This window comes from Cygnus olor, chromosome 10 (genome assembly GCF_009769625.2).
Source record: "Cygnus olor isolate bCygOlo1 chromosome 10, bCygOlo1.pri.v2, whole genome shotgun sequence".
In the NCBI taxonomy this organism is placed as follows: domain Eukaryota; kingdom Metazoa; phylum Chordata; class Aves; order Anseriformes; family Anatidae; genus Cygnus; species Cygnus olor.
In genome coordinates, this window is record NC_049178.1 from 5,121,912 (window position 1) to 5,410,269 (window position 288,358).

Sequence of the window (288,358 nt, forward strand, 5' to 3'; positions counted from 1 at the left end):
GTGGAAAGTTATTTCAAACAGGAGAGCTTAGAACCGTGTTTTGGAAATGCTGAGACAGCTATGTTTCCAAACTTCTCCCAAAACCTCAAAGTGTACGAAAAGAACTGGTCAGGATCACCCCCTTCCTGGGAGGAAGGGGAGAAAGAAAACAGTTTCAGTGAAGCTGAAAGCATCCCTTTCAGCATGACACCTTCTCACTGTAGGATTTCCAGTCAGAAATCCCCGGCCAGCTCACCCCGGAGGGCATCTTCACCGGTGGGGACACAAGCCGGCGAGGTCACCGCGGTGGGGACACGCTGGATCGACGCTGCCTTGTCCCACAGCTTGCAGAGCAGATGCTCTCCTGTGTCCCACCAAGGACAGCCATAGACAGCCGTTAGCGTTAACAGCTAGAAGAAAAGACATTGGGCTTTCCCAGGTAGCTGTCCGAAATGAGTGAGTGGTGTTGACAAATGGTCAGAGGACTGAACCAAAAGAACATTCTCTAGAGAGTTTTTCAAGACAAACTGGTTTCCCTGGCTGCAGGATTAAAGTATTCATCTTTGTCTTAGAGGAGTCAATCCCATATCCTGTCCTGTACAGTTCCTGCACTAAAACACAGCTTCTGTAAGTACCTGCTAACATCTGTTGGTTACACGTAACTGTTGGTACACAAAACTGGCAACAGAAACAGCAATGTAGCGCATTGTAGTGTTGTCCATTTGACAAGTCAGGAAGACCTGGCCCTCTTTTCCTCCCAAGCAGGCCCTGGAGGTGTTTGTTTGTTTGTTTTTTGTTATCATTTACCATTTATGTGGATTATGAACCCACACCATTTTTTTTTCCTGTCTTCTTAATTTCTACATTGCTCTTTGTGAAGTTAAGTATTATGTGTGAAATAACGTTTAACACATGCTCATCACATAGCAATACAAACAAACACTTATGTTTACTACTAGAAAGTGCAGGTAGAGAGGATACATCACACAAAACGGCTAATTGCCATTTTGAAACCCAACCAGTTATGAATAGGTTGCCAGATTGCTCAGAATCGTGAATGATTTTCTTGTGAATTTTAATGTAGAAAATATGTTAGCAGAGTTTAACACTGTTGCTCATTAATTACAGGGAATACTTATGCTAGGGCTATACATTTCTTTTTACATGAAAGTTCCAATTTTGCAGAATAACTCAGCATTAGGGAAATAAATTCTGTGGCAAATTCCATTAACAGCCAACACTGTGCAGAGCAACCTAGCACAGTTGTTTCCAAATTGTTGTTCGTGAGCTGGTCACTGCATGCGATCTGCATTTCAGTGCAGTTTTATTAGGACAGGAGATCTCAAGATCACCTTGATGCAGTTTGCTCAGGTTATGATCCCTGAGACTTTTGGAAAGTTAAAAGTACCCTACTAAAAAAAATGTGCTTGGGAACAGGTACCGTGGTATCACAGAGCCAAAATGCTAGCCCGTACTTCCTTCCCTTCTGACCCATCCTTCCAATCTACAGCTTTCCTGACTACATCCCTTGAAAGGAAGAAGTCTGTAATTTGTTTTGGAGGCAGTCATTATCTCTAACTATTTAAGATTTAGTTGCTAGGAAAGCTGTGACAGAGTCCGGTGGAAAGTTCTGCTTAATACTGGATGTCATGCTACAGTTCATCGACTTGAAAAAGATCTGCTACTGCTCCATCATCATAACCCAGAGATTTGGGGGGGCTGCAGTTATACTGACTCACAAGACACACAGACTTGTCCAAGCTAACATTGAAGTATCAAGTCTAGTCTAACCAGCCAGCATACACCATGGATTTCAGTTCAGACTGCACAAGCTTGTGGTGCTCTTGACACTTGGTAGCTATACTGCTCTTGGTACCTACACATAAAGATGTCTGTCTCTCCACTGAACTTACTATCTGATTTGTAATGCTGTTGTATCCTACAGAATGCCTTATAAACTTCTAAGAGAATGGAGCTTCTGTTTAAAGATCTTGTGGGGGAGGAAAACTGTGAGGTTTTCCCTGAGTTTCCTACAGATTATTTATAAATGTGCTAGGCTTCACCTGCTTTGTTGGCAAGCTGGTGATTCAGAAGCACATACCTAGAGGAATCCATTAAATGTCTGGTTCCTGGATGCACAGAACCTGTCCCCATGGGAGCGTGACTGACCACTGACACTCCTGAAGTACACATTGGGTGGGCATGGGCTCGGCTGCATGGGAAGACATGTGCTAACACAGGCATTTCTGGGAGGAAGAAGGGAGTAAATCTGGAGTGTCTCAGTGCCTAATCAATTCAGAAAACGGGCCGGAGATTTACATGCAGGACAGGCATTCCAGTGGGACTGAACTACCACTTCCTGGAATTTGGCATAACCTGGCTGATCTGGAGGGTCTAAGTGTGCATTTGGCAAGAAATGTTATGAGACAGTGTCTTAGCAATCTAATAAAGCCAGTATTGGGGGGGGGGGGGGGGGGGGGTGGCTGTTGAAAGCTGAAACCTTGAACATATGATAGTTCAATTGAGGAAACTGAAAATTAGTTTAAACTGGAAGCTGCTATCTGCAGTCCTGAAGGAAGAAAACAGTTACATTGATAAGTATAAAGCAAGTCAGTACTTGTTTTGGCAGGTTTAAGAGCTATTGCTGTCACTGTGCTCGCACCAATTTTAATACCGCTAAACCTTACAAGCTACAGTGTTATATTTTTAATGCTGTTCTAGATAACACAAAGAACAGATGGTTGCTCTGATCACTCTATATGTCAACTGATTAAACAATTCCAGAGTGTAATCTTTCAAAAATGTAACATTTACACTGAGCTTTTTTTTTTTCCCCCCAAAAAATATAACCCTGTGGTCAGCATTTTCTTTTTCTTTCCTTCTTTCCTTCTTTCCTTCTTTCTTTCTGCTCTTGTTATTTTTTATATTAGAGCTTTTGACGGCTAGATGCCAGGTAACAACTAACTTACAGCAAATAGAGAGAAGGCTTCTGGTTATTACCTTTTTGGTTATAAGTCACCAGTTCTCAAAAGCTAGAAAAGGTTATGGCTAGCCAGGGCTAGAATAAAAAATGTAATTACACAGGTGTTGCAGTGTTACCTTACTTACTGAACAGAAAGATGGGTGAAATGTTGGTACTGGATCAGCTGAATTCTGGTTCTGACTAGAATTTTTAATGCAAGATCCCATAGCTTCCTATCTGTACTAGCTAACCTAAGTCTAACTCACATTTTCCTCACCCAGTTCTTATCCGAGTAGTAATTTTCAAGTACTCGCCAGTGTTCCCGTTGACTTTTTCAGAGAATCTTCTTGCCGTTTCTCATTGCATGGAACAACGTGTTCTGATGAGTAGGTGCTGCGCTCACTCTTGAAAGTGGCCAAATTGCAGAGGTTAAAGCAGGGCCACCCTCATTTGAACTCAATTGCTTGAGTGTAATTTTGCACAGCACTCAGGCAATGTTTTATCGAGAGGTCTTGGAGTCTTTGGGATAAAACATGCTATTATGATCATAATTTGCTATTAACTATCTGTTGATTAAAACAAGCAGGAATGCGTGTGACTACTGAAACTACCCCTATCCACCTTTTCATGGGGTCAAAGTGCAGAGAAAACTTTATATCATTTCAACAAACTTGGTTTTGATTTGGAAATACTTAGATGTTACAATTTAACTTGTGCTCCTTATGCCTTATTCAAGAACGAAGTGGAGAAGCTGTGAAAACAGAAAGGTCTTGCTGCCATTGCTCAGTAAGTTGCTGTCCAAGCTGCAATGCATTTCTGGCCTGCCAAATCAATAGTCTGGTCTGAAAAATCCTCTTGTGCAAACCACAATACAGAAACTGATCGGCATCACCACAACTGTTAAGGTGACAGTAAGGCATAGAGCAACCTGCTGTAATGAAGGAAAGGACCTAGCTGCTTTTTAAATCTGGTTGGTCAAACTTCCCTAGGTAGTACTATGGAGATTGCTGCCTTGGAGTATCTCTATCACCAGCAACCTCAGCGCTGTGAGTGTTGGCTTTGAAGGACCAGACAGTTTCTGCAGGCTTAGACGGTTTAGGGCCTCATCCAAAGTACCCTGAACTCAGTGGGAAAAACTTTCTCATTGACTTTGATGATGGTCTTTGGAGCAGGTCCCTGATAATAATTACGTTGGAGCCTAGCCACAGTGATTACTATTAGAGCTAGGATTTGGCCTTGACAGATGATGATAAATAATCTAATGATTATTATAGCACTTATTTTTGCATTTCTATAGCATTAAAAGGCATTCATAATGTTTCATTATATTTTTACATCACAAAGAAAGAAAGTTGGCTTGAATTGTGTTTTAAAAAATAGCTTACATCTGTCTTGGCTCTCAAGACCAGTTGTTGGACTTTGATAACATCTGGAAGAGAAAGAAAACTATTGCATACAAGGACAGATACTAAGTATAGCAGGGACAAAAAGATTTGAGTCTCTCATCACAGCATTCAAATAAAGGAGAAAAGAGACTATAGAAGCCTTGTATGGCTGAGGAAGTACCAAAAGCCAGTTTCATCAGGGACAATAGACGTGAAGATGGTGGCAGTGCCAACATTTCCTGTCATCCAAAAAGTTTTCAAAATCTCTTTCTTCAACACACAGTGCTTCAAACCATCAGGGATCCTACCGTTAAGACTGATCTTTAGAGTTCATTGATAACAGCTAAAGAGATATTATTTTAAAATTGCAATTAACATCATTTTCATACTGCAAACCATGTCAAATTCACCTGAGAGGAGCCATGATTTTTTTCCCCCCATTCCAGAGCAATGTCCTGGGTGCTTTTCTGGAAAGAACAGTACCTTGCTGTCTAAGAAAACCTCTCGTCACACAGAAACACATTATCTCAGACAGCCTAGCACACGGTGATATTTCATATGGTTCCTGTGCTACTTTGTTGCAACAGCACAAATCCCAGGATGAGATGGTATTTCACAGACTGTATGGGTGGAGTACAGTGTGAACTCACTCCCCTACTCTATGGGAAGAAAAAAGCAGTTCCCCAGGGCTTTTTCACATCTAAACTGCTACTTACGTTATCAGTGAAGAGCACAAAGGAACAAGTGAGACCTTACACCTTACTTCTCAGTAGAGGCATGCAAAACACATTGCTTGAAATATGTGGATTTCTGATTACTGGCCACTTGTGCAAGGACTTTGGCATGTGTGTACCATTCTAGTCTATTGCAAATGTTGCTTCTCCTTTATAAAATATCTTTCAGAATTGACTGTTTCAGATTTTGAGAATTTGAGAAATCCCGAGGACTTTGTACTCAATTCATTGATCGCTACACTCTTGAGGGTTTCTGGATCTTTTTTGTGGGAAATGTGCTTAGAAATGCACTAGGTCAATTGAATGAGTTCTTTTATACTGCTTAATTGAATCTCATTAGCATGTTTCTCCTGTTTGTGCAACTGACATCTTGCTGTGTTGAAGCAGTGTGAGCTGTTGAGCAGAATCTTAAGCTTTGTGTGTATACTGCTTGGTTTGAAAGAGGTTTGCTTTCTTATTAATACAGAGGGGAATCAAGCTCTGTAAAGATGACTGTATAAGCACAAGATCCATCCTTCACACACTCTTGAACAGGCTTAGAAAGGTCCAATAGCAAAGTAGCACCATTATAGTTTTCCTCTGTCAATAAGTATGTTCTTCCCTATGAGAAGAATTTCTTACACTTCATATACTTCTACGTACCTAAGCCCTCATTTCTTCATAGTGTTCATTAAAGACAAAGGTAGTGTTTGTCCAACACATCAGGATTACCTGACTAGTCTGCCTACAGATTTTATACCTCAAGAAGTTAGACATCAATACAGAAAAAGAAAGTCACCTGAAGAATCTGGATTCCCAACAGCCACTTGTTTCAGTGGTGCTGTGCTTTGCAGTTTGAAAGCATGTCCCTTTAAATTACCTAGAAGATTTTGCTTTCACTTCTAAATCGATTTGGCTCTTTCCTCAGTCTTTATACCTAATGCAATGAACATCGAAAGGCAACTAGTTCCCTTGGAGCAACACCAGCCTATGGCTACTACAGTGCTGGAACTGTGCCATGGGAGGTGCTGTGGTTCAGATAAAGCAAAACTGGAGTCTGGCTGTTGTGGTGCAAGCATTCTTGTTGTTCCTTTCACAGGAGTAAGAAAGAACATTAAGCCCCAGTGTTCTGGCCATATTCCAGCCTGCGTAATTACATTCTGCCTGCCCTATATTTCCCCTGCAGCTGTAATTGTTCTTCATTTCCTACCCAAATTGTTGTGTGGTATTGCTCTATGCTGTTGAAAATTGCCTCATTTCACTCTCCAGGGTGGGCAGCCTTAGTGTAGAGGTTAAGGTAATCCAACTCTACAGTGTCTGAGTTGTAGAACCATGCTGGGCTCTTGCAAGATGAAGAATGGTAGAGGCATACGTATAGATGTAAGTAAATACCCAGGGCTTGGGTGCTTTTCTCTGAGGAAAGCCTTGTGAGTAAGGCATGAGAGGAAAGATTGGTAAGCTCCATTGATCCCAGTTTGTAGGGTGGAAATGCCACAGCAAAAGTCACAATTCTGAATAAGTGAGGACCACATTCCACTGGCACTTACAAAGTTTCTGCTTGATTTGTAGAAAATACTAGCTATAGGCTCGGGTTTTTTTTCCTCCCTTATGTGATCTCTGTGTAAGGAAGTCCCATAAAGTAGGGCTATAGAAAGCACAACAAAGATAAGAACAGATACTTGCCACTTCATGTAGCTTAAGAGAACAGCTGTCCAGTTAACATGACTTTGAATTTGAGATTTGATTTATGTGAGAGAGATCCACAAGGGAGGAAGAGACTTCAGCAGCTGGAAAAGTATTTTGATTACATTCTGATTAATTTCCTGGGGAGAGGGTAATATACTATCATTTTGGAAAAATGTACTCAAGAATTTTTTGTCCTCTTCTGAAGTTTTCAAAGCTGTATCTTTGAAAATACATAAAATTCCTCCATAATGAATTTTCAGTTGCAATTTATTTTGCCACCTAACTCTAACCCCAAATTTGATATTTGTAGCCCACTAAAAAAACATTTTATAAATAGCCTGTGATGATGTTCTTTTCAATTGGCCATGAGTGCCTGATAAATAGGAGACCCCTTGCAAAAGCATTTCTAAAGTCAATTTTAGCTGGCAGAACTGTAGGGAGAAGGAAGAAATCAATTAAGCAGATAAAAAAAAATGTTTTTCTCTAGGAAAACAAGTAGACATTAATTATTCCTGTTTTGACTTGGGTTCTACAGATGATGATGATTGCATGCTCCTATTAGCACAGTATTTCACTTATATCTATATAAATTTATCCAAAAGACATTTCACATGTCAAAAAAAGAGAAGCCAAACTAAACACCGTATGTGTGCACACTCAGACACATACACTTTCCCAGTAAATGTTAGTGTTGAAAGCACATTGGAAGACGGCACTGCTTTTCTTATGTGTGCTGAGAAAATCAATTTTTAAAAGTCTGTTTATAATTTCCTCATGGCCACACACTCCTATCTTGTAGCAGTGGCTGGCAAAGCAGCAGCAAATTTGAAAAGGACATCTCTCTTCCCCCTGCTGCTTTGTCAGCCCAACTTGGGAACAAGCTAGTGGTATAAAAAGAATGTCCAGTACAGACATGTGAGTAATTTTTCTAAAGTGGCACCAGTATCTTATTTGAGGGTAAGAGTATTTTGACCAGGTTTTGTAAAAAGAAATGTGTGGGTCCGAGCCTGCGTAGACTTTTGGAATATGGCCCATCTGTTTGACAGCTGTGTGACTGGCTTGCACGTGCACAGTAATTCTGCCTGGTGCTTCTGGAAAGCGCTGGTTCTTGTGCATGGGTATGTGGCAGCAGTGCAGGGCAATTCTGACACACATCACTAATGCTAGGAAACAGCCTATGCCCGCATGGATTTCTACGTATCCTTCTAATGCGTGAGGAGTTCAGGATGAAGACAGCTTGTATCTCCTTTCTCCAATAACCCTTGAAATCCCATTCAAAAAGTGTCCTCAAATCCCAGGCAAGGCAGCTTGTTTGAGCAGAACCCATAAACATACCCAGAGAGCTGCAGGTATTTGTCAGTCTGTTTTGGTACAATGCTCTTTGCTAAACTTGGTAGACTTTTCCAGTCTGTTAGGAAAATGATGCAGTAGATCTTAATGTGCTTTCTCTCACTCTTTCTTCAATGAGTAAAGTACCTTTCAGCACTCACCAGTCTTTGTCTCCTGTAGACAGCCTAGAGGAGAGGTGTAGTCTCACAATCCTGGAAAGGCCTCTGCCCTGCTTTCTCACAACCAGACAGCAGCTTCTCTTAGTCCTTCATGGAGACATGCACACAAACTCTTTAATTTTCTTGCCCTTTGCAGGGTAGTCAGTACCATACAGCAGATGCACAGCTGTAGCATCCTCTTAATCCACCAGGCTTCTATGAATGAATAAAGCTGTAAAGTCAACCTTGTTTAAGCAGTCTTAAAATGCTTCCAAGTTCACCCATAAACATTTTAAATATGTCCTCTGACCTCCCTTGTGTGCCCATGATACGACCACATTATCCTCACCCACAACAGCCAAGCCACTTGTGTTACAGAGTTCCAACACTGTGCTACTCATACTACAGATTCCCAGAAATTGTGGTGTGCATTTTTATCAAAGTGATGCTGGTTGACATTCCTCTCTCTCGTTATTAACAATCATATGTTCACTTGCCACTCTCTAAACTATGATTCTACAATACCAATGAAAATGCCTGAATATTTATTAATTGCCACCCTGCAGGTTGGCCAGCTTTCTTGATCTTGTGAGCTACAACAGCACAGTTTTTACATGGCCATCAACCACATATAACATCCTAGGTATCTCAAGGGCCGTGTGGAAGGAGATTTCAAGAGAAAGTCACAGGTGAAATGTGACATTGCTTTCCAGCAGTCTCAGCTATCCATTGCTGCAAATAAGAAAAGAATTTCTTTCTAGGAAATGCTGAGCAGCTGTGCTCTGAAAAGCAGTTTAGTCTTTTAAGCTGGAAACCCAGGATCACTATGTTCTTTTGAAAAACTTTCCTGTGTTGTTTTTAGAAAGAGCAACAAAGAGTTGCAGTCAGTGTGACAAATGACTGTAGAGTACCCATTTACCTCTCTATGCAGGACATATTTGATGACTTCCACAAATTCAGATTCAATGTAGCTGTTAGAAATTATTTGAAGAATTCAGAGTGCAACTTATTAAAAGTCATTTATAGTGGAAAATAGAAGTGTTGTCACCATACTAAAGAGACTGCCAATGTGAAGATCGTTTCTGTTTTGCTCCGATAAGAACTGTTAAAATAAAGGTAAGAGATAAATTGAAACCTAAGTTGATAACATAAATTAGCTATTCATGCAAAGAAAAAGTCTGAGTGATATTCTTTGTCTAATGCTGCCACTCTGAAGTCAGTGCCGAAAGTCTTATGAACACTACAGTAGAAATTTAGTTAATACTTGTGCTCTGTGAAATATCATTGTCCAAAGCATAAAAGAAAAGTACAATACTTCTTTAGCCTGTTGATCCCAGCAGAAACTAAAAGTAATGTTCCCAGGTTAGCCACTGGAAAAGGGGAGACTGACTCATTTGTTTGATTTTAGAGGAGGCTGAATAGGATTCATCATTATTATGTTATGGGACTAGACATCTTGACAGCTGGCATTTGACATCATCCACCAGAAACACACTGAACAGTCTTTTTAGAAAGTGTTAATAAACTTCTCCAGACAATAACCGAGAGGAGCAGGTGCTTAACATTACTTAATCTTATCAGAGAGCATTTGCACTTGCCAAGTCTTGCTTTTATGACTGATGAAGAGAAAAGCAAACAGGAGAATGGAGGAAAGTCACTAGAAAATTAAGATCACATCAAACCAAAAAGATTTTAAAAGAGCTAAATTGCTTCTGAACTCCAGCCATCACCGGATGTAGTGTTCTGAACTGTTGCTAGCAGCTGTCTTAATTTTACTGCCAGGCTTAGAAGAAGTCATCACATAAGACAGCACACGAGCTTTTCTTTTTTTGTTCAGAAGGGCACACTTTTCTATGTGAGCATTATTGTGCGGCAAATAATGTCTGTCAAGACATAGGTGATGGCAGTTTCTTAAAAAAAATGTAGCAAGATTCATAATCTCATTTGTAAGAGGTGTCAATGAAGGAGCTTTTATTCAATTCTTAGTGCTTCTTACATTTTTAACTTGAGCTCTGGACCTGGAGGTGAGAGATGTAAGTACCCTGGAAACATTTGCGAATATCAGCAATTAGTGACACGCAGTTAATATTTCTACTCGTGATTTGAGCTTTCTCTTGTGTACTAGACTATTTGAAGTGTCAAATGGAATTCATGATAGGAAAATCAAAGGAGAATTTTCATATCTATTTTATTGCTAGAAAATATCCTCAGTTCACCTCAGATTAAGGAATCCTTTGGGCATTAATGAAACCTTAACTATTTGATGAAAGAAACCAGAGGCTTTTAGATAGGGTTGCTGAATGCCTCTCCCTAGGGAAAACTGTCCTGCAGCTAGGTCCATCCAACACCACCATCTGTGGTAAGGAATGGCAGTCTCCACTGAGTGAATTAGTGAAATCACATTTTAGATAAGGTTTCCACAAATATCCTGCTGTTCCTATTGCTGTTAAGCAGCAGTTGCAATTTTAATACTCTGCTTTAGCTTCCTTTATTTTACCATCATATGAATTAACTGTCTTTAGATAAGAAATTTGGAACTGGACCTACTTAATTCTATTTCCCCTTCTCTGACCTCAGTATCTGCATGCATGAATGCACTCATACAGGAATTGTGATGGGAAAATAAATGTAGTAAGGAGGTAGTTTCAAAGAAACATCATTGAGGTTGATAGTGTTTTTGCTGGATGTCAGAAGCTTGTGAATTCCTCTCGAGGTGCTGACAGGTAAGAAATGTTTTAAGCAAAGTACATGGCTGGAACAGTAGACTGCAAGAACAGTACCAGAGGGGGGAAAAATGTAGCCTCATTGTGACCCATCTGAGGGTTGTAAGCAAAAGCACAGGAACCTTAAAATACTTAGAATTACCATAGTAAGAAAGTATCATGTGGAGGAGGACGTCTAGAATCACAAGACATAATAATAAAGAGCTATTATATAGTACTGACAGTCACTGTCATTTGAAACAATAGCAATTATAAGCTTATAACTAAAGATGTTTTACCAATGCAAAGGTCACGTCCGTATTTGTTGTACATTCTGTATAACACCTCTAAAGATGCCTTGGAAGCTTTCCTGAGAATTGCACTTGGACAATATTCCTGAGGCAAAAGAGAAATGCCCAAGAGCATGCAAGTACTTACCCCTTCAGGAGGATGGTGTCCTGATTACATGGAGTATTAGAAATGATGATCCTTATTCAGATGCTTCAGCATTGCATGGCTTCGCTTGAGGGATCATTCCCTAGTTAGCATCTCCTGGAAGAAATGTAGAGCTATGCAATTAGATAACGCAAACAAGTTAGAGAATTACAGTTTCTAAGTGTAGTGTCTCTTGCAGAACTGATGAAGGCATTCTGATTCAGGTTTGGCGAGATATGCGAGACAGTTTTCCATTAAAATAAGTTCCAAATGCTGAAATCAAAATTGGAATTTTTCAAAGCTGTCTAGGAAGAGCAGTTGGCCACCTACTATTCACATTAATGGATTTTTTTTTTTTAAAGCAGATTATGTAATTTTCTACCTTGAAAGTTTTGACTGGAGTACATCACAAGGATAAGAAAGCTAGTGGTGCTTCATCCGTCCCTTTGAATGTAGAATCGAATGCCTAATAGTGATCTGTCATTTGAAATCCATTACAAAATCCCATTTTATATCTAAATACCAAGTTAGCGCTCAATTATATGGTCTGAAACTCTTTGAGAAAGGAGAGAGCCCTTGCTTTATTTCAAGCAAGGCAAGTCTGGGGACATTTTGTCTGAAAAAGGAAACATTCCCTAAGCTCAGTGTTTTTGAGCTGCCAGTCTAAATGACTTTGTTTCTCTCCATTACCAAGAGATCCATACAAGTAAAATGCAAATTGTGTACACACCAGCAAGGTATCAAGACTACCTGGAGTCCTTAACACCCAGTGCATAGGGCCAGTCTCAGCAGCCCTTTGGGCCCCAAAATGCTCATCATGGGCACTGAGGGTGCTGAACTTGAATCTGTATGGGGCTTAGGCTCTAAGATAACCTATAAGATAGGTGATGAGTAACAACGGGTAGTAAAATGCAGAATTAGTGGAAATCTTACCTGTTCCAATGGGATGCTCATACCAATCAAAGCTGCTTTAATGTTATTCTTGTGAATTGCTTCTTTGGGAGTTGTTGCTGCCCTACCCTCCCAAATTAGCTCTCCAGGAAAACATACTGCCATGTTATTAGAAGTTTAGTAAATCTAGCAGCATGTGTAGCAGACTCAAGTTGGAGAATACTATCAAGGCAGAAACAATAGAGGTGTGCTTGGGGTATCTAGGAAGCTGTCAGCATGGGTGCCAGAAACCATGCCTTATCTTTCCTGCCACTGCCATCCATGCTTGCTAGATTAGGCTAAATGAGGTAAATGCCAACAGGAGCTCATGCCTTTGTTTGCTGTGCAAGCATACGATCGATACATTAAAGATGCAGGGCCTCACCATACCCAACAGAGGAGAGGGAAAGATGCTTGAGAAAATGAGAAACATGATAAAATTATTAGTCATATCCATCCCTGAAATACCAAATGTTAAACCAGGCATAAGCCATATCAGACGAAGCTGCCTATTACATTAGAGATACCAGACATCACCACTGAAATAAAGACACCTGATTTTAATTACACTATTCAAGTGAAGAGGCTCAATTTATTCACAGGAGGACCTTGAGACACTGATGAGACAGCTCATGAACTGCTCATTTGTTTGTTCTTCCTTGCTCCTACCCTGGGCAGTCCTGCAGGCTGACATGAAAAGTAGAAAGGGGTAATGTGGGTATTTAGCTTGCTTGATTTTTTGTTGTTGTTTTGTTTGTTTTTGTTTTGTTTTGTGATTTTTTAAGTTTTTTTTTTTTATTTTTAATACCTCTGCAATTTTGGGCTGGCTGAGAGTTCTTCAGCTAGCTAAAGAGACAGTGAAAGCTAGGATGGCGAGTGGCATCTTAAAAGATGTGTTGTGATAGGTTTTCCCCCACTTTTTCATCACAAACTGTCTTCCAGATCTTTTAAAGGGCTCCTAGAATCAGTAATGTAAGCTCTGGGGGTTATAACCATGCTTAAAACAAGTTAGAAAACAAAATTCTGCTGTATTCGTTGTTGAACATTCATCTAAATGTCCCCTTGTATGTAGGGGACTAAGAAGAAGATTTTTTTTTTTCCTGCTTTAAATGGAAAGTAAAGTAGAATATTTATAGAAGAATAAAAACCTTAAAATCTAATCATAATGTCATTAATGTAAATTTTGATAACTGAAGAAATGTGTTTTAAAACACACCATGTATCACGTAGAAGTTTGCTTTCATGATAATCTCTACAGAATAAAAAGTTAGACCGTACTTTTTAGTGACTGTACTCAAAGAAGTGCAAATGTTATTTCTCCAATGACAAATATTTTATATTGGTTAATTACATTTAAAAAATAGCTTGTGTGACAGTGCTTTTACAGCAAGTGATGATCTTCAAAGATATGCCCTTGCTGGAGGGAAGGTGAAAGTGTGGTTTAACTAAATTTGTAATCTCATTTTAAGAGATTTGCATTCAAATTTACATAAGTTAGTTTTTAAAGTCTGCTTCCTTGATCAAATTGTTTACATTATAAGTACAGCGTATAATAATGGTACAGTTGGAAAGCCCATGTACCGGTCAGCAATGGGGCATATTAGATAAGATCAGGATGCGCTAGGTAGGCAGTTCTGATATTGTAGCATGCTGAATTATCAGCTAAAACTCATGAAATTTCACACTTTGTGTAAAGTCTAATTTGCTTTTACACTTGAGACAGGAAAAAATATATGTAAAAAAAAAAAAGAATTATTCTGGGAGTTATTGAAAAACACCTGAAAGAAAGGTGGTCATTGGTCTCAGACAGCACAGTTTCATGAGAGGAAGGTACTGTTTAACTAACTAAATTTCCTTTTACGTCGCCAATCTAGTTGACCAAGGGAAGCCAGTTGTAGTCTTCTGCATTTCAGCAAGCTTTCAATACTGTTTCTCACAGTATCATTCCGGATGAAATGTCCAGCATACAGCTAGACAAATACACAATATGATGGGTGAACAATTGGCTGATGGGTCAGGTTCAAAGGGTTATAGTAAATGGGTTACATCAGGCTGGCGGACAGTCATTGGTGGGGTTCCCCAGGGCTCCATTTGAGGGTCAGTTCTCTTCAATGTTTTCATAAATTACTTGAATGAAGGACTTGAAGGTATACTAAGTAAATTTGCATACAACACTCAATTGGGAGGAGCCGTTGACTCCATCGGGGGCAGAGAGGCCTTGCAGAGAGATCTGGACAAATCAGAGGGCTGGGCAATCACCAGGCACATGAAGTTCTTCAAGAGCAAGTGTTGGATTCTGTACCTGGGAAGGGGCAACCAAAGCAATGCATACAAATGGTGGGATGAGAGGCTAGAGAGCAGCCCTGAAGAAAGGGATCCAAAACTTTTGGTCAATGGCAAGCTGAATATGAGTCAGCAGCAAAAAAGGCCAACTGTACCCTGGGGTGCATCAGGCACAGCCCTGCTAGCCAGTCAAGGGAGGGGATAGTCCTGCTCTGCTCTGGTGTGGCCTCACCTCAAGCACTATTTGCAGTTTTGGGTGCCACAGTGTGAGAAGGACAGGAATTTCTTTAATCAGACAAGATTTTTTAAATTTTTTTCCCCTGATATGCCAATATCAAAGCAGCCAAGCACAACTCTAGAAGGTACAATTTTACTATGAAATGCTTTGGGGTGCAGATGTGGTTTTAATATCTACTATTTGATGAAAAACACCTAGTCTTAATTTTCTGCTGACTAACATGAGAGAAAACTCTGTTCTAAATAGTAGATTGATTGAAAGTGTTTTTCAACAGAACCAATAAGCTCTCTCCTGAGCTTATTTTCTTTTCCAGGTCTAGCCTCATGCTGTCAGTATTGTCCTATTGTTCATCAGGAAGATGCAAACTTATGTTTTTATATGAAAAAAAAATCTTACAATTTCCATATACTATCTATATTGACAAATGATGAACAACTTCCTGCCAACATAAGGTTATTTTTATTTGATACTGTTTGGAATGAGCAGAAGGAGGTGACTGAACTAGAGTAACTGATCTGTTGATTTGGCCTCTGATGATGACTGGTATACCTAAGGTACCATAACTGGGGCTGGTCAGCAGGGGGAAATAGACCAAGGCCTATGATTACAAACTTCAGTGAGAGCACAGGTTTGGCTGCGAGGGCCATCCTATCAGCAGCAGAAGCTTCTTTGCATTTAATATTTCCACACAATCTCTGGCTTTCTGTTTGGGAGAGTAACAGGGCTGCTATCAGCTCTGGCTCTCCTTCCGTCTCAAGTTGAGAACATAATAGCAAGACGACATTTATATCATCTCTCTCCCTGTTTATCCATACCAGCTGGTCAGGGGAGAAGAGGAAGGGATATGAGGAGTTACTCTGTGTAACAGGTATCTACACTTAACTGGGAGTCTCATCGGCCTCTTCTGGGGCAGTCTGCCTCTCACAACAGGCCCTAGCTACTAGGATGAGTCAGTGTAACAGCTCTATGGAGTTCGGCCACAGGGACATGCGTTTCCATTAAAGTTTCACAGAATATTTAGCTTTGATCCAGTACTGCAACCTTTCATTCAGGAGACTCAACTTCACCAAAGAGGTTTGTCTCTTTGGCTCAGATGGAAAGCAGCAGTGTGGAAGGGTTCGATGTCTGAAGATGAGAGGTGACTGCTGCTAGCGTGGGAGTGAAAAAACAAAGCCAGGAAGAACAAGCAGATATTAACAGACATTCCCTGCTAAATCTATGTAGAAGCCCAGAAAAAATGAACGTAGACCTTTCTAAAGTTTAGAGAGCTCCATCAGAAACTGGGAAATGCCATTAGATATATATATTTATAAATACATATATAAATGTTTAGTCACAAAATCTTAAATAGTACAAGAACTGCCCAAAAGCATGCCGTTCACCTTTGGGAGCATGCGAATGACAGAAGAGGAAAGGAAATGCCTATTTACATGTGCATTGCAGTTCATAGCAACATACCTCAGTAAAAAGGCCTTGTGCTAAAAGTACTCATTCACTCATGCTGGATATTGCTCGAGAGAGAGGAAAAGACTTCCCTGTGATATTCTGCAGCACTAACGTTCTCTGATCACAGCTGGTGATTTGATTGTTCTCAAAGATACAAAGCTCTTTAATTCAGCTATAGGTGGTTCTGTTGTTGACAAATTAAAAATTGCCACTTGACTCTTACAATATCATGTCTTAGCTATGTCCCAAGGCTGTGACTGCCATAGGATCTCAGACTATGCTATGCCTTTGCTGTATCTGTTTTTATTCTCCTTAGATCCATTTCCAGCTTGTTTAAGCCTCTTCCAAATGAAAGCTATCATCACATTTTACCAATGTTTATGTATTATTTCGGAACACTGATAATTTTTGCTAAATTGAATTGTTATACAGAATATGAAAGATTGTGCTTGCTGAAAAAGATAGTTTGACAAAATCAATCCACTTTTCTTGAATGATGTTTTGATGAAAGAAGTACTAACACTGTGGAAATGTCATTTTCATACAGAAATATCCTTTTATTACTGTTTGTTGTAGCAGAAGAGGCCTAACACATGAATAAGGCAAGGCATGCTGGGAGACAATATCTTTTATTAGACCAGATGATGCATCTGGAAAGGAGTCAAAGAACGTTGCTGTTTCAGACCTGAAGCAGAAGCTGCATGCCCCCAAACCTGACTTGTTTACCAATAATAGCAGCTGGTATAATAAAATTTACTGCTTTTTCTTCCAAACCTTGCCTAGATTTTTATTTTGCAATTTGCAATGACTTGCTGCTTTGAGTTCTATTTTTTCTAGGGAAGTTAGAAGATAATAGGCATTTTTAAAAAGTCAAATTCAAAATGTGATTTTCAAAATTTGAGGATTTTTTTCTATTTAGAAATATAGCCAAAACTCTGAAATCTCATTATCCTTCAGAACATGAGTTGTAATTCCTTCTCCTTTCACATCATTACCTGATGTCTTAGTGAGAGAATTTCTAAGACCATCTTTGATGCATATTTACTGGAACTAGGTCCAGTAAAGGATGCTAAGAGTCTAGTCTGTAGATAACAGTATTAGCTATGTTAAAAGAGCTTTGTCCAACAGCAGAATGACCCTCTCGCACCTAGAAGGAATGTTCTTACTTGGGGCTATCAGAGTGGCCCTGGATGAATGGTAGGAAAAGCAAAGTGGACAGTTAGGCCATACAGTCTGTTAATCCCAAGGTACCAGGTAAGACCTTTGAATGTAGTGACCCAAGTTGGTCCCTAAAGTTATTCCCCTAACAGCTGTGTTACACAAAGTCATCTTGACCCTTTGAAGCAGAACATGAAGATGGAAGAAAGTTGGAGGAGCTTTAAGGAGAAAGAAAATGTAGTAGGCCTGTTTAGTTCAGCAACACTTTCTTAAACTTAGCACTTAATGAGAGAGTTCACTGATATTCCGTTGTGTAACAGAGTTGTAATGCAGTACTGGGATGTTGTCTTTGAAATAATGAAATGCTGCATGGTAATGAAAGGATACTTTTGCCATAGTAGGGGACTGTTTATGTAATGTGGGGATGAGAGAGACCCTATTTGCTTAATGGTAGGGTGCTGCTTGTGTAGTGATATGACTGTTTTGATAGTGGAGGAGACTGCAAAGTGCTGGTAAGATTTAAGAAACCCCAGCTGCTAAGTGACTTTGTTTTTGTTCTCATTCTTTTTACTGAGACATGGAGTGAGAAGGTCTAACCTTTTGTTCCAGTTGCATTTTTTACATTTTATGTTGTTTTGTATTATGTTTAACAAGCTGCTGGCATCTGGAGTCACAGCAGTCCTTGGCCCTGAAGCACTGTTTCCATTACCGCTTAGAGCTCCTCTTTGCCTTTTTATTTGCACAATAATACAACACCCTAATTCTGTATCCCTCCGTGCAATAGCTTAGTCTCATGAAACCAATATCAGTATGTCCTACGCAGTCTTCTGGTCCTTTAATTTATTTTGCCATAAGCATAATCGATTGACAAGACATTTATGATAATGCCTTACTATTATCAGCAGGTTTCTCCCTCTTCAAGGACTTAATTCAGAAGTTACTTTGATATATATAGAATCATAGAATGGTTTGAGTTGGAAGGAACCTTTAAAGATCCTCTAGTTCCAAACTCCCAGCCATAGGCAGGGATACCTTCCACTTGATCAGGCTGCCAGATGGATAGATGAAACCCTCATAATAGATTTATATTTTGCCTATTTTGGTATGTTATCCTGGTCAGATCCCATTCCTTAGGCTCAATCCAGCTAAATTTTATAACCCTGTATTGTACAGACTGGGAAAAGGAGGCAACGAGGAATTGAAAAGACATGGCAAAGTCTACAGAAGAGTCCCTGTCTTAATTCTTATTCAGATTATGACCATTTCTCTTTCCCAGGTACATGAGGACATGTTTGAGTTCTGTCTGGATAGAAATGGCAGAATCTCCACATTCTTACATGAGTTCTCCAGCAAATGCAACATCAACCTTTTCTTGCTAATTATGTTTTTTTTAAAAAAACTTTCACTTATCCTTTTAAAATAACCTCTTCACCTTAGATCTATGTCTTAGGATTTTTAAGTAACACAAAAGTTCAGTTTAAGGAGCCAACAAACTATGAATGTGCACAGGCTGAAGAAATTAAGTAATTGCAAACGTAAAGACCAGGATCCTGGAAAAGAACATGAGGAGGAGGAGTTGGAATTTAAGCATCTGTATGGGGGAGAAGCTGTGTTCCGGGCACAGGTGGGAAGGCAGGAGAATCATAGAATCATCCAGGTTGGAAAAGACCTTCAAGATCACTAAGTTCAACCATCAAACTGATCTATAGAGTCCCATTGCTAAACCATGACCCTTAGTGACACACCCACACGTCTCCAACACCTCAAGGAATGGGGACTGCACTGCTTCCCTAGGCAGCCTGTTCCAATGCTTCACCATGTTCTCTGTGAAGAAATTCTTCCGATCTAAACCTCTCCTGGTGCAACTTGAGATTGTTTCTTTGTGTTTTATCCCTAGTCACCTGAGAAAAGACACTGACTACTTCCTTGCTGCAATCTCCGTTCAGGTAGTTGTAGAGAGTGATTACAGTCTCCCTTTAGCTTCCTTTTCTCCAGACTAAGGAACCCCAATTCCCTCAGTCCGTCCTCATAAGCCTTGTTTTCTACTCCCTTCACCAGCTTCATTGCTCTTCTCTGCATGCATTCAAGTAACTCAATGCCCTTGTAGTAAGGGGCCCCAAACTGAACACTGTATTCAAGGTGTGGTATCACCAGTGCCACATACGAGCAGGACAATCTCCCCCCTGTCCTGCTTGCCACCCATTTGCTGACACAGGCCAGGATGCCAAACCGTCTGTCACTAATCATACAGCCCTGCTAGACAGCATATTATACATAGGGTCAGCTCTACATGAAACTATGGTGTCTGCCAAATTGTGAGGGAAATTACAACAGCCAGGGGCTGCCAGGGTGTGGGTATATTGCAGGGATCCCTGTGTCCATGCACCAGAGAGTTCCTAACCCAGAGGGCAAGATCCCTTGGTTGTGTGTGTGCTCAGTTCTAAGCCTTAGGTACATGCATACCTGCAGATCTGAGATCCGTAGGTCCTGAAGGGACTGCTTTCCATGCGTGGGTCAGAACTTTTCCTCTATTTCCTCCTGAACCCTCAGAGCACCAAAGTAGATGATTCAAAGAGGAAAAAGGGTAAAACAATTCTGTTAGTTGCAATAATGTGTAATTCAGACTACTTGGGTTGTTTTCCTCTTCCCTGAAATGCTGTATACCCAGAAGGACTTGGTCATTAGCATGAAGTGACTGAATTACTCCTACGTTAGTTCTTTTGGAAGCAGTAAGTTTCTGCGCCCTTCACATTGGCATAAACTGATGCATGACATCTTTATCCCTTGGAGACAGAGCTAGAGTCAGATTTTAATAACAAAGCCATCATTTTGATTTCCCTCCATTCTACCAGCAAGAGCAAGTTTTAGATTTTGTTTGTTGGATTGGTAAATACATGCAGGTTTTACAGCTCAAGGTAAATTGTATCTGTTCTAAACACAGGTCAGAGATGCTGAAGTTAGACAATATAATTCTCCCAGATTGGAAACGGAAACATAGGCAGGCAAAGTAAGCTAGAGCAAATGAGAGCAAAGATCAAATAGACCTCAAAGTAATCCACTCAGCATTGCTAGCTAGTAACACTGAAGGTACAGGTCTCTTCAAAGGATAATCCACTGACTGTGTTTCCCTAAAACAACAACAACAGAAAACAACTCTCGCTGTTTCTTTCATTTTCTGCTTCCCCAGCTGCTTTTTGGAATAGTTCTGAATTCATTTTAGGCATTTGCAATACATTTCCCCAGGTGCACCTGCAGTTCCAGAATCTCTCACAGCTTTCTAGAGGCAACATTGTCTTACAGTGAATTCATCCTCTCCTATACTACTATCATGTATTACTCCTGAGAGCTTTGATATTTACTTTCTGTGAACAAGCACACATCACTGGAAAAAAGAATTATGCCAAAGCATTTTCACACACTGTATCAGGAAGAACAAGTGATACCATGCAGCTGCAACAGTAATGCTGGTAGTTTGACCATGGCATATCTGAGAAGAGATTTTTTTTTTAACCTAGCAGACCACGAAATAATAAGAATCAGCTCATGAAATCCAAAATTGGATGGGAGATTATCACAATATTCCCTCTGGTCCAATAAATGTAATAGAATTTACAGCGTAATAGAATCAATGACAAGTACATAACTCAATGCAGCAGAATTCTCACATCTGATTTGTGGAAAGATGTAAAAAAGTGTACCGACACCTAAGTCTGAGAAATGGTGCTCTTCAGTGTCTATTTCACTGGAAAACAGGGAGTCTAAAATGATGCTTATTTTGTTTAATTAGATTTTTGAAAGCAGCATTAATTTTTGAGGTTTACACATTTCATTTTTGTTAGTAGAGGAATGTCTATATAAATAAAAACTGAATTATTTTTCATGCTATTTCTTTTATATTGTTATTGGGCTTTTGCCATTTTTTTTCTGTGGGGAAAAGTCACCGTCTTTCACCTCCAGAATGAAATTAATGTGAGCAAAGAGCAGCTTATTGTCTTTTGATGCATAAATCACTGCCCTTTTTTTCAGATCTGCTAGGGTTTTATGTACAGAATTTTATTCTTAGAATGGTAGTGACAGAAATTAAACCATAAATTCAGCTGAAAAAACTCTTTGCCATTAGAGACTGTAATCTGAGTCCATTTTTGTGTCTATTGGTTCCACCATACAAATTTGTTAGACATGTACTTATTCTCACACCTGATCAGTTGTGTATGCAGAAACAAAAAACAACCCAACAAAAGAAAACAAAGAAAACCAAGGCTGGAACAGCAGTCGTGACTTTACAAACAAAAAACAACAACTGCAATTTTTCCCTAATTGTGTCATTATCATTTGTAAGTACTATGAAATTGCACCTTACAGCAATGATGTTTGGTTTCAGGTAGTTTTTTTTTTTTTTTTTTTTTTTTTTTGTGCTGGTGAATTACAAGCATTTTTGCTGCAATAATGACAGATGGCAAACAAATGAGGGATAAACTAACCTGCTAAATAATATGACATGAAATTTAGCATTTAAATTCCCATCTGGAAAGCTTCTACACTCAAATAGTCTTCTGGGGTTTGGGTGTGGATTTACTTGAAGTACTGCACATTTCTGGGTCTGTAATGTAATTTTAAGTCCCTGGCAATAGGCTGAGGCACACACATGACTGCTCAACTGATATCAAAACCTCAGGGACCACAGAAGGTAGCAATTACATACCCTCACAGGGTGCTCATTGCCTGGGGGTTTTAGACAGTATTTTTTTTATTGCAGAAAGCTGCACAGCACACTGCTTAATAGCCATTTCCTGAAAGCTATCAGCACTGATACTGTTATCATATTCTGATTTCAACTCTCCTTGAAATTTCATGACTTACTATTCCCTTTTCCTTTACTGGAAGCAATTTAGATACGTTTGAAAGTAACACAAATCCTGGTTACTCTTCCCATAAAACCATTATGTTCTGTGCTAATCTAATCAACATGTATATCGACATAAGCACTTTACTCCTAATGGCTCCATGGAAATCATAAATAGTCAACACATCACCTGCCGAGTTATTCTGGGATATACCAACAGTAACGTACAAAAACAATAGATCCGACTTTTTTGAAGGAAATGCAAGTTATTTGTAAATATAGTGATACAATGTATTATCTCAATCTCCAATTATCATTGCTAATATCCACGGCTCTGTATCTGTAGTTTTCAAACTTAAACTCTATTTTATACATCAAGATTATATTTCATGATATGAAAGTCATGTGCACGACTTTCCTTTTGGTAACGGAATATGTTCAGACTTATTCCTCCTAAGTTTTTCATAACTATTTGGAAAAAAACAACAACCAATACACTATTTAACACACACAAACACGCATGAACACCCATACACATAGAACATGAACATCTCAGTAATGCTTGGCTTAACCACATTCTCTCTCTTCTCCCCCCTCTTTTCTTTTTTTTTTAATTGAAACAAAAAAGAACAATCAGTGCACACAATGGACCAAAATCCATTTACCCTTACCCTCTAGCAAAAACTCCATAACCACTAGTACTCAACTTAGAAAAAATGTTTTAATACCTGATATGTTTTAATTAGGTTGGTCTTGGCATTGTATTTACATTTTGAATTTAATGTCAGACATTTGTACAGTGTTTGAGGGGTTGCTTTTTATATTGTCATGTTTTGTACAAAAAATTCAAAATCATTTTGCTATCATGTCTCTTTGAGGAACATTATATCTACATTAACTTATAAACCCACTAAGTTTTTCAAGGTCAAATTTTTCTTTAGTTTCTGAAATTATATTTTTAATTGGATTAATATCAAAGATTTTACCATGAATATCACATTATCAGTCAGTATTACATAGATATACAAATGAAAATCACATTTTTGATATGGCAGTACCTTCACGTAGGTATTTTAATATGTATTTTCATCATACTTGGAAATTCTTGAAGGTGCGTGACTGTCAGTCTCTCCTTAGCGTTTCTGCAACATTACTGATGAGAATATTTCCCCTGTAGTCAATGATCTGTGAAGGAAAGATCTGAGAGCCTGAGACCAGACTTCTAGTCTCATACACAATTGTCAGTGAAGAGAGACAATCATTTACACGATCACTTGCTAGATCACCAGGATTAATGAAGGATGTCAGGCTCCCAGCTCCTGGTTCTGATGCCTATTTTTTACTAGTTAAAGGCTGTCTCAAATTATTCTGTTTATATTTTTTTCTTATTTTACCTTTCATTCTCCCCCAGCTCCCCAGCTCCCCTTCCTCAGATGCAATTTCCCACAGAGCAGCTGGAGAAGGACACAGCTGTATTGTCTTTATGACGACAGAGAATTCCCTAGGGCCAAATCTTTCCCACATTGACTACTGAGACAAAGATTTGTCTTCAGGTTTCTTATTATATGTCTAATTTGTAGATACCCAAACAAATAGAATATGTGCGTTCTCTCTGCAGAAGGATGTTTTGGTAAAATAAATAAAATCAGGATGATGGAGATGGTATACTTGGGGACTAACTGAAGATCACATTATAGAGCCCAAATCCCTGAGGACTATAACTAAAGTATATACCCACAAAGTATTAATTCTTGTAAGTGGTAAATTGTAAATGATTATCATTTTCTAGGGTCAGCTCCACCAACACTAAAAGATTATTATGGTGCAAAACCATGGGCTAAATGGCCTGCTCCACTTATCTATGAGACAAACATCTTCCATAAATTTTTCCAGAGCTCCTATGAAGAATGACTCCAAGTCAGTTCATTGCTAGGTTCAACACCGTACCTGAAACCACTCTAACACACTGCATGGTGCCTGCTGAGTTTTGAGAGCCCTTGTTTATTCTCATAAGGAACAATTGTGGTTTTTATATCAATTTCCAGAACTTAGCCCTGTTTTGATACTCATGAATTAACTAATGTGATTTAGATTCTCTTCTAGTTAAATCCATTGACATCAAGGAAATTATGTCAAGTTACAGCAGATGAGAGTTTTGCCCTGTTTAATCAGAAACGTTGATAAATTGCTCTTTACAGGTCAACATCTCTGTATGCAGGGAGACAGTAAAAAGCCTATGTACAACTTAGAATCTGGATGCCCAGGCACTGAATTTTCTTCTACCTAGATCTGAATGGCTTGTGTATCTCTCTCTCTTTGAAGAGAAGGACTTTTTTTCCTCCTAAAAATAAAGTGATCCAAATGGTGTAAGCAGAACACTGACTTGTTAAATAACTCAGTGACAAGTCCCCTCATCTACCTGTTTTGTTTCCCTTCTGTTATTATAAGAGGAGATGAAGTGAAACTCAATTACTTAATCCACAGAGAATTTCTAGAGACTCTCCTTTTGACTAGACAGCTACTTAACACACATTCTGTACTGAAATCTAAAGAACATTGACTAACCATTTCTGTACTACACAGAGTAGATGCAATACTAGCTGTTTATGTATCGCCATGTTCAGCTCTTTCAGTGGGTTTTGGGAGTTCTAAAAGTTAAATAAATCACATTTTCATTTAAAAATCACAAATTCATCCAACAAGCCCACCATAGGAACAAAACTTACAAATTTAAAATCAGAGACGTGATAAATGCAACTGAAGCTTTCTGTACCATGTAAGTGATAAGACTGCAAGCCAATGTGACCTCCAAAATATATAAATGAAAATGGGAAGTTAACACTTTTACAGAATAATAGTGTTTACATCCATTGATTCGAAACATGGTACAATGCTTTTTTACCCCAAAAACAGCTCTGCCTGAAATGGGGTGGGAGACAAAGCGACCAGGATAGGTTTGGCAGTTAGCTTGGTAGGACCAAGATGCTGCTACTTAGCCTGGATGCATGAGCTGCCCAGCCAGACGAGGGAAACAATGCTTCCTGTGGGACATGGTGGCTCCAGGTTGTGTATTCACAGCCTGGCTATAAACACTCTCTAAGAACAGAGGAGAATGTCAGTGTCCTCCTCTTTTTAGAGCCATCTTTTTAATTATTATTACTAACTTGCACTAGCAAGGCATTTCAAAGCCTAATGACGTACTGTAACAAACGTGCTTTTCACTAGCTTTAAAGTTTACCTCCTGCTATTCTCCTTGGTTGCTCCCTGTTTACATTAAGGAAATGCATATTTGTTCTCTCAGTTTATTTCCATACTGTTAATGATTTTATTGGTTAATCATACTTCCTTTCCTCTGTCCCTTGCCCTCCCCTTCACCCCCAAGAATTTCCAAGCCCTTGTCTGTATGGCTTGCTCTTGCGCGGAAGCCAAACCACATTTTTCACCATCCTTGTCCCTCTTCTTTTTGGTGGTTATGGTTGGCTCTCTTAAATGGCATGAGTTTAACCATGACTTCCATGAACAAAGTAGCTTCACTTGAAGCCAATCCTTAGCTCAATCTAGAGATACACGTGGCAAGAACTAGATGAAACCACAGTACTTGAACATGCCTTGTGCAGGGCAAGAGTGTTAGAATTTGCTAACAGTGTCCCATGTGTTTCCATCAGAAGCCAAACAAAACTGATCTTCAGTTTTGAGTAAATAAAGCTTCACTGCCTGAAGAAGCAGTCTCATATGATGCATCATTGGTACGTTTGTGCTGCTGCTAACAAAGAGCTCAGGGCAACTCCACTGTGCACTTCCACAGGCTGTTCCACAGTCATCATTGGACCAACGTGGCTCTTTCTACAGTTTCAGTCTTGACTGCAAACATGACAACATATGTTATAGCAAAAAGAACGGACATCCTATATTAAAGACCTTTCATGTCCCTTTTTTTTTTTTCAACATTTTGAATCAACCACTTTACAATAAGTCATATTGGTGTCTCAGCTCATTATCTGCTTATGGACTGAAATTAATTCAGCCTGGAAATTAAAAGTCTCAAGACAATAAGATTTATGATTTAACTACCTTGCAAGCAAGATAGGTTTTTATGCCTGGGTCAGTGTATCTTGCAGCCCCCATGCTGTCCAAAGCCAAAGCCTCTCCTCTATCCCAACAGCTGCTAGTTGCTCAACTCCTGCTAATCCAGTCTTCAGCAAATCTCTTCTGGGCAGAAGCTCTTATGTCTCTCCCTTGCTCTCACTGACCAGAAATCTGGTTACACCCTAACATTCTTCCTTCCAGAAAACCTGCTAACTTGCAGCCCAAATTCTTGTGCACGTACATGTGTTTACCCTTTCATCTTTTCTTGCTGACACAGCAGCCAGTAGACACAAGTTAGTTCCATTAATCTATATATCCCTTTGTTACAGAAGAATTATTAGAAATGGATATTAACATGCAGAGTAAGATCACAACCTAGACACTGATATTTGGAAAGTGTTGGGCTAAGATGTCAAGGCTGGATGCCTTGAGCAATACTACTACTAATTGCTGCTTTCCTGCTTTTGCTTTCAGTACTGCAGCACAATAAGGCTTCTCTTCCTCTCTTTTCCACATGGGGTGGAAATGATAGGCCATGCAGTCTTCCCTAAAGCTCCAGTACTGTGAGGTTTCAGTCCTGTTGAAATAGCATTTAATACATTAAAGAAAGATGCAGCCATTTCTTTAAAGAACAATGGTGTCTGAGGCACATAAAGGATGTACAATGTTGAAGAGTAAGTGATCATAGTTATTTTAGAAGTTGTTTGCAGATTTACTGCATAGCTAGCGTGCTTTTAGCCCATGGAACATCAGTACTAACTGATGAAACCCAGGCTGCTTTGTGTCAATGACTACAAGAAGCATGCTGTGTCTGAAGTGTGTATGGCACCCAAATTAGATGGTATGGTACAAAATAAAAGTACTTTTTTCCATCCCTTCACATGTTTCTCATTGAAGCCTTGAGACTCATTGTTCCATTCTCCTTTGTTTTAGTTTTCTCATATACACAACTAAGACCAACAGCAGCACACTGAAAATCTTCCCTGCACACATTTTTAAAAGCGCTGCATTATGTAATAGTTTACAAGGAGCTAATTGCTAATGATATGGCTCAGGAATGTAAAAGCTGGTAAAACAGCTGTGTCTGCTCCTCAAGCACTTCTGACTACCTGCCCAATAGAAAGCCTCGAAAGCCACATAAATGCTCATACTGGTGTGGGGGTAAATGCGTGTCACTGCTTGGCATGAGCTGCAAAAACAGCTAAGCCACGGATAAAAGGCAAAGGGTCTTCTATGAAGATTAGAGCACAGCAGAGAGCTATCTTAAAGCTGCTCCACCGTGGCAAATGGCTTATTGCTGCCCTGCTCCATGATTGCACTACTGCTCGCTGCTCGTAGGAGCCACACAGCTTTGAGCTCTGTCACTCTCCAGAGACGCGTCCCCCTTGATCCCTAAAATTTTATTTGAGCTGTTTCAGTCCCTTTTTGTGCAGGGGCATTCTCCCCACCTAGCTCAACCAGGGGTCACAATTAACAAACCACCTTACATACTGAACCAGCCCGAGACAGGGAAATAAGCCAGGATAGCCATGCTTCATACTAAGTCGCTTTTAGTTGGGATCTGAGTTAAGGACTTCAGGAAGAAAGACTTCTGTAATTTGTTCCCCCCAAATAAAATGAGTTCTTCATCAGGGTTAAACATTTTTCTCTTTTTTTTTTTCCCCTCCCTGCCCCCAAATTGGCTCATCCATCACTAGAATCAATATGAATGCAAAGATTTTGGTGGATTTGTTGTCATGGAAACCACTTCTGCTCTCTGATATCCCTTACAGGCTTTCCAGACCTTTTCTTGTCTTTTAAATTACTATTCTGTCCTACATTCTGAACACACTGTATTTTAATTCCACATTGTGAACTTGATTTGAAAGCAAATTGCGCACAGTCACAGTAAAACCAACAGCCAAAAGATAAAACAGTCCCTGCCGAAGACAGAAGTAGCTGTCGGAGTGTTTACCAACTGCAGTCCCAAAATGGCTGCTTAGGAAAGCAAGGCTAAAAGCCCTCTCCCTCAGAGGGCTCAGTAAGCAAGCTACGACTTCTGTGAGATAGGCTTTATGTTTCTCTTTTCTCTCTTTATGTCTCTCTTTTCTCTCTGGAGCTGCTTTGTTACCCAGAGAAAGGCTTATTTTGTGATTAAGGCAGTAAGGCATGAAATTAGGATCCAGACCAGTTAGAGTTACTCACATAAATAAAGTCTGCAGGATTTCATCTTTGGAGTCCCTTATCCTGTTTCCAGGTTTCACGAGCTGCTAGTCAAGTCACTTAGTTTTGGCTAGCTTGGCTGTATAGAAAGTGGAAATAATAATCCTTATAGCATCCCATCAGATATGCTGAGGGACTGAGGTGCTGCAGAAGGCACTAAGATCAGATACAACTCCTTAATATTAATATTAACCTGTCATTACTTGCAGTGCATTTATAACCAGCTGTTCATATTCAAGTTCCAAGCTAACCATACATTTCATTAAGAGATGATACAAAACTCTTCCATTTCTGTGCCAGTTTAGAAGCTACGTGTTAGGAAATACCTTTCCTAGAATGCCCATGAAGTTCAGGGACGTGGTTCCTATTTAGTGCAAATTCAATCTGTGCTTTTACCTTCTTGTATGCTTACAAAAACATCTAAATGAGGAGCCATGCAAAAGCAAGAAAGAAACAGAACACAAACAGTCCAGGTTACAGTAGTGGGGAGAGTTGTTTGCAGAGAGACTGTGACAGGACTTGGGGAAGGAGTTTGATGCTCTATTTTTCCCTTGTTTTGGGGGCTTTTTGTCCCTCTCCCCTACCATGCTAGAGAGTTGCTTTCACTTAGTGGAAATTGCTGTTTGTTGCTATTCATTTTCATCAGTGTTTTTAATAAACAGAAGTTAGTGTCTTCCAAAATGGTGCTATATAAACCACTACGAATATGGAGGGATCTTGCCTGCTTATAGACTCTGTAATCACAAATCACTTCAGAGCCACATACCTACACTGTTCAGCAAAGGAAGTTTGTTTGGGGTCAAACTAGTTTTATTTGACCTGGGCAGGTCATTTTCTTTCCCTTTTAAGCACCCTTTACAAATAGAATCCAATTAAAGCTTCTAATTGAAGCCTTTGAAAAGAAAAGGCCAAAAGTTAACATTATGAGTTTTCTGCAATTTACTTCCTCCAACCCTAGGGCTGGATAAAATATTGGAGGTCTCTTCCAACCTAGATGATTCTGTGATCTACCAAGTTTTATGTAAAATCTGCAAGTAGCTTTAGAATGAGCAAAATGCCAACAAGCAGATCAGCTATTTAACATGTGTTCCCTCTCAACAGTTCTTTTACTCTGCCAGATGTGGTAAGGCCACAGCTAGAGCAGAACTGCTCCTGGGGATGACAAGGAACTCAGGCAGAGGCAAGTATACCTATCTGTTCCAGACAACACCAACTGCTGAGAAGCTGGATCTGTAATTGCTAGTCTTGTGGGAGAGCTCAGCAGTTCCCCACACTGTTATGCTAGCAGCTACCTTGAGTACTGACCTGAACTTGGCCCCTTTTGCAACAGCCACATTATGATACTGTGCCAAACTTACTTTATACTTTAGCCTGTAGAGAAAGTTCTCTTCCTTATTTAAAAAATTCATAATTACAGATTAAATGTTGCTGGCTGAAAGCTGATGTGTTCTGCAAAGAGTTGAGACTGAAGGACCTTGGTTTGAGTTCTTGTTCATAGAACCCTGAAGTAGTCACAATTCCCCTGCAGATAAAAAAAAAAAAAAATACACACTAGGGCCTGCGAAGGTTTACTAACAATGTGACTTTGGAGGATGCTCTGACACTAGATCATGACCTTTTAAACAGTTGAAATCAGAAGTCTAACTAGCCTCTTAATCCTCTGAATTAATACTTTGAGAGAAAGAAACAAGCTGCAATTAGCAACTCGGCAAGCTGCATATATTGCTATTTATAAAAAAACATGGGTTTCATTTCTATTTATAAGAAACATGGGTTTAAGTCATCTAAAGTCAAAAATTCATTTTTTTTTTTTTTTTTTAATTAATGAGATATTAGTTTAAAATGTCTTTTCTGCTGGAAGCATTACATTTTTCATGGCCTTCTGTTCGGCACTTGTTGACCCGTGGTCAATGCTTCCAAACTTTGTTTTTGGACTAGTTTATTTGGTACCAGAAAAAAAGTGGGTGTGGTTCTCCACTCTATAATGAATATAAAGATGAAAAATAGTCACTCTGCTTGCACTTCTCAGAAACAGAGCAGTTTTGTTTGCCTATTGATTGATCTGTGACAGCATGGAACATTCTGAAGTACTGGTACGAAAAATTAAGAAGTGAAAATCCTAGGAAGGGGAAAAAAAAAAAAAAAAAAGGATGGCAGCAAATGCAAAAGGATAATTCTCCAAATAGAAGACAGTGTCTGTTCCAGTTATTTTTGTAAAGGGTTGATTGCAATTTGCATCCTACTCAACCAGCATCTGCCATCAGCAGTGCTCAGTAGTCCTTTTATTTACTTTGTATTTTGCCTGTGAATATTTCTTGATGACATTTCCTTCCCAAATCCTTCCACAGTGATCGTTCACCCTTCTCCTTAATCCTGAACACACCTTGCTAAAACCTACAGGTGATTTGCAGGTTTCATTCCAACCGTCACACAGTTACAAGCTCAGGTCACTTTACCAGAGTTGTCATATTGACCCCTCAGAGTGTGTTTGTAAAGAATACTACTGGCAGATTGTATTCTCCAGGGAATACGTTTGAGATATGGGGTTCTGTGATGCAGGACGGCATCCTGCATTGTCCTCTGTACTAAAAGAAAAACAGCAGATGGGAAGTAAGAGAGAAAAAACCCTTTGAATCGCATAATTTCCTTCTCCTCATTACATACCAAGTTTACAGAGACATGTCTGGAGTTATCAGAGAACAAAGCACTTTTGTAAGACAATCTGACAAAAATACCCTTAAATCCTATATGACAAAGGGGATATTAAATGGAAACTGCAGTAAGTCACCTATAAAAACAAACAAAAATACAGATTCTGACTGAAAACAGTGTTTGCATTTTCCATTCACTGTTGACAAGCAATAGCATTCCCACAGTGACTGAAATTACCAGGAAACTTTCTCCATGCTGGGCAAACAGGGACAGAAAAGCATCATTCTGCCAATAGCTCTGCTGCTGTTCCTGTGCAGTGTTTTTTTAAACCCTTCTTGCTTCCATAGAGTAATTAGATACAGATGTTGTTTGTGTTTATCCTTTTGCCTTTTAGTCTTGCTCAAAGTATTTTGATAACTGACAAAGGGAAGTTCATATTTTATCAGCCATTCACCATCAATTTCAAAGTGAGCCTGCAATTTATTTTCCCACAACCCCCAACATGAGGTGTGATGTCCAGAGCTTCCTTGTCCACTCCTACTTTCTCAAAGGCCAAAGAAATCTAGCTGGAGAACAACATCTGAGAAACTCCACAGGTTTAGCTGGAGAATCATTTCCCTAGAAATTTATACTGCCTTTAAATTGCTGTCAAGAATGGAAAAACACAGGAAAATGGTAGGTGCTAGATCAATCCTTGATAGGTAAAATAGAAAGGTACCCTTGAGCCACTTCTAACACTGGCTGCAAATTAGAGAGCTGGGGTTGAATTTAGGCAAATAGTGCTCACAAGTGGCCATCCAAAGAGCCTAGCTGTGGAAAGACTGCTGTGCTCCATTAGAAGGCAGTGAAGAAGTGTACTGATAGCTGAAACACAGTCCAGAACTAATTGCAATCATTTACAGTCAGGTAATAGCTTAGCTGTTTATAGTTATTTTAAAAGGTAGCTGAAAATGTGAAAAATCCTGATATCTTGCCCATTTAAAAGAATTCTGCTGGTGGGCAAACATGGCTTTTTTCAAAAGAAAGGATATAGGAGATAAAAGCAAGGGGGGTGGGGAGGGAATGAGAAGGGGAGAATATTCAGTTATTCTTCCTAATACTGCCATTATGACAGTAGGGATTTTGCTAATGTAAGCAACATATTGTGTCAAAAGAAGATAGGAGAAATCTGTGTGCAAGCCTGCAGTTCAGCTGACTACAAGCATATGTAGTTGTAAATTCAATTTAACTATAGCTAGAAAGCCACTAAGCTTAAGGAATGCTAAGTGTTTATGGCCAGAAAGATTCAAAAGGACAAATTGCACCTTGATGGGAGAAGACATCACGGTGTAAATTTTCCATTAGCTTTAATGGTACTCACATGACTAATTCTGCACACACCGAGACTGTACAGTTGAAGAAACAGTACCTGTGATTGGGTTTTCCCAGTAGCAATACAAAATGTTGAAGTAAAATAAAAAGAAAAAAAAAGGCAAAAAAATATATATATTTTTAAGCTTCCCACATGACACAGAAACAATATTTATCCAAAGAGTCAGAAGACAAAGGTAACGGACTCTGGGTTTAAATAAAGAGAATTAACTATCCTGAACAGTCATGTCTATGGAAAGTCAAGTATGGAAAAATAAATATAGTTTGCATTCTGAGAGAGGTGTTCTAAAAGAATTTATTTTAAACTGCATTTCATCTCAATTATGTACTAGAAGTATATACCTCTTGTCAACTCTTGTGTCAACTCAGCTGCAAACAGGAGTGGTAGAGAAATAGTTGCAGAAAAACTGGCATTCTGCTCTGAGCAATGGCTTACACCTCTGCTAGAACAGACACAGACAGCAACTGGAATAATCACTATTGAACACAGCCAACCAACTCTTCTTTATTGTTTGGGCCACAATAAGGGAAGCACAGAAATGCCATGAATAAGTCTTCCAGGTTTCTAGATCAAACTCTAATTGAGATACACCTGCTCTAAGAGTAGAGACATGCTTGGCCTTTTTTTTTTTCTTTTTTTTTTTTCCTCTTTTTTTTTTTTATTGATCTCCTGTGAATTACATGCCCATCTCAAGTCAAACTGATGTTACTATTCATAGCATATCAGATATTGCTCTGCTTTGCAGAAATGAAAGCCTGAACTTTTGTTTCAAGGCATTCCTGAGCAGCCTCTCAAAGCTAGCCTATGTACCCCTCCACGCTCCACTAGATGGTTCAGGCACATGTATTTAAGGAGTGAATAAGGGGTGAATGTGCCAGTTGGTGTTCCCTTTAGTGTCAGTCATTATTATATGTGACTTTAACTAGTGCTAGCAGCTTAATATGGTTTAGGTTAATGAGCCATTCAGTGAGATCCAGTGTTCCAGTTTGTTGGGCTGATGAATTAATCTCCACTACTTACAGCTCCTTGTTTGCACTGGAAGGCTGCCTGCTCCCAGGACAGGATCAAGTGAGCTGTTCTGTAATGCATGTTGTGGCTTCAGACTGCATCCCTGGAATAGTGTGTACACTCAATACACAGGTACTACTGAAACACACCAGCTCATATCTATTAACCACAATAAAATTATTCTTGCTCAAACTATATTTCTTTCAAGAAAACTTCTGAAACAGCACAATTTCAAATTCAGTACAGTATTCTTTACAGTGGGTCTCTTCCTTGTCCTCTGCTTCTCTCTCCTTTATTAATTCCATCCCTCTCGTTTTCTTTTCTACTGGAAAAAAACACAAACAAACCAGAACACAACATCACCAGGAAAAACAATAAAACCCTCAAATACTTCAAACAGAACCGTTTTTGGTCTCTTTTTGTATAAGTTCAGAGAAATTGAATACTGAAAAACTGTTACGGATGTCACAACACAAAAACACCATGGAGGTTCAAAGGAGCCATGTATGCTAAAGGGAAGGAAAGTAGAAAACTATCATAGGTGATCAACCTTTTGGGTTGTTCGCAATAAGCTGAAAGATGTGAGAAGTTCTCAAGCTGTACAGAGGAATCTGAGGCGTTAGTAATAGACTTCCAATCAAAATCCTTCCCAGCAGGCTTCCTCTTCTTCAACCTTTCACTTTTTTTCTACTTGCCAAGAACATCCTTCATGATAGCTGATGACAGTTGTCCAGGAAGCAAAACAGACCTAGGTGGAACCATTCAGCATATAGGCACTAAATAGACCCGTTCTGAATGCTTTAGTTAACAGTTTTGATATACTAAGGATGCCAGCAAGCATCCTGCAAATCCCTGTACTGAAAAAAGGCTAAAGAGCTGCCTCAAGCAGAGCTGTTGCTTTCCTTCAAGCACAGGGAACTCATGCTCAAGAAGCACAGAGGTACAGTAAGCTTTAACTGGATGCATACATCCACCACAGTCTGTTTTCACTGAGAAGCCTTTTATTTATTTTTTATTTATTTTTAAACCTCCTAGTAAGTCCATGTGTTTATACGTAATCAAACCTATTCAGCTACCGAGATTCCCTTTTTAGACCTAGCCTACAACAGAGACCATATTCACCAGAAGCTTATTCTCCAGAGGTTGGGAGGCAACCTGAGTACATTATAGGCGTTTGCAAAGGCAACATTACCCAGAAGAATTGCTAGAGTTTCTGGTTTATTCTATTGTGGAACACAGAAAAATCTCTAAAAGATAGAACAAAAAAGAAGCAGTTTTTGTTGTTTTCAATTATATATATACTAAACTGAAACTATCTAGCCTTCACGTAGTTTTACTAGGGAGAAAAAAAAAAAGTTTTATTAAAGCTTCTATTAGAAAGCTTTCTGTATAGCTCTTACCTGTCTCCTTCTGTTGTTACAGAGAGAAAACAGGTGACATCCAAAACAACAGGGCACAGCAAGGTTCAGCTGGTCAGAGAGCCAGAAGCCCAGCCCCACAGTACCCAGGGGAAGGCAGCCAGGCTCAGCCAGGACAACAGATCACCAGGTAAGTTTGTGGTGACAAGACAGGTCAGAGATCAAGCTAGAAAGTGAGCCTACAAGTAAAGATCAACATGTCCAAGCCCTGGTATGAGCATAGCTAGGACTGAATCAGAGACTAGCACTCTAACAAACTACAGCTATTACTGCTAAGTTGAGCTTAAATAGAGCTCCTGGGCCCATGGGCAAAGGATACAGGTGGAGGTTCTAAGCAAGGCTGGCTAGGGCCATTAAGGCTTAAAGGGCCTCAGCATAGGGAAGAGAGTCTCTCTTCTTTCTCTGTATGGCTTAGCAAGAACTTATTGTAAATACGTTACTTAAATGAAAATCAAAACGTTACTTTAAATGAAAGCATGATATAATTCCAAAATGAAACTTTCTAATTTGGGAACATTGTGCTTGGGAACAGTAAAAAATGATATTTTCTGTGTAAGATGAAGGAGGATACAGGAAAAAGTGCAACAAAAATTCAGAACATCAGCTAAAGGAAAAAGGATATTTGAAAAAATTGTGTCTGAAACTGGTGTTCAAATCGTAGTGTCCCTTAAGGACTGTAAACTGTGAAAGGATGGGAGCTTTTTTTTCAATTTATTTTGTGATATATTGTTCAAGTTGCCACAAGATGAACTTTAATTGAACTGCTAGTGAGTCTGGAGTATTTTAAGAGATATTGTAATATAGGCTGAACTTTGGATGGGGTCAGAGATAATAGAATGAATGCTGCCTGGGGCAAGGCTATTTCTTATGGCATGAAACAATCATTCTTATGGTTCCTCTTTTTGAGTACAATTTTCTGTTCTTCCATAAAAAGGTTCTCATGAGCACAGTCAGGCTCCGAGTAAAGTCATGAAATAGAGTCACAGAGGGCAGGATTTTGGATTAAGTTAGTGACCTTTGTTCTGTGGGAGCAGGCTGTACATTTCCTGGAAGCTGTCATGGCAATTGCATAGGCAGGTTTCATCAGCCAAAATACTAAAGGCAGCAGGTTATTACTCAGGTGTCTGTAGATCAATTGTGCTTTAGTGCTGTCTGGTAGTTGTTTGTTTCTATCTTCATATCATCTGGGGATCATAGAAATCACATAAGAAAGAATAGACTTTGGGAAGAACAATGTATCAGTCATGGCAGCTCAGTTTTGACTTCATCCACACCAAAGGTATTTCTCATTCATATATGCAGCAAATGGAATATAAGATGCTACTTTATCTTTCATGACTATTGAGACAAATGATGGGATGTTTAACTGTTGGTATCTCCACATGAACGAGTTACCCGGGATCCCTTTACAGTCAGTGGAAGCTTAGTCTAAGTAGTCAATAGAGTCCAGGAGGCAATTCATAACACATTGATTCATGTCTAAAATAGGTTCTGGGAAAACCTGTCCTGAAAAAGACCATCTATTCCTTGCAAAGATAACTTGGTTCACTATCTCATATAGAAACATCCATATTGTAAAATTAAGCGAGACGCATATTACTTAAATAGTCTGACTGAGAGAATCTATTAATGAATTTATTTCAGTAAAATACGGCCATAACCAACTGCAAAAGGTGCAGCACCTAAACTCTCAAGACTTTTCTATATAGTGCTAAGATATAAAAGATTTTCGTTTGCTTAAGTAAACTATTTTTAAAAAAAAAAAAGCTCTAGGACTATTACACTATCTACACATCTATTTAATAAACATTTTAAAATACTGATACTGTGGGAGACAATGCATGTCTCCACTTACAGTGTGGAGACAATTTTCTCCCCAGAATTCAGAAGGCATTCTGACTTTGGATAGTAAGTAGGGAAAACTGTTTAAAAATATTCTTCAGGACTAGAATGGCCTACTTGGACATTTCATGTTTTCCAGCTGAATAACAGCCTTGTGAAGTATAAAGTACATGTTTGTAGTGAATGAGAAAAAAAAATGTATATAATATATATATCCAAGTTATAGCTTTCTTTGGAAAATGCATTTTGAATGAGATTAACACATGGAAACAGCTGGAAGCATAAAAACATTCTGAACTGCAGCCTTCACGTTCTATCACTGTTTATCAGACTTTATTCCCAAATATGTCCTTCCTATCTTCAGATCGGTGTAAGAATTCGGTAAGCAGAATAACTGTAACTAGAACTGACCATCACAACATAATTTCATTGCAGTGAACATATTTGATTCTAGGAAAACTGTATTTTTGCTGATCTTTACCAGGAAAGGACAGTTTGCTGTGCTCCGCAATTCAAAGAGATGCTTGAAATTAATGTACAGCAGCAAGATGTCATTAGAGTGATCAGGTTTACACAGCAATAGCAGTGTAATGCCCACCCCTATGTGGCATTAACTGTGAACAAAATAAATGAAGACGGTTACACGTAAAACTAAAGAACAGGACGTTAAATCAAGGGAAATACATGTTGTTCATCAAACCTTCTCTACACATGGCAATACTTTTCCTTTGACATTGCTAAGTCTCAGTACCCTGAAAAGTCAATATACAAAAATGATCCCCTCTGGAAGACTCTCCAGCTGCCCAAAGAAATCTTTACTCATTCTTAAATGAATACTCCACATACCACTTGAAGGATACCATTGCATGCCAAAATAATGAATCTAGAACATATACATGGAAAAATGTTCTAACTTGGATGAGTGCTGTCAAACTGGAGTACGCAGATAAATCAGCTGCCAAATACAGCAAAGAGTTCTGGCTGGAGTCCAATATTAAGCAGAAGTGGCATCTGAGAGCTATTCAGCTTGTTCTTTTCACACCAGAATAGCAAAGATTCCTGCCTGCTCTGTTGCTGATATTTGCAAGCTCCACAAAATGTTTGTGAAATTAAAAATAAATAAATAAATAAATACATGCATGCACACACCACCTCTGTTTTATGCAGGTGCACAGATGCTGTTTCATACATACACACACAGGGTCCAGCCAGGAGCTGCTCGTTCTGCTACTATTGCTGTAGCTAAAAGGTCTGAATTAGCATTGAACTGGAATAGGGCATAACTGCTTCTGGCAGCAAGAATGAGACAAATCTTGAAAGCTCAAGGCACAGCCACCACTCTTGTTTGATACAATGTATGTCAGTGCAAAAATCACTGCAATTTACTGGAGAAATAGATTCCTCCCGCCTATTATTTTCTCAGGATTACTTGTGTTTGACATACCAGTTTGCAGCATGTAATGATAGGAAGATATGATCCTTGCTTTTTTCTCCCTTCTCTTCATTTGCTAAGCTAAAGGTGTAACAGAGGCAGGACTCGGGACATCATCCTAAGATTGCTCTCTGCATAAAGACTAGACCTTTGGCATGCCCTGCTGAAATGGATGTCCAGGTGAGGCGCTCTCTGTTACTATGAGTTGCTTCTGGTCTCTGACCCACTTTGGACTGCATGTGCACCCTTTTGTTTCCTTGAAGAACCACTGTCATATATGGTACTGCACACTGCTGGGACCTGTGCATACTCTTGTGAGATTTCAAGTAGAGAAAAAAATGGTTATCCCATTTCCTTTAGTTCAAATATTTGAGTAAGTCAACATGATTTTGAAGTGGACATAAACCAAAAATCCTCACCCTATCTAGGACCCACTACTTTAGAGGGTTCTGTGTGAATAGATCCCTGTATCTTTACATAGGGATGGATGCAACCTGACTGTGAGTGTAAGGGTGTAGTGTCCTTGGCTATTTAACTCAATCTGAGGAGGGATATCAGTCCATTTCTGCCCTTTACCTTCTATCTTCTACTTTCCTTTGCAGTGCTGAAACCACTTTAAATCCCACTGCAGCACCACAGCTTTTCTAACATGTCAAAGAGAAATGAAAACAATGCAATCTCCTCTTAGAGAAAGGAATGGGCTGCAGCAGAAACTTAAGCATCTTAAGTGTACCTTGTATAAGGCACAGCTTACCTGAGCAACCTAACAGCCACAATACAGGGGGTAGCGCAAAGCTACTCACATGAAGAATAACATAGAAATGACTTACTCTATTCGCATCTCAAATTAAATCAGAGTTTATTTTAGTTATTTAGAATATAATTTGAATGTGGTTCCGTTAAGTTTTCTTTAAAGGACTGAGAGCTTTTAATATTTTCCCCATGGCTGAGAGACAAACTACTTATAAAACAAGATTTTCCAGTCAGAAAACGTGTGTATATAAATGCAGATACACACAAGCCTGCACACATTTGTATGTATTTATACATACATACGCATACACATTCATGGAAACATTTGTTAGAAGCATCAAAAATGGATTTGATTATGGAAAATTCTCAACATCTGCTGAAATTATTGAATGTCTGTAACTTCCGTTGCCTTCAAGAGGGAAATAAAGATATTCAGCAGCTGCATATAGGATGCAGCCCACTGCCACTACTGCATAAAGCTCTAAGAAATGTGCCGATATACAGATCTCACAGCTCCTGCTTAAAGTGGTGAGAAAATCAATTCTAGACCAAAATGGCTAGAGGCAAAAGGATAAGATGAAATGTGACTGACAGAGGGACAGCATCCAGTAATGCTCAGTCAAGTGAAAAGGCAAAAGAACACAGGAATAGTAAAACCTATCCGTTTTTGTTTTAATTGGGAGGGGACATAGCAGGCAGTTTTGGTGCTCTAGGCAATCCCTGCTACACAAAGCCTATAAATGTTAACTCTCTTCTATACTGAAGTGAAACATGCAAAACATAGATAGGGCTCTTTATAACTAACACTGTGCTGTAGACAAATTGAACTGTGATTTCCAGTGACATTAGGGTGAAATGAGGTTGCCAAATCACGTCAGAATGAAGCAGTAATGATATATTCTTGTTTTCTGGTGCTGAAATCATTTTAGTCAGTGTCCAGTGCCTCTGCTTCTCATTGCATTTTGCCCCGTTTCCCTGTTGTTTGTAGTCTTAAGTATTGCAAATATAAACTACATCTAAAAGTGTGAAAGGCAAGGCTTTTTCCCTCTATCTACTTCATGCTCTGTGAAGGATTGAAAGTCACAGAAAGGAGCAGGAACCTAGGATACTGGCATTATAATCTCAGCTGTACAGCTTGCTTTCCTTTTCCCCTGCTTCAGTTTACCCATCCATGAAACACATTGTCCGTGGCATCCCCTAAGGGCCTATAAGAGACTGGAGGATTTAATGCAGACTAATGTGTTTGGCTGAAATAACTCCATAATTATAAACTATTGTTATTGCAAGAATCAAAGTTGAAGCATTTGAAAACCATGTGAGACAGAATTGGAGATTTTTTATTTTTATTTTTGTAGCTTTTTTCATTCTTCAGTACTTTCAGCAGTTAGAAGTGACCAAGGAAAAGGGACGACTGACAAGGACTTAATCACTATATGAAAATGTCAAGATGAAGAAGGAAACATTTGACCCACCCTCCATGGTAGGAAATCTTGTCTTCTTGGGGTGCAGTATGACAGAAGTCCCACACACCCTTATGTCTGACAGTTTACAGTCAAAATATGTTGGTGCTTCAGCTTTTCCTGTTCTTTTGACTTTTTAATTGCATTTGCTTTTGGTGATTTCAGAGGTAATGTGAGGAAGGAAACCTTAGACTCCTGCCTGACAGCAATGAGGTTAGCTCCTTAGTAAAACCTGCTCTTTTAAGGGATTGCCTGCTCTTTATGATTCCTGAGCCTTTGGGGCAGCTTCCCTCCCATGCAGATGAGTACTGCCAGGAAGGCCAGATATCAGAGGAAAGAATTAGGCAAGCTTAAGCATTAAAGATGCAAGATGGAGAGAGCTGGAAGCAAGGCCAGAACAGCTCAGAAGGCAGGCAGCAGCAGTGAAAGCTTTGAAAGTAAGTCATGTTAAATTTACAGTAGGGACAGTGGCCCTTTACATAGGAGTTAGTAAAGGAAATATTTCCTAGGGGTTGATTCTACAGAAACCTTCCTGTGTGTAGGTTATTTAAGTGTTCTGAGAATTACCTGATTAGGGCTTCACAACCACACATCTTTTAAAACTTAACACCTAATAGGCAGTGAGTGACTTAAGAATAGGAAACTCCAAAACAAAATAGAAAGAATTAAAGTTTTTCACCAGAGATCCAATTTCCATGTAACCTTTTGCTTATAGCCGACAACACCAGTTGTTATCAGAGAATCGCAGAATCATTAAGGTTGGAAAAGCCCTCCAAGATCATCTGGTCCAACCATCAGCCTACTACCAATGTCACCCAATAAACCATGTCCCTAAGCACCAGGTCCCACCTTTCGTTGAACAACCCCAGGGACAGTGACTCTACCACTTCCCTGGGCAACCCATTCCAATGCCTGACTACTCTTTCTAAGAAATGTCTCCTAAATTCTAACCTAAACTTTTCCTGCTAAAACTTGAGGTCATTCCCTCTAGTCCTATCACTAGTTACCTGTGGGAAGAGGCCGACCCCCAGCTCCCCACCACTTCCTTTCAGGTAGTTGCAGAGAGCAATGAGGTCTCCCCTGAGCCTCCTCTTCTCCAGACTAAACAACCCCAGTTCCCTCAGCCGCTCCTCACAGGACTTGTGTCCCAGGCCCTTCACCAGCTCTGCAGCCCTTCTCTGGACATGCTCCAGGACCTCAATGTCCTTCTTGTAGTGAGGGGCCCAAAGCTGAACACAGCACTCGAGGTGTGGCCTCACCAGAGCAGAGCACAGGGGGACGATCACCTCCCTGATGTGCTGGCTGCACTATTCCTGACACAAACCAGGATGCTGTTGGCCTTCTAGGCCACCTGGGCACACTGCTGGCTCATGTTCAGGTGAGCATCAACCAACACCCCCAGATCCTTTTCCTCTGCACAGATTTCCAGCCACTCTGCATGGGGTTGTTGTGGCCAAAGTGCAGGACCCAGCACTTAGCTGTGTTGAACCTCATCCCATTGGCCTCTGCCCATCGACCCATCCTGTCCAGGTCCCTCTGCAGGGCCTTCCTACCCTCTGGCAGATCAACGCTTCCCCCCAACTTGGTGTTGTCTGCAAACTTACTGAGGGTGCACTCAATTCCCTCATCCAAGTCATCAATAGAGATATTAAAGAGGATAGGCCCCAACACCAACCCCTGGGGAACAGCACTGGTGACCGGTCGCCAGCAGGATTTCACTCTGTTCACCATCACTCTCTGGGCCCATCCGTGCAGCCAGTTTTTAACCCAGCAAAGAGCGTACCTGTCCAAGCCATGGCCTGCCAGCTTCTCCAGGAGAATGCTGGGGGAGACCGTGTCAAAGGCCTTGTTGAAGTGTAGGCAGACTATGTCAACAGCCTTTCCCTCATCCACCAGGCAGGTCATCTGGTCACAGAAGGAGATGAGGTTGGTCAGGCAGGTCTTGCCTTTCATGAATCCATTCTGACTGGGCCTGATCCCCCAGTGGTCCCACATATGGGGAGTGTGATTGCATTCAGATGACCTGTTCCATCACTTTTCCTGGCACCGAGGCCAGGCTGACAGGCCTGTAGTTCCCTGGGTCCTCCTTATGACCCTTCTTATAGATGGGTGTCACATTAGCAAGTCTCCAGTCATCCAGGATCTCTCCAGATGAGCATGACCGCTGATAGATGTTGGAAAGTGGCCCAGCAATCACATCCACCAACTCCCTCAGCACCCTCAGGTGGATCCCATCTGGCCCCATAGACTTCCGACAGTCCGGGTGGAGCAGCAGGTCTCTAATTGTTTCCACCCAATCTGTGGGGGGGTTCTTCTGCTCCCTGTCCCAGACTTCCAGCTCAGGAGGCTGAGTACCCAGAGAATAAGTGGTCTGGCTAGTAAAGACAGATGCAAAGAAGGTGTTAAGAACCTCAGCCTTTTCCATATCCTCAGTAGTCGTGGTCCCCCCTGCATCCAGTAAAGAATGGAGATTCTCTTTGGCCCTCCTCTTGCTGTTAATATATTTATAAAAACATTTTTTTAATCCTTAACTGTAGTGGCCAGGTTGAGCTCGTACTGGGCTTTGGCCTTCCTGATTTTTTCTCTGCATATGCTGGCAGCTTCCTTGTACTCTGCCCAAGTTGCCTGCCCCTTCTTCCACTGGTCATAAACTCGTCTTCTCCCAGATACTCAACAAAAGTTCCCTGTTCAGCCAGCTGGTCTTCCCCACTGGTTCATCTTACGGCACATGGGGGCAGCCTGCTCCTGCTCCTATAAGACTTCTTTCTTGAGGAGCATCCAGCCTTCCTGGACCCCTCTGCCCTTTAGGATTAGGATTTAGAGTTTAGTGATATGGTTTAGTGGAGGACTTGTTAGTGTTAGGTCAGAGGTTGGACTAGGTGATCTTGGAGGTCTCTTCCAACCTAGATGATTCTGTGATTCTGTGACTGACTCCCAAGGGACCCTCCCTACCAGTGTCCTGAAGAATTCAAAGACTGCCCTCCAGAAGTCCAGGCCATCTACCAGGATGGCCTTGAACAGTTTTACAATTTGCTTTGCTTCTGCGGTTACTCTGCTAAGAACAGTTTGGTCTACTGTAATGAGGGGGAAGAGCTAGAGGAAGCTAAGTAAGCACCCAAAGGTCCTCATCCAGAAGAAAAATACTTCCTCAAACCCCAGTTAAACCTATGGTCCCTGCTGGGCACTGGAATCTGTGGTGTTCCCGGATAGTGGCTATTGCCAGCTCAGAGCTCACCCAGCTACGGCGCCTCTGCTCATGGGCAGTGCAGGAGCAGCAAAGGCAGGTGTGTGTGAGAGAAGGGGAAAAAGGGGCAGTACCTCGGCTTCAGGCAGGCTGCTGGCTGACAAGCTAGAGGCATTTACTCCTCAGTATGTGTTGTGCCTCCCGAAGAAAGAGTTTCCTTTAGGAAAGCTGGAAAAATAATCATAGAAGTTTCTGTGCTGCCTTGAGCTCTGGGAAGCAGTTACTCCTTCTGTCTCCAGATTAGACAGAAGTAAGCCCCTTCATCCCATCCTGCTTGGGCATATCATACAAGGACATGTTCTGTCTTAAATAAATAAATAAATAAAAGCTATCACATAGTAATGGAAATACAGAAATACAGTAATTTATGGAAAACACCAAAGCCAGCATAGTGTGCACAGCTTGATAGATGATTTTTTTTCTGTCTGTAGCAAGACAGAATTGTAGAGCACGCTTGTCCATAGAGGCCTCCAGTAGTCCTCGATTTTGTTGCCACAGGCTAGTACTGCAGTGTTCCCTGACTGACACTTTTCCCCAGACTTGTTTGCGTAGCAGTAGTAGAAGCCTGCGAGAAGCTCGCAGGGCCAGAGTGAGCATTTGCAGTTTATTAATGGCCTGAAACGTTAGGGCATTTAGAGGAAATCCAGTAAACATTTTTAAAATCAATAGCTAAGGGTAAGTGAAGTTCAAATGGGGAAGGAAATGAATTAATATTGGTGTCGTAAGGCCCTTAAAAACATATAGTGGCATTATTTCCAGTAGAGTAATTATTGGCATCAGACTCTGAGACAGCCTTAGACCACCCCTGAGTCTTGAATCATGCCCACCAAATTTTCTCCTGCCACCTCAGCTGGATGTGGTAGATGCTACTGCTTGCTCTGAACAGTTCTTATCTAAGATGTCTGCATGAGTGGCGCTATGCAAATATTAGTTATTGTTCTCCAAACGTTTGTACTTACAGCAGTAAGGAGAAAGCCCCTGTTGGGGTGCAGCCTAATGAGATGTTAATAGAGCAGTGGGTGAATGTAAGTATAAGTGCAGCGGGGTTGTACTGAGGAGCTCAATTGACAAAAGAACTGTAAAAATGTGGAGCTCTCTGCACTGAACCAAAATCTGAAATAAATTTTTTTTTTCAGTGAGGGAGGGCTCATTAAATAGCCATGTTTTCAAATATGTGCCTGCTGTGGAGAGTAGGGTCCTGCTCTCTGTTCTGCAGTTACAGGATTTCATAGTCACAGAGAAAAAGGATGAGGTGAACAAATCCATGGTGTGACTATGAAGGACAGACTGGGGAAGGAGAATAAATTAGAATATTATGTGACTTTTTAAAGCAGCAGCCTGTCACTTCATTTAATGCAGAATGAACTGAAATGCGCAGCAATGTGAAAGAGTAGAAGAGTTACCCTAGTAAAATGAAATAACATTAAAAAAAAAAAAGACATGACTCGACTGACAAGCTTGCTTCTATACAACTGCTGTGCTGTTTGGACATCAAACTTTACAAGCTCCATCAAAACATGAGCAAATTGGGTAACTGTGTATACACACCGTCATTTTGACCCAGCTCCCCTACCACTTTCATACCCCTACCCAGTCATGCTAGAGGTTGCAACAGGGAGCACAGACTAGGTGCATAAGGGAGAGTGTAGCTTTATCTTTGAGAGCTGTTAGGCTCATATGGGGGACTTATAATAAAAAGGGAATTGCTCTAACCATTTCTTCAGGGTGACAGTATCAGCTTTTATCATGTGGTACAACTATCTCGGAGGCAGCTTACAATATGGGCCAAATGACACCTGTATTCTTCGACACTTTTACTGTAAAGGGGTATCAAATGCTACAGCATTAAAGTCACAATGTCTGCTTCGCCATCTGATTCCATGGGCCACCAAATAAATTTCCAGAGTGGACTCACCTGATGGGAGTGCAATGGAGATGTTAGCATTTAATTGTGCTTCCTGCAGAGCAAAGCTTAGTGAGTTCCCAGTGAAGGTGACAGACAGCAAGAGGCAGGGAAGGGCAGAGGTCACCCTTCCTGGGTAGCTGACTTCTTTTTCTCCTGAGGAAACATCTGCGGTGGTGGGTCTACATGGGGCATGCACAGCTGTAGTCTCAGCAAGGACAAATGTCTGGAAGAGAAAACAAACAGAATAAAACTGGATAAAAATGCAACTGACACCACATGAAGCTTATCAACCTCTGCAGCTGTTGTGGCTTGGAAGGCAACCAAATAAAAAGCTTTTAGGATATTTTACTTTTGGCTTGTTCCTCCTCTAACACAAACCTGCTTCTGAAAGGAGGTCCCTACTTTTTGCCAATCACAAGGAAAAAAATAGGTCCATGAGTGTATGTGCAAAGAAGGTATCCAATTTACATGCAAAATTGATGTAATTGCAAATGCAGATTGAATTCTTGCTGCTGAAGGTGGCTGAATTTAATCATATATATACACGTATAAATATGTGTCATTTTGGCAAAATCTATGCAGTGCCAGTGCCTAGTCTGACCTTTTGAATATATCAAGAGCCCTCTTGTCCTAACTATCCCTTTCCCATGTCAATGGCAACCCACGGCAGACCTACATATATACCAATACCCATACTAAGTATCCCTATGTGTTTTGCTACCCAGAATTGGACCAAAGATCCCTTTAATCCTGTGTCTGTTTAGGACAGACACCTAAAATCAGTTTGGTGGATACTGAACTGAAGGGTGCCTGAAACCAGTTCATTCCACAGCCACTCAGCAACTTTTCTCTATGAATTTGTCAAGTCCGTTTGTGAACCCAAAAGGAGACATGCCCAACTGCTCAGAGCTCCACAGCAGCAAAAACCACTGCAGAGCTCTGTGTTGTAGGGAAAAGGTCTTTGGATTTTCTAAGGAGGGCACCCATCTTATGTCCCAATTGACATTTCCCAGTCTTCTGTGATACTCGGCAACATCATGCAATCTGTAAAGCCATTTTAGCAATTCCAGCCTAATCTAATTTACCAGTGACTCTTCTATGAACACTTAGTTTGAGATTACTCCTTAGACAAGGAATTTCCCTACAAACCTTGCAAGGGAAGACTTGAGTCTGAGAACCTCTGAAAGCACCTCTGTAGTGAACAACAGTGAACAAGGGCCTTTAGCTTTTCTGTAGTATTCCGTTCCTTTACGTTTAACCATTAGCCATAGTAGGAATTACTTGCTAGCCACAACCAAATAAATACAAAAAGACTCATGCTCCATCAGACAGGTAAAACAATTCCCATACTCTCCATCAGTCAGTTGAATGAGTTTGGGAATAAGCTGCTTACTCCCAAGGATCCACATAGACCTCTTTTTCAACTTCCATACTAGGCAATACTTATTCTGTTTCTGAAACAGCTCCTGAAACACACTGTGCAAAGTGTAAGTATAGGAAACCATAAAACTTCACAGTGACCTTCAGGTTCTGCATGATAAATCTCCTGAGAGAGTAGGGTTCCTGTCAAGAGATACAACCACAAAATAGCAATGCACAGTAAGGATGCCTTCAGACAGGGTCACAACAGAGTGTAAATTTATGTTTTTAACTGTTCTGTTTTTCTTCTTTTCTCTCTAAAGTGGATGTACAGAAAAATTTTTAGGCAATGCAAGAAAGCCCAGGGTTTTTCCTCCACCACAGTACAGCACATTATCTTCACCACCAAGGTCCTTTGCAATGCTATTTTTCCTCCCCTCACTCCTCCAAGGCCTTTTGACATACAGCCCAAAGTGAGGATTGCCCATGGTGGCAAAGTGACAGCCTGGTGTGTGCTGGACTCTGCAAGAGACCAATGTGTACACTCCTGTGATTTGCGAAGCATCCCTGACTCAGTCCCTGCTGCCTGTCCGTTCCAGGTGTGGCATAACTCTCCATCTGGCACTGCTCCACCTGGAGCAACCGGGCAAGGATGGGCCTTGAACACACATTGGCAAAGAGGGAAAGAAAATGTAGCCAGTGCATTCTTCACTAAGGAATGCACCAATTCCCGAGCAGCACTGTAGCACTCATCTGAACTTTCCTAGATATTTTCTTAGTCTTCCTTTCCTAGTCTTCCAAAGGAGATGCTTCTCCTTTCTGTGTCCTCCCTCCCCAACTTTTAGGAAAAAAAATGATGCAATTAAGAGCTACTATTTGTGAAATGATAGTTGTAAAACCACAAATCCCTTATGAAACATAAGGAAAAACACCCATTAGTTTATGGGCTTGGGTCTGGAGTTATTTTGTTCCTGAAGGCTGAGGATGGAGTTGAATTCAAAACAGAATCGGTACAAAATAGCTGATTTTGCCTCGTGTTTGCACCTATCTAATTTGAAGAGTTACTCAGAAACTAGAAATCATGCACCAAGGACATATTAGAAAGTCGTCTCATCTCATCATGAGTCATGCTCATCCCAGTATTCTAGCTGGAATTATTGCTACTCTGCAAAAATATTTACAGAACCTCTTTACTCCGGTAAAATATATATATATATATATATATTTTATCTTCATGTGCTGGGCTCACACACTGCTCAGTAGATTTTACTGAACAGATGAGACCAGCTCATGTAGGCTGTAACACTTCAGCTCATCATCAGAGGCAGTATAAATGAATGTATTATGAATGAAGGTGCATGAACACTTCTGAAAAATAGGAACAGGTCCCTGCAGAAGCATCTTCATGTAACTTAAAATAGGAGAACACAATCAGTTAGCCTCATGTTTTATGAACAATAGTTCTTAAATTGTAGAGCTGTTTGTTCTAGCTCTAGGCTTTGCTAATGAGCCCATCTGTGATGTGTGACACATGCAGTTTTGCACTAGTGTTTCCACATTACTGTGGAGTTTTATAAGTATGTAGTAGAAAGCCGTAGAGAGGCCATGCAAAAACTTTCTTCTGTTTGCAGACCTGTCGCTGTGGAACACAATTCTGAGTGTGGCTCAGTGTAAGACTAGACAGATTAGACACATGGGTGAACTACTAAATTTTCAGAGTTGAGGCTGTGGGTTTTGACTGAGACAGTTGCACAGTGGGAGGTTAACAGGAGTAAGACTGCAAGAGTAAGTAAGTGACCCTGCAGTCAACTCTGGCCAGAAATGCCCTGTAAACCCACTGGGGTTCTGGAAGATGCAGCCAGCAGGCTGCACGGGCTGGTTAGCAGGATAATACCGAGCAGTATCCATTAGTACTTGACAATTCACAGCCTCCATGGAGGAGAGATGGGACTTCAGGCTCTTGGATTACCAGCTGAGCACTCTACTCACTTTTTAACATACAAAAATGAGGAAAAAAGTCTATTTACTACAAAGACAAGAAAGAGAGTCTATTTGCTACCAATCATGTTTATTGACTGACAACTATATAAAATGAAAATCAAAATTTAATTCAGTAGAGGAGCACAAGAGCACACTTTTAATGCAAGAATAATACTAGTATAAATCAAACTTAAATTTGAACCATGCTATTACTTGAAAATAACTGTCCAACATCTATTTGATCTACAGTCAAGAAGCAGAAAAAAAAAACATGCCTCTGAGAAATAAGGTCATTTCTAATTATTTTCTTGTAAAAGTATATTTCATTGCTGTGCAAGCAGCTTGTTTGATAAAGCAAAGACATGCAACTACTCAGAGCTCATTTATTTTGGACTCCAGTAATATTTTGCTAAAATTATGGTAGCTTTCATTTTTCAGACTACCTGCATAGTCTCTTGAGTTAAACACTTATTAGTATGAAAAACTGTCCAGAAAACATTAACAATGCTTCTGAATACAAATTATTACATGAATATGTAAATCATGCCTGAATGTGACATTTGGGTTGTCTGTGAAACACTGATAGACTAAAAACATTAAACTCAATCAAAGATGAGGACAATTTAATTTAGTACTTTCCTAGTGTTTAAGATGAAGCTCTGGATGTTAATGGCTGCGTAATGTGCTTCAATTCATAGTTAAAACAAAATACCCATAACTCACCATAAGCTTGAATATGGGCAAAGTGTTGAAAAGAAAAAAGTATTCGAGATCAAGGCAAAGAGCAGATCTGCATGAGCTTGGCATGTTCATCTCCAAAAGTAACCAAATAAGTTAGCTTTGCCTTTTGTGTCTTGGGCTGCTCTGCTACGGTTGTTGGTGCTGAAATCTGCCCAGCAGCTGCTGAGGCCTCCAGAACATGCAGCGATTCTGCATGAGACTGCCCAAGTCAAAGCCCTTCTCTCCCAAACTTCTGCTCCTTACCTAGGCAGAAACTCCTCTCCTGGTGTACCTACCCTGCCTTTTGTGAGGAGTCCAACGCGCCACTTCTGCGCGGAGCCACAGGATGCCAGAAGTAACTTACACCTAAAAGTGGTGCAATTGCATTAGCACAGTACAGGGCTGGAGCTAATAAGCCTGACGCTTGGCAAGTCTAATGAGCTTGGCTTGACGCCATGCTAACAGCAGCAACTCAGACTCCAGTTACATCAGAGTGTTTGCGTCTGCCTCCAAGCCTGCCTTGCCTGTGTTGGCAAGCTCTGCCTTAGGTGGTTCAGGAAAGACAGGCTCTTGTAGCTGCTTTGGGCTCCAAAATATATTCAATGCCAGAGCTTGTAGGAGTTTGTAATCAGCACTGTATCCACTGTTGCTGTCTTCCCACCTACTTCTGGCAATTATAATAAAGCAATTTGCAAAGTACAGGGTAGCAGTAAGGTGGTCATCACACACAGTACTATAATGCCGCAATCAGAAAGAGGAAAACTATCACCTCTGGCAGGGGGCAACCAGCCCTCCAGATTAGGACTATCAGTCTGCTCTGTTGGTTTGGAGATGAGGAAAAGGTTTTTTTTTTCCTGAAGCTGGACATCAGCTGCTTCAGGGAGCTGAACGAATGTGTTCTCCCAGGATGAACTCTTAGGAACGCAGATGTAGTCGGTGGTTAGACCGATGGATTATGGCCTGACTGTGAGGCAAACTGACTTCAGAAAAAGAGCCACACGTTTGAACTGCATTTTTATTTGTTTTTCAAAAATGAATGGACCAGAACTAAGTGTAGCGTCCAGATCTCCCTCAAGCTCAGCATCTCAGCATCTCTCTTATATGCGCTTTATTGTCCAATATAGTCCTGGAGGAACCAATTTTCAGGGCTTTCACATGCACAGAATCACTTTGAAAGTATCAAAAATGACATTTTCCTAGTCAAGTCTCATTAAACTCTAAGACAGACTCTTAACTTGGTTTTGGCAGATTATTTCTGTGCCCAAAGGCATTTGTATCTCAATTTGCCACTAGCAATGTAATTCTCTAATTCTCCTCATTTTGGGAATCACTACCGAGACACAGCAAGTTACAGATACATTTGCAGGAATTGACAGGAAGGAAGGAAGGCCAGATGAGCAAAGAAATGTCCATCCAAGCTGAAACCTACTCTGTGTAGAACATTCGCTCAGGAGGTATCTATTTAAACTGGATTATACTCCTTCCTAAAACAAATTAAAGCAAATTCAGAAAACTCTTACCCTCAAGTGTGTCCACAGATGGCCCTAGCCTTGTGTCATCAAGATGGAGCTAAAATACAGCAGCAGATACACTGAACAACATTAAGAAACCGGGTTTGTTTTTCCTCATCTGTGGCTACCGTGAAGTTAAAAACCATGATCACCACACTTATCTTCACATTCTGTCACTAGGTGACTGCATCTGTAAGTGAGAACTGATGACTAAATGATTTTATTTTTTTTTTATTTCTTGGCATTTTCTGCAGCTATTTGTCTCTGAAAAAACACTGGCATCACATTATCATAACTTGTACCAGTGCATGCAGAAGGCATAGCACAACAACGAAACAGGCCCAATAAGGTACATACAGCTGCTGTTGGGTTAGTACATTGCGCTGATACACAAGTTACAAACAAACAGTCTTTCCAAAGACCTGAAACATGATGCTGGCTGCTAATGGGAAAGTGTGGTGGACAGTTTTCCTCATCATTAGTTTTCCACATTGGTGTTTGGCAGATAGAAAATGAAAATTCAATATACCAATCAAATCTTTCTTCTGAACATGTCAATTTATGCTAGAATAACACTTTCTGGGAATGAAATCAGAGCCCACTACCTTTTTACACTCAATATTTTGAGCTTGAATTTCAGACCAAGTCAGCACTTTTACCCCTCATGCCATGAGGGTGCTTTGGTGTTAAACTAGAAGCACATGCATGTTCAGATTTCTGTCACCTCTTCGGTTTGGTTGTTATTACAAATTCTTTTATGTTTCTATTATGTTATCTGTTTTACCAAGGACAAATTTCAGATACTCTAAGCAAAAGATATGAAAGGTAACAGTGCTGGTTCCCTTCTCTAAAACACACCACTCATACTTCAGAGAGAACTAGAACTTCAGCAGCAAACAGCCAGAACTTGAAAGTTAGATTAACAGAAAGGTATTCTTATTCAAACATAATCAAATAACTCTCCATGCGATCAGAACATATAAATTGCACACCATATTTATTTAGATAGAAGTGAATCCCAATATTTAGGTGGTGAAATAAAGTCAGTGTAATATTTGGGCCAAAGGATTTCTAAAAACAAATGTGCTCAACCTTCTGACACCTTCCACAAGGGACTGCTATCTCACCTCTTGCTCTAGTACCTAATGGAACTTGAGAGGTAATGAAGCCCACTGCAGTCTGGTAATTTCCTGGATGTAACGGCTCAAAGCTAGGACAGATAAGTATAAGCCAATGTGTAATACAGCAAGATGTCTGAGAAGAAGTTACTATGTATACGTGATGTGAGAGAACAGGAATATATTTCCTCTTTAGCCTCAGTACCTGAATACTTTCTTCAAAAAACTCCATGATGTCCTTTAACACTGTCACGTCCCATTATGCATCTCATTAATTCTTTGAGATAATGGTGGCATTTTTCTTTTTTCTTATATTTTCCTTTGTTTTGTTTAAAAGCTCAGCACAGACAGGACATCGGAAATTAATACAGAAGAAAACACTTTTCTCAGCAGGCCTCAATTGTATGACAGTTTTAGAAAAAAAATATAATACAAGGGCCTTAAAAACAAAATGAAAATGGATATTTTTCTAGTCGCTAAGTTAGAGTTTTCCTTTTGCATTCATTTAAATGTAAGTAGGAAAAGACTTCATATGCATTGTTCAGTCTAGATGACTGGAAAACTTATGCAGAAAAAAAGCTTATTGCTTTAAAATTGCATTGCAGGTATAGCTGATTAATATATTTTATTCAGTATACTTTCTGTTGATTTAGTCAAGCTGTTCGGCATCCTGCTTTTGATCCTATAAGTGTTGCAGAATAGCTCAAACTGTCATCCAAATGAAAAACACATCGATTATGTTTGTGAGCAAACCTTTCCCTCAAGCAGCAGTGTAGAGACAAACCAAAAGCAGAAAAAAAATTTAGAAGGAGAGTTGCTGAAGCACAACGATAGCCAAAAGAAAGCTCCCTATCTGTGCTGAACCTCATGCATTCTAGAAAGAGTCAACTCAAGAGATTTTGTTCTCTTATCTACAACAGACTGTCAACAAGCAAAATACATGCTAAATCTGCTATCTGGCAGAAAAAGAGTAACCCTGATTTTTTGGAAAAGACTGAGACACCAAGTGTAAAAATCTCTTAAGATTTTGAAACAGCCAAGATGTTCATGTAGCCATACAATTTTCTTTTGATCTAGCACCAAAGACAAAATATATTTCAGTAGTGAAATCCAGAGAAGTAGCTTCACCCATTGCTAGATCATTCACAGTTTGAATAATATCATACTGATGGCCAAGGGATTTGAGCACTAGCGGAGTGTATCAAGAAGGTAGTGTAGGAATGAACCTGGGGACATTTTGGTGCTCAAACTCACACCAGATTTGACAGAAGCACTTTGCCCTGCATATCTCTTAAGACTTGCAGATTTTGTCTGCTTTTTCCTCAACAAAATAATCTTTTGAATGGTGGTTCAGCTGGACAAGGCTCTGCTCTCATAATGGCAGTGTAAGCCTAATGCTTTTCATCGAAGCATAGAGCTGTAGAATCATTTAGGTTGGAAAAGAACTCCCAGATCATCAAGCCCAACCATTAAACAGTTTCCATTCACTTTGTAACAGTTCCTTTGCTTTACACTAGCACAGCATTAAAGCAAGGCTACAGCATGAGGTATCGAATGTGGTACTATTCTACAATAGAGCATTACAGGTATTTGTGTAGTTCAAAACCTATTCAAGATGTTGGTATGACATTCTGCAGTAAACTGGTAGGTAATTTAAAGAATGAAGTCTGGCAGCTGAAATCATGCACCAGGACTAAAAATTCTCTAAAAAAGTGACAGAATTTAATCAAAAGCTATGTGAGAAGTTTGTCTGAACTGGGGTACATGCTTCTCATTTTTCCATGCCTAAGGCAGTGCACTAAGGTAAAAAGGAAAAGCCTGTTACTTACAGAGTATCTACTGGTGTGTTTTTATAAGAGACTATTCTACTCCAACACGTTTGAGAAATTTCTCAAACGTAGTTCCTCTATAACTATAGAAACTATTGAAACATGGGAGAGAGTGATAGCTCTGAGGGTTTTTTGTGTGTGTGTTTTCTTGTTAATCACACTGCCATTTGTTGAAGGATGAATTCCAAATAATAAGGAATGATTTCAGATCAATACAGGTGATGGAGTTAAAAAAAGAACGGAATGCAGAAACCACTTTGCAAGCACAATCTGAGCAAACAGTCCCAAACTCCTGTAACTGTAGTTTTTGTAGTTTTATTCCCTTGTACACTTTCCACTCTGTTGGAAATATGTAGTTTGGTTATACTTGAGGGAAGATAGGGGAAGGACAGGATATATACAATTTTTCATTTTAAAACCTTCAAAAAATTACAAATGGGTTATCTGCATCAGCTGGATAATGCTTAGAAAAAAACGACTTTTTCAAATCTTAAGTTTAAAAGAAATAGTTAAATAAAATAGCTCATAAAGGTGACCAAAGATGGTAGCTTAATAATTTCCTAGGGATATTTCTACAATGTAATATTGAGACATTTTACAGAAACAAACTCTCGAGGAGAGTTTATTTTCATTTGCAATCACGCTGAGTTGCTATCTCAGGAGAGACAATGCCTTGTATGTTTAGGTTAGGTCTTCTAATAAAAGTGAAAATTAGAACCAAAAGCCCACCACAGCAGAAAGGTTTTAATATCATTATTAGATACAAATCCAAGTGAATTAATTTCTTTTTATAGGGTTGTTTCAGAATTATTTAAAAAGAGGATGGCCTTACAAAAATTTTTGGTTAAGCGAAAGCATGACAAAGAAGAATGGAAAGATGGAAAGCAGATTTTGCTGAGTTCTGCGAAAAGAAGGGGGAGGAGGTACATACCTTCAACAAAGCTATAAAAACAAAGAGGAATTGCTATTATGCTGCAGTCTAGGTTGAAGTTACAAGGCATAAAGCCACAAAAGAGTATGGGTCACATACAGACATGAGAAATAGTGTTTTAAGTGATTACCCTAGACAGCTGCTGAACAACTACAACCCTTTAAAGTCTCTGGAAGATTGGAATACACTACTCACTGTCATGATAAGAAATAGCAAAATGCTAAGTTATCTCCAGAAGATAACATATCAAAAACAGCAAATGAAAATAAAATAGGCTATGCTGGGTCTGAATACAATACTGCAAAGCCCGGTGTCCGCAACTTTTCTGATTATACCATGGAAAATTTGCCCTGAAAATGCCTCTGGCTGCAGAAAATTCATCAGAGTTTCTCCTTCAAAAACAGAGGTTCAGTCCCTACATACATACAAATGGAAGAAGAGAGAGAGAATAACTTACATTAATGTTTATAGACTTAGAAAAATAAGCAAAAAAAAATTAAGAGGCACTCAGTGAATGGGCTTAGAATCATAGAGTCATCTATGTTGGAAAAGACCTTCAAGATCACCAAGTTCCATCACTAAACCACGTTCCTTACTGACATGCTTACACATCTCTTAAACATCACAGAGGATGGGGACTACAGCACTTCCCCCATAGGCAGCCTGTTCCAATACCTAACCACCCCTTCCACGAAGAAACTCTTCCTAAAATTCAATCTAAACCTCCCCTGGTGCAACTTGAGACTGTTTCCTCATGTTCTATTACTTGTCACCTCAAAAGAGAGAGCTAACCCCTCCTCACTGCAGCCTCCTTTCAGGTAGTCAGGTAGTTGTAGAGAGTGATGAGGTCTCCCCACAGCTTCCTCTTCTGCTGGCCAAGCAACCCCAGTTCCACCTCAGCCGCTCCTCATAACAATTGTTTTTCTAAGCCCTTCACCAGCTCCGCTGCTCTTTTCCACACACACTCAAGCAACTCAGTATCTTTCTTGTAGTGAGGGGCACAAACCTGTTGAGTACAGAGGGACAATCACTTCCCTAGCCCTGCTGGCCACACTATTGCTGATGCAGGCCAGGACGCCATTGGCTTTCTTGGCCACCTGGGCAGACTGATGGCTCACGTGTAGCTGACTGTCAACCAGCACTCCCAGGTCCTGTTCTGCTGGGCAGATTTCCAGCCACCCTTCCCCAAGCCCATACCACTTTATGGGGTTGTTATGACTCAAGTGCAGCACCCAGCACTTACCCTTGCTGAATGCCTTACAATTGGACGTGGCCCATCGATCCAGCCTTTCCAGACTCTTCTGCAAAGTGTCCTACCCTCAACCAGATCAACAGTCCTGCCTAGCTTGGTATTGTCTGCTCACGTACTGAGGGTGCACTCAACCCCCTCATCTAGATCATTGATAAAAATGTTAAGCCAAATGGGCCCCAGTAGTGACCCCTGAGGAACGACACCGGTAACCAGCCCCAACTGGACTGAACTCTGTTCATTATGTTGCCTTGAGCCAGGCCACCCAGCCAGTTCTTCACTCAGTCAACTGCACACCTGTCTAAGCCATGAACAGCCATTTTCTCCAAGAGAATTCCATGGGAGATGATGTCAAATGCTTTACTGAAATCCAGGCAAACAACATCCTCAGCCTCTCTCACTAAGAAGGTCACCTTGTCATAAAAGGAGATAAGGTTAATCAGGAAAGACTGTCCTTTAATAAATCCATACTGACTGCATCTGATCACTGGATTGTCCTGTACGTGCCATGCGATGACATTCAGAATGATCTGCTCCATAACCTACCCTGGTACCAAGGTCAAACTGACAGTCCTCTAATTCCCTGGATCCTCGTTCCTGCCCTTCTTGTAGATTGGAGTCATGTTCACCAACCTCCAATCAACTGGGACCTCCCCGGTTAGCCAGGACCACTGCTAAATTATTGAAAGTTGTTTAGTGAGCACTTCCACCAGCTCCTTCAGTGCCTTTGGATGAATCCCATCTGGCCACATAGACTTCTGAATGCTCAGATGATGTAGTAGGTCACTTCTAGTTTCCCATTGCATTGTAGGAACTTCATATTTCTCCCTATCAGTCTTCCAACTCAGGGGGCTGGGTACCCTGAGAACAGCTGACCTTCCTAATAAAGATTGAGGCAGAGGCATTAAGCCTTATCCTCATCTTTCGTCACTGTTTCCTCCCACATCCAGTGAAGGATGGAGAATCTCCTTAACCTTCCTTCTGATTTTACTGGTGCTTCTCTTGCATTCATGGAAACAAATCAAGAACTGTTTTTCTTTCAGTTACCCATTAGCTGCTCCATACTGCTCTGGAGTGGCTCCTCCACTCTGAAATACATTCCTTTTCTAACAAGCCTGAGAGTATATCCACAGCTCTCTGCCAATCCATTAATGTCAGCTTCAGATGTTGAATTGCCAGTGGTACTGTATCCAGTCTTACTAGCATCATGTAGATAATTAACATCCAGGCTTGGAAAGGACCTAGATTTTTTCCCAACACAGGCTCTTTTGAGCACAATTTAAGAGAACATGCATTTAAACCTGCTGTATATTAACTCCTAAGCATCCCACAATCAATTTCATGAATTCAGTGCATCTTCTAGGGGATGACATATCCCATACAAAGTAATATCCTTCAATTGCCAAGGATAAAAAGATTTTGAAATGATGATTAATTAGCACATTGAATGTACGTCTGGGAAGTAAGATCAAGTAAGCTACAGAACTTGCATAAAGAATTTTCTCAGTGCAAGTTTCCTCTAAGCTTTACAAAAATCTCCCACCAATGAATTCCACGGGAATTTAATCAGGGCCTTCCATTCTACTGATCAATAACTCCTGATAATGGTATATCCCTTTTAAGCTTGTTGATATAAACAAAGAACAGACCACATTAGCAGTCTGCTAGCATTTTCACTGTCAGAGAAGCATCTCTTTTGATGGTACCTATCCTAGAATAACTCAAACTCAAAAGATTATTTGACTTCTACTGAAATGTCAATGTACAAATGGTTAGGAAATCAATTAAATTTGTTTACTCGCATCTAGTAACTGGTCACAAGTTCAGGAAGCTCATTCAGAGAGCTCTTTCAGACAAAAGTTTATGTCAGGATGGAGAAAAGTTCCTCTTTTAGACTCAACAGAAGAGAAGGACATACACAAGCAGACTGAGAAGCACAACACAATCCTCTGTCCTTCAGACAGGCTCAGTCAAAGAAAACTTAGGCTCTAGAAACAGTGGTTAAAAGTTAAGAGCATCACTTAGCAGCCCTTTTGTTGTGCAGGAGGGTCTTTCATTTCATTTCAGTCACAATAGTCTCTTTCTTGTGCATATAGAATATAATTTTTTTTTTTTTGCATGTTTGGATTTATTTGCTCCACATACTGTAATTCTTAATTTCAAGTCAGCTTGCTGAAAATGATGCAAAAGATACATGTATAAGTCAGGTGTTTGAGGGTTGAAGGTAAATTTTTCTTTTGACCCCTGGTCCTTCCCATAATTTCCATCCTAAAATCCTAGTTTTAGGTCTGTGGAATCAGAAAAGAGTTTTGTAAACTTAAAATAAGGATAAAACTTGATTCAGAAAATCTTTACGCTTTGTATTTAATATTTTAGCTGGCTTAGACTGTCTGTACAATGGAGGGAGAATGCAGATTTTTAAAATTAATTTTTGTATTTTCCTATTTGTGAGTTATATTGCATGATATTTTTAGCTATAGCAGTATTCAAAACAAGAAATACTCCTACTTTCAGAGTTTACTTAATTTTCCTCTGACACGTGGAGGAATTACATACCAGACATGACTGAGGGCACAACTTCCCTGTATCGATTCAATTCCAGAGATTACATTGTTGATGACTAGGTGACACCACGGAGGACAAGAGCAACACGTAGACCCATAAAAGTCTGCCCCTTTGCTCCAATGCATAAACTATGTTATAAAGCACAGCCACTTGTAATCAACTGAAACGATATTAAGTAGAGTTTATGTGGTTGCTTTCATCTGTGATATTTTGGAAAGCCTTACGGAATATTACCTTCTCAAATAAAATGTGCATCACAGATATTGATGTTTAATATGTATGTAGTACACACGGTATATTCTTTTTACTAGTCTGGAAATCTGAGTTAGAAAATATTCAAATAAGCACTGTAAGTAGATGAAAAGTCAAATCAGTGGAATTCACATAGCAGATATTCAAAAACTTTTGAATTCACTAGCACAGTACTTACTTACCCACAGCACTTACTCATCTCAATTTAATCTCTGTGTAGGAATAACAGCAAAGAAGAGAATAATTCTAGCTTTGAATATGGACATATAAAGTTGTTACGTTACTAGAGAATGGTATGTTAATACATAAGGCATTTGGGGATTGTTTATATGGTGAAATGAACATAAGGTCCATTGTCCTTTCTTTCGGCCTTTCGCATATTCATTTGAATTATTTCTGATATTTTGCTGCATGCTTCAAAATCCTTTGAAAGGAAGAACATTGTTAGTATATGCCAGATAATAATAGAATCACAAGCAACAGTCAGTGAAGGGGATGTGGGTGGGCAGGAATAAAAAAAAAATCCATTGTCTAGTTATTAAATCTATTCGCTAGACTTGGGAAGATGTCAGAATACTTAACCTTCATCCTAACGGCAGTGCTATAATAAGGAAGCTGCTATATGTATTGGAGAGAGAAGACGATAAAACGAGAATCACAGATGTTAGTGGTAGAGAGGCCCATTTATGCCACCCAAATCCTTCTTCCTACTGCTCCCCAGCAGGGCTTTACAACTGCCTAGACAGGAGCAGTTGCATAATGGACAGAAAGAATTCACATACAGACCTAAAAAGGACATATTGCAGTGAACTTAGATGGAGCTCAACCTGTTTCAAAGAGAAAGTCAGGAGGGAGCCGAGCATTGCATTAGGTTTCACATAAGTAGAAATAGTTCCTCAGACAGCAATGAAGTTTCTTCTGCCCTGCCATTGAGGTGAGCTTCTCCCAGCAAAGAGATAAACAAAGATAAGATTAAGCACTAGAAATCGATTTATCAGCGATCTCGATCTATCAGTGATCTGATTAATTCCCAAGCCTTACTAGACTTCATGGTATATCATGAATTTTGCATTTATGGTATAATTCCTAAAGCTCCGCTACTGAAGCTAAGTGATTACACGGGAATTTCAGCTTTCATTAAAGACTTGAAATGAATTTCTAACCACAGTAATTGCAATTAAAGAAGTTTGAAAGCATGGTCTTTAAAAGTCGCAGCCCTAACAAGTCAATATTTTGAAAATTATTAGAATCTAACTTCCAAGATGTGCATGTTGGAGACTGCCTAGTTCAGGATCTCGAAATTCAAGTACTGATGTTCTTTCGTGTTATAACCCAGAGACCTATTTTTGCTTTATGGTTAAATTTCAATTTAAATTACAGAATAACAATTACTTAATTTATTCTCATTTTGAAAACAGATTTGTGCTTATAAGCCTATTCGTGGTATTTCAAAAAGAAGTTAAAGCTAAGTAAAAATCAAAGAAAATTTTTAAAGTTATAGATTATTGTGATCAATGCAGTGTTTCGGAGTAGCTGAACAGAATGAATTAGAATATTTTTTCACTTATACAATGTGCCAGCTACAGAAAAAAAAAGTATCCTAATGCAAACACATGACCATTGGAGGACATAAGACTGAATTTTGGCTCCCACGTCTGCCAGATTACTAGTGTAACAATGGACAAGCTGCTTCTCTTTCCTCAGTTTGAAAATGGAGATCACCATCTCTTGCTTACTGTTTATCTTCAATGATGAAAGTTGTACACTTTTCAAGGAAAAGTACTTTCTTCTGTTTACGTATGACAGCTAACAGCATTTAGTCCTTTGAGCTGCCATACAAAAAATAGAGACGTGCTTACAGAGATTTGTACACTTATGTTTTTCAATACAGAGACAGAATTAGAATTCAGATTCACACATAATTTTGGTAAAAAGAAAAAGAACCCAGGGAGAGAGTTGATAGTGCCTCAAGAGGACATTCCTTGAATATTAACCATGATTTTGAATAATGTTCTTACAGTCTTCCAGAACTTTGTTTGCTCTTCCTTAGAGCAAATATTTACAGAAATAATGGTAAAATCTGTTGGGAACAGAACAAAATATTCTCAGCACGATATTGCAAGAGCAGTAGGCAGTAAGAACTTCCTCAAAGCATCTTTGTATGTACCTCCAGCTAAAGACAGATTGTTTACACTGGAAACAGCCTCATTTAGGGTTTCAAATAAAATTCATCATCACAAGGCAATGCACAAACTTGAGCCTCCAATAAGCAAACACATGCCTATCTGTGTATGTGTTTACAAGAGAATCCTGTGCTGCATCATTCAGAAGGTCAGCAGTCAGTTCATAACCCATGGATGAAGTATTTTTATGGCAAACTGGGCTCCAAGCTAAAGACATCTAGCAACGTATGTTAAAAAAAAATAAAAAATAGAATTTCCACTTCCTTGACACCAACAGAACCAGGCTCCATACAACTAGGGCTGCCAGGGATGATAGCAAAGGACAGAAAGAGAAATAGCAAGAGTTCTCAGCAGTGGTCTGATGACCCTGGGAAAACTTTCAGTGCAGCTTTGCTGGTGAAGTATTTTATTCTGAGACTACAGTGTTTGGGATTCTTGCTGAGGTCCCAGTGTCTGTTCCAGTGTTTGGGAGAAATCACCATTACCATTTCTGAACTGCAACTAGGTCACATTTCACATGACCTCTGCGGTTCTTGTGAGGCACAGGAAAGCTGACTGGTAGCACATGGGGACAGCTCTTAAAGTATACCAAAGTTAACACATGGTCCAAGATCTAAGCTCAAAATAGGACTCTTACAGTTTTGGGGACACTTTTTCTTTAATACAATCAACTTCAATATGTAGATACTATCAACCCTTTGATACTATCAACATCATATTACTTTAAAAGCCATAATGCAAATACATACAGCTTTCCAAGTTTTGTAACTTTTTTTCAGTCTACCTGTTTTCATCCCACCTCACCTGTTAGTTATTCCAGTTAAAGAAACTGTTCCTTTGTCTCCTTTCATGTGTGCCCTAAATTAGTTAGATCCTCATGGTGTTTGAAGTAATTAGGCTGAAAGTATTGCATTATTTCCTGGGAGTCTCTAAGGGTGAGAGTTGTTGAAACTATCTAGCACAGTGCATTTGGCAGAACACGTGGTCCAGATCTTCATGGACGGTATTTTAGTGCAGAGGCTTCAGACAGCAAGCACAATTGTACAGTTATTAAATATAAGCCCTTTGATACAACAACCAGAGGATGAGTGAATTCCTATGCATCTCCCCAAAAGTGGCAAAGAAGGTAGGGCCCATTGTGCACTGATTATGATAATTTATCAGAAAGATTTTTTTTAAGACAATGATTACCATCAGGTTGACAGTTTCTAACTTCATTAGAAGTCACAGCTGCTGCTATCATTATTCTGATTAGTTACCTTGAATTGCTTTGCAAAAGACAATTATCATTACTGCTTCTCTATCACAAGGAGGAAGTGGCTCCTCATTGCAGAGCTGAATTAGAAAACAAAGTAGAGCATGAAATAAGGGGAAGAGCCCGAGTGTGTCAGACACTAGAGAGGGACAGATCACACCTTCCTGAACTCAAGTATTTTAAATAGAGGCTATCACCCTGAAAGGAAGGAAACAGTAGAACAGATGATGCAAGTAACCACTAATAGATGCTAATGCTAGTCAAGTCAAATGATGTTGTAGCTGGTAAAAATGGCTTATTTCTGATAAGTTACCCTGGTTTTGACTTTCCACCCGAACTGGTAGGTGCCTGTAGAGCTGCAGTACCACAGGCTGGCGATACGTGGGATCCCTGCATATTCTGCTCAGATAGGAGTTTGGTTATTGACAGCCCTTAGTTGATGCTTTTTCAGTTGGGCCTTCATGAAGGAAACAGGAGGTTCATGACAAGAAGGCATGCAATAGGCAGTCATCCTGGATCATGATTTTACTGAACACTTAAAACTATCTTCTTTTCCAGACACCAGCAGTGGATTAATCAAGGTTGGAGGAGAGTAGATTTTAGGAACTGGGGAGGTAGACACATAGGAGCTATGACACCGGAAAACATCCAGGGCATTTTAAAAGAAAGAACTGGCTGGTATTTTAGAGAAGGTATGGAAGGTGGAGAAAACTCAGACAAGCCATGAATATATGAAGAGAGGCAAAGAGGCAATAATGACAACAATAACCTTCCTTTTCCACGAGGTTTAGTAGACTGACAGAATTGAGAAGTGTAAGTGGGGACAGGAATGACAGGAGAAGTTTAGGAAGTTTCTTCTCTAGGCTAGAAACTTATGACATATTCAGTAGTGATGCATTTGTTTTAACAATTACTTATGCTATGGTTAATATAAAGTAAGTATGCAAAATAAGTTTTTCACGTGGATCGTGCTACCACACTGGTCATTACAGTTGAATTAGACATTAGACACACCCATCAAAAAAAATCCACAGCACATCATGAAACGCTGTGAACTGCCAACATTACAGGCTATCCCTTCACATCCAAGAGAAATCAGAGGGAGAAGTAGAGCTCTATTCTCTATTTTGGTCAGTGTACTTTGTCTGATCTTCCATCCTTAGAACGAGAGAGATGAGAACATAAACAATTAATGACTTGTCTTTTCCTTTTGTAAGCTCCTGGTCCAGAAGCATTCAGCAAACACTGCAAAAACCTGTTGGTGAAAAAACATCCAAGTAACTGCCAGGATGGTGTTAGCAACCAATGATATATATTCAAAAGCCAAGTCCCTTCAACTTCTCTTTTCTTTTATTTTTCTTACCATTTCTGCAACTTGAAATTTCTTTTTGAAATGGCTCAATTGCCACACAATTACCATTCTGATCTTAGACATGATTTTGTCGTGATGTTCCAAGGCACAAAACACACTGCATGAAACAGTCCTTGTCCTCAGTGGCTCACAATTAAAATCAAATGAAGAGCAACCACGAAAAGTAACACAGAAGACCAATACCAGAGCATGAATTAGAATACAACTGACCTAGGTAACCTTTTGACCGATGCTATTTTCTCTCTGCCTTTACCTGTTTCTCTACCCAGACTCAGGCCTCTTCAGACCCCACTTTCCTCTAACTGTAGACTCTCAACACCTCCTGGTGCTGCCTCCTCCTCTCCTTCAGGCCCCTCTGTTGGCCCTTCAGAGTTCCTGTCCTGACACAAAGCTCATGCTAATAGAGAGAACTCAGTAGCTTTTGCTTCCCCTCCGTTACTTCCCTCTGCTATTTTAATAGCATATGTGCCTTATTAATGAAGAATACATCAACTGTGACCACTGACTATTCTTTATCTCAGTTTTCTGTGGATATTATAAATTTTTTAAAAATGACATTATAACAAATGGTATTCAGGTTGCAAAGTCAAGCACGAAACAAAGAGGAAGTACTGGAATTAAACTTGTCTGCAAAACCTTAATTTGGTCCTTTTATGCATAAGTATTAGGATATAGACTTTAATCACATGAACAGACTATTTTTTCCACATCTAAATGCATAGATGTGCAAATTCTCAAGCAGTTGACTTGATTACAAGTATGCATAATATAAAAGTTCAATAGCCTATTGATATTTAGTCAGATTGCAGAAATTCCACATATTCATTGCAGCAGCTGACTATATTAGGATCGTATGCCAAAAGCTGAACAAATGAACTCAGATTACTGCAAATGACATGGAACAAATAGCCAGAAAAAAAAAAAAATAGTAGGGTCACAAAAAAAACAGGATGGTGAATATCAGACAACTGCATTTGGTTCAGCTGAAACAGAGCAAGAATTCTACCACAAATAATGTTTAATCTTTCCTATAGTTCCAGTAAAACAGTCTAATCAGCACAGTGGCCACTTTATATTGGATAAATCCAAAGACTAAACCACAAAAATGGGGTCAAAGTATATGTTTGAAATACACACAAAAAACTAGAGGTGACATCTTGGCCTGTAGGTGGTCTTCTGGCTGAAGAAAAAAATAGAAAAAGGTTAATTTCAAGGTTAGAACTAACCTTGTTCTATTTTTTTTTTCCAGAGCCTAAAGCAGAGCTTATGGCCAACATGTCACTTCTAATATTCTTTGCTATTTCAACTCTGAGCTTTATATTAACCTTTTCTCTTAAATTTTGCAGTCAGAATGCTAATGTGCTGCGGATTTTGTTGCAGTGTGAAGAAGCTTGGCCTGATCCTCTTTTAATCTCTGGTCAACCAAGCATAGAGGCTGTCAAATGTTGATGGCAATGTTACCAATCTTTTGCACTCCACAGAAAATAAAAAAGATAAGAAGAAATCAGGGCAGAGCTGCCGCAAGCCATCCCTCGACACTAACAAAAACGGAAAGAATTTACTATTCATTTATATGTATGTTTTATTTCTCCCTACCAGGAAATATTTCTTTGGGGGAAACTCTGACGTGATTAGTCACACTGTTGCGTATGCTTTGTTGTGGAGGACATAGGGGTCTCAGCTACTTGCAGAGAAGGGAAAGGGGCTCTGTTCTGTAGTTTTACAGTTGAAATATTTTGCAGTAAGTTCTACCTGGATGTTAGTGTAGGACATGGGTGAAGGTGCTGAACAAAGTTTACATGGTTTAAGTAGCAAAAAATTAAAAATACTCTCGAGGAGTGAGAAGAGCATTGATAGTTAAAACCATCCATGTGGTGCATTAATACAGCTTAAAAATGAACTCTAGCCCATTAAACTCATCTGCCCCTGGTCACACATTGAGACAAATTCTTTTTCTTTGATTTTCACTCTGGTTATATCATAAAACTTTCACTGAAAATGAGATGCAGTGTCAGTTATTCTGCTGCTGCCCCAGAATAGTTTCAAACACCAGGGAAAGAAGAACGCATGTATTCTATCTGTGTGGTTTTTATATAAGTTCAGGTGCTGTATGTGTGATCTCCTCAACAAAAATCTTCTCATAACCAATCTTCATGTAACCTGGGGATGACAGTACTTCTCTGAATATGCCATTATCCCATATTTGGCTGTGCTGGAGATAAGGGATGTCTCTGGGCAGCCCAGAAGAGTTGATTTCAGCAGCTCCAGCTGTCTCACGTTATCCTAATGCTGGAGATCCCTGAGTACACAGCCATTCTTGGTCCCATCAGCCTCATTAAGCAGGGATGCTCAAAGAACTGCTTCCAACTTAGAAGTTACAAGTTGCTCTGACCAACAGGCTTACTTGTATGAAAATCTAGCAGGGGTTTTAAGAATAGATCTGTTGTGTCTTGCTTAAGGTTTCTTCCACACTGGTATCTTCATGAGGAGAAGTCTGTTTTCATTTTACACACAAATTCCCCATGTTCCACCTCATTTGTAGAACATAGTGTCACAAAACTTTCTCTTTGACAAGACTGTTGCTATCACTTACAATGCCATCTTACAGCACATCATGCTGGCCTGCAGGATAGCTGGAGCCTATACCATTCACAGGTCATGATAGTAAGCTGTGCTGTATATAAAAATACAACATACAGTGCAGCATGCATACCTGAACCAGACTGTTTGTTACTTAAGTCTCTTCCTGCCTTTTTTTTTTTTAACAATATGGCATGCAATATGCAGTATTCATTTCAAATTACTGAAATGAGTCTTTTGCTAATTTCTCCTGTTACATGAGAAAGTAAAGGAGAATTTCATGTTGCAAATACTTCTCATGGCTCACAGACTAGAGTGTACAAATATAGTCCACAGAAAAAGTCCTACAGGGCAAAGCTGTCAAAAGCAGTGTCGTTCCCCTGTTAATAGCGGAGACATGTATGGGGAATGCCAAGAGCATAGCTGGGTCTTCATGTGTTACTGGTGGGATTTTATCTGGTGCAATTAAAGGCAGGAAGAGAAGTGCTGAAAGTCAGGAACAGAACATTAAATCTTGCTACCTAACAATGTTCCTATCTGGTAAAGAAATATTTCATGGCTGTCCTTACAAAGCCTTACAGCTATGCTCTATTTTGAAATGTGATGTGTTGGGAAGAGTAGCATAAATCTGCTAACACTAATCTACTGACAAAATGATTTTTATATTGATCTTTAAAGGTGGCAAAGGAAGGGCAGTCCTGGGGAAAAATCACAGAAATTTAGGTGTGTAAGAGAACAATCAGGTACACAACATTTGTACAGAGCTACTTCTAAACCATTAGCTAATACTTTTTTTTTTTTTTTTTTATGGTTTGAACTAAAATTTATGACCCTTGGAAAGACTATGTATATATTTTTTAAAGGAAATGCAATGAAGGCTTTCCTAAGATCACAGAGGATGGGGTGACTGCAGGATTTTGTGCTAAGCTTAAAACTTCATGTCAAACGTTTACAACCAAAGATCTTCAGCACTCAACAGACAGATCGGCTTCAGTCAGGAGCAAAACTATTCATATATAAGGATCATTGCCACCATGCCATTTGCGCAATCTTGTTAAAGTCCCCCCAGGAGCAAGGGGGTTACAGACCCATATCACAAACTCTTGTCAGTACAGTTCTAAAGACTTACCAGCCCTAATTCCAAAGCACTATCCATAATGCAAAAATATAGATACTCCTTAAATTACGCTTTTCTTAAAAAGTAAAAACTTAGGTCAGAAATAGCTTCCATTTGGTTCTTAGGTTGGTGATGTTTGTTGTCCTGTTCTATTTGAAAGGGAGTATGTGATATTACAACTGCCTCCTGCAGACATTTTTGATTCACAAATCTCCAGACAGGGAACAAGTTCATTGTTCCAGCAACAGAAGAAGCCAGTGTGGAAGGCACTGTATCGTCCAGAGGAAGGCAGTGCACAAGCAGCTTTGGACTGCTCACCGAAGCAATGATTTTCAACATGTACAAAACCCCATCTGTTTTCTGATAAAAGGATGTCTGTCTGTTTGGCAAATAATGTTAAATCTAAAGACTTAGAGCTAAAAGGGTGAATAAGAGAATAATAAAGCCAGTGTTTCTTAAGTAGTCCCATATACTGTTACTTGTCACCTAAGACTGGAACCTTCTGACTTGTCTATAGATCCAAGATTTCATCAAGCATATCCAAAGGCTGACGTATTACCTTTTCTATACTTTGCTGCAGAAAACCTATTTTATTAAAGTTTCAAGACAACATATCACACATTTTTTTTAACCAGCTGAGAATTACTTTTTTTTTTTTTTTTTTTTAACAGGAATAGCAGTTGCAATAAATTACACCCCCAGCTCTAAAACTCAGTTAAGAGCACACCATAAATGAGATGTGACAAGAGAAAATATACTGTATTAAAAATATAAAGGAAAAGAACTATTAATTGACTTAGCTTCAACTTCACCCTTCCAGTTTCATTAAATGTTGAAAGCAGCATGTCACTCTTGTGTAAATGGAAAGTAGGCTGCAGTCATTACATTGCCTACGGTATAGACTTCATGGGACTGGAACAGGCTGCTACATTCCAAAGCTAAATCACAGTTTTGCTGTCACCTAGCAATGACTGTTTGTAATAACCTCCTCCAAGAAGAATGCATCTATCTACAAGCATACAGTATCTACTGTTTCTGTTTGTGCATCAGTCTATATTGGGAAGGATGGATGCTGTGGCTAATAGCTTTTCTCCATGGAAATACCTTTTGAAGCATTTATTTTTGAAAACAATGTGGTCATATTTTCAATACCATTCAGACAAGGTCACGTCAAGGGCTACACACCAGTCAGCTCCTCTGTAAAATGATGCTTAGCTGAACACTCACAAAGTTTCCAAGCCTTGTATTTAGCTGCAGTATATATCAGATCAGTCTCCTAACCACTCTCCCACAAAAAACAACAAACATGCTCAATATTATTTTTTCTAAAGAAAGCAGCAACTCTGATTTCTACCCCGATCCTATCACAGTGCAAACGCCTTAAAGCTAAAGTGATGGGTTGCCTAGTGACAGCACTAAGCCTGCTCTCATCATCCTGCTCCTGATTTTTGTGGTGATATTTTGGCTCCTAAGGATGCTTTGTAGTAAGAAAACAGTGGTAATATGGTTTCTTTCCTTATCTCAGAACTTAATTAAGGTTTTTACTGGTGCGAATGTTACTTTTTTTCCAAAATGTCTAACTATTTTGTCAGCTCTCTTAGGACATTTGGAACAAAACATAGCAATGGGCTTGTCAAAAGAACCACGAGTTTTAAACAAACGGCACCTGGAGATATTATTGATCTTAAATCTACACAAATGACACTGCTTGCAAAGAAACTATTGCTGGGTGTGGATTCTGAGTTCACACAACAAGAATAATAACATGCAATCACTGATGGTGACTTTTGGAAAGTCTGTATGAACAACTGTCAAAAAAGTATTCCTGTTCATCATTTACTAGTAAAATAGAAAAGTGTTAAAGAAGGAATTATCACAACTTACAGTGTCCAGAATCAAACAAACAAGAAGATCAACTAATAGAACAAAAAATTGATTAGAGGAGGAAGGACTACACACTGGTGAGCACTTCAGGTTAAGCCATTTGCTTCCAAGGAGAGTTAAACTCAATTATAATTTTTTAAAAATGTATTTATTGATACTGCTACAGTAACAACAGCCTTACAATGATAAGGCCCAGAAACTGCACATTGACATAGACAAGGATTTATCTAAAATCTAGTCTGAAAGCAAAGACAACTGATTTTTGTCTTTAAGAAAGTGGAATAGTATTCTTGGGTTAAGAAACTGCAAATTCATGTCCCATCCTGTCCCAGCCAGAATGCAGTGCCATCTAAAACTTACCAGGATCCTACTGAAAAAACATCACTGAAATGAGAAGTGGACTTAATTCCTCTTTCTGGTGGATTGAATAGAAAATTTAAACCAATAAATATTTTCCTGCTATTAATATTGAAATGCAAAACATGGACAAAAATCTTGGTGCTCTCATCTCCCATGACCAGCACAATGAGAATCAATGGGACTGAGGCAGAGACAGATAAATTACAGATCTGCAAACAAGCAGCAAGTAGACTTTAGCAGTGTCTTTGTGCTTTAGCAAAATTTTAGGACATCCATACTTTCACATCCTTTAGTGACCGTTCATGTAAAATGCAGCCTCATTTCAGAAGGCAGGAAGATTTTTTTTCCCCCAGAAAGTTAGAAGCTGCCAATGTGCATCTTTTTCATCAACTGGGAATTTTAAGCCCCTGTAACTAACAGCAGGTGTTTGAATACGTGCATAGACAGGGCCTGAGAGCTAGACAGGGTGTCTGAGAAGAGATACACTTACATGCCTCTCTCCTGTGCAATGGGCCAAAAGTAAAGTTTGGTCCACATTACTTTGTGCTACCCTGTCCAGTCCTGGGTGGCTGCCGTGCTCCTGACCCAAGATTAAGGGCAGGGATAAAAAGCTGACAGCATGCCCCTTTACAAGCTGCTGTCAGATAGTATCATTTAAAAGGCATTCCAAACCAAAAAGCCCCAAAGATCCAGCCCAGTCTGACTTTGCAGTGGAAGTAATAAAAGTACTCTTTGATGGGAAGTGGAATGGGACTACCCACTAGTCCGACGTGGGAACCAACTAGTTTCTATGGAAATGACTGGTCATCCATGCCCCTAAACCTGAGCTACAGACACTGAAGTCACAGACTCCACAGCTCTCAATACACTTCTCAGGCTTCCTCTCCTGAATTCTTGAGAAATGTGGCATGTTTTCCTTTGGTATCCACATGTGGCTGGTAGGCACACTGCTATGGATCATCACATCTAGCTTTAAGGCAGGCAAGCATCACCCAGGTTGCAACCTGCAGTCCAAAGGAATTAATTGGCACTGTTCCCTCTATTTTCATAACACAAGCAGCTCTCTCTAACAAGTCAGTTCTAAACAGAACAAGCTGTTTTGACAATTATCATTTTGAACAAATATTTCCAGCCACGCGCAAAACACCGTGGCAAAAAAAGGCGAAAACTTTCAATAAACAGAAAATAGATGATTGTTCCGAAATGACAGCTTTCATGCTGTTTATCCCAAAGGATCCTTACAGCTTATGTAGTATGAAATAAATTTGCCACTGGTTAAAAATGTAAATTCTTTAAATACACAAAACCCTAATGAAAAGGCTTCTAACATTTCCCTTTCCCTGATTCCCACTCTTCTCTTTTTATCTTCCTAGAAGACGACGTTGATTATAATTATAGTGGAGACTAAAACGTATGCTTGGTTTTGTGTTAAAAAAAATATTCAGAAAGTAAAATGGGCTCTTAGTGTATGCGTGTGTGGTTGGGCATGTATGTGTACTTCTACATACACGTATGTGATATTTGCTTGCTGGCTTTTAAAGAATTTCCTTTTAATACACCAAGTACATTTGATATTCAAATGCACATAATTTGTAGAAAGCACACAAAAAAGAGGCTGACTATGGAAATGAGAGAGAAATGCTGCTTTGAGATTCCATCACTTCTTTAATGCTTTCAAGATGCGCAGTAATGCAAAACACAGGGCCTGACTCTACCCTCCTGATAAAGCGATGAGGACCGCAGGATCAGTGCCACAGCCTGTCACTTTCTGCTCCTGGTTAGCAGGAGCTTGTGATTGTCACTGCAGGGTCAGCTGCTGTCAGGTCAGAGTACGCTACAACTAATGCTCAGCCTGCACTGCCCTTGAGGCACAGTATGCAAGCTCTGCTCTGAAGGAATGCATTGTACCGCAAAGATGGGACTTGCAATGGCAGCGAGTGTTTGCTAGCTAAGCAGGCTGATTTCAGACACTTTTTTTTTTTAAAGTAGAATTTCCAATTTTGTGTATTGCTCATGGAAGTAAGGAACTAATAGTGCTGATGTAGACAGCAGTTTACCTGGGTGGGAGCTAGGTGAAAGGTGGCTGTTTGGACCCCTTAAAAATCCAGACACAAACAACTCCCCACTTTAATTCACAGAGCATCTCCTCCTGCACAAAGTGAACACACAGCTCACAGGTACCAGCTTACATACTGGCTGCCTGACTCCCTTGATACAAAGACAAGTGTGCAACACAAGCAGCAAGCCCAACAGGGCTTTCTCAGGAGCAGTAGCATGTGCAAGGTACTGGACTTACCACACACACCCCACTAAGTCATTATTCATAGATAAGTCCAGCAGAGCCAAAATGCAGCCACCTACACTGCATTTAGGAAGAATTCCAGCACAATCAGCCTCATTTACATATCAGATAAGTCTGTGATCCTGCCTGCTGTGGTAAAGCCTATGTTCTAGTTATACGATGGACTTGATAGGTATCATATCATACCTGCATCTACTCCAACACAAATATCTTTACATGTTCAGCTACAAGATTTCCACTGTATAGGCCTTTGGATTGGAAAGGAAAGCTGATGATCTGGGCCCTGGTCCCAACACTCCCATTCACTTGCTATACTGCTGTACAAATACTGTTTCACATCTCATGCTTTCTTGAGTAAACAAAAACATCCTTCTTGCATTCCTAGCTTTCCTTCTCACGATTGCTCAGGTCACATTCTCTTGGAATGAATCTCAAAGTAACTAAAATGCCTAGTAGTCTTTTGATTTCCCGTTTCAGTTCACAGTGACTGAAATAATGGTGACTTCTGTGCTTCTGTCTAGTGAAATACTGTTTGGCAGAGTAGTGCTTTGGGTATGCTTCCTGACATAGGTGCCACACTGTGGTCTGAAGACTTTGGGGCATTGGACTCTGAGATTAAGCACTCCAAGCAGTGTGTGAACTGTGTGCAAACTACTGAAGTAGTTTCTGGAAAAAAAAAAAAAAAAACAACTCTCCAATGGCATTTCTGTAAGAAAATAGATTAAATTCTGTAAGTACAGATTTTTTTTAATAGCTTGGCTCTTCCCTGCTTGGCTACATATTTTCAGGAACCTTATAGTAATTTGAGGTCTTTAGTCCTTTATTCCTGTATCAAATCTGTTTGAACTTTACTGAGTACAAAGACTACTGTAGGCATGAAGAGAACAAGTACCAAATGCTAAGAAAATTTGTGTCTTGAGGAACCTGAAACGAAAGTAATTTTTCCAGCATTTTTAGATAAACCCCTGGCTGGGGAGCTTTGTAGGATACAATTTTTCAGGCTTGACTCCTGCCTCAGCTGGGAGCCATTGGTGCATTGTTTCTCATGCTTTCTCCTCTTCCCAGGTCTTATTGTTTCTGTGACAGAATAAAAGAACCAGAAATCTATTTTTATAGTAGGTCGTTCTAGTTAATATCTCCTTAGATGACAGACAATGTGGGTGAACCTTCTCTTTTCATTCTAAACCAGGCTGTATTATGCAAATAGTTTGTAATTCAGTTGGGCAGAGACCAACAACCTTCTACTCAGCATTCATCAGCATGCTACTGCCAAATGCACACAAGATACTTAAGAGGTTTTAAAGTTGCCTGACTTATCTCTCCGTTTTCTAGTGTGGATTCAAAGAAAAGATAGAGGGAACTTTGCAGCCTGGTGTTGCTTGGAAGTCTCTGTACAATAGATTTGTCCAAGTTATTTTTGTTAAAAATGTCTATAAATAGCTTGCATAACAACTTGTGTGTTATGGAATCATTGGGAATATTGCCTCATTAGAAAAAATAAGAAAGCTCTGAAAAAGGAGCTCAGGATTTTACACAGTAACAAAGAACAGTAATTGAAGGGCTATGGACCTGTTCATGTGCTTAAAATTAGGAATATACTCAAGTGTTTTGCTCAGCTGGAAACACTCTGAAATAATGTCAGTCCTCACTTCCCCAGTAAAAGAACAGCCACAAAATATTTCATCTCAGTGTGTGTTAGACCAGAACTTTGTTGCTGTCAAATAATTTATGCACTTTCTCACAACAGGCTTGTTTATTCAGCTGTGTTTGGTTTTCCTTCCTTTCCATACACAAGATCTGGAAACAATTTCTCAGTGGTTGTACAGACATAAAAAGACAAGGCAGTTGTATACTACAGACTGAACTACAACAGCCTTGAAGCAAGAAATGAATCAAATTATGGCTTACAGGTTTCGTCCACTTCCATGCCTAACATTTAGTGATACATACAGGACGGTGTATAGCTCTGTAGGGATGGCTGCTCCTGCTTAGCCATCAGATAAAAGACAACTAAACCCCACTATGAACAGGTTTCTGAAGGGCCAGGAGATAACAGGGGGGAGTATCCCTCTTGTAAAAGTTACATACAGATTCTTTGCAACTGATGCAAGCCTGAGTGAATGGCAGCTGCATTGGAACTTGTTTTCATGTTCAGGTCAAACTTTCAGGAATGCTGGAGTGCTCTATGTTTCATCTGGAACACAATGCCTGGGGACAACACACCAGAGCTGTGCACAACCAGAGCATACCCTGCAGAAGAATCATTGCCCTCCCGTGCCAGGAAATGGGACAGAGTGGTTGCTTAGTTTCAACCTCAACAATGCAATATTTTATAATACCTTAAGCAACACATACAAATGTCATTTATGTATATACAAAATGTTACTTTCAAAACAGCAGGTTTTTTTCCTCAAAAACAATTTTTTGTTAAACCCTGTATAAGTGCTGCCCAAGGATGCCGTAGAAGTCAGCAGTTTCCTTCAGCCAGACAATCAAGCTGCTTCCAGCCACTTGAGAAGTGAACATCTGTTACTTAGCAACTGGGGAGGCAATTTGGGAGCATGTACCACACTTGCCACTCTTCTAGCAAGACTGTCACAGACCCAGCTACTCCATGCAAGTAATTCTTTCCACAAAGGCAGAAAGCTAATGTGAGAAGATTATACATTTCCAGAAATAAACTTTACTTCAGCTGTTCTTCAAACTGTAGTTAGAAAATGTTTAGCATATAATTTCCTCCACAAACATTGGACACTTAATTCAACAACCAGTCAGTCAAGCTCTGTTTCTAGGTCAGAGACACAGCTTGTGCAAAACATTTAAGCACAAGTAAATTTATTTCTTGGTTAAGAGTAAACCTGCTTGCTCTTACAGCAAGCCCACTGAAGTTTTTGTTCTGTTGGAGAAGCTGCTAACAGTCTCAGAAGCTTTAAGTAACTCAAACGCAGATTATGCAAGATCTTCATGTTAGAGACTGATCAGTTTAGTTTAAGGGTTGGCTAACTACATCATTCCCACCAGATAAAGCAGGTTGTGATTATCTTGTGTTAATTGCTATGTTTACATTTGGTGCTCAGTTGATAGTTTCCATAAGCCTTGCTGTTACGTATTTCAAATTGTATCTCACTCCTCAACTCATCATTCCTAGCAGTGACTTGAGTAGCAACTGAAGATCCTATCAACAAAATCATGACCTTGACTAACTGATTTGGTTGTCTTGCAAAAAGAGCATGTCATATTTACTTTGCTTTCTGCAATTTTGACTATTTTTCCATGGAAAGAGACACTAAGTCATTCAGATGGTCTTCTGATTATCACATCAGCTGTAACTTTTTTCTTATGCTCTCTTTTATTCTGGTTTTCATGACAATCGTTGTGCCAAAAGCAAAATATTAGCATTTTTAGAAGACATTTTTGAAGCTTTCCTAGAATTCAGGTAAAGAGAATATTTATATACAGAGAGAAGAGATTTAAAGTAGTTGAACGCATTACAAAGTTATATTTTAAAATAACTTCATCTGGTAACAAAATGTTTTGTCATCAGTAAATACCTAGGAGCTCCAGAATTCCTCGTACTAACAGCTGCCTCCTGCATGCATGTTCAGATTTACTTTTGACTTGATATGCAGGACAATTCACAAATTTTATTTTCCAAGTAGGACAGCCAGGTTTAAATACTCACTCTCTTCTTTTCCCCCTGTATCGTCTACTTGTATAGAAAGGTATATCTGCTCACTTTCTGTGGAGAGATGTATAATGAAATAAGCAATGAAAGTAGGAAAAAAAGCACAAAGCATCTGTTCAACTATTTAATGAGCAGACATTTAGTAATACATCTTAATTCCACACAAGACTAATATGAGCAGACAAGTATACTAAATATTTATGTACAGCCTTGAGATGTGTGCATTATAACAGTATATCAAATCAGGATGACAACCAATTACATAGAAGAAACAGTGGCTACATAGGTTATTGTCTCGTAAAAAGAAGAACTGGGGAAACGTGGAGCCAAACCCAGTGGCTAATATGTTCTCACTATTCTATTTTTGTTGCTATGAAACTATTCTAAAACTCAAGTTAGGTAATCCTTGGGCTCTTTAGTTTGAAATGAGCAAGTAATAATCAATGCAAAATGATTTGCTGTTTAAATGATGTGTGTAGGTGACCATATTTACCACTGGCACTTGAAGACTAACACTGCTACACACCTTCCAATCAGTCTTCCAGTACTTGTGGTCACTCTGTCTGGTATAAATACCTGTCTTCAGATGTGTTTCCTGTCATAGGCTCTGAGCTCCAGCCGGGAAGTATGTTCCTAGTTTGTACTTAATCTAAATAGATGTCGGGCCCAGAAGCTTAAAGTATTTCTGAAGCTTAAAGTATTTCTGAAGCTTCCTCGGAAGTCTGTCATAGGAGACTGTCACTCAGAACAATCTGTTTGCAATTCTACTTTCACTTGTGAATTCAATATTTGTACTTGATAGATCGGGGCAGGGGAGATGGATAAAAGAGGTGTCTGTGGTCTACCCTAAGTTTGGACGTACAAATTCATCTACCCCACTGCAGGGGAGTGCTTTTATGCTCCACATTTGCAGTCCAGGCTCAGTTATCCAACTGCATACTCCAGATGATTGCATGTCCTTCCAGCTCTCCCTTAACAAAGACTTCCGCAGTTGAGAAAGGAGCATGATTTAACTGATATCTTACAGACCAAGATGGATTACGAGTACTATAGGCTATGCATAAAGTAGTAAAAAATATTGATAAAGAGGTAAATATTCTTTTAAAAAGGCTTGCTTTGTTACTTCAGTCTTTGGAAAGGAATCGCTGGAATTTTAGAAAAGCAACCTTCCCAACTACACAGCTAGTGGTAACAACTAAGGTGAAATGAGAGGAAATAAAGGATTAGAAAATTATTTCCTTAGTTTTCTCTGCTGTCACCTTGAATCTTCTTGCATAAATCCTTAAAGCTTGTCTAGCATGTAAATGATTTGGGTAGATGATAGCTCACAATCAGCAATGCTTTGAGTCTTCTAAACACATTATTAACAGTTAATGATTTCTAATTATGTTTTCTGTAGCAATTAAGTTATTGACTCCTTCTCAAGTATTAAATCAGGACTTTTGCTTCTCCATACAACTGACACACATTGGCATATTGGTAGGTAGCAGCAGCAGCATTTATACATAGAGAATAGCACCTGTAACTGCTTTGATGTACTGATCATAGAATGGCTTGGGTTGGAAAGCACCTCAAAGATCACCTAGTTCCAACCCTCTGCCATAGGCAGGGATGCCACCCACTAGCTCAGGTTGCCCAGGGCCTCATGTAACCTGGTCTTGAACACCTCCAGGGATGGGGCATCCACAGCTCCTCTGGGCAAGCCGTTCCAGTGCCTCACCACCCTCTGAGTGAAGAATTTCCTCCTAACCTCTAATCTAAATCTCCCCTCTTTTAGTTTAAAACAATTCCCCCTCATCCTGTCAATGTCTGTTTGAGAAAACTGTTGCTCTCCATCTTTTTTATACATCCTCTTCGAGTACTGAAAGGCTGCAATGAGGTCCCCCCGGAGCCTTCTCTTCTCCAGGCTGAACAGCCCCAGCTCTCTCAGCCTTTCTACCTAGGAGAGGTGCTCCAGCCCCTCGATCATCTTTGTGACCCTCCTCTGGACCTGCTCTAACAGCCCCACATCCTTCTTGCGCTGGGGGCCCCAGACCTGGATGAAGTACTCCAAGTGGGGCCTCACAAAGGTAGAGCAGAGGGGGACAATCACCTCCCTCCACCTGCTGCCCACTCCTCTTTTAATGCAGCCCAGGGTACAGTTGGCCTGCTGGGTTGCAAGCACACACTGCTGTGTCATGTCAAGCTTTTTGTCCACCAGAACCCCCAAGTCCTTCTCTGCAGGGCTGCTGTCATTGAGTTCTTCTCCTAGTCTGTCCTCATGTCCAGGATTGCCCTGGCCCAGGTGCAGCACCTTGCACTCGGCCTTGTTGAACCTCATTAGGTTCATGTGGGCCCACTTCTGATGAAATGAAAATATTTATTGCTCGAAAGTAATCAGCATTAGATTTCTGTAAGGCCTGCCACAAATCAAGTAATTTAATCTAAAGTCCACTGCAATTTGAAATCTGATTGATTTGGGAAAAAAAAATTCAATACTTCAAACAGCAAAGAAATCTTATTTGAAAAGGACTTTAAAGAGCTATAAATGCTCTCTTCTATAATTAAATTGTGATATGTTGCCACAACCACACTACTTTACATTCTAAAATTATAACAGACTAATTAACTGTTGGAATAGCTCAGCAAGGGAAGTAATAAACATTATCATTTGGGACCTTTAAATCAGCATCACCATCTTTCAAAGTCATACATTGCAAGTTAATAGACTTACTTCAGCAACCACTGTGTGAAGTATCTAGTTTGTGGTAGGTAAAGACCAAACAATGACTGTAACAGTCTTTTTATGGGAAGCAGTTGGAAGACGTTCTATAAGAAGGAAAGAAACCCCTCATGTGTTTCCATTGAAGACCGCATAGGTAATGTCTTGCATGGCAAAGCAGTCCTGACACTACCCCAGGCTGTTTTCTGCTGTAAGTTAAGCACCTGTGTGAATGAGGTCTTAGGGAACTGATGGCACTGTAGACCAACATCCTGTCAGAGACTAAATGAAACTCTAAATTACTTGGGTCATTATACAAGTGAGCTTTCATTAAACAAGTATCCTTTCACCTAAGCAAAATTTCTGTCTTGTATGTCATCTTACATAGGAGACTGACCAAGTATCTTTTTATATCACTTCATTTTCAGCAGTTGCCTCTTGTGTCAAGATAGAGGCATCAGAACAGGTCAATGTGATGAGCTTAGATGCTCAATTCTCATCTCAGGAAGACCGAGTACCCTGAAGGAACCACTGCCTTCAGCAACAGAATTAAGGCTCACACATTGATATAAATCCTGGGTTTCAGACATTAAAACAGAAGCAAGCTAAGGATCTAGATTTGACCACTATGCACGGTAAATAAAGTTTCTTCTAGGTTTTTACTAAAATAGTTTTAGAAAAACTGACAATCTGCTCCCTTATATTGAGAGGAGCTTTAATATGAAGTGCTAAAATGCAATACAAGCAGTACAACACAAATTGCTTTACCAAAAACAATATTTGTGCTCTGGAAAGAGCACAGTGTGTTATTGTGGACTGCCAGCCTCTCAGCGATAAGAGCAGCATGAGCTCTTTATCCAAACCACAAATAACTAGAAACATAACAATAATAAAAAGGCTAAATGCTTATCTCTGAACTGATATTACCCATTCAGACCTACATTTGCATGGATTTTAGTTTAGACTTCATGCTGCATAACCTCATATTTAGTGTGCTGTAGCTCAGCACATTTCCCATTGCATCATATCAGAGTGACATCTCCAGATAATAAGAAACCAGCTGAAACCTTCCCCCTATGTTAAAGCTTCTAGTAATATTCAGAAAGATTGTAGAAAGGCCGTGTATTATTCTAGATTCCTGGTCTAAGTAGTGGAATTCTGCAAACCTAGCTCTCCATGGAAAGTTTTTGTATTTTGTCTTAGTCTATGGCTGTGACTGGACTCCACACCGCAGTCCACGTGAACCTCCACTAAAGTGCACACAAGCAACTACTAACCTTTTAATTACACCACGCTGAGGCCAGAGCTTATAGCTTCACCTCTGTTCAGGAGAGCCCTCACTTGCAAACATTTCACAGTGCACTACAGGCACAAAATTAAGCTTAGTCTAGAAGCATGATCTCACCACTTGGCTTTAGGAATACTGCTAGATTAAGCAGGATGATTTTTATGAAATCTCTTAAGATTTTAATGAAGTCACAGGAATATATTCCAGAAACTTCTCACAGGAGGCATTTGATTTTTAAGGAAATTCATTCATTAGGATTTATGAGAGTTATGAAAAAAAATATATATATACACACATGAGGATAGGCATTGCTAACATAGTGTGAAAATACTTTGCTTAAAGCAGAAAGTAGCCTCTGTTTAATAGGAACAACCTTGGTTTCTACCAGGCTGCATTTGGAATTGCAGCTCAGGATGTTTATACATACTAAGAACCAGTTTAGATGGAGATGAGGTGGCCCAGGATTATCACAGGCCCAAGACTCAGGTGTGACTGTAAAGATGAAAAAATAAGAGCAGCTAAATAAAAACAAAATCTTTTCTAGTACCAGCCACACCCCAGAATTCACAACTGAGCTACCTTTCTTAAAAGAAGATCAGTGATGATCCCTGCCCAGTTCCATCAGACCGTTTGAATAGGGCCATCTGGAGTGAACATGACCTGGAGACATCAAGAATAAAATCTTGTGAACTAGCAAATACTGGTCTAAGCAGTAAGTCAAGCTGGACATCAGCATAAACCTGCTTTACTGTTCTGTAAAACCAACATTTGAATTTATACTAGAGATGGGGCGGTTTTCTAACCTAATGGAAGCAGCAAATTGTGTCACATGCAGAGACTAGACCTGAGGAAAGGACAGTATGTTTCTCTTGGATCATTAAGACTTCGGCTGGAGTTACATCCCACAAAGAAGAACCTAGACCCTTAAAGATTTTGTAGGGCAAGAATGAATGACAGTGTAAGTGGTTGTCCCTTTCTCCAAAGGAACTCTTAGTGAGGACTTTCATTGCTTATTCAGTCAAGTAACTTGGTAATGGCATTCGTGACCATTAGTTTGAGCCACCTGTGGTTTGGAGCGCTTGAAGTTAAATTCAAGAAACAATCAGCTAATATAATCAAGCTTCTAATCAGAAAAGTAACCAATGTACATTGAAATAGATCACAACTACCTGTCAGAAATTAGTTTTTATTTACTTCTGTTTTAAATTATGGTGGAGTGAAGAAAATGGAGTGTAAAACGTTTTTAAAATCTTATAGAGGAAGCCACCAAAGCGAGGCAGGATATTCCTAATACATTTATGACTAAATGAGACCAACATTTACTGAACAAAACAGGACACCTCTATGGTGTTGAGATGATTAAAGATCCACTGAAAAAAAAACAAAAAAAAACAACCATGCATTAAGTCTGTATCTTGCATTTTGTATTAATGAAGTTTTAGAAACTGGGAAATTTTAGGAGTATTTTTCTCCCCATTTAAATGAATGAACAAGAGCCATGGGAGGATGGGGGGAGGGGTGTCTTTCTTGACACTTTTTAAAAGGGTTGAGCTATTTGTGTGTCATCAGGGAAGCATTCATTGATTTCACAGAGATGAGCTGTGTAATGGGATTCGGAGCTTTGCAATTGTAGCCACTAGGTTAACTGCGGGTCATTAAAGGCCAAAAGAATCATCCACTGGAACATCTTCAGCAGTATGTGAAGCTAGCTTACACCAGCAGTGCAAATATCACCATGACCTTTTTTTTTTTTTAATCACCTCTTCCAAAAGAGCCCCAAACTGCAGTTTCTAGGATGGTTCCTCTGAGCTTTCTACCAGTATCAAAATTCACAGGGAACAACCACCCAAATAAAGCTGTACCAGTTTGCTACATGCCAAAACCATCTATGGTAGGGCTGAAATTAAAGAATTTGTATGACTCAGTCAACTAATTATGTAGTTAAATTTTGCACAGTGCCTTGACATTCTGTTCTATTGTATGACACATGAAAATTATCCAGCTTGCTATAGTTTATATTTCATTAGTACTTGCTGGATTTTCTAGCTATCTCTATTTGCTATTGAACATGTTTTAGGATAAATTACTAAGTCTATTTACATTTTAAGCAATGGCTGCAGCCCATTCAAGACCTTTTTCATACCAGGAATAAAAGGATGGTGGAAGATGCTACGTCACCCCTGCTAGGGTAAACGAAACAGGAAGAACTAGTCTAATCCATATAAATGTGAGCATAGTCAGTGCTTTATGCAGGTTAGTGAGAATGTAGAGGTTGGTAGAATTGTAACAAAAGAGGTCAAAAGAGATGAAGAGGTCACTCTGCCCCAAGGAGCAGCTGTTCCTGAATCATTTCAAGCAAATTCATCTAAGTAATTCTTGAATTCTTTCAGCAATGGATATTCTCTACTGGTATATTTTAGTGCTTCCCTATCCTCTACAGCATCTTGGAAGGATACTTATCTACCCACGGTATGAGGAACCAATCTCAGTTTATAGCTTTTGCTGATTTGTGACTCAGGTTCTCCATGCAGTACTTTAACCCCATTACTTCTTGTTCTGTCAAGAGATGAGTCCCTTCTCTACCAAGACATTTTAATTATGAAGCTCATTACTGCAGCTTTCTTGCTCCCAGAGCTAAATTATCCTTTGGCAGATTACTGCCCTACAACTTCTTGCTGCTCTTTGAAAACCAGAAAGTTAAGGAGAAAGTTAAATTCTGCAGACACTTAATTGTACTTGAACACTCAGCTTCCATACTCTGCTGAAGTCCTGAAACATATATAGACATGAAGCAGAAAATCAGCCTGAGTTACTGCTTGCCTTGCTTCTTCACCCAAAATAATCCATGCAATAAAGATAAGTTCTAGAAAAAAATCCCAAAGAGTTCTAGATGATGGATACAACATTGATTTGTCATCCCCATTGGTTTAGTGAAAGAAAATGAACCTAAATGTCTTTTGGTGGATATAACACTAGAGTTGTCAATAGCTTCTTTCTGGGACAGCTAACAGTGCAACTTCTATATTATTTTGCCCTCCTTTTGCTGAGAAATCTCGAGTTTTACAGGCTGTACACGGTATTTTATATTGCCTGTGTAAAGATTTGTACTTCCAAAATACTTTTAACTTTGTGAGAGCGACACCCAGTGGTACAATGCTTTCCTGCTTGTAGCAACATATGGCAGATAAATCTGCTTGCGTGCTTCCCAATTTAGTCATATTCCTTTCCATGATCCTGTAAGCAACATAAATATTAAAAAGAAATGCATTAACTGAAGTCTTCAGACTGGAATCCCTGGAGTGGAATATTTATTTTTAACTTAGCTGGATAAATGACCTGTCAGCATTGAGAAAAGCAAAACACTTCACTGTGATGGAATTTGTGGATGCCTAAAAATTCTGAAGAATACAGATCTAGCACCCAGTTATGAAAAGTCACAGCTTGTTGGTTTCCAATAGTGTTTTAGGGCAGGCATCTCACACAATTCTTGAGAGTAAGTGTTCATGAAATAGCTAGATGCTCTGCTGGGAGTTGCACGGGCTCAAAACAGAAATCTTCAGTGGGGCACCTTATTTCAGGCCCCTTATTAAGTACTATTTACTTTGACATATGCCCTCTTCCTGCCTTTGTAAGGCTCAGTCTTGAGTGAATACCTGCCTCCCATTTTCTGACAAATTAGATCACAGGAGAAAATGTCTTTTTTTTTTGTTTTTGAATGAGGACTGATGGAGGTGGGAGTATGGACTGCAGCCAAAAACATATACAAACTCATTCATGTTACCATTGTATTACCCAGAACAAGTTTTTCCAATAATCGTAAATTAAGTCGAGACATCAAATAACACAAAGTCCCTACTGCTTTCCAGTAGTATGATACATCATCATCCCCTGGCACAATGCAGTTGACAGCTAAAACCCAAAAGGCTAGCACCTTGCACAAGTCATGCCACCCACTCAACAGCCCAAAGCCAAAAGAGTTACTCCTTGCTGGGTCCAGTTTCTTTAAGAAATATATTATCAGGTTACTCCAATATGCAGATTTACTGCTTTACTTTCCCCCATTACCATGTTTACCCAAGTTGTTGTGACACACATTAAACAAAAAAAGATAGATCCCTGTCGAAATCTTTTCCTCAAGTCCTGCAACACGGAACCTAACAGGGCCAGTTGGGGACAGGCTTGAAGGAGGGCTCAGCATCAATGAAAAGATGCTGGTGACTGCATGCCATGCTATGACTGATCTGCAGAAGGCAGGGAGCACCATGTTTTGAGCAGGAGAGAAAGCCCACCTAAATTTCTTCTTTACTGATCAAAGAGCTGCAGGGAGACAAGAACAATTCAAAGGGCTCTTTGTCCTTCTCCACACAGGTTGCACTATTTACATCACATTTGATGCTTTCAGAGTTTTAAAAACTTCATATATGAAAAATGAGGCATTGGACTAACATGGAAATATTTTGCCATTCCAATAAGTTATAACCTGTACAACTGCCTGCCACTTACATTTGCTTTATACTGAAGCTTTATTCATCATTTTATTTGTGTAAGTAGAATAAATGAATAGACGCGTCCAATCTCTCAGCCAATTGCAACATTAGATCATAGTTTAAACATTCTTCTCTACAGAAGGATGGCAGAAATGTGTTGTCTAGCCCTTATTTTTTAATAAACATTTTACATTTTTATGGAGAATATAATTCCATCTGAGTCCAGACTCTGGAAACTGGGGGTCCACATAACAGCTTAAGACAACACAAAGGCAGGGTCTGGCTCAGCAGGCCAGACTGGCAGAAGTGATTCATTATTTCATGTTTCATTTTTTTCTGATCTTGGTAACTTATCCCACTGAGAACATATTAAATTACAGGGAAAACTATATCATTCCTAAAGTTATGGGAAGACATTTTCCTCCGGCTTGGCCTCCAATTGTTTGGATAATACTCTTGCAAGACAACTAGAGAAACCAAAATGAGTCCTGAACTTAGAGTAAGAGTCCAGTTTTAAGGTCACGGTAGAAAGTGAGATGAAACAAATCCAATTGCACCTTGGCAGCAGCTGGAAACTCAGTCTACCATACCGGAGGACTGACATCTGCTGATCTGTGTGGTGCCACTAAGGTCACTGAGGATCTAATTCTTAATCTAATTTCTTTTGTAAGGAGGAGAAAAACGTTCATATGTGGTGAGCCCAAGGCAGAACAGGCCTGTGTCGGGCAGGAGGGGAGAAACTGCATGTGTTGAGCAGCAACCTAAGAAAGCACTGGAGTAAAGAGACAGAGCTTGTATCACAGGCATGGTCTTAACAGTTTTGAAAAGCAACAGCAAAACAGGCCAAGATATTTCTCCCTCCCCCCTTGCCCACACCTGAGGAAGGTGTTTAGTTGTTCCTGTATTTTGTATTACATACACTAAACCTAGATATATTAGGGCCTTCTCTCACATGACTACATGAAAATAAATCGCTCTTGCGTTCTCCACATATGCTTGTATGCACACAACCAATCCAATTATTTACAAGTGACAACAAAGCTTATTTTCTGCTTCCATCAGTCTATATTAATGCTGTGCTGTATAAGCAGAAGTGAACAATGTCTGGTAAAACAGGTACAGGATAGCGTCACACAGATCATGCTTTATGCACTCTTTTGCCTCCTGCTTTTCTTCCCTAAGTCAGTTTAATAGTGCTAGAGATCTGAATTTACAACATAAACATAGTTCAACATACGTGAAAAACATTTGCTTTAAAAGACAAAATTGCTGGAGCAATTTTAAACATTTTCAAAAGCTAAAGTTGCTCAGACAGACAAACCTTGTTTTGACATGCGCCCCAAAAATAACCATGGCAGACTCCAAATTTATATCTACATAAAGAAGGTTAATGAACCAGGCAAATTGTGCTGCACAGGAAGCAAATGCCAAATATTGCTCTTAGCTCTTTCTTGTGAGTCAGTGGCTGCTGCAGGAGCAGGGGTACTAAAATAAATAGGGCCACATACTCAGTGCAGTTGGAACACTCCAAAATGCCATGAAGCTGTCAGTCTGCATGTCAGAATCAATGTGCAAGACTGTCAGTAGAAAGGCAGGATGAATTTCGAGCTTTAAATAGTCACCATCTTTTACAGTTGTTTATTAGCAGTAATGGACGGAAGGCAGGCCTCCTTATCACTGGAAATGATGCTCTTTATTCAGAACTACATTGTAATTGCCTTTTCATGTGAAAGTTGCAAGTAATACATATTTGTTTATGTCTGAAAAAAAATCCTAGTCAGAGGAGACAAAACAGTACAGGTTATTTGAATATGCTCAGGCCTCCCACCCAAGATTAAATTTAGAAGCAATAACTTTTTTGGGGGAGGTGGGGGGTGGGTGGGGGAGGGGTGGAACAACACTAAAGAACAGTTTTAACTGGTATTGGATATTGACAGAAATTGAAGATATGCGATGCAGCTACCTCCACCAATCCATAACAGTTTTCTACGAGTCTTCCTATGGTTCTTCTTCCACAGCTCTAACTTAAATTATTCAATTTAAGAATAAAACAACTTTAAGCTGACAGAGGGTAGGTTTAGGTTGCATATAAGGAAAAAATTCTATACTCAGGAAATGGTGAGGCCCTGGCCCAGGCTGCCCCAAGGAGCTGTGGCTGCCCCATCCCTGACAGTGCCCAAGGCCAGGCTGGATAGGGCTGGGTGGGCTTTAGGTCCCTTCCAACCCAAAGCGTTCTATGATTTGGTGATCCTAACTTGAAGGAAATTCAAGTTAAATGAGTGGCCACATCAAAAAAAATATTTCTAGCTGAATTTTAACAGTGCTGGATGCAGGACAAAATAGTTCCCTTCTACCTCAGTTGATACAGTCTAAAACCCTTTTCACCTACTAAGCAGAAAGCTGTGGTGCTGCAATATCTGTGAACATTTCTGTAGGTGCCAACATCCATGAACATCTACACAAATAGAGGCAATCCTGATCCCAGAAATTGCTTTGGGGTAAAATTACATACAAAGGGTAAATTTCCATACGTGCAGGAGGCAATGAATTCCATCTATTTTGCGTTCAATATAAAGATGAGAATTTGAGGCCTACAAATATCTATGATAACTCTACACATACTGATTTTGACTATTTAACAACAAAGGTTTTGGGGAAGTGGAGAAAAAAATCTTATTTAAAGTACCATAAAGCTCATCACTCTCACAGCGTAACTGCAATCTACTTCCACAGACTACTGCCAAGTGTGCGTTACCACAAATACTTACAAACACCTTCTTACTGTGGTTTCAGAAGATAAATTTATTCTGAGAATTACTCAAGAACTCAGGTGGGAGTTGGCTGCATTGTGAGCTAGACCATCTTGGACGGATAGGGCAGAATCTCTGCAAAAGTGATCACGCTGACAATGTTTCCTCATTGCTGCCTTTCCCTGCCTATTTTCTGGTAAATTAATCCCGTGTTTAAAATATGTCTGTTCAATGGAGAGTATGACACACCTTTGTTTTCTTTGTCTCCACTATTTAGTCTTGAGATTACAATTTAATTATGCTCCAAAGAAAATGGCATGAAGTAATTTTTCTGGAGAGGACTACAACTATTTGTTAAGACAGAAATTTGGACATGGGACCTCTTTCAATCACTGAGAAAAATTCAATACTGTGCACATCCACCTTCTCTTTTCCACAGAATATGTTATCAGTTGTTATTTTGCCTTATAATGCACAATTGTCCATTATTAAAAAAAAAGGGGGGGGGGGGAAGGAGCCATCACTGTCACATTGAAATAACCAATACAACAGCGGCAGCTTCAGCCTGAAACTTCGGGGGAGTTTTTAAAAAAATAGTCACGTCTTCTCCATAAAGAATATAGATACAATTTCCACATGCCATTTGGGTTGTAAGGACAGCTCTCTTTACCCCATGTCCCCGGTTTAGTTTCCAAGCTATGGGGACACAGATTTTGCTGGCATATGCTGCCACCTGATGGTACGGAAACCATCTGTCTAGATAGAAAGGCAGAAGTGCACCAAAACAGGGTGAAACTGCAGGCAGGCCTTGCAAACCAATCCTCTGAAGTGCTGCAGTTTTGCTCTGGGACAGTAGATGACATGTCAAGTACATATAAAGAACTAGAAAAAGTCAGCGATAGATTTCACCTCTACTTGCCTTCTGCAAACCATGGGTAGAGAAATATTTTTTTATGTTCATGTACCTCATCTCATATATCGCCTGATGACACTGTATATACACCCACATTTATATATGTGCATATATCATACATTCATCTCATAGGTTCATCGGGTTCAGACTAATTCTAACCAAAAGGTGTCCCCACAGCACCACAGAAATACCATTAGGAGGTATCCTTGTTGAGCACCTAACAGCTAAGAAGGCTGCTTATTATCCATATCTCAACTTCCTATCCCCTCACTGAGGAAATAAACAGAGATCTAAGTAATTAGGACTTCTTAATTAGCAGCAGCAACACAATACATGGAGCAGGTTTACCATTTGAATTGTACGCAGCTGGTATATGCTATACAGGATCCTGTGGGGGGGCAGGTTTGGTGGAAGTAGAAATAACTGAGATAAAATCCACATATTCTGTTAGTCAAAATTCTGCAACAGCTTTGCCAGTTCAGATGATTAGCACACAAAGACCTCCAATATAATCCAGAAATACTAAAAGAAAACCTACAGCCTAAACCAAGAAGTTACAAAGCCAGAAAAGTAATTGAGATGAAACCTTGTCACCCAACCCATGCTTCACAACCCCTACCTGTTGTGTCCTCGAGGAAGATAGAAAAAAACCCCAATCTGTACACTCATGAAATCAGCTCCACAAGGAAGAAAAAAAAAAATATATATATATATATACATATATGTAATGACCAGCATCTACCCTTCGCTATATTTCAGTAACATTTCTATCTTCTTCTTCCCAAAAGAAAATATCTTCCTACCTCCTCTTATATCACCTTCCTCTCCATCCCCATCATGACTATCATGTGCTGTCAATTACCTTCAATTAATTCAAGCTGCTGGTAGCCTCCAACACCATCGCTTTCTCCTCCTTCTACTTTAGAAGCAGAGACTATGGATTGAATGAATTGATTGAATGAATTGAATGAATGATTGAACTATAAATCCTGAACTGGATTGAAGAAGAAGCACAAATGTGTAGAAGGGGAAGGAGAACAGTGATAGCCACACAACCTTTAGGCACAAAAACTTGGAGAGGTGGAGAAGTCTGTGCTAAAAGAACCCACAAAGCTTTCCATTAAGTCTGAGGCAAAAGCTTGTCAAACAAGCAGGGACTTTTAAATATATAATGGGCTGGTTTTCTGGAAAGAATAAAATAAACAAATAAAAGCTGAATTAAATAAAATTTGTAAAACATTGTGCTTTTCTCACCACAGACAACTGGAAGGGTTTGTTTGGGTCCTAAGCCTTTTGCTTGTCTTGATACCCTGTTCTTCTCTTGATTTCTACTTCCTGACCTGATGGTACATTATGTGACTTGCAATTTTTGCCAGTGTTTCAACAGACAACAAAATCAATTTCGTTGGAAAAATGGAAGAAAACCAAACCAAACCAAACCCTACAACTTGATAAAGCCCAAAATAATCCCTGGGTATACTGGCTATATTTCTGTTGAAGTTCATACATTTGTTCTTCTGAGGTAATTTGAGGGGTGAGCTGAGAGCGGGGCTTGCTTAGAAAGACCGACAGTGTTTTGGCAGGTCTAAAACAGAGCTCGACACAGTGTGGTGCTCTGCAGCAGCCTCTGATCCACTCATCATCCCGCTGAGCTTGTTCCTGCTGACAAGCCCCACTGTGTTGATTCAAAGACGGAAGGAATAAACCCATAAACAACCCTGATGTCTCCTGCCACATACAAAAAAAAAAAAAAATGACATAATGCCTTTTCCAAATTCATGAGGCTTGTGAAAGCACAAGTGGTACAATGTCTTGGCTGTGTCCCTTTTAAATGGTTTGTGTTGTCTTAATCATCTCTACCCCTCGCTTGTGCGTGTGGATGTCAGGGCTTCCTGACGGCAGCGCTGATCCGAGCACCACAAAGTTCCGTGTCACTGGTTGCAGCCAAACTTAGGATTGGCCCTGGAGGTGTCTGCCTGTGTAGCTGCAATTTCCTCTTTTGAGCATGGCATGGCTGAATTGCAGACAGTTTGGGGCCCTTTGGGAAGAAGAGAGGAATGAGTCATCTATGTATAGTATGATAACTACATGGGCATTTTCATTTAAATAAAAAGAAATCAGCCAGAGCTCTCAGAGTTTCTTGTAAGGTGTTGTACAATAAGGCTTAGGGAAGGCTGCTGTGCCTCCTAGTGCCGTAGTTAAGTACTGGGAACAGACAGGAGCTGGCTGACTGGGGGTCCTGGTGGATGACAGGTTGACCATGAGCCAGCAGTGTGCCCTCATGGCCAAGAAGGCCAACGGGATCCTGGCATGCATTAAAAGGAGCGTGGCCAGCAGGTCAAGGGGGGTGATCCTCCCCATCTAGTCTGCCCTGGTCAGGCCTCACCTGGAGTAATGTGTCCAGTTCTGGGCTCCCCAGTACAAAAAAGACGGGGATCTCCTGGAAAGAGTCCAGCGGAGGGCCACAAAGATGATACGGGGCCTGGAGCATCTTCCCTATGAGGAAAGGCTGAGAGACCTGGGTCTGTTCAGCCTGGAGAAAAGAAGACAGAGGGGATCTTATCAATGTTTATAAATACCTGAAGTGTGGGAGACAGAGGGATTTGGCCAACCTCTTTTCAGTGGTTTGTGGGGACAGGACAAGGGGCAATGGCCAAAAAATGGAGCACAGGAAGTTCCGCACCAACATGCGAAAGAACTTCTTCACGGTGAGGGTGACGGAGCACTGGAACAGGCTGCCCAGGGAGGCTGTGGAGTCTCCTTCTCTGGAGATATTCAAGGCCCGTCTGGACACGTACCTGGGCAGCCAGCTGTAAGGAATCTGCTTTGGCAGGGGGGTTGGACCCGATGATCTCTCGAGGTCCCTTCCAACCCCTACAATTCTGTGATTCTATGATTCTGTGACTGACTACATTCATTGCAAGCTGATAGAAATAGAAAACACAGCCCAATATATTGTCACCAATCATTTATAGCAAGGAACTCTTGGCTGTCTTTATGCTTCTTTTATTGTTTAACTGGAATGCCACAGTAGCAAGGGTCCTCTCATTTTAAAAACCGTGGGCCCCATCATGTTGCAGCATCCTCTCCATCAGCTGACGGGAACATCTCGTGAGATACAGGGGCCTGCTTCTAGCATGCATTACGATAGCCCTAGAAACAATTAGTGGTAACACATTTCTCAGAACATTCACAAATTTTTGTTCTTTCCACTTTCAACAATGTGCAACACTTGGGCTTCTGCGTTGCGAGTACCAGCAACAGAGCTCAAGGCGATGCTTTTTTAGGGTGGCTAGACACAGGTGATGATCAAGGCCAATGAGGGTCACGGAGGCACAAAATGAGCTTGAAAGCCCAAGAAGAGCATTGTCCAATCACTGTGAGCATGGCCAGCCAACAAAAACATAGATATGACTGGAATTCAGGATGATTTGAGGGAGTGCAGGATATGGCTGGCGTTGGTTGCAGTTCTCTGTGAGCAAAAGTTAAAAGAGGGACCCGAACCTTTTAAAATTAAAATATGTAAAAGGGGTGTGCAACTATTCCCTCAAATTCTCACCTTTGATCAGCACTCAAATCTTGGTTCTTTTGGCTGTAATGCATATTAATGAAGAGCTTATATTTTAAGGGTAGCTTTAGAAAGAAGTGCAGGAAACTGCCCTACACCAGCTCCTACCTGTTGGTGGTCACACAGGCCTGGGGAGACTGAGCAGTTCAGCATTAGGGTGAAGTCTGTGCACCATGAATTCAAGTCTTCTCTAGAACATTTTAAAGAGAATCCCTGACAATTTTCTCCCTTATTATGTCTTTCTGAGTGCAAACTGTCACATCTCCTTCCAGCCAAATGTATAAGTATGTAATCCACCAGGACATTTTTGATCTGTTCAGAAGCTGTCATTTTTAGAAGTCTTCACTGGTCTTGCTGCCTCACTGTGGATGACCATGTTTGCATGTGTCTGAATGGGGAAATCATTGACAGCTAAGGCCAAATTTCCCAGTATGCTCAGATTTACTCAATATTTAGTGGCCGGTAAGGGCCAAGAACCTAATATTCTTGTCATGCAGACTGACTGGATCCTTGGTCTGCCAGGGGCTGCTGCTGCAGCTGCAAGGACATCACCCCTGGGAAAGGGCTACACGCTGCTCCTGTGGTGTATTCGCTGTTGGGTAGAGTAGTTGGTACAGTCAGAGAGGAGTTGTATCGCTTTGTCAAAATCCATAGAACTTTTTGCTTATTATAACCATGCTTCATTAGTCAAAACGATACACAGCCTTTAAGAAAAGAGCTTCATTTCCTGTGTGGCAGGCTACTGCATAATAGGGTGCCTCAGGGTAGAATATCAACCTTTTTCATCAGTAAGTCATGTACTAAATCAAGCATGTTTCCCTGTACATGGGCCAGAGACATAACAAAGAATATAAAATCATAAAATCATAGCACAAAAGATGATCAAACGGACAGAGCATTGGCCTGTGACTGAGATCAACATTACAAGGTCAAATTAATCCAGCATAACATGTACAGCAGCCGGAAGATGTAATTTATCTTGCTGCAGTACCTTACTTCAGCACTGGTATTAGTACAACCAGGTAATAAACTGAAGTGATGGAGAACTAACCACATGTGTTTGCTGGGTGAGGTGTCAGCGAGATTGGCCCCTGAGCTGTCTCTTTCCATGGCTCTCCTGACACTGCTGGTGACACAAACAGGGCACAGCAAAACACAGGCAAAAGTGGGCAGGGGGCAGGGGAAAGTAGTGGCCAGTCTGCACTTTCCATGGCAGCATGAATTTAAGATAAAAGACAGTGACATGGAGTTGTGAGATTGGGATACTTCATTTTAGTTTGTTTCAGACACAGATTGAGTGGATGACATCAAGTTACTTAATTTCCTCATTTCTAGATTCCCAATTTAAAATCAAGGGACATATATATGCTCGAACAGGGTAGTTGTGCTTATTTAATTTGTTAGGTGAGGGTCATATAGAACACATTGATATAAACTAAAATACACAAAATAAGTTTTGCCCATTTTCTTTAATTTTTAAAAACAAGTAAGCAGATGAAATCTTGTGCCCTTGAAAACCAGAGTCTTTCTTTGTGCAAAATGTTACATAAACCTTAGAGGTTGTTGGTTTTTATTGTATTATTTTAAATAATACTGCAGATACTTCAGAAAAGGGCAATACTGTTTCTACCACATAAAAAAATGATCACGATATAGTTGTTTTCTGCATTTTCCTCCTCCATATTGTTTAAAAAAAAAAAAAAAAAGAAAAGAAAGAAAGAAAAAAAATCACAAATACTATTAGGAATTTCACCCTCCCAGAGCCCTCCCCATGAAAAAGAAATATATATTAAAAAATCAGTAAAGTGTTAAACAAGTCAGATATTAAATGCACACATTTACAAGCACAGCACATTAGCAATACTGTATAATGCTTTAGACCATGCCAAACCATATGTATGTGTATAAAGCTACAGGTAAAACGGTTCATAGCAGCAGAATAGGAAGCGTATTTCACACAAGTACATAGTTCCTGTGGAGATATTTGGATGTAGACAACAGTTCAAAGTACTTTGACAAGCTATAATACACAAGTCAGTTTTTTTCTGCTACAGCAACAAATATTATGATTTAAAGGGCAATCCTGACTTGTCTGGGATTTTCATTTGGTGTCTAACGGGTGGCCAGTCAAGGAGTGTGGGTTCCACCTATTGGCACATTTTGCTGTAAACATTCATGAGGTGTCCTGATTCCAAAAGTTAACTTCACTGAAATCAAGACTAAAACATAACCTAATAAGGCATCTACATATGCACATCCTTCACTGATAAAAAAATAGGTTGATATTTCCTTGCAGAGCAAACATAATCCATTGCAAGATTCATCTGTAGTTTTGGGGCCTCAGGTTCTGGTGGGTGGGGAGAAAGACCAAAAAGGGACATAGGGTTGGAAATATTTATCACTTACTAGGACTTCCAAAGCTTTTTATTTCCAGGTTTTGGAATGGGCATGTTTTCAATGTCAATATGTACCCTGCAGTTGCTTCATTGTATTTTCTGTAGTTACATAACAGCCTGGAGTTTCAGTTCTGGGAGCATTTCTTTTCCTGATATGGCAATGGGGCTGTGATTTTCATTAGTCAACTCCAGTTCTGGATGTCCACCTGAAGACTCCCTCTGTGGGGGCCCAACATTCACAAGATGGTGGCTTTGCACCTTTATAAAGGCATTCCTTCAAAATGTCCTCTCCTAAGCACCTAGCGATAGAGACATGCAAAATCAAGCAGGACTTGGAATATTTGAAATGGAATTGTGACAGAAGTTGACACCAAAATACAAATAAAGTGAAGTAAAATTAAATAGATCAATTAATGATGTGATTTGAGACAAGGTGATTCTATGAAAGATGCTTTTTTATGAGGTATGATAACATAAGATCACAATGAAATGCTGACCACATGTACAGCTCGATGTAATATTAAGAGGTACTTAGTGACTTCTAGTGAACTGTTTTCCCCCTTGGAAGGCCAGCAGCCACTCCTTTTTCTAATAACTCCATTTGCCTGTATTTGGTGATTTGGTGATTTTGAATTACAGAGAGGACAGCAGATTTTATGACATCTCTTCTGAGCTCTCTTAGGCTGTTTGGCTCTCCCCATCAAAAACTGCACACTATAGCACAGTATTCCTCCACAGGTTTATCACACAACCATTAAACGAAAAACAGGACAGGAAAAGAATTAATCTTCCAGAACAAACAATAGTTTGGGATATTGGCAGAAGAAAAAAGACCAAGAGACAGTCTAGAGATTTTGATATTTGGAACTAGCATTTGCATACCTCATGGTAACAATTTCCATCAGTTGGATGCACATCACAAAATCTCTTCTCATTCAGAGGGAGTCGGTTCATACCCAATGGAATAGAAAGGCCTGATATCAAAAACCTATCCTGATCCTTTTGTGAAACAGAGAAGTCACAACATCCTTGTCTTAATTCCTTCATCTGCACAATACATAAATTACCTCTTGGAACTCTGCTAGAGATTAAGGACCAATTACCCTAGTGTTCCACCAAAAAATTCCTATTCGGACTTCAGTGCAAACCTCAATACCATTCAGCGTAGAATCAGTGCCAAACCTAAGAGTATTTAGAAAGTACTTTGAAGATGAGAAAAGCCATATAATGCTACACAATGACATCACAGGATCCTTAATTTCTTTTAAGAGGAATGAATAGATGTACAGACAGACAGATTGGCAAACAGTTAAAGAGACAGAGACCAAATGTATGCAGAGCTCTAAACTTGTTCTTTTTTTCCTCACAATATCCCCACATACGTAGAGTGACCTTGATCTCCTCCTGTTGTACAAGCATAGACAAACACATTTCACTCCAGGGGATGGGAAGTGTCTACCAAAATGAAGCACTGGCTACCCAGACACTAATGAAGATGAAAAAAAGCTGTAGAGGTCTCCTGAAGCAGTACATGTCATCTTAGAGACCACTACCTTACAAGAAAAGCAAAATTTATAACTCTTAAAAATATATATTCTTAATTCAATCTCCAGAAAAACAGTGAGTCAGAAGTGGGGCCATTCCACCACTTTTTCAGGCCCATTGCAAGCAGACGGAGGGTGAAGGAAGGGCAATAAGAGTGGTGCTTCCTGTTGGCTTCATAAAACATGCCCTGAAAGAAGAGCTCTGTTAGGTGCAAAATGCAGTCGTGCATCTGATCTGGCCCAGAGGAAAGGGCAAATCACACACAGACTGGTGCAAAAGCCACTGTCCCCAGCTGGAAAGGCTCCCGCTGATTTTGGTGGACTTTGGATACGGCCCACATTTAGACACTAATAATGCAACAGCAGTTACACATCCTCTGCCCACCCTCTCACAGTTTCTCCCAATATAAACAAAATGACATTCTGGTCCCCTTTATATACATACATTAAAAGCTGAAATGGTCTGAAATGCTTAGAGATTAGAAGGCATATATCTATACAACATCACATCTGCTGGAAATCTAGGTAGAAAAGCTTTACACACATTTTACAGGTCCCTCTAACTTCTAAAAAAAACATTTACTGAAATTACCATATTAAAAGAAGTCATCACTAACATACCATATAATACTATTTCTTTTTCTTTTACATAATCATTACTTATATAGTAATTTTTTAAAAATCACAAGTATACAATTTTCACTTTAAAATTAACTGGTTAATAAAATTTTGTGCAAAACAAGCCAGCCTCTATAATTAAGTGAATTTATTTATTTTTTATACAAAAAAAATAGTTCTTTCAGAAATGTGTCTCCTTTTCTGTAATGGCTGAAATGGTGCCATCTCCTTTCAGTTTGGAGTCGCAGTCATTTATTGCAGCAATGTAGGATCTTCCTCCAAGTTTCCCTCTCATTTTCAGATCTGAGCTAGGTGTAATCAACTTCCTGAATTTCTGGAAAATTCAAGAAAGTGGAAATCATTATCTTTTTCTTGCTTGCAGACATACATTTCCTAAATAGATTGACTATAAAACTCCTTTCTCCTGCATGTCGGTTTCTTCTCATTTCCCTGTTAGATCCATCCATAAAACTGTATGCCATACAGTTCATTTCACATCACACCAGACTAAAGAACAGAGAATGAAGGTGAAAACAAAGTCAAAGTGAATTTTCATGCTGATTTAGAGTAACAGTTCTTCCTATGAATAAACTCAGCAAAATGCTCCAGGTAAGACCTGCTATATGAGTACATTTTGTTTCTCACGGTAGTCAAAGCGTATACACTGAAAAAAAATAAATATGATAATGCCAAGGCGGTATTGTGTTAAGCTACAATAAAGAAAAAAAAATATACATGTGTTCAGCTGAGAACTTCCTTTTTTCTAGAAATAACATCAGTAGCAATGTTGCTGTTTACAACTCGGGGAGCAGAGATGTTGCAGGAAGCTTGCTTCCTGAGAAGCTCCCATCTGTAATTAAAACAACAACAACACAACAACAGCTGCAACAAATACCTTGTAACATTCATGTATGGAAAAGAGCATGAAACGTCTGCAGTTCTGAAATGTCTTCAGATGACAAGGCAATGCAAAACAAAATTCTATAAACAAAGCCTATCTACTTGCAGAGATGGAGTGAGGCTGATACGTTAAGGAAGCATTTAATGTTAAGATTTGTACAAGCTTCCTTTAAGAACACGCTAAGAAAACTTTACTATGTGCAATGCATTTAATGTTTATATACTCACAGTAAAGATTTCCTAGGCCATATTTAATCAGCTCAATGGAGTCATTTGAATATGGACTGCGATCAGCCAGCACAATAAATTACATCTTTTAGCTTCTCCACTCAAGAAAACAATAACTATTACATGGAGATATAGTCAGATGTATTCAGATGTCATACCGTTTGGTTCTGAATGAAGAATAACCTTGCAAGTGTGGGTATATGTTGTGAGAAAGATCGTTCAAAGGTGCCAGACAAACCCCAGACACGTAAAAAGAAATTCTTACCATCTTGTTCTTCATTTTGGGAGTATCCTATAGAATATCGAAAAAACTTAGGAAGCATGTAAGAGACTTCCATACTGAGACAGAAGGAGGTAGTGGTGGGATACCTACTTTCGTTGCCTGGTATTCCAAGAAACTCTATGTAAGAGAACCAGGCTTTTCTGGAATATGAGAAATCCCAAACAGCCAAAAAAAAAGATTTATATTCTTGTTTCTTTGATTATAGCCATCTTAGCTGTCTTTTGAGAAAGTATCTTATATTTAATAATCTTAATCTCAGCCTAGACCTGAGATAACCTGATACCAAATTTTAGTAAATTGTACTGAATATTTCTTTTTGCCTCTATTTCTCATGTAGAGAACTGTAATCAGGAAAACTGTCCAGAAAACATATGTGAGTGTTTGCTACCCAGTTCCTGGTGAAAAATCTTGTTGGCATGAACATCAGTTACCAAAACCATGGAAAGAAGACTGACTCAACTGAAAGGCTGGTACAAACCTTCTTGAGGGATTTAGCTAATGTCAAAGACTTTTTAAGCTACAAATGGAGCAGGAAAAGGAACAAAGCACCTTAGAGTATTGGTTAGCTACCACAGGCTCACGCCAATGAAGGCAGAAAAATATTTAGAAAATTCAGAAGAAAATAGAGAGAATACAGATGCCTCTGTCCACAAGTGATGACACCAAGCTACCACTGGAACAGTTATGTGGATCCTACGTTAGATAAAGGCATTGACTTTGCGATTAAACTGTGCTTAGTCTCATGCAAATGAGACTTCCCTTCCAACTTCTTTTTTCAGTATTGCTAATCTGATAATCTCTCTCACCTCTATGAAAGTGCCTTCTGCCTTCCACAGCTTAATGCAGACCCACAAAGGGATGCAGATCATGGAAGAGAGAGCCATCATCCACCCTATGCCATAGCCCCAGTCAGGGTATGTATATACATTGTTATATTTCAAAGGCTTGTATTTCACCAGGAAGAAAATGAAGATTCCCTGAAATAAGCAGAGAAACATATTAGTAGTACTTTAAACAACACTGCCAATTTAACAAGAAAATGACTGTTTGGCAAGGTCAGTCTATCTAAAGCTGGGAAGCAGACGTAAGCTTTACAGTCAGAGAAAAAATACACAGTAATGTATTCTTTTATGTACAGCTGAGCTAATGTGTCTCAGCTCCTCCTGCTGAAATGAACAACCTTTCAAGTTTAAATCCTATTTACCTCTCAATGACAATAAAACCTGCACTTTGATGGCAAACAGTACATGGTCAGGAAAGATTAAGTTTTGCTACCAGGAACCAGCTGTGATTAGCTGCGTCCTCTCCAACCTGTCATGATGAAAAAGGAAAGCCAAAATCGTCAAAGTTGCTTTAATCCACTGTCTGTATTTGCAGTTCTGCACACCAAATCTTTCATCCTCTCAAAAGCTCTAATATATCTGTTTAAATTCAACAAGTATATAATTAAGAAGTTTGGACCATTTAAGTTTATGTAATACAGAAAAGTTATCACGTACTTTTCTCCAAAGTCTTGACAAGAATGCACAGGAGCAAATGATTTAACTTATTATCAGAGTTGGAGAAAATTAGTCAGGAATTTCCCCAGCTTTGCAAACAGAGTTAAGTGACGGAGCTCAAGTGAACCTGGATCTCCAGCTGTCACAATGCACCTTGCTATCACTGGGACAACTGAAAGGTTTTAGTAGCTAATACTCAAGCATTTGTGGATCAAATTTATGGGCAATTTGATTATACTCCTTTTGCAATTTTGTCTCTGCTGTGTAGCCACAGCAGAGTGCCACAATGGGTACCAGTACTCCTAGCTTCTTCCTTCACCTTCTTCACGCATATGAGATATTCCTTTGCCTCTTCTACTACCTAAGCTTGAAGGAAAAATATCATGTCTTTGAAAAATGTCTAGTCATCCACAGAGGGAAGGAAATGGGAGGCTGGAGTGGCAAGGAAAATGCGTAAGTTTGGAGGATCTTGAGTTATGCCTGGTAGACACAAGGTATATTACCAAAGTAGTGAAGAAAAACCTCTCGTGTTGGCAAGTGTTCACTTAGGCCTCTGAGTTTTTTGTTTGTTTGTTTTGTTTTTGTGTTGTTTTTTTTTTTCCCCTATTATTATATACGCAGATATTTATCACAATTCACAGAACACATACATTTAATGTTTTTATACAGATCCTACAGAGTATTTTTGAATTAAAACATATGTTGTAAATCAATAGGCATTTTACTCTACTGTTGTAAACAATTAGCAGCAACAAATTTCTAAAATTATGCACAGAAAACCTTCATCATATCTAAAACAAGTTATTGAGATATTCTGTACTTACTGCACAAATACCTGGAGTTAAGACCATCCAGCACCATTTAATCAATGTTAGTGGTTTGTACCCAATCATATCCTCAATGTTGTCATAAAAGCGATTGCTGCCTGCCCCAAAAAGCAAATCAAAAGAAGATATAGAATGTACATGCAAGAGATTATATAAGTCAGCATTTAAAACAGAAAAGACAAAAACGTGGGTTCTGGCAGAGCTTCAGAGATCAAAGCAGCTATCTCTTTCTCTCACACACACATCTCTCTGTCTTTTGCTCCATACTTCTGGCAGAGGTTGCTGCCTATATGAGTCTGAGTAGGAGTGGGCAAGGTGTCAGTCAGAAACGGCTTCTGGTCAGTAAGTTTGAGCAGGCCCAGTTGAAGATTATATATGCTACAAGCTCACATGTGAATCCTTAAATAGCCAGGGTCATGTGTGATCTGAAGTTCATACATTGCTTTACATAGTAAAATTGTCAGTCTTTTGTATGCAAATAAAGGTTTGATGATGCACCTTGAACATACCCAGAACTTTGGAGGCTTTCCCTTGACTTTGCTGACAGAAGCAGCAGATCTAGGAACGTTACTATGCTCCTTTTGTGTTAATGAGAAATGAACTCCAAATCCCCTGGATTTATCTGTGCATGTCAGAAATAGAAGGGAACATATCCTGCAGAGACACTTTGTGAGAGAAGAAAGACTTATTGCCACCCCCTAATTTCTAAGGCAGCTGAGGATTTCTGTGGTGGAGGAATGTGAAGGTCAGTTCTGGCAAGGAGCAAGAAAAATGTCCATTGCGCTCTCCTTATTAGACTGGAAGAAAAGCATATTCCTGGCTTTTAGCAGAATGCAGGAGTGTGGAGGGCCCTACTCCATAAGAGTACAAGGCCTTCACGTTGCTTTTGTGCAAACAGAAAGCTTTCATAAAAACTCAAAACAACAGCAATTTTTAGCAACTCACCATAAACCCAGCCTATGCAGACACATTCAAATATGGCAACAAAAAGAAGGCACATGCCACTAGCTGCATAAGAGTCAAATAACTGAAAGACGTACATCCCACCCTGAAAGACAGAAACAGAAAAAGGACAAAAAAATAAAATTGAAATGTCATGTTGGCAATGGTACAAATATTTCACAGCAAATGTGTCTTTAATTATACAGTCAATCTGTCGTTTCTCTGGCAATCTTCCTACTACAGTCGGTTCCTTCCTGAACACAGAATATTCATTTTTCAGTGGATGAATGTGAAGGATCTTTCCTTCCATAGCACTTAAGATGATTCCCTAGGCCAGTTAAATATTTGCTTTAAGGTAGTAATTACTGGAGCACAGAGACATACATTTCACTTGTTCCAAAACACTCTCTCACCTCCTTACTTTTTTTTTTTTTAAACTTAATTTGTTATCATATTAAACTGTAGACAACAGCATGTGATTTTGATCTCCAGAAGAGTGCACATAAAGATGCAGGGCTTTTGTTTATGTTTTAATATCTGTGTTACTACTGTGTAAATGCATTAGTAGGTGCAAAATGCATTAGTAAGTGCAAATGTAGGGAAAGAAGGCAAAATCTGTATCTACTAGAATCAATCTCCATTGGCACAGGGACTACAAAATGAGTAAGCTCACATATAATGTTTGAATATAACTCACAGACTTTCATCTGCATTGCTTAAGTGAGTCAATATTATTTGATAAAACATGAAATAATAACCATCCTGACTCCAGGCAAGCTTTTTTTTTTTAATGTTTTCCTAACAACCTAAATATTGTTCACCAAATGACTTTAAGTAGCAACATGTGCAGTTCCAAAAAGGAGATCAACCAAAACCAATCAGCATCCAAAGTAAGCACGGAATCCATACACAATGCATAATATGCTATCAATGGTCCTGTAGTTTTCTGCCTTCAGTGGTGCCACAGTACAAACCAATAAGAAAAAAGGTATATATGCTTATTCAAGACATCCTCCACTTCCTTACTGTTTGACTATGACTCAATTATTTCAGTTGTCACATCTATCAAAGACATAATTCTTTTCTTCTTCCTTTTTTTTTCAAGATTAATCTCTTATCACATATGCCTTTGATATTGAAATAATAATGAGGAGTTTCACAGATCATTTCAATAGAAAGGAAACCCAAGACTTCCCTATTTGCAGGAAGCTATATGAAGGAAACAGAGACTTGAGATCATCTCTTCAGTTGAAATGTAATGCTATTTGAGTAGTACACACAATCCATTACATCTCAGACAATTTTCTGAAAACGGAAGAGAACTCTAAAAAAAATAGAGAAAACTAAATCAAAAAAACAATATCTAGGATTTCCCTTTTTTTTGTTGTTTTTGTTTGTTTGTTTTTTTCTCAGCATTAGCTAAGTGAAGGTACATTAAGGTGGACTCTCTAAATTTGAAATCCTATCTAAATCTTCTTGCACATACGAATGTTCTAAAGTAATTGTATATAAAGTTGCATTGATGTCCAAGCAAGCATCTAGCAAAACCTCTGCTGCATAGATAGGAAATGACCATATGTCTGAATGAAAAAGTTTTTCTTTAAGGAAAAACATCTTTTATGAATAATCCAAAGCCTGAAAAAAAAATCCAGGATTGTTTATTTAGAAACAAAAGAGTGGACAAGGGATACATATTTACTCTTGGAAACCTCCCTCATACATAATGCCTTGATGCCTTGTTGAAGTAGCACAGAATGGAGTGTTCTCCACTAGTGTGTCATTTCAGAACGAGATCATAGATATCTAGATTGCCTCACTGATGATGTACATAAGTCACTTCTCTCAATAACAATTTATGTCTCTCTAGCACTACAGAGAAAAAAAGTATTTCTTTGTCCTTTAAGGTACCCCTTGAATTTGGTCACCATTCAAACAAAAATTGTAGTAAAAGCATTGTGGAATATCAGTCTTCTGCGGTGGTTTTACTCGGGTGGGCAGCCAAGCTCCACCACAACCTCTCTCTCACTCCCCCTCCTCAAAAGGCAAAGGGGAGAAAATACAACACAAAGGGCTCAAGGCTTGAGATAAGGATGATTTAATTAAAGGGAAAAGGAAGAGGGAAAAAAAAAAAAAAGGAAAGGCCATGCGGAAGCACAGAGAGAGAGAAGCAGTTACTCTCTACTTCCCATCAACAAGCGATGTTCGGCCACGTCCTGGGGGCGTAGCGGTTGTTTGGGAGGACAGATGCTTCCACAACGAGAGCCCCCCCCTCTCTTTCCCCTTTCCTACCTTTTATTGCTTTTATTTCATTCCATATGGCATGGAATAGCCCTTTGGTCAGTTTAGGTCAGCTGCCCTGGTGACATCCCCTCCCCATCACTTGCCCACCCCCAGCCTGCTGGCTCTCGGGGGCTAGAGGGAGTCCTGATGCGGTGCTAGCACTGCTCAGCAGCAGACACAACACTGGAGTGATACCAATGCTGTTCTAGCTACACGTGCAGAGCACAGCACTGTATGGGCTGCTGCAGGGAAAGTTAACTCCATCCCAGCCAGACCCAGCACACCTTCCCAGGCCAGAATGAAAATATTGAAGTCAAAATTTTTTTTTATTAAAAGTGTTTTTTTTTTTCCTTGCTCCTAATGTAGATGCTTTTTTGATTATTAGCTGCATTGCTTTTAGTTTGTAGTGCTGCCTCTGCCAGCTGGCTACTTTCCAAGATCTAGCAAGTGATAATCTTTACTGCAAAAAGCTCACTGTGAGGTTCAGCAAATATCTGAGCAGATTGGAAGCTTAGAGATTAACCAAGCCAATACACTGTAAGAAAAACAGTTCTGCAAAATTCCTGGAAGAATAGTCCTGCCATTTTGGATACCTTGCTTTCTCTTCACGCTCATATTCCTGAACCTGTACATCTTGATAATGCATCTCTCACTGCTCTGCTTAACACGTGGACTGTGGGAGGAATTATTCCAAAATTTTCTTATTTTACATAGCAAAGATGATTTATCTTACTGAGAGTAAGAATGATTACAAGCAAATTGGTCTCTGTTCTGCTCCAATGCCCAGATTACAGGGACACACATCTGGAAGAAATTCTTAATCAACTTTTGTCAAGTCCTTTGTTCTCACCAGGAACTGTCACGTAATACCTTTCACAAACTGACTAGCAATGTGAATTCTAGTACAAAGCCAGTTATAACTGTTGTTCTTGGAAAAATTTCCAGAGCCTCACTGTTCTGACGGATAGAAATCCTTTCCTAATTTTCAGCCTGTAATTATTCATGGCCAGCTCATACACCCTGGGCTGGGGATGAGAGAGAAGGAGCCATTCCATTTGCAGAAATAATTCATGTTTATACTTGCTGCTACCTTTATGATGTGCTTACAGAAAACATACGTGCACCCTTCATTTTCAGCATTTCTCTAGTCACTGGTACAATCAGCTCTGCACTCCTAGGATTATCCTCCCTGCTCTTGTTTTGCATGTTGTTCCAGTCTGAACCAGAATCATACAGAATATTTCAATGGGACTATTACCTTGTTCACTCATGAGTGTATTCCCGTCTCTCATCTGCAAATACCTCTCTGGAAACGTCTAAGAAACATAGTTTGTACCAAGGACAACAGGTTAACATGTCTACAATTGTCTAATGTCTTTTTCAGATGAAATTTGTTCTTTTTTGGTACCAAAGCAAGGTCTAAGGACTGTCTAGAGAGCAAATGTAAGTGACCCCAGATGAGTTGATGAAACCCTGGGAAGCTGCTTCACTGGGAAACCCTGGTGAGATTGCTGTACAACAGAGACACATTGTGGCCCTTCACAGTTAAGACAGCAAGGCTTCCTCAGACACACATTCCTCTGGCATTTAATTCCACAGTTCATCAGACATGCAGCTCTTTTCTTTGCCTCTCTCCCTGGTGCAGGGAGGTTCTAATGGCACTGCAAGCAGAGGAGAGTGTGGACTCTGCCTGTCTGATGCTTGTTTTGAGAGGATGAAGTGAAGGAGAGGAAGACTGTTTATACAAGTCACTCTGTAAAGCAAGCACTGAGCAGCAGGACTAAACTCCTACCAAGTAGTAAAGGATCCCACAGTCCGTCCCCTACCTGGGCTCCAAACACAGAAATTGCAAACACGTATCATGTATTAATGGGATGGACTAACACCTTCAGACATTTTGGCTTACAATACCCCAAAGCAAACATCCTTGTTTGTTTGAAAATTTTTTTTTTTCCTGTTGCCATCATACCAAAGCAATTTATGCTCAGAAATGGACTGTACTGATTTACCTGGAGATATTAAAATCAAAGATATTTTAGCTTTCTTTTTTCACTTCATCATGTTCATTGATTTATTCATCTAAGATGTTTTCGGACTCGTCTGCCCAGAATAAGTCAGCTGAAACCATGACCAGGATATCTGTTTGGCTGGTGTAAAGCAGATGGAATTTCCTTTGCTATGTAACTTCGAATAAGACACTTCCTAAGCTCAGCAGAAAAATCGAGGATACATTTCAAATATTACAAAGCAGTTGAGAACAGTTTCTCAAGTATTTTGTAGTCATATTCCTGACAGCGCAATTTGTCTATGGTAAATATTCATGTGTTTTATCTGTCATGCTTATAAGCAGACACCCATTTGCTTTTGTCTGCAGGAATTCAACAAAGCACATCTTACCTCAGTTAACATTATCAGACCAATGAAATACGACACAATGGAAAGTCCAAGAATCAACAGTTCTCTTCTGTAACCCCTTCGGAAAATCTTTGGGTACATATCTACAACAGCTGTCACGAGGCTTTCAACACACACGAACTAGAACAAATGATAAGAAAGTACAAATAAAATATTCTCATCTGCTCTTGGGATTTGGATTTGCTACAAAACACTTCAAATATCCTTTTATGTTCTCATCAGAGAGAAAGACTGAATGATCCCTGAGGACACTGTAAGCTCAAACTGAGAGGAACATAATTTCAGAATTAAAAAGCCCACAGCTATGGATTTCCAGTCCACCACGAAATACAAATAGTTGAAGCCACTTATATTATCTCAGAATTGTTTTGCCCTGTAGCAGATGGATTACATAAAACTCATATCTTTCAAATATTGCTTGAATGGGACTTATATGATGTATGACGTTTGCGTGACTGCAGCAGAATTTCATTCAAAGCATCCTGCACTTTCTTTTCTCAGAGGAAGGATGTGCAGTTCTATGCACTTTCAAGCAATGCTAAATGAGCTGTGGCAGGGTTTTTGTTGTTGTTGGTTGGTTGGTTGGAGAAGCTCTTTCCATTTTACAGAAGAAAGAAGTTCCATAAAGTTATTAGGTGCCTGAGCCAAATATATCTAATGAAGGAGGGGATGAACAGTCTTGCTAACTTTAAAAATCACCAGAAAGCTGGAGACCTGAGCACCTGGCTCAGGGCTCTAGTGCAAAGTTTCTAAAATAGCCATCAAAATTAATGCCCCCAAGTAGACAATACAAAGACTGTGTAATTGAAACTTTCAAGAGTAGGATTCAGAAATTGCTCATTTTCAGACTTTTGATAAAATTTGTTACATTGGAAAAAAAGAAAAGTTATTAAAACCTGTATTTTAATGATTGGAAATGTCATGCAAAATAAGCACTGGAGATATTTATTTTACAGGATATAGTCATACTTTTTGTGAAACAAATCGTGCAGAGAGCTGAGCTGCCTGCTAAAAATGTCAACTACTTCATATTTTTCATCAAATAATATTCACAAATTTTATGGTCACATAGGAAGGATTTCTATGCTGTCACTTTACTGCCACATTTCTTGCTGTGGCATCTTGAAGTATGAACACACCGTACGAAATTATGTTAGCACTGTCTGATACTTGGTTTCAAAATTCATTGCAAAGTGCTTTAAAAACTGGAAAGGATTACACACTGACATTCTACTGAGTTGTGAACTTCAGTCACCCATATTAAAGTTCAAACTGATTTCCATGTTAACAATGAAAACTGTAGTCAGGCTGAATCAATGATCTCAATACGATAAAGGAATCTCTACTATCATATGAATAGATTTAAATAAGGAACTTGAATCAATGGTTTTAAGCAACAAATTAAGTTAGGGTTCATTCTTTCATCAGGTTAAATGCTATTTAAGAATGATGATACACACATGCTAGGGAATCTAACCAAATATTTGAATGGTGTTTGTTTCATACCTGACTATCTAATCCAAGGAATATGAGCATCATGAAGAACAGAGTTGCCCACAGGGGAGAAAGAGGCATCATGGTAACAGCTTTAGGGTAAGCAATGAATGCAAGTCCTGGTCCTGAAAAGGAAGAAAACAAAGTAAACAATTTATACTTGTGTACTGGGTCTGGCTGGGATGGTGTCTTCCCAGCAGTCTATATAGTTCTGTGTTTCAGACTGTGGCTAGAACAACTTTGGTAACACCAATGTTTTGGCTACTGCTGAGCAGTGCATGCACAGCATCAAGGCTTTCTTGTTTTCCCACTCTGCCTGCCCCTAGCAAGTATGCTTGTGGTGGGCAAGAGGCTGGGAGGAGACACAGCTGAACAGCCAACTCAAATTGCCTAAAGAGACATTCCATATCATGTAATGTCATGGTCAGCAAGAAAACCTGATGTAGAAGAAGAAGAAAGTGGGAGCTGTCTTCCAAGGTGGCCATTGCTCAGAGACTGGCTGGGCATCAGTCTGCTCATGGGAGGGGGTAATTGTTTTTGCATCAGTTGTTTTTTACTCTTCTTTCCTTCAGTTATTAAGCTGTCTTTATCTTGACCTACAAACAAATTTTCTCACCTTTTCTCTTCCTGTTTTCCCCCACATCGCACTTGGGTGGGCAAATGAGTGACTGTCAGTGTGGGTGCTTAGCTGCTGGCCACGTTCAACTCGGGACAAATATTTATCTAAATATCTGGTGAAAAGGCTACTCAGAAATAAGGATTTGCTTGGCACATCAGCTCTGCCTACATCCTGTCCAAATGATGAAATGTCCGAATTACATCCAAATGAAGGTCAAGACTTCTGCTAAGACATCACTGTGCCTTATGTTCTGTTTCTTTGTGTGGGCATACAAGACTCCTATGCGTGAATAAATAACAGTGTGTTGTCTAACTCACTAACACGTTCTGAAATCTGTTTTTTTTCTACCTAAGGCAGCACTGCGTCCGACATTTTGTGCAAGAATGCAGTCAATGGAAGCTGCATCTTGGAAGCCATACATGATACAAGCCGATTGCCTACTGGATTGTTCTGAGTCTTCTCTCCATTTCTGAGTGCTGCTGTGGGTACATAACATTCATTCATAAGCTGTATATTTACATAAATCTTTAAAATTGAACATTTTTGCAGCATCATTTGTAACTTCTCAAATATACTAAACCGCCATCTCTCCTAGCTCATACTTTTCCCATTCTTATTTACCTTTGCCCACTTTTCAGATGCTGCAAACTCTTATGCTACAGAACGTTTTCTTGAAGTTAGCCAGCTTTTAAAACAGGGATATAAAGGTAGATTCAGAAGTCTGATAAAGGTGCTCCTGCTTCAATAACTTCATTGAAGACCTGTCAATATATTACTGTTTTTTCATTTAAGTCGGTGTTTACAAGTTCCCATAATTTCCAGGGTTGATGTAGTCTTTTAACCTTTTTCTACACAGTTTCAGTAATAGTATAAAGCAAGTGCTTTAGGGAAAGAGAAATATTTTCCATGACAGTATCATGAAAGCGTTAGTTGCTTTGTAGTTTTCCTGCTAACCTTGACTAAATTCCTGAGAACCATTTCTCCTTCTCAACAGTCAACCATTATGTTGCTTTTCTTTCTGGGCAGCCCTACTTTTCTTTTTGTTCTCTTGGGTTTTAAGTGATGCTTAAAGATGTTACGTCCACAAAGATAATAAAGAGCAATTAACTTTCATTAGGTGCCTAACTACAAGTGATGGCAAGTAAAGTTGGATGGTTAATTTCATGTAGAGCTGGAAGAAAAACCTACTGACATTAGGAGATGGCATTAGCAGTCTTAATGTTAAAATGTGTAGCTGGATGGTATGTGTTAAGCAGGACTTGAGAGGACTTCCAAAGATTTCTCATAAAGATCTTGTTTCTCATTACTTTAAAAGCTTTGTCTTATTTGTTTCTCAGAAGTAATATACATTTTCATGGATTCAGGTCTGTCTCATTTAAAGGAAACTAAATGCTTCTTTCATGAGGATATAACACTCAAGGGACATAAATGAGTAATATATCTGTTAAATAAACTGCTGGATGCTCAGATGGACTAAGTTTGTGTTACAATAGTTCATTAACCTAATGAGTGGTGCTCTGCACAACAATATTAACGTTACTCACACATAAATGTATCACTAAAAATAGTTAAGAACTCTTCACATAGAATTATTCTAATGAGTTAAGTAACAGATATTTAAGAGGAATTTTGTCAAAATTTCTGCAAAACAGTTAACTTACCCATGAGATATTGCACAGACTAACTATTCTGACAGCAGCCTCTGGACATTTTTTGTTCACTCAGAAAACCGCTTTTGGAACTTACCTGATTCTGCCACTTCTGCAATGGGCACACCTTGTTCATAAGCCATAAATCCAAGAACTGAAAAGATAGCAAAACCAGCAACAAAGCTTGTGCCACTGTTCAAGCAGCAGAGCATGATGCAGTCTCTGAAAATATAAATAAGAAATACTGCAGTTGATCTCCAGAGCTTGGGTTTCTTTCATATACTGAGCCATACAATTAATAGAACCCCAAGCTGCAGGAATGGACATTAAGCTCTGAATAAGCTGCCAAATGATAGTATGCCTGAAAGAAATCAGTCAGGCATAAGCATATGCAGGAAGATACCTTTATAATACTTTTGCTTGTATTTTAACTGACTGAATTGCAAACCTGTTGCTACTCACTCACTGCTTTTCAACAGAATCTTTTAAAAAACACAGTCAAATAAAATGTAAAAATGGGATTAATAACAATTTTTCTGCAGTAGTTGTAATAATATACTCCAGAGGATATAAATAAATTTATAAACTACATAAAATTATTAGTAATTTGTTCCCTGGAAAAAAATCCTATCATTAGATCTTAGCTAATTCTACTCCAATTACAGTACAATGGCAATATACATCTATACAAAAATACAATTCTGGTTTGCTTTAAAAACTCTTTTTTAGAAGTCATAGTAATGAAAAACAGCATACAAACTCTAAGAACTTTGTACGTTCCTACAAAGCGTCTAGGAAGTAAGCAAAGAAAGAACGGGCAGAGACACTGTCTCCCAGACATGCATCCTACACATGACAATTACAATCCTACAATGGTAATTACGAGGCCAAAGTGAAGAAATATTTCTTTACCTAGACTGGAAATTTCAAAATAGTAAGTCACTTTAAAAAAAAGGGAAAGTACTCTTTGAGAAAGGTGTGATTATTCCCCAGAGCTCAGTGAAATATCATTGTTTATCCTGCTTTCAAACAGCACTTCAGGCTTGTCAGATGAGGAGACAGGGATGATTTATTATGACAGTTTAAGACAGTTTGTTTGCTACAAGAGATAGCTGTGTACTTGGGAAAGTAATCATCTAACCTAGATGTCTGAAAATGAATTTGGATCCTAAAACACTGAAACACAAGCCAAGCCTCTAGTTCTGTAAAGCCTACTCCTTAGCCTGGTTTATTCCCTTACTACTACAGCTCTGAAGAAAGTTTTCATGCAAGCTATCTATGAGAAGAAATGACCCTGAAAAATCTAACAGGTTCTGAATCCATGTCTTAAATAATGATTCTCATCTTTCTCATAGAGTTGTAGTGACTTCTTGAGAATCAAAGACATAATTCATATTTTTCAAGTCCTGTCGTATACTCTGGCCAAACCTATTTGGCAATCTTTCTGCATTATTGCTTGTTTAGTTTGGTATTTTTATACTGTAACTTTATCTCATCTGTTCCTTAAGTCAGAAGTTGGGCAACCAGTTCCAGCATCTCATTCCTTCACTAATGGCCCCAGATTGCCTCCCACATCTGTTCAAAGCTCCTCCTTTACTGACTTGGACTCACCTTAGCATCAGGCACATACACTCTAAATGGCAGGAAGCAGGTATACATTTCAGTACTGCAAAGTGAGTGCTGAACTAGGGCTCTTGGGCAGTGGGAGGCTTTGGCTCTCTCTCTTCACACCTTACCTACAATTAATTTTGATGATTATTGAAAGAATGTTTTTATGCTTTCATACCCATTTCATAGAAAACCTTTTCTATATGGCATATCATCTACTAATTGCCCAAACTGGTACAGAAATGAGAAAGAGTTTGTAGATTAAGATGTGGATGCAGAGAAGTCCAGTGATCTTCACACTCCTTTCATGCATGGGCCCTCTCCCTCACTGTTCGGTTATTAAAAGAGTTAAACAGGTCTTTTAAAATACCTTCCTAAAATTCAGAAAACAGTCAGAGTTCTAACTTTTCAAAGTTGCTTTTCATATGAAATTTGTTCCTGTAGTTGTGGACAGCCAGGCTAGTCATACATTTTAAATGTTTTAAAGCAAAACAACAATCTAAAAGAAAAAATGGGGAGCACTGTGTCCTTTGCACTTTGCAGAGAAATAAAACAAGGAAAAGACTCACCTTGCTAACCATTCTTCCCCGTGTATTTCAGCACTGAATAAATAAACCTAGAGAGACTATCACCCCAATCTATCTCACCTAAGAAATTGGTCAGTTCAATGCTGAGAAATTAAGACTAAATGTAATGAAATGTTCTCGATAAAAGACATCAAAAAGATATGTTCTTTTCATCCATTAAAAAAAAAAAAGATACTATTTTAATGGGATGGATCTAGCTGCTCAGCATTTGTGTGATGCTTCTATTTGGAACAGCCAGTTTTCTCCAAATAAGATTTTAGATAACTCCCAGGCTTTAAATGCAGTCCAACCACCACAATATTTTTCTGGTGAGTGGTGGGGTACAGGACATCTGAGAGCTGCTGGTTCCTGCTTATGAGAAAAAAGGCTGAGTTGGAGACATGTTGCTCCCTGTATATCTTTAGAGCACCTGGTGGCTGCTGCTGCTTCCTCGTGGGGGAAGCAAGGCCCTGGTGGTTTAAGCTGGACAATCCTGGGTAACTAGATCATCTCTGAGAGTAACAAGAGGACCACAGCCATTTCTGCACTCACAGGGAAGATACATGACCCACAGTGCCATGAGGTTGGTTTGGAACAAAATAGTTACAGGTAGGCACACGTTTCTCAAGGGAAATAGGCAAAAGTAAACCTTATGGGATTTTTATCATCTCCAGTTACTGAGGTATCTGTTAACAAAACACAGCCACAGCTCCACCATTTTGTCCCCCAGTCGGACAGTCACAGACCAAAGACTTCGTTCTCTGGGAATGTAATAGTGTTTCCCATCCTAATAAAAATATAGTCTCCAGTTTGAATTTCCATCCTAATATGGGTTATCTTCACAGGAACCGTACTATCCCCTCCCTTCCTTCCTGCTTCTTCCTCAAATAGAATGAAGCGTGTGCAGTAACCTGCAGTTCAGTCTTTTTTCAGTCTTGTTTCTTCTTTTTTTTTTTTTTTTTTTTCCCTGCTATGGGAAGGAAAACAGAGAGAGTTTGGATTCATTGATTGAGAGACCAATGAATTTTTGAAAGCAAGTGCTCAGGAAACATTGGAAGGAAAACATGAAGTATATCTGCTTTTCCATCAATTTTTTATAAGTGTCCTTGGTAGGAAGACATCAGAGCCTGACTGAAGCCCAAGTGCATTTCAAATGAAGGGAAATCTTCAAATTTTTATGAAAACTTCACATTCTTCCAAATGAATGTCTTGACAATCACCTGAATAATTCAAGGCATAATTCAATTTATCCTCTCCCTGCCTGACAGCCTGGATAATGCTGGAAATTCATTCTGCCTTCCTTAAGGAGCTTCTCTGAAAGAGCGAGCCTACAGAGCCCTTTGCATCCTTCCAGTCACTTCCTTGCCTTTATGGATTCCCTGACGGCCAATTCCCATTCCTCTTTTCTTCTTAGACTGGAGGCTTGATCAAGGCCGTATATATATATATATATATATTTTTTTTTTTCCAGATTTTGTCCATTTGTTGACAGCATGTGAAATTATTCATTTGTCTTCTGCAACGCAGCAGAAGCGAGGCAGATGCCCCCTGAATTGTACAAGAGCTCATATGTAAAAACTGTCTTCCTGAGGTGCAAGGAGTGGTGCTGTGAAATCAGTGTTTCCTCTGATGGGGAACTAACCACTGTCCAGCAGGGAGCTGAATTAGTACTGCAAATACAGAGAACATGAAGCAGGAGCAAGAATATTTTCGTCTTCTGTCTATTGAGGGAGTCGGAAGTTACAGAATTCTTCCCTTAACGTCTAAATGGATTAGGATTTCTTAGCTTGCTAAAAATTAGAGGAAACATAAGTACACCTCTTTTTATATATATATATGGAAAACATTGCCAGTGGACTTTACTGACTGTTTTCGTCTTTTCTTAAAAGAGGCACTGTTGATATAAACTGTTGTAAATCCAGGGAGGATTTGGCCTCATGTAATTTTATCACTGTCTTAAAGCATTACAAAGAAAGATTAGTAGAAACAATAAAACTTAATTTCCTATTTAAAGACGTGCAGTGACTTGTTTGCAATGAACTTATAATATTATTGACCTAGATCAGGTTGCTAATGGGAACCCCCCCCTTTTCCCACTAAAATACATCACGTCATTATTTTCTTCTGAAACTTTACCCTTTTTTTTTTTTTTTTTTTAAGTGGTAGTTAGAATATAAGTTTAATTCCACTTTCCACTGTAGAGGAAAGGCTGCATAGCTGTTTTGTACGTCTTGCTCTGTTAACACCCCTGTTTAACTCAGCTGCTTTCTGCAGTTAGCTTCTGTCCCACTTGTTTCCTCAGTTTTATGAAGAATCTTACTTTGTGACACCATAAAATCTGTTCTACCCAGGAATTTTTGTGAAAACACTTTGATAAAGGAACTGCGAAGCCTGGATTCAGAAAAAAATATTTGGTTGCAGCATCTTGTTCAGGAGCTTTAAAAGTGAGCTGCCAATCCATTTTACAGAGATGCCAAGCTATACTGTCAGGGTCAGAGGAAAAGAAGAAAAATTGTCTAAGTTCTCCCCAGTCACACATCAAAACTCCTGCTTTTTGTAGTAAGTTACAAAACCATTGCAAAAAGACTACTGCAGTCCTTGAGGAAGTTTTTTAGACAGGATGCAACTGGAGAGAAATAAAAATAAAATTAAATAACAAAGAAAAGGCGTAGCCTTAAGTAGATCAGCATCGCTTACACTAGTTAGGGAAAACTCTCATTGCCCACTGTTCCGTAGGGGCATTCACTCTACCCTCTGTTGGAGCTTTATCATTATTCTGAAAATAATGTCAATCAATATTGTTGGAATACTGTATGGGATTTCCACTACTTAATGCAGCAAGACATTTGGAATTTTGGCACTCATAACCATGTAAAAGAATAACTTGTGCTGCTGCTGAGTTACTTTGCATGATTAGATAGCAGAGTACCCTTAATTGCTCCTGGATAGTTTTGCAGGCATTCAGCTGGTCGATATATTTGTGCCTGTGGTTTCCAGTCTCCTAGCTCCCTCTTTCTCTGCAGGATTCTACTGTTTGGTGTTTCTCTGTCAGAAGAGCAAATTGTTGCTAAGATAGTGAAGACATTTTCTAAAACTGGCTCCTAAACTCTCCAGGTAAAATTATAACTTAGAATTTAAATCCCTGCACTTGTTGCCCTACCCCCCAGCCCCCCTCATTTATTTATTTTGCTTTGGCTTTTGGGCTAAATTATTATTTCCTTTATAGAAAAATGAAAATTTAGTTCTCTGTCTATCGTAACTGTCATGTACTGTCTTGTATTAGAGGCTGTTAACAGTAAGAAAGCTAATTCAATAACTACAAATGCCAGAAGAAAAAAGTGTTCATTTTTCTGCCCGTGCCAGTAAAATCGAATGGGGACTTTGTGTGAGAGTCATATCTTTTTGACTGATTCAGAAAAGATTAAAACCTGCTGAAGTCATTAGCAATTTCCTTACTGATTTCTATAAAGACTAGAAATGACATGCTATCATTTTCTACTGTGCCCTAGCTAGGAGCCAGTAAACTATGGAAAAAGTGACATTCAAAACACAGTCCAAGCTCAGGTGAGTTTTGATAACAATTTTTCATAGGACTTTTTTTTTTTTTAAAAGCCGATATACATTATACAATCAAATACAGCATACATACAATGTATGGAATTCAGTATATTATACATGCTATTGTCTATGTGTGTGTACTGAGTGACTTATGGCTGCACAAGGGTCAGATGTGATCAAAGGGGTAAAACCACCAAAATTTAGAAAAGAGTTCTGAAAAAAATATAAAGAAAGCATTACAGGTCTCTGTTCTATGAAAACATGTGCCTGTGCTTATGATTCCTCATGCAAGTGGCTGAAAGAAAAGGGAAATACTTCAGAGTGAAGCTATGTGGACATCTCCATCACTGAAACTAAGTGTAAAAGTAATGTGTAGAAGATATTACCTGTAGCAGTTGTTATTATAGTTGTTGTAACTTCCCAGAGCTGTCAAGCACCCCAAGCAGATTGCATAAGAGAAAAATATCTGTGTACCAGCATCAACCCACACCTGAGGAAAAGAAATGGAGTGGTTAAAAGAGCTCAATAAGGAATCATAGTTACTTGTATAATGACCACAAATTTGCAGAGGCCACTATACAGGGCAACAGCACCTTGCAACCCTTTTGTAAGTCACAACCTGAAAAACAATATATGCTGTGAGTTAAATTCCCCTCTCCTTCCTAAAGGTATAAACAAGAAACATCTCAGATTGTCTTTACGTGGTCAACCTAACCTAAGGCAGAAAGAGACAGACTTTCTAGAGAAGAACCTCACCAAGTAAAAATCTCCAATGGTTCTGTTAACACTATAAGGTGTTAGTAATTGCCAGCTAAATGGAGTCAGCTGCATTTATCTCGTTCTCACTCGATCGTTTTTTATTCAGATATAAAAATTTACCATGAAAGAACACTTTACCATGAAAGAACACTTTAAAGACAAAATATGCCATTTATAGATAATATACAAATTAAGACGAGCTGGGGGAAGATAAGACAACTTATCCAGGGAAAGGTGTTTTTTTTTGTTGTTGTTTGTTTGGGTGTTGTTTTTTTTTCAATAATTAATGGCCACAGTTAAGCAGCAGGACATAGTTGTTCCAGTCATTGTACAGTACATAAAAGTTCTGTAGAGCTCATCAAGTAAATAAATTTATAATAATCAGTGTGGCAACATTTATATCCCAAACTGATGAAAATACTAAATCATAAATCAGAAAAAAAGAAGGAAAAAAAGCACAAACTGACACAGTACAATTATTATCCTCACAGCAACTGCAAAAAATTAATATAACGTAATTTTTTTAGTTTCAAAAACAACCCAGTGAAACAGTTTATTTCATCAAGCGTTCCACTAAAATCTGTGTGTGTTACTACTGGAGGTGAATATCTTTTAACTCTTGATTTCGTCATGAGAGTGATGTGAAGAAGCCACATCTACACAGCCGCACTATTTCCAATCCAATAAATTCCACCTCCTGGTTTCCTGGGATAATTGAGCTCTGTAAGTTGTTTTTTAAAGCAGAGCAACCAAAGTGCTTTTCAGAGAAGTAACAAAACATTGGCTGGCTGATAACCAGAGGCAATAGCTATGTAGCCAATTGCTACTCTGAGTCTGAGACAACAAGAAAATAAAATTCCACTCAGGTAATGATTTCATGACTGTACTAATAGTAATGCAATACTCGTAAACGTATGAAGGGGATGTGTTTGTTTTACACGTGATCAAGTGAGTCCTTGGTTTCTGGAGCGATTGAGGGTGTTTCTGTTTAGGAATAACATTAACATCAGATTTGATTTGCATCAGTGGCTTAAATGGTTTCATTGCTGTCATACTGAATAAGATACAGCTGATTACATCTCAAAGTTTCACCACTTGGTAAGGGAAAAACTGCACAGAGAAAGCCTTTTGACAGACAGGCTTTTTAACAAGATTGGAAGCTCCCAAAAAGCTGTAAGTAGCATAGGTCAACTGAAAATGCACGGTCGTCTTAAGCACAAACAAAAGCTAGAAAACTGGATCAGCAGACGTAGAATCTGCTGTTTCCTTCCGTTTCAGTTTTTACATGCCGTATTGTTGTAGTGCACTGTATGGCACTTAGATGAGCATTAGCCTTTCCTGTTGGCACAAGCCAGCTCCACAAAGTCTGATTATTCCTGGGACAGTAAGTACTAGTGGAAATGGGGGCAAAGAGGAATTGTATTCTGAAGTGAGAAACTCCAGAGCTGCTTGAGAAGAGGAGCAGAGAGCACATCCTTCTGGAGGTCCTGCACACCTAGTTAGAAAAAAAAGATGAAAATCTGGCCTTAAGTGGTATCATTTCCTTCAAAGAAAACAATCTCCACTAAGGACAATGACATCTGACTGAGAATCAACATAAAAACAGCAGCAAATACTGTAAACAAAAACATGTTCTGTAAGCAAGGGTTTGGATATTTATAAAGGTTGAATCAGATTGGAAAGCCCTTTGGTTTTGTTGCACTGTATGACAACAACCTAGAAATTTCACCAGAACTTATGGCTAATGCTTAAAATGCAAGGAGGAAGCAATTTTATTTACTGTATGGAACAATAGAATTGGTGTAGCTTTGTTTGGCTTATAGTCTTACAGTACCAGTGACAGAATTTGTGATGACCATTAATATTTCAATTTAGGGTTTCTGAAATGGCAAAAATATCTACAATTGATCAAAGAAGAAGCAAATCAGGAAATTAATTTAGAAATCACAGGTAGGTTTTTGACAGAAAAGTATGAGATGGACCAACTCTTCTATTTTGTCACAAGCCTGAACATGTCAAAATTTGAAAGGCAAGCAGCTGATATTACAGATCACTTCTTTACTTTTTTGCCCTAACAGCTCATGACCACTTGAAAAATTTTGCATTAGACTTCATCTCTCATTAGGAGTTGGAGATTTTGTTGACATACACAAATTGTTTGTTAGTAGTCTTAGTCACACCCAGTCTTAGTCATTCTTAAACTGTCCTTTGGGGAAATTTATTCTCATGAAAACTTTTACTGGGTAGAGATGGCCCCTTGTAGATACAGCTCACAAATCCAGTCAACATCCATCTGGCTTATGGCAACAAAAGCATTATAAAATATTTCTGAGAGTGACCAATCGTCGTACTGCATTAGCTGGGTAATTTTGCAATATCTGGCTTAGACTAAAAGTTGCAACATTTTCCAAGTACATGGAATGAATGGAGCAGGATTCTGCAGAACAATGAAATTCTGAAGGACAGAGACAAAGAAAACACTGCCAGCAAACTGCAAAGCAAGGATTCTGGAGCCAGCAGCTGGTGAAAGGCTGGGACAAAAGGAGTATGTTTTTTCTGAAATGTGACTGGGCTTGATGTGTTTCTGGCATGAGTAAATTCCAGAGGAAAGAACCTGTACCAGGGAACATCCTGTTCATGCTTTATAAACTCTGTACCTTGAAAATCCTTTGGTTAGTGGTATTTAAGTCAATTCAATACTATGCATTCATAAATTTGGGGGCTGAAAATGTTTTATAGTCTTCCACTACCTCCTACTTTAAAGATGGATTTTTTTTCCTTACTTTCCTTTACCTCATATTTTAAAAATTTCCATTCCAAAACAAGATTAAAATTAAAGCACAAAACCTTCGTTTATTATAAGTTAATATTAAAAAAAATCTAAATGTCAAAGGGCAGAACCTTTATACCTGCTGTGCTCACAGTCTGCCTCCACGTTACAGCTGGTCCCCGAACATGCTAAGCCCAGCACCGCTTTAACATTAGTATGGGCAAACCAGAAGAACACAAACACCAGTTCAGAATACAGCAGCACGGCTATTGCTCTGACTCCTGTGCAGAAATAATTCTCGCTGCCTGCTGGCTGGGAAGAAGAGGCTGTTCAATGAGCCCATGTGATGAAGCTTTATCCCAAAGGGAGAAGGTGACATAAAGAAGCCTCAACTCCATGGCACTACCTGCTTTTCCTAGGCATGATGGTGAGAAGAGGCAAGTCTCTTCGCTTTCCATTTTCTAACCAGGAAGGGGAACAGCAGAGCTGCCTGTGCCCTGCTCCCCATTTTGAGGCTTTATCAGACTTTATTCCACAGCTTTCCTGATTCACAGCACAAGCAGTGGTCTCAGCTGTGTCCTGCTGATTACTAACTTACATAGGGACAAACACAATTCCACTAAATAGAATAAATTTTTTAAACTAAAAATGGAAAATGCTATTTTGCAAAGTCCAGCTCTCAAAAGCCAGCAATACCCAGAAATTAATATGCCTATGTAACCTTAATTTGGCCTTCTTGTGTGTAGGTCTAGGGCTCAATCTTCACATACACGACTGCAATACTACTCTATATTCTGCCCAAGAAGATGAATCAAGCTAGTCAAATAGAGGATCCTTTTGTCTAGACAATCCCTTGCCTCTTTTATTGTCATAATCGTAGCACATGTAATGAATGAAGAAGGATAAAGAAGGAAAAGGACGTGCTGTGGTGAAGACAACAGAATACTGCTCTGGAGAATTAGATTCTTGTGTTGCTGCTATAAAGTTTCCAGGTGATACTATGTCCATAAATCACTTAAATAAATCCTTTCACAAATGTTCTGACATGTTGCCTATGCTGGGAAAGGGAAACTTCAGAGATCAGGATTCATGGGGATTCCTGCAGCACCCACAAGCCTGCTCTCAGCAGGGAGCCCTTGCAGCCTAGTCCATACCATGTCCATGTATCAAATCACTGGGAGAATACCATTCACTTCTTAAGACCATACTTCATTCCTGAAGCGCCTTCTTGCTCTCAAAGCGAAGCAAACAGTACCGCAAAGCTGTTATGGAATCCTCCTGTGACTGCACGAAACAAGTTCCCAGGATAAACTGACTTTAATTAGCACTTCCACAGTATCGTGACAAACAGCTGAATGTAACTGAAATGGTGGAAAATTGTTTCACATCTGGGGAATACAGAAAAATCAAGTAATTATTTTCAGTCTGGTCCTCCTAAAAGATAGCCAGTTAAAAAAAAAAAAATCATGTGTTCACCTGAAAAGCTTCATTTTACACCTCAGCTAGGTAGATACCCATGAAATCTCACTATTCTGTCTTGTTGTGCGTGGCTCTTAATTTGCATATTAGTCTACAGCAAAAATGTAAGACACCTAAAAGACACGCTGAGGATATTTTGAGAAGTGGGAGGGGTTTGTTAAAAATGTGATACTTGGAAATTATGTTCATGGCAGGTTAAGCACACGAATCCACAGCCCAGCATCTCACCCCTCAGTGGCTGTGTCCTGGAGGAAGGCAGGACCCGGTCAGCCTTGTCTCTGTTTGCCTCTGTCTGCAGGCTGGGCTGACAAGCTCTTGGGATAAACACTAATTTATGGTTTAATTTTTCATTCTGTGGCTCAAATAATAGTAAAAATGGGAAAAGCAACCAAAAGAATACAATTGTTTAGAAACGGCCCAGCACAGCATTACATCACCTGAAACATTCCCATTCTTATTCCCTGTTCAGATGTATGTCTCTCTGCTCAGCCTGTTGTAGTCAGTTGTGTATGTCTGTACACACAAGCACCCTGTATATGGTAACAGCACCCTTTTAGTTGTTCATTCTCATATCTGCTGTGATTTTTTTCTCTACTTCTTTAAGTTAGCTGATAAGAATAGCCACTGTGTAACGCTAGTGCTATTGTCAGTTTTCATTAAGTATGAAAGACCCTACATGGGCTTAAAGATACGATGAAATTCACACCCACAAAAAATCAGAGAAGCTCAAAAGATCAGGCAGTATCTAGATGATGTAGTATACAAGTAATTACTCACAAAGCACTGCAGCAGGAATGAATGAAGCCATTAGACCATAAGACTCCCAGCTCTATATCAAACAGGAAAATATTGCCAATGTCATTACAAGTGACTCTGACTGAAGAGCTGCATCTGTCCTGCCACAGGAGAAGATGTCACGATGATTTCCTCCCAGCGTTACTATTCTGCACTCACAGAATCAACAAAGATACTCAGGGAGTAGCTATGGGTTCTTGGTACTACTCTGGGCTTATACATAGGCTTTAGGTGCCTGTGTATTACAGTTTCAGAGATTTATACCTAAGGAAAGACACATGTCATGCTTCCTCTTTTTGCAACATTTTAAGCCAAGTTTCACAGATGTCCTAATGGTACCATATCACTACGATACTTCCAGTTTCAGAAGACAGCTTGGATAGATTTAAAAGTAATGGGGGGTCTAAAAGAACTGCAACATCCATGTGATCTATTTCTCCATACATAAAAGGAACAATGACCAAGCATTATAAGGATCCTTCCATTAAGCAAAATGTGTACATTGTTTATCTGTCTTTCCGTGATCTTTCCCATAGTCAACAGTTAACAGCTCTGATAGAAATTGTAAACATGTAAGGGCTGCTATTATTTGTCCACCCACTTCAGTTTGCTTCATTATTTCTATCAAAATCAAGGGAATTAATTTCACATTGGAATTTGAGTACTGGTTGAAACACGTATCCCAGTAGTGTAGTTTCATAAACATGTATTTAAAAAAATAATAAAAAATTCTTATCAGTGAGATTGATTACTCACTGCTGCAAAACTCAAAGAATGCTTAGCTGCATTCTTTGAGTTACTTTGGTTACTGACGATTCCATAAGCAAGCTCTCCATCTGAGAATATGGGAGATCCTACAGGCCAGTTAAATGCTGCACTCACTCTCTTAAAACATGATGTTCCAAACGTTGATAGTCATTTATTTCCCATTTTGTTATCAGAGAATGAGCAATCACTTCATAGTTCTCTTTAAATTTCAATTATTCATCACTTTTGATGAATCTCAGCAGTATTTGTATTTTAAAGAGCTTTGGTTTCAAATAAGGATTTTACAAAAAAAGAAAAAAAAAAAGCCTATGCTGTCAGGATATAATAAATAAAAGTTTAAGGTAAAAGCATCAAACAGTCGTAGACTTTTGTAACAGTGAGAATGCCTGAATAAAACAACTTGTTGCAATGCAAACTGAAAAAGAAGCATTGCCAGAGTTTATGTCCCACACACCTTGAAAGGTTTAATGTTCATATGTCAGTGTCTCACACAATGTGTGGAGAGTATGTGGAAAAAGTCAAAAATGACATCACCTACAGAACATCTCTACCTGTACCAAGCCTCAAGGCTTAGCATCTTCAGGTTGGCTTTTACTGTATGTGTTCCATGAGCCTGAGGTGAGTGGTTTACATCTGAACAGCCCAAGAGTCAGTGAAGCCAGCGTGGTGTTTGGTGTGCTATAGATGTAGAGATGACAGGCCTTAGTCTCGAAGTAGCACCTACATTTAAAGAGTACACCTCTCAGAGCTGAAGGCATTAATTACATGTCTAACACAAAAACATTTACAAGACTAATTTTTCCAGACTTGTATCCCATGTCCCTTAAAAATTGACACTATTATCACTTAGGTGGATTTTTAAGACACGAGGAATCTAACAAGTATGCTACTACACCAGTGTGCCTGCTCAGTATATGCTAGCGTGCAACTATAAGAATCATTCCCAGAGTGTTTCCAAAACAACTATTTATTACATTCCTCTGCTATATGCTACATGTATATATATATATATATAAATATGTATATATCTTCTCAGAAAAATAATAAAAGAGGCAGTAGTGGAGGACTGAGCATTTCACCTTTGATCTTATTCCAATTAAAACAATTTTTTGCGTCTTTCTCATTAGGAAGAACATTCAACTACATCATAAACTGTTATGCTGGGCATGGTGTAGCATAGTTGGCAATAGCAGCAGAGAGCAACAGGATGATAAGCAGACTGCTCTATGAAGACTGGATATGTATACACTGGAGGGAAAGTAACAGGTATATGGGTGGTTTTTCTTTTTTATTTTTTTCTTCTTTTTTTTTTTTCCATAGACAATTCCTATGTTCCTCATATGCTAACCAATATGAAGAACGTCATACATTCACGACACCTCACAAAAAATAAGGCCAATCCATTTTGCATGTTTTCATTTTCAATGCAGAACATTTTGTCAAATGGATGGAGAATAAATGAGGCCAAAGCACCTGTATCCGCCCTGATGGCCAGACTGAGCAAGAACATACAGTGGGCTTAAAATTCCCTTGCAGAGTGCAAATAACTTCATTGCCATCAGCTGAAATCTCTGTTTAAAGGCATAAGAAAGAATTTACCAATTCGAATTTATTCTCCAAGTCACTCTTTCATAATCAGCTGAGATTTTTTTCTTCAATAGCAGCTAACACACAAAAATCATTTGAAAGTCTGTGCTATGCAAATGTGCAAAATGAATACATATTTCAGTTCAAAGTACTGTTCTACTCGAAAAAACAACCCAAACACTTAAGAGACATTGAAAGTGAATAAATTCATCCTTTGTATGTATTCTGCTCTTTCCTCACTAGCAGTATGCTGATAATGTACCTTATTCCTGTGAAGCCTACAGAGAAAATCAAAGAACAAACTTTATCATTTTTACTTTACTGCAAAATCAACACAGTGAATTGTAACTGCATAATTTCTCCTGCCTGAATATAAAATAGCAAAAAAGGCTAATTTTCTGATCTTACTCTGATCTTAGTATGTGCTTAGTTAAAAAAAAAAAAAGTTTTTTTTTTTTTTTCCAACAGTTAATTAAAAAAGACGCACTCAAATAGAAATTAAGCAAAAAGATATTTCATAAAATTAAACTTCTTAAACCCAAGGGTCACAAAGTAAAGTAAAAAACCTGCGGGATCCAAGCATGCTGGCACCAGCTATTATCCAAGTAAGCTAGCTCTTTAGCCCCTGCCCGCTATCCCCAAATGCCTTCTTGAGGGAGAAAAAAAAAAAAGAAAAAGGAAAAAAAAATTATCCTGTTACTCTTTCAACTAAATGGGAAATGTCATTAAATGGGAAACTAAACCAAAACAAAATATGAACAATGTATTGTGGAGAAGCAGGAAAAAAATGTTGAGTTTTGGATACTGGACTTAGTTTGTTTCTGAAGTTTACTACTCAGAGCTTTTTAAACAAGGCAGTTTCTGAAAGCACTGCCTTCATTAGTGCAGGAAAACACGACTTAAACGGCCAGGCAGAAAATGGCTGAATTAAGCTCTTTTTTCCCTCTCTTTAATGGTAGTGATTCTCAAAAGATTAAAAGTAGGTTAGGCGAATAATAAAACAGCTATGTTTCTAGTGTCTACCTGACAACAGCTTTTGTAGAAGTGAATAATTACATGAAAATCACTTCCTTTCTACCTCTTTTTGGGATTTCTGTGGGTTGCTAGGCAGTCTCTCTCCTACCTTCTGCTAATGTTACTTACAGAGGGGATGAATACAGCATATTCATTATGAGAATGGTGAGCTGAGGGGGAGAAGGACCTAAATACTTGAAGTTTTGTTTATTCACTGCTGTCTTTGGAGACCAACACTATAGCTCAGATTACTTTACACATTTAAATGCTAATTTACCCAGGCATGACTTAGCCAAGTACCACCCTGATAAAATGGAACAGGACCTTCCTCAATACAGGAGCCACACTAGTAGTATGTTTCTGTGTTGCCAGCCAATGTTGAAAGTCAGGTGCTGGATGGAGCAAGGCACAGTGAGACTCCTTCTGAGACTTGCAGGAAGAACACTTTCACTCTCTGGCTGCTTTTCCTGACTGAAAAAATGTTTGTTATGAGACTGGTTTACTTTCCTGAACTCCTTAACCCCAAATTTAGGAGATGTCTTAACTGTTTTGGCACGATTCCAAAACTAGCAACCAACTGTACTGTTGTACTCCCCTGCTTCTATAATCGTGAGTGCACCGATATAGATTAGGGTGTATGTCCCTTAAAAAAGAAATTAACATTAGCCCAAATCCCTCTCCTCTGCAAAGTGCTACCTGAGATAATGAGGGGCTTGAATGCGCCTTTGAGATAGCAGCTGTGTGTGCCTGGTTTAGGGAAAGGCAGCGAACCAAGTCCAGATGCTGGCATCAGATGCAGGCTTTGTGGGTTTTTAAAAAGTGTCTGATTTCCAAACTCTGATTTCAGCCTTCTAAGCCTACAATTCACTCTGATTATGGACTTTCTTTTGACATCCTCACAATTACCTTGTGCACCATGATGCAACAAGAGATGAGGAAGAGGACAGAGGCTTTGTATTCTCTTCCCAGACTCAACACATTCTGAGGGTTAGATTCAAATACGCAAACCAGCACCTCAGTTAAGAGAAATCCCAACCTGGAAAGAACTGAACTGCTAAGAAGACTGCAAATGTTTTATATCATTTTGTTACTTGTTTCTTACCAAATGTTTCCTTAATTTGGTTAATCAGAGAGAACCATTAGCTGCACACCCCATGTGCCCCACGCGTCCACGCAACTTTGCTCCCAAATTTAACATCATTACAGAAACACCACAAAGTAACAATATCCAGCTGCAAATCTCTTATTTCTTTCAATTGCAGTTGAGTGTACTGATTTCTTAAGAGCATTCTCCTCCCGCTCCTTCACTTTTTTCTTTTAAATAAAGACACGAAATGCTGATAACATTTTTAAAATGAGGGTGCTGATTAGCATTCCTCTTTACTGACTGCAACACCATCACCAAATGATCTCAGAATGAAATATTTGACTGTTGCCACATACAATCCAGTGCCTATGGACAGTCCGAAGTATTTCAATATATTTATGCTCAATTGAATTGAGTGATTGATGGCAGAGATCATCCTAATCTCTGGAGTACTTTGAATTCCAACCAAAATATTTTTAAGGCCTTTTTTCTTTAAATATTAAATTTTCATAACTTTTGCCAGAAAGCAGAGTTCTGGGGTTTGTTTATTATTTAGGTTGTGGGGGGAGAATGAAGCAGAGGAGTTAGCAAATGTAGTAGGATTGCCTATGTTTAGCAAATTGATTGTTGCAAGATACCTAATTTCTATTAGAGAGTTGCTTGACTGTAATATCACAAAGCAGACCATTCTCTGATAGTATTTTTTGGTTTATTCCTGATACTCTCTTAAGATTCTTATCCAGCATCCTTGAAGCTGGAGGAACACTGGAAATATTAAAAACAGTATTCAACACTGATTGCAAATTCTTTTATTTTTAAGTTTTATTTATTTTAACAGTAAATATACTGTTCATGAATCATTATTCAAATAATTAATCTAACTTGGAAAATTAGAGAAAACTATTTTAAACGGTTACTTAACCTAGCCCTTATAAAAAAGATAATTCCCAAAATTTTTTAAAGCAGTTTTCTTAAGAATACTTATTTTAGAAACTGCAATTTTAACACTGTAAAGAGCAGAGTTTGAATCAAAAGTAAATACATTATAGAAATAAAAGGATGATTTAAATTCTTCCTCTTATTGAAAAACAGCCTAAACCTCACACTAAACTAAGTATTCCACAAAAAAATTCCCGTCCATTTTTTCAATATACACACTGTCCATTGTCCAATGATGGTACATAATGGTCTGAAGTAAAATCTGACCAGGGAGGAAAATGTTTTATATTGTATAAATAATAATACTTAAACAATTATTGCAGTTCAGTGCTGAGCCAAAGATTTCAGAGGTATTAATCAATTAATACCATGTATTATTCATGCCCTGTTACAACTAGAACACACATGAAATATAACTAAAAATATTTGAAATAATCACATTTAATTGCATAGGAACTATTCTTAAAATAGAGGATAAATATCTTGAAAAAAGCATTTCCTTACCTTTAAATGCTACAACAACTGACAAAAAGACCTTTTGCTTTTTGTAGACCTGCAACTCAAAGACAGACTGTAGAATTGCACCTTAAAGATTATTTTCAAATAAAAGTATTTTTATTTAGACAGAATTGGAACTCTCATGGTATGAGAACAAGGCTGTAGCACACTTGGGACCTATTCTGTTTTCAGTACTTACACACTAGACTGTTCCACAGCAAGGTTATGCAACATGGCTGCATAATACAGTGAAGTGTGTAACCGTGTGTTAGTTTGTTAAGCAGCCTCAGAATAGACTAAAATTTTTAAATTGGTATGGTCATATGCAGGCTACAACTGTTCTGTCCACCCAAGGGGGATGCTGTACTACAAGGTAGAATCCAGCTGTGTTGTGGAGGCTGTGCAGGCATACCTGAATCGGAGCAAAAAACAAATGCTGCCATTAGGAGTAAGTAAAAAGCTGTCTAATACGATGCCAGAAAAATAACTGCCAGAGTGCACTCAGTTTACCTCAGAAAAAAGAGAGCTCCTGCCTGTAGACAAACTATTTGCACCATCAACGAGAAATTGTCACATCAAAAGCAGAGTTTTTCCAGGAAAGCTATCGCCATATTGGAAGCTTTTGTAGGATTCTTGTGTCATTTGAGTCCTGCTCTTTCCAGATGGCGGCTATAGTAGAGCCATGATGCCAAAGTCTGTCTGCCACCTAGGTTAGACACTATGAGGGTGGTTTAAACTAAGAATGAACCCTCCTGAGCTTTCCTATAGCCAATGGAGAGATTGGATCCTCTTCAAACGTTATGCAACCCCTAAGTGGGTAGCATACAGCACCCTCTAGAGAAACACGCTTCACTCTGCTGTTTACACGGGGAGGTGGAAGCACTTCATTAAGGTTCATCAGTAGGATACCTAACATCAAAGAGCATGAACTCCGCTTTTCAGCAGTCCCTGGTGATTTTCAGTGGGACCTGCGGGAACTGAAGATGCCTAGCCACCTGAAGTCTTGGATGTTCTTACTCTAGTTGCATATTTCACTTCTAACATCATTTAATATCTGTAAAGTGATCTTTTCTATGGCTTTGGGTTTTATTCATACAATCTCTTTTTTTTTCAGTGACTGCAGTCAGCAAGTAATTGTAAGAAAATGGTCCGTCTCTACAGATTTTTCATGGAAAGCAGAGCGCAGCAGTCATAAGAGCATAGCTTTCTAAACCACAGCATTGCCTTTCTCCAGCCACTGCCAAAAACAAAAACCCAAAGGCAAATTAAGCAAAAAAATCTGTAGTATTGACTTGCCCAGAGGTAAAGAACATATTTCCCCTTCTTAACTACACTGGCATAGTGCCATAGATGGGCACTTCACCATTGCATTCTGGCCCAGCTGCTGGAATTGTGCCACTGGCAGCTGCATTTCAAAAATCAAGAAACTAATCAAGTTTCTATAGCATTACCAGTGCAAAATTCATCTGTCTCTATTTCCACAGCCTGTTCGTTCTATTCCCTATGTTCCTTCTATATTTGGTGCTGGAAACATCAGAAGCTGCTAGTAAATCTTAGAAACTAAAAATAAAAAAAAATAATAATAAAAAAATGAACCCCAATCCAGAGAGGTTATTGCTCCAATTTATTTATTTTTTTTTTTGGAAGTGGTCAGCAACCATATGAACTAAGATGGTGTAAGCCTATTTTGATTTTCAAAAGGATTTTGGAAAAGTCTGTCACCAAAAGCTGTTTAGAAAACTAAGCATCTTTGGTTTAAGAAAGGAAAAAAAATAATAATAACTGATGGTAAAGACAGGAAACACCTGGTAAAGTAGTTTGTTGGGTTTTTTTCTTCAGTAAGAGGAGGCTACCAGTGGAATACTACAATGACCTGTGCCCCTGCTGATCAATTTCTTCACAACTGTGATATTAGGTTAGTCAGATCAGGCTGGCAAAGATGGCAGTTAAAAAAAGATGTGACACTAAGTTACCCTGACAAACAAGAATGATAGCTAATTGCAACGATGTATTTTATGAAAATTAAATGATGGGCAACATTTAATTACATTCAAAGTAATATACATGAGAAAAAGCAATTCTGATTTGACATATGGGCTCTTAACTGATAATTTTGATTTGGAAGCAATATGTTAAGAGTGTAATAATAATAAAAGAGTTATGTTAGACAGTTCCATCGTAGCAGTGGTCAATAAAGCAAATTAAGTGATGGGCACTATTAAGGAAGTAATACAAGGAACACTAAGGTCAAGAATAGAATTATACGACTGAATAAATCCATCATTTGCCCACCTCTTGAATACTCCATCCAGTTCTCACTATAGTCTACTCACAAAGTTCCAAAATAATTGGAAAGGGTTAAGAAGAAGATGAAACACACAATGAAAAATAGCTTTTTATTTTGTGGTATGTATAACCCACACATTCAGACAGGCTAGTTGACAACAGTCTGGAAGGTCCCAGGGCACAAGTTCACCACAATTCAGCTATGTGACCTTAAGTCCAACAGTACCCTGGCTAAGCATTGGGAAGAGCCTTACCAACAGGTGAAGGGAGATGGGTGATCCTTTCTCTCTGCCAAGTACCGTTGGGACATAGAGATTGCTGTGTCCAGTGCTGGACTCCCAGTAAAGAGACACATAGACTTACTGTGTGAGTCCAGTGAAGGGCCACAAAGATGATTAAGGGTCTATGGCTTAAAACATACAAGCAGAGGCCAAGACAGCTGGGACTGTACAGCCTGGAGATGAGAAGACCTGGGTGATTGTATCAATGTGTATAAACACCTGATGGGGAGGAAGTAAAGAAGAGGAAACCAGGCTCTTCCCAGTGGTGCCCAAGAAAAGGTCAAAGAGGCACTGAACAAAAACTGAAACACAGGGCATTCCTTACGAAAAAACATTTTACTGCAAGGGTGGTCAAACACTGTAAGAAGTCAGCCTGAGAGACTGTGGACTCTCCATCCTTGGAGATGTTCAAAACCCAACCAGACATGGCTCTGAACAACCTGTTGAAGTTGTTTTGGGCAGGGAGGCTGGACAAGAAGATCTCTTGAAGTACCTTCCAGCCTCAACTATTCTGAGATTCCAATTGAGTTGGGTAAGACATTTTCCGGAACAGAAGTGACTGAGTTGGGATGTCAGAGCAGTTTAACAAGTCATGAATGACGAGGAAAGAATAAGTAGGGATCTTATGTTCACTGTTACTATCAATGCAAGAAATTTTGAATCATCAGAGGAAATCTGTAGGAATAGGAAGGATGGAAGGAAGAAGGAGAGGAGGTAGCTCTTACTGATAGAGTGAGCAGACCTGTGGAACTGGTTGCCAAGAGAGGCTGTGAATGCTAAGTTTTCATGGGCTGTAGGGAAGATCGGAAAACTACATGGAAGGGAAATCCACTGAGAATTTCTGAGCATAAAAAGCCACATGGAGCTCAGAAAATCACCTGAGTTGATAATACTTGCATGTCCAAAGAATTCAAGGGACAAATATTGCGTATTCCACTTGGAATCTTCTTATGTCTACTGCTGGGGACCGCATACTGGGCTACAGGTTCTTTGCATATTATCTTATATACTTTCAAGTAAATAATATATTGCCTTTCTTCCCTGCTGTCCAGCAGGCTTAGAAGAAGCTCTCATTAGAGATCTGCAAGGCTGCTTTGTATGCTTCCTTAAACACCCCCTGTACTGCAGAAGAAATTATCTGCTTTCCATTTTACCGACTAACATTATCTAGTTGTTTCCTCACATGAAGAGAACCTTTCTCTGGTTCTCTTCATCTCTCACCTGATATTGCAGGTACCCAAACAAGGACTGTTATGTTTCTATATCTGCACAACTTCCGGCACAATTTTTCCCACCAATCCATGAAAGGGATTGTGAAAATTATGAACAATTTCTATGAAAGTATTAAAGATACAAATTAATCATGAATCTGTAGCAGTCAGCCACTGGTGTGTGATTTTCTGTTCACATAAACATGTTCTGACTAGCTGGCATAAACTTCCTGCATAGGGGCACAGGAAACTGCACCTGCAGGATGGACACCCCAGCACAGGGAACTTGCCAACATTGCTGGACAGAATTTATCCAGCAGAAACATGCTCAAACTGCAGGTTATATGTGGGCTCTTGTGTTCAGCAGTTCACAATTGACCTACCCATAATGAATTGAATGAATTTATAATTTTGGCCTAAACATCCTCTGGTACTGAGTTCCACTACTTAATTATCCATTCTGTGTTTTTCTAAACGCACTGCAACTCCATTTTGACAGCCTTTCACCAAGTCCAAGGCAGGGTTCCAGCAGTATGACCTCCTGAGTTACTGGCAGACTGCCCCACAAAACAGGGAATGGTGCCTTGGCTGCAGAACTAGGAAGGCTATACTCTAATTTCAGGTCTAATAATGTGTAAAGCTTCCCCCTGCCCAAAAAGAAAAAAGGGGGGAAGACTGTTTCCTATATACTGCCCTGTAGAGTTACCACTGCTTTTTAATGAGCAGACCAGTGTTCTAAGGAGCATAATGAATGAGATAATTATCTGAAAAGCCACTGTAACTATTTAATTGTCTACAATACCCACCAAAACTGCGGTCCAGCTTGCAGCTAATATCTGAATACCTCTACTATAGTCAATTTGTTTGGAAAACTATTTATTGACTAAAGACCAAATGGAAAGGTGAATGGAAATGCTTTTAAAAACTGAAAACAAACAGGAATGTCTCTAGAATGTCAACTAAAAAACATATTTAATAAACCAATTAAAGTTGCCAAGTGACAAATATCATTGTTACACAAATAAATGCTTAACTGGAAACAGCATTGATTTCACACTGCCCATATAATAATCTAAACATTGCCCTTCACTAGCATAATGAAACCTGAATGTTGAGGCAGAAAAAATAAGAAAGAAACAATTTAAAATTAATTACCTTTTTAAAATAGCAGAATTTTTTGGAGTTTCTCAAAACACTGAGAACTGAAATCTTGTGCAACGCACTCCTTAAATATTGGCACTGATAATATAGGTCAACAACTCACAATAAAGTGTATAATTCTATTACAACTTAATCATGTTTTAGTCACTCAGCCTTCAACAAAGCTATAGATGTGGAAAATCTCATTCTAGCTTGATAAAAAATTGCCCCTGAAAACTAAGAAAAGCCATACAGTTAATCTGAAACATTTTAAATCCTGTTTTCATTTGAGAACTGTCATTTTCTGTTTAATACAACTTAAGACAATAAACGCAAAGGATTCAAATGACTATCAAGACAGCCCAACAAAAATATTCTTCGTCTCACTTCAGCTACCTATGTACTTATTATAAATATGGACATAAATACACGTTTGGATATAAATATGTAAAATATATATTCAATCAGTGCAAGCGTAGCCCAGTGTCCTCTTCTAATTGCTGCCAAACCCAGATACTCAGGGAAGGATACAGCAAACATATACCAATCTTAGTCCAGTGAGTTAAGCTGTATCAAAAAGTTTTATAACTTTGTGTGTGGAAATGACTTGAGTATAACACCATGGAAATGCTCTCCTAAGGTGACTTTCTTTTTCCAGGGTCAGTGCAGGAAGCCCGGGAGTCCTACCACCTCTCTCACCCCTGCCACGTACCTTCTGGCCAGTGCTGCTGCCAGTGCTTGCTCAGCCTTTTGGCTGCACGTCACCAGTAACCCACAGGCTTTAAACCGCATTGCTCTGATGTTTGGTGCCCTGTTTGCTGTCATTTGTACAATCACATTCAAACAATTGGATAAAAATATTTGTAATGTAAATGTAGAAGACAAGCAACAGGAGTCAGCCAAGAATCCACAGAACTGTTTGCATGACAGCCCAACAAAGCACATAGAAATGAAAAGCCAGTAAATGTCTTCAAGCAACAATTAAGGCTAAATGGATTCATGACCACTGTCTACAGGAAACTGAGTTAAAACGAAAGGTTACATATTACTCATCTCTCTCAGTCAAAACAGAAAAGCTATTCTAGGAAGCAAGAGTAAGAATCCAAAGTTACTTCACAGCTAAACCTTCAGAATATCAACTCTGTAGAAGCACTGCCCAGCTTTAAATGGTTTCAGCTTTACTCAGTTACTTCCTCAGTGAGCGTATGCACCCAAAACCACATATATTTATTCACCGAGGTCTTGAAGAGTCCATATTCATAGAAACGTTTTTCGCCCTTAACCTCTTGAATTGATGACAAAATTATGATGAAATACTTATGAACAATATTTTTGATCAATACTGAGCAAGCAATGGTCATTAACTCTGTCATTTTATAGAAGGATAGAATAACTAATTAAGGCTTTAAATTCATCTGTCCCCATACTCTTTAACTTGTACACACATCGTAAGTCTCCAATGCTAAATGTAATGGCCAGCTGAAGATGGGAAGTCACATATTGTCTGCAACAGACATCAAGCACTGCTATCAAGGGTATATGACCATGACTCCCAGGAAGGAGTTTGGTCTGGTGCAGAGGGGTAGGTAGATGAGCCACTGACTTGTTCTGTGGACTGGGACAAATCTGAGTCTGTGGATGAAGAGTAGAGCCGTAGCTCTGCAGCTGGCAGGGGACCACTGCAATGATGCAAACATGATAATTTGGTATGTACCATCTCAGAGTCTGAGAGTTTATTACTTATGAATGGTAACTGGAATCTGCTTGGAACTGGACAAGAAATCCTGGCATCCGCCCATGGTTATGTGCCAAGTATCTCTGAGACTCCTCTAGCAAGCTTAGAGGACCAACATAGCCAACCAATCTCAGATCTCAATAATTTATTTATTTATTTTTAAAAGGCCATTTTGGGTTTTCTGGAATTATTCTGCATTACAGGAAGTCACTGAGACTCCACCTGACAGTCTGACAGTTTGAAGAGTATTAGATCACTAGAAGCTATAAATCCTACTCATAACACTGAGCTACGTAAGGGGCTCAACAGTTTTAAAAATCAGTTCCCTAGATAATTTTCGTAAATAAATGTAAGAGCGGAGGAAGAAAATAAAGTAATAGATCACATTAGTTTTAGACCTTCAGGCAGACACTTGTTATCACTTCCCTGTGACAGAGTTGCCCTGGAGAAGTTAATTTGGAAAACAAACATTGTACTGCTGATATCCGAGGGTTACTTTAAATGCTTTTCTGAAATGCTCAAAGAACTGTTCTGTTATTTTGCCTCACATCCAGCCAGGAGCATGGAGTGATGCATAAGTCATTCCAAACCAAAAACATCTTCAATGTTGTGCTTGTCCCTCAGAATCACCTGTACGTTTCTCTTCCTTCTGAAGGGTAATTTGCTTTTGTTTGATACCTCCAGTCTACAGTGCTCAATACATTATGATGGAAAGAAGACAAAAAGGACCATGTTTTTGTTTATTTCTTCCTCTTTCCCACTTGTTGCTAGTCTTTTTCTCTTTGACCCTATATTTTGGCAATCCACACCACTTCTACTTGCACCTGTATGACTCTGAAGCTAAAGCCAAAATCTAAGATACTTTATATAATAATAAATAAATAAAAAAGAAAGAAAATCCCTCAGTCTAAAATAGAGAAATATTAATATTTTACTATTTGGAGTTGTGCTTGGCAGAGTCATTTCTTTAACAAGTTACTTATTTAGTGACTATGCCTTTTGCCTTAATCTTTTTGTGACAAAAACTACTGAAAATCTGCCATGGAGTTATATAAGTACAAAAGTACAGGTATTAGTGACATACCAGTACTGAAAATCATTGCCTAGTCAGGCTGAAAACACCAAGGAGAGTAGATTAGTCCCTATATTATTTCATCTCTGCCTCATTCACTCAAGCTGAGACACCTGTCTCTGGACTGGACACAAGACTGTGGTCATTCCAAGAGCACTACAGAAACAGCACAAAAAGGAACCTTCTCATAAGCAGGAGAAGGAAAAGTCTGATTCAGGCAGTTGGTGACTGAGTTACGTTTCCAAGACACCTTCCTCTCTCCACCATTTGAAAAGCAGGAACCTTACTTACACATTAGTTTTATACCTGCGGTTAAATATGGTGTCTCTGGACCACCTTAACTAGTTTGTTGTGGCTGCCATGATACGGAACAAATCATTTTAGTTTTCAATCCCTAATCATGCTTCACATTTCTCGCATTCCTCGATAGGACAGTAACTCCCTGTAGGCTAGTGTCCCAGCTATACCTTTTTCAGGCAAAGACAGTGAGTTAACTGCTGCAATCATTTACCACCGATGTTCTGCTCACCTTCACGGATGGATAAACAACTGCATCTAGACCTCCAGGCTGGGAAAGTGCCTGCTCTCACTACACCTTTTCATGAACATCCCTCAGAGTCACCATGTTGTTTTATTATTTTACACAGAGGGATTTAGAGTATTTTAAAAGCATGAGTTGTGTTTAGAGTGACAGGAACTGTATACCCAAGTGCAATATTTTAGTAAACAAGCCACTCAACATTCACCAAAATTTTGTTATGAGCCTAGTCTTTTTTTCTTTTCTTTTCTTTCTTTTTTTTTTTTTTTTTTTTTTTTAAGAGAGAACTGGGCAATGAAAAACCTTTCATTTACAACACAGAATTGGCAGAAATTTTTAGTAAAACAAAGTTCAATTAAAAAACAAAAAACAAAGCACTAGAATAAAAAAAATGCAGTTGAGGATTTGTATTCAGGATCCGCACTTCTTAAAGCTCACATTCAGGGAGCTACTGAAGGTGTTGTCTTTGTTTGATCAAATATTAAATTCTGCAGAAGAATGAAGATTTAATTTGTATTATTTGTAAATTATGTCAAATATTAAAAGAATCTGGTCAAAGTCTGAAGTTTATTTTGAGAATTCAAATATTATTTCCCTATTTTAAATAAAGCAGATGATTTTTAATTCCTAAACAAGATTTCATTTCAAAATGTAATGATAGCAAAAAGACTTAATGAAAATACTTCTTTAAAATAAAAACTCTTCTTAAAGTTCTGGTCTGTGTGAAATATTTTGTGATTTACTCTGCCAAGTTACCAATATGTGAACACAGACTGAAGTACAAAATCACCAGGAACCAGATTCTGCCTCCAATTCCAGATAAATTCAGCTGTGCTTTCTTGATTCAAATGTTCTCTGAAAGGTTCATATGGGTTGAAAATAAACAAACAAACGAAAGATCAGTGAACTTTTATCCCAAACTGCATCAACATCTGATGATTTCCTGCCAAGTTTGTAACAAATTTACGCAATGCATTTATTGCCTCTGTGATAAGCAAATTCTTTCTTTCCTGTCCTTATTTACAGTCCTAAACTGTAGTAGTAGTGTTTGGTTGTCAATTGAGTAATAAAACACATCATTGCCTCTGTTCTTCTGAAGGAATACAATATATTTGCAGCCAGCATTTTGGTGCAAATGGCCACAGAATTCACAGTTTATCTGAGCCTCCGTGTTTAAAGTACATGTCTACAAACACCCATATGGGAAAATATGGTAACATACGGCAATCTACACAGTTAACGAAGATCTGTTTAAAAATATTAGTGAGCTTTGCAGGACTTCCTATATTACAAAATGTTCTGTCATTTAACACAGGAATAAATGTATGTCTTAAGAGACTTACTTCATAGAAAAGAATTTGAACAGTGTCACCAAGTTATGAAATGCGTCACAACAGTCTGAAGTCAAGAAGACATGCTGACCATCCCATCCTGTCATTTATCTTCACGGGAAACTTAGATGATATATTTTATTTTATATTTTATTATATAAAATACAGCATTTTATTTATATACGTATATAAACACTTTAAAATGCATAGGGAAGAAGCAATTATGCAATACTAAGTAAAGTAGTTGACAACCAACATTGCTTCAATGGCCTACACGAAAACAATACTAATAAAAAGAGGAATTGCTTTATCTGTAAGGAAAGAATAATCAGAAATTTTGCATAGATATTTGGAGTAGAGAGCATCAGAAAGCCACAGCTGCAAACATACACATCTCCTCATTTTTCCAATTTGCTCTCCTGGATCTGGACCCTTGCTGTGAGCTGCTTGGCAGCTGGTGACGATCACAATGGGAGAGGCAGCTCATTTTCCCACATACACTCAGGCAATGTGCCAGCAGCTGGCATCAGCTGTCTCCCACCTTCCCTCTCCTTGCCTGTTCTCTGCCACTTCTTTTCATCTTTCCTGCACTGCCCTTGCAAATAAACCGCACATGTACGCACAAGCGTCATACAAAATACATGCTCATGGAAAAGCATGGTAGGAAGAGGGAAGAGCAGCAGCAAAGCACATCTAGTTGTAGGATGCACATGTAGCCATGGCCATGCAGAGCCCCATGGCTCAGTGCGGTCCCCAACCATCTTATGTACTGACCTGGGGAAAGGTATCTTTTCTGTTCCTTCCTTTCTGCCTTCCGCCTCACTTTGTATTTCTATTAATTCAGAGAATACCCGCAGACATGAACCGCAGTACCAATCTCAGCTGGGACACTGCTGAGGAAAAATGCATGTGAAACCCAGCTCCTTGTAGTGTAAAATCCTTAGTTACAGACCTTTCCAGGCTCACGGTCAACCCCTAGAGCGTGGTAACTCTGCAATGACAGTTTGTGGGTGTGCGCAATACATGTTAGCCATTACCATTTCTCAGGTCTGCAGGACCTTGCCCAGCCTTCCCTTTGTTGGATTGTTCTGAGAATTCAACTTTTTTTCCTGTTCTAGGATGGAGATAAAAAGAATCTCAGGAATGTATAGGGGGTGAGAAAGTACACATTGTACTGCTCTTGAAAGAATAATGTTTAAGGGCACTTTTTTTTTTTTTTTTTTAAATCAGTAAATGACATTTTTTCTGCAAGCTGAAAGTCATTCCACTGGTATAGTGGTATTTCTCTTTTTCCTCTCATTCTTCTGGAATGTCTTCAAGGATTAACCAAAAATCCTGTCGCAATTTTTTAAATAGTTAAATATTTCTAGTGCCTCTCTTTATATGGCATCATATACCCACTGGTAGCTGTCCCACAGATGGTGCAAAAATCTTCATTTGCTTCCCTTACTGATTATCCTCACCATGCACAAGGTCCCTTGTTACAATTCCCTTATTACCATCCATACCTCATTCTGTATTTTTGTACCAATTTTTAATTTCTCCTGTAACAAATTAAATTTTATCAACAGCTTTTCTCTTGCTGGGGGACTTGAACTCCAGAGCAGCTGACGGGCTGCACTCATTGATAGCATTAGCAGTTCTTTAAGTGTTCCTGAGAATGTACATTAACTTAAGCACAAAATGGCTCTTTGGGTTTATCTAGGTTTTTTTTGGGGTGCCATCATTGTAAACTGAAAATTTCTGTTATGGTAACACACTGAGCGAGCTAACGCTTGGATCCTGTCTCCCTCCAGTGGCATATCCCACTAGCCATGAGGTCTAATATAAAAGTGCAGTTTGAGCTTCCCTGAAAGTCGGATGATGTCTCTCCATTGCCAAGGTTGCTAAGGGGCTGCAGGGATAGCTGGGAGAGATTCCAGGTGGCCTAGAGGCCCTAAGGAAATTACAAAATGACCCCATTCTTTCAACAAGTCTCTTCAAAATGCCAAAACCTGCTGTTGCCTGTTCAGCTTGCTGTTGTTTGTGTAGCAACAGCAAGAAACACAAGGAAGAACTGGGGGGGGAGGGGGGCAGAGACAAACTGGTTGCTCAGAGCTTGAAATAACTCTCCAAAGCCATAGCTGGACTTCTGAAACCCCATTTGCTACACACAAAATTATAGTCACAATATTATGCTGTTGAAATAACAGAGCTGTATATTGAGGCACGAAGCTACATCCCAGTCACTCATTTACACCAACAGTTAGCAATGATTTATCCAAGTTAGAGTTTGCCTTTCCCACCACATACTTGGATATATCTACAATCTTTGCACAATGTAGTGACTTGTGTGTGAATACCAAGCTGTTCCATATGCACTGCAGAGGGCAATTATTTTGTCAAAGGAGAAGACCCTGAGTGTATTCTCCCCATGCATTTTGAAATGTATGTGCCCAATCGCTGCAGTGCAGCTTGACCGCAAGACAGCAGTAAGTACACGTCTTTCGTCAGGGGAAATGAAATGTGCTCCCAGGCTTGCCTTCAGCCCTTCTTTGGAGCAACTGGGAATAGACTCCCAGAAGTGATTTATGGCTTAGCTAAACATCTCTGTTCTTTCAGCAAGAATGCTGCATTTTAGCGATTTGTTAGTCCTGCTATTCTTTAAAACCACATAAATAATTTGTAGGCAAAAGCCAAAGAACATAGTAAAATGAAATAGTTTCTCATTACACAGATTATAAACTGCATTGTAGGACAAAATGTTTCTAAACATCATACCAGCTTATGTCCTCTGCTTATGTTACAATTTAAAATCTCAGTTATTTGTAATGATATTTATAATGTAGTGCAAACAGCAGACTTTCGTTGAGAAGAATCAATTATTCTTAAAGTTTCAATTTAAAAAGTTGGGGCAGGTGTTTATTACTTAACGGGAACATGAGAGCCTCACAACTGCAGCAATATATTTTTTTTTCCTTTTGTAAAAAGAATGGTTTGAAATTTAGATTTCATATCAAATAAACAAAGGTTGTTTGTTCAAAAACACACATCAGGGTTGGAGTTGTATACATAGTAAATTAATCTAAGGATTTTCATACCTACAAGCCTTGCACAAACTTCCGGAATTTCATTCCTCTTTTTTACATTTACTACAGCTCACAGCTGTGTGCATCATAACTGCCTGGTTCAGAAAGTGAATACCTAATGAAGCAAACCAGACAGAGGATGGGAAGGAAGTGGCAGGAAAATAAAGTAAATCCCATAGTTGTTAAGAGAACAGCATGGGTGTGATAGGAACTAGACATCCTCCTCTTCTCATTACTACAATTTTTTCCCAACTATCTCCCTGAGAAAAAAAAAGTGGCTGCACAAGCCCTTCTAACAATGAAAAATGCAGCAAATGGCTGAAGGTATTACTAGACTCAGTGGTATTAAAAGGCTGGGAACATTTAAGACAGGTGACCTGCCTCTGAACCTTTTTTTTCTACATATCATTTTTAAAAACTAGGCTGACCACACTCTACTGAACGCATTGTGTCAAGCATATTTCTCACTAGACTACAAGTTTCTCACTTGTCACACTTCAAATGGATAAAAGCATCAAGAACTTATCCATCAGTTAGACATAATTTCAGTGCCAACAAATAGAAATTTTTTGCTTTAGTTCTAAAGATTAATATGCTTAGACAGCTACAATGCAGTTCTGAAATCCACTGCTCAGGAATTCATACAGGTTCCTTGGTTTTCAGAGCATGAAACTACACGAAAATGAAATCACTATTTATTCTACAGTTTTGTTTAAAAACAAACATACAAAAAAAAAAAGCAGCCTTAGACCTCTGTTTAGATGAAACAGTTGCCCCCACTTTTAAAGCTGAGTACTTTTAATTCTGCCTTTGAAAACATAGGCTTCATTTGGCCTCAAGATGGCGATGCGATTGTGAGAGTTGCAAGGCTGCACGAACTAACGGGGAATTAATCGGGGTTATTTTTATTTCTGCTAAAGAGAGAGCTTGATAAAGAATCAGAATGGCATTACTGCTGCAGCTCTTACTGCTGAAAATTCTGAATTTTTAAACAATGGAAATCAAAAGTTAAGGAAAGGCAAGTTCTTAAATATTTTTCCAGGTTGAATAGAACAGAAGTTAATGAAATATTACCTATACACCTAGATAGTATTCTCAGAACTCTCTCACACACTTGCATATTATATGTAGTCTAATTGTATAGGAGTTGTGAACATTTTTGGTGATTTGCATATTTTTTAAAAAAACTAATTGCAATTACATGCTCAAAAATTAATAGCTAGGAAAAGAAACATGCAAACTGCAATTTGGGGAGCAAAAATAATATTTTATTTTGTATTTATTCTAAGTGCGTTTCTACTGAAAAAATGCATTTTCTCTACAACATATATCCAATTTACTAAAACGTTCTTTTTCTCTATAAACACAGAGCATGAAAACAGCCAAAGTTCCACACAGGAAAATACAGGTTAAAAAAGAAGTTTTTGAGACAGAGGGCAGCGTAAGAGTCATCTTTGTGCTATGAGCCTTATCGCCTTATCTAGCTTAAAGGTGATTTTTTTATTTTTTATTTTTTTCTGGTTCATTGCTATATTCATTGCTATAATAGAATCATAGAACAGCTTGGGTTGGAAGGAACCTTAAAGCCCACCCAGTCCCGACCCCCTGCCAAGGACAGGGCCCCCTCCCACCAGCCCAGGCTGCCCCCAGCCCCATCCAGCCTGGCCTTGGGCACTGCCAGGGATGGGGCAGCCACAGCTCCTCAGGGCAGCCTGGGCCAGGGCGTCACCGCCCTCTGAGGGAAGAATTTCTTATATCTGATCTAAATCCAGCCTCTGTTAGTTTCAAACTGTTACCCCTTGTCCTGTCCGTACAGCCCCTGCCAGAGTCCCTCCCCAACTTTCCTGCAGCCCTCTTTAGGTACCAGAAGGCCGCTATAAGGCCTTGCCAGAGTCTTCTCCATGCTGAACAACCCCAACTCCCTCAGCCTGGCTTCACAAGAGAGGTGCTCCAGCCTTGTGGTTTCCTCTGGACTTGCTTGTACAGGTCCAAGAGGTCCTATGCATTCATGTTGTGGTACACTAGAACATTTTAGACCATTTTGCATGCTTATGAACATATAACATATACATATAACAGCTGTAGCTATTTGCTCTAATAGCAGCTAGAGATATTTCCCTAAAAAAAAAATACCAGTGTGACTACTGTATTTATTCTAGAATGAGAAAGTGGACATACAAGGTCCATAGAACTCAACAAGATGCACCCAAAAGTGCATTGCAAGGATGCTTTCTCTTATCTTTGAAAGGTCATAACAATTGGAGGAAGTTCACGATGCCTGGAGAAATACAAGCTTTATACTCATTTTCAAGAGGGCAGGAAAGAAGATCCAGTGAGGTACAATCCAGTCAACCAAACCTCAGTGCCAGGGAAAGTTATGGAAAAAGTCCTCTTGGAAGTCTTTTTCAAATTGATTGGAAAACTGGCTGGACTGCCGGCTCAAAGAATCATGATGCAAAGTGCAACTGGTTGACTGTTATTAGTGATGCCTCTGAGTGATCAGTACAGGAACTAACACTATTTAACATATTGCCTTGTTAACAGTTTGGCTGACAGGATAGTGCGCTCTCTCAGCACACTGGTGGATGATGATAAATTGGGGAGAGTGATCTACGGCCTGGCAGGGAAGGCTGGGATTCAGAGGGATATCAAAAATCTGAAAAAATAGGTGAGAGCAACCTCATGAAATACAAAAAAGCAAATGCAAAGTCCTTCACCTGGGACAAAATCACCCTATGCAGCCACATAGACTGGGTACAAACCGGTTCAAAAACTGGACCTGGGGCTCCTGAAGAAGAACAAGTCAGATATGAGTCAGCAGAGTGCCTTCAACCAACAAATTCAATTGCATCCTGTCCTGTATTAGCAAGAGTCTATACAACAGGCTGAGGGAAGTGATTCATCCCCTCTATTTGGCACTTGTGAGAATGTGAAGTACTGTAACAACTTCCACGTAGAAGAACAAGTTCAGTGGATGGCCAGTTAAGGGAACTGGAGAACATTACAGATGACAAAGACTGGATTTGCCCAAACTCAGAAAGATAAAGCTAAGAAATCTGGTTGCCCTGTTCCCTTGCTGCATGGAAGAAAAAACAGACAAGAGTCAAACTCCTGAGAAACAGAGTAAGAGCACAGACGCAGGAGAACAGGCACTAGGCATTATGTTGAAACATGCGAAATTATGTTTAAAAGAAAATTCTGATTAAAAGAAAAAAAGTCACCGAGAAGGTGGTCAAACACTGGAACAAGTTGTGGGATTTCTGTTCACTGAGTTCAAAACTTACCCAGACCGTACCCTGAGTAACCTTATCAGGTTGGCCCTGCTTTGGGCACAGCACTGGCTGAGGCAACCTCGGGAGGTCTCATCCAAGCCCTGTTATTCTATCATTCCACGCTTGGTAACAATTTGTTTCTTGGGGTTTATGAGGTGGGGAGTAACGTGGTACTGTTCATTAGTGTATATGACCATTATGGGGGAAAAAAAAGTTATTGTTAGACTACTTAGATCTATTTAAAGATAAAATCATGCTGAATGTTAGACTTTTAAAAAATAAAAAGTCAGTGTTTTTATTGTAGGCAAACTTGTCAAACTATTTCTTTTATTCTAACGTAAGTCACTGTCCTCTTCCTTTCTTTCTAATCCTAATTCCCCATCCAATATCATTTTTTTCCCCATAACTTAGTCTCCTGTCATGACAAAATTAAGTGTAACTGGAACAAGGACACAACCAAAGTACTAGAGGTCCTCTCTGAAAGACAACTTTTTTTTAAATCACCTGTTGTTTTTATCTTTTGTCTCTGTCTTTCAGAGAAGACACAGACATCAGAGAGTAGAGGGGCACGCAAGAGTACAGTCACAGCTACCTAACAACTGAACTCACGCAGCCGAACTACTAGAGGTGCATTGTGGAAATATTTCTGCCATCAGAAATTTTAATGCAACATTCACACTTTCCTACTGCAAATAAAAGATCAGAGAAATTTAAAATCGATCCTAACCATGATGGCTCAGATTTTCCTGTGCCTTTTATGTAATTTGCTCTGTCATTCATTTATCATGCTTAACATTCATGTGAGCTTATATCAGAGATAAAGTACAACTGGCATTCCTTCCACATGGAAATGCATTCTAGTGTGCAATCCAGTCCCAAAACCCAGGGCAATTAAATTTGTTCAAGATTTTGGTAAGCACTGACTGTTCAGAGAAGACCGCAACCCTAAATATGTTGGCATGCTCATACCTACAAAAGATATAAATAATATTTCAATTAAAATAATATTTTCTGTTGTTGTTTAAATATAAAGCAGTAACTCAGCCAGTTATTAGCATACAAGCACAAAATAAACAAGGCTTTATTTTTATTTCCTTCCTCATTTTAAGAATCCACTGCTGCAGCTGGGATTAAATTTACCATATAGTTATACCCTAATCCATCAAACTTATGTCTGCTACTCCCTAACAAAGAGTTTTAAATCTCTTCAGTGCATAAATGTTAGGAAAATCCCATTATTGAGAATCAAACCTTTTCTCCAAAAAAAAAAGTAATCACTTAGCAGTGAGTACCACACACACAAGCACTATTACATATTAAGTGACTTGAATCTGTTGAGAGACAACCAGAACGATATCCTGAGTCAGACTTGCACACAAAAAGCATAACAATCCTGTTAACTTTTCAAAATACTTCTTTTGTGTGAGTTGTAGCTCAGGAAAGACCCCATATTTAAGCTATGAACAGCAGCTATATCTTCTAGATCGGGGGGTAGAGGGACATATTTCAAGCCAATTTGAACGTGGGGCTACAGAGACCTCACAGCTGGTGAAACAAAGCATTACTGAAGCTAAAATACAGTACTCCACGATTATAATGAAAAGTGTTTGGCGTGAGCCCTACAGACAAAAGATGGCATTTTCAAACCAAGATAAAACACATGTATTATTGCTTTGATATTGTGGAGTAAATCAAACAAACAAGAGTGAAGATGAAAACTGGAAGCACAAATATCAAGGTTATTTCAGATGTCCCCTACTTGCTCCTTGACAAAAACCTCCAGAACAAATTCAGAAGAGGCTTGTGGGATGGTTTTGTTTTTGATACAAAAAATCATGTTTTTGAACATTAGTAAGTTCTACTTTTCCATAGAACAGAAATGTGTGTGTATAGTTACATTATCACTATTTTACTATTAAAAGTTGCAATAAAGCTGAAGCAATTCCATTTTGACTTTTTTTTTTTTTTAAATAAATTGATTTGTGCCATTTTTTTTCTCAGTTTTACTTTAAAGATTGAGAAGCGAAACTTTCCTTATTTGTTGAAAAGTGACTATAGGCCCTACACATAGGTCAGAAATCTTTCTTGAAATATTCTGCCAGAATTGATTAGTCTCAACAAAACATTTCAACTTCAGTGAAACAGGTTTTTTTCTTTTCAACATAAAAATAATGCTCTAAAAACATTTCACCACCCATATTACAAATAGGCAATCTCTATTATCTCTATTATTGTTCACAACCCCTATTGTGGCCCATTCTATTTCAGCTTCTTTTCCACAAAAATGAGCCGAATCTTTAAAATACTGAATGTTGTAAGTATGGAAATGCATTGGGCAAAGACACATTGAAATGGAGAAAAAAATGTTGGCTTGTTAAAACAAAACATTAAGCCTTCCCAAAAGATGTTCTCGTATCAGCTGAGCTGTATGTGTGGGACCAACAGATATACTCACACGTGTCTTAACAGCTTTGTACTTCACAGCCTCCTTTGGAGTAATACTAGGTGCTTTGGAAATTGTCATGGCAACAATGTATTTCTTTACAAATGGAAATAGTATAGTAAATAGGCATATAAAAACCCCTTATAACCTGACAATAATGTAGCTTAAGCTTGCATGACCTCCTTCATTGAAGGACAGAAGCAAGGGTGACAGTAGCATGTGAAAAATCCATATACAGAGCAAAATCCTGTTTAAAGGCCTCACACACAACAGTAGACAAATGAAGGAAGCGACATTTGAGCAGCAGGACCACCTCCTGCTCTCGTTAAGTTGACGGACTTCACAGGTGGACGAACCATCATGGTGCAGTACAAGAAGAGAGTACTCAGCACTTCGGTACCTTGAGTTGTCAGAACGACACTGCAGAGTGAAGCCCTAGTTAAAACTGAACATGAAGTATGCCATCCATGCTCTCAGGTACATGTATGACAGTCACATTTCTTGCTTCTGCTGAGTTAAAACATATTGGGTTCATCTGAAATTGGCCTGCCTTGCTGAGTTTACTAGAGCCTGAGTCTATTTTATGTTGCAAAAAATAAATGGGAGCTTGTCAGAGAATCCTACTGTTTTTTTTTCTGTTACTGTGCTAATTTCACACGTGCACTGTAGACACCTCTAAGCAAGATTAAGGCTAGCTGTTACAAAGCCATGACATATAACTGTCGATCTAACTCCATTTCCACAGCTCTTTTTACCTCTCATCTATGCTGGCATACAATGGTGGAAACACCATGGAGCCCAAAAGTAGCAACACGATTACATTTGCATCTGAAATTTTCTGTATTTTAAACGCATCTTTTCTTTCTAGCCCTTTTTTTTCCCTTTTGTAGAAATATTAGTTGTTAAAGGTGACCTTTACATGAGACAATTGTTTTAGAAGCTTCAGGGAAATAACCTGAAAGGTTTCCTGTATCGTCATCTGCAAAAAAGCACTTCTGCTAGCACATTTTCAGTAACCAGAAGTGAGTACTTAAAAAAAAATAATTTTGACAAATATTCCCACACTTTCTCTTTTATCTCCATCTCAGGATCCATTTAATATTACAACAGGCTTAGGAGTAACACTGTCTAATATCTTTTAGATTGTCAAACCAGATAAGCAAAGTGCTATTTGCAACTTCACAAGCTCTTACAGAGAGCTCTTACAGAGTGTGTGTCATTTTCCCTCTTTGATATCAATGAATGATATATAATAACTATTTTATTGTACTAATCTGTCACTGAAAAAAATCAACCCAGTATTTCCATGTTCAACTCTACTCTGGAAGTAACTAAAAAAATGGAGACTTCCGCTTCAAAGGCCATAATCATCTGAATGACTAATTTCTATACTACTCTTCATTAAGATTTCAAATTGGAACGGGGACAGAAAGGTACAATTCTAAAATGAGTAAGGCTTAGTTAAAATTGTTGTCTTTGAAACCAGTAGCAATGCTCTTGCCCCAAAGTGGCAGAAGAAGCACTGCAACAGAACACTTCTGAAAATTCTGATTTATCAGCCAAGGTACTTCTCTACTGAAAGAATATGTTCCAACAGCTGTAACTACTGATGGTTTTAAAGCCCTATCCACAATTCCAGATCTCTAACAATGAACAACTATCCAGCAATCGTCTACATTCAGAATTTAAAATCAAGAAACTCTTGCAGTTTTTCACAGTCAGGGAGGAAAATAAACACATGAACCATGATCCTACCTGTGGGTCAGAGAGTCGAGAAAGGTCAGGGTACAAGTAGAATTTTATCCCCTCAGAAGCACCCGGCAGTGTTACTCCTCGAATCAGAAGAATCATCAGCATGATATAGGGAAACGTAGCTGTTACATATACAACCTAGCAAGAAGTAGTAATCATTAGAAAAATATTTTCTTACAAGTGCAACAAAGAGCATCCTCTATTTTGCTATAACATTAGAAGCAAACAAAAAACAAACAACAACAAAAAAACACAACAACACAATTAAATCCTTTTCTGGAGGGAAAGGGGCTTTTGACACCCTTGTTTTCACACAGGTGAATTTTGTCCTCCAGCCATATTACCTTCTTGTAAGGAAAGGTCAACACTTTTTTAGAGAGAGACTGTGAAGTTCTCTAAGTATATTATTTACTCTTGGTTTGTGACAGGTGACTAGCCACTATACTATAGTGTACATATGCACTATACCATGTACTATTCCGAACACTGATACAAGGAAACTGAATGTAATAGCAGATAACTCATTGCATAATCTTATATGTTTTGCATAGCAGCATCTGCAGTGAACTCTCAGTCACCTAGTAATTACTAAGCTGGCATCTCATAAAACTATTTTGCCTGCATGTCCATGCTTGAGTAAAAAGTATTTAATTAAGCCTAAAGGTTAAATACTACGTATATCCCCTGGCAATTTGCTATATTACCTTTATCATACAAAGCACCTTAAGGCAGGATTTCTTAAGTGCTCAAACCCAGCAATTTCTATTTTCACAAAGACAGATTTTTTCAGAAATCAGTATACTTTGCACATGGAGAGCAACTGAACGTTTCTGGAAAGCTGCAAGAAGTTCTATTTTCTAAAGAAAAAATTTAGCAGAATTTCTCCTATTGTACAGTCACATACCTGACAGCCATATATAGCTATTCAAAATTGGAAATGGTTTAGCTAATAGGTTCCACGTCACTACAAATATTTCCTTTTAATAGTACTGTACCTTAAACTTAATTTTCCATTAACCTCTGTAACTATTTCTACCTGTGCAAACTAGATAGAGAATATCCTAAAATGAGTGATGCTCTTATATATCTCTGCCTTGCACAAGTCAAAATTATGTAGGAATGTGGGGGAAAACATGGTAAAAAATATAACTTGCATAGCTCTCAAAAACAGGCATTTTAAATTTAGAAGTTCATTAACTGGTTCATGCCTATGTAAATGAAAAATATACATCAGAGAATGCACCCGTAATAGGAAAAACACATTTTCAGTGACAAATTAACTGAATTTTGATTTTCATACAGTGCTGTGCACATAATCCCAAATATGAAATGAAAAAGGGGAAGTTAAAATCACACAGCAGAGCTTTGAATGTGTCTAGCTGCCCAAGTTATACTTCGGCACCTTATTCTTCCTGACCTGAATAGGAAGTAAGTACCTACATATCTTTCAGGTATCTCAAGCCTTTTGAAAATACAAATCATTATTTTCCCAGGAAATTGAGCCAACCTTTGTAATCCTATAGGTTGCAAGATCCTGAATTGATTAATTCATAGGTCAATACAGTGCAAAATAGACTGTTTTATCCCAGTATTTCCATCTATTAACATTGACTGTTAGTGGAAAAGCAAACCTAGCTGTGTACAAATAGAACTTGTCTCAAAGAGAGGTTGTATCTCCACAGTGAGGTTCCAAATAAAAACAAATAATGAGTTACTAAGAAGTAAAAAAGAAATATGGAATGGACATGGATCTGATCTGAGTCTTGTATTGGGTGGAGAGGACAGAGTAGCTAGAAACAAATTTTCATGTTTTTATATTTAATTCTTTGACAGCTATTTTTCTCCCTCTTTCAAATCAATCGTTGTTTGTAATGGGAATAGTCAGTAGAGATATCCATTTGATGACACACAAGGTATTGCACCTGAATGTCTATTAGTTTAAAAAAATAACATTTCATTGCCTCATGCTTCATTAACTATACTAGTTTGCAGCCTACTATCTCTTGTACATCCTGCCACTGCCTTGAAACATTTTACATTAGTAAACAGATTGCAGTTTTGTAAAAACAGATTTCTTCCCAGGCGCCTTTGGATGCATTTCCTCACTCTCATCAATGAAGAAGAGCTAAAACTGCTTATCTCTATGAAATGTCAGGTAAAGCTATCCTTGAACAGCCCGCAATCCCACAGCAACCATCCAGGCTTGCAGAGCTACCCTTCAGTTTCCTGCTTGCTTTTCAGAATGCCTTCCACAGTCCATCCACACCTATTAACATTATTAACATTATTGCAAGTACTAGAAACACAACCTCTAACACCTTTTATCATAAGAATGGGTGTGCCTCAGCTTCAGAAGAATGAGGACCCTCCTTCCTTTCTGGTTACCATGCAGGAAGAGGATAGAGAGCAAAACTGTCTCAGTATTTCTGGCAGAAAAAAATGCTAATACAGATATTCAAAACAATGAAAGAGATCCCCAAAAAAGCATGTGTAGGAAAGACACACCCTTCCTGAGCCAACAGCCATTGTTGGTCAATTGTTGGTGTTAATGCTCATAGAGCTCACAAGGGTGCTAGTTTCTCTGGGACTGCAACAGGCATATATATTGTGCTCAGAAAGGGGAGAGAAGGCCATCGCTTGTAGGCAGTGTTTGAGTCTCCCTGTATGTTGAGCCATTTAATTCCATTGTGTCCAGTGTATTAGTTGTCACTGCACTAATTTTATCATGCTTCTCAAGAGCTCGTGAGGTGAGGGAGGATGAGGCATTTTAGAAATCAAATGCCATTATCATCATCATCATCACATCTGTAGGCATTAAAAGTTTCCGAAATTATTTTCTTTTCTTTCAGCACATCAAACCTCTCTGAATATAAAATGTGAACACAACTGTTTCTAATTACACTGCATCCTGTTTTAATTGACTTTAATTGCTTGGTATGTTAATTTGCATTCCAATGCTCAAAAGGCTTTTTTTAAACTCAACAGAGCAATGCCAGCGTTAAAGCAGTTGGAAACAAAATAAAAATTTCTGGGATGGTGGTTTTTCTACCAAGTTCTCCTGTTAGAATATAATGGAAGGGCAAATTTACAAACATACTTAGATATATAGCTATGTAGAGAGGCACCTACTGGGACATCTAACAGCTCATAAGCAGACTTAGCTGCTTAGCTGAAAGTGCATTTGGACCAAGGAACCTGAAAGTAAATGTTCAAAAGCATTGTGGTACTCTTGACTGCCATGAACTTTCAGTACCAAAGTACTGGCACTTCAAGTAGCAAAACCTGAAGAGACTGAGACGCAATTTAAGTTCAGTTATAAAGATAGGTAGGTATCTATGCAATGGTTTCATGCATAAGGCACCATGAGGGTATTGAGAAATGAACAAGCTACCAGTTTGCATCTTTTCATACGTAAACATCTTTAGAAGCATAAATCAAATGCGTGGATACAAATTTGGCTACTGGGACTGTTGAACTTCTTGTCCTCAATGAAAAGGTGCTTTTCTGAATGTTCTGGCAAGAGCATGCTCCAGATGTTCAAGCAAAGGTGACTTAGCTTGTGAGAAAACATAAGAAATCCATGATAAATCTGTTGAGAATAAGGAAGATGCCCTGCATACAATTTACTGAGCCACACAACTCTAAAAGCCTAAAAACAGGTTTCTCAGGCTACAGCTACTACAGAACATGTCTGCCGGGTATTCACACACTACATCACAGCAGCTTCTTAGCAGAAGAAGTCAAAAATACGAAGCAGTGGACTTTAATCCTTTGTTTGGCTCGTAGTAAAACCATAACTGAACTAGAATTCAATGGACAAAATATAACTTTTGGAGGTTAAGGAAGTTTCATCACTGCCCTGACAAAGTAAGAAAATAACAGCACATCTATGAGATACCGATGAAACTCAACATTCAAATGGTTGCAAGTCCTACACAGCCTAGGCCACAGCAATATGCTAGCTGGAAAAATAAACAAAGCAATATCCGGTATTAATGTCAACGTTAAACAGGGATACATGGAGCTCACTCATTTCTGGTTTGGAAATGAGAGCTTTTATCCGATTTTCACACAAACACGGGAATCTATTTGTTTTCATAGAATCATAGAAAAGCTTGGGTTGGAAGGGACCCCAAAGCCCATCCAGTCCCGACCCCCCTGTCATGGGCAGGGCCCCCTCCCACCAGCCCAGGCTGCCCCCAGCCCCATCCATCCTGGCCTTGGGCACTTCCAGGGATGGGGCAGCCACAGCTCCTCAGGGCAGCCTGGGCCAGTGCCTCACCGCCCTTCTAGTGAAGAATTTCTCCCTTACATCTAATGTAAATCTACCCTTTTTTCGGTTAAAACTGTTACCCCTTGTCCTATCACTGCATTCCCTAATAAAGAGTCTCTCAGTGACAGGATGTTAAATAAATGCCCTGGTATTGATCAGACCTCATCATAACAAATCTCAGATCTTAAAAAGATGAAAATTAAAGAATTGTTTTTTCTGCAAGCTGCAATGCTTTTTTTTTTTTATTATAATGAAACAATTTCATTTTATAAATGGAATAGAAGTGTTTAATTTTACTTGATGCTTCAGAAACTTACTGTCTTGCTAATCCTCTTCCTTTGAATTCCCCTATTTTTCCATTAGGGGATAAACACAGGTAGTAGCAATGTAAGAATTGCTGGGAATTTGCCTAAACTCAGTATATATTGAAAATAAGACCTGACACCATGCTCTGCCCATCCTTTACTTTTGTCTGGAGTTTTTGACCTATTGGATAGTCATTTAGCTCATTTATTTAGTGGACACTGAGAACTAGACTGACAACACCAACTTTCTTTGTCAAAAGAAGACTGCTGACCAATCTTCAGATATCAGTGACATACAAGGCTTGTCTAAAAAGGAAAAATAAAAGACAAAATTATACCCACACTACAGAGTACACCCATATGAAGAGAAACAATTTGTGAACCAAAATTTCACTGCCTGAGTAACGACAGAGAGAAGAATAATTTTTATCCCGCTTCACAATGCTGATACAGAAGGACATATCAGTAAAAATATATAAAAATAATTATCTTACCACTGTCTGGCAACTCTAGCACCTTTGTGAAAAGGCCCAAGTCTTACCTACGTGGGCATGAATTTAATCAACATTAAAAATGCCTATATGCCACAGTTAACCCAGCCATCCTGCTCCATTAGCAATTTTTCAGTTTTGCAAATATTAACTTCTTAGATATTAAAAGCACATGATAACACTATGAGATTTTCTTTTTACAACCACCATAGTATACTCTGAATTTTCCCATACAGCATTGTTTGAAAAAGAGCCTTTTGCTGATATGACACTATAGCATCTATGGATACACAAATCACAACTGAAAAGAGGTATTTTCAACATTAATTGGATTTACAAGAAAAGTGGTGTAAAAGAATGACAGCTGATTCACAAGTTTTTGTAACAATATGTCAAAAGGGAGAAAATATATTTTATAGATCTGCCTACGTTTTTAAGCTAAAATTTCATATGCAGAAAAGAAACTAAACCAAAAACCCGATAAAATGTCATATGGGTGGATTTGTAAGGTGTATGATTGGGGATGGGGGAGGAGATAGAAGCAGCAAAATGGCTGATTTGTCTTTTCTCTATGTGTTTTGTAGATTTATTCAGCATCATCTGCTGTGTCATTTGCTGATCCACAGAGGGAAATTTGCTCTAGAATAATCTTGTGAACCATCCTTGTTTGCTTTGCAAGATGTTTGCTTACAAAATGCAGAATTTCTTCTAAGCTACCAATGAATCATATGTGAGTGGAGACAGTTTCACTCGGAGTAGAAAAAAGTTCAAAAACCAACACATAAGAAAATGTAGCTGGATTTGAGAACTGAGAAAAGTTTCAAAGAGGAAAAACTCACTAGGTACCCATGGTGCACTAGAAAACAGGGTGCCAGAAGGGATGCTTCATAAAGGTACAGAAGAACCTCAATAAATGCACTATGATTACAGGAAGCATAAGATTCATCATGACACAGTAACACCAGCAAGGGATATATACTTCTAATGCCACATCACACTAAGTTTAATGGCTGGGACATTGAAAAATCCCTATCTAGCAAAGCTGTGCAAGCCCTTGTTTTTAGACAGGTGGTGGTGAAGGCAATGAATAAATAACTGTGTTAGAGTCAAGCTGAAACAGTTTTCTTTACAATTAAATGAAAACTCCGAAGTTCATATTGAGACGATAAAAAAAAAAATCTATACCATTCCACTTTGCATTTTGTTGTAATATCCTTTTTACTGAATAGGTGGAAGATCCCTCTTGATTGAAAAAAAGCTCTTAACAAGCCAAAGTTATTATTCCTAAGCATCATTTGAAAGTTAAAAAAAAAAAAGGTGAAAATGTTTTTTTTTTTTTCCTATTTCTTTTCAGCATCAATTACTCATTAAATTGGGTCTGACTTTATGAACCTTCCAGCACTTCCCAAATTCCATTTCAACAATATATTCTGTGCCCAAAAAAAACCTAAATAACTCTACTCAGAAATTCCAAAAGGGGGATAGGGTGCTGAAAGTTTTGACTAAGTGCGACCCTCTTGCTCTGAGCCTCTACCAGGCCAATCCAGGATTGCAGCGAACACTGGAAAGCCATGAAGAAGTACCAAAGACAGAAAATAGCAATGGACTGCAGCAGCTCACATTCCCACTGAAGTGAACAATTCACTTAGATGATGAGCTGTTTCTCTCCATAAATATTCCTTAAGCAACATCAAGTTTTCTAAATATGTTACTTCAAATTATTTCCCAATTAATTGCCACAGCTGTTTGTTTTTCTTTTTCTCTTTTTCTTCTTCTCCAGATTGCCAGGATCTATGAAATCAAGATATGTCTTATTTGTTCTGAAATTGCTCTTTAAGCTTGTCAGTCACTTTGAGGGGGCCTACAGACCTTATATTTATTATTATTTTTAATACTGTCTAGTGCAAATATTTTTTATTTTTTACTTTAACAGATATTGCTACCCCAAAGCATTCATTTGTTAGACTGCCAAGAGAAACCAAATATAAATGGTCACAGATATGGTCTCAGAGACATCAGTGCAAGTATCCTGTCTTTTATCTTATTTTATTTAAGGAATATTTTATCTCAGCCATAAATGGGAGATCATAAAACTTGAATGGCAAATGAAGTACCAGTCTACTGTGACTGTGAACATGTAGAAGAATAATATTCGTATATTACTTTTGCTAACAATCTAGTGCACAAAGAGGAAGACCTGCCTGATAGTGGTGTGCAGGGAGAGCAAGACTGATATTGAGAAAGCAAACTTTAAGCATCTTCACTAAGCTCATTACTGCAAGCAAAAGTGTTTATGTACAGCTCCCATCAAGTAGGGAATTTGCAGAGCCACAAATATCTCAAAATCAAAGACTGCTATTTAATCAAGTAAAAGTCAACTTTAGAAATCAATCAGGAAGAATTTTAAATATAAATTAGGACTAATTAATTAACTGAGGGTTGTTTTTATTTTTCATTTTGTAAAGGTCTTTAAAAAGTTCAAGCTTTTATAAATCAAAGCTGTTCCTTTTCAGAACCTTCCAGGATTTTCAGACTTCTGAATGTCATCCAGTCTGCCCTTATACACCAGCCCTATTAATTATTAGATATTAGTTACAAATACAGAAACCTGAATTTTGCTTAAACATCTTTTAATATGAGCTCGGTTTCTGACAATTCCTGATATAAGACAATTCCATTTCTGTGAAAAGAATTTACAAGGGGTCAGAATTATCCCTTACTTGCACCTGAATTACCAGTTTTGTTACCAAGTTTAGACAGTGCATTATTAGTCCCTCATTTCTGTCTATGTGGATTTGATTTCTCAGCTATTTTAGACATGCCTGTCCAGTTCTCACTGAAGTCTCTAGTCAGTAGCTTCTGACATGTTCTGAAAATGTTTAACCTGTGAAGCAGATAAAGTTGCAAAGGTCAGAACAGGACAGGAGATGATTTTCTTGTCCCACAAAAATTTGTAACAGCCTGCACTGGGGAAAAAAATAAATAAAATACACACACACAACCACTAAGGAAAAAAAAGACTGCATACAATCTGGAAAGTGGATATAATGCCATCCAGTGCTACCAAAAGGATTAATAGGTGAGGCTTCCCCTCTAGAACTTGTCCTGCTTCAGCTTGACATAAAAGGTAGAAGATGCCAGCTAGTAAAGACAAATATTTTAATCTGAACATACTACCTGCACAAAGGCCTCAACTTGGAAGTAGTTAAGAAGAGAATCAGGCACTGTACCCATCATCTGAGAAGTCATCAAATAAATGTATGCCTACCTTAAAAATTTGTAAATAATTGCAAATATTAAAACTATGAAACTATACTATTGGAATTAGGAAATTCTCTGAAATGTTGCACCAAAGCTAGTCACACAGGAGCCTTTTTTTATCATGTAGTCAATCCTTCAAACACTCAAGTAGTTTTGCTAGTGGCCATCTCTAAATGATTTATCAGTCAATTCTGCACAGTGCTTTCTGAAAGTACCACTGCATTATGCATTTACTGTGCAGTAAATACTGGCAAAAGTGAGAAGAAAAAAAAGCAGGCAAAAATACATAGCATTCACCTCTCTTCTTTCTTTTCATAATTTTTGTAATCACAAAATATTTGTGTATTGGGAGGTTCAGTATGCTTACAGGATAATACAGTGCTCATTGTTTCTTATTGAAAATGGTGTGTTTGTCTAGCCACAGGATGACAGACAATTTCTTATCATCCACTGAGGAATATTGGTCCTTATCACCATGGTGACTGCTGAGAAATGTATTCACCCTAAAATATTTGCAATGCTATGTGTGTATTAAGTATAATAATTGTAACAGCTATATAATAAATAGCTTTACCACTTAAGCAAGTATTCTTATCCTCCAGAACTCCAATTCTCCACATTTCCACTCCCTATGACTACTACTTTTATTACAATGTGGTTAGTCACATCTATATTGTGCCTCGAGGCTTACTACACCGTTACTTCCCTACTACTGCAGACTCTAAATCTAGCCCTTAAATCACCTCGAGGCCCACTTGTGGAGCACTGATCTGACACAGTATGATGCAATTTAATTCTGCTGAGCTTCACAGTCTAAGAGCTGATCCGACACACAGGAAAATGAGAGGAATCACACAGTAAAGACATCGGCCTAGACTTAAGATTGTTTCTGCTACCAATTTATTTTTCTATCTTAGACAAATGGTTTGATCTCTCTGTTCTCCCTTTATGCCTTCAGTTCAGCAGAGACCTCTGACTGACCGTTAGGTAAAGTAAATGCAAGCTCTCCAGGGAACAGAGGCATTTCACTGTGCTCATCTGAAACGTGGCACAATGTGGTTCCAACCTCAGCAAGGCACTCCAGGAACAAGCGACATACAGACTAAACTGCAAAAAAAAATATACTGAACTGCTATCAGTTATCACAGATAGCACCAAAGATTTTCTAACAGCAGGAAATAACTCAAAAAAAAATTTACTACAGTTAATTCTTTATGTCACACTGCTATAGCAGTGCCTTATGCTTTCTACATATGACACAATCAAGCAGGATGATATTTTGTTGTTGTTGTTTTTTTAAAGATAAAATGAATAGCAGGTTCATTTCAGCCAACTCATTTCTCTGGGATGTGTTTCAGTAGCCACCAGCAGCTGCCTGAAGCTGCCTTTGTTGCTCGTGTAGCAATTTATTTCATTAAGCTTTCCCATTGTTAAGAAGGAGTTTGGATTCAATCCATGTTAGTTGACACCGAGGTGGTATACAGAATTAAAGTTGTAAATCTCTCAAGAGCTGCCTTGTAAACAAGACTTCTACTACAAATACATCTTTACGTTGTAGATAAAGCTAAAAATCTGACCTGTACTGACTGCAGAAACTAGAGACTGCCTTCCTGCTGACAGGAATTTGATATAAGACTAACCTTCACATGTAGTGCCATGGAGATGGATACCTACAAACTACTTTGTAATTTGCTAGGAATGGGAATGGGACAATCTTGAAGCTATACAGACCACCGCTAGCTGAGGACAAAATATCTGTGTGAGAATAGGGCATTATATCAATTCTACTTCAGCTGAAGAAATACGAAACTGAAGCATCACTAAGATGGACAGTGCTATAAGTGTACACCAGCTCTCATGCTTCCATATTTTGTTGCAAGACCAAGAAGTTATTCTTGTATGTTCTTGTGAAGAAAAGGTGCAAGTAATATTTCAAATATGTAAATCAAGATCCAACAAAAGGGATTCCAGCATGCACATAAGGACACTAGGGCAGAGTTGACCGTACGACTACCTTTGTAAAACAGTTTCATAAAATGAACAGTTCAAAAGCACAGATATAAGCAGTGTCATGCATCTGAAAGAATGAAGTTTTAGCCCTTACAGTCATATCAACAATGACCGGAGTACACAGAACAACCTATAGTTTAGCTCCTGTTTGACTTATGTATGTATTGCTTGCTGATTTCTTTTGGTAAGGGATAAGAGAACTGTTATTTGGGGCAGGTTTCCTCTGTAAATAGAGAAATACAAAGAAGTCATGTATGGAACAGTCAAACAGTGGAGAAATGACCAAACTACAGCATTTCTAAAGTCTTTTTTTTAATTTATTTTTTTTATTGAGTCAATGTATCTATTTTTGATAATGGGCTAAAAGTGCCCGGTAACCTCATGGAAAGAGCAGACCCATGTGTTACCTTTAGCCAATCAATTTCTCCTATAGAGATGCCTCAGCATTAATCTGTGCCTTTTGGCTTCACCTTAACTTTTTCAGCAAATTTCACTGCATCACCACTGAAAATATCAAGGCTGCCCTCTCCCTCTCCCCACCACTTTTTTCCATATGTTAGCTTCACAAATCGAGTGATTTCTCTACCCCAAAGTTCTCACATGTGCATGTGCCCTGAGTTGTCCTTCAGTGCCCTGAAACACACTTTTGACTTGCTTGGGCTGTGGACCAGGGCTCAGATCCAGACTAAGTAAAAATTCCTATAAAAATGGACCTCCACTGTTAAGGTGCAACTGGGTAAGGTATGAAATGACACAGATGCAATTCTTATTTAGGTTTACTATTTGATACTTTACTATTTGATACTTTTCCCAGTTGCCAGACAGAAGTTTGCGAAAACCATTCTCAGAGAAGCACAAAAATCTTCTTTACTAACAAAACTGAGGTGTCCTTAAGTGCTCAGTGCACAGGAGAGTGAAAAAAAAAATGTCAGTAGCTGTTCTAAAATCTCACACAGAGGAGGTGGATAGCAGGAACTCTGCATGCATCTCATGAATGTTCTACTTTCCCTCTTTGAATACAGAGATCAGTCTTGGACAGAGTGTTAAAGCCTCACCGTGAAGGGCTATTCTTTGCTATTACTTTAGGCTAAAACAAAAGACACTTCAGGAGATACAATCATTGCTGCCTAGTTCCTTTTCCTGAGCTCCTACAATGGGCCCCAGTTCTTTTTTTTCTTTTCCTTCCATACATCTTTCTCCTTCTGTCCTTTTACTCTTTCTTTCTGCCTCATTGAATCTATTAAGGTCTTTATATAGCCTGCTATTGAGAAATAAATTTTCTTTGGGACTACTGACTGAGTCTTAACTGCTGGCAAGCAAGGCTTAACTCCTGATGGGAGGGCAGGAAAAAATGATGGGTAAAAGGTATGAAAAATCCATGTCTGAATTTTGGGTCTTACAGCACACCAGATTCCTTACAGTGTCTTGCTGATAATCAGCTCACAGGAAAGGAACATCCTAATTCTAGGATGTTACACAGAACAATTCATAGCAGCTTCACAGAAAAGCTTGGGTTGGAAGAGACCTTAAAACCCATCCAGTCCCAACCCCCTGACATGGGCTGGGACACCTCCCACCATACCAGGTTGCCCAAAGCACCATCCAGGCTGGCCACGGCCTTAGGCACTTCCAGGGATGCGGCATCCACAGTTTCTATAGGCGGCCTGTTTCAGTGCCTTACCACCCTCTGGGTAAAGAATTTCTTCCTAATGTCTAACCTAAATCTACTCTCAGTTTAAACCCATTGCCCCTTGTCCTATCGCTTGCACTGCCTTATAAAGAGTCCCTCTCCAGCTTTCTTGTAAGCCCCCCTTTGGTTCCATTTCTCTCTCTTTTTCATGCAGTAGTCTTGACAGAGTTGTGTCTCTCTGCCCATATCTCCTACAGGAAAATGTACACTTCTCAATTATTTTCCTTGATTAAATTCCATACACCAATTCTTTTTGCATAACCATAAATTAGAAGGCACTCTGTCATCAACAGAGTTGCATTGCTATGAAACAGATGTAAGATTGGGTCCTCTCTTAACAGAGGATCACCCAGAGACAAAAATAAGAGCACTATTCCAGCTTGCCAATTCTGTGATAAACTATTTCAGACAACAAAGCTAGACACAAACTCGGTGCACTGAAGTTTACTACAGATCCAGAATAGACCTGCGTGCAAGCCAAAAAAACTATCCCTCTGGGATGATAAACTAGCTTGCACAATGTGAGATAAGCAAAGGAGCCAAGAAGAAGCCTGAAGCCTGTCTGAGCACAGAGGAAGATCAATACAAGAATCCAAATCCAAGGCCCTTTCTAGCATAAAGGGGGAAAAGAAAAAAGAAAAAAAAAGTCTTCACTGCAAATGCAGGAGGAGGAGGAGGGAGCAAGACTATAAAAAGGAAGTAAGTCAGAAATGTGTGGCATTGAGCAGTGAGAGATGACACTATGCTCAGCCAGACAGCCTGACAGCTTACGGTTTCTGCTTTAAACTGCTCACACAATTTTTTTTCCCCCTCAACGAGAAAAAAAAGTAACCAATGTTTAAGTACAGTTGCAGCTTTTTTTTTTTTTTTCCTAGCAATGCATAATAAGAAGCTTGATTTTTTAGGATAAACTCTCAAAAGCCCAGGTGTCTACTTTGTATGGAACTATTCAGGCATATCAGAACTGCAGCCTGTGACAGGTGGTCTTCAAAAGCACTACAAGAGTGAAAAGGCAGCTCCCTCCATCTTTAGTTAAACCTTACTGAAATGTAGATGTTAGTTATATTTTAGCACAATTCATTGGCCATCTTATGTACTCATTATAAATGATCTTACAGTTTCCAATGATTCCTTCCTGTCCATCACTTTTCACAGATTAACAGTAATATCAAAACTATATACAAAAGCATTTTCCTGTTTTTGTTAATAGGTCTATGTCAAGACAGTCCAGGCAATCTGACCACACATTACTGTTTTTTCCTGTCTCTGGTCTTTTAACACATAAAATAGACTTTCATATAATTTCTTGACAATTTACCCTTAAATGGTCCTTCACTGTGTCCAACTCAGCAAATCAGACTAATCAGTTGAAATAATTAAGGAGTAAGGAACAGCAAAGCATTGGGAAGGACAAGTGCCATGCAGTTACAAAATGAATTTCACAAAGTCCAGCTTAAGACCCTCATACCCTTTATATGTAAAGCTTAGGTAAAACACTCAAGCCAGGAAATATCTGAGGGTCTATATGGAATCCAACCAAGTCTGCCTAACATATTGTTTAGAATAAGACAGACTTCTACCAGAACTATTAAACAGAAAAAAAAAAAAAGAAAAAAGAAAATAAACACAACTGTGGAGAACTTTACAGGTTAATAGATAATGCACTTACACAGGAAACAGAAAGAAAACAATAGCCTAAGAGTAAAATAAATTATGCCGTTGCTTACATGCATTCAACCCAATATACTGCTTACCTGTGGTAGGTAAAACAGTATTGCTGTTCCCTTAGAAAAAGAATGTTTTTGGCTTTGCTAAGTGTTTATAAGTTTTCCAAGGATATCATGGTAGATGATGATATATTTGAATGAATAATGGAAATCACAATTAAGAAAATTCAGAATGCCTCATACTTTTATGTTAATATGTGATAACTCCATCATCAAAAAAGCTTCTAAAGGAATGTCTAATCATTTGCAATGATGAATCGCAGATGATTTTATTAACCAAACAGTATCCTTTTCAGAGATGTAATGGATAATATGAGGCTAGACAATGATAAATTAAGACAAAAGAAATAAATATTTCATGAGGAGATGCTGTGTAATCATTATTCTATTATTTCAGGTTTTGACTTGCAGTACTATTTAATCAAGCATCTTAGACAACCCATGTTTATGTAGAGAGGGTATCTATATCAGTGCTTATTCTTACATAGCACTTAGATGTGTGAGCACAGCCATACCCTTCAGCCATGCTTTCTGTGCTATAGTTAATGGAGTACCTGAAGAGTGAAAGTTATAAACAGAACCATAAAAATATCTTCTAACATGTTTTCAAGTCAAAGCTTGATGAGATGGTGTACAAGACATTAAAAGTTGATTATGATAGAAACAAACAAACAACAACAAAAAACAACAAGCAAATTTGTTTTAGAGCACCAACCACAACTTTTTCCAGGACACTCAGCCTTGTAGCTCCATGTCTACTCCTCTGGATTGTTTTGAAGACACTTGATACCTATGAAAGGCTTGATCCTTTCTGCAAGTCCTTATGCTAACTCAGGACAACATCCCTGGCCTTAACTTTCTGCATCAGCTTCTATTTTAATTAGTCTCCCCTTATGTTGTAATTTTAAAGTATAACAAGTGGAAAAACAGCATAAAGTCTACACACTCTAAAATCAGGATGACATTGAACTTCAGGGAACTCAACACAAAGGATAGGAAGGGATCAAAAAATCCAGAAGCTAGAATCAGAGAAAATAATATTCAGTGATTATTAAATCCTGTCTCTGTGATACATGAATTAGTTCTGAAAAAAAATGAAGAACAGTCTCTTATGAGATTTATCTTTCTTCCAGATGATCCTGAAGGTCTATGAGAAAGTTTTCTTAACACTTACAGGCTAAGGATTAAAGTGAAGTACAAAATTATACAGAATAATTTTCTTTTGGGGTTTGACTACAGCAGAAGAACAGAAGTAGGTTCTTTATAATAATCATAATAATGAGGATTCATTCAGGAAGACTAAAATACACGAGTCTTGATCTCAGTGGTCATACAAGCAGTATGACTAATACTAAATAACTCCAAAATCTTGAAGGTATGCAACAATATTCTCATTTTAACTCCTCCTATCAGAAAATGCTGACTGCATGTTGACTCGGATAAAACGATGAAACCTGCCCTACAGTAGACTATTTTATTTTTTTTAGTTAAATTATGTTTCCCAGACCAAAAGCAATTTTCCTTCAGCTATTCACTTTTTTTTTTAGTTGGTATTGCCCAGACAAATTATATCAGCCGTATGCTATCGGAAGCAATCACACTTATTGGTGTGATTTATGGAGGATTTCAGTACACAAACTGGAGTGAATTGTAAATCTGAATATAGTTTACTATTTTGTAAGTAACATAGGCTTTTCAGTTGTTTGCTTTCTGTAATCAAACCATACTTTAATAATGCATTCTATTGCTGTTTTTGTTGTGTAGGCCCTATATAAAAATAACCAGTAGCAAGTCAAAAGCAAAGAAAAAAATGGCGGGGAACAAATTCTTATGGCAATCATACTTGTAACATTACATATATTTTGCAAAACAAAACTGTCTTTTTGGCAATGTTTATCTGCGATATTACCCTTTGGCAGACCCATCGAAGTATTCAGAAGATTTTACATTGTTCATTCATTAAACACAACTTTCTGCAGTAAGACTGAAAGGGTCTTGACATGATTTTCCCAGAAAAGCCTTTCCCAGCCAGCCTTTGAATCAAAATCTACTACTCATTAGTTTAGTTGTTTCCTTTTTACACCGAGTTTTGCTTTTCTCTTTGTGGTTTGCTTTCAAACATCAGATAACATACTTAAAAATGCAAAGTGGCAGGTGTAGTAAAATGTTCTAATACTTGAAAATGACAGTAAGACTGAAGGTTGCATTTTAACCCTTCTGATTCAACCTTTCATCATCAGTGGGCACAAGTAGTGCTCTTTTATATAGCACAGAACAGAAGCATTTCATGCAATGATATTATAAAGACATAAGCAAGGTTGATCAGTTGTTCCAAGGCTGGGTGACATACTATATACTGATTAGCTGCCACTCCCATTCATGAATAGGCTAGTAATGCTGACTAGGAAAGAAAGACTCAAGAAGAAAACAAGATAGGTTTTTGGATTAGTATAGAAATCTTTTCAAGTTATTCTCTATGCAAGAAAAACTGCTGGCACTCAAGTCCATTAGTAACACAAATGATAAAAAATGTATTTTAATCAGGAGTGGATGATAGAAATATAACAAGCTAAGCAAAGAAATATATAATTCAGTAACAAAGATTGGAATGAACACTGCGTGTAGGAAAGTAGTAATTAATACATGATTCATGTCATAAGGACAATTAAATATTGAAACAGGTTGCCCCAAAATGTGAAATATCTGGTCTTGGAGATGTTTAAGATGCAGCTAGACAAAACACTAAGCAAACTGGTCTGAATTCAGTTTTGACCCTGCTTTGACCAAGAGGTTGGACAAAAGGCTTCCCAAGGTCCTTTCCAATCTGTACAATGTTGTGACACTATAAATCTGTGTACCTGAAGGGGTTCCAAAACAGTATCAGCTCCAAACAGGGATAGGTTGATGCATTCAAAAAGTAAGAAAAATTCTTGAACAGAAAAGGAATGGACAAATAAGAGAGTACCTTTATATGACTTAGTCTACCAGCCTCCTGACTTCAAAAGAAATTGTGCAGAGCTTGCTACAAATTAGAAGTCACTATGAGCTCAAAGGAATGACCACAATCTGATAAAACTGTTGTACTCCCATTTAAAAAAAAAAAAAAAAGAAAAAAGATTAGGATTACTTCCCTCAGCAAGGATTATATGAAGAATAAATTAGGAATTTCTGATGTCCCTTTCTCAAAGTTTAAAGCACAATGACATTTAGTTAAATTAACAAATGGATAGTCAAGATCCAAAAAAGAACTGGGTTCCTCTTCATTGCTACATGAAGATTTCATGAATGTTTTATGAAGATCAAAAATTAGGAAGACTTAGTTATTATATAGGTATATACATTACGCAAAACGGATGAGTTTCAAGAACTGTAAAGGTAAAAGGCTGAAACACCTCATCAACAGTGTTACAAGCACTTCATTTGGAGTTAAGCTTTACGTTAGATTTAATACTTTTAGTGTCTTAAAACATTAAATATTCATAATCTGAGGAGATGAATTCTGTGTTAGTGCTAGTTGGAGAATGATGGTTTTATTCAATGACAGCTTTTAATGCTTGGATTTTTTTTCCCCACCATGCATTTGGATGCAGAGTAAAAAGAGGAAGGAGTAAACCAACCTCTTGAATATTTCACAGAACACAGTTGGATGAAGACAGTACATCTCTATCTTTCTCTCTCCTCCTCCATTTTCTGTTTCTTTTTCCCCTATCCTCTTTCTCTCTAGCTATTCTGTTTCTCTGAAAACATTTCCAAAAGTAATAAAACTTTAAGTCAAAATAGAAATTTTCTTAGTTTTATTTCATTGAAATTATTCAATCCAACTCAAGTCTATAGGAAATTTAGCAGCCTAGCCTAAAAAAACTGTTAATATTATAACAAAAATCTAGAAGAAAATCTTAAATGTTTCCTAGAAATAAGCACATAATAAATTCAAACTAGTGTGAAAGACTATGTTTAAATGAGCTTAGATGTGAATTTTTAAGACACCATTTTATCAGAAATAGAAACTGTAGCCCAGAAGACTGCTTTGCCATCTCTCTTTCTGAACATTTTAATCTTTTATAGCATCCACATTTGACTGCTATCTCTGTGCTTAGATGGTCTCAAGAGGCAATGAGATGGCACAGTTTCCAGTGACCTTGGCTGTAATAAGAGGCAAGAACATTAAAATTCTGAAACAAATCTGAAAAGGGAATCTAAGTATGGAAAAAAAAAAGTATCACTGCAATCAGTTGCAATATCACACATTCATCTGGTAAAAGGTTCTCCTTACTAATTACAGGAGCAGAAATGGAAAAAGAAAGGATCAACATGGGCTATGCAAGAACCTTACTACATGTTCCTCAGGAAGCAACAGATCCTCTGCATAGGCAAACTGCTGAAGAGCACAATGTGGTCTTCCTCGGTGTGAGGAACACAGGAATCTACCAGTTAGTTGACTGACTTATGATTTTGGAGACAGAAGTGCTGCTCGTGGTAAACCAATCTAAGTAGTGTAAATATGTGATAAGCCTACTTCTTACAGGACCCCTTGAGACCAATGCAGCTGAGTACTGAGCACTGATTTCATTTTCTTTGCATTTCTTTTGGAAGACTGCTAGTTATTTCTGTGTATCTGAAAAGCTTATCATCCCATTCAAAGTGGGCAAGACACTTCTCTATCTCAGGATGCTTTGCCTAAACTCATCAGAAAGGCAGTTAACAAAATGAAACTGAAATATAATAAAATAAATGTGTTCCACTTACTAGTAAGCTGTGAATTTAGTTAAGCTATCAGGAATAAAAGGTCAGATTCACTTTAATTACTTTCAAATGAGAGACCTTTTTCTGAGGAAGTGGTATAAGCTGAAGGAATCTCATATAACATGTATATGGAGAATTATAAAAATCTGAATGTAAATCACAGAAATGCAGAAACATAAAATATGTCCCCACTGAGATCAAAGGAGACTCTTCCTATTAGCAAATTATTTCTGCCAATGCTATTTTTCTTAAGTATTCTATGCAGTTTTGCACAAACTTGCATTCATGCACATGTGCATTCACAATACATGTTTTTCCTCCACCCTTGGGACAAGATTATTCTATGGTAGAATAGATCTCCATCTTCAGATATTCTTTCTGACAGAAAAAAAAGTTTTGCTCAGCTTCATTTCTTTGCCATCAGTTGTAGCTCTACACCACTTTTGTATCTCCCTTGAGTGCATACTTCAAAGACATATGGACATTTATCTTGTCATTCCCTTATCTCACCTTTGCTTCTCTATATTTTTGTCTTCATTTTTTCCCCTCTTTCCTCTAAACTGTTTGTTCTTGTTTGTATCTCTAGACAGCCTCTCTCAGCATCTTTCAAGCAGTGACTTGATAAAAGTAGGGCTGCATAAATCCATGTGTACAAATACTTAGATGAAAAATGCACTACCAGATTGACTGACAGAGTTGGTAAATACAGACAGAAGTCCCATGACTTCCTTAGGCTGTGAAGTAGCATCGCTCTGTTAGGTATCCAGTATTCATTCACTCAACAACTTACAAGAATAGTGGATTTTTATTTATTATTTTTTCCTAATATGGCTATCTTCATGTCTGTTTTGTTGTTGTTGTTGTTTTCCATTATTTCTGCTTTTGGTGATCCATTTGAACTTGTTTACATCTGCATTATTGTAGCTTCCTTATGTTTCTGAATGCTCTCAGTTTATCTGTGTAATTTGCTTGCGTCACTGAGAGTTTCAACTCCTTTGAGTTTAGGGACAAATTCAAAATTTTATACTTTGTGCACAGAAATCAACACAACACATTCTTGATTCCATAGTTCAAGGAATGGCCTCTAGAGGAGTCTGCTAAGTTAATAACAATACAACTACTAAAACAACATCATCAACAACAACAACAAAAAACAGCCTCGTGTAACAGAATTAGTGAAAATGAAAATCATTAAAACCAAGGGGGAACAAAACAATAAAAAGTAGGACTGATTCTTAGTTACTTAGTATTGCACTCTATGTACTCCCAAGTACAGATACTTACAGCAATGCAAGATGCATTTAAAATACTACAATTATGATTTAAAAACATGTAAATGACAACACACAGGTTTAGAGCAGTAGAGTCATAATTCAGCTGATGTACAGAATTTTAACCCTACCTTTCCAGTTGACTTTGTTCCTTTCCAAATGCAAAAATAGCAGATAGTCCAAGCAGCGAGGAGGCACAGGGCAAGTTCCCAGCGAAGATTCCCAATATGTTCAATCCCATCAGATATAGCTAGCACCCTGCGTCTACCAAAGGGGGAAGAAAAAAAAAAAAAAAAGGATAATACTGGAGCAAAATAGTACTACATACAAAACACTGAGCTAAAACCAAGTCTTCTTCAATGAAGGAGACTCTTGGTTACTGACTAGTGAGTATGCATCAGGCTAAGAGAAAAGACACAGAAGAGAAAGTATTGGAATATTTTCAGTGGGTTTTACATCAGGTTAAAAATAAACAAATGATTGATTTTCCCAGGTCAGTGACAAAAATCAATAAGATTTGAAAATAGATTCAGCATGGAAAGCTTTTGTACAAAGTGAAAGTCAGAGACAAAAATAAAAAAAATAAAACTAAGTGCTCTGAATCAACAGATATACATAAGCCCAAAACAAAACACTTCAAGGGTAAATGTTTTTTCAGTTTTACTGTTTTTCCAGTAATAAATATTTGAGTTTTAACCTTTACTTTTACCTTGTAACATTTATTTTCATGAATTAGACTAACACCATAATCCACAACCAGTTCTCAAAGTAATCCATTCCAGCAGCTGGTCACTTGAACCATTATGCTGTTCTTCTCTAGTGGCTTAACAACATCTTAATAAATAAATGTTATTAACATCTATCTATCTCATGGCTAGAATGTTTCACACACTAAAAAGCAACTATGTATTACAAACACAATTCTCAGTGAAGACTTAAGAAGAGAATGTTTTAAAGCAACCGTTTTCTGGAAGCTGTCTACAGAAAGTAAACGCTCAGTCTTTTCTGAATGTTCTGTGAGAAGTCTCAAATAGCAGAGACACCTACCCTACCCATCCAAAACCTTGGCTGGATTCTTTTGAAAAGAGTGGCATAGAAAGTAAATGGCAAATTAATGGCCTCTAAACAATTAGACCTGCTGCTCCCATTTAAGAAAGACACATGGTGCCAATCAACCTGAACTGTTAGCACAGTAATGAGTATTTAAATATAAAAAAGTACTTTAAATCACTTTGTCCTTTCTCTGTTCATGCAGAACAAAGGTTTAATGTTTCCCTTAGAAAGAAAGCAGCAACAAGTCCAGAACATACAATTAAACTATAAGATATAATGCAGCCAAAGAATACATCCAATGAAGAGAAAGTCTTGCTCAGAGGGTAGCAGTGATTTCCTCAGCAGGCACAACACAGCTCTCCTTAGTGCCAGGGCCTTAGCTCTCCTGCTGAAACTGGCAGAAACAGCAGCAGCGGCAGATTTTGAAAGCAGGAGGCATTCAGAACTTGAAATTCATCTCACAAAACCACAGTTCAGCCTGACTGTGGACACCCTTGTACCTGCCCTTATCCTTTTATTATTCAACATAAATTAATCAAAAAGGGGGAGCATTTTAAAAAATGCATGATTCCCCCCTGAATTCAAGAAGTGAGGCTGATATATTCAGTGGTCAGAGATGACAGAATTGATCACAGCTTCTTGTTCCTCAGCAGCCCAGCTTCTATCTAAAAACTGCCACAACCTTGAATAAATCACCCAGACAGGAGAAAAAGAAATAGCACAGTTGTCTTCCTCATCTCTAAACATTACAAGACCCTTGCACTACCTTATTCTCCTCAGATCTTAATGTAGATAAAGAACTGTAAAATGACATTAAAAGTGATACTCTGCAGTTTAGAATTACAGACATTAAAAAATACGTAAATAAATAAGAAGTTCTATAGTGTGATGCCCAGGAACAACCACTTCTGTGAAGGCCTGCACCAGCATTTCATCACTTGTGACAGTACGTGATAAAGCAGAGCAGAAAGAAGGGGTAATTTATGTGCACAGTATAAATTAACCAGATTGTGATGGGAATAGGTTGCCAGTACCTCATGGTCATTATAAGTGAAATCAGTTTTATTAGAGGGCCTCAGCATCACCTTAAGAAATCCCTGATATAAACTATGTGGTCCTGTTAAAGGAGATAGTGGGATCCCCAGACAACCTGCAAACTCCTAGGGATTTTATATTCTGAATTATCAAGTGATATTAAAACTCAAAATGAAAAATAGTAATTTTTATGAGCCAAAAGTGCCCCGCTTGGGTAACTACACCAGCTTGACAGTTACAGGGAAGCCATGGGAGATAACTAAGCTGAATTACGTAACTAAATTATTGAGAATCAGAAACCTAAATTAAGGGATGATTTCCAGACATTTCTTTATGATAAAACTTTTTAGTTGTCAAATGTGGCATATCCCCCCAGAGATATTAGGATCTCATTGGCCAGAGGTGCATGCCAGACATACTGTAAAAAAGCATATATACTATATATATATGTTATGCATAACATATATACAATATATTATAAAACTTACTATTAAACAAAACACATCCAGTAAATGCCTCTGTAATTTTGCTTTTCAAATTCTGCTTGCTTTCCAGTAGGAAACATGCACGTCTGTCCTTAACAACACTTCAAAAAGTGCTGTTCAGTTCAAAAACCTGAACTCTTCAGATAGAGTCTGAAGACTTATTTTCACTAGAAGAAAAAAAAAAAAGCCCAAGAACCTAGAGAACCACTGTAGCTGCAAGGTACAAACAATGATGTAGCTGGGGGTAACCATTTGAATTACTACAGAATTTAAGATCACTGCTTATTATGCACCATTTTAACCATAGTAACTTTGAGTATACTGTGTGAGTTTGCTGCCAACAACTTAAGACTGTGTGAAATTTTGCTGTAAAAATTATTTGGCTTGCACAGAGATCTGAAGATGCAAATCATCAAGTATTGTTATATGTCAAAAATATGTTAAAACAGAAAATGATTAGAGTTTGAAAAGACTTCTTGTGGGTCTTGAGTTTGTTTTTGTTTTTCCGTTTCTTATACACAGCAGTTCATCAACTGCCAGTAGCCCGGGAAAGAAGCCAGGAGACTGGTGGCATTTCAACATCTTGAACACAGTGCTGAGGAAATAAACTTCATCTGCATTAGGGTTAACTTGGAACTTGAAGGTGAAATCAAACCAGAGTAAGGTTTTTAAATCAGTGGTAGCAAAACAAAATCTACATAGGATATAGTACCTGTAATGGAAAATTAAGGTCTCTTTTTTTTTTTTTTAATTTAATCCACAGTGTGTTCGTAATGTGTATCACACTCAAAGACACATTACATGTTTGAAGGCTTCGCTATGTCTTTCTACACATACATAACTTGAGTAACTGTTATTGAAGGAATAGTTTTACTTTTCTTTTTCTTTGTGTTATGTGTGGAAAGGAATGACAGAAGTTGATAGACTTGAATAAATAAAAGATAAATGTAAGTGGAATAGTAGGACTTAACTGAAGTTCAGAATTCTTTGTATTTCCTGTTACGTGCCAGAAAAGCTGATGGTTGGTCACAACAGCATTTAAAACTGACAAACTAATCTTGGCTACATGGCTAATTATGACTACAGAGTGGTTTCATTGTGGTTACAGCTTATAGTACCAAATACTATAATCAAAATGCATACAGTTCATGTTGAATCAAAATAGAATTGTAGATAAAACAAGAACGGAGTGGGGAAGAAAGAACAAAGCCATAGAAAAATTTCAGCATACGTTCAGTAGACATAAAATAACGTCCTCAGTAAGTAACAAGACAGCATTCTATGACCTTTTGCTACCTAAATTCCAGGAACGTACCGTTGCTAATGGTAACCTCTCTTCTTTCAATTGACATCATTGTACATATATGTCCTAGCAAAATTTGGAAAAATAAAGATCAGTAAGTATTATGTATTTATTGAAAGTGCTTTTGCTTGTGAATTTACTCAAACAATTTTTGATTTAGCAGCTCAGCAATCCTAAAGAAAGAAGGAAACTTCTCTTGCTAGAATTGCTGCAGACAGGCATATTATGAGATAACTGTTACTTCTGACTACTCATAGTAGAAAAATAACCTTTGCATCCACAATTGAAAAGTAAGAGTTTGAAAGCTTTAGCTTCTACAAGTGCACTCTTTTGGGACACAGCAACAACAGCACTACACTTCCCATGGGCTGGGAGAGCACTTTTCCTGGGAAAGGGCATCTTCATTAAAGTGTTCCAATGTGCAGGGCTGCAGCAAACTCTTGAAAATAAAAAGGATTAACTGCTACCATGCATAGTTGAAAGGAATGTACCAAGGTAATCATTGCATTATTTTATGATTTGGAAAGTTGAAGAAAAGACTCAATCTATTTGAGGAAAGTTCCTCCATGTTCCCTCCCTGATTTGGAGCATTGTCCAAGACATTCTTCTTTTACAAAATAAATAAATAAGTCAGAGAAAGCAGCCTCCCAAGGTCACTTCTCTTTCTGTATCTGTTCAGCCAGGAACAGGCAATGCTATCTACATACTCTGCACCAGACTCTGTCCTCAGCACATTTTGTGTGAAATGGAAGAAAAAAGAAGCCACTAAGCAGCAGTGGTGCTGCTGTGGAGTAGCCTTTCTGGCTACTGGTATGCTCCATGTTTTGGTATGCTCCTTTCGCACCTGCAGATTTTTCAGACCTGGTTTATATTTACCTCGTAAACCTTTTTACTGAGCTCTTTGTGCAAAATAAAACCTAGCAGTTTTGAGCAGCAGTAGCACACAGCTTTTTCACCAGTTCGGAAGTATCATTATCTGTCAGACATACTCTATTCCTAAAGTAAGTTTTCCATCCAAAGATGTTTTCATTGCACTGTCTACAGTTAATATTCTTTAACTTCTGTGAAAATGTATTCTTTTGAGTATTTCATACCTAAATGCACTTGAGTATTGTGTGCAAGTATACAGTTGCTGACACGCAGACTTGAGCAGATACTAACTTGATTCTGAAACCGGTGGCATTCAAATTCCATGTACCAGGATCCTTTGTGGATACCTGAACCGTAAGGCCAGATAGCTACCAGCATCCAAGGCTCTGGCAAACATCTGCTTGAAGACAATCACACAGTGGACTGTTGCACTGTCAGATGCTTATTCAGGTAGTTAACCAGCACAAAGTCAGCCTCCTTTGGAAGAGCCATAGTGACTGCAGTACTTCCAGACACACTGGAAGGCTGAGATGTTTTCCCTGGACACACAGATAAGTAAAGCAGCATTCTTTTTGTCACAGAGATCAGAGGAAGCTGCTTATCTAACAAAGAGTATTTGTGACACATTATTTATTGATGAGTGTGGCCAACGCTCATCAATAATTAGGAATAACTATATTACATAACTATAGGAATAACTTTGAAACAACTATTTTGAGTTGTTTCCCCACCAGCAATGTCACTTCACTTTTCCCATTATCTTATGTAGAGAATCTTAAAAACTGAATGCTGCAGCTCACTTGACCCTGTGACCTTCCTAGGCAGCAGCATTGTGTGTTCTTGCTCAAATCAGTGCTTCATCAGCCTCTTTCTTCAGCTCTTACAATTGGAATGAGCTTTAAGGGATCTCTGAGTGACTGAAATTGCTCTTTTGGTTCTATTAAAACACTAAACTCTACTGTACAGCACAGAAGTTTTTCTGTCCAGCAATATCTTTTGGAGATTTGCAGCATTTTGTTATGTTGTCTAATCTGTGCTAATTGCTGTCTAATTTGGAAGAAAGGCTGATCCATCAATCTGGATTGCATCACTCAAAGGTGGAAAAAGGAACAGTCTAGGAAGAACAAAAACTTTTGAAAGACGCTGGTACGTGAGTAAGCAAGAATGAACGAAAAAATGCTTATTTCTAATAACAACATAAATGTACAGCCAGCGGTATTTCAGAGAAGACTCCATGCTTGGTTGAGTAGTTCCTGTTTACCAACTGGACACACTAAAACCCTCGAGGTAAGGGATAATGGCTAATAGAATGCAAGTTAACCAAAATTACACGCTTCCCACCTTTCTATGAATATAGAATGGTTTTCTCTCATAATGAGAGCAAAACAGAATTAAGCAGGAAATATGAGATACTAAAGATATAAGACAGTATACTCCACTGCTTTAGATACTACCATGATAGACTTTTTACAAAATATACTAAATGTTAAAAGATATAAAACCCCATGAAACCAAAAGGCTAGCAGTTTAGCTGGTAAAATTCATGCAACTTTACTTAAAAATATGTATTACAAAAGACCACAGAGAAACTCACACAGAAAACACATGGAAATATCACACACATTTAAGAACTTGCCTAGCTTACTGTACACACTCTGCCCTATATATTCGCACAGCTTTTAGAAGATAATAAAAACCCACTATAAAATTCTGTTAAACTAAGAAATCTCTTATGAAAAAACATTTAACTTTATGTTTGGCTTTCTGAAAGCAGCAGACAGGTAATTCCCAGTGGTCACATCAGTGAGAATTCCACAGCTAGAGCATTATGCACAGCTCTAAAATATTTACCTCTTACAGCGTATTCTCTGTGACCTACACGTATCAGAATGAATTATTCCTAGTTGAGCCATATTTGCTGCTGCTCAGCCTAGTTCTTTCCTCTTGAAGTCCTGAGAGGGTTGTATGTTGTACATTCGTTATCCACTTTTCGCATTTCTTATCTGTTAAAAAGATTAAACTCTACTCAGCAGACTTCTCTAAAATTTCTAGTTTCTGCTTGCAAATAACAACAAGTATTTCTTATGTTAACCAATGTCACATTAAAGTCAGTACTTATCTGAATACAATGTGACACCACTTAACAACTACTGTGCGTATCAATAAAAAAATCTGCATTTTTTGTATATGTGTGTGTACTTATAGCTAGAGAAAGATTGCAATATACAAACCCTGCACACCCCACTTATCCTCTAGCTATTCCTGACCTATTTTCCTTCAACCTGTTTCACTGAAGTCACGGCAACTTCTTCTTAGCCAAGTCTGAGAGTTTAATCCTATCAAATGGCTTCTTTTGTATCATTCCACTCACCTCTGCTCTATAGTTTCTTGGTACTCTCTCAACATATCCAATAACTCTTTCAGTCTTTGTGCAGTTTTTCCCCTACTCGACCTACTCCTCTCTGAAGAAGTCATGCAGTGATAAAAAAAATCGCCTTTTTATTCACCTTCAGAGTGATGTAAATTAGTTCAGCATTCAGGCTGCAGCAGCTGTGAAATGAAAGTACCTAGAAGAAATGTAAGTCAGCCTGGTTGTTCTCAAAAAATTCTGTTGAACCTCTTAGGCAGTCTGTAGACTTGTACTCAGCTGTTCACTTTTAAGTGTTCATATAATGAGAGCTACAGACCACAGAAAAAAATTTAGAAACATTCCATGATTTTGTAAAATAGTCCTTCATAAGTTCTTGGCTACAAACTCATGCAACAGATGAGTGATGGTAAACTCTCACCTCTTCCCCCTGGAATATGCAAGTATGAAACTCTTCCCTGAAAGGCCAAAAGAAATCATTGTCTTGACATATTTCTCATATGCACTGGCCTTGCACTAATTCCTAGTAGAAAAAAACAAAAAAAAACAACACAAGGGACACAACACAGCAAAAGTGTAGCTTGTAAGTCAAAAGAGAAAAATAATATTGTGAATGTTCAGGAGCTATTTGGGGAGATCCTGAGTCCACATTTACAACTACTGACTCTTCATAAAGTAGCACCATCCTCTTGCAACTTACAATTCTTAACTAAATTGAAATGAAAAATTAAGCCAGTAGAATTTATTTATTAACTAAAACCAATAGTTTATGATTTCAATTCTGCTGACTATCTGTGGAAGGTACTTCAGGAGAGTATCAGTTATCTCCCTTTCTGAACAGCAGGACAACTGTGCCTACATAATTGTTTAAAGGCCTGCACTGACCGATATTCTGCAATCTATAGGCAGTCCCAAGCAATGTCTAATGAGTCTTCCTCAGGAAATCCTCCTGACATAGAAACTCAATTTCCTTACTGCCACATTAGAATATAATGGGAAAGAGTGAAAAGCCTACCAACTTCTTTTCCTGCTTATTAGCTAAATTTTTTTTTCCTCCCACATCAAGAACATCCATCCTTTAAGAACTTAAATTGACTAAAAAAACTAAGCAAGTATGACTTGTACATGAGAAAGGCAGGACTGGATGTAATCCTGGGGAAGGATACTAAACTGGATAGTTGTGGTACAGGTGCCAGGAAGGCACTAGCTATAGACAAAGGAAAAACAAATCAGCTGAGGAGTTAAGGTAAGAACTGAAATAGCTCACCAATGTCCCAGAAGCATGCTAACATTTAGGTTCCATCTGAAATGATTTGTCCATGTCCACACTTAAGATTAGAAAACTGAGAGAGAAAGGATTTCCCTCTACTCAGCACTGGTGAGGCCACACCTGACCTATGGCATCCAGTTCTGGGCTCTTCAGTATAAGACATACATGAAGCTACTAGAGAGAGTCCAACAAACAGCATCATAGATAATTAAGTGACTGGAGCACCTCTACTATTGGGAAAGGCTGTAGAGAGCTGAGACCGTTCAGCCTGGAGAAGAGGAGGCTCAGAGGGATCTTATCAATGTATATAGATACCTGAAGGAAGTGTGCAAAGAGGTCAAAACCAGACTCTTCAGTAGTGTTTCAGTCCATTGCCTCTTGTCACAGGAGGTTCCATCTGAACATCAAAAAACTCTTTTTGACTGTGAGGGTGACCAAGCATTAGAACAGGCTGCCCAGGGAGGTTGTGGAGTTTCCCTCCTTAGAAACATTCAAAAAAATACCTGGACATGGTCCTGAGCAGCCAGCTCTAGGTGGCCCTGCTTGATCAGTGGTTGGACAAGATGACTTCCAGATGTCTCTTCCAACCTCAATTATTGCTATTTGCATACACAGGGAGAACAGGCTAGGACAGAGAACTAAAATCATTGAGTACATCTATCTTCCTGGAAACCCTGGAAGGCTTCAGAGTCCTATATTCATATTCATAGCCCTGTTCTACCCTAAAGCATATAAGGCCTTCTACCAAGAAAACTCCCTACCAAGCTTCCGGCTATTCAACAGTATATGACTTCAGAACAGCTTCCACACTTTCCTGTTAACACTGTGCATAAATAATTAAATACTTATTAGTATAAGGACTGGAACTGGATGGTCTAACTATTAACCTATAAAGTAACAGAACAGCCTCTGTAAATCCTTACTGTCTTCAAGTACCCTTTTCAATCTAAACCATCTAAATAAGAACTGAAGCAGCAGAAAAATGATCCTCTAAACTTCTGGCTCAGGCGCTCACCTCAGAAGTTGTTAGGATCCCCATCTACACCCCACGACTGTTTATATTTTACAACAATTAGAGCAGGTTCAATGTGAAATCCCCATCCCATACAGACCATGTTCAAGGAAGTGAAACACACGTATTTAATTTCTTGAAACAAAATACAGCAAAGAGCATTCTAAATATTGAGTCAGAGTGAAGGAGACAAAGGACTTGCTGCTTTTTGAATAATTCCCTTAAAATTTCATGTAAGAGCAAAAAAATGTTTTGTTTAAAGCCAAAGAGCAATTACTTGTGTCAAAAGTTGTAGTAAGTGTATTCGTTTAAGTAATTTTTTAAAGTCTTTATCTTTGGAGAGTGCAGAAACATACATTTCTTTGTTTCTTAACTGAAATAAATCAGCACAACTTAACACTAAAGAATATGAAAAAAAAAAAAAATAATCGGGCCCCTCACACTTAGCACTTTTACTCTCTGTAGCTCAGATCCCCTTCTGTAAAATGAGAAGAATTTGACCTTACATGGATTTTGTGAAGGTAAATGAACAGGAAAGTAATCAAGATCTATGATTGCAAAGTCACTGATACCATAAGCACTCTAGGAAGCCTTGATTAAATTAATATCTTTGTACGGAAAGGAGAAATATAATAATAATGAGAATACAAAACATTGGAAAAGGAACATAGAGAAGAACAACAAAATATTCAATGCCAGCATGGTGTTTGCTCCCTATCCATCCTCTAGCTGGAACAAAGCAGTTCTACTGAAAAAAAAAAAAAGTGCAGTTCTTCAACTACAGATGATCATATTCACTAAAGACATCAACTTAAACTTGCACAACCTCACTTTGAGCATTTCCTAATACTCAAGTGCATGACTTTGTAACTTTTGATGCCATTTTTTCTGCACAGTAGAAAAGTTATGTAAAATATTCAAGATAAAAATCAAAACTGGGGAGAAATTTCATCTGCCTGATTCAGGCTAACATTTACCCTCGGCTTAGCATTTTGAGACATATCCCATTTCCTTCTTTGAACTGAAACCAGGCAAAAATCTGTGGTTCTGAGGTAAAACCAGATGAAGAGCTCATGTGAATCCAAACAAAACACTGTTTTCACACGGCCTCTTGTGAACTGAACTGAAACAAGCAAGTCTGGCACAGCTCAATGTTCTTCTACAAGACATGCACAAAAGGCCTAGTTCTGAGAGGTGCTGAAGGTCTCTGGGTACTGAGCACTGCAGAATCAGGCCCAACTTGCTAATGACTTTTCATAAGACAGTGGGGATTAACCACAATGTGACTCTTGCAGTCATTTGCAGTCTGAATGAAACAGGAAAAACTCTTTGACTTTGCAAGGAAAGGGTTTGTGCCTTTTCCTTTTTGCTGAGAACAGCCCCTTTTCTTTTCCCTAAACAAAAAAAAAAATGTTTGTTTTTTTTTTCTCACTAGGCTTTACTTGGAAATGCTAAGGATATGTCACTCCCTTCAGAGGATGACAGGCCAACAACTAGACCTCCTTTAGCAGAGGACTAAGTTGTTATACAGCCAATAACAAACTATTGAGGTGGAATCAACCACAAAACCATGGGTCCTCTGTCTGTCCAGCTCCCTTCCCAGGCACAAGAAACCTCAAATTCCCGTCCATGGTGACAGACCAGAGTAACAGCCAAAAGAGCACACAGATATGGTTGCTGTCCCCTATACCTGCTAGTTTCCTCACCTAGCAAAGCACACATCACAATGTAAATTTTCTCTTCTCTGTTTTCCCAGCTACAAAGATAACCTCATCCACAGCTACAGCTTTCTTTCATGGGACTGCTTTAACATATCAAAAAAGATCAACACCTCTATTATTACTGTAACTATTTTAAAGTTTGAACAATAAAAGTTGAATGTGACATACCTTGAAATTAACTTAAAAAAAAAAAAGCTTTATCAGGCTAACCCTTTAGGATAAGAACAACAAAACGAGCAGTAATTAACTGGACAGTCTCTGAATGCTGGGTACCACTATGAAATGAAAAGTGAAGTTTTCAGACTCTTGCCTGTTTGTCTCTGTAACACAGCATCATAGAACTTGAAGTACAAAAAGTGAATTTTGATCAATTCAGCTGCTTACCTTTGAAAAACGTATATGCAGATGGAATGTGAAACTTATCAATACTATGACTTTTTAAGGAAGTTTAGAAATCTTCTTTAAGCTCCTGATTTTTCCCAGAGTTGTCAAGATTGACATCTGTGGTCAGTGACAAGTCAGATAACTCAAATGAAATCTTAAACAATCATTAACAGGAAAAGACATTTTTACCTAAGCAGGAAAACAAGTAAAATGGGTCCAACCCGCTAGACTTTGCCTGCTGTTACTTCAGCAGGCTCAGGCCATTTTGGGTGTGTAGCTACATATAAGTAGTTATCAATTACAAACTCACAATAATATTTTAATTTTCGCAATCTTTGCATTCATAATTAGAGGCTTTTGAATGTACCAAGGGGAAAATAGCACCTAGGACCTACTTATCTCTAGAGTCTGTTTTTGTTTTAATAAACAAACAATCCATCCAAGACAATAAACAGGCTTTCATCTTCTGTGTGACCCAGTCATCAAAGCTGGTAGAAAATGTCAAATTCTAAGAGGAAGTGAGCCTATACCTAGTAGGGTAGCAAGGAAACAATGTAGTCCGTACAGACCTGAGGAAGGCCAATTATTAGTCAGCATGCTACAAAAGCTTCATAGTACTGCAGAGTATTTTCTTAGTCTTCACTGCACTTGGGCAAATTACTGTTTGACTCCAGCAATAGTTTTAGGAATAGCCAAAGTCACAGAAGCAATAAAAGCTAGAAATGTCAGCAGAGAGGCTGAAGCATTTATCTGCAATCCTCAAACCACCTAAGGATTTGGATTTGCTTCTAGTCACAGATAAAAAGACCTGAGCCTTCTAGTCTAAATGAAAGATATATAATAATACTAGTTAAAGGAAGGAAAAAAAAAAAAAAGACGACTCCTTTTCTAAGTCAGAAGTAAAGACATTCATTTTGGGACTTGTGTATTCATTTACGCACACACAAATCCAGCTTGTGCCACTGCTACTAACCTCTGATGGCATTTACAGAACGCCAGTCTGGTCTGCTTTGTAATACATAGCAACCTGTATATCCCTCACCATTATTAACTCAGATTCAGAGCACTTGCATTTCTGTAAATAGTGAATTCTCTCCAATTGTAAAGGGTTTTTATTGTTGTTTAGGTTTGGGGTTTTTTGCTTTGTGTTTGTTTTTAAATTAAAAAATATGAAGATATTATGAATACCCTAGAAGACTGTGGTAAGGTGGTATGAGCAAAGGAAAAAATTTAAGATCAGCCTGATAGTTAACAAATGAACTACTCAGCTCAAAATTGGATCACATACAGTAAGCAAATTGGATCACTACTCACATCACCACTCTAGTTCATAGATAATCTCAAACGTAGATGCTAATAGACCAAAAAACTTTTTACTCCAGCTGGCTCTTTCCACAAAGAATTAGATTTACAGTGGCCATCACTTCGAAGAGTTTCAGTTGCAGACTTGACCATACAGAGAGCAAAATATAAAGAAGGTTTTGAATGGTGGTGTTGTTCAGAAGAAAATTAGTACCTCCACCTTCTCTTCACAGGCATCAATTTAATTAATCGTAAGGAACCTGGTCATTATGCAAATTAATTCAGTCCTCTGATTGGTTATTCCAGCAGTGAAAATTCTCACACACTATCTACACAAGTTCTGAAAATAGTAGCTCACATCTGCTCTGTCCAGTCTAGCCCATCAACTTTCCTTTCACTATTTCTTTCAGAGTCTTTCAATAAAGTTATGATTCCTAACACTACCATTTATAAAGTGGTAAAGCAACACCATGTGAACAAGACTTCTGGCTAACTGAAATAACATTTTTGGTAACATTTATCAAAAGATGACTTGCTGTAAAAATTAAGTAGTCTGGTAATACATTTACTATGTATTAACTTCTCTCGGATCTGCACTGTACATTTGTACAGAGCTCTACCATGCATGTCTGATATGTATAAAATATATAACTATAATCTTCTGTTCATTCTGAGTAGTCATTTTAATGCAAAACTAGTCCCAGTATTTGACAAAGTTTGTTCTTCCACCTCTAAACTAGTTGGTTGTATCTATTCTAAATTTTGAAGCCATGCAAAATTGTACAAAAATGTTAGCAAGGCAAAAATCATTCTCAGCAAGACAAGATGTTCATTTTTCAAGGCTGAAAATTCATGCATCAGTTTTGCTTGGACACAGAAAGTGGAGAAGTTTAATATCTTAAAATGGTTTGGCCAGTAAACTGCTAGTATTATAAAAACCTTGTCCACAGATCAAAAAATAAATAAAAATCAAATAACAAAAGGTGGTGGGTTTTTGTTGGTTTTTTTTTTTTTTTGATGACTTTAAAGATTTTGGAGTGTGTATTTATATGTAGACGTAAGACCAGAAAAGAAATTACAAAAACCAACCCTAAATCTGATTACCTTTTCTAGTTTTCTAGTTTCTAGTCTCATAATTCATTCCTAATTCAGCTTAAATAAGCTTACATCCACAATTTGAAGGATTCAAAACTCACTATAATTAGAACCCAGTTTTAGCTATAGGATCTTGTTTAGCTTCATTTTTAGAGAATTATGAGAGAGGACATGCTTAGAATTTGTACGTATGTGGTTCAAAATGACATTGACATGGTAAATTACACAATCCCCCCCAAAAAAAGAACTAAAAAAAAGCCACCACACACACAAAACAAAACAACAAAATAAACCTTCAACAAACTAGAAATATAAAACTTCACTTCTACTCTCCATATAAATCAACTGAGTATTGCCTGCTTCCCTAGACAGCTGGAGTTACCATCAGTTACTGAATTTTGAATATTGTTGAATAAGCAAATAAACACAGTGAGTAAATAAGGCTAGTACTGGAGAAAATACTTTGTTCATTTACTCTAACTATATATTAAAAAAATCTTAGTTTTAGTTATCCCAAGGAGACATAATATGTTTGTGTTAAAATGATGAATCTGTAACAATAGAAGAGGCAACCTAAAATTCTTCTTTGTTCTGAAACATTATCTGGGAAGTGGGTAGAGTAGGTATATTTTGATTTAACAAACTAGGTGTTCAGATTATTGGAATTTTATCAGAGAAAAAAATACAATTAACTAGAGTTATTTGTTATTATTAATGTATAATCAAATCTGTATAAGGCATTATAACTGCCTTATGTGTGTGTTAATATATATATAATAGCATTATTTACTGAACCAATAACTACCACCCACAAAGACTAAGAAAACTGAGGTAGCAAGGCTAAGACATTCAGAAGCAAAGACAATAGCATATGCTAACATTCAAGAAAATGACATCAGTGTAGAGTTCTCCTTTGTAGGATAGTCTTAATTTATAGCCCTTTCAAAGTGTAGCTATTGCAGTTCCGGAGAAAAAATGAACAAAAAAACACTAAGCATATAGCCTCAGAATAAGTTTCTACCTTGTTAATAAAATTGGTAAATTACAGTGGGCCTCAAGAATATTTAGTAACCTAGAATTTTGTAACGCGTTCTTTTGAATTGTGAGGTGACTTCATATTAAAAGTAGCATTTCATTTCTGTGACTCTTAACACACACTGAGCCTTGCAAGGAACAAGTATGCAACTATACATGCACTAATTAAATATTTATAGTAAGAAAAAATGTGTCATCACAATAGCAGTCCATATTTTGTCAAGAGATAATTATCTTCTATTACTCTAACTAGAAACCAGAATCAAAGAGACAAGAGAGTTAAGGTCTCCTGTTATTATTACAGCTAAATAACTAACACTTACACAGTCCATTCAAAAATAAGATAGAGAAGACATAATATTCGTTAGCTCAAACAAGGATGAAGATGCAACCGTTAAAAGAGAGGAAACATCCTGAAGAAAAAAAAAAAATAAAATCATCCTTTCTTTCACCTCTGCCTCATTAGTATGTGTTTGAGTCTCTTTCCTCCAGCAGCAGGAGCCAAGCTCCCAAGCAAGTGGCACACTTTGTTCTGTTTTCTTTCAGAATATGGAATTCTTTTCCTTGTATCTTCTAAAAAGAGTTAAACCTCTCATCCTGACTCTCTTTGACTGTATGAGAAAATTTCCAGCTGAACTCATATCACTAAGTGCTATAAGCTTATAAGGTATCTTAAGGTACCCATAAGCAACCAAAATATTGGAAGATAATGGTCAGATCAAGCATGAAGTTTATGTGCACTTACTCCCAAAATTCCATCACTGGAGAAGTGGCATTTTGTAAAGAGACTTGACTGCAGTTGCTCATATTAAGTTTTTGAAATTCCACACAGTTTTCTGTAAGAGAACAACAAAAAAGTGTTTGCTATATTGACATGTAAATGTACATGTACATTTTTTCTTGTGCATCTTGTAAAGTCACCATTCTATAACACATTTGCGCCATGTGGTTAAAAGGATTTCTAGGTGCTCTAAAATGCGTCAGCTACTACTTCTGCAACAGCATATTTTGATCACAAGATCATAGGCCTGTGCTAGAAAAATATCCATGCAATATGTTACATTCTTCTGTAATACTCTCCAAACGCATGGTTGCAATGGCAAAGACCAATAAAACAAAACACCTGAGGCAAGAGAAAGAAGCCTTGAGAAACTGAAGTAACTGATTGAGAAGCACAACACACTACTACTCCAACCAGTGGTTCAATGGCCAATGACAATGATTGGCTTATGAAACTGCCAGCAACAAGCTTCCACTTTGCCTCAACATGACAAGTGCAAAGTCACTCTTTGACTTATAATCTCTAATACAGAAAAAGAAGATCAAAACAGCTCAGCATTATTGAAATGACACTTGTTATTTGATCAATGTTGGCTAAGCTCCTTTGCAGGGATGCCAAAAATTATACTGAAGCCTTCCACATCTATTGGGTGATGAGCTAGTTCCTTAACATAACATAAAATGCAACAGATTTCAGACACTTTTAGGTTTGCTCAAAGACCATGACAACATCCAATTAATAAAAGCTATGAATGTATAATTAATATGTGATTTGAAATCAGACTAATATAAAGATAAAAGTAAAAACTTCAGGAGCCTATAAATAACGGCATTAGTATGTATTCCCACCTGTAAACATTTGTTGTGCACTATAAAAAGTAGAGCATTATCAGCAAAAGTATCCATGAAAGGACAGATGCAGACCCTATACTGAAAAGCCTTATGAATATGTGTATTATCATCTTTGATGCAAGAGGTTACTTTGCATGCCATAAGGATTATTTGACTAAGTTATCAGAAGTAGCTTTAAGTACATTATTCCTTAACATTTGGTATTAAAAAGAGCAAATCCACAGCTCTTTAATACTTTATTCTCCATTTAAACTCCTGATTTCACACAGTGAAAGAGCAAGATTGTAACCTGTCATCAGCTCTTCAGTTGAATTCACTCACTGTATTCAGGGAGAATAGATATGATTGCAAATGAGAATCCTGGGATCTAGCCAGAATATTTTACAAAATTAACAAAAAACAAAGCCTTCTTTTCCTATCTGACATTATATTCCACAGGAACAAATGCTTATATAATAACATATTATACATGTTATACTTATATGTATACATATATATATATATATATATATACATATATATATATACACACACACACACACTTATTATACAATGCTTATACAATAAATCAGTAAGTTTTCACTCCAGGATTCATTTATCATGATGTAAGTAGTGTGACGTGACTGATCCATTTGCAGAGAGTTTTCTACCACAATAGTTCTGTTCCCAACATTTTAATTTATCAGTTAGTTGGAAATAATTGATTTGTTCAGCAATGATCTCTACTGAGGTCTTACCTGTATTCCATTCATGCCCACACGTAGCCCAAGGAAGCTCTGTAGTAAAGCAGTTAAACAGATAGAATATAGCCCATGCTAAAATGATGATGTAGTATACATTTAGATGTGCCTCTATAACTTGGGTAGCATATCCAATGCCTGGAGGGGAGGGAGAGAGAATAGAAAACTTTTACTTTTTGGATAATTTAAAAGCAAATACTTTAAGTATATCCTAACTTCAATTTTGAGATATATATATATATATATTTTAACTTTACTTAAACTTAATGCATTCTTTTGCAGTAGAACACAGAAAAGTTTGTTACCTTCAAACAAAGGACAAACTTTCCTCCAGCAGGTAATGCCTCCTTCACTAGTAAACTGTCCCAAGGCTGTCTCCAAGAAAAAAACTGGTATTCCACAGCAAATAAAGAAAACCACATATGGGATGAGGAAAGCACCTACAAGCAAACATTGAGGTGGTATTGGTTATAATGAACACATACTTTCTTGACAGTTCAGTGAGAAGTTTGTTTACTTAATAAAGGAAGGATCACCTGTTAGCCAATTGTCAGGTGTTGTGCTAAAAGTGCAGAAAGTGTTTATTCGTAGCACTAAAGTTAGGCCACTATCATGGAGGAAAAAAAGAAAAAGAAAAAGGAAAAAAAAAGAAAAACCACATACAGACAAAAACCCACCCCCATCCCCCTCCCTCCCCCTGAAAACCATAACAAAATTTCTCAGTATAGGCTATATTCTGCTAATCTTTCTCTCAAGCACAGGAAAGACCAAATTCTTGCTCAACCACACCATCCCGCTCTGATCATCATCGAATCAGTCTACCCTATCTTCTCTTCTCTTCCTTGCTCTTCTCAGAAAAGCAGGAATGAAGGAGTGTTATGAAAGTGAAATCCAAGAAGTACTGCACAGGTTATTTAGATAAACCTGATGGTGAGAATCGTTAGAAGGGAATTTTGAAATAAACCTTAGAACTACTCACACACAGGAAGAAAGCTGGACTTGGCGTTATCAGCTAGAAATTGACCATCAACCTTTTCATTACATGTTGACAGTAAAGTTCAGCAAGGATAACGAGCAGTACAATTCAGTGCTGAAGAGCTATATATAACAAAACACCATTCTCTTATTAACATATAGCAGAAGCATTAGAAGTATTGTATTGTTTCATGATTAATCATGTTATTAGGTATGGCAGCTAAAGAACATGACTGAAGTATGCAGAATCAAAGAAGAAGTGACAGAAGATCCATGTTAGGCATAATGTCACTTTCTAATAATGTGGATTTTACATATTCCATTTAGAGCTGAACCTAAATAACAAGGAATGAAATACAGTCTTTCCAATACATAGAGAATCCATTAACATATAAGGCCAAAATATTTTTTTCCTCATTCCTCAGCTACTTAGATTTTTTCCTGAGTCAAAGAATGAGGTGGATAGCAAGCTACTAACTGCCTAAGACTGAAACAAGGAAAGAAGAAAACACATATTAAGAAGAAATCATAAAATAAGTTTCTGCCATTTTTACTTACACTGATAAACAAAGATTTACTGGTTTAACCTAACAGAGCAGCACAGTGAAGTACTGCACAGAAGTTTTTCCTGGCAAGACGTATTTTACATTGTTGCATACATTGACCAGTTCTTCAGAGTACTAGCAATAACAACATTTCCCTTTCAATGGGAGTCCTAAAGATTGATTTGATCATTAATGAATAACACCTTATTAGCTACCTCTGTAATACTAAACCCCTATCAGAAACTAAACTATGAACAAAATGTTTCTGAATATACTTCAGGAAAATTTCCACAACTGCAAGACAAATAGGTATCCTGTTTATGAACGTTAAAAAAAAAAAAAAAAGACAAAACAACAACAACAAAATACACCCACAACCTGTAACAATAGTAATGCTTTAGTCACTTCAATGACAAAGCTGACACAACTAAATACACCAGCTTTGTCTTGCAGTTACTTTCTTCAGACCCAGCACATCAATAGAGATGTCTTCATGAGTAATCTCTTAGCTCAGCCAGACAATTTGCATATAGTTGAATCTCAGCTGTATCTCAAACAAAACATGTAAACTTCAAAGAACGTTATCTGTGCATCTAAAAACATGGTTTCTCTATGTGATTCGCTGTACAAGTGGTTTTAAAAAAATCCTTACAAGCCATAATTTGAGAACTGCTGTCCAGTACAAAATCCAGCTTGGCCCACTCGTGCACAAACCTAATGAGTTTAACAGGGAAACTTGTTGAAATTTAATGTATTGACTTTCATTCTCTTTCTCCAACTCCTTTACAATAGATATAACATCACGAAAAATCAAAGGACATCAAGTTTCACTGCTTGCAAACAGAGCAGATTCTAAGAAATACCTAATTCAAAACATTAAAATGAATTAATTTTCCTAAAAAGAATATCAAGTGTCCCTAAAAACTAATTAAAGTTATAGAAGTTCACGCCTATACTGCCCGTTATGGTTTAGAGCACATGCCAGAGAAAGCTCAGACCTCAAAGTTGCCTACTACTGCTTCTGGATTTGTTCTGTACCTAGCAAGTTATTTCATAACTAGCTCATATCTCACCATTGTTTTCATATATTATATATAAAGTAGTTTTCAGTATTGTTGAAACAATTTTGCATCAAACAAGCCCAATTCTGGTCTAATTCCAGTATGGCATATTAAAGAGTTACAAAAAAAATACAGGTGATAGCCAAAGATCAAAGACCAAGACAACACTAAAGAAAACTGAAGTCAATGGTAAATTTCCCATGGTGCCAGGACACGACCAATCAAATCACACACACTAATTCTATTCTTAAAGGGTGCAGTAGTGATAAAGTAAGATACTTAAGCAACAACTTTTTCACTAAGCCAAAACACAATTATAGTGTGTTATACCTAAGGGACAAGAGAAGGAAATTCGGCACAGCTCTATTAGCAAACCTGTTGAAGAAAAGATCTTTGCATAAATCAGCCGCTGAACATATTATTTTTCTCCCAGGATATATGCTTACACTAGCACTGATTCAGACCTTAAGTGGGAGAATGTTGAATCCAGTTCACAGAACTCTAAGCTAATTTTTGTTTTTCTTTCCTCATTTCTACTCAAGTCATTGATATGACTATTCTTAATTGTTACGTATCTTACGTAGCTGATACCTAACTGTAACCAATACACTCTATATATTATACCTTTGTTATTTGAAAGAGAAAAGAACAGACTTTACTGTCTTATTCAAAATTTTATAGAGCCTGCTCTCTTCATTGAGAGACAGTCAGTTTTATACCTTCCCTTAACCTACGGTACTGATTTGGGAAGTAGTGGCTAGAAGAAATACGGTTGACTTAAAGGAATTTTCTTATGACCAAAAAATAAAAAATAAAAAAATCCTTGTAGTAGAATCCTCTGAAATAATATTCATCCTCTCCAAACTATGCCGTTTTGAAAATGAAACTGCTACTTTCTTTTCTATGTCAGACTTAGGTAAGCGTGCTTGAGTCTAAATTCACATGTAGAAGAAAACACAGCATTCTGTTTTAACTGGTTACTTCTGCATTTAAAATACAGGAAAATATGCAAGTCTTCTACTAAAAAAAAAAAAAAAAAGAACTTGACAATATTTGGGGAGAAAGGAAACATCACCATTTTTTCTTGGTTCTCACATGCTTAATAGTTCCCTACCCACACATACACTGAATCCTGAATACATCTCTCTTATTAGTGCAAGGAATCACTCTAAAACATCCTTAAGAGTTTATTCCCTAGGTGTTTATGGTGAGCTGTAAATCAACATATGATGCCATCTTACCTCCTCCATTCTTGTAGCAAAGATATGGGAATCTCCATACATTTCCCAACCCAATAATCTCCCCTGCCACAGAAAGCACAAATTCAACCTTATTGTTCCAGTGGCCTCTTTCATGAACTTTCTTATCATTGCTGTGGACAAGGCTGGTACTTGAGGCTTCTGGGTCTAAAACATCTTCTGGCTTGCCATTAATTATAGGAATAGTCTTTTCAGCTGTCATGACTGTTCAGCCTATGGGAGAAAAAAGAAAAACATACAGATGTTTTAAGTCACTTGTTAACAACAACATTCAATGACTAAGACAACCCTTAGCTTCATTAGCTTCAAAATACTTATTGTCTACATTTACACATGAAAGTGAAGGAGGCAATTCTGTAAGGCTAGGAAAATTGTAAAAAAAGGAAAATGAAAAAGAAAGCAAGAGAGAGAAAGCTTATACATGAGGAAAAGGGAACAAGGTTTCTGAGTTGACACTGACAGCTAGGAGTAGGACACTGTTTTAAGGGCTGAGCAGTGAAACATTTTGAAAAACCCTCCCCAAGCAGGGATCCCTGCTTGACTAATCTCGCAGAGGACAAGAATCTACTGCACCTTCCAAGCACACAAATGAGAACAGAGGAAGAAAGGGATGTGGAGAAGGGGGCCTGAACGGCTCTGGCCTGCCTGGAGAAGTAGGGGAACTCCCGGTCTACTCACCCAGGGCTCTGCTTATGCCTGCGCGGCTGGGAGAGGGACAGGCTCTCTAGCCGAGTGCTCTGCTCCCAGCGGACCTCCGCGGGCTGCCGCTCTCCGCTCGGTCGCACAGGAGGCACGGGGCACGGCGGCCGCCAGCACCTAGCGGCAGAGGCGGGCAGGGGGAGGCGGGGATAACGGGGGCAGCGTTCGGCGAGCGAGGGACCGGGAAGCCTCGTCCTGCGCTGCGGCTGCCGCCCGGCCGGCCGGCGGCGAGAGGATGTTCCCCGCTGCCCGCGCTCCACAGCCGGAATTTGCAAATGCTCAGCCTTCCCCGGAGCGTTGGTATAACACCCGCCTCCCCCCTCCGCCCACCTCAGGCTGTCCCACCAGCTCCCCCCTTCTCTTTCTCTTCTCCCTCCTCCTCCTCCTCCTCCTCCTCCCAGCATCACCGCCCGAGCATCCCCAGCCCCTCCCCGGGCGGCCCCGGCCCGCAGCGGCGGCTCCCTGCGCACCTGCTGCCCCCCGGCCCAGCCCCCCGGGGGGGCTTCGCCTTCGCTTCTTTTTTCTCAGTTGCGGCAAGTGGAAAGGGGACCCGCCGACCCCTGACCCCCAGATGATGGATCCAGCTGGGGAGGAGGGAAAGGTGGGACAAAAATGGGATAAAAAAAAATGTGGGGGGAATGTTTGGAAAGTGTGGAAACAATGTGGGTGCTTTCGAGTTACACTGGGAAAACGCAGAAACAGCCTACGTGGGCATTTCTAACCAGTGCTTTGCTTAAAATTAGAGTTGAATAAGTGTTAAATAGAAGCATCTATAAGAAAAAGCAAACTGCTTTGTGTCAGGTTGAATTAAATATTTCAAATAAATACCTTTTTTCCCCCATTTTATCCCTCCCCCTCCCCCCCAACTTTTTAAAAATACCTTTTCCATTATCCATCTCTGCACCTTCTCCTTAGCAAATGGCAAGACCTAACTCATGTTTTAGCTTAAAACCTGCCCTCTGGTCCATACTCTCTATTGCAGCTACAATCACCAGTATTTTGCTCTGCAGCACCAGGAGACGTACTTGGGAGCACTGTCTCCCACATCCCAGGTTACAGTGAAGCCCTCTGGAGGATGCTTTCCCAGAAGCAGCATGCTCTGCCGTGCACATTCTGCTCCTGTTGCCCTTCAATTCCACAGACTTCTCACCATGCTAGGAAAACTGTCATCCAGTGCTTGCTGAAGACAGCGGAAAAAGGCCCATGGATAGATTTTATATCAGCTTCATCTGACTTTGGAAGTTAGAGCCTGATCATACCCCACTTACATATAGACCAAAGTGTATATCCACATTGAAACTACTACCGTGGTTAAAGTTTTTAGAGTTTGTCTTTTAAATCATACATGCCTGAAGATTGGTTGTTGGGGTCTCACTCTACATTCTGTCAACTACACATCATAACATATTCTGTCACCTACACAAACACCTCTAACAGGTGTAGGATGAGGTCCTTTCTTTTGTTGATATTCATCTGGAGAGTAGTAGTCAAACCTGTATCATGAAATGAAAAACTACCAATGGTAGAACTATGGTAAAACACTATGGCTAAAACTGCAGAATTATGATTTTTTTCTTCTTGTTAGCAACTTTTTTGTTTGATTTTGAATAAGAACTATCCTGCAGAGATATCGTTACCCGAGCTGGATTTGTTTATTATTATTATTTTTATGGGCGGGGGGCTGGGTGTGTTTTTTTAATTATTTATTTTTATTTTGTTCTTAATGCAGCTGGTATCCATCATCCATTCTTCCCTCCTTCATCTATCTTCCAGCAGGGACCAAAACAGGCATTGTTTTGTTTTATTCTTTTTTTTCTGTCCTATATTCCAGCCAGGCTGAGCAGGCTCAACAGGACACACAAACATCAAAGGTGAAACTGAGTTCTCATCTCATTACTAAGAGTAATTCTAAAAATGGATAGAAGCTAAGGGACAGTAAACACTTGGCTAATGACATCATGCAAGTGAGGGCCCAGTCTTCTATTTACACCTAGAATAAATTCTGCATCATCAGGTCAATGGAGAAGTTTGTACTAGTATATTATGTGCCTAGCATATTGTCTATTCTAAATGTGTCAGAACAGTGTCATGCTGTTGATGCTGGAAAGAATTCCAGGTAGAGTTAGTCACAACATGAATAGCTTTCTGATACAAACAGACAAATGACACCAAATTGAAGGGGCCTGCTCCAAAGAACAGTCTATATGATGACTGGCAGATACAAAAGGTGTTTGATCACTGCTGATTTGTTTAGTATTTGAAATGATAAATATGTGGTGACAAGTATTTTATTCACTACTGTATTCTTGCAGTGATTCCCATTCAGCCTCCTACCAATTGAAAGGCTTATGGAAATAATTGCTAGTCTTGTGAATGCTTTTCTGAAATGAAGCAGTTTGCAACATAAAACTTCCCAAATTTTAAAACAATTAACAGTTTCATTAACCCCCCCCCCCCTTTATTTTTTTTTAATCTGGTAGAGCCTCCTCTATTCCAATGAAAACACAATAAATCCCTGGATTACATCTCAGTTCATGCACTAACCTAGTATCATGAATTCACGCCTGCTTCTGTCGGTCTGTTGGGAAATCTGCACGACATGCAATCAGAGCTGAATACAGTGATTGGGATGACAGCAAGACTTGCAACATGCTGTACTGTAAGACAAGAGACTGATAGTTACTAACCTCAGCAGGCTGTTCCTCCTAAAGCCAATATCCAATACTAAAACACTAACTAATTAACTAGTAGAAGGCCTAGCTGCACCACACATCTCAAGTAATCCAGTTACGTCCAACTAGATTTTTTCTGCATTGTCTGCTCCATTCCTGATCTGCAGAAGCATTTTAAGTTGTTGTTACTTCCAACCCACTCACCAGAAGTAAATTTCCTGGCCATTCCTCTTGAGTCCCACATTAAAATGATGTGACCTAACAAAGTAATTCAAGTTCTGCTTTATTTGGTTTTAATCTCCACACTCCCAAGGAAACCATTAAAGCTCTATGCAGAAAGTAAACAGTGGAAGCAAAAGCCAGATGTTTCTGCTAGCCAAAGAAAGGTGCTGTGAAGTCCCAAACATTCTATGACTAATTATATTTAGATGTATAAACTAAAATTAATAAAGACAAGAAATTAATATATTGAGACAAGACAGAGAAAAGAAACACGAACAAAAAGCCATGTTCCCATAGGATTCTGTCAGGGTTCTGAAACACATGGCAGTGTACAGATGCACCAAGGAATATATACCAAGCATCTTTGGTTAAATCCAGAACTCGTATTTAGTCTGTTTGTCCATTTATATTGTTCTGGGACTTCTCCTTGGTCTATATTTTCAAGACACAAACCCACAGAGTTAAGACATACCAACACATGGATGTTTATCTCCTGCTTTATTCCCACTTCTGTGCCCACCCCCTATAAAATTCAGAAGACACATTGAAGAAAACTGCATGAGACAATTACATGTTTTGCCTCCCTTATACTTTGGACTTTTCTGGGATATCAGGATGTCTTGTTCATCCTGCACTTTTGATCGTTGGTAGGATGCTTCAGTTCCTGTAGCAATAGATTTGAACAAGAGTGAAGTCTCTGCTATGCTACAAAAATATTTTGGCCCACATAAGTGCCCTTACATTTTTGCATTTTTTGGAATAAAACAAATACATGAGGCAATCAATAACTATAAAAATAATCTTATTAAAACTACTATGAATATAGTTGTTTTTAATAGTGAGATCAATGGAACTTTGATGCAAGTATTTAATGTGATCAAAAACCATGTTATATAGCTTTGGAAATGAAAAGGCTTGTCTCCATTTCTGCTTCTTACTAAACCACAGTAGTTCTGTTGGTTTCTGTGTTGCTTCAGTAACATAGAACCCTGTGCCAATATAACTGAAACTGTGAAGGGTGGGGGGAAAGAATTCCATCCAGGTTTAAGTTTCAGTTTAGATTTGATGTAAACAAAAATCTGCACAAGCCTTATGTAAAGATTTCACAAGGTTAGGCTCTTCATGGGTAAACAGCTACAAAAAAGAGAAGAAATGCAATAAGAATTACATTAGCGATACAGATCTGGCAATATTTTGGATCAAAAGCTTAAGCTCATGAAACAATTTGTGAACTAAGACACTTTTAGCTAGGCTATTACGGACTGGACTTAAGTCAAACAGCAATAGGCTGTCTGGTTTGTACCTAATCCGTTTTCTGCAAAGAGGAAAAAAAAGACTTATTTGTTGTAGATTACAACTTCAAGTTAAGCAACAACTGACTGTTGGGCTTAACAGCTATCACTGTAGGCCTCTCTCTCATATTTATTGCCCGTGCCTCACAATGGTTCAGATGCTGAACTTAGAGTTCAAGAGAACTGTGAAATCCACTATTTCATCTACTGACGTTGCCCTTGAGGGCCTTCTCTTGTCCTTGCTGTCAGTCTGAGATCCATCTTTTCTTTTTGTTACATGCATTTTATCTTTCAGGCCATCGCATCTTCCACACAGGATTGGGTGATTATTTCCACAACAGGGCTTTTCCGTTACAGATGCACTAACTTATGTCTTCATCTTTGGACCATCTCTGAGGCATTTTGCTGTGAAAGAGCTAGCTCCAGCTCCCCTGCAGCATTCCTCAGTACCAGCGTAAACTGTCAGACAGCCTTTTATGACAATTAATCAGCTCCTGCTTTTATTTTAACTACATGACTAAAGTGATCTAATGTCTAACTAAAAAGGTGGCAGACATTGTGGGTGCCCCATGTTGCCTCACAGAGGTTAAGTACCCTTCCCAGTGCATTTTATGTAGACCTCCTTCTGCTAATGTGGTTTGTATTATCTTGAGCTTCCTAAATATGAGCTTTACTGGCAGACGGCACTTGGAGGGAACCTTCAACAGTGAGGCTCATACACAACTTCCAAGAGTTAGCATTCATCTATTCAAATTGAGCAGAGACACTTTCTATGTTGTGTCAGCCATGTCTGATGACTTAGCTAACAAAAGCATCTTTTTATTTCTGCTGCTACTTCAGACACAATAAGAACAGTAAGCAAATAAGTTACTTTTATGAAAAGAGTATCCTCATGTCTCTGGCTATAAACCTTGAGGCACTGTGCTTCTGATTAAGTCAAAGTGAAGTATATTTCTACACCTTGACAAAGTGACTACCCTCCAGTAGTTCAGCTAGTGTTTGCAGGCAAAGATGTCCACAAGACAGAGGTAAGAATAAAAGGTACTGGTTTGTGTGCAGAGAAGAAAATAGCTATCCATATAAATGACAGCACTGAAAGAGAAGATCCCTATGGAATGATATTTTAATGTGACCAAGTGATACCAAATAAAAACAATGCCAAACAGCAACTTTAGAAGAATTAGATATTTTAAAACATAACACCACTAGTGCCTTACCAAGAGCAGGAACCATCCACTCATTCTTCCAGATCAGAAACTGAACTTGCAGTCTTCGGAGAGCTATGCCAAACTCATGCTTCCTGAGGGGTGATACAACCTAGAAAAGGAATGAACTTTGAGGAAAGATGGTGCTCAGAATCTCTGGATATATCTTCAACTAAATTAAGCTTTCAGAATTTGTATTATAACAGGTACTCAATGAGTATTAAAATAAAGGCAGAACTGAATCCAGATCATACATATCATCCAAAATCCTTTATCCCAGACATTTTTAATTGCTGTAGAAAAAAAAATAGATTAAGGAGTTGCTTTGTGCACAGTATGTTGCATATTTATGTGGACAGACTGTTAGGATTTCCCAAGTTCAGGGAACTTAACAATTGTACACCTCAGGTGTTCACTCTGAGTCCAATAGGAAACATCTCCCAACACATCGGTAGTGGTCCCATTGTATTACTTTTGCATGAACAGCCCATTCCAGGCAGGCTTCGTGTTAATCCTAGAATTTCACAAAGTTTAACTTGGCTTTCAGGCCTTAGACTGGGTCTAAGGAAGACTAATTCAAAAAATATTTTTCAGCTTACAAATTAAAATTACCAACAGTTAAAGTCAATAAAAAGAGAAGTATAAATATTTTGCAATCATATATAACTGCATATTTATATTTAAATCTACATGTCTTGCAACAGAAATATTTCTTGATGAAACTGAAATTCCCCTCTTTTAATTCAACAGCTTAATATGCTCGTCAATATAACTTTCCTACCCAGAAGCAGAGGACCAACATTCAATCCTGAATGTGAACTTTTAATTGTTCAGGAAAGTACCTGAAGCATCCCTCACAAAAGCAGTAACCTATGCAATACTAATGCGGAGTGAAAGCTGGCAGCAGCACTTAGCACAACCTGCCAGCTGTAGTTATTAGTCAGTAATAGCACAACCTGCCAGTAGCCAGCTGATTTATTTTAAAATAAATCAGAACGGACAACTGCAAGTTAACATAAGAAATGCAGTCATAAAATGTGAATGAGGGAGTTGTTTGGTTCAGTTTCAGATCTGAAATAGGAAAAAGGCTCCAGAAGACAAGTCAACCCTTAATTAAGTTTATTTACTGTTCTCTGTTATGCAAAATATTGAGAAATACATATGACAAGTTACCTCAAAAATTCTATTCAACTCAATCACATTTTATTTTTGGTACTTTCTATCTTTAAAAAGTGTAACATCAATAAATTTATTCCAAATTTTAAAAAAGAGGTCCCCTATTTTCAAAATGTTTCCTTTATCAAAGGAAACATCTTTATGGTTAAAGCCACATGTTAGAAAAACTAAGCAGTTGAGTGAAAAATTTTGATCAGGTCTTATGAAATACATCCTATAATATTCACTAGTTATTTACATGTCAGCACTAAGCGTTTAAGCACTGAAATATCTAGAGTTTTAGAGAAATTATTGTATGCTAAGTTCTTATTGCAGGCCTAACATATTTATATAGACACTGTTGCTTTAACTGCTCTATCACAAATCACGTGCGACAATTCCAACTAACTCAGCAAACGATCCTTTCTTCAGCTGTCTGCTGGCACATAACTAATTAACAATTAATTATCTTCAACAAGATTCCTGCAGAGCAGGTGATGTGATACTGCAGATGCTTCAACTAAATTTCATTTCTATGCACAACTACTGAAAAGTACGTAGATATCTTGCTGCTTTGCTTTTTATCATTTTATTTTTAATCAGAAAATTATTCCTTTTAAGTATTATTACATAAAAAAGGTAAAGTACTGAAGAAACTCCTCTTACTAAAATACTTTCCTTACAGGTGTGAAGAATCAGCTGTTATTGACATCAGGCCAATACCTGTAGATTTATATTCTGTGACTCAGTCAAAATGGAACTTGGCTCAAAGACCAGAAAAAAACAAGTTGTTGTAAACTCTCACCCCATTACGCCCAAACCCAGCAACATCTCAGTGTTTTAAAAGACAATATATAACATTCAAGTTCTGTGATAGCTACTTACTAAAAAGCACAGTTATCAGTTATGTGACAGATGTGGTGTGTGGACGTTGTCTTCCACAGCTAAAAGAGGAAGATTGTCTGGAAAAGCAAATGAAGATACAAAGGCATAATGAGACATTGCCAGGAGTACCAGATTATACATAATTTTGTATCTGCTGGACAACAAAGAAAATCAACGATGAAAGAACTTCACAGCAAACAAGCATATATATCACATTTACCCAAACAAATCTATGAGTATCTGAAGGAATGAGTAACAGTAGGTACAGATCCCTACTTTGCTGGCACAGATTTCAGACGCCTGATAATGATGGGCATGGTGGGAGGACAAGAGATGTGTACAAATTTTTATTGCACCTTTTCAGAAATGGATAGCATCTATTTGGGTGTTATGATTCAGGCAAAGAAAGCCAAATGGACATATTCTCATGAGTGGGAAAAAGCTTTCCAGAAACTTAAAGTCATAAGAGTGTTATTTTAACATGAGATTTAAAGCAAAGACATGAAAAATATTATTCAGATGATTCAGAATATTTCTAATAGTTCCTGCTGCATCTCATCCTCTATTCCTATCCCGTCCACAAGAAAGCTGAAACTGATCCTACACTGCTTGACTACATTGAAAAGAGAATCTTAAAACACTTGTCACAAATTCTTTCCCAGATGTCTGACTCTGTGTAGCATCATACTACTGGAAGTATTGAGCCATGGAAAAGTAAATATATGAGAGAAGAAGAAATTTTGCACAGTCATTTTGAGTATAACTTGTACCAAAGGCTTATGTTGGAACTTCTTAACATCCTAGTGTTTACAGGGCAAGTTATAGGCAACACATCATGCAGTGAGAAGGATCCATTTGATATTCTGAGACACAATTCTCTTGGTTTCAGGACAGGAGGAAGAATGAGAAAAAATGGCTCATTTCTCTTTACTATCTATAATAGCTACGGCCTTTTCTAGGGCAGGGTAATGTAAGGTAAATGTTAGAATGAAATATGGAATTATATTGATTTATTAAATGCAGGAAATCTTTGCAGATGAGGAAGTCAGGGAACTGTAGACCTTTGGTATAAGCAATATATATGTATATATAAAAAAAAAAGGTTAAAAATTTGAAATTTCACCTGACACAAAGGACTAACGCCTTGCTAGTTTGCAACTCATCCTGGATTGTAAAGCGACAGTAAAACTATGCCCTGAATTAATTAGTTCCACTATCCGTAAAACAAGAAAAGGAAGAAAAAAGATTTTTCATTTTCTTCAGGAAGAATTCCTTAAGAAGGAGAATGCTAGACATCAATTTAGAAAAGTTAAGTTCAACTTCTGAATATTGTTTTAGTCATCATTTTCTGATGACTAGAAGAGTCTAGTTAAACTGCTTTATCAGGGTTCTTCCTGGTTTTGATTAAGATCTCCTTACTAGTCATATGCTGTACTTGTCCCACTGAGAAAAGGAGGTCTTTAGTGGAGTCAAGGCAGGTAGAATAATATGTACCAGAGGGTAAAAGCATGCGTTGTATTCGTGAACAATAGGTCTTCATTAACCCTGGAATTTACAAGTATACTGTTTTTGAGAGTATCATTCTGCATTTTGTTATCAGCTTCTTCACCTGTTATTGAGAATAAATTAAGAAGAGAAAATTGCATATTGTGGAGCACAACAATTTAATCTGCAGAGGAGTCCATAATCACAACCTTTGAACTATTTACTAGATACAGAATATGCTTCAGATAAATACTTGGATTTTTTTTTTTATTTTATTTTTTTTTGACCACTGCATCACTCAAAAACCTGTCCATACCTTGAACTTGCCTGAAATGAATTTTCTAATAGTTAATTTTTAGGTAGGCCTGTGAGTCCTGTGTAGAGCCAGGAGCTGGATTCTACGATCCTTGTAGGTCCCTTCCAGCTCAGGATGTTCTAATATTCTTAATAAACTTCATTTGACTCAAATCTTAATTCAAATGGCTGTTGGGAGGAAAAAAAATAAAAAAAATAAAAAAAATCAGGAGCTAAATTTTAAAGGTAGTTGTTTCTCTTCTGATAATGAGTGTCAGAGTATGGAACTTGATTAGCTGTTTACAGTTTGAAATGGTTTTAGACACCTTAAACAATGACTGATAGAAAGATGCATAACCTATAGTAATCCATAGTAAAATGCTATTTGACCTCCATATTAACTGTTCCAACTTGTGCCAAAAGCCTGATTGACTTCATTCAGGCCACAATTCCACCCAAATATCATAAAATAAATGTATATATTTTTTCAGAACTACAAGAGCTTTCACTCAACACAATGTCAAACTGTAGATTTTACTGCTCTATCACGTTTGCTATACTCTGCTATATAGTCATACAAGACACCAGACCCTCAGCCAGGCACAGGATAAACATTTCTCTTCTTACCTGTAGTGAGATATAGATGAGGCCTACGCTGATACAATATACTCCTGAGCAACTATCTGGAACTTTTTTACTCAGAAACAGTTATTTCCAAAGCTTTATTATTTGTAAGAAGACAATGGAGAACACTGATGCTTGCAAATTGCTAATTTTTTTACTAGATGTTAAGGGCTCTTTACTGGCTGTAAGAGGAATTTACAGTTGCTTTTTAAGTCAGTTGAAGTTTTTGTCAAGCTTAACTGGTCTCTAGGGTTAGACAGAGATAGCAGTTTTGGATGCTGCTATAATTATAGTTCATAATGCTAACTCAGGCTAACCTGGAAGCAATAAAAAACATATCACTTGGATGAGGCTCAGCTGAGATTAATTTAATGCTTAGTCAGATGGGTAGAAGCAGGTCACAGAAAAATCTCAAAATACTCTAATATCAAATAAAGTTAGCAAAATTGAAGTCAAAAGAAACAACAACAGTTACCACTGCAATTATAGTAGCTGAGGCTAAGATGATACAGCTCTGTATCACAAGACTTTGTGGCTAGAGGCTTTGTGACTCTACTGCATTTGTCTTTCCCAAAAATGCAGTAATGTTCTCAGTTCTTTGCTAACACTACAGTGCTTCAGAATGAGGTTGCTCTGCGGATCTGTCTTCTTTGAAGAGAGAAGATTTTTTTTTTTCAAATCCAAAAGGCAGTCATTGGAAATACTGCCCTAAGCCATACTGAAAATCTGCAGAAAGTTCTCCTTTGAGGACTGCATGATGAAGAGGTCATGTGGTGACCTTGACAGATACAGGTGTTGCCACTATGCAGTAACTAGATCCTTTCATGGATCAAAATCTCAAAGTATTTGTCAAGAACTTGTCTCTTTCCTTCCCCACTAAAATAACTTTGCAGCATACTGTCAAAAAAACTTACATATTATTACCTCCAAATTCACAGACCAGGAGCCATCTAAAAGCGAATTCTGTAGGTGCTCACCATAAAGCATTGCCATTGTGCCTCCAGCCTGTTCAAGGATTTCTTTTTCCTCCATTCTGCAAGTGTCACTGAGCACCAGGACAAAAAATATGTGATATAACACCCAAAACACAAGCCCAAAAGTTAACAGAACTAGTTGTATCAACTTAAGTCTATATTGGATGTAAGTGGTAGTGCAATGGAAAATTAGATACAGGTCTGTTCGGATAAGATTGGAGTCAGTCCCTAGATTAGAAATGCATACTGTTAGTGCTTTTTAATGTAAGAAGCAGTTGGTAAAATTGATGCTATGAAAGTAAATTATTTGTCTCAGGTTGCCTTAACCAAGAATTCAGGTGCATTGGCAGTAGTGCAATGTTAAATTGAAGGAAAGAGATATTTGAAAGCCAGGGAAATCTAAAGTTTTTAGTCTAAAATCTAAGTTTTCAGTGGGAGTAGAACAAGCTATGTTCACATTACACATCTTGTGTTAATAACATATGACAGTAACATATGAGAGTTTCTTTCTTCACAAGGAAGGCAGGAATGAAAATATTACCTATATGATTTATAGATACGTTAATTTCTATTACTGGAAAAAAAATACTTCATTATAGTTAAGACTCCTTTTAGCAAAGTTAAGTATGTGAAAAGTACACAGGTTCTTTGACTATATTAAGTGCTCAGTTCCTGCACTTCCATATTATATATACTCCCAACTTAGTCATTTACAACAGATGTTGCATGTTTTGCTGCCTTTGCCTTCAGCTTGAAGAAATCCCAGACATTACTTTTGTTCCAACAGAAAGTAAAAATTCTTAAATAGGACATTTATAGAATATTCCATCTTGTCCAAGGCCGAAGACCTTTTATTATTACCCCTAATATGTATGGACATAATAGAAAGAAGGGTTTTAATTCAGCAAAACATTTCTTTTGAGGTTTGTCTTTAAAATAAGCACTAAGGTAATTACAGCAGTTGGCTGTTAGTGCTAGTAATTTCAGGTCCTTGGTTAGCAGTGATAAGAATGTATTAAATTTCAGATGGCTGTGTTAAATGGATTTTCAATTTTAAAAGTATTTCTATGTTAAGCCTGTTTCAGCTTATTAAGTTTACCAGTTCAGTCCTGGATATGGCAAGAACCTTGAACAAGGAACAGAGCATTGTTTCCCTTTCCTACAACTGAGCTGGTCAACCCTTTGAGATTGAGTCATGGTTCCACCTACTTTCAATAAAGAGAAAACTTCTGAGAATTCAGATTTTCATACAGGCAGAGATAGTTACCAAAGCTGGCTCCCTTCTACTGTATGGCTACATAGCTCAGAGTAATAATGTATGCTTATTTGCTGAATGGTCAATAAATACACATTACAGTCTGAAGCTAAAAAGCAGGGATTTTGTGAATTGTAACACAGATCACTGTATACCAAGAGCTTCTATAGGCCAAGAATCACACGGCTTTTTGCATTTACCTTGCAGCACTGTGATTGTGTCACCGCATATTAACCAGTGAAAAGGCTGTGACATCCTCCAGCTAGACATTCTTATTTAATTTTGTGTTGATTGTTACATGAGAGTGTTTGTACTGCTCTGATATATACTTCTTTTTTTTTTTTTAAGAAAGTGGCTCCAACTGATTTCTCAAATTATTTGCTTCAGTGCTACTTTGTTAACAGCATCCTGAAGTTCTAAGTCCCCTTTTATGTTTGCAAATCAGAATCCTGGCCAGACAGAAAACAACCCATCTATGAGTCCGTTTGATTAAAAACAAAATTTGGCTGCTGCCTAATGGCCTGCTCAGGAAGCATTTGGGTTGCATTAAAATGAAGAGGCCAAAGAAAGTTTCTGAGCTGCATTCAAAATGTGATGTGAAAGGTCAAAATGCCATAGTGAATGGCACCTAATCTGTATAATGCCAGAGCAAAAGCTTTCAGGAACTTTTTACCATCTTTAAAATTTACCATCTTACTTTATATCTGCTTCAGCTAGAAATAAATTAGTTTCATATCAGCACAAATTAGCATTCAAGAAAAATTGTTTGAAGAAATGTGGGTAGCTAAATGAAATCAAAACAAAACAAAACACACACTTTCGTTCTGCAGTTCATATTATTTTTCTACAGATGTCTTCCTCAATCAAAATTATTGTTTTGTGAGACTTTAACATGTTATCATCAACTTTTATCGAGGAGGTTAAAATATCTGAATATCTAAATCTGCTATTTCCACTGGACAAAACATTTTTGTATTCTAATTCTTGACAGAAAGTTAATTCTCACTCTGCTTTTAAAACTACAAATGAGTTAAAATGATTAACAGCAGTGTTAGGCTTCTGTTCTCAAATTTTGTGAAGAATGAAAGATATTTAAACCCCCTTGTGCTTCAAGTTCTGACTAAATTTGGAAGTGTAGATTTTTAGAAGCAGATGTTTTTAATACATCTTACAAGTATGTTAGTATTTAATCTTCCCCCATTCCCCCTCCCAAAAAGGGGGTCTCATTAGAGTGTATTCTACTTATGCTTAGTTTCTCTGCGTCACCTCTTACATTTTCAGTCCCTGTAACACTGTCAAGATGCCCTTTTTCAAAGGATTCTTCAGGTCATCACATCCACCCCTCCCAAAAGCTATATGGTGAATGCAAAGTACTTCCATGCTACTGCCGTGCAGGGAGAATATAATGCAGGTTGTTTTACTTAAGGATTTGGGTAATTTTGTTTGTTTTTGTGTTAAGAAAATGACCAGCCTATGGGAGAGAAAATGCTTATATGTCCAGAATCATAGTACAGAAGTCAGATATTGATGCAATCTGAATTATTTTTTCAGAATATCTCCAGAGCATCTCCTGATCAAGTTTCCCTTCAAGAAAAATAGTAGTCCATCCTTTCTCATTGATGCACCCCATTGATTTTTTTATGGAAAAACTAGTACCTGCAAATTCCATCTCAGTTCTGAATTCACAATACTGAAAACTGAATAGCAATAAGACATAAAGGTCATGTAAAAATAAGCCCAGAACTTCAGTGAACTGCAGGCTCTACTGACATAAAAGTCAACTAAGAAGTTTCCCAAGTGATTGTTTTGTGGGGTTTTAATTGTTATTAAACATCAATAATTTTTATTTATTATTAACAGCAACAAATTTAAAAAGTTACACAACTAGAACTCACGTGGTAGTTTGCCTTTCTTTCACTTTGAATATTTTATTCGTTTTTCACTTAGTTATTTTGCAGCATCAGAATTTTCTTTCAAGTAATATCTTTTATGATTACTCAATTCACTATTTTGAAAAATTCAAATATTATGAAGTTGCATATATTTTAATATCTTTTAAAGCTCAGTTTAAGTGGGGACAAAGACTTTCAAAAGAATCAGGGTATTTGGATCTTTTTTAAAATGACAATTTCAAAAGCCACATGAAATCACCTCTCAAAAATAGTCCTTTAAAGAGGCACCAATCTGAGTACAGAAGACTCATGTTTGGCCTAGTGACCTGGCCAGTCAGTTATCAACCCAAACAGGACAGCCAATGCAGAGGAGATTCATTCATTCAATCTCCAGAAAAGAGAAAATAAACAAAAAACACACCAGTAATTTTCAAAAATTAACAACATTTTTGATTAATTTTATAGAAAATATTAATTTTATAGAAAATATTAGAGTGGGATCAGGTTAAATCAACAGTAAAAATATTATTTTAAAATGTGTCTAATGTAACATGAGTAACATGTAAATTATTATTATTTATTTGTTTATTTTTAAGTTCACGGGCTCTGCTATAAAAACTGTCACTATAAACAGTAGCAATGATAAGTAGCAATCACTAGGTCAGCTGTCCCATGCTGGACATCATCAGTATGGACATCAGTATTTTGCCTTCATTTCAGCTCATGCTTGATAATGCCAAGTAGGAGTGGAATTTTCTTTTTATTTATTTTATGAAGTGATTCATATTTTTCATGAGTTGATTTAAAAATCTCACCGGGTCAAATTTATTTCAGTTTTATTTAGCATTATCTTATACTGCCATTTAGTTTTTATTATTTAACATTTAATGTATTTTTGATATAATTTAATATTAAAATATCGTTATATCTAAGTATAATCCATATTATTTCCTGCATTACTGACTCTATCATCATAATTATATTAACTGAATTCATCGCTGAAGTTAATTTCAAGATGAAGTGCAAGAACCTGTTAGTTTGTATACTTCTTTTCGTATTGGTGTCAAGGCAGTATCATTCCTGTTCAGTGATTTGTATGCATCAGGTTACTAAGGTTAGAAAATACCTGAAGTCTGCTCTAAAACTTGTAGTTTTCATTCTGTCAGATCAAGTTCCAACTGCAAATAGGCCAAAGCCACATCCTGAAGAAATTAAATGAAAGGTTGGGTTTGAAATTCACAATTAGTTAATTCACTTGAGGTTAGCTCATAATTTATTCACAAATACAGAGAATTTCTACTTTTTGTGGGAACAGGGAAGGATGTTGCATACAAAGCCTATGTCTAGGCCTGATGAATTCTGTGGCTGGTGGCTTAAAAGGCAACAGTTACTAAATGTAATATGTAGCTATTTGCTTATGAAGTATCTACAGTTTTCTACATTATTTCTACAGGTGCTTTCTATAGAACATGCTTCCTGCTATAGTATATTTACAAGCATCATCAACAAAAATTTACTATTTCCATTATGCCATAAGCTTGGGAGCACTATGCCTAATTGCTGTAAGGAACGATTCACGGAGCTGAGAAATATCTTGGCAGTTAAAAAAGAAACCAAGCCAAACCTGCCTGTTTTCATTACCAGCTATGAACTCTGTCCAGATGTGCTGTGATCTAATAAACCTTTCAAGGGAATCTGTGCAGACAGTAAATTCTGTCAAAAACAGGCATGCCCCAGTGGCTGAAGCTGAGTTTTTACATTGGTCTTTGAATGCTATCAGATATCAAAGTGAAACTCAGATTAAAAAAAAAAAAATTAAAAAATTAAAACATCACCTGATAGAATTTTGAGTTCTTCAAGGACAAACAGCATGTAACAGTAGATGGAGGAGAGAGGCAGCAGCAAGGATGTTCAGGAGAAAGAACTTCCCCACCCACAAGCACTCTTTACTTGGGTGAACCAGAAAAAACTCAACACAACTCCCCCATTACCTTTTCCAGAGTCTGGTTAAACCTCCCACTAACTACAGGAGCTTAGAAAATTTATTCTCTGAGTGTTCTTTCAAAGAAGGGTTGAGATCTCCGATTTATAACAAAATTTTTATGTAGTTTATTTTGAAAACAAAAAGTCTTCTCTTGTCAAATTGTTGTGTGTTGGCAGAACGGAAAGGTAGACTTGTTTTTAATGTGTGGTTTGCAGCAGTTAAAAAGTATCAGCTATAAAAACAGGTCATACCACTCCTGTTTCCTTGAAAACAGCTTGCTGCAACACTAACAGATATCGCAGAGTATCTGGTAATACATCAGAAGTTACTTGTCACATGCTGCTATTTAACACTGCTCCAGCCATAGACCTTCCTAAGCAGTAGCCTTCCCCCATCTCCCTTCTACACTTGCGCGGTCGCTATTATCTAGAAAATGGGTTTCTCAGCAGGAGGGGCATGACAACAAAATGGTCCCTTGGCTCAGCAACCCAATGTTGTCAGAGCTGAATATCTGGCTGGAACAGGACTTGATATTCCTTAAAATAAGTTCATTAACTGTTTGACCTTCTCTACTTCCTAGGAAGATAAAAGTACCAATGCAAACTAAACAATGCTGGACCACCTAGGATGCTGCTACATCCGTTTAGGAACAGAAGCGTGTGTAGAAGCAGAAACCCGCCTACTCTTGCACACTGACCAGAGAGTACATCCCATGCAATGAAACCAACTAAAAGTCATTAACATTCTCAAACACTTTTCTGGTAGGTACACTGCTTCTGAAATGCACTTTGTCTGCTGAGTTACAGTACAGACAGTCCCTTTGCCCAAACATCCCCACCTCCTGCTGAATTCCCAAGCTGACAAGTTGCTTCCATGTTCATCACTTTTACAAGAAAACAGTAATTATTCTGCTTGTGTTTCAGTACAACACATTGTTGATGCTGTTAATAACAGTTTAAACTGAGCCACTACATATGCACGGTTTCCAGTAACTAGAAGGCAATAATGCCAGATTTTCCACTGCTTTACGTTCATAACATCATACTTTAACACATTTTCAGATTCAGTTACATAATTGATACATGATGAAAAATGTAAAAGAGAAGTTACTCTCACCCTGGCTGCTTGCTTTCACTATTTTCTAAGTGCTTTTCATGAAGGACCATCATGAATTTATCAAATGCTCCAAAAACTAAATTATGTTAGGGCCTTTTTCTGGATAAACCCCGTCTTTCCTTTGTGTGTTTGCCAACATCTTTCCCCAAGATACCACTATGCACAGCATCAGTCCTCCAAGGCTAGAATACATAGCTTCAAACATTTAAGAAATAATTAAAAATAAATAAATAAATAAAAAAACCTGAAAACTAAAAGCAACTAAGAAAATCTTATTCCCATAGATAAGACCTATTCTGAATACCCAGACAGCTATTCCTACTGTAGTCTCTGAAACTGCTGTGCTAGAAAAATAAAAAATGAGTTTTTACTGATAAAGAATCCATCCTATTTTTCTCTCTTCTGTTCTCACTCAACAATGAAGAGAAAATACTATTTGCTTCATTCTGCACCAGATATGAATGATTGAATATTTATGCAACACCAAAAAACAATTATTCAAAATATATCTTCCGGCATAACCAAAACAAACTAAGTTTTTATACACGTTAGTTCAAATGAGGGTCCTTGGGTCGATTTGCACACTAATGTTAAAGTCATACCACACATTAACTCTTCAGACTTCTTTAGTCTAGAGTCTTTGGTCTATGTATGACAAGTATGTGTTGTGCAAATACTATTGAGAAAAAAAAGAAAATATTTTTCATTTTACAATAGCTGCACTGTTGATAATTGATTACTCAACAAGGCATGACTGACCAATGTCATCTACCCAGACTTCCGTAAGGCCTTTGACACAGTCCCACACAACATCCTGAACTCCAAATTGGAGAGATGCACATTTGAAGAGTGGACCATTCAGTGGATAAGGAATTGGCTGGATGGCTGCACCCAGAGGGTGGTGGTCAATGGCTCTATGTCCAAGTGGAGGCTGGTGATGAGTGGTGTACCTCAGGGTCCATCTTGGGACCGCTGCTGTTTCATGTCTTTATCAACAAAAACAGTGGGATCAAGTGCACCCTCAGCAAGATTGCAGATGACACCAAGCCGAGCAGTGCAGCTGATACAACAGAAGGAAGGGATGCCATCCAAAGGGACTTGGACAAGCTTGGGAAGTGAACCCATGCAAATCAGATGTCCAACAAGGCCAAGTGCAAGGTGCTGCACCTGGGTCAGGGCAATCCCAGTTATGACAACAGAGCAGGAGAAAAACTCATCAAGAGCAGCCCTGTGGAAAAGGACCTGGGGGGTTCTGATGGACAAAAAGCTTGACATGAGTTAGCAGTGCACACTTGAATCCCAGAAAGCCAGCTGCATCCTGGGCTGCATCAGCAGAGGAGCAGCCAGCAGGGCAAGGGAGGGGACTGTGCCCCTCTGCTCTGCCCTTGTGAGGCCCCACCTGGAGTACTGCGTCCAGGTTTGGGGCCCCCAGCACAAGAAGGATGTGGATCTGTTAGAGAAGATCCAGATGAGGGCCATGAAGATGATCAGAGGGCTGGAGCACTTCACAAGGGCAGAGTAGATGGGGACAATCATCTCCCTTGACCTGCTAGCCACTCCTCTTTTAATGCAGCCCAGGATGCAGCTGGCCTTCTAGGCTGCAAGTGTGCACTCCTGACTCATGTTGAGCTTTTCATCCACCAGAACCCCTCAGTCCTTCTCTGCAGGGCTGCTCTCAATGAGTTCTTCTTCTAGCCTGTATTCATGTCTGTGATTGCCCCAGCTCAGGTGCAGCACCCTGTACATAGACTTGTTGAACCTCATTAGGTTCACGTGGGCCCACTTCTCAAGCTTGTCCAGGTCCCTTTGGATGGCATCCCTTCCTTCTGTCATATCGACTGCACCACTCAGCTTGGTGTCATCTGCAAATCAGCTGAGAGTGCTCTTGACCCCAATGTCTATGTCATTGATGAAGATATTAAACAGCACCAGTTTGAGGACAGACCCCTAAGGTACACCACTCATCACCAGCCTCCACTTGGACATAGAGCCATTGACCACCACCCTCTGGGCATGACCTTCAAGCCAACTCCTTATCCACTGAATGGTCCACACATCAAATCCATCTCTCTCCAATTTTGAGATCAGGATCTCATGTGGGACCGCGTCAAAGGCCTTGTAGAAATCCAGGTAGATGACATCAGTCAGTCTTCCTTTGTCAACTGATGCAGTCACTCCATTGTAGAAAGCCACCAGCTTGGTCATGCACAATTTACCCTTGGTGAAGCCATGCTGGCTGTCTCGGATCACCTCTTTGTCTTGCATGTTCCTCGAAATTGCTTCCAGGAAGACCTTTTTCATGATCTTGCCAGGCACAGAGGTGAGACTCACTGGTCTGTAGCACCCTGGGTCCTCCTTTCTACCCTTTTTAAAAACAGGAGTGATGTTTCCCTTTTTCCAGTCAGCAGGGACTTCACCTGACTGCCAGGACTTTTCAAATATGATGGGGAGAGGCTTGGAAAATACCAAATGTTATCCTGCTAGATAACCTTGATAAACTTTGTTTGCATTCCAAAGAAATAATGTGTTTCTTCTTGAATATTTTAATTAATCACAAAATATGTGTTTTTTATAATCACATTTAAACTCACTTAATGACATTCTGGTTTATGAGCAAAGACAATTCAGTTCTTTATATCAGAACAGAAAATAGCCAGAGTAAACTTCTCAACCATAAAATTGCTAGGTCAAAAATGTCAAACAAGACCAACACTTAAAATATTATATATATATTCAGAGCTTTGTTCATAAATATCATCATCTTATTGCAGGATTAGGATTTATAGTGTACTAATCTTTCCTGCTTTACTTTCAGTTGAAGTGTCTTATTTTCATTCGGTTTTCCAAAGAAAGCAAGCTTGTAATTGTTACACAGCAAATATGCTAACCCCCTTTAATACTGGCTAGGTCAAGTGACTACTTTTACTACTACTTTTGTGAACCCCCCACATCAAGCTTTCCAGCCTCTTTCTGACTGACCTGTTACCTAATCTATTGTGAAACAAAAAAAAATGGGAAGCCAAATGGCAAAAAGTGTACAGGCTATAAATTGAGAACAATAGCACAGACTAAAAGATGTGCAAGAAAAAAGGGTGGGAATGAGAGGTTGGCTGATGTCATTAAAAAGTAGAGCACTGATAAAGTCAGGATCTATGGTGACCATGACATGTTGGCAGACGTACAGGATGAAGATTTAGGAAAGGAAGAGATTCAGTCTGTCAGCATGAGACATTAATGCCAGAGGGGATTTCTAAAGGACTAAACAAACCCGTAAGACCAGCGTTAGAGTCTGCAGCAGAACAAGGATGTCAGCTAGCAGGCATAAGCCTCATGTCCTGTTCTACCAATTGACAGCAGTAGTCTCCAAGGTAATCAACAGCTATCCACACTGTGCAAAGGCCTGATGGAAACAAGTAAGGTTCACAGAAACCTCAGGGACAGCACACAACAGACTATGTGAGCAGTCAAAGCTTTGAGACCAACAAAAAGAGCTCTGAAATGCACGGTCTGAAAACGGACATTCCTGCTCCAACTACAGTGGGTTTGCATATGCAATGAAGATGCAAGACCAGCAGTAACTATTAAAGCAAGCATCATTGCAGATGATTAGTATATGATCGAGTCATTTCGTTTGATGCTTCAGAAACTGCTAGCTTCCTCCCACCAAAATACAAAACAGGAAAGAATTGTTTCCTGCATTCCTCTAGGACATTTACAATGCTAATTTTGCTAATGCTGAGCAAGATTTGATGCATATTTTCTTTCTAGGTCAAAACATTGGTGGTGCTACTCTCAAGCTCACGCATATTTTAGTACCTTGACAAGCTGTTACAATACTTAGTTATTGGCTAGATACTAGCCAATAACTTTTGGGCTATTATTCTCTAGCCCGAAAGAGCATCAAGCTCATTTCTCCAAAGGACAGTAAGTGACCATTTTTTGTACAATAAAAAGTCTTTAATCTGTTTGTAATTTAACTCCATGGCTACATTTACCTACAAAGTTAAGATGATTTGTGATTACAGCTGAGTACTATTGTGATTTGTTTACTTCTTCTGGTAATATTCTTCTGAGTTACCAAAACTCATTTTTACAGCACAATAACTTCAGATGCACACCAATTCTTATTAATACACACAGATATTTCATTTATATAATACATTTATACATATATATTATTTACACTTATAGATAGATATAGCATAATGCAAAAAGCATATGCAAAAAGCATAGTAATATGTGGAGAAATTGTTTTTTGCTTGAAGAAATGAAATTTGTTTTTCCCCCCTCCAACATGATTGAATGTAACATCTGTTCAGTGAGAATTCACTATGTATTGTGGCTATTAGTACACAGATTTTCCAAGTACCTATATGAGAAGTTATATCAAAAATTGCTTGGGCAAATTTAACTGAGATATATTAAACCAGTTGAGTTGTATAGCTTGGATGATGGTTACTTCATGAAATATAGTGACCCTTGACTGTCTATAATAGAATACAGTCTAGATCTTTGACATCTGTTAAACTGCAGGAGAAACTTTTAATAATTAATTTGTAATTTCACATCACCACAGAAATATGTCTAAATGTGGTTGCTGGCAACAAAGAAAATGTAATAACCCTCATCCTAATGTTCTTTTCAAGTTTTAATTTTCTCTGCAACCAATAAATAGTGGTTGCAATTAGTAGTAGGTCATTGAAGGACAAGTGACCTGTTCAGTTTTTTTTTTTTTTTTTTTTCTTTTAAGCAGTATTTATACACTGATTTGAACAAATTAAGAAAGTGTAACTTCCTAAGGACAATACCCTATCAGAGATTAACATTTTGGGGACAAAGGAAGATGTATATGAGATTTTGTTCAGCTTCAGTCAAACAATATATCCACTGAATGCTATCATCAGTTTTAACAAGGGAAATCAGGCCACCAGTGATTGCGCTGGAAACCCATGATACTCCATTGTAGTAACATCAGGCCATCTGTAACAAGAAATAGTAGCCACCACAAAAGTATGGAGGAAAACCACAAGATATTATAAACCAAAACCTACTTAAAATGCTTGCTCAATGGAGGGAACTGGCAGTCTCATCTCATACATACTCTTTTGACCATGAATATATTGTTCTAAAATATTCAGCAAGTTATTTTACCTGAAGCTTCTGCTGTGAATCCCAAATAATCCTGACCTCAACCTGGGCTTGACTGAGCAGCTTTCTTGTCTGGTATTTTAATTACCTTAAAAAATAATAATAAAATAAAATTAAAAATAAAATAATTTAAAAGTTCCTACATTTCCTGACTTTCATTTCCTCGTTTTTTTTTTTGTTTGTTTTTTTCTTGTTTTTTCCCTGAAATTGATAGGTCTCCTTTTAAATTTTCACTGTCATAATAACTTTTCAAGGAGTTCAAATTAGGGGTGGTGATGCCCAGAGCAGCCTAATGAGTATTTTGTACACAGGGGACTGAGAAAAGAATACACCATCCCCTGAGTACTACCCAGACTTACACAGATCAATTTATTTACCCGCAACATTTTGCAAATTTCATTAATAGATTTTTTGTCTGAGCGTGAGCATTTTGCTTAATTATTTTGCAAGTCTACCCTCCTTTTCATGCAGATTTTTCCCCAGTTCCTAAGGGAGAGCTGAATTTTGTTGAAGGAAATACTCCACTATTATAGTAAGTATGCCCTTGAGAGATACATAAATGTTAAAATTTCTTTTCTTGTTTTCTTCCATATACTTATTTGGAAAAAGCAGGCATGACACTTTGTAGATGTACAGATACTTCAAGGTAGTTCAGTCATATCTTTGATAATAAGCACTGGTATCCCAAACTACATAATGAATTTTCAGAGGTAAAAACAAGAGATGAAAAACATTGTGCAACTAGAAATTAGACTGCATTAAAATATAGAACAGGTACGGAAATGCTTTCTTTCACACAGTTCTTCTCTGGAACACAAAGTAGTACGCAGTAGTCTTTGAGAAACAATTTCAAGTATAAATATTTAAAGTATACCACTGAGCAGAAGATTTGGAATTAATAAAAGAAGTTATCTATATTAAGAAAATAAACACACCTGGCAGCCTCACTGAGAAGATACAGGCATTTGGCACAAAAGAAATTTCCTGCAGTATTCTTTGTAGAATAATCTGACCTTTGGAAGGCTTGGAAATCAAATTTTTTTTTTTTTTTTTTTTTTTAAATGAATCTTGGAAACCTTAGGACTTTGAGCAACCTGCCCTAGTGGAAAGTGTCCCTGCCCATCTATTGCAGAGGGGTTGGAACTAGATGGTCTTTAAGGTCCCTTCCAACCCAACCCATTCTGTGATTCTATGAAATCAGGATTCACTGAGACAGAAACTGACAACAGTTGGTGAGAGTGCAATCAGTAAGACACAGGAATTTCTTAGCCTTGGTTTGAATAACCAGACTATAGAAATATTCAACCTCAGTGTTTTAAAAGCAGCATTAAGCCTTGATACTTCTCCAGTAATTAGAGAATGTGACTGTGGAAGCTTCATGTTCAGTGGCAAGCTTCTGTTACCCCAGTTACTATAAATATCCAAAGATACTGTCTAGAGCAAATAAAAAAAATAATGATTAGATACAGTTAAAAAAAATCCATTCAATGCTTCAAAATAGACAATGCTAATAAGCTTCATAACTTCCAGACTTTTATTCCCAGACTGGTCAATTGTTTGTTTTACAAAAGTGACAGGTAGGAAGTAATCTATGATTATATTAACTGTGCTCATTTAATTATAAATTGAGCCACACAGTTCACAAACACCTGTTATAAGGTTAAATTCCTTGAAGGAAAGGGTCTGAAGATAAACAGTGAAGTTTTTCTTTTTCAAGAAGTTACAGCTACATTAATCTTTATACATTTTTCTTCCCTGCATCTCATGTTTTGTAGAAAGAAGAAATGGTGTAGCTTTACAGGGACTCAGTACATCATGTTGCTACGTTTTAGAGTTAGGTCTTGGAAAGGAAAAGAAAAAAGCTAGCTACCTGATATGTAGTTATTTTTAGAAGCTGAACATATCACCAGAAAAGTCTGTTCTGCATTCCCTGAGCCAAGACGATATGTCACTCTCAGACTGAATGCATTTCTGAAGCCTGCGGGCAAGAATCCACTAGTGACGGTGCATATCAGCACTGAAACTGAACAGGAGGGCTGTAGCAGAAACTACAAAATGCCTACAGGGAGCCAGAAAACATGCTGAAGAAAGAAAAATAAGTGTTGAAATGGACTTCTTTATAATCATTCCTCTCCTTGCCAAGAAAAGCAGGATAGGAATAAGCTACTATCCAGATCACCGGGATAAAAGCAGAGAAGATTAACTTGGCTTACTACATGAACAGAAGCCTAAACACAGTTTGTCCTCTTAGCAGGAAGAGAAGTAATCATCCAGAGGACAGGTGGTCAGTATCACTGAAAAGGTATTAAATAAAAAGAAAGTGAACTCTTAACTGCTGGAGGACCTTGCATTCACATTATAAGTCAGGCACTCAGAATAGTGTCCAGTGTGCAATTTAAATCTTGGTTCCACAAGTAGAAAAACTACTTCAAGGACAGCAATGATGTATTCGAATACTCCCAACAAGACACCAAGTAGAGCCTCTGCCTAAATTTGCACCTCATGCACCACCGCACCCCCACTGTGTTCAAACACAATGAATTGCTGATGTAGATGCACCCAGCTTTTTGAAGGTCCCAGAGGAGGTTTACGTCCCTCCCTCATCCTCAACATTTTGCTTTGGACCTCACTCCTGTAAGGAGCAAAACTTTTCCTTCTGTTGGAACCTCCCAGACTCTTAGGATTTGCTGCTCAGCCCGATACAGAGTATAGCGGATGAGGCTACGTGAATATTCATTCTGTGCTGCTGCCTCTAAACAGCAAACCGGGAACAAAGACATTAAAGTTGCATCATTTGTTGCAAGATGAAAAGAAGGAACCTTATTTAGCATAAAATATTGATACTGAGCAAAATTAACCACCACACAGATAAAGCTGAAGAGAAATTTTTCAACTGGCGCTTCCATCTATAATATGGTTACTGGATGGAGCGGGTGTGCAGGTGGTGTTTTCCTCTACCCCTTCAGTGGTGGGGAGGGATACTGAGCAGACCTGGAAGGCCCAGCTGATCAATACATGGCTGAGAGGCTGGTGCCCTCACAGGAATTTTGTGGGTTTTGTGTTTTTTTTTTTTTTTTTTTTTTGATCATGGGAAGTTTACTCAGCACCTGGCCTGATGGTTGCTGATGGGTCCCACCTGTCTCAAAGGGTGAAAAGGGGGAAGTGAGCCTTGTGTGGTCTAAGATGAACTGGCAAGGAAGACCGGCATGGCTGAACAGGGAACTTTTACTGTGTGTCCAGGAGAAGAGAGTTTATGACTGGTGAAAGAAGGGGCAGGCAAGTCAGGCAGAGTACAAGGAATTTGCCAGCATATGCAGAGAAAAAAAAATCAGGCAGGCCAAAGATCAACCTGGCCACTAAAGTTAAGGATAAGAAAAAATGTTTTTATAACTACATTAACTGCAAGAGGAGGGCCAAAGAGAATCTCCATTCTTTACTGGATTCAGGGGGGAATGTGACTACTAAGAATAAAGAAAAGGCTGAGGTTCTTAATGCCTTCTTTGCATCTGTCTTTACTAGCCAGACCACTTATCCTCTGGGTACTCAGCCTCCCAGCCTGAAAGTCTGGGACAAGAAGAAACCCCCACACACACAGTTCAGGTGGAAACAATTAGAGACCTGCTGCTCCACCTGGACTGTTGGAAGTCTATGGGGCCAGATGGGATCCACCTGTGGGTGCTGAGGGAGTTGGTGGATGTGATTGCTGGGCCACTTTCCATCATCTATCAGCAGTCATGCTCATCTGGAGAGATCCTGGATGACTGGAGACTTGCTAATGTGACACCCATCTATAAGAAGGGTCATAAGGAGGACCCAGGGAACTACAGGCCTGTCAGCCTGGCCTCGGTGCCAGGAAAAGTGATGGAACAGGTCATCTGAATGCAATCACATAGTATATGTGGGACCACTGGGGGATCAGGCCCAGTCAGAATGGATTCATGAAAGGCAAGACCTGCCTGACCAACCTCATCTCCTTCTGTGACCAGATGACCTGCCTGGTGGATGAGGGAAAGGCTGTTGACATAGCCTGCCTACACTTCAACAAGGCCTTTGACACGGTCTCCCCCAGCATTCTCCTGGAGAAGCTGGCAGCCCATGGCTTGGACAGGTACGCTCTTTGCTGGGTTAAAAACTGGCTGCACGGATGGGCCCAGAGAGTGATGGTGAACAGAGTGAAATCCTGCTGGCGACCGGTCACCAGTGCTGTTCCCCAGGGGTCGGTGTTGGGGCCCGTCCTCTTTAATATCTTTATTGATGACTTGGATGAGGGAATTGAGTGCACCCTCAGTAAGTTTGCAGACAACACCAAGTTGGGGGGAAGCGTTGATCTGCCAGAGGGTAGGAAGGCCCTGCAGAGAGACCTGGACAGGATGGATTGATGGGCAGAGGCCAATGGGATGAGGTTCAACACGGCTAAGTGCCGGGTCCTGCACTTTGGCCACAACAACCCCAACTCTACAGGCCTGGGACAGAGTGGCTGGAAATCTGTGCAGAGGAAAAGGATCTGAGGGTGCTGGTTAATGCTCACCTGAACATGAGCCAGCAGTGTGCCCAGGTGGCCAAGAAGGCCAACAGCATCCTGGCTTGTATCACGAATAGTGTGGCCAGCAGGAACAGGGAGGGTGATTGTCCCCTTGTACTTTGCTCTGGTGAGGCCGCACCTCGAGCACTGTGTTCAGCTTTGGGCCCCTCACTACACGAAGGACATTGAGGCCCTGGAGCATGTCCAGAGAAGGGCTACGAAGCTGGTGAAGGGCCTGGAGCACAAGTCCTGTGAGGAGCAGCTGAGGGAACTGGGGTTGTTTACTCTGGAGAAGAGGAGGCTCAGGGGAGACCTCGTTGCTCTCTACAACTACCTGAAAGGAAGGTGTGGGGAGCTGGGGGTTGGCCTCTTCCCACAGGTAACTAGCGATAGAACTAGAGGGAATGGCCTCAAGTTGTGCCAGAGGAGTTTCAGGTTAGAATTTAGGAGAAATTTCTTCTCAAAAAGAGTAGTTAGGCATCGGAGCAGATTGCCCAGGGAAGTGGTGGCATCCTGTGGTTGTCTCGTCCATCCCCACTCCACTAAGCTCAAAGAGTGCCACCTACAGCTGGCTGCCCAGGCCTGTGCCCAGACAGCTTTGAAATCTCTCCAAGAAATGTTACACTAAATTGCCATTGGGTGGCATTCCAACTCAAAAACAACCATTCCTTTTTTTCAGGCCTTGTATTTAAAGCATCTTCCGTATCAATGAAGCACAAGATGGGAGGCTAGCTACCACCTCCTCCATGCCATAAAACCACATGAAATAAAAATAAAATCACCAAATACATACGAGAAGTAAGAACCAAAGTTTTGTTATCATATTGAAATTCAGCTTGAGCAATACATGCTGAACTGTTCATTCCACCTGTACTAAGTTACCCATTGTGTTTCTAAAGAGTACAATAGATTTTCTAAACACAGAAAACATTAACATGGACTGAAGCTAAATTGTACTTACAATATATCAATGTATTATAGATCTATTAGAAATATATACATACACTGATAAATATAATGATATATCAGTATGTCACAATATTAGTATCATTATGGACTGATAAAGAACCAACCTCAGAAGAAAAGAATGCTGTTAGAGAGTATAAGTGAGTGAGACTTGATATGATTTCTTATATACAAAGGGTCAAAAGTCCCAAAGAGTAACTTGCCTGATTCTTTTAAAAAGGGAATTGTATGTGAATTAAATAGAGTCAAACAAGCAAGGAAAGAAAACCTAATTAGAAAAATATGAGCAAATACAGGATTTGAATGCATTTCACTGCACTTCCAGGGCAGTGGCAGGAAGGACACAACCAAAATAAATACATAAAATAAAGCCACAGTGAAAAATTCTCTCCACATCAACTGAAATTTAGGATGCTGTCAACATAACTACTTGATCAAGGATTTTCAAGTCAGTGTCTCCAGTAAACTTAACCCAGGAGTCTTAAAGGAGCTAACAAAAGCACTTTCCAAACTTTTCATGCAGATTTTCAGTAACTCCAAAGGACACGAAAGTTCTGGATGTGTGGAGAAAAAAAAAAAAGCATTCATTTTTTTTGAAGGAGAAATGGAGAGCAGCTCTAGAAACGGTAGCCAGGAATCATTCCCAGTCAAAATAAGCAAACAGCTCAAACGACTAGAACCCAATGTAATAGAATTACAGAATACAAAACCAAAGAAAATGGAGACCACAAAACAAACATTATCTTTGATGATCTTACAAGTTTTGTTAACTTTTTCCCATTGGACTGGAAGCTGGCAAATGTTGTGCCAATTTTCAAGAAGGGTAAGAAAGAAGACCCTAGCAATTACAGGCCTGTCAGTCTCACGTCAGTGCCTGGTAAAATTATGGAGAAGATGATCCTTGAAGTTATTGAAGCACACCTGAGGGACAATGCAGTCATTGGTCCCAGCCAACATGGGTTCATGAGGGGTAGTTCCTGCCTAACAAATTTGATTTCCTTTTATGATAAGATCACCCATTTAGTCGATCAAGGGAGACCAGCTGATGTGATCTTTTTGGACTTCAGCAAAGCTTTTGACACGGTTTCCCAGAGGATCCTACTGGACAAAATGTCCAGCATACAACTTAACAAAAACATCATACGATGGGTGAGCAATTGGCTGACAGGCAGGGCTCAAAGGGTTGTGGTAAATGGGGCCACATCTGGCTGGCGGATGGTCACTAGTGGGGTCCCTCAAGGCTCCATTTTAGGGCCAGTCCTCTTCAATGTTTTTATAAATGATATGGATATAGGACTAGAAGGTGTTCTGAGCAAATTTGCCAACGACACCAAACTTGGAGGAGTTGTGGACTCAGATGAGGGTGGAAAGGCCTTGCAGAGAGATCTGGACAGATTGGAGAGCTGGGCGATCACCAACCGCATGAAGTTTAACAAGAGCAAGTGCCTGGTCCTGCACCTGGGATGGGGCAACCCTGGCTATACGTACAGACTGGGCGATGAGACGCTGGAGAGCAGCCCCGCAGAGAGGGATCTGGGGGTTGTGGTTGACAGCAAGTTGAATGTGAGCCAGCAGTGTGCCCTGGCAGCCAGGAGGGCCAACCATATCCTGGGGTGCATCAAGCATGGCATTGTTAGTCGGTCGAGGTAAGGGATTGTCCCGCTCTACTCCGCGCTGGTGCAGCCTCACCTCAAGTGCTGTGTGCAGTTCTGGGCACCACAGTACAAAAAGGACATTAAACTGTTGGAGAGTGTCCAGAGGAGGGCGAGGAAGATGGTGAAGGGCCTAGAGGGGAAGACATATGAGGAGCGGCTGAGGTCCCTGGGCCTGTTCAGCCTGGAGAAGAGGAGGCTGAGGGGGGACCTCATCGCAGTCTACAACTTCCTCGCGAGAGGGAGTGGAGAGGCAGATGATGACCTATTCTCTGTTATCACCAGTGATAGGACCCGTGGGAACGGTGTGAAGCTGAGACAGGGGAAGTTTAGGCTGGACATCAGGAAGAGGTTCTTCACCGAGAGGGTGGTTGCACACTGGAACAGGCTCCCCAGTGAAGTAGTCACTGCACCAAGCCTGTCTGAATTTAAGAAGAGATTGGACTGTGCGTTTAGTCACATGGTCTAAACTTTTGGGCAGACCTGTGCGGTGCCAGGAGTTGGACTTGATGATCCTTATGGGCCCCTTCCAACTCAGGATATTCTATGATTCTATGAACTTTAGAAATAGCTTTAATGCAGTGTATTAGTGAGGCAAAAGCTCTGCAGACTTTATATTGGGTCACAGTTAAGGATCCCCCTCTGTGTTCATAGTTTTATGTCCTATTACTTTACTCCTGTAAATAGAAACAATACCCACATCACTCCTGACTAAAGCAGACCCATCAGATTTCTGTATTTTTGCCCCCAACCAAGCTTCTACTTCCTCATAAAATTCAAAGTCTGCATCAATGATTACAGCCCCTATCTTTGGTTTCTCAGCTCTTGCCATTGCTACACTGATAACTTCAGCAGTTCTCATTTAATAAATACAGCCTAGGTTTTATTTAAAATATTGGTTTGATCACTGCAATCACCTATCTTATCACCTGCTGAGTCTGACATGTTTCCAGTACTACATCCCTATATCCTCATTGCCTGAATTTAACTTTATTTTTCCATGTCTAAGTCTGAATTATATAAGCTTTTCCAGATGTTGTCTTTATTTCTTTTCTTCAGGTTTATAGCATGTGCTTAATTAATGAGTCTATTAATTTCTGTCTCTGATTGAGACTGTTTTAAGTGTAATTACTTCCTACAGTTTATGCACTGACAGGTTTGTCTTGATACTGGCAGCCGTTTACCTCACAGATTCAGACCCATCTTTGAGCCATGTAAAGTTAGACACACAACTGTGTAGCTCTGTGTATTACATTCTATCCTTTGCTCTTTGATTTGTTTTCACAAAACTTAGAAAAGCATAGTATTTTAGCTTTTTAGCTCAAGGTTAGATTTGCTTGAATTTAGTAAAGCTATTGACAAAATGGTTGACAGGCAGACACACATCTAACATGATGTTACAAACCTATTCTCCTTTGGAAACCAGACTGGAAAACAACCAAAATCATAATGCCTGTCAGCAGCAGTTGCTGAGTCACTGCTCTTCTGTCACTGCAACTATCTGTAGAATGCTGTTTGCAAGACAAGTATACCAAAGATCAGGGAAAAAAAAAAAAATCTGACTGCCCTCCAAATTAGGGTAGTTCACTTCGTGCACTGAGAAGAGTACTTCACCTGCTTAGCTCTCACTCCACGTTAGTTGCTTATGCACAGCACAGTTGCACATTGAAGAACCTGAAAATGAACATTCGCACCACTATAATCCCAAACACCAGTAGGTTTTGTCATGTGACTGAGATGTTTAGATTTCAATCAATGACTTACCATGCAGCCTTGCTGGAGAGGATCATCTCCCGTTTTACACCTAACACGAGAAGGCCAAACCACTTGTCAGAAGTGCTGCACATTGTTAAGCGATCAGAGAGTCTCAAATTCTAAAAATATTATGAAGAGCAAAAGATTTCTCACAAAAATTGAGGCAGTCCTTGCCACCACTTATGGCAGAAGTAGAATTCCAGTGAACACGCTTAGAAATCTACATATTGAATTTAGCAAGAAGTTCAAGTATTATTTAAAACTACTCTAAAAATGGAAGAATTTGTTAACCCTATTTACACATGCAGTGAAACCTCAGTGGGTCTGACTAGAAGAGGCTGATTTTACCTGAACTTCATAGTATGAAATGTTTAGAATTGCCCCTCAGTCCTTTCTTTGACATTCACAACTGGTTATCAGCCTAGGAGATCCAGCATTTTCAGTTTTAATGCTTGAGAAAGTGATGACCCATTGTCTATCTAGTCAGACTAGGATCTTTGTTTAGTTTTGATGAATTACATAATAACTATAATAAAATGTTGAGGATGTTTCATAGACAAGAAAACACAGGCAGAAGCTTTTGTGTAGCAGTAAGTACTGATAATTAAGTATCACCCATTCTTCCCTTTATTTTGCAAAGCTGCACACAGAATACCAATCAAAATCCCCAAATTGACCACCACAGGACCTAGTCCTCCTCTTTAGACCAGCTGCCCTAATTTGACTGCTCTCTTAGTGCAGTTTGACTAACAGAACCTAAATGAGGCCTTCACTTGCCTTTTTTAAGCTGATTTAAGTCAGAAGCTAATTTACCTAATTCATAAAAATTATATATGCTAATTAATACAAATGTACCTGAACAGCTGCTTGCCAAACATAGAAATGGGCAGAGTTTCAAAAGATAGTACTTTCTCCACTTACACTTCCGCTTGCGCACTAACGTGGGTTTCCCCCCCAACACTCCTCAAGTGAGCCACTCTGAGGTAAAATTCGATCTCAGTCCTGCTATAAGGTGAGTTCAGCAGCTTGGCCACTACACGCAGCCCAGATCAGCTACAGTGAACTAAATACTGAACAAAAAAAAGCTCATAATTGCTATATTCTGAGGTGTAAAAGGTGCAGCTCCTCCAGCAGCAGAAGCATTGCACTGCTGCATGGGCTAGGCAGCAGCTGCCCTCAGGTGGGGTCTGGAACCCTCCACGAGAAGCCCAGGGCCACCACAGCAGGGCTCTGGGGGCTGCACACAGTGCTGCTGGGAAACTGAGGTGAGAGTTGGGGAAAAAGAGCAAATTCTGAGGAAAACATTGTTCAGGGATGGTTTGTGTAGAATAATAGACAAAAAAAAGTCAGGTTATACAAAAAGCATACTGGGAAAAACAGTCACCTGGGTTCTCTGGGTGCTAGAGGGAAGACTCCTCCTGTCACTGGCTGCAACACTTTACCTGGTAGCATCCTGAATGTAGGTTTGGGAAGCAGAACATTGCTCTGTGACTGACATGCACTTTCCTTGTGGTATAACATCCCCTGTTAAATCCCTCCATCCATTTTTTTCTTGGTGTCTGATTTTCTGCAAAATCTCTCTCTCTCTTCCAGGATAGCTGGTGGGGTCTTCTTCCCTGGTGGTCTGAGGCTAGGAAAAGAGAGAGTGAAGGCAACAACTCTCCTTTTAACTTCTCATTGCTTTGGCTTTTAAGGACATGTGTTGTCAATTAAAGATAAGGAGTTGGCCATGTGCTTCCATCCAATGGTTCCCTCTGTGCACCATTATTAGGACTTTGATTATAATTACATCAGTTGACCTAAGGAGTGGTGGGAAAGGGGAGGAAGGGTTGGTGGTTTTCTGTTTAGTTCCCCCCAAAGCCATGATGTGCAAAGTTCAGTAGTCTTTAACAGTTGAAGCTTTATTCTATGTTCTTGAGATTTAACAAGTTTGCAGCATAGGAGTTGGGAACAACCCTTGTGCACGACAGACAAACAGTGGGTTGTGGATGAAATATGTCCTTTAAAAAGGCTTCTGAGATTAACCTCTTTCGCTGTAGTCTTTATTATATATAGCCTGTATTTACTTGTCCTTCTGAGAAGGACAAATGACTGGATTCCTATCATTCTTCCCCCTTTCCCCAAACAGGCCATTGCATATATAAGACAATCACATATTTTTCTCTAGAAAAAAAAAAAAAAAAAGAGAGAGAAAAAAATATTTTATAATTATCAACTCTGCAGGTTCAGCCTGTTAGGAGTTCACATATTGAACATGTGGGTCACATATTTAACCCATGCTAGCGAGCACACTATGGGCCATTCCTTGCTGAATTTGTCTGGTATATAGCTCCTGGTAGCTCCCCTACTGGCACCCTTCTGCCAGCCTGCATGTGAAGGGGGCTAAAAGCCCCCTAAGGGCTCCCATAGCCTGTGCCCTGGCTATATCAAGGCACTCTTTCCCTTTATCAAAAGGATGCTTAGAAAAAGTGTGTTATCAGGTTTCCCAAATCCTTTTTGGCAGTGGTACTCCTTCCCATCTGGTTTTCCATGCCACTTCCTAGCTGTTGGTTAGGGAGCAGACTGTGAGCAGACGAGCAGCAATGTGGGAAAGGTTGGGCCTCCCGCACATGATGGCGGAGTGATGATCTGTGGAGCAACGCTGGCATATGGCTGATTCTTCTTGTTGGTATTTGGTTTACCAGCCTAGAAAGGTAAAATTCTAAATTAGGAATAGGAAAGGAAGAGCTATTGAATTATTTAGAAATAATAAAACTTAGATGCTGCTGAAGTTGTCACAGTTTGTAGCACAGCAATACACTTAGCATGGGGAGCATACTTAACACATCTCAGTCTATCTGATAGCAAAGCAGTTGTTTTGTTTTTTTGCTTTTTTTTTGGGGGGGGGGGGGGAGGGGAATGAGCCGAACACTTCTTTAACAGATCAGCAGTGCATGCTCCCTCTGGTGGCTTCTTCCCGTAAACGATAATTTTTGTTGTTGTTGTTGTTGTTGTTTTCCTTGAAAGATCAGTGTAGTCCAACGGATTGCAGTTAGCCTGATGAAGTACAGCTTATGTTTGAGAGCACTATGAGGCACTGCAACTTTCCTGTAAAGCGCTGATCAACAAGTGCTTTTTCTATGAGTAATTTAAAAGACTGAGGGAACTGGGGTTGTTTAGTCTGGAGAAGAGGAGGACTTATTGCTCTCTACAACTACATGAAAGAAAGGTGGGGGAAGCTGGGTGTCAGCCTCTTCTCACAAGTAACTAGCGATAGGACTAGAGGGCATGGCCTCAACTTGCACCAGGGGAGGTTTAGCTTGCAAATGAGGAGACATTTCTTCTCAGAAAGAGCAGTCAGGCATTGGAACGGGTTGCCCAGGGAGGTGGTGGAGTCACCGTCCCTGGGGGTATTTTAAGGAAGGATTGGATGTTGGTGCTTGGGAACGTGGTTTAGTGGGTAATATTGGTGGTAGGGGGATGGTTGGAACAGATGATCTTGGCAGTTTTTTCCAGCCTTAATGAATCTGAATCTTTGATTCCATGACTTGGTAAAGCCTTCGTGTTGTTATTATGTAAACTGGGGAAGAATGCACAGGAATGTTCATTTATTTATTTATTTATTTTTAAGTACATTAAGTATAAAGTAATGTAATCTTGTTTCATAATGTTCAAAAGAAATTATGCGGAATTTTAATTCTGGCCCTGGTGTATTTAGAAAATTATCATCCTTGTAATTACTTCAAAATAAACATTTACTTAAGGAGATGTAAGAATAAAATGAGGTCAGAATAGAAGACTAAAATAAGATTTAAAACAAGCAAAAAGCATAAATACTTGCAAAAGCTGTTCTTGGGCATGCATCCATGTTGAGCATGTCTTATAGATCAACAACATCTTTGAATAATAAGAAAAAAAAGGAGGGGGGGGGCAAAACCCAGATAACTGCATAACTAACATGATTACACAGCTTCCTGCTGTTAAGCTGGGCTATTCAGCCTCAATCCCACGTGGGCATACCCAAAACCTACTAGATTTTGGTTAAGTAGTTAAAATTTCATAAGCAGCTAAATATAGCCTCTTATTTAGGAAACACTGTCAGTGTGAGAACCTTCTAGCAGGTCAGAACAAGCATTTAGTTGAAACAGGTAATGTTAGTACATCCGGTACAATTTACTTCAAGCTGCAAGTAACACTGGTGAAGTCTAAATTGAACTGACAGCTCCTGGTGCCTATACAGACAGAAGTGACGAAATGGTGTTTGTTAATGGCACCTAAATGTTGTGTTATTGATATAAATCTTACTGGAACTTCCCAAGCAGTCAGCTCCAAAGCAACAAAGACTTCGATCATACCCAATTTTGACTGCAAGTATTTTGCTACAGCAGACCAAACTTTGTTTCTGCATACATTTCAACTTTTTTTGCTTCAAGTTTTCATCCCTACAAATACTATACTGAAGGATTTGTCCTAAGGTCTGTGCAGGAAATGTTTCCTAGTTCTGAAATAGCCTTTTGAGGAGCTTATGCCCTTATTCAATCAAATATTGCATAGCCTTACAAACTATTAAAAGATATTTTATTGTTGTTTCTCTGCTTCTTGCCCCCTGTCTCTTAAGATGTGTTAGAATTGCCAGAATATTATTAAAGCAAGTTGTGCCTTTAAGAAATGTTCTTCTGTCAGTTTGTTTTATATTTTAGGCCAGTCTCTCTAGAATCCTTACCTAACCCTTACAGTACTGGAGAAAGGGGGAAAATGGTTGCTAGGATACTTGCAAAAAGGCAAATTAGCTGCACTAGAAATAAAATAAAAGGATTAAAAATCTCTAACCTTTGAGTTAAACATCCGGTTTCAACAACTGCCAAAATGTTGTGGTTCTTCTCTTTGTGAGAAAGAAATGCAAAATATGAATAGTATCCCAATTTCACAGGTACATGGAATTTCAAAGCATTGCCATAGTGAGAGAAGTTTAAGATGTCAAACTATGGTAAGTTTCCCTTGCTGTTTTCAGAATATTTGATCGTTATTTATGTGTCTTTTGATATTTTATATTTTTCCATCCACATGTGGAAGTGTAGCTACAGGGTTCTATGCCTTCCATAAAACTGAGTTCCCCGCTGAACTAAGTGGAGACCTTAAAACCAAGTGGAGTCTATGGCTTCAATGAAAGAATTAATTCTAATTGTTATCTAATTAACTTATTTTTTTGTCAGTGATGTTTTATTCTCATTTTACACCAGTTTAATTCTTCTGAGTTTTTCTCTATTAATAGCTTTGGCAGCAAAAATCAATAAGAAAAATAATGCCGATGATATAGATGCTTTTTGTTTGCTAAAATATATGCCTTCTTGATTCAAATCCTGACAAGAAATTAGTCCTTAGATAATTCTGCATCTTTAATGTAGTAAAAATTCCCACTTACTTCTAGAAAATGTCTTTTTGAATATTCAAATTGATTGCAATGGAAAGAGTTCTGTAATTGTCACTGCTGTGCGTTAACTCTGAGGTAGAACAAGTACTCACAGAAAGCTATTAGGACTATTAAATGCATTATTTTTAGGGCTCCCTCTATTGCTTACCCTTTCCAATGAGGCTTGCAGATTTTGATCAAATCAATGCAAGAAACAAAGCCATCTTGACTCTGTACAGTGATATACCACCATCTGGTCCCTACAAACTTACATCAATCACGCTTTGCAGACTAGCAAGTACATTTGCATTAATGGTCATTTCTTCTTTCCTTTCTACCCTGAGTAATGCCTGAGGTATAGCCCTTGCCTTTAATATATATGTGGGACATCTTCTGGAACACAAGATGGCTTGGGCATTTTCTGTGTCTAGGACCAGAGAGGACTATGCAGTACTGACTCTGAAGATGTTAATGGTCAGTTAGAGTAAACAGAAGACAGAGTACTATTAAGCCTCAGTAAGTTAATGTTCTTCATAAAAATGTAGTAGGAAATGCTCCTTGCTGTTAAGTCACAGATGGGAGGAATTGCTGACCTCAGTGAATGATTAAGGAGGGATGAATGCATGCCAGCTGTTTATACTGCAGATGCCATATAATAAAATGCATCTCTGAGTCTTCACCTTGCCAAAAATTGTCAGAGTTCATTTTTTTCTGAATAGCTAGGGATAACTTTACAGACTTAAAGGAAATAATACTGCCAGTCTCATCATCAATTCCTATGACTGTCTATTCTTGCATTCTGTTGTCTGATTCCAGTAAGAATCTGTTCTGCACCCTTTCTGATACCACATAGGTCATGGATAAAAGTGTAGGAATTGCTCATTTACAGCAGGAATTGAAGATTATTTTGCTGCTCTGTCATGACTATTTTCTTTCTCCATCCAAGTCAATGCACGATATTTTACATAACAAAGATGTATACCAGGAGACTTCCCTGATGTAACTATTTTCTTGTTTGGCAGTTTGACTATTTGCAACCGTATCTTTTTCTTGCTCTTCTATTTTCTGCCATGAGTTGCGAGAATAAGTCCACAGTTCTGGTGTGTGTGTTTTCTGTTGGTGGTGTTCTGTGGTTTTCTTTTTTTTTTTTTCTTTTTTTTTTCTGTTTTTTTTTTTTTTTTTTTTTTTTTTTAACAAAAGGATAATCATTGCCTGCATAAATGAAACTGAGCTATTCACAATCTGAGATGGTAAATTGGTAAGAATCCAATTGCAGCTGCATAAAGATAGCAAAACGCAAATAGGAATGGAAACACATTTGGATAACTATAAACATGCCAAATCAGGGAATGTAAATCTATGTCAAAACAAATGTTACTGTGATGCATTTCTGCAGTACCTACTGAACTAAAAACACAGAGCATATACTACGAAGCTCAAGATTTACAAATCTTGAAAGAGGGTAGCTTGACTTAAGAAGCCCTTCACTCAGAGGGGGGCGGGCACAGGCTGCCCAGAGAAGCTGTGGATGCCCCATCTCTGGAGATGTTCAAGACCAGGTTGGATGAGGCCCTGGGCAACCTGGTCTGGTGGGTGGCATCCCTGCCCATGGCAGGAAGTTGGAACTAGATGATCTCTGAGGTCCCTTCAAACCAGAGTCATTCTATGATTCTGTGATCTAACAGGCAGGACATTTTACAAGCACTCCAGAGAACCAGTGTCAGGACCCTGCAAAGGCAGGCTGCTGCCTAAGCTATGGAGCAAAAACATGGCCCACAGGGCAAGAGCCTCACCACCAAGGGCCCTGTCCCTCAGTACCCAAACAAGGCAAGCAGGACAGACCCAGGGATGGTCATCAGGGTCAGCCAGAATCCCACATCATCAGACAAGGCCATGGTGAAGAAGTAGGCCCAGGGTTATGCCAGGAGCACAGGTTCACAAGTTGGGGCCAGAACTGCATCTCATGATGGGAAACAGAGCCAGACAAAAGCAGCAAATGCCAGGCACACCAATAGTGAGTTAGAAAGGTCACTGGGAAGTCAGAGCACAGGTTCAGATCTGCAGTGTCCATGGCTATGCGCCAGCACAGACACGTCTAAAGCAGAGCTGGAAACAAACCCACCTAGAGCTTAGCTCAGAGTAGGACTGAAGGTCCAGGACCAAGCTTAAATGCGGCTCCTGGGCCCACAGGCAGGGCTGTGAGCAAGGCCTCAGGTGAGGCTGATCAGCGCACTTAAGGCCTACTGGAGCACTCAGACTGAACCTAAGAGTTCTGGGTCATTCAATATTATTAAGTTCTTGTTATATTGGAGGTAAACATGAATGCTGAAGAAAAATAAGCATACTTGGGAATGAGGCATACTACAGCCTCAATCATCCAAATGTTAGAGAAATATTAGGAATAAACTTTGGCTGACAGTACAATTTCAGTAGAGCAGATGTTGTGGACATGACCCTATTTTAACAACATGGAATTGCAGATAACAGAGGGTAGAAGAAATCAAGTCTGTATGGGTTTACACACTCCCAGATGAGTGACATTTTCATCAGAACTCAAATTCTGCTAGCATATAAACTTGAGTTTCAGAACAAGAAAAAGCTTTTTAGAATTACTAAAATTAATGGAGCTTTAGTGCCTTTTTTTTTTTTTAAAACTGAAATAAAAGCTTAAGATATTTGATAAATCATACGCTTAAAAAGTACATCAAGAACTCAACAATCTCAGGAAAAATACCAAGGCTACTTAGAAAATATTATGATTAAAGCAAAATTTAGTCAATTTTTCTATTCTAAAACCCATGAAATGGGTTTCTTACAAAGAATATATATAATAGTCTGTGCAAGATGCTGATTCCACAAATATATATATATATATATATATATATATATATTTCTGTAGTAATCCTCATTTCATTTCGCCTACAATTTAGAAAGCATTAAGTAGAATACATATTCTTTACAGGCAAGTAGGCTTTTGATATGCCAGATTTTTTTTTGCAATATTAATAATTCAAGTCATCATAGTAGTTGATTAAGCCTCTACGAATTTCAAATCATCTGTTAGGTAACAGTAGTTAGTGGTTCTTCAGAATATTTATTTCTTCATTATTATCATAAGATCCAAATGACTGATGTCCTTCTTTTTTCAGTTAAAAAGGCTGACAGACAAAGCAAATGAATTAGTTTAGCCTTATCTTAAACACATGGGTCCTCTTCTGGGGAAAAGAGAAACCTTGAAAACCTATGTTATATATCCTTTTTTTCTTAAGATTTTTTTTTTTTTTTTCTGAAACTGGTGAACTGTAGTATTCAAATGCGTTCAGGCTATCACCTCACTTGCTGCTCTTGTCTGTCTTGCATATTCTGTTGGTTTTGACAAAGATGAAATCTGCACATTAAGAAGTCTGGCTCAGCCCTTTTGTTGGTATACCTGTAACTGCCAGCTCCTGCCAAGATGTGCTTCCCCTGTGCTCCTTGACCCTCTCCTGAATTTCCCTGTGAGGTACATGACAGGAAATATTTCTGTGCTCCTTGATAAAGTATCATGCTTACATTATGTTTCTTATCTCACTGTAAGCACACAACTGCAGCAGGTTAAAAAGATTAATACCCTAACATTTCTCTTTTTAAGAGATGGAAGTACACCAGCAAAACATAAACTATTTTTTTCAGAGGTACAGGTAAGAGTCAGTGTGTGTAAGAATTGAAAGGATTCCCACAGAGCTCATTCCAGAGACTTCTGAAAAACATCCTTCTTCCCTTAACAATGTATTTAACTTGTTCCTTCCCTCTGTACTTGTTGAAGGTTTTGCATAATGCAGCAACTAAAAACTTTCTGTCTATCTGAATTAAGAAACACCAAAAGCCCCACCACTCAAGAATGGAGTTTCTGAGTGAAACTGGAAGGAATAAGTGGCTGAATAATAAGTCCATTAAAAAAAAAAAAAAAAAATCTGGCCAGTTTCTTTGGAAAAACGTCAATTCAGTTGCCAGAGAACCTGGGAGATGTTAAGACCACCCAGAAGGCAGGTAGCCTGCCAAACCGAAATCAAAAGTACATCATGCATTACGGACTGCAGTTTGCTTTGAGAACTTAGGGCTGTCCATGATCTTAGTTGTTATGGTTCCGTATTTACAGCTGAAACTTTACATTTATCATTGCTTAATCCCACCTGTATGAAAAGAAGAGAAAACAGTAACAACAGAAGCGGTATTGTATCAGTATCAGACTGGATGATTACAGCATCACTAGTGCCATTCAGTGAAAGTTTTCACCACTTTTAAACAAGCTCTACCCTGAGTTGTGTTTGGGGATTTGTTGCACTTGTAATCCCTAAATTTCCAGCTATGCCATTAGTCAGTCTCTAACCTGCACTGGACATTTATTTTTTAAAAAAAAAGACAGGGGGGGGGGGGGGTGTGTGCAAATTCTAAGTGTTTTCTGATGTGTAGAAACATTTGCATCCAGGCTCTGAAAGCTCCCAGGCTAGCTGTGCAGGTCAATAACCAGGGTCCTGGCATGAGCAGAAATGTGGTAAGTTAAAGGGCTGCAGCAGTAGTGATTGTTCTCCTTCAGGATTGTCTTCCATCGACTTCCTATTCTGCTCAAATTAACTTGTAAATCAATGTCTATAAGAACATAGCTCACACTTGTACTTTAAGATGTGAGAAACTGGCATATTGTTCTGTTTTGTTTAATAAATGAACATTTGTTTTAAAAGTTTGATAGCTCGCAGGTAGCACTAAGGCAGTGGTTTCCATTGATGTACTCGGCTCGCCGAACCAGTTAGCAGAGGCTGGCTCTTCACACAGCTGCTGACTGCCCCGCAGCACCCACTTAGGTGCACAGTCCTGTCAAATGCCAGTGACCGTCTGTGCCATGAGCTTGAATCCTAATTTTTTCAATAATAATTGTAATAAAAGCAGTAAGTGATGAGGAGAATTCCTCAAGAAAAACAACTATTATTTATTTGTAGGGTGCTGGTAATAACTCAGACTTACAAATTATTTCATAATAATTAAAAATAGAAATGCATATTAACTTGAAGCATGATAAGGTCATTGCAACAAAATATATTACTCTGATGAATGACTGTAGCCTTCACCATCTGCATGGTACCTCAGTCACGCATATTACGAGCAAACCCAGACAAGCCCTAAGATAAAATTACAGTTCTTTCCAAAAATATATCTGTATTTTTTCTAAGAATTAAAGCATTCCTCCCACAAGTTGTTTGTTTTTTATCTCTTTTTTATTTTCATTTTTTTGAGGGAAAGATTAAGTCTCTATGTGAAGTAGATGTGAGATAACAAAAAAAAATAAAATTAAAAAGCATGTTGGGGAGAGGGACAATCTTTTTTTTCAAGTACCTGTACAAATCTCATTCCAGTTGTTTAGGATTTTTTCTTCACTAGTCCTGATTCCAAATCCTTACCTTTAGTCTAAGCACTCAGTAAAATAATTATCCAATAAAATATAAAAGTGCTTTCAAATTCATCAGCTCTTTTTTGTAAAATATATAGAAGCATAGGCTTGAAGAGAAGATGAGCTAAAAAGAAATCTAGCTCAAGTGGAGCAGAGAATATATTCATAAACAGAGGCAGTTAGAAGAGGCAGAAGTATGCTTTTTCTAGAGGTGGTTATAAGTTTGATCACTGCATTTCATGCAGCATTGCTCTGCAGGATTTAAAGGTGAATGAGCAGCACAATAATTGAAAAAATGCTTGTAGCAATCTGTTTGTCATGGAGTGAAGGAGTAGCGTTACAGAGAGGATCTCAGGTTACTACATCATAGAAGACCCTGAGCTTTTTGTTTGGCATAATATTTTCAGAAAAGATAATTTGTTCATGAAAGAAATGTGCACAATGTACTTCTGAGCATTAGGTTTTGAGCTTGCTGATACAGATATTCTGGGGATATGTCTCTATGTTTGTCAGCCACTAATTTGATCTGTGTCACATTGACATTGATTCTGTCTCTTGTGTCTACTTTTTCACACTCTTGACCAGAAAGGCTTGATATTTTCTAGTGACAGAAACGCTCCTGCTCCGCTAAAATTACTTTCTGAATCATTCAAATTTAGAAATTTCTGAATCATGTCCATACATCCTGAAATTAGTCAAACCCCATGCAACACATTTATGATTCCCACCCTTTTTGGTTTGCAAATGTTCCTTAGTAATAAGTAACAGAAATAAACATTTTAAATGTGTACATTTCTCAGAGTTTTTCCTACAATAGTGAGTCTGAGACAGAGATGGGTTCTACTCTTGAAACATCATTTGGCTTCGGTGAAGCAGACTACTGTCCAAGTATTAAGCAGTGGTAGATCTCATGCTGGCAAAACTGAGTGCAGTGAGACCTATAGTCAAGGAAAAGCAGTCATATTTGTCACCTTTTAGTCATACCACCATGTTACCTCTACGGAACACCTTTTCTTCACCTACTTCACCTACCACACCTACTTCAGGATGATTTACAAAGAAAAGCATTGCTTTCATTCACTTTGAAAAGGCCATAAGGCTGAGATACATGTTGTGCTCAACTAGATGGATAAATAGCTCAGGAGGAAAAGCTAGCAAATCCACATCCCTGAGAACCCCTAAAAACTCCAGGAGCAGATATTACTGGCTATCCTGTATTACAGATACCAACCAAACTAGAAAACCACATCAGAAATACAGGAAGGTTGTCTTCTTAGCACCAGTATGTTGGATCAGTTAAACAAAAGAAAAAAAAATCTTGCAAAAACAAATAAAAGAATGGAGTTGCAGAGAGCATAATTTTCATTTTAGAACAGCTTATATTGCCCATAGGAAAGCAAGTACTAATTCCATTGTTATTTAGTGCAAACCTAAGTACTTTGAAGAAGACCAAAAAAAAAAAAAATTTAGATTGTAAACCAGCTGTGTGAAAACTTAATTTTAAAAGCCCAGAAGACTAATGTATTATTTGAAAACTGAACTTGTTTGATTCTTCAGTTGGATAAATTATCTTATGACAAGGCAAGACTGAAATTTGCTGCAGATTACCCAAAAACTCGTTGACAGAAGGCTATGACCATTCCATTAACCAAACTGCTGTGCTATTTATTTTAGACAGACTGTTTAATTTTCCTTTGCTTTCATTTTGATGTATTGAAGATCACAACCCTCCAATATGTGCAATTTAAGTTTTTATTGCTGATGACAAGTTTACATTGAAAATAGTTTTGTAAAATTATGGGTGTCAGTACAGATAGAACAGAACAATGTAATTATCTAGAGCAAATAATTAAAGCTACATAAGAAATGAAAATCAGCTGCAAAAGCAGACATGCCTTTTGAGCTTTGCAGATTCATGAACGGCTTATATATACAGCTTGAGCTGCTAGCTCACAAATTGTTAATTCATTATTAACATTGTTGTTATCAATCCTTTTGTATTTTGGGACTCTTGAATATAGCAATGGAGCTTTGCATAACTCCTTGAGAAATGCAGAGCAGCAGTAAGACTGTACTTAGAATCATAGAACCATTAAGGTTGGAAAAGCCCTCCAAGATCATCTGGTCCAACCATCAGCCTACTACCAATGTCACCCACTAAACCATGTCCCTAACCACCACGTCCAACCTTTCCTTGAACACCCCCAGGGACGGTGATGCCACCACCTCCCTGGGCAACCCATTCCAATGCCTGACTACTCTTTCTGAGAAGAAATTTCTCCCAAATTCTAACCTGAAACTCCCCTGGTGCAACTTGAGGCCATTCCCTCTAGTCCTATCGCTAGTTACCTGTGGGAAGAGGCCAACCCCCAGCTCCCCACACCTTCCTTTCAGGTAGTTGTAGAGAGCAACGAGGTCTCCCCTGAGCCTCCTCTTCTCCAGAGTAAACAACCCCAGTTCCCTCAGCTGCTCCTCACAGGACTTGTGCTCCAGGCCCTTCACCAGCTTCGTAGCCCTTCTCTGGACGTGCTCCAGGGCCTCGATATCCTCCTTGTACTGAGGGGCCCAAAGCTGAACACAGCACTCGAGGCACGGCCTCACCAGAGCAGAATACAAGGGGACAATCACCTCCCTGCTCCTGCTGACCACGCAATTCCTGATATAAGCCAGGATGCTCTTCTTTGTGATTAATTGATACAGGGCTGCACTGAGCTCCTCTAGCTCCATTTTAACTTTTGAGATATTTTTAGTCATGTTTTAGGTTGTGCAGGTCAGTATAGGGTATGCAGAGTGTCATGACGGCTCTTTTTTCTAGCATGCATTTAGCTGTTGCCAGGCTCTGTAGTATTACAATTGTCTTTAGATTCCTGTATTTTCAAAATAGTATCAAAAATGGCAGCATTGATTTTAATTTAGATATAGCTTATATTTCCCCCCCCCCCCCCCGTCTTCTATCTAATAACTGTCATGCCTGACTATAAAATGGAAAGAACTACATGTGATTAATAAAGACAATATTTTTGATTAACTTTGTGTGGGTTGGTGGGTGCGACAAATCTAAAAACATTTTCTGACACGCATTTCATTTGGACTTCTCTTATGCCTTGGCCCTGCAATGAGCAAGGCTGTCACAGCAATATGGCTCATGAAACTGGGGATACAATGTCAGACAAAAGGAGGAGATGTTACTTCCTTTAGCAGTTCATGGTACTCCCCTGTTTACAGTACAAACGCGATGTGCTCTAAAGAGTGGCAATGGCTATAGCTTGTACTACAAAATGGGGACCCCCATGAAGCAAGCACATAGCCATCTGATGAATTGCCACTACACTGCGCCTTGTAACCTTCTTGTAACTCCCCCCTTTGTGGTATTAGGCAATACTAAACTTCCCAGTTTTTCTCCTTGTCAGCATTCAATAGCCTTTGAATACGAAAGCCCTCATGGTTAGGTTACTGGGGACAGGAAGAAAGGCACAAAGAGTTTTCCCTGATGTCTTTGCTTCTGCCATCTATCTATAAAACTGTGTACTTTGCATGCAGCTGGAAAGCACATACTATTAAGCTCTAAAGAAGAGACAGACAACAAAAAGTTCCAGAGAAGGGGCAATTATTTTTCAAGTAAAACAAATCCTTTTCAGGATGTCCTTCTTAGTTTCTGTATTACAGTCCAAACATATGGGTATGGTGATGTTATTAAAAGAGCTAGGAAAGACTAATCTGATACCACCCCTTGTGAACCTAGGACAACAGAATTTTAAATTCAATCCTTCAGTTATATACATATATATATTTATGTAAACATATATAGGGTCCTAATTTTGGCTATTTTTAAAGGGCCATCAGAAACATCTTCCTCAGTTTAACGAGGAAAAACAAGTGTGATTCAAGTGAGCTCCAACAGAGGTCTTATTCTTTAGAGAAATCAGATTGGGTATGGACTTGAATAAATTCAGACTGAAACTCCATCAGCCTGTGGGAGTCTGTGAATGGCTCATCGTGTATTCAAGACACACTCTTACATACAAATGCCAACCAACAGAGCTGCGGTACACAGATCAGAATCTTTTTTCCATCTTAAAGCAGCGATTTACTTACTAAAAACATATTAAAAGAAATCCTGCAAAGTATACTTTGAGTACTTTGTGTACTTTATTTTGTGATTTTTTTCCTCATGTAGTAGTATTTTTTTTTCCTTTCGGTTAAAGTACTGTCAGAATACTAAGCCTATAAACAAGAAAAAATGAATGGTTCACAAACAGTTGAAACGATGGAGAAAAATTCTAGCTAATCTGTTTTGACAGATAATAGCTTGCTGCTGTGATCTGTCATTTGGCTAATTTTCCCTTCTAACTGGGTGAAAATCACTTTGCTGAGATTTCTTTTGAAAATCTACATGCAGGGAGGCTGAACTTTCCCACAGGAAAAGTGCATGTTGTTTTGTTCCACGTTAATCAAGATTTTAGCACTAGCGGTACACAACACTGCCAATCACCTGTATCGTGCTCTTACATATGAGGCAAATTAAGCAGCTCTCGCTGCTGTGGTTGACAGCAGGAAATCCGGGGTAGATTTCAGAACAAAAGAAGAAAAATTAGCCTGCTTTATTTATGCATTGAGCATGCTCCACTAGCACAGGACATCACATGAGTCCTTGTTTCTAAGGAAACAGCTATGATACTGAGCACATACTTGCCTGTGATCAACCGTGGGGTGGTTATTTTCCTTCAGAGAGTTTTCTAAGACATAAATCTGATATGATTTGCTGCACTTGATTGGCATTGGCTTCTATTTATAAACATAATTGTTAACATACGATGAGTATAGAAGGGCTTGTTAATCTATGTTGAAATAAAATATATTAAAATATATTTAACAGTGACACAATCAATTTATTTATATTTGGAGTGGAATTGCCTCAATTTATAAGGGAGCAAAGATGTTATACAACTACAGTCCCTGGATGATATTCTGATTTTCAATTCTTCACATTCTTTACGGGATAATTTGCATTATATCTGAGTCATCAGTAAAAAAAAGTATCTGAAAATGACTATTCAAATTCTTCTGCTTCCTGCCTGTTCAGCAAACATGTCTAGATCACCAAGATCTTGCAACTAGCAATCACCAAGATCTTGCAACTAGCAATGTTGTAATGCAGAAAAGGTAGAAATAAAGTGGATAGAAAGGTTGATGCCCGTGAAGGAGGCGTTACTTTGATCTATCAGTTAGTGTGCATCACTACAAGAGAGGAAAGCATTTACAGTACTTAGAGAAAACATCTCAGCATAATAGCAATTGAAGGGTATCCTTTTCCCATTTGCTAGTAAGCTAACCACTAAAGCAGTAGCTCTTGTGCCTTCAGCCCTGGAATCTAACTCAGGATGTGTTTTTTACAGTGTTAAAATTGTAGATTTTCAGTAATTAAGATGGGTAAATTGCCTGTTGAGTTAAATGAAAACTTTAGCTTACATTATTTGTTTCCAACACACTTTTTTTTTTAAGCCTTGTATGAGCATCCCCTCTGGCTTGCATTAAAAGGACTGTGGCCAGCAGGTCAAGGGAGGTGATCCTCCCCCTCTAGTCTGCCCTGGTCAGGCCTCACCTGGAGTACTGTGTCCAGTTCTGGGCTCCCCGGTCAAAAAAGACGGGGATCTCCTGGAAAGAGTCCAGCGGAGGGCCACAAAGATGATACGGGGCCTGGAGCATCTTCCCTATGAGGAAAGGCTGAGAGACCTGGGTCTGTTCAGTCTGGAGAAAAGAAGACAGAGGGGATCTTATCAATGTTTATAAATACCTGAAGTGTGGGAGACAGAGGGATTTGGCCAACCTCTTTTCAGTGGTTTGTGGGGACAGGACAAGGGGCAATGGCCAAAAAATGGAGCACAGGAAGTTCCGCACCAACATGCGAAAGAACTTCTTCACGGTGAGGGTGACGGAGCACTGGAACAGGCTGCCCAGGGAGGCTGTGGAGTCTCCTTCTCTGCAGATATTCAAGGCCCATCTGGACACGTACCTGGGCAGCCAGCTGTAAGGAACCTGCTTTGGCAGGGGGGTTGGACCCGATGATCTTTCGGGGTCCCTTCCAACCCCTACAATTCTGTGATTCTGTGATCCCTAGCACAATAAATGACATTGTCAAATTCTCCACAGAGTATCAAATTAAATTGTAATTAAGGTGAAGAAGCCCACTCAAACAGAAATAAATTGAAACTGCAAATAAACTTTAATAAGCTTATACATCTGAAAAGAGGCAAATTTATAACTTCTGTTGTTAGGAGCATTTGTAGGAGGGCTCTGAGATATCCAGGCGCTCACTTGTTTTAACAAAGGGTGTGTTTACAGCCTAGAAACTGATATTCAGAAGATCATTGAAGCACCAAGAGAGAAGTAGAAGGTAACTTTCAGACTAAGAACTGGGACTTTTTTTCTGTGCAGAGAAAGATAGAAACCAGAATGCCTTCCTTCTCAATGTGATTGTTGGCTTAAGGCAGTTTCCACCCGGACAATGTTTGTGTTTTGCCCCCAGGGAAAAGGAGGCTTGTGCCTATATGTGTAGAGTAGTATAAAGAAGGCTCACTTCTAATTTTGGCTGTAAAATCAGAAGTATGTCATAAGAAGATTCCCACCAGCATAACATGACGATGATTAAAACATCTCCAATAGCCCATTACAATACTCTGACATGATTGGAAGCCAGGCTACTGACATACATTTACAGCTGTGAAGGTAACACTATATCTATTTGAAGATGGTTTAGCTTAAATAAGTTTTTACTTAAAAGGTTTTAGTTAAACAAGTACTTGTTTAGTTTTCCTAGAAGACTTTTTTTAATGACTCAGTTTCAGTTCCCCCCCACACACACACCTTCTGTCTTCAGGAGAATGCTTCCTAATGATGTGTTTTTTAGCAGCAGGGATTTCGCCAGACTTAAGCTGGTTGGTTAAGTTTGCACACTTAATAAAAAGGAACATCACTTCTTCATGTTAAAGTCAAGCAAAACACTGTGCAGCAAGTTTTTTTACAAAGCTTTGCTTTGTATTTTCCAATACTTGTAACCTTTAGACTTAAGTTTGGTGTGTTGGTTTTTTTTGTTTTGTTTTGTTTTCCTCCTTATTCTAAGGAAGCTGAATACTGCACATGTGGCTATTAAAGAAGTTAATATCTGCCAAGTCTTAGACTGAATTTCCACTGTTACTGTATATCACATTTGACTGCAAATACTTCCTGGCTTATCTCCAATTTGAAAGCTGATATTGTAGTCAATATTAAGTGGTCCTTATTAACTGGCAGTCAAGAAAGAAGAGAATTATATCTATGCTCTAGGAAGGGACATTTAAGTCACAATACTTCAGCATGTAACCTACTTAAAACACACTTCATCTGTCATTCTCAGTAAAGATGTGTGCTTGAATCAGGGTCCAAGTAGGCCATCTAATTAAGTATCCTTTTTACTCTGAGAAAAGAGCTCCTCAGCAAGTTCTTTGTCCAATTTAAAGCCTCTGTGATGAAGATTATAATGTATTTTATAGAGAAATTCCTGCTTTATTATATTCTGTTCATAAGCAGAGAAAATGCATAAAAATTAGAACATTTTTGTGGAGGTTTTAGACAGAAATATTAGTCTAACCTTTTTCATCTGGTTTTACTGGAAGTTGAATGTGAGAATAAAAATGGAAAATGGTTTTATGCAGTGGAATGGAAATCAGAAAACTCTTCAAAGCTTGAAATTTATGCAGCTTTTATTCTGCTTACAAACTCAAAATAGTTACTTGCGGGTTGATAATTCCATGGAGAACTGGAATGATGCTAACATCATTTTAACTGTATACTGTGTAAGATTAAAAAAAATCCTTTAGAAAATCTTACGCATGGATGTAACACAATAAGGACTGAACTTGATTAAGTTTTAAAATCTCTTCCCTCTAAGGCATGTATTTTGCTTTGTCTTTACCCTTCCTTCTGATATCCAACTAACTGGACAGTTCAAACTCAGCAAGCACAAAGCACCTTCCTAAGGATCTGTAATCACAGGTGAGACATACTAAGCATCAAACAAAAAAAAAATATTGCAGGAATAAACATTCTAAAACATGATTTTTGTACTTAGGAGCTTATCAATTTCATTAAATACTGAATATATCCTTTTCCAGTACTGATGACAATAGAATTAGGCAGCTTTATGGTGATATTGCCAACAGCAAACTATCCCCATTTTTGTTTTGCAAAAGCCCTCCATCAAAAAGATTATCCTTGAATGATCTCTAGACTACCCAATTCTGAAAGATATACTGAATGTGGATTACTTCCAAACCACAGAAAGAGCATGAACAACATGGCAGGAAAACAGCACTCCAAAGTAATCTTCCCTTTAGAAGCATACAACTTTTGGTCTTGCCAGAAAACTGCTAATCCAGTTTTTGTTGTTTCCCCGTTTTTCCCTTAAACATAAATATATATTAAAAATACCGTAACTCATCCTTGATCCTTCTTAAAGGAATTGTAACCACCACCAATCCCCCCCCCCCCCCATTTTTTTTAAGGTAGTTTCTGTTCTACCTGTACCTATCAAATAAGCTGAATAAGTCATACCCTAATTATTCCGGATTTAATGCTTCTTTTCCTCTTGTACATTGGCTGTGATGGGGTTCACAAGAACTGCTGGTTAGTTGCCACCAGTAAATTGGGGACTTTGATAACTTCCCAGTCCCACTCAAATCAAATATACTGCAGACAGGAACTGCTGAGTTCTTCTGCAAATGCTAGTCCTGCTATGCTGTTTTGTAGATAAGAACAGAAATGCTCAGATTGCCTTGTTTTCATTAAACACTAAAAGAAACACATACAGGATATCTTATTCTTCATTCTGTTTATGTCTGTACATGTTCGTCTGGTATGTTTTAATCATGGTAGATAATTTCCAGGAGTTCCTCCTCTTACTCACAAATGTTTTTCATCAATTTCTTAGAAGGGTGCCTTATGTATAAATAAAAAGAGAGAGGGAAGGAGGATAACATTTTACTATTCATACAAAAGGACAATTTGGGTAGGTCCAGCTATTTAGGAAAAGTAATTTTAAGACTCCTTTTTTAAAAATGTTCTCCAACAGTGAGTATTTTTTTAAATTTTATTTTATTATTATTTTTTTTTTAACTAGATGAGCCTTTTTTGCTGTGTATATTAATCAGAGATCATGGCTGCTCAGTCTGCTTTGCTGGGCAAGCTACAAAAGAACCAAAACAAATCAATCTGCAGACAGGAGGTTGGGTACTCCAGCACTTTAGGAAAGGCCAACAGACAATAAAATGGAATCAAAGGGAAAGCTAACAAACTCCCTGCTTGTTTTTTAGATACTGAAATGTAGGAAAACAAAAATAGACATTTATTGTATATACTTAATTTGTCAGAATGAACAGTGACAGAAGCTTAGACAGATTATTACTAAAGCTAGTTCATTTAATTTAACCTAAACACATCCTGAAATCTTTCTCTGTAAGCAATACAATCCTGCTAGATGTTGTGAGTGTGGGTCAAATTTATAGAAGATAACTGATTTCATGTTGTTTGAAGCTCAACTTCTGGTAATTGATTATATTTATTCCTTGCATATGACATTTCTATGACATCTTAAATCTTAATCTTGTGTGGGATTTCTGAACTGCTGAACTGCTTTCAGAACATGCATGCTTCTCGTTATTAGAAATCTACCTGCTCAAGTTTCCCTCTTTCATGTTTTAAGAATGTTAATTAATTTTTAGGTGAAATCAATAGCTTGTTCTCTGCTGTACCTAAGCCATAAACTCTCAGACATGGAACAATCCACAATGATTTAAAACTTATGTAACTGCAGTTTATTTGCTTTGAGTATATAAGATTGGAAGAATATAAGGATATACTGTGAAGGAAGGGTCTGCAGCCAGGAGGCAAAAGTGAGGGCACAATTCCTGGGGACAATCTAGTTCCTACAGAGATCCCTGCACCTCTTTCAGACTACCTTTTGGCTTTGCTCCCACTGTTCCTAGCAATTTCACTGTGGTTAGAACTTACTAAAAGACTTTTTCACTGTCATTTTCAGCAGCAGCCCAGCCCAGCCCCTGAAGAAAAGGCTCTGGTGGGAAGGTCAGGGAGCAACCAAGAGCAGAGTAGAAGAGGAATGGAGGCAAGAAGAAGCTGTGAGTTCTGGGGTGAGCCATGGTACAAAGGGGGGCTGCTTGGACAGGTGTGGAGAATAGAAGTGGAGGCAGATGACCAAAAAAGCTGGGGGGATTGCCAGCAAGTAAAGGGAGATAAGAAACTCTTAATGATCATTTGCAGCTCTTCTGTTTTTCCAGGCAAGTATGTTTTTCAGAGTTGAACTCCATGCCAACAGACTTCAAGAATATCTTGTTTGTGCTTCAGTGGTGCAGTTAACCACCATCCAGTAGACTTTTGCCCTTGCCATCACAAACTCAGAACACTATTTTCTTTCACCATCAATATCCCATCTGAGGGAACAGAGAATCCAATACCTCAAAACAAAACAAAAATGATAAATAAAAAAACAACCACATACCACACACTAAACAAAACAAACACCAACAAAACCGGACTGCAAAATCCTCACATTCCTCTTCCAGCCACTTCCACAAGCTGCTCCCTAAGGGAGAAGATAAAGGACAAAGTAAGTCTGAATTTTGCAGCAGGCTTTTGAACAATTAATTGTGGAACCTCTTGGACAGGCTAAAAATTATTGTTTCAGTTTTGTTTGCAGCACAGTTCAGCAGCTTAGTAGCTGTCTATTTTGCTGCCTCGTGGCTTTGTCATCTTTTGCATTTTGTTAGGAGCAGTTATAAAAGAAATGGTAATATAAAAATGGTAGCACAATTATTTATTCATGACAACAGTAGTTCTATCGCTGAAAGAATTCTAGCTATAATCTCTATTATTCTTTTTCAAAGGGAAACCAGCCAAAACAAACAAACAAACAAAAACAAACAGAATTTAGGTAACTTCATATCTCCATGACATCATTATTTCACTAATCTTTTCTAAAAAAAAAAATGAATAAACAGCTTAACAGTTTTCATTAATTGTCCATCTGAATTGTTTGAGATGTTTTCACTCTTTCCTGTCGTATATAGACAATAATTAAGGAACATTTAGTAAGACCCTGAATTTTGAAGTGTACCTGGAAGTATTTTGATGTACAATGTAATTGTACAATATAATTGTACATCCATCATTACCCATACTCTGGAAGTCCTGAGCGAGATTTAACCTTAACTAATTTATTTTAATATAGCATTGTATTTATTAATAGAACTTGTCCAAAATACAAGCTGCAGCTTGGTGAAGTCTCTATTCACTTCTAAATTGTCACTTTGCTTTGTATTCTGGTAGAGACTCACAGCTATGAATTGTTCACTGCAGTGTTAAATAGCAAGAGTTTAATATATAGAATCACTGTATTAGACTTGAGATATATGGGTCTGTGTGGGGAAAAGAAGCTCAAGACAAACCTCAGTTCTAGAATTCTAGAAAAAGAAAGAAAAACCTGAAAATAGTGATAGTTTTAATCTTATTAATTTAGTAGAAACAACAGGTCACAGAGGAAATAGGGTCAAGAACACCACCTTAAATTACCTAGTGATTGCTGTTAACTGTGGCTATCAAGAATGCCTTAGGTGTTATTTATTATGGACTAGTACCTTTAATATTAGTATCTATTGCTCATGGTAAATTTAGTTGTTATAAGTGGAATCTGTAATTTTTTTTTTTATTATGTGTCTGCTGTGGAGGTTGAGAATAGGCTTTGAATCTCAGTCCATTCAACATCCAAATGTCCACAACCTTGTACTTGCAATTAGATTTTAAAGACCTTATGGTTTTAAAGGAAGTTTCCTCATATTTTGCACTTAGATCTTTTCTTTTGGATGTCAAAGATACTTTGTAATTTTGCTTTGTATTTAAAAAAAAAGTTTTGAAAATGATAATTATTTCAATAATTTGTATTATCTGGATTTAAATATTTCATCTGAAATCAAAGCCACATGGGGCAAATGCAAACCCTGGAATACAAACCAATTTCTGTTCCATACACCTTCAGAAACCAAAGATAAGAAAGTGAAGTAACAGATTTTGCTTTGCTTCATTTGAAGCATCACTGGAGTTCCTGAGGGGAATAAATTTAAATACTTAGGCTTTTTCTGAAACATGTTTGTTTTCAAAAATCTAAATTGTATTTCAAAAACTCACAAAAAAAAAAAAACAAACGTGCTTTTTGTATGTCATTGCTAAAAATCCCAAACACTAGTGTTAGCATTTTCTCTCCAAATATGAAAATTACAGAGGACAAGATCTGAAGCAGAAAAGAACAACTAAAATGTGCTTTGTTGGTGTTGATTGGCATAGAGTATGGAGACATCTCTCCCAGAATTTCAGAAACACCTGAAGACAGCAGGATTCTGGCTAACGACATGTCACGCAGGATGAAATAGATCCCCCTGAGAAGCTTGTTAATTTATTAGGAAGTTGGAACATTTCTCTAGACTATTTCTAGTACAGTTTCTCAACGCTAGTGATTAGGCAGAATGCCTTTTATTAAACTTTTTGACGGTCTAGGGTGACACTATGTGGCTAATCTGAGCACTGAAAAATCAATTGCAAATTATCTCTTGGAATAACTCGGAATGAACTGATATAATCTCTGAATTCTCATGTGGAACAGGCAAGGTTAGAGCACAGCACTTTTAAGACTGTGACGTATAAATCCATGAGCATGTCTGAGCTTTCTGTTCATAACTGTAACCATCATAGAGAATCACTGGACATAAATACATGCAGCAATGAAAAATACGATCGTGTTGCAAGTATCTATATTCTGCCCCATAAGGCAGAGAATAGTTGGCCTGGGGTCTAACACTCTTCTAAAAAGAGAAAAAGCATTTATAGAGTTTCTTTGATACTGTCCTGTTTATCTGTCTTCAGCTGTGTTTTCCTGAGCCTATTGGGGGTGGGGGGAGGGGATGGAAGGCAATATTCCTTGTCCAATATCTTGATCTCTTTCCTCTTAGCACTAAATTTGAAGCTCATGTTCTTTAATTAGCGCTCTGAGTTGTATGTGTTTTCCCCATGAACCGACTGTGTCGTTTTTACCTTTGTTTCTCTTATTTTTACTGCTTCTGTCTCATCCACTCACAGGGACGTGTACACTCACTATCTAATTCTGCAAATAATACCAGACCTCTGTATTTGAATGCTACTTGCAAATCCATAAATTGCAACAAGGCTTCACTGATTCTACCCCATAACAATTCAAAGCTGTCAGTGAACTTATCCTGTGTCCAAGGAAAACCCCCTTTCTATGAGTTAATGCTGCAGTGGCAGCCAGAAGCGTTTAATACTCTAAATATATCAGTTTCTGTTTAAAGTTTTTCAGCGTGCACCAGAACATCATCTGGGGAAAAAAGCTGAGTGTGATATATTGTGCAGCACCCTCCACAGGGGCACAGCAACTTGACAGACAACCATCACATTACATTCCCCCAGATATGGAAGGAGTCGTGCTGTGGAAGCAGTTTCTTCTGTTGTCCTTCAGCTGCACCTCTGTTTGCACCTACGCATTTGTAAAATTTACAGCAGAAAACCATTTGAGCCTGCTACAGCGTCCGGGCGTCATCTATTGCAGACATGAGTAAGGGTCTTCGTAATTAATTCAAGCAGTTTTGTATAGTCTCTTCATAATTACATCCTGCTTTTATTTCCCTTCCTCTTCTTGATTTAACCTACAAGTGAGGCAAATTTAATAGCACTTATACTTCTTTGATGTGATTTCCCCAAAGGCTTGCCCAGCCCTCTTCCCAGTTTGCTGTAGTGTTTCTTCCACAGCCAACATCTATCTGTTCTCGATTCAGACACTGTCCTAAACCAGACTGTCTCCTCAGCTGCTGTCCTCGGCCCTTACTTAAACCAGCTTCCCAGTCCATTGTCTTTGGCATGCTTCTGACTGTACTTCTGTAACACATCCTGTGCATTTACTGGGGAAATATTGAATTCCCATCTCCAGAGTAGTATTTGTGATGTGCATTTTGCTTATCTATGCTACCAGAAGATACAGTGCTCCTGCAAAATATTGTGGATCACTTGCAGGAATTGCTGGATATGGAAAAGGGTAATAGTTCAATGGAAAAATGACTTGATGAACTTGGTTGTTTTTCTTATCCTCAAGCTAGATAACTTCATGAATTTTGGTGTAGAAAATATTCAAGTATTATTCCCAAAGACTTAAAAATAGATTACTGTCAAGTTTTTCTGCAACCACATTTAAGCCAAATGAAAGAGAAAAATAATGAAAAAGCAATCTAATTTCTTTTTTATTTTTTAATTATTATTTAATCACCACATTTATTACCACCTGCACTGCTATTGGGCATGAAATTTTACAGGAGAAAAAGTTCTCCTGAATAACTGCTTAAGCTAATAGTCTAATTTATTTATTTATGATAATCCAGCTTCCAAAAACAAAACACCAAAACCAAAATCCCACCCACAGCAGTTAAAAAAAAAGGGTTTGGGAGGTGGGGGTATAAAAGAAAAGGAAAAAAAAATAATCAGAAAAATCAAAGAAATTTACAATTCTTAGAAATAGTTCTTTCTTTTGATCAGAGTAACTCAACGTTCAAGGGATTACTTCAAAGCTCAACAGTTTTCTGGGAATTATTGAAGCCTGAAGACAGAATGTTTCATGTGAAACATGAAAACTGCTGTTTTTGCGGTGGTGGACTGCAAAAAATGATGTTAATGAGATTCATTTCTAATGCTGTAATGTCTTTTACAGTTGTACATTAACTTCTGTTGAGGGCAGTCAGAATGGGAGAATGAAGACATTTTCTATTCTATACAAATCAATAAAATTAATTCTGAGGATGAGACTTAAAGAATTTATAAATTACTTATTCTCCATGTGAAAGTGGTGGAAGTAAGTATTATGTGTAGGACGTGCATTAAACCTGCAGAGGAATAGACAGAGAAATACTTGAACTTGGGTGACAGCGCATGGTAGTGCCGTGCAGCATGGGCTGGAGAACCTGGGGAGAATTCATTTCCTATTGATTTTACAGTCTCGCCTTCACTTGTTATTCATAACATGTTCTTCAAATCTGAGTTGCTATCAGCTCTATTTTCAATTTAATTTGAAAGGGAGTATTTACTATAGCTTGGACCATTAACATTGTGGAGAATGCCCTCTCCCCTCGTCAGTGCCAATACCAGAGGATTGAATCTGCATCATAAAAGCTGAATATGGGGAATCATTACAGTTATTATCATATCTATCACCATAGTGCCTAGGTCCTGGCGCATTCCAGCTATGCTATACTGTACAATACTCAAAAGTAGTTTACAATTTTTAAAGTTATATCACCCAGGCATTGCTCTTCCAATGCAGCACCATGGTTTTCTCCTGCGGCTCTCAGACATGCAGCACAGCCTCTCTATAATGTTAGAAACAAACGCAATCCGATCTTGGGAGAAAAAGTTTCTAAAAAATCCTGTTCTAATTCCAATTCTCCCCAGCGCCCCTTCTGTCACCCCCATGGCAGCGGCTTCTCTGCGGGGCTGAGTTACAGAGCTTAATGGAGACTGTCCAAAGCCAACAGGTTTACAAGCCTGTACCAGGCTGCACACGCACAGCATCAATCAGGTTTTTCAGTCACAACCCTCTGAGGATCTGTCAGAGATTTTATGGACAAGAACAGGTCACCACAGTTCTTGGAAATGTAACACTTTTCTCTCTCTTTTTTTTTTTTTTTCTTCAGTTTTCCATGTCAAAAAGCGTATCTGTATATTCTGACTAGAAAATAGCTTTTTTTTTCAGTCCAAAAATCTGTTCCTAGTATTTTCCTAGGTCTGGAACAAAAACATATTAATCTCGTGGCACAACTCACTGCATTACCACAGTGTTACCTCAGCCTTTTTTGCCACAAGAAGCAACTCCCATAAAGCTAAAATAACGCATTACTGTATTTTCTCTGCATAAACAAATCTGCAAATGTTTAACACCAATACTAAATGTTAAATACAAGTACTGCTTGCACCTTCATTTGAGATGGGCAGCTTGCAATTAAATACAAGAATGAGCAATAAGAGAATCTGGTGAAGCTCAGTTTTTAAATGAATTTTAAGATAGATCAGAAGGATCCTTAAAAATCCAGTTGACTTCAAGTGTAGTTAACTTCCATCCTAATTCTGCTCCTCTATTTAGACAGCAACCCATCTCAACGTTAATCTATGCTTTGCTTATTAATCACACAAGAGGGCTTTTTACATGGATGCACAGAGTATCTCAAAGTCAGTGAAGACATCCTAAAAATCAAATAGCTACAAACTTAAAGCTTGAGTCCAGAAGTTTCCTGTACCCTTAGCTGGCCTTCTGTCTATAAAGCAACACACAAATAGCAAGAATAGCCCCTGAAGTCAAGAAGACTAAATATAGTATTAATGGGAAAGCTTATGCTTGGTTGAACTCACAGTAGAGAAAAGATGGCTACTAAAATTAGTAAAAAGTATCTGCAGTCTATCAGCTGAAACATGAAATAAAGAGTAATAGTAATTGTGAGATACTGATAACTAGAGAATAATGTATTGAAATGTGGAACATTGCTGGATAATTTTTCATTATTTATAGAAGTTATTTCAATTATAGGTCTCTGGGTGTAAGTCACAAAATACAGATTGGAACAGAAGTGAAAAGCAATGACAACAAATGAAATCCTAATCCAAATAATTGAAATAGTTTTTGTGTATCTGGGCTAATAAGTTTCAAATGCTGCTCATTGCCATCAAACATACTAAGTTTAAGATGAGAGAATAAAAGTACTATTTCCTCAGAGGAGTTTTGCTGCACCGTTCTGACCCATGGGAGCCCAGATCTCCCAGGAAGGTTCTGTAAGTCTGATGACAAGCAACAGAACAAGAGACAAACAAAAAGAGCAAGCATATGGTAGACTGTAAATCAAAGCAGTAGGGGGTCTATCATTGCAGTAGACAGGATTTACTGATTTCACCAGGAATGCTACATTAATGTCTTCCAGATTTGCTTAGTAACACACCACAGGTCAAAATAATCTCGAAGGATGTAATGGCTGAACAGAATTGAACTCCCCCAATGAGACTTTCTAAGAAATAAAACACTACACTCTCCTTTACTGTGTTCTCAATTCATTAATGTTACCTTGTCAATAAATCAGTGCATAGCTGCTCAGACCATATCTTCTCCCATTGCACCATCACACAGTAGATTTTTTTCCACCTTCTTGCTTCACAAAGAATTCTCTGGTAATGTGCTTATTTGCTGTTACATCAGTGCTTCATCTTAAGCAGCTCACACACCTGCAACTACTATTCAAGCCAACCTTCAGTTTTTGGTGGCTTTGATGCTTATTATGTCTGCAAACTAGATAACTATGGTAGCTAATAGCGGACAGAAATACCAGAGCTCAAAGATTTGGTTTGGGTAATTGCTTAGCAATATATGACTGTTGCCAACATTATATTTTCTGGATAGCTAGTACTTTTGCAGAATAAGACTTCAAAAGATTTCTTTCTTGCACCTGCTGCTTTTGTTGGTTTGCAAGTGCCAAGAGTTCTTCTCATCACAAGATTGCAAACACTTGTACCTTTTGGCTTAGCCTGTAAATGAGCGTCAAATACTTCAGTCTTGAAAAAGCTTCTAATAAGTGTTAGCTTCTTTTCTCTTTTTTTTTTTTTTTAAAAAAAAAAAGAAGCTTTTTACCATTTTGAAATTGTTGGTCAGGGACTGAGCCATGGTAGCTTTGAAATAACATAGGGCTTTTTAAACTAACCACTGTTTAAAACCTAAAAAAAAAAAAAAAATATTTTCAATTTTGAAAGCTTAATAAATGTATGTGTTACAAGCTATGACAATTTCTACCAAGTAGTTTCATTTGTAGTTTAGTGAGACTGCTTGCAAGTAGTTTTTGAAATTATTAACTCTATGAATATTGTATATATATATATAAAAAAAAAAATCAGAAATAAAAAAGGGGGATATCTGTCTTTTAAAGAAAATAAATTTTCTAATACAGCATACAGACCTTAGACTTTTTTTTTTTTTTGGAAGTAAACCTGCATACTATTTTGAGGATTTTGTAACCATGTACTAAAATTACCTTATTAGAAATTCTCTTAAAGTGTTCTTCACATGTCATTTTCAAAGCTCATTTTCACAGGACCACAGTAAGAGGCCCAAGTGGCCAGAGCTATACTGACTTTTCTGCTGTTCTGACACCATTGAGTTGCAGCCTCAGGAGCAACTGCAGTATTTTGTTAAAGCTGACAAAAGCAGGACTTCTCCTCTCCTTTGTGATAATGCCTGCACAGTCTTAAAATCAGATGTTTTCTGAGCCCAGGATAATTTGATGACTAGCTGCTATTTTCTTAAACTAGACCTTTTTTCTTTGATAAGATTTTTTTCAAATGATGTTTTGTGAAACTAATTTAGAAGAAGAGATCTATCAGTACTACTTGTCTGAGTTCCCCACCAAGTCTCAGATGACAAGAGACCCTAAAGAATATCTCTTTTGAATTTTTTTTTATAAAGACATGATTTGTGCAATGTAGCATGTGCATTACGTAAGCTACTGAACAAAGCCATCTCAAATCATAACAGTTTAGTCCCATTTCAGGATACAATAATAGAACTGAACATTTAAGCATAGAGAGACTGCTGGGGGGGGTCTCCTTTTTGAAAGAAAATGAATCTTAAGCAAAGATTTGACTGTAACTAGCCAACAAAGCAGTATTCTCTGACGTCAGGCAATTCAAAGTGGTATCAGGAGATTGCTATTATTTGTAGTGTCTGGTGTTTGGAAGAATGGCAGATTTCCATTCTGCTGTACTGGCCCACTATTAACACAAGAATGCTCTGCCAGTGGCACATCATAGATCAGCATGAACATTTTCAAGAACAAAATGTACTGGCACCATCAGATGGGCAGGAATGCTGAGGGGACAAAATGCTCTGTCATTATTAGGTAGTGCTCCTAGCCTTTAAACATGAAAATGCAAAGAAAGGCAATTGAATAATCCCTAAAGCATACTCAACCAATGTATTTTTTCTCTGTTTTCTCATACAGTGAAAGTGCAATCCATATCCAAGAGTCATGGGGTATTGGAGGCTACTGGACACTAATGTAGGGATATAGGTAAAAAGGCATAATTTAATAAAACCCTTTTTATCACTTCGGTCTTACAGAAAACAGCACAGAAAGTATAATAGAAAAATACTGAAAATATCCAAATTCCTCACAGGAGGATAAAATAGGATAATAAAATCAACCATAAGTGATTTTAATTCTTGACAATAGATTAAATTCCACCATAAAGGTATATATATAATCAGAAGTGGTTTCCCCAGATCCAGCCAATGTTGTACATCCTACAGCTCTGTTAAGAGGTAAGTCCCCTCAGCCTCGCTCAGACTTCCAGCAAGTATGTCAGTTCATGTGAAGTGTGATGGTATTTTGTCAGATGCAAGCACCTGCCTGGCAGAAAATCAGCTTTATTTACAGCAGCCACTGAGCACAGGCTTGTGACTCTGCATTTTTGCTTCTGAAACCATAATTCACTATGATATGTTTGGTACCTAAGTGGTAAGACAGAAAGACAGTCAAACAAAAACTAGAGGCATCTGTTCAATTCCCTTTGAATTCGGCTTGGAAGAACAGTCATTTTAATCTGAAATAATTGTGGCTTTATTCTGTCCTCTCTCTCTCTCTCAACAGTTTTTACTGTTGCTTCTCTGCCCCAGCTCTAGCCTTCACCAGCCCATATGGTGAGACCAGTCATGGAACTGCCTAGAAAGCGGCCGGAATTATCCAGCAGCCACAACAACTAGTTTTCAGCAGGTAAACAGCCTGATCCAGTTCACCATATAACTACATAAACACTAGTGCTGGCATATAAAACTTTTTAGAGGTATGGCAAGTTTATCAGGAGTTAAAGAAGATATGGAATATAGTCTTTAGCATGTTTTTTTTTTTTTTTGTGACAGAAAGAATGTGATTTGTTTCAGTTACTTGCCAAACCTAATACACTATTTATGTAAACAATGACAGGTTCTATGACTCCTGTAATCTTTGCCTTTTATAAAAGTATTCCAAATGGGTCAAATTAAGAATTATGATTAATTGTACCTATGCAAAGTCAGCATAAGAAAGCTTTCCTAGTTGACATGCTTTGATGAGAAAGTTTGTAACTTACTCATATAATTTGTCACCAAATACTGTTTATCTTCTTGTCCTCTCTAATCTTTTTAGAAAATTATTTACAATGCCTCTTACAAAACTTGAATTTGAAATAACTCTCTGATGAAAGTAACATAGAGGTCATCTTAAAGAGATGACATAAGTATTCTATAGTTTTTTGTTTTGTTTTTTAGAGAAAACTAGATAACTTGTCTTTCAGATTTTCATAGTTACGGATGATCTTATAAAAATAAAGTAATTTAATTGGCTATGTATCAACAGTGCTTATACCAGCTCAACTTCTAACCTTTCTTAAATCCACAAACACAAAGAGGACAGGCAGGTGCTCTATGAGTTGCTTGAAAAGTGAACAATTCCATCATAGACCAAATAAACAGAAAAGCGCATTCAGCGCTTAATACCTCAGTTGGTACCAGGCAAAAATGCTCTCCCAGACTGGCAGCATAAAATACACAGTTAATCAATGCTTATTTGAACATATGGGAGAAAATGTTGTCATAAATATTTCCTTTGATTTGTCTTTTAACAGTCTGTCTTGTTTAATAAATAAGTAGTTTGATGATAGTTAGTTTCCATCAGTTTATTTTACTATAGAACTAATATACCTGTTGAGGCCTGTTTGTAGAAAGAAAAAAGAATCACTTTTCTCTGGCATTCACTACCTGTTCTTATCAATGTGTGGATGAACAAATCTGAGCATTACCTATGCTGATAAAATTCAAAATATGGATCTGTACTTTATAACCCAGAGCAATTTACGTGTTTGCCTGGTCCTGATCTGGACCATGAATAACTTTTCTTTCCTCCTTGCCAGTGTCTCACAGTGCTGCAGGAATACAAACATATATAGGAAATGTCTGTTGCTTACCTTTTTTGTGGTTCCCCAAAAGCAACTACAATAATACCATAAAACCAAGAGGAAGCCTGAAGTGTTGAACCCTGATCTTCTCACAGCCTTTGTGAGAAGTGCAATGCTACTTTGAAGTTAACCAATACCACAAGTTGTGATGTTTATTTTTGTGTCATAGAATAATAGAAAAACATAATTTGGAAGGCAATCATCTTTCTTCCAGTCAATCTTCTCATGAGATGACAGGTTTGAGGGAACAGCTGAGCAAGTTTTGTAAATCAGGATGCCTAACCTATGCCAACCTGAGCCTAGTTATGAATTTTAACTTTAGTTGGAAAAGACAGAAGATACTACTTAAATATCTGTGGTATTAGAACTCAGTGCCTAGATCAAATCACCAATAACCAATTAGGATTTTATTTCATTTCAGCATATAGTGAAGTATAAATGCACCTGCATTTTTTTTCCTCCTTCTCCTTACTGTTCTCCTTTCTCTTTTCCTTCACCCATTATTTCTGAACCATTTCCCCCATCCTGTGTCAGTACAGCATCTCATGACAAAGACATGCAGTGGCACTTGGTGTAGCATCAGCATGCACGATCAATACCTGATTTTTCTATCTATGTGTGTGTAACTAACTTGTTGTCTTCTTAGTGGTATATTTAGTATGGATAAAAGAAGAACAGCAAGAATAAAACCTGGCATGCTTATTTTGAATCAGGATGTGAATTATCCATGATAGACTAATAACTTAAGTATTATGCGCCTTTCTGAATCTTCGGTTTGATGCAAAGGATAGCAAGTTAGTATAGTGGGGAATTTCTTCCTTGATATTCTCCTAAATTTACATGCTTGGCTCACTTCCATGCAGTGCTACAAAGATGTCAAAAACATCTTGAAGAGGTGCAATTGCTAAAATAGACCTCTGAAGCTGACAGAAGATTAACATATATGTTGCTTAAAACCCACTGAAAAATCCCAGTCCTCTTTCTTCCGAACACTTTAGCATGTGCATACTTATTTCAGAGATGAAGAGCCCTGCCAAAAGCACCTGGACTGAGGCTGTAAATAGAGTTATGTGTGTAGAAAGGAGGGCAACTGGACCTGTAAATGAGTGACAGAATTAAAAGAAAAAAAAGTCAGATTGTCACCTAGACTGAGCTCACAATTTCAATTTGTCCAAGAAAGCCACTGTCCAACAGTATGCCCTAACAACAATTTTCTGCAGGGTTTTTGTTAATTTACTCTGTGGAATTAATCTTTATTTACTGGTAACTTTTCTCCCATTTTAGTACTATTTTGTGGTAGTTTTGGCAGTGCTGCTATCACATGCTTCTTGTCATACAGAATTTGTGTGTAAAAGCTTGAAATCTAAGACAAGAAAGTCTGTGATTTGAAGCATTTTACCTCTAAAAATGTGGTTATGACAGTTACCTCACTCCTTGTGCGAGAAGCTGGAATCTGTATGTCTGTTTGGTTAACTTCTAAACCTTTCCATTGGTAGGGCAGTAATTTTGCATGGTCACAGCCTGTATCTGTTCATTAATCCAGGCTGGGGGTGGGAGGTGCTAGGAACTTTCGGGGCTGAGTGTCTGAGCCGCAGAATGGGCAATCTCTCATTTGTCCCTTGTACTGCATATGCAGAGATTTCAGGGTAGGTCTTAACTGGCAGGACATGGACCTCCTGGCCTTAACCCACAGTTCTAAAAGGTGTCAAAGCTAATATTTCTAATAGTGGCAGAGAGTGAAAGAGATGCAAAAGGTAATCTTAATGGAGGGGTATGTAATATGGGCCTGAGTGATAGGGAAACAGACTTTGACGCTCATCTTAGGACCAACATTAAACTAATTTTTTTCATACTCAAATTGACAGGGTCTTCATGCATCTTCCTTGTTCTGTACTTACTAATTTCAGCCAAGTTCTCTGCAGCATTCAGCTCAGCCATTCCCACCACCATGCACCACCACAGCATGGACCAAGCTTTCTTTCTAAGGGTTCCGTTGTTGCGCAGCAGACAGGAATACAAAGCACTCGGGGCTGACTCAGCACCTGGGCGTAAGGAAAGCCTGAGGTAGCCAGTGCAACCACTGGCTGGTCAGCAGGCTTCCCGCTGCCAATCCAGAGCATTGGCATACACGATTACATTAAAATATGCCAGTGGGAACCTAACGCTAGATTTAGTGACTTCAAGTGAAAATAAAGAAAGCTGTTACGTTCAGACTGTTATTGTTCATGCTGCTTTGTGATTTATTTCTTTAAATTTTCCACTTGTGCTCCTGCCAAGAGAGATCTATTAGACAGTAAGCAGCAAGAGTAAAACTTTATCATTTTGTTTCAAACTATAAAATAATTTACATCACATATTTTACTTACTTTTGTCTTTTTTTTTTTTTTTTTTTGAAACCACAAACATTCCAGCATCACACTGTAGGAATAAGAATAACAATAGAAAGCATAACCTTTTGCATAGTATTAAATGAACAGACAGAGTAAGTTCTTTATTTACAATTATTGTCTAGATAAAAAAATTCATAAAAACAGATGAATGAACATATATTAATAACCCCTAGTGGGATGGATTGCCAATGTACCACTGTATTGTTGTCCACAAATCTCATGCTGCTAAGTACAGTACGTCGAGAGCGAGCATTTATATATTGCAGGGAATTTTAACAAACTGATCATTTTGGTTTTTGATCCATTGTTCCCATCACAGAGAGGTCAAGCAATAAAAGAAAGGAATTGTGATGCACGACTTGTAGTTGAAAGGTCATAGCTATTCTGCTTTTTGAAAAAAAAAATCTATCATTTATCATATACATAAAGCACAGTCTCTGCTCACAAAAGCCCAAGTTTTCTATGCATCTCAGTTTATATATGTTTTACTATATATACACAGAATGCAGTGTTCATTTTCTTAACAGTTTTCAAGTCTGTAAATGGTACCTTAGAGAGGGGTACTCCTACAGAAAAATTTTAAAAAAAGAAATTTAAACGAAGAAAAAATATGAAGTGTTTGAAAATAAAAAGGCAAACAGTCAGTGTTAAGATGCTGAAAATAAATTGTTCCAGTATTAATAGCTTTTGAAGATGTTCAAGTCCAAAGCTAGAGGCTTCCCTGTAAATAGATAACACTTTTTTCTTCTGAATATGATATCCCAAATAGGCCATAGAAACCCAATACATGTTATACAAAGGTTAATCACCATATTTACAAAGCGAAGAACAATCCTGACTGAGTTTCAATCACTTTGTTGCTAGGAATTAGCTAAAATAATAATGCTTTCATGCTAGCTTTTTACTGTTAAGAAACGGGTACCACTATCTGTTGAAAACAGAGTTGTATACGCCTCCCAAGACCTGTTCTGTTGGTCAGTGAAAAGTTTGGATCAGCGAACTATGAGTTTGAGCCAAAAACATTCAAGCTTCTACACAAAAGTCCGGAAGCTGGCAATTCAAGCTGATTTGAGCTTTACCTGGCTGAATAGTCTTGATGCACCCTGAAAACACTTTAGTCAGTTCAGTCTGCAGTTTGGCCATGGGTCTAATCTTGTTTTGGAGAGTTCTGCCTTGGATTAGTTCTTGTGACTGCAGAGATGCACCATGTTATTAGCCAACTTTAAGACAACCAGTAATACCTTAACAAATCAATTTATCAAGCTAGTTTGAGAGTGTTTTTCAACACATCTAGCTTAATCAGTGGTGTAATTCAAAATATCTTTTGCACTGTACAATTATGGAAAAGATCATATGCTGAAAAGTCTCCAAGCAAACTTTATATTAAATACAAAAATTATTTATGAAAAATCTGTGATCCACAAAGTGCTTAGCATTCAAGTGGTTGATATAGCAATTATATAAGCTCATAAATTTTAAGTTACCAGGGCTGTTACCATCTTGAAAAATATTTTTCACCCTCTTACTGCAGGTTTTCCAAATAGCTTTCTTTGTAGAAAGCTCTAAGTAAAACAATTGTTACAGTATACCTTGTGACTACAGGAAGACAAGCTTGGTTAAAAACAAAATCACACAAAGCATATCTCGATACACAATTAATATAGCTTCAGTCAGACCTAGTAGTGCAGAAATGATAGTTTTCTTTAAAAAAAAAAAAATTAAAGCAACAACCTACAGTAATTTTCATCCAAAATGCCAACAGCCCATACTTTGTAAGTAGTAAGAAAATAAATGCCTAAATTACTAACTGAAAAGGATTAACACAATATATCACAATATTTTAACATTAGTTTGATCTCCATATAGACAAACCAAATATAACTTATTTTTAATCTGTTATTTATAAACTCAACTCAGTTTCACATTCTTTCTCTCCAAAATTATTTTTGGAAGCCATTGCCATATGTTTAAAGAATGAAATAGCCTCCATTATCATCTGTTGCACCAAAACAAATTCAAGCAGTTTATCAGAGGGAAAAAAAGAAAAAAAGGAAAAAAAAAAGTGAGAGAACCTGATCATTCTGATTTTTATTTGAAACAAAGGAAGCCTGGTTTACCTCCCTGTATATAGGATCACAATGCTACATCCAATGTGTTATATTTTGGCTTCTTTTGTTATTTACTAGCAATATCTACATTACTTAACAAAAAAATAAAACAAAAATAAAAATCAGGCAGAAATCAGAACACAGTTGTAATAAAATATCCAGGGTGCAATATTACAGACGTTTTCAATGAGCTGAGCTGAGCCATTTTTATACTACTTCGGCAGGAAGTGCTTTCTTAACCCTACAAATAGTTAAGGATATTATCTACAGGCTTGTAAACAAATTACATTCTTTTTTTAGGACATAAATAAGTTAAAATAGTCAGAGCAATTTGAGCAGAAACAAGGCAACATGCCAACAAAGAAACTTTATATATATATAACTATATATATATAGATAGATATATACATATATATAATTAATTATGTATATACTTATATGTATATATCTCTATATATAGTCTCATAAATGTTTAAGTTCCTCTGTCCAACTGGTGCAAATCTACTGTGCAAGTTAAGCTTTGCAACTTCAAAAAAGTTATTTAAATTAATCTATACAATTGAGTCCATGCCACACAAGCATTTCAAAAAACTCACAGACCAGTGAATTGGATAAATAGCCTCAGAAAGAAGTCCTCTGCAGTTCCTGCTTAAGGAGGAAAAATAAAACAAAATGAAATAAAAATAAAGAGAAACAAAAAGAGAGAAAGAAGGGCCAGAAGTGTACAGTACATTCATGCAGGAGGGTATTTTTTTGTTTTGTTTTTCTGAAAGGGAACAAGAGGGGGTATGTAAATCAGCCATTCATTCTTTCCCCAAAACCATTGTGATCAACAATTCATTCACTTGTCTCAGAGTGAATAAGAGTTCAAACAGCTTTTCAGCCAGCAATGTTTTTAATATATATATTTATATATTTCGGTTGCTGTGGTTTTTATTTTATTTTACTATTTATTTTTATTTTTTGCAGTGACCTTTTCAGCTAAAGTGATGTCTCCAGGCTATGTATTGGGCTTCCTGGACTAGAAGAGGTAGCTGATTTACTTGTATCAGTTGTAAGATTTATTCCACTGTCGATAGCACTGTTGTTCTTGTTCAGCGAAGACGGTGGACTCGAGTTTTTCTTGAGAGCAGAGTCTTCTTCTAGGTCTGTGTCATCAATGAGTGGGATGTGGGGCTGGGAATCTTCTATCCTAAATTCAGGATGAGTCATAAAGTTGTGAATAGAGGTTCTAGATTCTGGTTTTTCTAAACCTTCATAGAGAGAGCTACGGAATGCCTTCACGACGCGGATCTGGGGGGAGAAAAGGAAGGAGATGTCAGAGGTAGCACCTTTAAAGGGCAACACTGTGTTAGAGAATACTTTGTGAAGAATGTAGCATATGGTTAAGGCAGTGCAGGCAGCTGAAGTCCATAGTCTCTGGATGTTATATGCATAAACGAGTGGCTCAGTTATGTGCATTTTGAATATCTGTATCAACTGCAATATTAAAATAAATCAAGTTTAAAGCCATCAAAGAACTGATGGGAAGTACTGGTTAAAGAAAGCGAACATCCACTCGTGTGGTACATCCCTAGTAAAAGACAAGCCATGTTAATTGTAATGCAAATGTAAAACCATGCATGTTGATAGTTTTGCAGTGAGTAAGTAGGAAGGCTTTTTTAATTAAAAAAGTCTCTTTTGTATTGTTAAAAAAAAACACATTACACATAACATATCACACTTCACAAACAGAAAAGCACAGAACAGAGACACAGTTTGATGGTACATATGAGACACACAGGAGCCAACGGTAAAAGCTATCAGTAATATCAATGTTTTAAAGCAAAATCTAAATGAATGCAGCCAAGAGCACAAAAAGCCAAGCAGACAAAATACTAAGCATAATCATGCTACCACAGGGGGAAAAGAAAAAAAAAGGAAAAAAGAAAAAAAAAAAAAAACACAGTTACCACATGAACAGAGATAACTTGCACACAACAACTACACTTGGAAGCCTGGATAATGTGAACATCGTATTGTTGAACCAACTTTTATTTTTCCTTCATGCATATGTGAGGTAAACACTCGAGTATAGACCCACTGTTCTAGCCATTTAACTTTTTAATATATAGAAAACATAATAAAGTAATGTATTGATTGTTGGTTTGACTTGAATTGCATTGTTAAACAGCAAGCTCTTTCATTTTCTGTGTCTCAGTTTTAATACTGTTTGTAAGGTTAGACGCTGAAAGCGACACAATTTATGCCATATATGCAGTCTTTAAACTAGGTCATCAGACTTATGCCAGGATAAATTTAATGTTGTTAGCCACCTGACAATAAGAACACAGGTGAAAACTACAAGGCTCAGCCCATCAGACTGTCAGCCACAGTGCAAATTGCTTTCTCAGTAGGAAATGAAAGGAGCAGAGAGAGGAGCATGGCAGAGTGGGGACGCTAGTGCTCTGTGGGTGAGCAAAGGGAGGGATGCTGTCTGTATCCCAGTGACCTGCTGGTCCTGAAAAGACGTGAAGGAATGTGCTATGTGTTACTACTGAAAAAACATAACTTTTTGGAAGGAGGTGAGGGGCAGAGAGGAAAAAACAGAATGGCAAAAATGTGATCTGTTGGCAAATGCTTTATGACTAAATATGAGTTCTATCCTTCTACTTCCATGTAGTTCATGAGTGAATTTTTAGCATTACTTAAAGGGGAGACCAAAACACAGGCAGAGGCAGAAAAAGGTGCAAGCAGGCATTGTGAAAGCTTTTCCACACGCATTTGAAATGGTTGGCAGTAGGTATGTGTATCTTTTTACATGTGAATATGCTGCACATTACTGATTGGTTTAATACAGCACTAATTTGTAAAGCTTTAATTCCTCCTTGAATCAGCAAACTGTATTTTATTAATGACATGGGGTCACTGTGTTCCAGCTGTGGGATCTAGCTGATCCTGTGGCTGGAGCTGTCCAAGCCATACTGAATTTCAGCAGATTTGAGAAAGAGGCTGACTTGTATTTTGATCTCTCTGACCTTTGTCCTTGTTTGTGTTCTCTACATTTAAATATTCGTTATCTTTCAAAAATCCGTAGAGCAGAAGTCATGCCATCTTCAGATCCATGGCCCTCGGTCAGAGGCCAAATACCCTCCCTTCTCTTTAGAAATACATTTGGTAACACCAGGGCACAGTACAAAAAGCAGATTCGTGTACTACTTATGTTCCAAATAAGAGGACCAGAGTAGTGCAGAATGGTCTTGGCCAGATGTGGGGTACTGGAAGATATCAGGAGGCTAGCAGGCATGCAAGGCAAGAGGAGGATGAGAAGAGTAAAGACTATGTGCTACAATCAGATGGTGCACCTAGCACCTCTATTTGACAGAGCACCTGGAATTATAAAGCAGGGCTTTATGCAGGCTGAATTGCTTTGAATTGTGTTTTGCTGTGTTATGGTTCTGTAGTGAACAGACTGAGATAAAAGATTCATTTGCATTACTAAAAATAGGATTTGAACTCATAGAGTAGAGTTGACATACTAATTCCCTCATTATCTAGGCCTTTCTATCTTGTATTTTAAAGTGCAAAGTAATTAGTCTAAATAATGAAAAAACCAGCATGTTAACCAAAGCAATCTTTAAGACATGTTACCACATTGTGCTAAGTTAAATCAGGGAATTTCTCTGTAACATGCTTACTTTATAATATGGGCTGATATAGTGATATTTTCTGCAAAGATCCCTATTATTTCTGCTATCTAAATAAAAATAAATCATCTTACTCAATTGCAGCTGTTCACTATAACTTATCGACTAAGTAAATAATTAATTTTGAATGCAGCCACTTTTTATTGCATAGATTTAGGTTCTGTTTGCCAGCTAGATTTTTTTTTTTTAAATAAAGGTAAATTAGATTTTCACTTAAATAGAAAAGGTTTGCAATTTCTTATTATGCTTGTACAGATTCTGTAGTACCCAGTGAAAGTAAAGCTTTTCTTCAGGCCACACAAACTGCATTTAAGCCTCTACAGGCTAGCAAGGGAGGAACTTAGTTTCATTTTATGAGACTCCAAGTTCTGTAGTAGAAAAAAAACACCACTGAAGTCACTGAAATTCTGCTTAAGCAAGATTTCAGAAGTAGTCTCAGAAAAGGATATGGTAGGGTTAGAACTGATTTAAAGTGTTTTAAAAACTGTGCATTGATACTGCATTTAATACCAAAATTTGGAGTAAAAGTTGCATTTAATGCCAAGCTTTTAGTCAATCTAACTAGCTGATTTGCACGTTACATAGCTGGGGGAAACCAATAGAATTAGGTCGTATTTGAAAACAAGTTATGAAAACCTGCCTGCCATTGCCTGAATTCAATACTCTGCTGGGACTGTTCAAACTGATGACCCACTGAAAGAAAACACTACACTAACATATTTTGCTTGGACTAAATGTGTTTACAGAGCAATCTGAAGGTTTTTAATTGCAGAAGATACAATCAGCCAGCAGTCGTTTCACTTGTTGTAAAGATCTATGACGAAGTTCTGGCATGGACCATTAAAGTCTTGCAGGAGCATTTAGATGCCACTGGCATAGATTCTGCTTGTTCACAGTGACTTCTATTAAAAAAAATTAAATAAATAAAAATAAAAACTACTTAGAAGTAGTTTAGACCTGCTGATACGTAAAGTAGCTCATTTGCTGAATACAACAGTAATATAAGGGCCAGATCTGGACAAATCCCTAAATCTGAGAGTACTTAGAGATAGCTTTCCAGTAAATTTCCTTCTCTAAGGATCTGTAGAAAACTACTTTGTTTTTTTAACATCTCCCTAAAGTTACAGAGATTGATTTCCATCAATATTTCAATTAAAGAGAAACTCTCCATCTTTAAATTCTGCATGTATTGCTTGGTATGTGGAAGAAAACATTTACTTTTTAGTGTCATACATCATTCAGTGACAGAATTTCTTCATTACAATATAATTCAAAATCTCGTTAATCTTTCCCTTAATGTATCAAATTATTGCTTACAGAAACAAAATTTGGTTCTTTCAGTATGTTAGTGGAAACGTAGGTAGCTGAATACAAACGTGGTATTTTAATTTATACATAATAGCACTACCCTATTTAATCAAAGAAATGAAAAATATTATTTACTGAGAGTTACGTGGCCCAATAGCAACATTTTTTTTAATACATGCTAAAGTAAGTTCAAGGTTATATGAAGTAATATCTACTGTAAAAGTTTTAGGGGCTCTGCTGAAACAAAGTGTAATTACTTTTTGAAGATAAAGCCAATAAACTTCACAGAATGTACAGCATGTAAAAGCAGGGACATACCCATGATGGATAGAACCTAAAAGGTGTTGGTTTCTATGGACTATGTGGAGCTCATGTTGATGAGATTTCTTTATGATACTGACAATGCCAAGGGAAGACAAACAGTGTGATACAGCTCCCTTTTCTCACAGTAATGGAGACAACAGAAAAAAATGAACTGCTTTTAAACAAAAGACTGTGGGGACAACACTTCAGGACATTTTTGACATGGCTATAAGTTTCCACTTCTTTCTTCTCTGTAGCTGTAATAGAAAAAACTCTTGAGTTTCATCCCACCTTGAAAGTTAGATTTATTATACTGCATCAGGCAAGAAGAATAAAAGAATTAAAATTTTAGATACTACAAATTTGTCCATTCAGAAGAAAAGATGAAGTTCAGAATCTCACTCCTAAATACAACAATGTAGGCAAAATACACAAAGCCTGTTAATCATCAGCAGATGTCTTATGGTTGGTAGTGTGTGGGCTTATACTCGAATGTTTACCTGGCTTCATATAAGCCAAGTATCTTGAGTTTGGTTCACATTCATTTCAGGCTCAAGGTTAAAGACTCACAACCTCTTTTTATTTCACTCTCTCCTGCTGAACCCTTTTGTCCAATGTTCTCTAGCCCTCTGGGAAAACAAACACATTTAATATTCAGACAGTAGAGAGTAGGGCACTGCAAAAGCAAATAAATTCAATACTGAAAGATCAGTAAGGTGATTAGTATAAAATTGTAAACAAGAGGTCAATTTTGCAAAGAGATGCCAACTCTTATGTGTAACTGATGCTATTCTATATCAAGACTATAGCTGCACAAATGTAAGAGTTTGGTCAAGTACTATTGGATATGTAAAGCTTTGAAATAGAAGGCATATTTTCAGTGTGTTTGGTTTTGTTTATTTTTGAATCCTCCCAATTTTAGGTGAATAAAATCAGATTAGGTATCCACAGGAAGAGATATTGTATGTATAGGAGTCACCTGTAAATATGACTACCATGTTCTGGATTGTATGATGAAGAAGGTGAGTAAATTCAAAAACAAATAAAAAATAAATTTTAGAAAAATTATAATTTCTAAGTTTCTGCATTAATGACTGAAAGAGATGCATACTCTCCTTCTACATAAATATGCAATAAATCCAGGAAGTGCTACTGAAAACTCAAACCACATGTAGCAAGGGCAGAATAGAATAACCATGCAGTCTGGGATATCCTCAGGCCTGGTTCTCATTTCACAAAAGTTTCACATGACTATACGCCGCTGAATTTCAGGGCAAGAGATCAGAACCATATGGAGGGCTTTTGCTTTCCATAGCATCTCTACTTTATTATAGGACTGCTGCAAATTTATAGAACATGGCATTTTTGTATCAGATTTGACAAAGCTTAAATATATCATACACCCTTGTAAAGAAATGATTTCTATGTTAGGACAATAAACCTTCTTGGCACGACACATCTCCAGTTGAGGACATGACTAAGACTTTAAACCTACTTATTTTCCCTAAAGGAAAGATATGCAGAAGTCAATTTTTATCTTGACCCTGTAAGTTTGGGAAATCTTTGTAATAACAAGTGGGAACTTCTGAGCTTTACTATGATATCTCTGTCTCTATCAGCTGATGTCCCTAAATGATGCAACTTTTATAAACATCATTTTAGATGCAGACTTCATTTCAAGTCACATTTTGCTGGTTCCATTTCTGCATGTGACAGTTAAACTATGTTGCTACAGAAAGCAAGTGGCAATTTCAGTAAGACTGGTTTGCCCACTTGACTTGATCGTCTGTGTTTTGAATTTAGATCAGTATGAGACAGTAATTTTGCCTTACTTTTAATAAATCAGATTGTTTTCTAAATAAAAAATAAAAAATTCTATTTTCAGCAAAAGCTGCTGAATGGTAAATAATTTTTTCTCAATACAAGACTATCTGATTTTCATGCACAATAGATTACAAAAGCTAAGCCAAACTCTCTTTTAAATTGTTCATTAGTAAATTTATCACAATATGCACTAGAATCAAGCTTCCTACACTAGAATCAAGCTTGCTACTAGAATCAAGTTCTGTGCTACAGTTTCTGACATAATTTGCAGATGCCTTGTGCCACTCTGAGGCAAATGTTACAGATGTAAGTATTCTACCTAAAATGATGGCTTCTTGGCAAGTCTGATAAATTTCAGCTATTTATGAGTTAAAGTGGCAATGAAAAAAAAAAAAAAACACTTCTTTTTACCTGAGAGTTAGCCCACTTTTGAAGAAAATTTTAGACCCCAAAAAAGTGAAACTGAACAAAAATACAGCCTTAATCAGGCTATGTTCTTCTTTTGCTGAAAAACACTTAAAAATAAATTTAAAAAAACTTCAGAGATCTGTATGATGGAAATATACTGAGAATATTTTGTGATCATTTGGTATGACAGTAATTTGCTGCTAGAAATGCTAGAGTCATCACCACATATTTTTTCCTGTGCCATCTTTAGAAGTGGCTTGTTTGAGGCCACTGCTGCTAGCATTAATATAACAAAAATTTTGAATGAGTAAAATATTCACTTCTAAAAATCTCAGACCAAAATGACAGACCTCAACAGAATAAAGAAACAGGAACCTGCAAATACAAAAACTGCAGCAGACTGATGATCTGGGAGATTATTTTTTGGTGTGGCTTCATAGAAATCACAGAATAGTTTGGGTTGGAAGGGACCCTAAAGCCCACCCAGTCCCAACCCCCTGCCAAGGGCAGGGACAACTCCCCCGGCCCAGCCTGCCCCCAGCCCCATCCAGCCTGGTCTTGGGCCCTGCCAGGGATGGGGCAGCCACAGCTCCTCTGGGCAGCCTGGGCCAGGGCCTCACCAATTGTTTTTCCCTAGATGTTTCCTACACTTAACAATATTTTTGATTTATAACCTTTTATGAAAGAAAGAGTTGTTTTGTGGGGTTTTGTTTGTTTTTAAGAGACCTGTGGTTTCTGACTGCTTCCACTTAAGAACATTATTAACTATATACTCTGTGAGAATGGGGGAAGGAGGAACATCAAAGAATATTAAACGTGCATCTTTCTTGGAAAATTTTAAACTGCATTCTCTTGAAGGGGCTACCTACTGAAAATATAAACAACATTTGAGAACTAGATATAAACAGATTAGGATAAAGAACAACTTGTTTACTTTGTGTACAGTTAGATCCTCTACCTAATGATTATTACCAACTAATGCTGACTTCCAGAAACGTAGTTTGTTGATGGCAAAACCACTATGACAGCTAAACAATTTCAGCATAACTAGGGAAACTTCAGTACTACAGTAAATATTTCCTTGTATAAATTACTTTTCATTAAGGTCTGCAAACCTCTGAATGATTTGAATGTGCCATTCTTATGAATACCTGAAAAATTCAGGTAACACCTTGCTAATCTGTTTCCCCAACTATTGTAGATGAGGCAGCATTTGACAGGCATCTTTTCCATTAAGTAGTTACTAAACTTATGTGTGGCTATTAATAATTAATAAAATTTAAAAATGCTTTGATGTCTCTTTGAATCAAACATTAATCTGCTCCAAAATAATAGAATAACTACAGGATTTTTGTTTCCAAAAAATGACATGTGATAATACATATGCAATATTTTAAAAATTCATGAAGAGAGGGAAAGGCTTAAAAACCAGAGGTACAGTTATCCCACTATTTCTCCCACCCCACAGAAAAATGTAATAATTTAGGGTTTCATTCATTGTGAGCAGCCATGAGAAAAGCAGTCAGTCCTGTCCCACTACATACATTTTAAGCAAGGAGCTGAAAAGTAGAGCTAGGTGTTCATTTTGCAACTGAAATTTTCTCAGAAAATGCCAATTCATTAAAACATACCGTATTTCTATGAAATTTAGATTTGGAAAGGTTTTCCAGGTTCTGGAAGAGGAGTAATTTGGAGATAAAAAACATTTTTTTTTCCCCGCTGTTATTCATTGGGTTTGTGTCATAATATTAATAAATCAAAACATAGTGGCTGCAGCTCAATGCCTTTCCTTCTCTTGATCGTGATGCTGCCCTGAAATTGTTGATGTTGTTGGCGTAAAAGTTAGCAAGCCAAATTTCCACCAAGACAGAAAAAGATAAAAATTTTCTCTGAGCGCAAACAGACAAAGTCAAAACCTTAATGGATCTTTGGCTTCTTAGCAAAAGTAAAGTTTCTCCTTTGACATTTAATTCCAATAAAAATTCTAATGTATGTCAGAAATTTCTTTATTCTTGATTTTCAAATACTGAAGGGGTTGCGCTTGAACTGAAGGGAAAGGTCAAGCTTTTTTCATCCAGCAGTTCTGGAACGTTATTTCCCTCTCATTTGCCTTTTCCTTGTGTGGTTTCCCTCTCTAGCTGGCTTGTCTGGCCAACTTTTCACTAAAACTTGCATCGGGTAACTACTGCATGAGTCTGTAAAGTGTGGGACAGGCTTGTGAAAGTGACTTCTATAAAGTTAAATATTCTTTTAATGCTAAACAAAGTTAGAAATATGAGTCTTACTGGGCAAATGAAGACACTTTACTGTCAGTAAAACAGCCCTTTCAAAAATTTTATTCTCTTCATTAACTTCTCTAGATGCTTCCCTTATACCTAGAATAAAGCTCTTTCACGATTTCAGTGTTTAGAAACCCACTTTTTCAAAAATAAGTTTTTTGCCTTATTTATTTTGTCGCATCAACACTGTCCACTAAGTAGTTTAGCTCCCTCCTTACTTAATGTTTATCTCCTACTGGATTTAGAGATAACAGTTCTTTTTGTTCATCATTCATGTAAACGATAATCCCGTAGCCTTGCATCATAAACTAGATTCTCTATTTCTTTGTTCATTACTGTATCCGTCCCAATTAGAGTACATCTTCCTTGGCTATGAGTGACCTGTATTATACAGTCTTCCAGACAGAATGATCTTTTATCTGACAAGCTGTTTTCTTTTTTTTTTTCTCTTAATACAAGGTTTTCATAGAACTATTTAAAATACGTATTTTGTAAGCAGAAGAAAAATATATACAATGACATTAGGAAAACATAACACAGAAACCTCAAATAGAGTCTCCATAACTGGATAAAAAATGTCTACAAATTCCTGCTCTAACAGTAGCTAACATAACCTGCAATAAATGATGGACAGCATCTACTGTACACAAAGTAATCCAGTTTTGTGTAGCTGGGTAATAAACTAATAAACATAACAGGACAAAGTGGGAAAGGGCAAAGTAGCTCAGTCTCAAATGACTGCTACATAAGTTGGCATCTCTGTAGGTCTGATGCATTAAGAATACACACTCACGCCCAGCCGCAGCAGCAGATGTGCTGGTAGGAGAGGAAAGAGCATTGGATAACGATACGTGACTAGGGCTAGAAATATTGGTTACATCCTGGGTCTGGCTTGTGACGGAGGACTGTCTCCTTAGAGCCCCCTGAAAGGAAGTGCCACTCTTGAAAGTATTGACTACTTCGATCTGCAATGGAGGAAAGAATGAGACAAGTTGCTTAAAGTATGGATACAGTTGCAAAACTGACAGGAATAATAATGAAAACAATAAATCAACGGTGCACACAGTTTTACTTCAACTGAAATAAATACTTTTTTTTAAGTGTTCTTTTTATAATGTTTTTAGATATGAAATGGTCCAATTTTTCTGCCTGGATTAAATGAAACAGCTCCACAGAGGAGACAGTGGAGCTGCATCAGTTTAAACAACTAGAAGATTTGAAATAAAAATCTTAAAAATTTAAACCATTTTATTTATATGTAAATAAACTAAATACAACTGGCATACTTGAAATAGCTAACCTCCACTTTTCTCCTACTGAGAATAAAATTACTTTGCTATTGCTCTTTACGTGTTCTTCCAGAGGGTGGAAAATTCAGTTACTTAATAGGAACAACAACAACAAAAGCCTATAAAAATATTCAATATAAGAATCCATTTTGTCTACAAAAAACAGGGTTGTCAGTATACTAGCTTGATAAAATAGAAAGTGTTCTGATATTTATCTTTTTCTTTAATGAAAGTTTTTGTAAATTAAACAGTGATAATGAATGTTAGTCTATTATAATTATGGATTAAAATATTAATAGTTTATCTTTATACAGTGCTTAAAATTACACAGAAAATGATGTTGAACTGGATTGAATATTGCAGTTTTCTACTTTACCATTTTCTACTTCTTATTTCCATATGCATATTGCACTCAGTGTTACATGTATCTATGCTGAATACCTTCCTGAGTACTTTTAGTCATTAACTGAGAAGATGAGCTAAAAAAAAGGGGTAAGTATTTCAAGACTGTCTGTGCCACCAGTATAACCTAATAAAAAGCAGACCCTATGTATCAAATGTATGTAAAACCAGAGACTGGCAGTAGATAGGAGCAAAAAATAAATATATGCTAAAATCCATACACACCAAAACATCCTCTTTGTTGCATTTGTGCCACCACAACATAACAAAACAGTATGAGAACCCACTAGAAGAATTCACCCAACCACTTATTTGAAGAAGCCCAAATTTGTATCTTGCAACCCAGATTTCTGAAGAGAGACAGCCTAGAAAGTAGTTGGGAAAAGGTTAAGTGGTATATTTATCAACTTCAACAGCACAAACCTTGGTACAAGCCCTCATAAATTCTCCAAGTTGAAAGCATTATAATAACTTTGCTAACATTTTCTACTGCAGTCAGTCCTAGGAATAAATAAATTAATATGGCTTCATCTCTAGTGGTATGGGTGCATCCCCTCCCATTATATAAGTCTTTGGAGTTCATTCTTTATTTTCCTGCAGGTTTTTATGGAAATAACCATATCAAGATCCCAGTAAAAGGGATCATAGGTTACTGCTATACAATCATCTGACTGTACTTTTACTAGACAAACATGAAACAGCTTTGTTCACTGACCCATTGTTTTCCAATGAGAGCCCGGAATACAACATGCATTTCATGTGCATACTGATAGCTACAGTATTAAGCAGTCATGACGACATTTTCCAGCTTTGCTCTGTTCCTGCAGCAAATTTATTTTGAGCTACATGTCCAATACAAATATCACAGTTTAAAAATACAATATGGGGTGGGTTAGCATGTGGAATAAGGGTACAAGTGAATCATTGGCATCTAGATAACAACATATGGTTCAAACCATTGGTTATATATGAAGGCATGTTAAATACTCACCTGAAATGTTCACTGTACAAAAGTAGAATTAGATAAAGATCCTGGGTTTTCATGATCTGATATAGGTGACAGAGCACTCTTCAAAAGAGAACATTCAAGAAAGATTTTAAAGACTCTCACTGAGAGCATGAAGTGCACTGTGGAAGACACAGATGATAAATCCTAAGCCAAAGGACATTTTTAGATGTATAAATGCCTTTCTAATTAACTGAAAGGAAAAGACCCTAGTATATGCAGGAATGAAAAGATAAGGGAAGATCTGTATTTAATAGTTTCTCCAGAGAACAAGAATTACAGGTGTGTAATTTACTCTTTCTCATGAAAAAAAATATAACTACAGATCTTCATGGAGTGAATCCACAAGGGAATGATGACAACCTTTTCAGAATCGTAAAGGCTGAACATACAGGGCTGTGTTCTGCCTAAAGCCAAGGAAGAAGAAGAGGAGAACTTGGCCCAGGAGTTTATCTTCCAAAATCAGGAAACAACAAAGAAGAAAGAGTTCATCCAAATAAATAAGTAAATAATGCATTTTAAAATAGGATGCTTTTGTAATTACAGAAGACTGAATTTATTTAGAACAATTCAAGTTGCTAAAAAGGAGAAAGTAAAGGCTAAGTCACACATCATAAAAAGTTTGAAAATTTTCTAACAAAACAAATAATGTAATCACGTTTTGATTACATGCCTTCAGGTAGAAGAAAAAAATGCTGTTCTATATTTTTCACCTCTCTTTATGTTCTATAATTTAGAAGATGTGTATTTTAAACAAATGTATACACAGTTAATTGAAATATCAGTGATTAGCAGTTTAAAAAAAAAAAGGGGGTTGGGGTTGGATCTTAACACAATAGTCCTGACAGGACAGATATGCCAAAACTTTTTTATGACTCTTGACATAGAACAGAATTTCAGCAAGCATTTCTGTTGTCATTAATGTCAACAAGATGCAGGTGTCATTCACCTAATCTCCAACAAAGATATATTTTATTTTTTAAAGAACAAGAACAATTTCGCTTTGTTCAATCTCTGGCAGTTTGCTTTAGTATTCGTAAAGCAAACTCAACTTTAACCTGCACGAAATAAAACAGTTTCCATTCTACTTACATTGCTCCCCTGCACTGTTTTCTGCATAACGCTAAACAGAATGATGAAAAAAAAAAAGACAAAAAAAAGAAAAAAGAGGTGCTATCTTTTTATCTAACTTTAAAAAAAAAAAACAAACAAAAAAACTTGCTGGGAGTGACTTTCATTGCTATGGCATTTGCATTTGTTCCAGAACAAGGTTTTAATGCAGAAAGGAAGAGGAAGAAAAGGCAATACAGCACCTCTGTATTTTTTGACTATCTAAAGAGGCATCTTCCTTTTTTCATTAGCAGTCCCTAGACATTTGAATTTCTGAAAATATTAAATTGCTACAGAAATGCACAGAAATGCATTAACATGGCACCTGTGTATTTTTATGTATTGCTTTTATTCTAATACCTTTTCTAATATTTAGAGAATTTTTACATATTTTTTCCCACCTTAAGCAGATAAAACAAACTTTGAATTACAGGATGATAGGGAGGGAGGAAAGAGTCAAGCAGTATGTTGTAAAAAATAAGATATGTATCTTGAAAAGTTTTAGAACCTCCACACTTCACAATTTTTCCATACTCAAATATGAGGTAACTACATAAACTTTTTGGTATTCAATTTAAAAAGATGCAATGAACTTGTGGAACTTTTCAAATAATATTAGATCTGCCCAGATGGTATGATCAGTCTTAACTCTCTCACTCCTTCAGAATGAGGAATTCTTGAGAACTGCAACAAAGACTTGGAAAACAGTGCCGATAACTAGCAGAGGTTGAAAAGCCCTGTCTTCTATGAAATTTGAGACCTTTATATCTTTATGAAGCTTGCATAACTAGGATGAGTCAGTTGTGAAGGCTCTTCTGACAGAGCTATCTAGTAAGTAGCCACTCTTCCATCCAGAGAAGGACAGCATGCATTCATGCAGAGAAGGCACAAGGTATATTTATAAGACAACAAGATATCTAAATGATATTTAAATGAACAAAAGTAGACTAAAAAAAAAAAAAGGAAAAAAGAAAGAAAATCCGAAATATATAGCCAATCTCTATAACTCAGTTATGTGCATTCATGCACCTTTCTTTAAAGTAAATTCTGCATGTACAGTGTAAAATAGAAATGCATGATGTTTCAGTATAAAGAGTCAACAATGGAAATTCTTTCTCTGGTTGCCTAGGTTTGAAACTTTTGTTTTGAGAGTAAAGAAAAAAAGAAAGAAGAAAAAAGAAATAAAAGTCTTTACTACTGCAAAGTTTTTGCCAGTTTGGATGAGGTTTTACTGGAACAGTACACAAAGGAGATCTGTCAATTATCTGGACAGAGAGGAAAAAAAAAAAACAAAAACCTACTGTAGATTCTTTATAACTTTCCTAGGAGTTAAGGCTTTTATTGAATGCTGTAGCTATCTGTCCAGTAATGACTGAATAGCAAATAATCAAAAATAAACATGATCTAATATACAGCACAAGTGTGTGATGGTAGAAACCAGTCTTGCTGAGATTGGAATGATCAATCAAGTCATGAGTCTATTGTTTATTCCTAATCTTAACTGACATCCTCTTACATACATAAAGTGAGGGGATGCTCTACCTTCTTCTTCCGCATCTCCAGAAGTGCATTAGACATCAGAGGATTCTTGCAAATCCTCCAGCTCCCCAAGGATGCTACAGACATCCTCATCTTCTTCCATCAACTCTTCTTTAGATGGCTTCCTGAGAAATGTAGTACAAGTGTATGAATTCATTTGGATGGGCCACAACACATAGCACATCAAAATGCGCTCAAGGTCCATCCAACAATCGGTCTAATTCGACCTGCATATAAGTTCATCACTCTCCAGTGGATATCTTGTAACTGCTTTTGGAACTCTTTTTGAGTGTGTTGGCCCATTTTCTTTTTTCCATTAGCATTCCACAGATGTGAAATGGATGTAAAAATCAATGTCATTGAACAAAAAAAATGAGGAAAAAAAAAATCACAGAGCCTCTTGGCAGAAGGGGAAACAGTGCATCCTACCAAAGATATTTCTACAACTAAGAGCAGAATGGAAACTGAGAAGATGGATGTTAGCAAAGAAATGTAATTAATTTCATTTTGTTTTAAATAGTGTAAAAGAATAATAATTTGTTTGTGAATTAAGTGAACAAAGATATGCAGAAGAGCTAAAAACTACCTCTCAGACTAGAAAAAGAATTGAAAGGATGTAATTTTTTTGTGTGCTTGTAGTTCTTTGCACTCACCACAACCAGAAAGACATCCTGACAGAAATGCCAACAGACAATACTCCTCCTACAGCCAATCAGGAAGAAAAGAATGCACATTTAGAGGTCATCTTTCCATAATGATCACCATTACCTGGGCACCTGTTTGTCACCTTTTAAACTGAGAGGAACTGTGACAATTTGAAATTTCTCTACTGATGAGTGCTCCTGACTCAAGACAGGAGTCAAGACGCACAACCCTGAAGATCCATGTTTAATCTCTTACCTCAGAAGCTTGGGAATTTACCCAAAGACTCTCTCTAACAGCAGATTTCACCCTCTTACCTTTCTCACTTTGCTGTGATGCACCAAGTAGACCTAACTATCCTAGCTTCAGTTTACTGCTTTCCCCCATTTATCTAAAATGTATGACTGCAGTTTTTCTCCAGGGGGGAAAAAAAAAAAAAAGGTATCAATTTGTAGATGGAAAAAGAGAGAAAATACCATCTATCTCTAGTTAAGACAAAAATCTCAAACTTGAAATCTTCTGTAATAAAAAAGTTCTTTAAAGGAATGATTCTTTAAAGAAAAAAAGTTTTCTTAATTATTCACCTCTTTTTCTTGTAAGCAAATGTAAAACATTCACAATGTAAAACATTCACAGAACGTATCTTTCAAAGTTGGTCTCTTGTGCAAGCTAGCACAGATCTTAGAAAGACTAAAGTGCTATCAAACATGCTACTTCACTGCAATGAAAAAGGCAAAACAGTTGAAATAATTTAGCACTACAGGACAAATTTTACCAAATAGCATAAACTGCACTAAATTTAGCACTGTGACTCTGTACAAGTATTTAGTATAACATTTATCTGAATCCCTTCATTTTGCTTAAAAAATGTCATGGATTTTTGTATTTAGGAAAAGTTATAAGAAAAAAAAACTAAGAGATCATTCATAGTAGCCAACACATACATTTCAGCATTCAATAGATGCTTAAGCCCTTACTACTTAAAATAAATCGAGAATCAGATTTTTCATGACCTTGCAAGAAAGAAAATTAATTCCTTTTAGCCATGATCTACGTATACAATACTGTCAGAACAGAAAAGATTTTTTTTTCAAATCAACTGGTGCTTTACACTTTAGACCCAACAGTAAGTTACTCTGTCATGGCATCAGTGGGAACAACAATATATTTTTGACAAAATAAAATGGCATGTTGTAGAAGGCCTTCATAACATCTTGCTAGCCATTGTGACAGCTAGCATTTTCCAAGTATTACTATTTTATCAGCTGTTATCACTGAAGTAGAAAAACAATGTCCGCAGTAGTCTCAAAAAAAAAGTATTCCTATTTTTGCATATTATCATTTTATAATCTCTTCACTTCCACTATACACACACTTTTTAAAGTTTGCCTATGTTACTATTCCACAGGTTGCTCCTTTGAAATCAGTAAAGCAATTTCCAAGTACCATCATTCTGACACACAACCATCTCTGTAGTTTTCTATAACATTATCTTGTCTTGATCACAGATTAAATATATTATTTCTAGACCGTGGGGGGATTTACTTTTAACATACCTGGGTTTGGATTCTGTTGAGGCCTCTGAACCAGAGAATTTGTCCACGTCGAAGTTCTCTCTCTGCATGATCAATTTCTTCAACATCTTCATTGAGTTCTTCTTCAGGGACCTCCTCCTTCTCAGTGAGCCGCCCTGCCTCCTTTAAAAACTTTAGCCTACTTGTTGGGATGGTTGCAATGACCTAAAATTATAAAAAGATGCTGAAAACATAAACCTCATTCAATAACAATAACATTATAAGTTGCTAATTACAAAAGAACTCTGATATTTTAATGAGTTCTCTAATCTTTCAGAAAAGCTACGATAAGTATATTCATAATAGCACTTTATCCAACTCCATTTTAGCCCCCCAAAACACCTTATTTACTGTTTAAACATTCAGCATTACTGGCATTGTTAAACCACATTGGCAATACGTGGCTAAGGAACAAGTTTAAAGCTAGAAAGAAGTGATGTCCTTCCTCAAAAAAAAAATAAAATAAAGGGGGATATAAGTATTTGAATGTTATCATATAAAAGAAATTTCACAAGATTGATACTTTTGCAATTAGTGTTTGGGGATTTCTAATGACTGAAAGTGGTCTACTGTCCGTTAATGTGAGCTGAAAATGAGTTGCATTGCATGCTTATAAATCTCTGCACACTAAATTTGCTCATGTAGTCAGCTTCCCTTTGTTTTGTCAAATCAAAATGGCTTTCTCAGCATTTAACAGAAACAAGTTTTCTAAAGGTGTGGGTTTGAATATCTTCACACTGGACTTTTTGTAGAACTCTGTCTTATTCTCTGTCCTTATTCTGTTTAATTATATATTTATATATATTAATCATATATTCTGCTTAACTCAGCCCCTCTCCTTATTCAGTTTGGCCAATGAAGTGGTCACTGGAATTAATTAATAGAGGAGATGGCTAATAATCTTAAAAATTTGCAAATAGTTTAGTCAGACTGTGTTGAACACAATTATTTTGAATACATTTCCATGTTGTTATCTTGAGCACTCTCTCTGTTCTGATTTCTTTTGTCAGCTTTAATAGGTATACAAGCAGATGGCTATTTAAACACGACATTACCTGGAACATTTTGAATGCTTAAAAAATCTCCTACAAAAATAACTATTACACCAATTTACTAAAAAAGTGCTGCCATTTTCTTTTTTGTTTGTTTTTGTTTCAGCAATGAGCAATCACATCTCTGAAGCCCAAATGCATGAAAAAAAAAAAAAAAAAGGAGTCAGCTGGAACAGGAAAGAATTTTGCAGATGAGAAACTACAACTATGGGACATTTGATAGCTGAGGAAAAGCTGCTGTCTGGTGGATGAAAGTCTTATCCAGTCTGTGATACTGATTTTTGCAGCCCTCTGGCACGTGATATTGTCCAGAGCACATGAGGCACAACACAGGCTAAGCTGTTATCCTGAAAATGAGAGCATCAAAGGCACTCCGGAAAGGCAGACAGACTGCATGGACGATTTAAAATCAATTTAGAAAAAGAGACAGAGAAATAATTTTGCCAATAGACTGACGACTTGGGTAAGAAAGAATCAGACAGTTGTAGAAAAGTTGGTGAAGATACATCTTACAGTTTTGGAAAGCTGGAACATATATAGCAAACACATATGAAGAGGCACCGTATATTTTCAGGATGAAAATAAACTGTTGAATTTGCTAAGGTTCTCCTTGAATTTCACGAACCACAACTCCAGTTTTATTATATTATTATTAAAGACAGAATGAAATGTCCAAAACCCAGTTTCTACACTACTGTGGAACATTTTTTAAATGTACTTTAGGGCTGAAAAACATGATGTGAGCTTGGAAAAGTAATGAATTGGTGTGACATGAGCAAAGACAGAACAGGAGGAAAAAAAAAAAAAAGGTAAATGCTAGTCATTCCAATACTTACTGAAACTGCTTCAGATTCCCAGCTTTCAAAAAAAAATATTTAATGCCAGTACTCTACAGAAAGAAGCTACTTGAGAATGTTTATACGAAATCTGATGAACCTCATGTGGATGAAGTGCTTACAAGACAGCATATATACAAACAACCATACTTGGTAGAGATTCTGTGTGACAGAACAGAGCTCTCCTTCAGGACCTTTCTTAGACAGGCTGACAGATTCTGCCCTAATTCTTTTCTTAGCGTGTTCATGCGTTTTTTGTTTGGTGATTTTTTTCCATATTTGCAAACACCAAACCAATTCGAGTAATGCCAGACTCAATAGACTGAATGTAGCTTAAGGAACTAAATATTATTCCCAGGAAATCTACTGCAATTTTCAAAAGCAATCAATCATTTTGAGAATGTAACTTGACATATTTTAAAAAGACCTTGTTTTCAGAAGTGGTGGGGTCCACCTTTTAGTAACCAGTGTTCCTCAAATCATTGCAGCTTTGCTGCCCAGAAATTCCTTACACCTTATATCACTTTTTAAAGTGCCAACTTTAACATCACTTGGTTATACTGAGTCACAAGAATGCCAGATTCAGGAGACTGTTCCAGAGCGAAGGCATAAAAAAATTATGTGCTGCAGTAGACCTAGAACAGGAGCAAAAAGGCTGAAAAGAGGGGAAGTGCCTCTCCTGAAGGAAAAGAAGCATCTCTTACTGCAGAGCTCCTTATGGAAAGGACTCGCCACAGACTGTATATCATGTAAATAAAACATTTTTAGCTTGTGTTTTCCTTTTATGGTCACTAAATACTGACCACAAGGGAAACTTTTTTACTCTGTTTCCTCTGCATAAAGCTGTAGCCTTTTCAGTGATTAATTTGCTGAGGTGTTCCAATACAAGTTTTAATTAAATGTCCAGGTGTTCATGACAAGGCTTGCAACTATGCCCACCAATTTTTGAATTGAAAACAGCTGCTGACACTATTCTTAGTTTTCAATGGTAATGTAATCACTACATAGAACAAAATTCAGAAGCCAGCTAGTACTCTGATCAAAGGCTGTGGGAAGTTCTTCGCAGCTGAACAATCTAATAAAACTCATAGGCTTCCTGTGCTTTCCTTTCCCCCTTCCCAAAGGTGGTGTTTTCCAGTCTGTAGAAAACAAAACTTTACTTTCCAAGAATTATCAAACTGACTTTATGTTTTCCCCTTGTAACTTCATAACTCAAATCCCATCTTGAGGTAATAACTATATTAGTACAATTTAATAATGGTGATTTTCAGGACCATTAAAAGCTGTTATGGCTGTGTATATTCTTTCCAAAAAAAAATCTGATGTCCAACTGTCCAAAAAGCTTGTGTAGTTATTTTTTTTTCCATAAGAAAACATATAATCATTTTTGACAGCTAGCATCTACTCATAATTCCACTAAATCATTTCAGTATTCAATTGCAGCAGTAATTTCTTGGCTGTTTCTTCATAGCGACAAACTCGTTGATCTTTATATCTGAGAAGTGAAACATTACTTCATATTTTTTACATGTTTCCAAACATGTCAGGTGACGTCAACCCAAGGACATTTAAATGCATTCAAAGATGAAAAAAATAGTAGTATTATTACCTTTGCAATACAGGTTAGTACATAAAGAGTAACATAATACTTTAACAACAGCGGTTGTATCTGTACTCTTACTTCCAGACAGCTAATCACATAACTTATTTATCTCATAGACACAAATTTAATTATCACATGGACACCATCTCATAGATTGTTTTTCATCTATATTTTCATATCAGCTATGATGACACAGGTTTTAGCAGAATTTATAAATTATACATGAATTAATCTGCACTTGTCTGCAACTATATTAGGAAAAAATCCTTTTTTCTTTTATCCCCTCCTCCATCCTTCACACACAAAAGTAGATGGAGATCAGTTCAGGTGTATATTGAATTAACTGGACACAGTGGATCCTATGCAAGTAACAAGGCTATCATGGATTGATAGAACAGCAGTTTCTGTCAGGAGTGGTTTAACACAGAACTGGAACCTCTTTCCACTTTCAAAAATTTGCCATGGCCAAACATGAACATGCTACATTTGGTACTCTATTGCTAGGAAGCTTATAGTGCATTTGCTATGCTTTTCTGTGGCTAGAGGACTAGGTTATTAATCAAATGCCTTTCACACAAAACATCAACCCTGCATTTGGAGAGAAAAGATGTAAAAGTTAACACAAATCAAAATTGTATCTATTTTTGATGCAATTAGACAGCTACCTACATTTCAATGTGTGCCAAATGTGATGTTGTGAGAGATTTAAAGAAACAACAGTATAGTAGGTTATAAACAGCATTTGTGTGTGACTTGTGGTGAAAATCAATCTTTGATTGGTTTATAAAAACAAGAGAAGAAATCTGCATATTCCTGGATGCTTACCTGACCCCATACAAGTTCTCCTAATCCAATAAATACACACCACATCCACTGGTCAAGCTGCAGGGGGGAACAGCTAAATGGTTTTCCTCCAAACTGGACAATTACTATCTACAAAGAAAAGCACAGAAGAGGTTGGGTAAATACTTTCAAGAAGGGTAGATGGAGGGCCCTGTCATTGACATTTGACCTGAGATTTTATCCATTACAGCTCTGCCTCTTTGATTCCAACATATTTCACCAGTAGAATAGTCAAATGTATTATTAACAATCTGTTGTGTACTGGACTGAATCTAAACAGCATTCTAAATCAAAATGTTATCCTATACTCCTAATATGTTATTTGCCATTGTTACATGGCGCCACATAAATACTTCAACCACTAGGAGAGCAGGGAGGAGTGAATAACATAAGCAGCTGAGTCACAAATGTGGCTAGCAGCTAGATGACACTTTTTCTTCAGCCAGATAATTGAATGCAGTAATGCCTAGAACTAGGAAAAACATTATCAAACATTTCCCATGACAAAATATTTAGAGATGACTGTGAATTTGTCAGGCCTCTCCTAGAAGCATTCTGGCTTAGGTTAGTAAACCCACCCTTTTGAACTAGCTGTCAAAGACCATCACTATCAAATTCTACCACCAAACACTGGTAGCCTTTCTCCAGTACTTGGTTTAATTAGTGGCTCCCCTTTCTGTTTTAAAACTACTATGGTCCAGGTTCAAAGGACTCTCCTTACTCCTTTCATGAGAAAGGTCCCAATACTGATGGCTTCCAGGATGTCAATGCAGAATTGAGCAATAATGTCAACCCAGAAATAGTTCAATGCAGCAATTGTGCAGTCTGAAAGATAACGTCAGAGGGTGTCAGGTACTGGATAGATGCCAGCAAGTGGAAGGAGACTGGAGCAGAATGAGGAATTAGAATTTTTACAGAAGAAAAATTACAAATGTTTGGGAAAAGTCTGTATTTCTGCAGTTATGTTCACATATGATTGGGCCAACAAACCTACAAAATGGACATGAAGAATTACTACCAAGGAGTAATACTAAGAAGAACATCAAATAACTTTTGGCAATGGCATTTAACCTTAAAAGAATGGATTAATATTAGCTATTTACAGGCCAATTTTTCTATTCATGTAGTAATTAATGTAAAATACTTTGCTGCTATTGATTAGTACAATATTTAATAATTTCTTCAAAAATACCAACAAATCATGACAGCTATTATATATCTTCAGATCAGTATAAGATTTGACCTAGTGATAATGATCAAAATTTATGTTGTATTAGTATGACCACATTAACATCTTCCATTATTTACACACAGTTTTATTGTGATAGTATGTGAAAGCAGATGTTTTTTTATCTGTGCCTTCTACAGCTTTAGATTAAACATACATAGAAAAAAAAAAACACAACACTTTTTCTATTTAATAGTTACTAATTCTTGCCCAAATCATTACCTGAATAGCAAATGTACCCAGTACAATAGTGCAAAAAATAGGATTTCTGAAGATTCCATCAAAGACATTTCTCTCGCCATGGATTTTGCGTGCGTTGATTTCATTGAAAAGCTGCATCATGACAAAGGTGTTGAAGATAATGGTGTAGTGCTCTGAAGGAGGAGAGTGGAGTGGTGCATTCCTCCCACTGTCAATCTTAAACATTTTCTCACCTAGTTATAAGACAAAAGTAAAGATTTCCACCAGAATATATCAAATTGGAATTTATATTTCCTTTGTTTGCTTTAGCTAGTTGTCTCCTTTGCTCTGCTTTTACCAGCTGTCTTTCTGAACTTACTACCCATAGGCAGAATTCTAAATTCCAGTAAGCAAAGACATCTAAAGTTCCTGAGCAGAACGCTTCCCAAATGATAACTGTTCTCTAATAACTCAATATACCTGCTCAAATAGTTTTCAGTAGTACTTTTCCTTAAACCAAACAGTAACTATTGTAAATCAGTTCTTTCTGATGTACTAAGTGCTTCAGACCCATTGAGATATGCTTGCAATTTTCTACAATAATTAAAAACAATCACTCTTCAACAGTTTTTAACCTATTTGCTAAACCAGTATGCCATAACTCATGACAAGCATTCACGGATACTAATGATAAAAACACAGGCATTTCTGATTTTAAATAGATTTGGTTATGATCATTCTGCTAAGTCTGCTTTGAAAGCACAACATGAGGATACCACTCACCATGAGTAATTGCAAAGATGAGCTAATATTTGAAAAGACACCTACACCTGATGGACCTCATTTGTTATTCACTAAGTTTACAGATAACAGTTATTGAAAGAGGTGTTTTCTTAAAGTAAGGATGCTACATTCATATAAAAGAGTAAATAATGAATGAAACAAAATGAGTAAGGGTTACCACAGTACAACTAATTTCATAACCAGAGTTCTGCTAATAAAAGCAAATCAAAACTTAAACGCTTTTCAGCTATCCCACTAGCACTGTACTCAGAATTTCTGAAAAAAGAAGAAAGGTTTCCTGAGGTTTTCCCCTGACGTCATAATTCCATCAGCTAAGCTGCCAGTGAGTGTTTTGCCCTGGGATATTTGAGCAGTTCATGTTCAAGTCACCGGGAATAATAAGCATGCTTCCAGAGCAAGAATTTGGCTTATAGTCTTTTGGCAGAAAGTAGATTATGATATGACAAATATACCAGTAAACCAATATGAGGCAACAAAAGTTAGATTGTGAGAGAGCAGAGATTTTTAAGCAGATTATACATCTCCAAGGAGATAACTAAGTATTGGAAAACACTCCCCTTAATACATACAAACATAAAGGAAAAAACAAATGAAAGCAAACATCATTATTTTACACACACAATCATTGCATCTATTTGCTTTCATTCAATAAACACACAAACACAAAAATATGAATGATACTTTCTTCAGTGTGAGTACCTATCCTTAAGCCTTTTGTTATTGCACTGCATCACTTAACTGGCATAGCAGAGCATGCTGCTACAAAAGACGATGAATTAGTCAATCAAAACAGAAATAATACTCATTAATTTGTAGTTTGTTTATTGAAACACTGAGTTTAGAACATCATCTCACTGCAAAACTGACCTTCTTAGAGACTAGAAAGAAAAAGGCTCTATTTCCTAGGCTTTTGAGAAAATTGGTTTGGCTCTGACCTTCAAAGTATTGCATGGGTTTTCCAGAGACACAGAAAAGTAATTGAGATAGGGTCAGAAAATCCTGGTTTTCTTTTCATCAGGGTTCAGTATAAAGTATTTTAAATCATAATACTCATCAAAAAGCCATTAAAATTCCCAGAAAGTTCACAGAAATTTTTGTTCCAAGATTGATATCAAATGAATTACCAAGACCACCTATGCCTGTTTCAGAGAATCTGAACATTACAATTTTCTTAGGCTTGCTAGATGTCCTCAAAATACACTGTAAGCTTATAATGTTATTTGTATATATGTATGTATACACAATATTAGGGACCATATCTCTCCAAAACCTGGCAATTATTTTGGTTTAAATAGCTCCAGTGTAAACAGACCATCACCTCCTTTGAGCATTCCAAGCAAACTGCCAGTTATTGGCAAGATGCAGCAAGGTTTTTAAAACAGAGCTCAAATACTTCTAAGATTTTCAGAACCATAGATTTACATTTACAGCTTATACGAAAGTCTGTATATAATGAAAAAAAAAATCTGAAACACATGAAACACATGCAATTCAGCAGCAGTGATGTATTGTCAAGAAAACAATACCCAACTGATAAAATTATCAGACCTTCAGGCAAATTCACTCATTATTGTGGAGCATTAGAAAACTATTATTAGCCCTGCACTTCCCTGCAACAAATAACATTTCTCCTCCTTCCCTTCTCTCTCAAAAACAAAAAATACAAAAAGCATCCATTGCTAGCAAGAGCTGAAAAAGAGTCCAGAAGTACCAGGACAGAAATAAGAAATTGGATTTTTTTTAGAAGAATTTGGATTTTTTTAGGAGGAGCGGACTAGATAGTCTGTTTAAAATGTAGTCAAATGTAGTCATTTATGTTTTAACATACCTTCAGTGGTACGTTTTAACACACTCTTTTGCTAAAGCCCAAATCTATATTTTGCTAGGAGACTAAAATCTCAAAGGCCCTTCCCAATGTGAAGAATGTATGAGAAGTGACTAAATCCCTCTATTGGGTCTCTTCTGTTACCACCAATGTTCTTGATTCCTTTAAGCAGTTTGCTCCTACTAGCTCTTTAACTATGGATATATGCATTAAGATACATTGAAAGCATTCTGACGTGCCAGCCTACATGGTCTAGGTGCCTCTAAACGAAGCAACAAGCCTAACTTTCTTACCAACAAAAAGAAGTGTAAATATTAGAGTAAGCTGATAAACAGCATGGCCCAGAATGTTCTTCATCATGGTACGGGATATGAGAGGTTTGTTCCTGCCATATGGCTTTCTTAGCAATAGAGCCTCTGTTGGAGGTTCAGTGGCCAGAGCAAGTGAGGCAAAGGTGTCCATAATCAGATTGACCCACAACATCTGTACAGCTTTTAGAGGAGAGTCCTGTGGAGACAAATTAGAAAGTTACTTATTTGCTAGAAAAACAATTGTTGTCAGATCATTTACAACATTTCTGGTTTCATTTCTCACAAGAAGTGCTGGAGACAGGATACTGAAATACATGGACTTTGGTCTGACCTACTACGACTGTTCTTATATTGCCTATACAAGACCAGAATCACAGCTAACGGTGATCTGAGCAAAGATAAATGATTTTTCTCCAGTCATTTCAATCAAGAACATTTACAATCAGACAACATTTATAAAGTATAACATTAACACTTTATAACACATTTCAAAATCCTGGCTGTTAGCATGTGCATAAGGCTTGAATTGGTAACTGAATTTAAGTAATTACACATAACACAAGGTTTCTTTCCTGAAAGAAAAGTTGTACTGAAGCAATTTTTAAAGCAATGATTCATTAATTATGTCTTACTTATCTTTCTTGGAAACAGCTTGAAATTATTAAAAAATGATGAAAAAATTACTAAGACAATTTAATGTTTTACTTACGACCTTGTAAAAACAGTTGTGAAGAAAAAAATGACTAATATTTGAATTTTAAAAATATTCAGAAACTCATTACAATACATCAGATTTGCAAAAGTAAGCAAATCCTGATTCATTTGTTGGGTAAGATGATAGCATATCTGAAGCTATGGAACTAGAAAGAAGAAAAAAAAGTTACTACTCGTCAGGATAAAGAATTTATTTTCTGAAACAGATCACCAACCACTAGAAGGAGCTGTTTCCTCACTTAATTCAAGAAAGAGTCTATGGTCATATTACAGAGAATTTTAGATTATGTTTAAAACATTTAAAAAAAAGTAAATAAATAAAACTAACACTGACCTTAGGAGAAAATGTAGATGGTTATTACAGTTATTATACAAATTTGATTTTTAATTCATTGGGGCAGCTATAATGATAGACTGTTGCAATTGCTTCAAGGAGCCGTAACAGGAAAAATGAAGTAGGTTGGTTTTTTGTTTGTTTTGTAACTGAGAACTTCCTATGACTTTAAACTGAATATAAAATAGGCAGCATTTGTAAGATCTGCTTTCTCTTTCAAATAGACCTTATTATTAGGAAAATGGAATCTCAAAAGTAGTAAGATATCAGTATGACAAATTTTATAATGGAAGGGAGTTAATCTACAGGGTGAAAGATCAGATCACTATTTTTATGTATTACTTTAGCATCAGGCAGTCTTGAATGAAAGAAATTAATGGAACACCATACAAAATAAATCAAATCCTATAAAAACTCTTTATGAACTCTGCCCTTTTCTTCAAGGGGTTAAATATTCATCTTTAATAAAGTATTGTCAAGTTATGAGGGCCAACATCCATTCAGTATCCCAGGAACACAATATTATATTTCAACTCTCCCTTGAGCTAAGGTATTACTTCCTCTTGAAAACATTTTTAACAGACTTATATTTACACGCAGTTTGATACATTTAAAAATTTTAAAAAAGAAAAAAAACATTCATTTTTGACTTACTAACATGGATGGAGAAAAGCAACAAGCAACCCACTGTTTAAGTCTTACAAGCTGGGTACACCAGGGAAGGGAGGAAGATTAGCGTTAATAGATTCTTGACCTCTTGGTCATGGGTTGCATTAACTGGGCTTATCTGGAGGTTCAGTTCACTCATTTGATATGCAGCTGCAGAAAGAGGAAAAGCCTGTATCTTCAGAGGTGGAGAAAAAAACTAAAACTAATCAGGACAAACTTTGCAACAAATATGAGACCTCATTTATTTTTATTAATACTTATGGCTAAAAAGTAAGGAGAGTACTTGCAGTAAAAGAAGTTAGTTGCCAGGGCTCAGAGACCCTAGGCGGTATATGAAAAACAGGAAAAACATTTTCTACTGAAGAATTTTCCTTGTTATATTTTTACCTCTCTAGGTAATGAGTTTTCTCAAGAAACATCCCCTACTTTGAGATGTTATAGAAGCTGAATTTGCTGCTTCATGCGCTGACTTATATGTCACTAAAAACTGAATTTCTGTTATGCTTAATAAAGAGTCAAATGTTCAAGTGTCTAATCAGAGCTTGACATATTCTTAGCACAACAGAAAGTTAGATTCCTTCAGTCTCTAAATCACACAACTGTAATTGAAAGTCATCAGTTTTGGCAACAACATGTTCTCACCATTTCACACTGCCAATCACCTTGGGTGGCTATGGTACCTCTAATAATTATCTATTATTGGCAGTACTACACTGTTCAGTCAAGTGTGAAAGCTCATTCTAAGCTGAAGCCAAAACATTAAATACACATTAGTCTGGGGAGGCAGTGGAATGAAATTTCCACTGCAACTCTATCTGATTTCTGATTAGTTGGTGGAAACTGAGGAAAATCCATATCAGCTAAGGAGCCTAGTCTTCCATTACAAAGTTTATTCAGTTATGCTGCACAAGTTGCATGCAAAGTCAGTGTTCTTTTCACTGCATTTCAACTACTGACTGACTAGCAAAAAAAAGAATTCTTCATTTGCCTTCCAAAAACTTTGGTGATGGAAGATGTTCAAACTGTAAGCCACCCAAAATCACCACTTATTCGTCAAACTCTTTTCCACTTGACCTTGGAATATGTTAACATTGGCCTAGAGGTAAAAGGAAAATGTCCCTTGAATCAAGTGATGTTACACTTCATCTTGGAAATACTTAAATGTACAAATCACCAAAGGCTGGAAATAAACTACAAATCTTTTGTGACATGTGGAGCCTCACAAATTTTAGAGCTTGTTACTTTTGATTTAGATGACAAGCTGTAGGGGAACAAAAAGGTATTTTCACCCTTACCTCTTTGCTTCCACTTGTCACAGAACACATGCATACAGTCATAAAAATAAGTATTTCTGGTAGTTTATATACATAAATGAAAAATATACATATTCAGCCCTCACATCTGCTGCTAGATCACACTGTCTGGTAATTGTATGGAAGTGACCTCTTTAGTTCTCGTTCCATGCTTCTACGCCTTCCCAAAACAAAGCTAAACTGTAAATACTTTGATTTTGTGTTATGGCTTTTTCAAATTTTCCAATGCTATTATTTTAAGATTTGCCAAATACAGTTCTGCACGAAAACATTATAAACACGTAAATTACTGCATTATATATTTAAGTATACATCATCCACATTTTTTGAACAAGGTCTGTAAAAACAGTAAGTGATTCATGCAGTGGTTCATTGCTACAGTGCTTTTTAATTAACATTTAATTTTCCAAACATAATGTCCTATAGAGTCACTGTTTTCAGTTCCTAATGTCTGTTAAAACATTAAGTCTTTCTCAAAGTACAAGAATAACAATTTGAATGTAAAATGTTAAAACATGTTCTTTGTCTTATCTTTCTTTAATGCAACCTTTTTGAATAGTTACACTGCCTCAACAGTTGGAGACAGAGAAAAAATTTGGCACAGAGATGGAACTGTTACCTTTACAGTTCCAGTTAAAAATGTTTCCATTTGACCAACACCATTTTTAAATCTTATATTGTACATAACTGTATTTTATTTAACAGCTCCAAATATAACAACATAATTATTTACTTGGTACTGTATATGTTGGGTACTGGAAACAGAATGAAATTTCTGGTCTTGCAAGGGACATATGGAACTCTATATGATGCTCAGAGATGTGCAATGACTCATTTAAAGTACAAATTCATAACTGTAGGCAGAGCTCCAAAAAAGAACCCTCACTGAATGAATCAAGGGCTGTGCAATCAGATCTTATCCAGAATGAAGCTGGAATACAAGAGTTTGCAGCTCATTAATCCAGTTGGGGTGGGGATAAAATTCCTAACTAGAAAGGACAATTGTAAACAGGCTGGTCAAGATGGCCACGCCCTGACCATTTTAAAAGCATGCATTGGACTGTACACAGAGAAGGCAGAAAAAGGTAAATTAATTAGATTAATTGAAAGATAAAGTCAATTATCTTTTCATTATCTTATATGTGCCATGCAAACTGCAGACATGGGCCTAGCAGAAATAACAGTGGTGAGCTCATTGGCTGGGGCTGTGTGCAGAGCCAGCACCTGTGCAGCCATTGATTGAGTGACCCCGATTCGGCTTGTAATCAGAGACTTCATAAAGTTGGGTTTTCTTGTATGACCTAGGTATCAAAGTGTTATAAAGTGTAATTATAGAGCCACAATACAAAGTTTCATTATCTAAACTCTTGGCCTATAGGTTGAGCAGCTCTAAACTGAAGCAGGGCCCAATATAAGCTAGATCCCTGTAAGGGGCCGCTTAGTTTTGGCAGCAGCCTCTCCAAGCTTGCCAATACATGACAATATATCTGTAATTCCTATGCCACTTAGAACATGATTTCTGTCACCTTTACATGACTTCATGCTGGGACCAATGGCATAGGATAGCAAATGACTGGTTGCATTGGTCCCATTTAGTCTGCATAATAAAATCTTCAATAGCCCACTCCTAATCCTTCATAATCCTGATGTAACATTGGAATAGCATTGACAGTTGCATGCAGCATGTTAAATATGCATGTTAAACAGTCGTAAGTTCAACATCTATTGAAACAACATGCCAGGACAAAATAGAAATATAGTAGATAACTCTCTGCCAGCAGCACCTTGCTGCAGCAGGTAGATAAATAAATAAAAATGCGTTTGTTTAGTATTAAAAGAATTAAGCTAGTCTGTAGTTCCCTGAAGTGGAACTTGGCAAGGTCACTGATTTTATTAATGTATTTGAGGAAGAAAAGGAAGAAAAAAAAAAAAAAAAGCTGCAGATTCTTATAACCACAAATGGTCACAGGCCCTACTTAAGATTTTTCTTAAACCTCTCCACGGCACTCCTAAGGTGCTGTGGACCAAAGAAATCAACTTCTACGTGGCAATGCATCCGCTGTGTGCTCCTTGAAGGTCTAGTTTCGGTAATAAGTACTCACACAGTTGGACCCTTTCATTAATACCAAGTTGTTGTAGTTTCACTAGTCCTTCCTGAAGCGATATGACCACATGCACATAGTTACATACACACCAATGCAACTGCAGGATGAAAACTGAATAAAATTAAGTACTTAGTTGCAAAATTTGAGCCAAGTATTGGAAAAATCAGTCAAAGCAAAGATTTTATCTTTGTGCTTCCTTTTAGAACAAACAGAAGAAACATCAAAAAGAGCCAGTAAACCTTCATACTCAAGGTATCCCAGTGTGCTGTTTCTGAACTGCAGAACAATTTTTTTGAGAGAAGTGACATTAGGAAGCATAAAATAAATATTACTACCTAAATAGAAATTTTCTCATTCTAGATTTCATAAAATCACCAAAAGGGTAGGCTGTGTAATACTCATTAACCTGAATATTAGTCATGGATTAAAATTATAATCTTTTTGTCAAAGAAAGCCAAACCTACTACCTGAAAGCAAAGCAAAATTCAGTCCAATACGGACCTTCTTCACATTCATTTTGAGGGTCACAGAAAGCTGTGTTGCTTTTTGGAAACTATGGATTTTAATTTTGTTAATTAAGAACTTAAGTGATTCATTCAAAATAATAATTTAGACCTATGTGCAGTTTTGCAGACTTATTTCTGTGCGCACTTAGCCTATTATACCCATGATTTTCAGTATGATCATGCATTTTGTACTAGAGCTATTTTGATAGCAACCAGAGGGTACAGTATGTTCCCAAGTGTAATTTTTAGTAGAGTTTATGAGCCAAACAAACATAATGCTCTTTCACTGCCTAGAATCTTTGAGTCAAAGCCTAACATCATAATGTTCATTCGTAAGGCAAGATCCTTGTTGAATGAGATAGAAATGAGAGCTGCTTGGAATTATCAGCAGTCAGGCAGTTCAGTGTAAACAGAACTACAATGGAAATAACTGCTGCCTTTTTGCTACAGTTTCAATTTTATTTCCTTTCAGACCTCGTTCTTTGAATTTGCATTTTTACTGCCAAATTAAGGAATTGCATAAGAATCTATTTGGGCAGAAATACAGAAATTCTAGGAGTTGTATGTTAAAACCTATAAACAGAGACAATGAACTTGACAGGCTCAGTGATGGTCTTACAGCCCATTGGGTTAATACAAACACACTGGGCCTGATCCAAATCCTTTTAGAAGGTAATGGAATGATTCA

At 38.1% G+C, this 288,358-nt stretch overlaps 2 protein-coding genes and 2 long non-coding RNA genes across 27 annotated transcripts in view; all 4 read right to left on the reverse strand.

Annotated features, from left to right (window-relative positions):
* Window positions 1-34,117: 34,117 nt before the first annotated feature.
* LOC121075317 lies at window positions 34,118-88,766 on the reverse strand. 3 transcript variants are annotated; one of them, XR_005822898.1, is made up of 5 exons: window positions 88,633-88,766; window positions 75,872-75,928; window positions 45,632-45,845; window positions 34,968-35,164; window positions 34,118-34,315 (listed from the first exon to the last, which is right to left on the reverse strand). It is a non-coding gene; the product is annotated as an uncharacterized LOC121075317 (long non-coding RNA). The 3 variants fall into 3 exon arrangements; XR_005822899.1 differs by lacking the exon at window positions 75,872-75,928; XR_005822897.1 differs by lacking the exons at window positions 45,632-45,845; window positions 75,872-75,928; window positions 88,633-88,766 and having other exon boundaries at window positions 34,968-35,273.
* A 7,506-nt stretch (window positions 88,767-96,272) lies between these two features.
* On the reverse strand, window positions 96,273-188,780 carry SLC6A11 (solute carrier family 6 member 11). Of its 2 annotated transcripts, none has more exons than XM_040568426.1 (15): window positions 188,427-188,780; window positions 187,731-187,961; window positions 184,214-184,348; window positions 183,906-184,046; window positions 182,282-182,372; window positions 166,735-166,867; window positions 146,836-146,970; window positions 115,394-115,497; window positions 109,373-109,497; window positions 107,020-107,132; window positions 105,496-105,633; window positions 100,822-100,924; window positions 99,874-99,974; window positions 98,357-98,527; window positions 96,273-96,473 (listed from the first exon to the last, which is right to left on the reverse strand). In XM_040568426.1, exons 2-15 carry the CDS (start codon window positions 187,948-187,950, stop codon window positions 96,321-96,323), a joined length of 1,863 nt encoding a protein of 620 aa, XP_040424360.1. In that variant the 5' UTR covers window positions 187,951-187,961; window positions 188,427-188,780; the 3' UTR covers window positions 96,273-96,320. The 2 variants fall into 2 exon arrangements, with proteins under 2 accessions (XP_040424360.1, XP_040424361.1); XM_040568427.1 differs by lacking the exon at window positions 188,427-188,780 and adding an exon at window positions 188,322-188,340.
* A 3,289-nt stretch (window positions 188,781-192,069) lies between these two features.
* Window positions 192,070-195,953, reverse strand: LOC121075664. The gene is made up of 3 exons (XR_005823090.1): window positions 195,879-195,953; window positions 193,851-193,950; window positions 192,070-192,475 (listed from the first exon to the last, which is right to left on the reverse strand). It is a non-coding gene; the product is annotated as an uncharacterized LOC121075664 (long non-coding RNA).
* Window positions 195,954-254,263: 58,310 nt separating this feature from the next.
* ATP2B2 (ATPase plasma membrane Ca2+ transporting 2) overlaps window positions 254,264-288,358 on the reverse strand; it is a 417,587-nt gene continuing 383,492 nt past the window's right edge. For 11 of the 21 annotated variants that reach the window (XM_040568574.1, XM_040568583.1, XM_040568582.1 and 8 more), the window contains 6 exons: window positions 282,012-282,225; window positions 279,132-279,343; window positions 277,664-277,771; window positions 273,330-273,512; window positions 266,664-266,750; window positions 254,264-257,270 (listed from right to left, as the gene is read on the reverse strand). In XM_040568574.1, coding sequence (XP_040424508.1) covers window positions 256,959-257,270; window positions 266,664-266,750; window positions 273,330-273,512; window positions 277,664-277,771; window positions 279,132-279,343; window positions 282,012-282,225 — 1,116 coding nt within the window. In that variant the 3' untranslated portion in view covers window positions 254,264-256,958. Of the gene's footprint in view, window positions 257,271-261,844; window positions 261,904-266,578; window positions 266,751-273,329; window positions 273,513-277,663; window positions 277,772-279,131; window positions 279,344-282,011; window positions 282,226-288,358 lie in introns of all 21 variants that reach the window. The other 10 variants (XM_040568592.1, XM_040568591.1, XM_040568589.1 and 7 more) reach the window with 4 other exon arrangements.

Excerpts from the sequence above, each read along its gene's own strand:
- SLC6A11 (XM_040568426.1), bottom strand. The coding sequence starts at position 187,950 with ATGACAGCTGAAAAGACTATTCCTATAATTAATGGCAAGCCAGAAGAT. Across the intron at positions 99,975-100,821 it reads CTGCATAGGCTGGGTTTATG|GCAGCAATCGCTTTTATGAC; the intron begins GTGAGTTGCTAA and ends TTTTTGGGGCAG. Across the intron at positions 98,528-99,873 it reads TAACTCCAGGTATTTGTGCA|GGAATCTTCATTTTCTTCCT; the intron begins GTAAGTACAGAA and ends TGCTTATTTCAG.